The 269789-nt window shown below is 41.1% G+C and overlaps 1 protein-coding gene and 3 non-coding genes across 8 annotated transcripts; 3 read left to right on the forward strand and 1 right to left on the reverse strand.

The window, feature by feature from the left end:
• Window positions 1–40168: 40168 nt before the first annotated feature.
• Window positions 40169–40243, forward strand: Trnap-cgg (transfer RNA proline (anticodon CGG)). Its single transcript has one exon. It is a non-coding gene; the product is annotated as a tRNA-Pro (tRNA).
• Window positions 40244–46146: 5903 nt separating this feature from the next.
• Window positions 46147–242076, forward strand: LOC126199367 (importin-11). Of its 5 annotated transcripts, none has more exons than XM_049936261.1 (20): window positions 46147–46166; window positions 61198–61365; window positions 62062–62162; window positions 62346–62459; window positions 90538–90769; window positions 94245–94413; window positions 94769–95035; window positions 107701–107880; window positions 135723–135763; window positions 136036–136218; window positions 148609–148941; window positions 151842–152006; window positions 165528–165720; window positions 166194–166273; window positions 202693–202850; window positions 204675–204771; window positions 217299–217456; window positions 217588–217680; window positions 237135–237285; window positions 239619–242076. In XM_049936261.1, exons 2-20 carry the CDS (start codon window positions 61225–61227, stop codon window positions 239721–239723), a joined length of 2961 nt encoding a protein of 986 aa, XP_049792218.1. In that variant the 5' UTR covers window positions 46147–46166; window positions 61198–61224; the 3' UTR covers window positions 239724–242076. The 5 variants fall into 5 exon arrangements, with proteins under 5 accessions (XP_049792218.1, XP_049792220.1, XP_049792217.1 ...); XM_049936263.1 differs by lacking the exon at window positions 46147–46166 and adding an exon at window positions 46172–46182; XM_049936260.1 differs by lacking the exon at window positions 46147–46166 and adding an exon at window positions 46235–46388.
• On the reverse strand, window positions 153585–153659 carry Trnal-caa (transfer RNA leucine (anticodon CAA)). The gene has a single exon. It is a non-coding gene; the product is annotated as a tRNA-Leu (tRNA).
• On the forward strand, window positions 153950–154024 carry Trnal-caa (transfer RNA leucine (anticodon CAA)). The gene has a single exon. It is a non-coding gene; the product is annotated as a tRNA-Leu (tRNA).
• Window positions 242077–269789: the final 27713 nt, after the last annotated feature.

The raw sequence follows: 269789 nt of genomic DNA on the forward strand, positions 1-269789 counted from the left end.
AAAAAATTGTTTAATGTTGCTATACTAATAGATAGGTTTGTCCAATTTAGGACGGCTTTCAGTCACATTTTGTTTATATGTATAGTTGCTCTAAGTAATTTTGAGACAGTTGTCTCTCGCCCCTGCGCTTGCGCATGCGCTTGGCCGCGGCCAGCCTCGCCGCGTAACGGCTCACAACGCCTAGTTTTCGAGCCGCTTACGTGTGGTCCTTATTTCTGGCCGGCGTAGCGTCCACGTTCGCCTCAATGGTGTTAATTTTGACTGACATAATCTTATGATTATGCGTCGTTAATGTTAATTTTTAATCTGTGACATGGCCAGAGTTTGGCTCACAAAATAATTTAATTTTTGTAAGTATCCCAATTTCTTTAATATTCAACATTAGACTGATAATGCATTGTAGTAGTAACATATGTCTGTATGTGGTTTAATTTATAGGTTCTGAAGAAGATTCCATTACTGGAATCGAAACCTAGGTAAACGAATAAAATTACCTTGCAACTGAAGGCTGAAAAAATTGTTTAATTGTTGTACATTTCACAGTTGCTGACACGCTGCAATATGTTAAAGATTTGTAAATTTGTACCTGCCGAGGCAAGTAAAGCAGCTAACAGATATATGGACATAGTGTATAAAATACTGAAAACAGGTATGGCAATATCTTTCATTAAGCAATGCAAGCTGTCAAATGTAGTACCTGATTTTGTAAAAGGCTATATTAATAACAAAGTTTGTAATAAGTCCCCTGGTCTTAAAAGGAAACTCGTACACCAGATTTTAAATGAAAGAAGTGCTGAATTGTACTCCAAGAAAGACAACCTGAATGAAGAAGCTTATGAACTGTATCTTGAACTTTCAAAAATTTTTAAGACTACCTATAATTTTCAAATTGATTCTTTTTGGATGCAAATTAGTTTATGGTTAGCAAACCGTAAAACCGAAATTAGTGTTAGACATGAAAGAAAGCTAGCCAAATTATTAAAATGTGGTGATGTTTCTGGCGTTCATAACACATGTAAAGGGGCGGCCACCCAAACCCAATTTTACGAACGCGTAGTGAATAAGACTAATATTTGTTTCTCCAAAGCTGAGAACGAGCTTTTATGTAAAGGTTTCAAGTTTAATGTACAACCTAAATGTACTTCTCAAAGTGTAGAAAATTTAATTGTCGACCTCAAAGTTGGGCTTGATTGTTCTAAAATAGCAAAAAATGTGCAAACAAGAATAGCTTATAATGCCTGTAAAATAGTCCAAAAAGATTACTCTATTCAAAATCCTGTTTCTGCTGTACATAAAACGTTGAAGAGCATTAATCTTAAGCTTAGAAATAAAGAAGCACTAATAACTAAGGCCGACAAAGGCAATTCCCTAATTATCGCCCACAAAAGCGAATACATCCGTAAAACTGAAATGTTTTTTGAGGAAAATGGCATCGTGCCAATCGAGGTGGACCCCACACCCGTGATCCAAAAAGAGATAAGGTCGGCTCTTAGCAGTACAAAAAAGTTAATCGGCGAGTTTTATAAAAAATGCCTTATAAACATGAATCCGAAACCGCCTATTTTGAGAAGCCAGTTTAAGGTTCATAAAATTTCCCAACCTATCCGTCCGATCGTTGACAGCACCAAAAGTGCATACCACAAACTAGCTTGGTTCCTACACCGTAAATTGAAAGAGTATTTTGTGTTTGAAAAAAATTTCTCCGTCAAAAATTCGGTAGACGTGGCCAACAAACTTAAAACTTTAGCCTGTTCTGACATCACAAAACTCGTATCATTTGATATTAAAAATTTATACACTAATGTACCCGTTGAACAGACGATGGACATTATAGAATCCAATTTGCGATACCATAAAAAATTATCGGCCCCTGAGATCGATGAACTAATGGTTCTGTTACGCACCACCCTCAAGTACAATTATTTCTCTTTCAATAATAAAATATATTCGCAACCCTGTGGTCTAGCTATGGGCAGCCCGTTAGCTGGTATCATGTCAGATATTTTTATAAACTCAATGGAGCAGATGTTTTTTCGGAATTATCCAGATATGGCAAATAATATAATATTCTATGCGAGATATGTAGATGACCTGCTATTTGTGTTTGAAGGTTCCCATGAAGAGCTAGAACTGTTATTTACCACTTTCAATAACCTACATGAAAAAATCAGATTCACGCAAGAAAATCAGACAGCTGATAGGACCTTAGACTATCTCGATCTGACTCTATCCATTATTGGCAACAAAATAGATTTTAAAATTTTTCGGAAAGCAACCTATTCCGACATCATCATCCCAGCTGATTCCACCCATCCTCAGGCCCAAAAAATGGCCTTTTTTCACTCGAGTATCCATCGAGCTCTTTCCATTCCACTTTCGCCAGTCAACTTACAGAACGAATTAAAAGTCCTCGAAAACATCGCTCAGAATAATGGATATAATCCCAGTATAGTGAGACAGTTGTTCAATAAAAAAACACGAAAGAAGACTACCACTCTTTCCAGTTCAGATACTCACAATCAACACCAGGCAACGAAATACATATCAGTTCCCTTTATAGGTAACATCTCCTATAAGGTAGGTAGGTTATTAAAAAACCTAGGGTGCAAAGTTTCATACTCTACCACCAACAACCTCAAAAAGAACTTAATTCATTCCCTGGTTAAAGGTAATGATAAATCATCGCTGTCAGGTGTGTATAAAATCACGTGTGCTGAATGCCCTTCTTATTACATTGGCCAGACAGGAAGGGCCCTGTCTGTTAGGTTTAAAGAGCATCTGCCGACAAAAAGCGGTGATGGAACTCGAGGATCTACATTTGCTGAACATCTGGTCCAAAAGGCGCATGCTCCCAAGCCTCTAAAAGACGCAGAGCTTTTGCATAATGAAGTAAAGGGATGTAGGCTAGACACCCTCGAAGAATTGCAAATTTTTAAACATCTTAGTATTGATAGAGACAACTTACTTAATGATCAGCTGCAATTAAAAAATAGAAGTTATTTCGAAGGATTCCAACCTTTACTCCAGTGGAGTTGACCAACAGTCCGCCTCGAATGACCGATGCTGTTTTCCCCATCTGCTTCGTCCCTTTATTATAATGCAATTGTACATGTGTATCTTTGTACTACGTTATATATATAAAAAAAAATTGTTTAATGTTGCTATACTAATAGATAGGTTTGTCCAATTTAGGACGGCTTTCAGTCACATTTTGTTTATATGTATAGTTGCTCTAAGTAATTTTGAGACAGTTGTCTCTCGCCCCTGCGCTTGCGCATGCGCTTGGCCGCGGCCAGCCTCGCCGCGTAACGGCTCACAACGCCTAGTTTTCGAGCCGCTTACGTGTGGTCCTTATTTCTGGCCGGCGTAGCGTCCACGTTCGCCTCAATGGTGTTAATTTTGACTGACATAATCTTATGATTATGCGTCGTTAATGTTAATTTTTAATCTGTGACATGGCCAGAGTTTGGCTCACAAAATAATTTAATTTTTGTAAGTATCCCAATTTCTTTAATATTCAACATTAGACTGATAATGCATTGTAGTAGTAACATATGTCTGTATGTGGTTTAATTTATAGGTTCTGAAGAAGATTCCATTACTGGAATCGAAACCTAGGTAAACGAATAAAATTACCTTGCAACTGAAGGCTGAAAAAATTGTTTAATTGTTCAACACTAAACTGACACACAATATTTTTTTAGCGCAACGCAATCTGACTTTCAAAAATCCCTACAAAAGAATGGCCCTGACTAACATTAACCTATACCTTTCACAAATCGCTTACCTCACAAAAATCTTCGTTACTCAAGCTACTGCAATACAGCGAGCACCACTACTGCCAGCTAAATAAAAGATTCAAGCTACTGAAGGCACTAACTACTGATAGGCATAGTTAGCAAATGAAAGATTTTGATAGAGAACAAACAATGTATTTACCTTAATCGTGTTCAAAAGTCATAATGTAAATAGCAGTTCATGACATCCAGTCTTACAAATTTCAAAACTCCGCCATTTCTCTCCCCACATCCACCACTGCTGGCGGCTCACCTCCAACTGCGCAATGCTACGCGCTATTAACATCCAGCTGCCCAACACTACAATGGCCAACAACAATGCAAACCAGCCACAGACTGCACACAGCACAGCCAGTGATTTTCAGAGCGCTACGTGGCGTTACCAATATAAAAACCTAAACGGCCTACTTACAAATGTCAATCATTCCCTTATGCTCACCCTGAAACTCTGTTCATCCTCTGGTTCTGTCTGTTTATCCGGGTCCCATCTCCTTAGAGTGACACCTTTTTGCAGTTTCTTCAGTTTTAAGTTACAGTTCATATCCAACATATTGTGGTCGGAGTCCACATCTGCCCCTGGAAATGTCTTGCAGTTTAAAACCTGGTTCCTAAATCTCTGTCTTACCATTATATAATCTATCTGAAACCTTCCCGTATCTCCAGGCCTCTTCCATGTAGACAACCTTCTTTCATGATTCTTGAACCTAGTGTTAGCTATCATTAAGTTATGCTCTGTGCAAAATTCTACAAGGCGGCTTCCTCTTTCATTTCTTAGCCCCCTTCCATATTCACCTACAACGTTTCCTTCTCTTCCTTTTCCTAATATCGAATTCCAGTCACCTATGACTATTAAATTTTCGTCTCCGTTTACCATCTGAATAATTTCTTTTATCTCATCACACATTTCTTCAATCTCTTCGTCATCTGCAGAGCTAGTTGACATATAAAATTGTACTACAGTTGTAGGCGTGGGCTTCGTGTCTATCTTGGCCACAATAATGCGTTCACTGTGCTGTTTGTAGTAGCTTACCCGCACTCCTATTTTTTTATTCATTAATAAACCTACTCCTGCATTACCCCTATTTGATTTTGTATTTATAACCCTGTATTCATCTGACCAAAAGTCTTGTTCCTCCCGCAACCGAACTTCACTAATTCCCACTATATTTAACGTTAACTATCCATATCCCTTTTTAAATTTTCTAACCTACCTGCCCGATCAAGGGATCTGACATTCCACGCTCCGATCCGTAGAACGCCAGTTTTCTTTCTCCTGATAATGACATCCTCTTGAGTAGTCCCCACCCGGAGATCCGAATGGGGGACTATTTTACCTCCGGAATATTTTATCCAAGAGGACGCCATCATCATTTAACCATACAGTAAAGCTGCATGCCCTCGGGAAAAAATACGGCTGTAGTTTCCCCTTGCTTTTAGCCGTTCGCAGTACCAGCACTGCAAGGCCGTTTTTGTTAGTGTTATAAGGCCAGATCAGTCAATCATCCAGACTGTTCCCCTGCAACTACTGAAAGGGCTGCTGCCCCTCTTCAGGAACCACACGTTTGTCTGGCCTCTCAACAGATACCCCTTCGTTGTGGTTGCACCTACGGTACGGCTATCTGTATCGCTGAGGCACGCAAACCTCCCCACCAACGGCAAGGTCCATGGTTCATGAGGGGGGTAACTTGTGACGCCATTTTTCAAAGCCGACGCGACGGGTTGTATCCCATTCTTTAGTGTTCCCGATCATACTGTATTACTTCATATAATTCCTTCTGCTCTTGTTCTTTTTCTTGTTTGTGGTGTCACCAATTTGTAGTTACCTTGCGTGCAGTCACGTTATTACGCTACAATAACTTTATTCTCGCTCTAAAACTTTATAACTGTCAGAGCTGAACAAACAAAGAATTATCTCAGCTCCAAGGAGCAAACATAATGTACAAACTGTCTCTGCCCCCAAAACACACAAAAATCTCTTTGCAGACTACTTATCAGGTGGGGATTTCTGCATTAGTGTAATCGCAAATAGCACCCGCATTTGATCTGCTCTGCTCTCGTAACAACTTTCCTGAGGTCGTCATTCGACATGCCTTAAAGCTGATATGCTTCTGGATGTATTTCAGAAAATTAGTCACCGATATTTCCTATATCTTTAAAAATATCGGATAACGAATTGCGTAAGCAATAGGCGCAATGGGTAGCATTCAGCATTTCTTGGACGCACCTTGTCTGCCGCACTGCTCGTCTCTCTGGCACTCAACGTTTTCGCCGGCTGAGTCTTTTCCTCGTCAGAGCTCACACGAAACAGCTTGGCACTTTCGTCTACAGCAGGGTCTCCAAGCTATGACCCGCGCACCGAATTCGGCCCACGACGACAGTTCGTCCCGAGGCCCACGAGAAAGGCACGCCGCTGCGCGTACGTCACGAAGGTAGGTCTGAGCTCACCCGCTCGCATAATTCAGCGGACAAAATGCGTTTCTAAACTTGTTAAGGCGCAACTGGGCGTGTACGTACTAACTAGAATTGAATCTTCTATTGGAATCTAGTATTATGAAATCTTACTTCAAGATCAATTGTCGACATAAATGGTATAGCGGCTTGTTTATAGCATTTAGTCTCTTCTGCGTAACAGCCCTCATTTCATACAAGATGTAGTGCCTTATGCAACTAATAATCATTTTGACATTATTTTAATTTTGTTGTACCCAAAACAGCCGTAACCAATTATTAGTAGGGCAACCCACTTTCTATCGTTGTAGGACTAATTACAGTAATAATGGATTCCAGTGGAAGATGCAATTCCCGATTGTACATACGCACCCAATTACGAGTTAACAGGTGCAGAAACGCAGCTATTCTGCTGACTTGAGCGAGCGAGCGAGCGAGCTCGGACTACCTTCGTAACGTATGCGCCACAGCCCGTTTTTTATCGTAGGCCTCGGTCCGGTTCGTCTGCGGTACATGAATTTGCTTGATAGAACGAACGGAATGTGAGACGATATGATACGATTTAAACTGAAACTTAATGTTTGGAATATTAGGAGCCCGTCACACATCTGAAGACCTTCTGACTGCTACATTATGTGATCAAAAGTATCCGGACACCCCCAAAAACATACATTTTTATATTAGGTGCATTTTGCTGCCACCTGCTGTCAGGTACTCTATATCAGCGACCTCAGTAGTCATCAGACATCGTGAGAGAGCAGAATGGAGCGCTCCGCGGAACTAACGGATTTCGAACCTGGTCAGGTTGGGTGTGACTTGTGACATATATCTATACGCTACATTTCCTAGGTCCACTGTTTCCTATGTGATAGTGAAATGGAAACGTGAAGGGACACGTAAAGCACAAAAGCGTACAGGCCAACCTCGTCTGTTTACCTGACAGAGACCGACGACAGTTGAAGAGGGTCGTAATATGTAATAGGCAGACATCTATAGAGACCATCACGCAGGAATTCCAAACTGCATCAGGATCCACTGCAAGTACTATGAAAGTTAGGCGGGAACTGAGAAAAGTTGGATTTCATGGTCGAGCGGCTGCTCATAAGCCACACATCACGCCAGTATGTGTGAAACGACGCCTCCCGTGGTGTAAGGAGCGTAAGCATTGGACGATTGAATAGTGGAAAAACGTTGTGTGGAGTGACGAATCACGGTACACGATGTGGCGATCCGATGGCACGGTATGGGTATGGCAATCCCCAGTGAACGTCATCTGCCAGCGTGTGAAGTGTCAACAGTAAAATTCGGAGGCGGTGCTGTTATGGTGTGGTCGTGTTTTTCATGGAGAGGGCTTGCACCCGTTGTTGTTTTGCGTAGCATTATCACAGCACGGGCCTACATTGATGTTTCAAGCACCTTCTTGCTTCTCACTGTTGAAGAGCAATTCGGGGATGGCGATCGCATCTTTCAACACGATCGAACACTTGTTCATAATGCACGGCCTTTGGTTACACGTCAATAACATCCCTGTAATGGACTGGCCTGCACTGTCTCCTTACCTCAATCCTATAGAACACCTTTGCGATGTTTTTGAAAAGCCAACTTTGTGCCAGGCCTCACCGACCGACAACTATACCTCTCCTCAGTGCAGCACTCCGTGAAGAATGGGCTGCCATTCCCCAAGAAACCTATCAGCACCTGATTGAACGTATGCCTGCGTGAGTGGAAGCTGTCATCAAGGCTAAGTGTGGTCCAACACCATATTGAATTCCAGCATTCCAGCATTACCGATGAAGGGCGCCACGAACTTGTAAGCCATTTCAGCCAGGTGCCCGGATACTTTTGATCACATAATATACATGCCATAAATTTACTGAGTTCAATTTAAAATTATTGTAACAAGGTTTTGTGAAAAGTTACCCTCTGAGAAATATGAGTCCATGAAACGTAATTCACAACCCCAGTAAATCTCCCGAGAAAGTACCCTGGACATGAATCCGTCGCTCGTGAAAGTTACAAAATAGTGCACAAGTCGGCAGAACAGGAAAACCGTTTACCGATGGTATCTTCATCAAAGAGAGCACACCGAGATGAGAAAAGTCACGGGATAGCAATATGCACATACGTACGTGGTGATTACACTAGGTGTAATAGGGCAGCGCTTTGGCGGTGCTGTCATCCGTACTCAGTTGATTCATGGGAAAAGATATCCGACTTGATTACAGCCCTCCGACGGGAATTAACAGACTTTGAATGCGGAGTGAAAGTTGGAGCTAGACTCACGGGACATTCCATTCCGGAAATCGTCAAGGAATTTAGTATTCCGAGATCCACAGTGTAAAGATCGTGCGGAAAGTACCACATTTCAGGCATTACCTCTCACCAGGGACAACGCAGTGGCCGACGGCCTTCACTTAACTACCGGGAGCAGCGTCGTTGGCGTAGTGTTGTCAGTGATAACAGACAAGCGTCACTGCGTGAAATAACCGCAGAAATCAATGTAGGACATGCGATGAACGTGTCCATTAAGATAGTCCTGCGAAGTTTGACGTTAATGGGCTATGGCAGCAGACGGCCGACCCGAGTGCTTTTGCTAGGAGCACAACATTACCGGCAGTGCCTCTGTTGGGCCCGTGACAATTTCGGTTGGACACTAGACGACCGGAAAACCGTGGCCTGGTCAGACGAGTCCCGAATTCAGTTGGTAACAGCTTATGGTAGGGTTCGAGTGTGGTGCAGACCCCACGAAACCATGGACCAAGTTATCTAAAACGCACAGTGAAAGCTGGTGGTGGATCCATAACTGTGCGGACTGTGTTTACATGGAACCAATTATTGGGTTGAAATGGTTATGTTTGGCTACTTGGAGACTACTTGCAGCCAATCATGGACTTCATGTTCCCAAAGAACGATGACATGTCACCGGGAAACGGTTGTTCCCCACTGGTTATAAGAACTTGAACAACATTCTGGACAATACGAGTAAATGATGTGGCCATCAAGACCGCCCGATGCGAATCCCATCCAGCGTTTATGGAACTTGATCGAGAGGTCAATTCCTACACAACATCATGCACCGGCAACACTGTCGCCATTATGGACGGCTATAGAGGCAGCATGGCTCAACATTTCTTGGGGGCATTTTCAACGACTTGTCGAGTTTATGCCACGTCGAGTTGCCGCACTACGTTAAGCAAAAGGAAGTCTGACACGATGTTAAGAGGTATCCCATGACTTCTGTCACCTCAGTGTATAATAGAATCAGGAAATATTTGTGACCTAAGAAAGCTGTTTTGTTTGGATGTATCAGCCTTTTGACAATTCAGTTGTGATGAACACAGGAAATTGTAGATAACGTTGCTGCACAGATCCGCGAGTAAGCTAAAAACTTCTTTTGGTATTCTCTGGCGCTGGATGAGTGTATTGATCTTTCGAGCACGTCACAACTTCTCGTGTCCATTCGTGATGTCAATTTAGACTTTCAGAAGAGCTGGTGTCCGTTTGCAGCATGTATCGAACAACAACTGGAAAAGACGTTTTAGTGAAAGTACAAACAACTTTGACAGACTATAACCTTCAGTAGAATCAGCCTCCAAAGCACAACTGGAAGGAGAAAACTTCTCCAGTTTCCACTGTTTCAAATAATGTTGTGCTACAATTCCCGAAGACGTCAACCTTGGTTTTCCGAAAAAGCAATTCGTGATTTGAATCACCATTTCTTCAAGAGATTTTCGGATCTTGACATAACTGAGAGTGAAAAGCTTCTGTTCCAGAATCTGTTTCGCAGTAACCTTGATGATGTCTCAGTTGAGCTACAGAGGTGGTTCATTGATTTCTAAGCAGATGATTTGTTGAAAGAAAAGCACAGGAAAGGAAAACACGAATTTTACCGCTGCTTACCTGATGCTGAGTTTCCGAAACAAAAAATTTGCTGCTGGTATGGCACGTTGTTAGGAACGAGTCATGTGTGTGCGGAAACATTTTCCAACATGATATGAACTCAGCACATCGAACGAGATGGACTGATGAACTTTTGAAAGCAACACTCTTGACTGAATGCAGCAATATGAAACCAGACATTGTTGATATCTTGAAAGCCAAATGTCATATTCACAAATCTTGAGAGATGGCATACCGCATTCTCACTCTAAAATACTGTCAGTCAGATTAATATTCATATTTTAGGTCATGATATCGTTGTTCCACAGTACTACATTCCATATGTGTGGTTTATGATTTTTTACATGAGAAAATTGTGGGCAGAATGTCCATATAAATGCACGTGTAGCTTGTAGAGGACTTGTACCCAAGGGGCCATAGTGAAGGCGACAGAGAACGGGGAGAAACACGGATTGCAGGCCATAAATCTTGTGTCCAGTAACCTGGCTGTGTGAATGATTCTGGGAAGCAGCAGTCTGTGGACTGTCAAGGCGACAGACCACCGCCAAGGTGGCCAGTTGGTGGAAAGTGGGTGGGGTGGGGGGGGGGGGGGGCATTTAAGAGAGACTGCTTTAATCTGAGCTTCTGTGCATAACACTCCGAGCATTCTCGTGTTAAAAGATGGTACGATATGGATAGAGCAACTGCTGCACGTGTTTAGTGGAGGCAAGACTAGAACTCTCCTGACGCCAGGAAGTCGCCAGTGTCTCTGAGCGAGCGGCAAAAACATATATTTCACGAGCACGACTGTCCGAGAAGGTTAACAGCCTTCTTTCAAAAATTGGAAATGGTCGGCCTGGAAAGATTAGATCTCTCCATAAATGAGGGACTGAAATGGCTCTGAGCACTATGGGACTTAATATGAGGGACTGAGATCCCGTCTAGGTAGACGATTTTTGCCGAAACCCGGCCGGTGCTTATAGTGAGAATGACGCCTCCCTAATCTAAACACTTCTTTTTTCAGACAAGAGAGATTTTGAGTCGTTGATCGGCTTTTCTCAGAGCAGAGACTTGCCCCCCAGTGTGAGAACGCCAGTGCTATGTTAGATTGCCCACCAGCCCAACAGAACAGTCAAGAGGGGAGTTTCAATGAGTAGAGGAGAGTGCTATTGGTTTGAACAACGTGGAGGCGATTTTTTTTGTTTTTTTTTTTTTGTTTTTTTGATAATTCGTTCGGCTCCCGTACCGAGGCATGGTGGAAAGTGATTGTGGTTCTTTGCCGTTTTCGTCTTCTGGTTCTCCCCTGGTGGAGTACTTCAGATCTTTCCCTAGTGGGTGAGACTTGTGGTCTGCAATTTGTAATGGACTAAGAGCCAGTGGCAGTTTCCAACTGTACCGACAGACGAACTACATTCCATCTCCGACATATCGTGTGTCACGAGGGTGAACATATTCATCCTGAGTCAGCTGTCTGATGTCTGACAATTCCAGCATGCACCGTCGTGTATGTGAGTGAAATTGGTTTGACCCGACTAACGAATGGGTGCACCTCACAATGAAATCTAATGGGATATCAGAGTCTGATAGGGAAGTTTCCCGCGTTGTAATAATCAGAATGCCAGCCCGCATACTTTGGAAGTTTTCGTGGACGCAACAGAACATATAGGTGTCGCAGCGCGCTGCTGCTCGCCCAGAGCGTGCCGTTTTCTGCTGCAGTCTGAATGAAGATGAAAGGGTAAAGTATTGTGGCGTAGGTTTCTAAAATTATATTCACCACTCCCTGTTCTGCAGTGAACCATACCTCGTGATGTACTTGGTTGCAGTTGATTCCATTTAAATCATTTGGGCCTAACAGTGGACTTATGTAAACGAAGTCAGATTGCGTTGTAAAAGGGATTAATTCAGGGGAGAATTTGTGTGTTTGGTGATCTCTGCGCTAGAGGGAGAGGACGTAACAGTTCTGAAATTCTATACCCAGAGCAACCTACGTGACTTTCTGAAACCTGAGATTTAGATTTCAACCGATACATGTCTGGTGTGAGCTAACTGCAGTTACTTGATGCTTTCAGCATCGCAATAACTATATGATGAAATCTCTAGTGCAATTTTTAATCTTTGTGGAAGTCTGGTTAACAATTATTTACAGATGTACCCCTAGTCCTATTCGATGAAAGTACATATCTTCCATGAGAGATGGCTCTTTAACTATCACCGCTTTTTATTGTATGTGGACAGTATGAGCAGCGCAAATGATGATCTGGTTCGTATACCTTTTACATATATCTCCAGTAGTCAATAAATGGTTTTTGGAACGTAGAATTTATGTTTTATTTGTTCGTCTCATCCCCTCAAAGTTTGCTACCATAATCTCTGGAACTCTGTCCAAGAGAAACTTGCTGGATGAATGTATGTTGGATACTGGAAATAGATTTCCTACACTCGAGTATTAACAGAATCACATTACAGAGGAGTAATAGGCCAGAAACCGTATGGTTCCAAAACTACAGTATTTTTAAATGTAAAATATTGCTGTCGGATTTCTGTACAAACAATTCCACTTTGCTCGCAATATTACAGCAACTGTCTGACGAGCATTCCCAACCCCTTCGAGGTTACCGTCCATTCTCTTCGAATACTGCTCCGCGCACGCAATTTTACGTGAATTTCGTGAACCAATTGATTCCTTCTATCTCTGGAAACCTACCGATTCCTTGTGTCGTGCAGAATCATGGCTGTATTTGATGTAAAACGTATATTGTCCACACACTATAAAAAGTGATGATACTGGATGGTTATAATTAAAGTCCAGCTATTCACAGAGATCCAGTGTGGGCTGTAATTATAGGATGACTGCGAAACTTGGTAGATATTCTAATGTGTTAATGAGGAAACGATTCACGCTGGAAAAAATTAGTTTCAGTTTTGGCCACCGGTTGGAAATCTAGCGCTGTGAATGCAAGGAAGTCATACAGAAATGTTTCCACATGAAATGAATTAGGAATGGGACGTGGACAGAAAACATCAGACAAGTGAGAAAGACATAATGTTGATTTTTTACTAACCACCGCAAACACAATTTGTTCAGTATGAGCACCGTAGACGTCCTCGAGATCCTGTACAGCGTTAGATATGCACCTGGTGGCCAGAACTGGAACTACTTTTTTTCCAGTACAATTCGTTTCCGCATTAAACATTAACATATTCACAAAGTTTCACTGCCATACACCTTATTATAACCGACACTGGACCTTTCACGAGTAGCTGCACTTTAATTACAAGCACTCAGTAGTTAAAGAATTATACAAATATCTATGATTGGTGTTGTGTACTTTCATCATATCGGAATCAGGCTCCATCAGGAAAAAATTGTTAATAACACTCCAACAAAGATAGTAAATCACGGTGGATCACGTCTTCATATAGCCATGGGGCTGCTGAAAGCATCAAGTAACTCTATTTAGTTCACACGAAATGTGTATTGGTTGAAAACTGAATAGCAATCTGCAGACAGCCATGTGGACTGCTCCAGCTATGGAATGTCAGAACTCTTACATCTCCTTCCTCTAGCACAAAAGGAGTATGTTCAAGCGTAAAATCGAGTAGTCTTAGAAATACGTCTGCAAGCTGTGTCGTCTCATAGAGCACGATGAATGAAGCACGCAACCCTTATCAAATGAAAGGTGAAGGATGTTCACCTGCTTTCCTAGTAGCATATGTGGTGCCAGCTGCCCTAGACTCAGGGAGCAGGCTCTCTGTAGTGGCGCATTCGGTCGCCGCATGACGTCTGTTGGAGCGCAGTGGAGGTTCATGGTGATACTGGCTCTCGGGCTGAAGGTGGTCAGTTGGCCCCTACACTGCAGTGGCCCAACACAGTCCGGCGAGTGTTCCGCGCTGACTTTGTGGCGACGGCGAAGCGAAAAGCGGAGTCCTTCCTCGGTGTGGTGTTATAAGAAGACGCAATTGTTTCTGTCCTATTCTTGCTAAAGATGATAGCGACACCTACACAGGCTACATCAGTGCGCTAATCAGTTTTAAAGTTAGGACAAGTGCTCAAGTTCTGAAAACCAGCAGAATTGGATTTTGTTATCATTTTAAGTTTATAGTAACTAGCGTGGAGGCACAATGATTTAAACTGTATTGCTAGAAAGGCGGTGGTTCAAACTGGGGGAAAAGTGGCTTCACGATTCTTGAATTTAAAAAACACATGCAGTGTGACATATGTGTTGGCCATTTTGCATTTCCTACCAAACTGAAACCTAGGGTGACAGTTGTTTAAATGGTGATGTCAGAGGTGGAGAAACCTGGAACTCTGTAAATAGACAAACAGGTCAGAGTGAATAATGGTTTGGGGAAAACATGTTAAGTAGGTCAGCAGACATGTTACTTCATTTTATCCCAGCATCTGGGATTGTGACTTCATAGAGACTGTGCCCATATCTCAGGTCGACCATCTTGGAGTCTACACTTAGCACACATGGCCTACTTCGACAGTCACATTAGGGCAAAAACCCAGTGGCAGTCTTCAATTGCGTATTTTGCCCAGATGATCTACCTCCACCAACAGAACAATGCACTATCTTGGAATTTTTTATTTCCTGTCAATTTATACTTAAGACAACAGCCCTGCTTCCGCAGTGACATTATGTGAGTGGGACAAAGACACTATAGTGCAGTTGGGCAGTTTTGCATTTACTGATTGTTTATGAATTTCTCGTCATTTTATACATAGAGCACTTCGCCTATGTAGAGAGGGGCAGGAAATCTGATGACTCAACGACGACTTTCTTCGTCCCAGAACTCTCACAGTCTACCTACTCAAATCCTAGCTTAGAAATGCAAATTCACAGTTTCTGTGGGAGGCTATATTTTATCTTACATATGAAATCTATTTAAACCAAATACCACTTTAGAGTGCAACACTTTTCATACCATCTCACTTCACGCCTCTTTCAACGTGACTGCTCGTAAAAGGCCAATCATAGACATGGTAACAGGCATATAGAGTTCCAAACACTTTTTCTAAGATATACTCTACGATAAAAAAACCGACGTACCACGAAGGAATTATCCGAATGGGCCAGAAATCGGTAGATGTGATGTACATATAGAGACTAACAAATGATTACAATTTCAGAAAAATTGTACCATTTATCCAACACAAAGAGCTTCACAAATTAAGCAAATCAATTATGTGTTGGTTCACCTCTGGCCGTTATGAAAGCAGTTATGAGGCTATGAATTGATTGACAGAGTTGTTGCACGTCTTCCTGAGAAATACCGCGCCAAATTATGTCCAATTAGCGAGTTAGACCGTCAAAATCCCGAGATCGTTGGAGGGCCCTGCCCATAATTATCCAAATATTCGCAGTTGGGGAGAGATTCGGTGAACATGCTGTCCAGAGAAGGGTTTCCCAAGCACAAAGACAAGCAGTACAACACTCGCCGTTTGCGGACGGGCATTATCTTGTTGAAATGCAATCCCAGGATGGCTTGGCCTGAAGTGCAACAAATCGAGGTTGTTGGAATATACATACCAATGTGTTGTAAGGGTGCCGTTGATAACAACCAAAGGGGTCCTGCTATGGAAAGAAATGGCACCACAGACCATCACTCCCGGCTATCAGACTGCATGGAGGGGAGCAGCCAGGTTGTACGGGGCGTCTCCAGACACCTCTTCGCTGGTCATCGGCGCTCATTTCTCAGCGGGACTCATCACTGAAGGCAACTCTACCCCAACTCTACCCGAATGTTATATTCCAAGACAAAGACGTGTCGGTGAATAATTACCATGGGAGCACTTGTTACCACCGAGAATCAGCCACTTATCCGCGGTATAGTTACACTGAAGAGCCAAAGAAACCTGTACAACTGCCTAATATCGTATAAGGCCCTCGTGAGCACGCAGAAGTGCCGCAACGCGATGTGGCATGGATTCGAATAATGTTTGAAGTAGTGCTGTAGGGAAATGACACCATGAGTGGTGCAGGGCTGTCCATAAATCTACAAGAGTACGAAGCAGTGAAGATCTTTTCTGAACTGCTCGTTGCAAGGCATCCCAGACATGATCAATAATCCAGAATGAGATTTTCACTCTGCAGCGGAGTGTGCGCTGATATGAAACTTCCTGGCAGATTAAAACTGTGTGTCCGACCGAGACTCGAACTCGGCACCTTTGCCTTTCGCGGGCAAGTGCTCTACCAACTGAGCTACCGAAGCACGACTCACGCCCGGTACTCACAGCTTTACTTCTGCCAGTACCTCGTCTCCTACCTTCCAAACTTTACAGAAGCTCTCCTGCGAACCTTGCAGAACTAACACTCCTGAAAGAAAGGATATTGCGGAGACATGGCTCAGCGACAGCCTGGGGGATGTTTCCAGAATGAGATTTTCACCCTGCAGCGGAGTGTGCGCTGATATGAAACTTGCTGGCAGATTAAAACTGTGTGCCGGACCGAGACTCGAACTCGGAACCTTTGCCTTTCGCGAGCAAGTGCTCTACCAACTGAGCTACCCAAGCACGACTCACGCCCCGTCCTCACAGCTGCCAGGAAGTTTCATATCAGCGCACACTCCGCTGCAGAGTGAAAATCTCATTCTGGAAACATCCCCCAGGCTGTGGTTAAGCCATGTCTCCACAATATCCTTTCTTTCAGGAGTGTTAGTTCTGCAAGGTTCGCAGGAGAGCTTCTGTAAAGTTTGGAAGGTAGGAGACGAGGTACTGGCAGAAGCAAAGCTGTAAGTACCGGGCGTGAGTCGTGCTTCGGTAGCTCAGTTGGTAGAGCACTTGCCCGCGAAAGGCAAAGGTCCCGAGTTCGAGTCTCGGTCGGGCACACAGTTTTAATCTGCCAGGAAGTTTCATGATCAATAATGTTAATGTCTGGTGAGTCTGGTGGCCAGCGTAAGTGTTTAAAGCCAGAAGAGTGTTCCTGGAGCCACTCTGTAGCAAACCTGGACGTGTGTGGTGTCGCATTGTCCTGCTGGAATTGCCAAAGTCCGTCGGAAAGCACAATGGACATGAATGGATACAGGTGATCACACAGGGTGCTTACGTACGTGTCACCTGTCATTATCAGGGGTTCCATATCACTTCAACTGTACGCGCCCCACACCATTACAGAGCATCCATAAGCTTGAACTTTCTCCTGCTGACTTGCAGGGTCCATGGATTCATGAGGTTGTCTCTGTACCCATACGCGTCCATCCGCTCGATACAATTTGAAATGAGACTCGTCCAACCAGGCAACATGTTTCCAGTCATTAACAGTCCTATGTCGGCGTTGACGGGTCCTGGCGAGGCTTAAAGTTTTGTGTCATGCAGCTATCAAGGGTACACAATTGGACCCTTGGCTCCGAAAGCCCATATCGATGATGTTTCGTTGAATGGTTCGCTCGCCGACATTTATTGATGGCCCAGTATTGAAATCTGCAGCAAACTTCAGTCGTCGTTGGTCCAGCTCTTGCAGCTGTTTTTCTTTTTCTTTTTTTCTTTTTTTTATGAGTAGTAGAGCCCCTCCGCGCTCACACCGGCGTTGATGGCCGAAGGTTAATGGTTAGTTTTCACGGAAATGAAGTCTCTCAGGATGTGGGTACTTCGACGCTTCTATGTCTGGCTAAGGTTAACCATTAATGTGCCCTCATCTGGAGATAGGTAAGGTCGAAAGTTGAACGAAGGGTAACGGTTTGAAGGGCAGAGGAAAAAAATGTCAAGGCAAGAGCCAAGAGTAAAAAACATCTGCGATGGTTGGGTCGGGTTGCAAGAGCAGTAGCGGTTTTCTTGCTGCCTGCGACAGGTCATGCAAGGGTAGGCTTTGTTAGAAGTGGGTATCATGCAGATCGATACCCTTGTCGTTGTGCGGTGGTGTTACTCGACGGCTACCGCTGGGTGCCGGTGTCGATTTCTAGGTCAGCGTCAGCATACCTGTAACAGTTAGGTTCATCATCGTTTTGTGTCCGATGTGTGCATGATGTTTTTCCGACCGCAGCGATGTCGGAGATTTTATGTTTTACCTGATTTCTGATATTCACGGTACACTCGTGAAATGGTCGTACGGGAAAATAGCCACTTCATCGCTGCCTCGGAGATGCTGTCCCATCGCTCGTGTGCCGACTATAACACCACGTTCAGATTCACTTAAATCTTGATAACCTGCCATTGTAGCAGCTGTAACCGATCTAACAACTGCGCCAGACACTTGTTGTCTTATGTTGGCGTTGCCGACTGCAGCGCCGTATTCTGCCTGTTTACATATCTCTGTATTTCAATACGCATGCCTACACCAGATTCTTTGGCGCTTTAGTGTACATTATAGAGCATCCGCAAAATTATCTCGTTGTACGACACACAGTTCAGGAGATATGACTTCAAAAGCATTGAGATTCGGCAATACGTCAAAAACCAAGTTTTACTTAAAATGGAGCTTATCACCCAGTATTTAATTAAAATATAACTTAGCAACCTACAAAAAACTTTAGACATAATATCAAACTCTTATTAAATTTTTTCTCGCTTACATGATTAAAGTCAAATATTTCACACATTAACTCAACTGTAAAGTAATCAGAAGTCTGAAGCTCTTTAATATACGGAGTTCGATTCTTTAAAGAACTGGGGGTTTACTGGTGTTAAAGAAGCTAGAAGGAATAATGTTACTGCAGTTAAATATTTAATTTTATTCTATAACTGGTGCATACAATTTCAGTATGTAATGGATCAGAATGGTCCAATAGATGATGATGACGACGTTTCGATGTTTTTTAATTTTAGCAGATGACGATAATTACGAGTATGTATGTTTTAGAATGTCTTTTAAAGTATGAAAGGAGTCACAGCACAATCTCGGAATGGACAAGGATGAGGAGGGGAAACGGGACGTGATCTTTTCAAAAGGACCACTTACACATTCACTTTAAGCGACTTACGAAAACTATGGAAGTGTGAGGACATATAAAAAATGTAAACAGTTACTAAAAAGTACACTTTAAGGCAAAAAAACTGCGACGGAGGAATTGCCCAAATGGGACGGAAATCGGTAAAGTGATGTACATGTTCGAGCGGTCTAAGGCGCTGCAGTAATGGACTGTGCGGCTGGTCCTGGCGGAGGTTCGAGTCCTCCCTCGGGCATGGGTGTCTGTGTTTGTCCTTAGGATAATTTAGGTTAAGTAGTGTGTAAGCTTAGGGACTGATGACCTTAGCAGTTAAGTCCCATAAGATTTCACACACATTTTTATGTACATGTACAGACAAATAAATGATTACAATTACAGAAAAATTGGAGTGTACACCGTAAGACAAAAAAAAAAAAAAAACACGACGAAGGAATTGCCCAAATGGGATGGAAGTCGGTTCAAATTCAAATGGTTCAAATGGTTCTGAGCACTATGGGACTCAACTTCTGAGGTCATTAGTCCCCTAGAACATAGAACTAGTTAAACCTAACTAACCTAAGGACATCACAAACATCCATGCCCGAGGCAGGATTCGAACCTGCGGCCGTAGCAGTCTTGCGGTTCCAGACTGCAGCGCCTTTAACCGCACGGCCACTTCGGCCGGCTATGGAAGTCGGTAATGTTATGTACACGTACAGACGAAAAAAAATGATTGCAATTTCAGTAAAATTGGATGATTTATTCAAGAGAAGAGCTTCACAAATTGAGCAACTCAATATCCTATTGGCCCACCTCTGGTCCTTATGAGCAATTATTCGACTAGGCACTGGATGATAGATTTCTTGGATGTCCTTCTGAGGCATGTCCCTCCAAATTCTGCCCAGTTTGCAAAACTGGCTGGAGGGTCCTGCCCATAATGCACCAAATGTTGTCATCCGGGGAGAGATCCGGCGACCTCACTGTCCAGGGTAGGGTTTGGCAAGCACGAAGCCTAGCAGTAGTAACTCTTGCCATGTGCGGGCAGGAATTACCTTGCTGAAATGAAAGCTCATGATGGGTTACCATGAAGCGCAACAAAACGGAGCATAGAACATCGCAACGAACCGCTCTGCTGTAACCGTGCCATGGTTGACAACCAAAGAGGTCATGATATGAAATGAAATGGCACCCCACATCATCACTCCTCGTTGTCAGGCTGTATGATGTGCGACAGTCAGACTGTCTGAGGCGTCTCCAGACACGTCTTTGTCTTGGAATATCATACATTAGGGTAGAGTTGTCTTCATTGATGAGTCCCATTGCGAAATGAGAGCGATGACCAGCGAAGAGGTCTCTGGAGGCGCCCCGTACGACAAATGAAGTAACATGTCTGCTGACCTACTAAACATGTTTTTCCCAAACAATTATTCACTCTGACTTGTATGGCTATTTATAGTAGTCAGGTCACTTACAGAATTCCAGGTTTCTCCACCTCTGTCATCACCATTTAAACAATTGTCACCCTAAGTTTAAGTTTGGTAGGAAATGCAAAATGGCCAACACATATGTCACACTGTATGTGTTAATTAAATTCAAGAATCGTAAAGCCACTTTTCCCCAAGTTTAAACCACCGACTTTCTAACAACACAGTTTAAATCATTATGCCTCCACGCCAGTTACTAAAAACTTAAAGTGATAAGAAAATCCAAGTCTGCTGGTTTTCAGAACTAGAGCACTTGCCCTAACTTTAAAACTGACTAGCCCACTGATGTAGCCCGAGTAGGTGTCGCTATCGTCTTTAGTAAGAATAGGAATTAAACAACTACGTCTTTATTTAACACCACACTGGGAAGTGCTCCGCTTTTCGCTTCGCCATCGCCGCAAAGTCAACACGAACACTCGCCGGAGTGTGTTGGGCCAACGCAGCCACCACCATGCCGCTGTCAGCCAGATTAGGGGCCAACTGACCACCTTCAGCTGAGAGGCAATAGCACCACGAACCTCCACTGCAGTCCAAAAGACGTCATGCGGTACCCTAATGCAGCAATACTGAGAGGCTGCTTCCTGAGACTAGGGCAGCTGGCACCACATACGCTATTAGCAAAGCAGGTGGACTTCCTTCACCTTTCATTTGATAAAGGATGCGTGCTTCATTCATCGTGGTCTATGAGATGACACAGCTTGCAGACGTATTTCTAAGACTACATGATTTTATGCGTGAACATACTCCTTTTGTGCTAGAGGAAGGCGATGTAAGAGTTGTGACATTCCATAGCTGGAGCAGTCCACATGGCTGTCTGCAGATTGCTATTCAGTTTTCAACCAATACACATTTCGTGTGAACTAAATAGAGTTACTTGAAGCTTTCAGCAGCCCCATGGCTGCATGAAGGTGTAGTCCAGCGTGTTTTACTATCTTTGTTGGAGTGTTGTTACCATTTTTTTCCTGCTGAAGACTAATTCCGATATGATGAAAGTACACACTACCAAACATAGGTATCTCTACAATTCTTTAACTTCTGAGTGCTTATAATTAAAAGTGCAGCAACTCGTGAAGGTCCAGTATCGGCTATAATTACCGTATGGCAGTGAAACTTTGTGAATATACTAATGCTTAATGCAGAACCGATGTGCACTGTTCCTGGCCACCAGGTGCATATCTAACGCTGTACAGGATCTCGTGGACGTCTACGATGCTCATATTGAACAAATTGTGTTTGCAGTGGTTAATAATAAAATCAACATTATGTCTTTCTCACTTGTCTGATATTTTCTGTCCACGCCCTATTCCTAATTCATTTCATATGGAAACATTTCTGTATGACTTCCTTGCATTCACATCTCCAGATTTGCACCTGGTGGCCAAAACTAAAACTAACTTTTCTTTCCAGCGTGAATCGATTCCGCATTAACACATTAGAATTTCTACCAAGTTTCGCATTCATTCGATAATTACAGCCCACACTGCATCTCTGTGAGTAGCTGCACTTTAATTATAACCATCCAGTATCATCACTTTTTATAGTGTGTGGACAATATACACTCCTGGAAATTGAAATAAGAACACCGTGAATTCATTGTCCCAGGAAGGGGAAACTTTATTGACACATTCCTGGGGTCAGATACATCACATGATCACACTGACAGAACCACAGGCACATAGACACAGGCAACAGAGCATGCACAATGTCGGCACTAGTACAGTGTACATCCACCTTTCGCAGCAATGCAGGCTGCTATTCTCCCATGGAGACGATCGTATAGATGCTGGATGTAGTCCCGTGGAACGGCTTGCCATGCCATTTCCACCTGGCGCCTCAGTTGGACCAGCGTTCGTGCTGGACGTGCAGACCGCGTGAGACGACGCTTCATCCAGTCCCAAACATGCTCAATGGGGGACAGATCCGGAGATCTTGCTGGCCAGGGTAGTTGACTTACACCTTCTAGAGCACGTTGGGTGGCACGGGATACATGCGGACGTGCATTGTCCTGTTGGAACAGCAAGTTCCCTTGCCGGTCTAGGAATGGTAGAACGATGTGTTCGATGACGGTTTGGATGTACCGTGCACTATTCAGTGTCCCCTCGACGATCACCAGTGGTGTACGGCCAGTGTAGGAGATCGCTCCCGACACCATGATGCCGGGTGTTGGCCCTGTGTGCCTCGGTCGTATGCAGTCCTGATTGCGGCGCTCACCTGCACGGCGCCAAACACGCATACGACCATCATTGGCACCAAGGCAGAAGCGACTCTCATCGCTGAAGACGACACGTCTCCATTCGTCCCTCCATTCACGCCTGTCGCGACACCACTGGAGGCGGGCTGCACGATATTGGGGCGTGAGCGGAAGACGGCCTAACGGTGTGCGGGACCGTAGCCCAGCTTCATGGAGACGGTTGCGAATGGTCCTCGCCGATACCCCAGGAGCAACAGTGTCCCTAATTTGCTGGGAAGTGGCGGTGCGGTCCCCTACGGCACTGCGTAGGATCCTACGGTCTTGGCGTGCATCCGTGCGTCGCTGCGGTCCGGTCCCAGGTCGACGGGCACGTGCACCTTCCGCCGACCACTGGCGACAACTTCGATGTACTGTGGAGACCTCACGCCCCACGTGTTGAGCAATTCGGCGGTACGTCCACCCGGCCTCCCGCATGCCCACTATATGCCCTCGCTCAAAGTCCGTCAACTGCACATACGGTTCACGACCACGCTGTCGCGGCATGCTACCAGTGTTAAAGACTGCAATGGAGCTCCGTATGCCACGGCAAACTGGCTGACACTGACGGCGGCGGTGCACAAATGCTGCGCAGCTAGCGCCATTCGACGGCCAACACCGCGGTTCCTGGTGTGTCCACTGTGCCGTGCGTGTGATCATTGCTTGTACAGCCCTCTCGCAGTGTCCGGAGCAAGTATGGTGGGTCTGACACACAGGTGTCAATGTGTTCTTTTTTCCATTTCCAGGAGTGTACGTTTCACATTAAATACAGCCATGATTCTGCGCGACACAGAGATAGAAGGAATCAATTGGTTCACGAAATTCACGTAAAATTGCGTGCGCGGAGCCGTATTCGAAGAGAGTGGACGGTAACCTCGAAGGGGTTGGGAATGCTCGTCAGACAGTTGCCGTAATATTGCCAGCAAAGTGGAATTGTTTGTACTGAAATACGACTGAAATATTTTACACCTAAACATGCCGTAATTTTAGAACCATTCGGTTTCTGGCCTATTACTCCTCTGGAATGTGACGCTGTTAACACTCTAGTGTAGAAAATCTATTTCCAGTACCCAACATACATTCACGCAGCAAGGTTCTCTAGTACAGAGTTCCACAGATTATGGTCGAAAACTTTGAGGGGATGAGGCGACTACCTTTTATAAGAAACAGAACATTAATTGAAGGCCTTATTTCAATAGTAGTAAAAGTCAATTTTTATTCATATTGAGATACAGAGTCCCATAGTTAAATGAGCGCTGGAAAATCTGTGCTTGAGATACCAGAAATATTCAAGCATATGGCTACTTGCTAGAGATGAACCTTTCTTTCTGCTTGTTTGTCTTATTAATTTCAGAAGCATTATAGACATAAAAGTAGAGGTTAATTGACTTGTACCATTATTGTAATAAGCCCTTCAATTCTACGTTCCACAAACCATTTATAGACTTCTGGAGGTATATGTAAAAGGTGTATAAATCATATCATCATTTGTGCTACTCATACTGCCTACATACAGTAAAAAACGGTGATAGTTAAAGAGCCATCTATCATGGAAGGTAAGTACTTTCATCGAATCGGACTCAGGCTTATCTGTAAATAATTGTTAACCAGACTTCCACAAAGATTGAAAATTGCGCTAGAGATATCATATAAACATGGTGACGCTGAAAGCATCAAGTAACTGCTGAGTTTTACTGACAACATGACTCGTGCATGTGAAGTGATTTATATGTATTTGACGATGCTAGATGGTCATTAAAGACTGAAACTGGTAATCTGTTAAACAAAAAAGATTGTGACCGTAGACGTAAATTAAAGGAAACTTATTACATATACGGGTCATTGTGTTTTTTCGCGACGATGTCGCAGCTTGTGTAACTGCAGTTAGCTCACACCTGACATTTATCGATTGAAAACTGAATCTCAGTTTGCAGAGAGTCACATAGGTTGCTCCATGTACAGAATGTCAGAACTGTTACATCCCCTTCTTCTAGCAGAGAGGTCACCAAACTTTCTTCGCAGTGGACCAGATAACTGACAAAATGACGAGCGCAGGCCGCATCGTCATCCTGTCCAGTTGCAAGCCAGGACGAAAACTCTGAGGAAAACGACGTAACTCTAGTCCAGCATTTCATGATAATCGTGAGTGAGTGGCATGTAATGCACAAAAAACAATGACAGCTAACATAATTATTTACTAAAAAAGTTATCAAAGAAGGTGACGTCACCAAAAATACAGTTACATCAGCCCTAGTGTGCATGTATATGAAAGTCACGAACTAAGCAGTAAAAAAAATCGTTAGTGAGATTGCAACCTGTCGCTTGCTTTAATCATAAATATATCTCCAAGTGATGCTAAATTTTATTGTCTTTAGATAAAGAAAAGTATTCTCTTCTCAGTAACCTTCAACTCGTAACTACGCCCTTAATTTTTTTTATTTATGAAACTAGTGAGTTTACTCACGGCACTGTTTTTGTCTGTGTCTTCGGTCACTTTCGAAACTCAAATTAATAATCAAATTATCTAATTTAATTAATAAGACTCTACCTTGAACTGCGGGTGTACCATGCGTTACCACAAAAAAATAAAGACGGTGAATAATTGAGGAATATGAATGAGAACAGTGTCGTATTTAGTTTTACAAAGATAATGACAAGTTTTTATATATCCTTTTAAAACTACAACGGGCTGATAAATCATACAAAAAAAAAGACAAACACAAATTAGAAAAAGGATGGTGCTTGATTGGCTAAGCATTCATTGAGGTGGAAACTATACAAATTCTCCCCTGAATTAATCTCTTTTACACCGCAATCTGACTTTGCTCACATGAGTCCACTGTTAAGCCCAATTCTATTTAAATGGAATCAACTACAACCAAGCACACCACAAGCTATGGTTCGCTTGAGAACAGGGAGCTGTGAATATAATTTTAAAAACCTACGCCACAATACTTTACCCTTCCACCTTGATTCAGGCTGCAGCAGAAAACGGCACTCTGTGGGCGAGCAGCGGCGCGCTGCGACACCTACAATGTTCTGATGCGTCCACGAAAACTTGCAAAGTATGCGGACTGGAGTTCTGATTATTACAACGCGAGAATTGCCTTATCAGAACCCTGATATCCCATCAGATTTCATTGTGAGGTGCACCCATTCGTTAGTCGGGGCAAACCAATTTGACTCATAGACACGACGGTGCATGCTGGAATTGTCAAACATCAGACAGCTGACTCAGGATGAATAAGTTCACCCTCGTGACACACGGTATGTCGGAGATGATATTTAGTTCCTCTGACGGTACAATTAGAAACTGCCACTGGCTCTTAGTCCATTACAAGTCACAGACCACAAGCCTCAGCCACTAGGGAAAGATCTGAAGTACTCCACCAGGGGAGGACCAGAAGACGAAAAAGGCAAAGAATCACAATCACTTTCCACCATGCCTCGGTATGGCGCCCGAACGAATAATTTTCAAAAAATCGCCTCCAAGTTGTTCAAACCAATTGAACTATCCTCTACTCATTGAAACTCCCCTCTTGGCTATTCTGTTGGGCTGGTAGGCAATCTAACATAGCACTGGCGTTCCCACACTGGGGGAGCAAGCCTCTGCTCTGAGAAGAGCCAATCAACGACTCAAAATCTGTCTTGTCTGAAAAAAGAAGTTTTTAGATTAGGGACGCGTCGTTCTCAATGTAAGCACCTGTCGTGTTTCGGCAAAAAAACGTCTACCTAGTCGGGATGTCAGTCTCTCATTTATGGAGAGATCTAATCTTTCCAGGCCCACCATTTCCAGTTTTTGAAAGAAGGCTGTAAACCATCCCAGACAGTCGTGCTCGTGAAATATATGTTTTTGCCGCTCGCTCAGAGAAACTGGCGACTTCCTGGCGTCAGGAGAGTTACAGTCTTGCCTCCACTAAACACGTGCAGCAGTTGCTCTATCCATATCGTACCATCTTCTAACATGAGAATGCTCGGAGTTTTATGCACAGAAGCTCAGATTAAAGCAGTCTCTCTTAAATGGCCTCCTCCACCCACTTTCCACCAACTGGCCACCTTCGCGGTGGTCTGTCGCCTTGACAGTCCACAGACTGCTCCCTGCCGCTGTTGGATAAGCAGCTGCAGCAGCAAGTCGTATACTCCTAGCTCACTCATTTGTTACATAGTTTAATTCTTAATTTCTTTGCGTGTTTTTGGTACTTGCATTTTTTAATTCATAAATTTCGGGCTTATTATAGTATTTGAGAGTTGTAGCATCGCGTTTTAGTACCTGAATAGTGTAAATTCGCGTAGTCGTTTGTCTTCTGTTTTTGTTTTGAACGGCCAGTGTCGGTTGGTCACAGTCAGTGTGCTCCCTGCCGCCGTTGGATAAGCAGCTGCAGCAGCAAGTCGTATACTCCTAGCTCACTCATTTGTTACATAGTTTAATTCTTAATTTATTTGCATGTTTTTGGTACTTGCATTGTTTAATTCATAAATTTCGGGCGTATTATAGTATTTGAGAGTTGTGGCATCGCGTTTTAGTACCTGAATAGTGTAAAATCGCGTAGTCTCCTTCCGCCGCCAAGCAGTGTGTCAGCAGTGCGCAAGTAGCAGCATTACTGCATTTACTAGGCAATCTTGTATTTTAATAACCGTTTAAATTTTGTCGATTTGTTTGCGCTCTCTGTAGATTAGTTCAGACGTTCTTTGCACAACCGTTTTTAGCATGGATAGGGACTGCAACTGCTATGTTCGGATGCAGGCTGAGTTGGCATCCCTTCGCTCCCAGCTTCAGGCAGTGTTGGCTTCGGTCACACAGCTTGAGGCTGTTGCCAATGGGCATCACTGTGGGGGTCCAGATGGGGGTTTGTCGGGGACGGCCAGCTCGTCCCACACATCCCCCGATCGGACTACGACTGTGGTTGCCCGGGATACTGCCCGCATTGAGGCTGATCCCTCACCTGTGGAAGAGTTGGAGGTCGTCTCAAGGTGTGGCAGGGGGCGAAAGACATTCCGGAGGACTGAACGGAAGGCCTCTCCAGTTTGTCTGACGAACCGGTTTCAGGCTCTGTCTCAGGCTGATACTGATCTTCGGCCTGACATGGCTGCTTGTCCTGTTCCAGAGGTTGCCCCTCAGTCTGCAAGATCCGGGCGGTCGCAGAGGGTGGGCTTACTGGTAGTTGGGAGCTCCAACGTCAGGCGCGTAATGGGGCCCCTTAGGGAAATGGCAGCAAGAGAGGGGAAGAAAACCAATGTGCACTCCGTGTGCATACCGGGGGGAGTCATTCCAGATGTGGAAAGGGTCCTTCCGGGTGCCATGAAGGGTACAGGGTGCACCCATCTGCAGGTGGTCGCTCATGTCGGCACCAATGATGTGTGTCGCTATGGATCGGAGAAAATCCTCTCTGGTTTCCGGCGGCTATCTGATTTGGTGAAGACTGCCAGTCTCGCTAGCGGGATGAAAGCAGAGATCACCATCTGCATCATCGTCGACAGGACTGACTGCGGACCTTTGGTACAGAGACGAGTGGAGGGTCTGAATCAGAGGCTGAGACGGTTCTGCGACCATGTGGGCTGCAGATTCCTCGACTTGCGCCATAGGGTGGTGGGGTTTCGGGTTCCGCTGGATAGGTCAGGAGTCCACTACACGCAACAAGCGGCTACACGGGTAGCAGGGGTTGTGTGGCGTGGGCTGGGCGGTTTTTTAGGTTAGATGGCCTTGGGCAAGTACAGAAAGGGCAACAGCCTCAACGGGTATTGTAATTGTCAACTGTCGAAGCTGCGTTGGTAAAGTACCGGAACTTCAAGCGCTGATAGAAAGCACCGAAGCTGAAATCGTTATAAGTACAGAAAGCTGGCTGAAGCCAGAGATAAATTCTGCCGAAATTTTTACAAAGGTACAGACGGTGTTTAGAAAGGATAGATTACATGCAACAGGTGGTGGAGTGTTCGTCGCTGTTAGTAGTAGTTTATCCTGTAGTGAAGTAGAAGTGGATAGTTCCTGTGAATTATTATGGGTGGAGGTTACACTCAACAACCGAGCAAGGTTAATAACACAGCTCTACAAAATAAAATTTTTTTTTCGTTGCCAGGGAAGTTTGAACGAAAATGGGATATTGTTATGATACTCATTCCGAGTATATTTGTACTTTTTCCAAATTGGCTCTGGTTTTTGAGATATAGGTTATTTGTGGAAATGAGAGTTTCATGTGGATAATATCGACTGCAGGGTCCATATATGGTGTAATGTATTTGCTACCTGTTTTTTAATTAGTGATATTGTACTATCTTTATTAAACCATTGTGCTCAGGGAGTGCATCTGTGTGGTTGAGGATTACATCATGCAAACATCACACTGTCAGCATGTGTTCAGTCCTGTTGTGCGGTGCGTGTGTTGAATATATGGAGGGTTGTGCAGATTTGAATTCGGCGGTACTCGACATTCATTTGTTGGCCGAGGTAATCCCCCCAACAGCCGATAGGTAGCGTTCAGTGTAAACAAGAAAAATGGCGATGGTCGAAAGTCACACACATGTGCAGTGCAGCTTCAAGGAGATAGAACCTTTTCATCGTGACGTAGCAAATAAGAGGTGAGTATTCATTTCACACAAAACAATTAATGATGTTTGTTGGATGTGATTGACATGCAAATACAAGAAAGTTCTGCATAATATGTAGTATTTGTGCAATTTTGTTTTAGGAAAACATGAGTTCTTCACGCCGTCTTTGCGTGAACCATCTAGATGAGTTCTGCTACATTTGTGGTGAATACGTTCTTCAAAAGAACAGGAAGAATATCACTCCTTTTGTGAAGGAAGCGTATCTGGCATATTTCGGAATTAAACTTGGAGATCAAGACAAGGCGTGGGCACCCCATAAAGTTTGTAAATGCTGTGTGGAGTGCTTACGGCAGTGGACAAAACGAAAAAGGAAAAGCTTAAACTTCGGAGTGCCTATGGTATGGCGAGAGCAGAAGAACCATACAGATGATTGCTATTTTTGCATTGTTAATGTGAAAGGTTTTAATAGGTTCAAAAAACGAAAGTGGGAATATCCCGATTTGGAGTCAGCAAGAAGACCGGTGGTGCACAGCAACGATGTTCCTGTACCAACCTTCACAACATTACCCACGCTAACATCATCAGATGACGATGTGCACGGCGAGGAATGTACAAGTAGTGGTTCGGAATACGAAGGACGTGAGACACAACCCCAGCAGTTCGACCAGAAGGAGCTCAGTGACTTGATACGAGAACTGAATCTTTCAAAGCACGCATCAGAACTCTTAGCATCCAGGCTTAAGGAAAAGAACTGTCTTCATCCAAGTGTTAAAATAACAGCTTACCGGACGAGAGAAGAAAACCTTCTTCCATACTTCAACCAAGAAGAGGTTATAGTGTATTGCAGCAATATACCTGGACTTTTACTTGAATTGGGGCTGCCGGAATATAGACCAGAGGACTGGCGTCTCTTCATAGACAGTTCCACTAGAAGTTTAAAATGTGTTCTCCTACACAATGGCAATCGTTACGCATCTATTCCAATTGCCCACTCAACAAAACTTTGTGAAGCATATGCTGACATCAAGATGGTTCTGCAGAAAATTCAGTATATGCAGCACCAGTGGTTGATTTGTGTTGATTTGAAAATGGTGAACTTCTTGCTTGGACAACAAAGTGGATACACAAAGCACCCATGTTTTATCTGCATGTGGGATAGTAGGGCAAAGCACGAACATTGGAAGCAGAAACCATGGCCTCCAAGGGAACATATGGCTGTTGGTGAAGCAAACATCATTAATGAACCTCTGGTTAGTAGGGACAAGATTGTTCTTCCACCATTACATATTAAGTTAGGACTAATGAAGCAATTCACCAAAGCTTTAGACAGAAATGGTAATTGCTTCACATACATCTGCAATACGTTCCCTGGACTCAGTAGTGAAAAACTTAAGGCAGGAATATTTGATGGTCCTCAAGTTCGCAGGCTCATCAACGATACCAATTTTACAGGTGTCATGACTGTCACTGAAGCATCGGCCTGGAACAGCTTTGTCGCTGTTGTAAAATGTTTTTTGGGCAATCATAAAGCTCCCAATTACGAGGAACTGGTCAAAAACATGCTCACTAACTTTCAAAACTTAGGAGCTAACATGAGCATAAAATTGCACTTCCTTCACAGCCACTTGGATCGATTTCCTCGTAATCTAGGTGATTTCAGTGAGGAACAAGGAGAGCGGTTCCATCAAGATATGAAAGGAATAGAGGAAAGATATAAAGGAAGATGGGACAGGCATATGATGGCAGATTATTGCTGGAATCTGCAACGTGACTGTTCTGAAGAGACCTATAAAAGGAAAGCGTGCAGGAAGCGGTTCGTCATGGACGGAAAATGATATACTTATAGAGAAACTTTTCAATTATGTTTTATACGTGGACAAATGCCTATCAGGTTTTCATAGAAGCTATTTATAAAGATTATTTTCTTTTTTCGTTGTAGTTTGTAGCGCTCGAGTTCAGTATTAGCATTTTTTTCTAATTTTTGAATAAATCATGCATTATCTCAAAAACTAGAGCCAAACTGCATAAATGGTTGCTATATTCGTCCTCAGCACCACTAACCCATCCTAAAGCCACTCAAATATCCTTGACAAGAAAATGAGTGTTGACCAGTGTAATTGGCTCCTTTTACCGACCTCCCGACTCAGCAGCATTAGTGGCAGAACAACTGAGAGAAAATTTGGAATACATTTCACATAAATTTTCTCAGCATGTTATAGTCTTAGGTGGAGATTTCAATTTACCAGATATAGACTGGGACACTCAGATGTTTAGGACGGGTGGTAGGGACAGAGCATCGAGTGACATTATACTGAGTGCACTATCCGAAAATTACCTCGAGCAATTAAACAGAGAACCGACTCGTGGAGATAACATCTTGGACCTACTGATAACAAACAGACCCGAACTTCTCGACTCTGTATGTGCAGAACAGGGAATCAGTAATCATAAGGCCGTTGCAGAATCCCTGAATATGGAAGTTAATAGGAATATAAAAAAAGGGAGGAAGGTTTATCTGTTTAGCAAGAGTAATAGAAGGCAGATTTCAGACTACCTAACAGATCAAAACGAAAATTTCTGTTCCGACACTGACAATGTTGAGTGTTTATGGAAAAAGTTCAAGGCAATCGTAAAATGCGTTTTAGACAGGTACGTGCCGAGTAAAACTGTGAGGGGCGGGAAAAATCCACCGTGGTACAACAACAAAGTTAGGAAACTACTGCGAAAGCAAAGAGCGCTTCACTCCAAGTTTAAACGCAGCAAAAACCTCTCAGACAAACGGAAGCTAAACGATGTCAAAGTTAGCGTAAGGAGGGCTATGCATGAAGCGTTCAGTGAATTCGAAAGTAAAATTCTATGTACCGACTTGACAGAAAATCCTAGGAAGTTCTGGTCTTACGTTAAATCAGTAAGTGGCTCGAAACAGCATATCCAGACACTCCGGGATGATGATGACATTGAAACAGAGGATGACACGCGTAAAGCTGAAATACTAACGCCTTTTTCCAAAGCTGTTTCACAGAGGAAGACCGCACTGCAGTCCCTTCTCTAAATCCTCGCACAAACGAAAAAATGGCTGACATCGAAATAAGTGTCCAAGGAATAGAAAAGCAACTGGAATCACTCAACAGAAGAAAGTCCACTGGACCTGACGGGATACCAATTCGATTCTACACAGAGTACGCGAAAGAACTTGCCCCCCTTCTAACAGCCGTGTACCGCAAGTCTCTAGAGGAACGGAGGGTTCCAAATGATTGGAAAAGAGCACAGGTAGTCCCAGTCTTCAAGAAGGGTCGTCGAGCAGATGCGCAAAACTATAGACCTATATCTCTGACGTCGATCTGTTGTAGAATTTTAGAACATGTTTTTTGCTCGAGTATCATGTCGTTTTTGGAAACCTAGAATCTACTATGTAGGAATCAACATGGATTCCGGAAACAGCGATCGTGTGAGACCCAACTCGCTTTATTTGTTCATGAGACCCAGAAAATATTAGATACAGGCTCCCAGGTAGATGCTATTTTTCTTGACTTCCGGAAGGCGTTCGATACAGTTCCGCACTGTCGCCTGATAAACAAAGTAAGAGCCTACGGAATATCAGACCAGCTGTGTTGCTGGATTGAAGAGTTTTTAGCAAACAGAACACAGCATGTTGTTATCAATGGAGAGACGTCTACAGACGTTAAAGTAACCTCTGGCGTGCCACAGGGGAGTGTTATAGGACCATTGCTTTTCACAATATGTATAAATGACCTAGTAGATAGTGTCGGAAGTTCCATGCGGCTTTTCGCAGATGATGCTGTAGTATACAGAGAAGTCGCAGCATTAGAAAATTGTAGCGAAATGCAGGAAGATCTGCAGCGGATAGGCACTTGGTGCAGGGAGTGGCAACTGTCCCTCAACATAGACAAATGTAATGTATCGCGAATACATAGAAAGAAGGATCCTTTATTGTATGATTATATGATAGCGGAACAAACACTGGTAGCAGTTACTTCTGTAAAATATCTGGGAGTATGCGTGCGGAACAATTTGAAGTGTAATGATCATATAAAATTAATTGTTGGTAAGGCGGGTACCAGGTTGAGATTCATTCGGAGAGTGCTTAGAAAATGTAGTCCATCAACAAAGGAGGTGGCTTACAAAACACTCGTTCGACCTATACTTGAGTATTTCTCATCAGTGTGAGATCCGTACCAGATCGGGTTGACGGAGGAGATAGAGAAGATCCAAAGAAGAGCGGCGCGTTTCGTCACAGGGTTATTTGGTAACCGTGATAGCGTTACGGAGATGTTCAATAAACTCAAGTGGCAGACTCTGCAAGAGAGGCGCTCTGCATCGCGGTGTAGCTTGCTCGCCAGGTTTCGAGAGGGTGCGTTTCTGGATGAGGTATCGAATATATTGCTTCCCCCTACTTATACCTCCCGAGGAGATCACGAATGTAAAATTAGAGAGATTAGAGCGCACACGGAGGCTTTCAGACAGTCGTTCTTCCCGCGAACCATACGCGACTGGAACAGGAAAGGGAGGTAATGACAGTGGCACGTAAAGTGCCCTCCGCCACACATCGTTGGGTGGCTTGCGGAGTATAAATGTAGATGTAGATTTAGACATTCACACAGCCAGGTTACTGGACACATTATTTATGGCCTGCAATCCATGTTTCTCCCTGTTCTCTGTCGCCTCCACTATGGCCCCTTGGGTACAAGTCCTCTACAGGCTACACACTCATTTATATGGACATTCTGCCCACTGTGGAAAACCGAGATCATGCCTAAAATAAGAATAATAATCTGACTGACAGTATTGTTAGAGTGGGAGAGTGGTGTGCCGTCTCTCAAGATTTGTGAAAGTGACATTTGGCTTTCAAGATATCAACAATGTCTGGTTTCGTATTGCTGCATTCAGTCAAGAGTGTCGCTTTCAAAAGTTCATCAGTCCATCTCGTTCGACGTGCTGAGTTCATATCATGTTGGAAAATGTTTGCTCATAGACATAACTCGTTCCTAACAACGATGCCATACCAGCAGCAAGTTTCTTGCTCCGGAAACTCGGCATCAGGTAAGCAGACGTAAAATTCGTGTTTTCCTTTCCTGTGGTTTTCTTTCAACAAAACATTTGCTTCAAAATCAATGAACCGCCTCTGTAGCTCAACTGAGACATCTTCAAGGTTACTGTGAAACAGATTCTGGAACAGAAGATTTCACCCTCAGTTATGCCAAGATCAGAAAATCTCTTCAAGAAATACTTACTCAAATCACAAATAACTTTTTCAGAAAATCAAGGTTGACGTCTTCGGGGATTGTAGCACAAAATTATTTGAAACAGTGGAAACTGGAGAAGTTTTCTCCTTCCACATGTGTTTCAAACACTACCAATTTTGTCCGAATCCTTTGATCATTCCGTAGAGATCACAGACGAGGCTATTCTTTTATTTTTTCCGTGAAGAGTCAGATTCAGTTCATTCTTGTGGGATGTAATGACAATAAAAAATGAGAACTGACTGCCTAATAGGAACTGACAACAGTGGAACAGCTGTATCCTCATCGGCGATAAAAATATGTATTCCGTTTCAGAGCTTGTAAAAGCAAAACACAACTTTACCGCAGCTGAGCCATTTCAGTGCTATGTAATAAGGCAAGTCACAGAAATCAGAATCAATTTCTTCAAGAAATCGCTGGACCGATGGTGAATGAGTGCAATTTCTGAATGAAGTGCACTGGACAAAGGACTAATTTCAATACACAAGAAATATCTGAGTCTTTAGCACAGAGTGCTTACTAATGTATGATACGGTGTGTGAACAAGGCGCCCAGAATTTGCAAATATTCCACCTGAGTGCAGATCTGTGCCATCAGAGCCTTCCACACTCCAACCACGTTTTTTCTTCCAATAATTTTGACATTTAGAGGCTGATTCTAGTGAATGTTATAGTCTGTCAAAATTGTTGCACTTCCACTAAAATGTCTTTTCCAGTTGTTGTTCGATACATGCTACAAACGGACACCAGCTCTTGTGAAAGTCTAGATTGACATCACGAATGGACACGAGAAGTTGTGACGTGCTCGAAAGATCAATACACTCATCCAGCGCCAGAGAATGCCACAAGAAGTTCTTAGCTTACTCGCGTATCTGTAGCGCTACGTTATCTACAACTTCCTGTGTTCTGCACAACTGAATTGTCAAATGGCTGCTACATCCAAACAAAACAGCCTTCTTAGGACACAAATATATCCTGCTTGTATCATACACTGAGGAGACAAAAGTCATGGGTTACCTCCTAACATCGTGTCGGACTTCCTTTTGTCAAACGTAGTGCCGCAACTCGACGTGGCATGAACTCGACAAGTCGTTGAAAATGCCCCAAAGAAATATTTAGCCATGCTGCCTCTATAGCCGCCCATAATTGCGACAGTGTTGTCGGTGCAGGATGTTGTGTAAGAATTGACCTCTCGATCAAGATCCATAAACGCTGGATGGAACACGCATCGGGCGGTCTTGATGGCCACATCATTTACTCGAATTGTCCAGAATGTTGTTCAAGTTCTTCAAACCAATCGGGATCAACCGTCGTCCGGTGACATGTCATCGTTCTTTGGGAACATGAAGTCCATGAATGGCTGCAAGTGGTCTCAAAGTAGCCAAACATAACCATTTCTACTCAATAATTGGTTCCATGTAAACACAGTCCGCACAGTTATGGAGCCACCACCAGATTTCACTGTGCCTCTTAGGCAACTTGATCCATGGTTTCGTGGGGTCTGCACCACACTCGTACCCTCTACCATAAGCTCTTACCAACTGAAGTCGGGAACCATCTGACCAGGCCACCGTTTTCCAGCCATCTAGTGTCCAACCGAAATGGTCACAGGCCCAACAGATGCACTGCAGGTAATGTGTTCCTAGCAAAACCACTCGGGTCGGCCGTCTGCTGCCATAGCCCATTAACGTCAAACTTCGCAGGACTATCTTAATGGACACGTTCATCGCATGTCCTACATTGACTTCTGCGGTTATTTTACGCAGTGACGCTTGTCTGTTATCACTGACAACACTACGCCAACGACGCTGCTCCCGGTAGTTAAGTGAAGGCCGTCGGCCACTGCGTTGTCCCTGGTGAGAGGTAATGCCTGAAATGTGGTACTTTCCGCACGATCTTTACACTGTGGATCTCGGAATACTAAATTCCTTGACGATTTCCGGAATGGAATGTCCCATGAGTCTAGCTCCAACTTTCACTCCGCATTCAAAGTCTGTTAATTCCCGTCGGAGCGCTGTAATCAAGTCGGATATCTTTTCCCATGAATCAACTGAGTACGGATGACAGCACCGCCAAAGCGCTGCCCTATTACACCTAGTGTAATCACCACGTACGTATGTGCATATTGCTATCCCGTGACTTTTCTCATCTCGGTGTGCTCACTTTGATGAAGATACCATCGGTAAACGGTTTTCCTGTTCTGCCGACTTGTGCACTATTTTGTAACTTTCACGAGTGGCAGATTCATGTACAGGGAACTTTCTCGTGAGGAGATTTCCTGGGGTTTGTGAATTACGTTTTATGGACTCACATTTCTCAGAGCGTAACTTTCCAGACAACCTTGTTACAATAATTTTAAACTGCACTCAGTAAATTTATGGTATATATACTGTGTGATCAAAAGTATCCGGACACCTGTCTGAAATGGCTTACCAAGTTCGTGGCGCCCTCCATCGGTAATGCTAGACTTCATTATGGTGTTGGCCCACCCTTAGCCTTGATGACAGCTTCCACTCTCGCAGGCATACGTTCAATCAGGTGCTGGAAGGTTTCTTGGGGAATGGCAGCCCATTCTTCATGGAGTGCTGCACTGTGGAGAGGTATCGATGCCGGTCAGTGAGGCCTGGCACGTAGTCGGTGTTCCAAAACATCCCAAAGGTGTTCTATAGGATTCCCATTACAGGGATTTTACTGTCGTGTAGCCACTCCGCCACAGGCGTACATTATGAACAGGTGTCCGATCGTGTTGAAAGTTGTGATCGCCATCCCCGAATTGCTCTTCAACAGTGAGAAGGGAGAAGGTGCTTAAAACATCAATGTAGGCCTGTGCTGTGATAGTGCCATGCAAAACAGCAACGGTTGCAAGCCCCCTCTATGATTTAAGTGTCAGGAAGTCATTTCTGAAAGTATTTGTATTGAATGTAGCCATGTATGGAAGTGAAACATGGACGATAAATAGTTTGGACAAGAAGAGAATAGAAGCTTTCCAAATGTGGTGCTACAGAAGAATGCTGAAGATTAGGTGGGTAGATCACATAACTAATGAGGAAGTATTGAATAGGATTGGGGAGAAGAGAAGTTTGTGGCACAGCTTGACCAGAAGAAGGGATCGGTTGGTAGGACATGTTCTGAGGCATCAAGGGATCACAAATTTAGTATTGGAGGGCAGCGTGGAGGGTAAAAATCGTAGAGGGAGACCAAGAGATGAATACACTAAGCAGATTCAGAAGGATGTAGGTTGCAGTAGGTACTGGGAGATGAAGAAGCTTGCACAGGATAGAGTAGCATGGAGAGCTACATCAAACCAGTCTTAGGACTGAAGACCACAACAACAACAACTATACATGCTGGCAGATAACGTTCACTGGGAATTCGCCATACTCACACCGTGCCATAGGATCACCACATTTTGTATCGTGATTCGTCACTCCACACAACGTTTTTCCACTATTCACTCGTCTAATGTTTATGCTCCTTACACCACGCGAAACGTCGTTTCGCATTTACCAGCGTCATGTGTGGCTTATGAGCAGCCGCTCGGCCATGAAATCCAAGTTTTCTCAGCTCCCGCCTAGTTGTCATAGTACTTGCAGTGAATCCTGATGCGGTTTGAAATTGCGGCATGATGGTCTGGATAGATGTCTGCCTAGTACACATTACGACCCTCTTCAACCGTCGGCGGTCTCAATCAGTCAACTTTTGTGCTGTACGTGTCCCTTCATGTTTCCACTTCACTATCACATCGGAAACAGTGGACCTAGGGATGTTTGGGAGTGTGGAAATCTAGGGTATAGACGTATGTCACAAGTGACACCCAATCACCTGATCACGTTCGAAGTCCGTGAGTTCCGCGGATTGCCCCATTCTGCTCTCTCACGGTGTCTAATGACTACTGAGGTCGCTGATGTGGAGTACGTGGCAGCAGGTGGCAGCATAGTGCACCTAATATGAAAAACGTTTGTTTTTGGGGGTGTCCGGATACTTTTGATTACGTAGTGTAGTAGTCAGATCTTCAGATGTGTGAAGGCCTCCTAATATACACAAATAGCCTCGTCTTAACTCCTGGTCTGTGACGTATCCAGAGCTTCAACCAATAACAGAGCGTTTTAAATCACATGACCAAATCCTGATATTTTAATGATTTTAAAGCTTTAATTACAAAAGATAAGAGATATTTTGTGAGAATATTAACCGTAAACGTGATGTGAATGTTGTAATCACTCCAAATAGTAAAAATCCGAACCATATTTTTAACATAGGAAAATGGCCTATTGACGAAGGCAGTACGAGTTTATCGCGGCGCTCGCGAATTTTCCAAATTTCACAGTATATCGCAATAAAAACGGGTATTGGTGCACTCTATGAAAGATTGCTTAGAAGCGTCGCTAACAGTAAAATAATCGAGTGTAGAATATCAAATCGGTACACGAATCTTGCACATGTGCTCTCAAACAAAGGGAAATTCTGAAGTAGAATTTTACATATAAATGAACGTGCGAGTTGTACATATACAGGGTGGACAGAAACAGTCTGAAACGTTTGTACGGGTGTTGCAGGGTAGGTTATGCTGATAAATAATTGTTAAGGAAAAATCGACGTGTTGCGCCATTTTAGAATTAATCAGCATTGAGTTAGCCAATCAGGATGTTGCGCTAGCAAATTCAAGCGGCCCAGCAGATACTATTAGTGTCAGTTGTTCTCACAGCGTGGTTCAGGGTTTCTTAAATGTTTCATAACCCCCTCCTCTTTCTGGAATATAGATTATTTTGGCCCTCCTATTTTGCTTTCCTTCCTCAGCACTTCCCATACTAGGCATAAAAGCAGACCACAATATCTGTTTACTTCTATCCAATTACTGCAGCTATCAGTTACAATAACGATACTAAAAATTGCAGGATTAAACTTATTTATGCTCTTTTGAAAATTATGCTAACAGTAGGCCTATTCTCGTTCAAAACTATCGTTCTCTAATTTCATTATATAATTACATGAGAAGTAGGGTATTTTTTATAACTTTCGAATTCTTATGAAACTACATTTTTGTAACTTACCTCTACAAGCGTCTTGGATAACATATCTTGAAGTAAATAAGCGTTTCTGATTAACAGTTACTGCCAAAGAATAGATCACCCCGACTTTCATTGTTTGTCAACGCAAATTAACGTGCATTCTAGAGAATTTTTGAAAGTTACCATTGTCCTGTGCATAACCTAATTTGGAGTAAATCAGCATTTGCAATTTCGTTACTGTAGCAAACACTGGAACTAACATATCATGTTACATCTAGAATGAGATTTTCACTCTGCAGCGGAGTGTGCGCTGATATGAGACTTCCTGGCAGCTGTGAGGAGGGGGCGTGAGTCGTGCTTGGGTAGCTCAGTTGGTAGAGCACTTGCTCGCGAAAGGCAAAGGTTCCGAGTTCGAGTCTCGGTCCGGCACACAGTTTTAATCTGCCAGCAAGTTTCATATCAGCGCACACTCCGCTGCAGGGTGAAAATCTCATTCTGGAAACATCCCCCAGGCTGTCGATAAGCCATGTCCCCGCAATATCCTTTCTTTCAGGAGCGTTAGTTCTGCAAGGTTCGCAGGAGAGCTTCTGTAAAGTTTGGAAGGTAGGAGACGAGGTACTGGCAGAAGTAAAGCTGCGAGGACGGTGCGTGAGTCGTGCTTGGGTAGCTCAGTTGGTAGAGCACTTGCCCGCGGAAGGCAAAGGTCCCGAGTTCGAGTCTCGGTCCGGCACACGGTTTTAATCTGCCAGGAAGTTTCATATTACATCTAGTTTTCCCTTAAAGAGGAGTGTATATTATCTACATTTATGGTAAATTAATTCTATTTTCGAATTTGCTAACAACTGTAACGAACCTCAAATGTCTTAGGAAACTAGTCATTATTACCACAGATTTTTCCGTTGCTTTACAGAAATCTCTTTTTATGTATTTGCTTCAGTTCTTAAAGAGAATTAGTTATTTCTTAGTTCAACTGAATAAAAGATAAGCTGCAAGCTTACTTTGAAGTTATTTGTTCACTGCATTGCACCAGCCAAAATGCAGCCCCACTGTGAATGCTGTTCTCGAACACAGGATAAGTTGGTTGGCGTTCGTAAGCAGCTGAAAATCGGCCTTACTACTTTCAAACGATTGGCAGCTGCTGCAAATCGGTGTGATGGAAGAGCGCCTGAGAGTCACGTACCTGTCGTACCAGTACCTCTCCTTTGGATGCCATCTCCTCTGCAGAAAGTACAGAATCTCTCACTGCCGTGGATGGTGTTTCAGTGGTAGATCTAGGCGCTCAGTACAAGGTGGGCAGGGACCAGGGAGGATTCAGGGTGATCCCTCCAACCAAAAAATTCGAGATGCTGTCTTTCATTGAAACTGAAAATGAGACTCAATTCATCAGTTTTGGGAAAACCTTTTTTGTCCGGTGTCAAGAGCAGGCAAATGCAAAAGGATAGGGGTCTATTAGTCATCAGCATTTCAGACGTATGGCAAATGATGGTACCCCTTAGGGAAATGGCAGCAAGGGACAGGAAAGGACTCCTGATGAACTCAGTGTGTATGCCTGGGAGGGGAGGGGGGGGGGGCTCATTCAACATGAAGAGGCTATTTCGGCAGCCATTGAGGAAACGATGCAACCAATCACAGACTGTGGTTCACATTGGAACAAACGACGCCTTTTGTCTGGCCTCCGATCTCATACTTAGATAACTCCAGTGACTAGCAGAGAAGGTTGAGAAGACCAGCCTTTCGCACTGAGTTTCAACAAAGCTCACAGTTTGCAGTATTGACCCTAGAACTGACCGTGGCTCCTTGGTTCCGAATCGAGCGGAAGGACTGAACTAGAGACTTCGAAAGTTCTGTTACAAGCTTGGCTGCGATTTAATGGACTTGCGCCATAGGACTGAGTACTGCAGGGTCCCCCCTAAATGGGTCAGGAGTCCACTACACGTCAGAGGCCGCTACACAGATAGCTGACTATGTGAGGGGTGCATATAAGGTTTTTTTTTTAATTTTCTGATTAGGTGACTCTCCATCAAATCCAGCTAACTATAGCTCTAGGAAACCCGGAAGTAGAAATGCTTCCCACAGGTGAGAGACTTTAAAATCCCAGTGGTTAACTGCTGAAACACTTGCAACAAAGTGCTAGATTTCGAAGTGCTCCTGAAAAGCAGTGGAGCTCACATTATACCAGGTACAGAAAGCTGGTTGATACCTTAAATTAATAGCAGTGAGATTTTTGTGGAAAATATACCTGTATATCGAAACGATAGACTAGTGGGAAATGTAGGTGGTGTGTTTGTCGCAGTACACAAGAAATTCAAATACATCGACGTAGAAATTGAAGATGCATTTGAGATTGTTTTGGCAAGCGTCAGTATCAGGGCTGGATATAAAATGGTAACTGGATCCTTCTGTCACCCACCAGACTCATCTCCTGATGTAACCGAAAACTTTTGAGACAACCTCATCTGGCTTGTAAGTAAGTTCCCCAATCATATTGGAATCATCGTCAGAGACTTAATCATCCAACAATTAACTGGAAAAATTACAGTTTTCTTAGTGGTGGGCGTGATAAGACACCCTGTGAAACATTACTATATGCCTTCTCTGAAAAATACCTAGAACAAATAGTTCTGAACCCCGCTCACGATGGAAATATATTGGATCTAATGGCAACAAACAGACTTGACGTCTTTGAGGATGTCCTTATCGAAACTGGTTTCAATGACCATGATGTGGTTGTGACAACAATGGTTACCAAAGTACAAAGGACAACTAAAACTAGCAGAAAGATATATATGTTCTGTAAACTAGATAAAAGAATCAGTAGTGTCATACCTCAATGAGGAACTAGGAACTTTCAGCATAGGGCAGGGGCATGTAGAGGAGCTATGGCTCAAGTTTAAAAGAACAGTTGACTGTGCACTGGATAGATATGTTCCCAGTAGAACAGTTCATAATGGGAGGAACGCTCCATGGTATACAGTCACTGTAAAGAAACTTCTAAGGAAACAGAGACTACAGCATAACACGTGTAAAACAAGGCATAGGGCTATGACAGAAAGATCCTGAATGAAATACGTTTGGCTGTCAAGAGAACAATGCGTGAAGCCTTCAACGACTGCTGTAGCAGATTACTGTCAAATGATCTTTCACAAAACACAAAGAAATTCTGGTCCTCTGTAAAGGCTGTTAATGGCACCAAAGTTAGGGTCCCATCCCTAGCGAATGAGACAGAAACTGAAATGGAGGGTAGCAATGCAAAAGCTGAAATACTTTGTTTTCAAATGTTCCTTTAAAAAGGAAACTCCAGGTGTATTGCCCCAGTTTAATCCTCGTACCACCAAAAAGATGAGTGGTGGTGAGAAACAGCTGAAATCGATAAATTGAACAGAGCCCCAGGATCCGATGGAATCCCTATCAGATTCTATACCGAATTCGCAGGTGGGTTAGCCCCTCTTCTCAGTACAATCTGTTACAGATCCCTCCAACAAAAAACAGTGCCCAGTAGTTGGAAGGAGGCACAGGCCACACCTGTGTACAAGAAGGGTAATAGAAGTGATCCACAAAACTACCACCAGTATCCTTGACATCGATTTGATTATCACAAAAAATATTTTGAGCTCAAACATAATGAGGTATCAGAACAGAAAAAATGGCCTCCAACAGGCCAATCAGCATGGATTCCAAAAACATCGATCATGTGAAACCCAATTTGCACTTTTCTCACATGATATACTGAAAGGTTTGGATCAAGGCGGTTGGGTAGATGCGCTTATTGTCAAAATGCTATCATACGGGGTATCAAGTTAAATTTGTCACTGAATTGAGGAATTTTTGGCAGGGAGGACGCAACATGTTATCTTTGATGGAGAGCCATCATAAAATGTGGAAGTAACTTCCGGTATGCACGAGGAGGTGTGTTGGGACTCTCACTGTTCATGTTGTATATAAGTGATTTAAGACGAAATTATTTGTGTATTAATGACCTTGAAGAAAATATTAATAATAACCTCAGACTTTTTGCAGATGATGCAGTCATCTATAATGAAATACTGTCTTAAAGAAACTGTTTAAATATTCAGTCAGATCTTGATAAGATTTCAGAGCGGTGCAAAGTTTGACAACTTGTTTTAAATGTTCAGAAATGTACAACTGTGCACTACACAAAACTAAAAAACATAGTATACTGTGACTATAATATCAATCATTCACATTCCAAATCGGCCAACTCGTACAAATATCTGAGGTTAACACTTTGTAGGGATATGAAATGGAATGATCACATACGCTTAGTTGTGGGTAAAGTAAATGGTAGACTTCGATTTACTGGTAGAATACATGGGAAGTGCAATCTGTCTAGAAAGAAGATTGCTTACAAATCACTCATGCGATCCATTCTACCATATTGGGACCCATATCACCTAAGACTAACGGGGATATTGGACATATCGTTATTCAACCCAAAGGAGAGCATCGCAGAGGTACTGAAGGAACTGAATTGGAACACTCTTGAAGATAGACGCAAATTATCCCATGAAATTTTATTAACGAAGTTTCAAGAACCAGCTCTAAATGATGACTCTAGGAATGTACTACCACCTGCTATGTATCGCTCACACAGGGATCATGACGACAAGATTAAAACTAAGGCATTCAAACAACCATTCTTCCCACACTCCATACTTGAACAGAAGGGAAGAGTGTAGACATGGCACTGAAAACTGCACAGCTCAAACTTAAACACTTCTTCCGTTACTTGGAAGACACATTCAGTATGTGGGAACATGGCAGAGAGGCCTTGAATGGGATCCTGGACCACCTGAACAGAGTCAATCAAAATGTACAGTTCGTGATGGTGCTAGAACAGCGTGTATATCTTCCATTTTTGGACTTTCTAATAAGAAGAAAAGCAGATGGCACCCTAGAACATGCGGTCTACAGAAAGAATCCTGACACAAATGCATACGTTCAAGCAACGAGCCGTCGTCATCTGGCGCAACAGTACAAAGTTCTAACGACTCTCGTAACAGGGTACATACCATTTGTGTCAAAGACAGCCTCCCAGCCAGCGGCAACGCTTACGGATGTGTTTCACCAAAATGGGTACAGAAAAGTGCAGATTAAACGTATATTGAACAAATGGATGAGATAGCCATCCGCAAAGAAGAGGAAGACAAAGAGGAAAGGAAACTCGCTTTTATACCCTACATTGGCTCCCTTCAGCCAAAATTGCGAGGGTTCTCGGAGAAAACAACATCAAGGCCATCTTTTGGCCACCACGCAAACCTAAAGATATGCTTGGCTTGGTAAAGGTCAAACTATAACTCTGCAAATATGTGGTACACACAGTACTCCTTGCAAGTGTGGCTGCCACTACATTAGGCAAACATACTGCTGCATCTCACAACGCTGCGTGGAACTCATTAGATGTGTACGTGTGAGGCATAACGATAAATCAGCAGCGGCAGGATACGGCCTCAGCGAGGGATATACGTTCGAATTTGAGAAAACAAAGATGTTGTGACGAGCTAGTGGCCTTTGCGAGAGCGTCATCAAAGAATCAAACACCCCATGACAATCTCATCAACAGGAATGAAGGCTACCAGCTAAGTTCAGCGTGGAAGCCTGCACTATCAGCTACATACGCCAAAAACTCCCCCAGCAGCTGACGCTGCACAACTTGGGCAAGACTGAAAGGCGATAAGAACACCCCACCCCCCACCTCCACCCTTTCCCACCATAAGTCGCCGAACGCCACGGCTGGAGGAAGGGTTGGGGAAAAACGGCCTCAGTTCGAGAATATGGACGGATGATGTAAGTATAGGACACACGCGCCGTCTCTACACTTCAACAGAAGATGACGAGAATGACACTCATCGAAAAGTCGCGGGATTTCGACGCAACCACACGCAAGGAGGCCCGAGATTATTTCGTCAGCAGCTTATACAAAATGTACATCTACGTTAACATAAGATTATATCTCTTAATATATACATTATGAATGCTCTTTAAAATTTTGTCAGTAATTATATTAAATACTGAAAATCAAATTTTTGTTGCCCCAGAAGCCGTCAGATAGACAGCCTACAGTTGGACCCGTGCGCCGTGAACCATGAACAGGGTTAGCCCTTTACTAATATAGATTATTTGTTTCTTTGTACTTGCTTCATGTGTTATGACAGGCAAAGCGTGATGAAATACTGTCGTGTGAAAAAAGCGCAAGAGGGAAGCGAAGACGGCAATGCTGTTCTCAGGACTCAAAGACAAGAGCTTACAAGTGATCAAAGACTTTGCTGTAGGATCCGGATTGTTTATATTTGAAACACTGATTGTAAGAAATTCGAATACGAACTTTTTTGTAGGCACGATCGAAAAATAATACATTACCTGGTTTTTCCTATGTTTTTCACGTAGTCGTCCAATGTTGGCTACAATGTACGCGAATGCAACGTACAGTCAATCAAATGACAAAATCTGAATAAATAGGGATAACAGAGAGAAAGATATTCGTAATTTGAAAAACTATTGCATAATTTCATGGATTCTATCAAGCTTTTGTAAATCGCTGCATATGCATCTGTCCAACATTCCAATATTTATACGTTGGCAGTAGTTCTAACCACCGAAAACAAATGAGCCGCGAGTAACTTCACTGCGCAAGAGGTAAACCTTGTGTTATGTATGAAGTGCATGTGATCTAGTAATGTAAATTAACTTTTGTTAGAAATATGACATGATTGATCGTTTAATTTGCAAATTATTAAAATATTAGGTTTTTCTGTACACATACTTAATTACCTTTTCGAAAGGTCTTCGTAATGAAGCTTTTTAGGCGTAAAACTTACTTGATCCTTTGCCGGTGCGGTTATTGAATTTTGGTGGCACGTAAGTAATGTATAGTATTGTCATTGCAGATAGGTTCGCCCACACTAAAGAGGAGCTATCATTTAGTTTGTTGTGTCCCTTACGGCTTCGATAACACGGATTTTTTTTAGCCTATATTGAACTCAACTCTCGCCGAGTGACTGTTCAGTTCAGGATAAAGGGTTATGCACGGGCAACCAGCCCAAGGTGTCAGCCTAGACATGACCTCTTGTGTTTTATCTGCAGCATTTGAGTGAATCGTGATGTATTGTTCCACATACTTTTCAGCCGTGTAAGACAAAAATTTTAAATTATCGATGTAATAGCTAATTTAAGTAATGTGTCCAGTGAAGAATTTTTAATAGAAACTGGAACTTGAAAAGAGTTGAAACATGCCGTAGCGTCTTGTGTCACGTCATTTGTGTCGTGATTTTGACGAACTACCCCCTTACTGGAATAAATGGATACAAAATTAATACCATTGATATGAACAGTAAATATTACTCGCTTGGTGATTATGCTTCGCTTCTGTTTAGGGGTATTATATATATGCTTCTCATGAGTATATTTACATCCCTTGTTGCCCCTTTGTGTTGAAAGCGCAATTGTAGCATTGACAATAAATTGTTGAAAACAAGAAATGCAATCTTTCTAACCAAATGAGTCGAAGAGATTGAAAAATCTACAGAAACATTTAGCTCAGATTGTATACAAACACATGTCAGACTTATACACCCGAATCCCGTCGTTTATACCGTTTGAAGAACATTTTCCTATATCACTTCTATAATGAAATCATTTTTTATTTGTACCTTACTCCCAGATATGTAGTATTCAGTAGCTATTTGAATAACTGTTTTGTTATGCAGGTTTAAGCTGGTCGAAGGATGTGTAATGTTATTAAGTATTTCACTCAAAGATAATTGTTTTTGTTCATGTCCGGGTGATAGACAATAAAACAATTGAAATCATTAGTGGCTTGTGAATATTAATTTGGAAAAATTTGTGATTAGACAAGTGTATAGAATGATTGGCATGTAGTCATATGTCCACCAAAATTAATATTTTTCCATAGCCAATTCACCCATTCTCCACTGTTGGTAGATACCATTAATTAATGATCCATGAATCGAGACACATAATTAGCAAAACTTTTTTTTCATTTGTTTACTTATGGCATTCCATAAGTCTGCACATTAGACTTCTTCCATCATTGTGATGGTCAAGGTGATCATTGTCAGCAATGCTCAACGTTTGTAGCAAACTGCAGATTCAACTGTTGTGACTCCTTGCACATAAGGGCAGAATTAAACATGCTCGTGAGTCATGACACTAATTAGTCACTTCCACTAGTGTTTCAGTTGCTTGTGGATAAATGTGTGTTCTCCTCCAGTTGATGTAGCTCTCCACAAAAGTCTGTCCAGCTTGACTCCTATCACCCCCACATAACTATCACCATTTACTCTGAAATTTTTACTACACACCCTTCTCTCCATTACCAAATTAGCACAACTATTTTTTAATGCCTCTGGAAGTGTCACATCAGTGTCAAGTTGTTCCATAAGTATCTTTTCTCCTTTATTCAGAATTTTATTTGAATTATTTATTCATCCAGGGATCATCTTACAAGGATTTATAGGATTTGGCATAATAGTGCCATGAAAATAAATAGCTCAGAATGTACACAAACACAGAATAGATAAGTATAGTTTTTTTGAGGTCATCATCGCAAATTACTATAGAATTCACAGTATGCCCAGTTTCAGCTTATTGCTATAAACAGACCTGTTACAAAAAGAACTAAGGTAACAATAATAGTTTCAGTAAGCAGAAAAAAGGCCAATTTTACAGATAGAATGTGGGAGTACATGATAGTGATAACATGACATTAGCAGTAATCAAAACTTACTATTAAGTGCATTCTGATAATGAGTATCAATATCAAATTCTCCGTATCCACAGTTACGTGAACAAGTGCAAGCAATGGCCTGCGGGTGCCCTATACTTATGCACATGCACTATAGCCCTCTACTAGCTACAGCTCATTTGCAGAAGTATAGGATGGTGTAAGGCCGTTGCGAACGTTTGGTCATATATGTGAGTGTACAAAGCATTTCATGCTACTAGGCTACTTCAGAATACTCATCCTGGCACATCAGCCATTTTGTTGTTATCCTGTACTCTTATATTCTTTCTGTAAACATGGCCTTCAGCCAACTGAACCTATAATTGTTATAGCAGTGCTTTTGTTTCCTGTTTTGTAACAGTTCTGACGATGGCAGTAAACCAAAGGTGCTGTATTGTGAATTATATGATAATGTATGATGAAGATGAGCAGCCATGAATAAAATGCTAAATATGATGGTGGACCTGTTTGTAGAAATTTATGCCTTCATTTGGTATATTTTCTTCTTGATGTAATTCAGTACCTATTCATCTGATTTTCTACGTTGTAAAAAAAGTGAGTAGTACAAGCTTAGGGAGAAGTTTGATTATGGTAGTTTAGTTGATTGAGCTAGTGAATTCATTTGCAGAAACACTGAATGGTCTAAGGATTTCACGTGTTTCAAGAGTAGTTAATAATACAAACTGAATAAGGATTATTTGGTCAAATCACACTGTGAACCTTCGTCTCACAGGTGTTTTCCCACATGCAAAACACAAATTTAGTGGAAACTACATAACTAAAACGTAATTACAAAATGTACTGTCAGGAGATTAGGTACCTATATAATTATTTAACTTATTATACAAATTTCACTTTTTAGTTTTTTTAGGTGGATTACTTGATACTGCATTTAAAAGAGAGATATTTAAGGAAACTGCTACAAAGTCGAGGACTGTTCATAACATATAGGAGGAATTGTTCAGTAATCAGGGATGCAACAGGAATATGATCATTCAAAGCAAAATAGACTAGTAAACAAGGGCTCTAAAATGCATACCTTAAGAGCTGTGAACACTTCTTAATCTTTGATACATCCTGTGAAACAAATCTCTCCTACTGCTAGCTGCTTGCTGTCCATATTTTGGAAGGAGATAGTATGGACCAAACCGAGAAAAAGTTGTCTAGTAAACATGGATTCAAAAATTCCTTCCATAAGAGCGATGAGCATTTGTTCAGTCGAAGAGACCTGTTCCACAGTATCTAAGGTGAAGAAGTGCTTGTAATCCATAAGGTATGCACTTCAGAGCCCATTTTTACAGGCCAATTTTTTTCTTGTTTTGGGCCGTACTACCACCTCTAAAAATATGGAAGGATAAGTGTTTGCAGTAGAAGAGATTTGTTTCACAATATGGGAGATGAATTAGTGCTCATAGCTAAGATGATTTCCAGTTGCCTGAAAATCTCACACACACACACACACACACACACACACACACACACACACACTCACTGGAAGAGACTACCTTTTGGGATCAAAGAAAAGGAAGAGATTCGATTTTGTGGATCTCGGATTAACGGAGGGACAGCAAGAGGGATGGGAGTGAAATAACAATAGCAGACAAATAGAAAAGAGGCAGTGTAAAAGTTGGACATCGAAGATTACTGACTAAAAGGAAAACTAGTTGAAAGGTAAATAGGCAGCTGTTGGGGAAAATGAAAAAGTCTGTAAATATACAAGGAAAGTCTTTGCATCAGGCACCTGGGAGGACAGAGGTGGGGGGGGGGGGGAGGGGGTGATAGATCGGAACAACTTTCATTGGAGACAAAATGTTCACTGGCACTTCTCGGTGACGCTAGGCATCCTTTTGTATAGATTATGCCCCTGAGAGGCAGCTGGGTGTAGCAGTGTGCGTAAGCCTTAATTGTTGCCTACAATCCAGTCATCTGCTTCATATGAAATGGGATACACCGAGTAAAATTAAATAAAAAGTTCTCGGTTTACTTGCCGCGTCAAATTTGGATAAAATCCCAAGCTTTCAATGTCTACCTCTGTCATCTTCATCAGGGGTAAAACTAACTGTCGTGGGTTGGTGAGGTTTCCACTTTTATAAGCAGTGGATGGCTTCTCATTGGCTGGATGACTTCACGGTGAAAACAGCGTGTACGGAGGTGACAGCCTCTATGTCCATAGATTTAGTTTGCACACTTTATCCAGCATTGCTTGCAGCGCCATCCGTCGCAACAGGCGGAGAACTGCAAAGAATGTTAGAAGTCTCCCTCTGCGCTCTTTCTTTATCAATTGCGCACTTCCATGCATTGCTGAGTGCATAACCGGAGTCTCTGTTGAAATTATTTTCACAGAGTCTAATTTAAACTCCTTCCCTGATGACAGAGTCCCAGTAGTTTGAAGCATGAGCAAGTAGTCTTGTTTCATTGAATAAAATCTTATGTTTATTTAATAAACTGTGCTGAGCCACCGCTGATTTTTCTAGATACCTGTATTTCAGGTGACGCTGATGTTCCACACAGTGATCGGCAACAGTTCTTATAGACTGGCCCACATAATTTTTGCCACACTCGCAAGGAATGCTGTAAATTCCCGGTACTCTCAGGGCAAGATTATCTTTCATGGGTTGCAACATTTCCTGACATGACTGATGGCTCAGCCATGGGTTCACCACTGTCACCAGCCATAGCTAACTTTTTCATGGAGGATTTCGAAGAACGAGCGTTGAACAGTGCTACCTTATGTCCGTCCTGCTGCTTCAGGTATGTTGATGATACATTTTTAATCTGGCCACATGGCAATGAGGCATTCCAGCAGTTTGTTGATCATTTGAATGGTATATATCAGAACATAAGATTTCCGATGGAGGTGGAGAAGGATGGGAAGTTACCCTTCTTAGATGTGCTGGTGGAGTGAAAATCAGATAGATTTCTCGGACATTTTGTGGACAGAAAACTGACGCATACAGATTTATATCCAAATGCGCATAGTTTTCACCACCCAGCTCAGAAGAGAGCTATGCTGAATACCTTGGTACACAGAGCAAGGACTATTTCGGACAAGGATCATCTCGGCTCCGAGATTAACCATCTGACGATAGTATGAAGAAAAAATGGATATTCTGATCATGATATCAGATCTACTCTGGCGAAGAAACCTAGGAAGGACGCTGTTCGAACAGATCAAGAGGACCAACACATTGCGCGGCTACCATTCTGCGGTGCAACGATCAACAAGATCAGCAGAATCCTGAGCTGACAGGGAATCGGACGAGTCTTCTGCCCACCCAGAAAGATAAAGAAAATATTGCAACCCGTGGAAGATAATTTCGGCCTGAGAGTACCGGGAATTTACAGCATTCCTTGCGAGTGTGGCAAAAATTATGTGGGCCAGTCTATAAGAACTGTTGCCGATCACTGTGTGGAACATCAGCGTCACCTGAAAACAGGTATCTAGAAAAATCAGCGGTGGCTCAGCACAGTTTGTTAAATAAACATACGATTTTATTCGATGAAACAAGACTACTTGCTCATGCTTCAAACTATTGGGACTCTGTCATCAGGGAAGGAATTTAAATTAGACTCTGTGAAAATAATTTCAACAGAGACTCCGGTTATGCACTCAGCAATGCATGGAAGTGCGCAGTTGATAAAGAAAGAGCGCAGAGGGAGACTTCTAACATTCCTTGCAGTTCTCCGCCTGTTGCGATGGATGGCACTGTAAGCAATGCTGGATAAAGCTCGCAAACAAAATCTATGGACATAGAGGCCGCCACCTCCGTACGCACCAGTTTCAACGTGATGTCATCCAGCCAATGAGAAGCCGTCCACTGCTTATAAAAGCGGAAACCTCACCAGCCCACAACAGTCAGTTTTACCCCTGTCGAAGGTGACGGAGGTAGTCATCGAAAGCTTGGGATTTTATCCAAATTTGACGTGGCAAGTTAACCAAGAACTTTTTATGCAAGGACTCTGTCGCGACGGACTTCGTAGTCATATCAATAAAATTAAAGTTTCTGATGTGATTGTAATATATCTTCCTTCACTCATTCTTAAGGTTTTCTCATTGAAAATGACTCTTATCAATTTACTGGTGTAGTAATATGGAGCACGCCCTGCTAGTTTGCTGAAATCTTGTCGTCCCAGCACTGGTGAATACCAAAAGGCACCTTCTTTGGAGAGGAGGGTGTGTGACTGCTATGAAAGTCCCTTGAAAACCATATGAAACCTATATTTATCCATTTCAAGATATCTGGAAGTTGTTTTAAATGTCAAAAATTTTCCTACACCATATTAGGCATTGCAATGTGTTATATTTTTGGTGATTTCTAATTTTTGCCGACTGCTAATGTACTGTAAATGCCAAGGATTCAGATGAGGGAGCATAGTTTCCTAAATTATAAGCCTACTTTTGAAATGAATGCCATTCTACTGACTATTCTCCCTGCACCATTAAGAGTTGCTGTAACTCTGAAACACCCTACCAGATCTATTTTTTTGTCTCGGATCGTTTACTTGTAATCTTGTTCATTTTACTGTGACCATTCCAGCTGAAAAACTTATGCTGCACAACCTCATTCTAGTCTCGCAACTGTTATGAGTATCATAAGTGGGAGACCTATCTACAAGACAAATGTTGAACATCCATTCATTTTAGTATGATAATCACGAAGCTGTCACTAAGAATAAACAGAAGTCTCGTCTGGTAACTGACAAAGTTCTGTTAGAAAGAATGCTTGGTATCATTACAGCTACCAAATTTGTGCTTACTTTACATGTGAGTAATGGATTATTTTACCTAACTACAGAGCCTCAGAACTTCAGGTCTTTGGTTCTTGACCCTCTCTAGCTGTAGCTAATTGTATCTGTCAAGCCCAGGATGAACCATTCACTTTTTATCAGAATATGTACTGAAATGAAACTTACTGACAAATTAAAACTTTGTACTAAACATTGACTCAAATATGGACCCTTACCTTGCATGGGTGATGCCTGTTATTGCTCTCCCACTGCCTATCTTTTCTATCAGTTGCCTGCCCCATATCCTGTCCCACCCTCCATCATCTGATTGGTAATATTTTTTTCCTTTCTTTTTTTTTCCAAAATTGATTGAGATTCCTTACACTTCTACTGTTAGTAGAATTTATGTGTAAAGAAATTAAATTGAAATTTACAGCCAATGTTTTAATGTGAGTTTTTTGTGCTCATAGTTAATCACGTTGCTGGTAAACCGCATAATACTCATGCTGAATAAGACAGCCTTCTTTATTATAGTAAATTATACTGTATCTTGGACATGTTTGATGGAATTCCTTGTAAATATTCTGACAATACATATGAAAGCACACAGCTGTGTGCTTCTAATGGCTAACTGAAGACATTATTTGTCTGTATATGAGGTCATGAGTAAAGGAATTGTATAAGTTGAATCATTGTTGGCATTGTCATATAATGCTGTTTTATAACAAACTGGAAAGTACGCATTTGTGCACTTTTTCTTTGTGAACTGACACTTGCTGACATTGTAACAAAGATAGCCTGGAGCATGAATAAGTATTTATCCTTGGAACAGTAAACACACACAGCATACATCACTGAAAATTTGTTCTGGTGTGACCCTCGAAAGTGAGCTATGAGGACTTGCAACAGCAGTGAACAGTTTTAGGTAGAAACTTATTCAGCCAAACGTAAGACAGTGAGACTGAATGCTCATATGGGTGTACACACTCCCAATGTATATTACTGATGGAAAAACACTCTGGTCTCCAGCTGAGTGGAAGGCTTGATGAACTATGACATTTAAACAAGTTATACCCTCTTATGGCAAAAGTCAGATGATGCCTAGTATGACAATCACCAAAATGTTACAGCATCTCAAAGCTTCCACCCACCTGGAAACCTTAAGTGTTTCGTCTACACGTATATTATTACTTCAGTTTCCAATTCTTCCAATACTTACACAAAACAGTCTAGACAAATGATTTTCTCAAAGAGTTTATTAAACAACTAATGTAACTATTGTACACCACAAGTTAAAATTTTGTAATAGATTGGGGCTTGAGGCTTAGTACTTGCCTTTTGTAGGTAATTCATCATGAGTTGTGCTGCTGAGTACATCTCACAGACTGACTCAAAGCTTCAACTTTTTCCTGGCTTCATACCTATCCCTCCCAAATTATGTAATTGTGTGAGCCAAGAATTGACAGGAAAAGGTTTGCATAAGTTTTCTAGCTATTACTGAAGATTGCAGTACCACCTGTTGCCTTTTATCCATGGTGCCACACTTTACACATGCGAGCAGACACATAATATGGACATCATTTAACTACAGAAATGACTTGAAACTAATGGGACAGCTGTGGGAATTTGGGGGTTGTAGATGGGGACAAACTAATTATACTGCTTTTGTAATTACGCAGACATACCAAAACAAGCACAAATGCAAAAATCAAGCAAACAAAAGCCTCAACAATCATCAAAACCTCATTAAAAAGATCTGACAAAACTTGTATTGGGAACTTTACTTGACCTGTGTAACTCAAAAGAAGTCTGTAATGCCACGAACCCTTGTCTATCTCCAAAAACAGGTACTGTAAATTTTACTTGACATAAATAGTTGAAACGAAATCAATAGTACCAAGAAACCAACAAAGGTCGCAAAATCTGGTATCAAACATCCTGGCAGATTAAAACTGTGTGCCGGACCGAGACACGAACTCGGGACCTTTGCCTTTCGCGGGCACACAGTTTTAATCTGCCAGTAAGTTTCATATCAGTGCACACTCCGCTGCAGAGTGAAAATCTCATTCTGAAAACATCCCCCAGGCTGTGGCTAAGCCACATCTCCGCAATATCCTTTCTTTCAGGAGTGCTAGTTCTGCAAGGTTCGCAGGAGAGCTTCTGTTAAGTTCGGAAGGTAGGAGCCGAGGTACTGGCAGAAATAAAGCTGTGAGGTCGGGGCGTGAATCGTGCTTGGGTAGCTCAGTTGGTAGAGCACTTGCCCGCGAAAGGCAAAGGTCCCGAGTTCGAGTCTCGGTCCGGCACACAGTTTTAATCTGCCAGGAAGTTTCATATCAGCGCACACTCCGCTGCAGAGTGAAAATCTCATTCTGGTATCAAACACTTCACTTGATCTATATGGCTAAAACAAAAGTCCATGTTAACACACTGTAAAGAATCGCCCATACTTAATGTCGATAATTTAACCTGAACAGTGTAGTAGATGCAGCAATTTAATCATGATCAATACATTATCTCCAATTGCCGCAGGCAGCAACCTACTCGTGAATGTTGTTATCATACCAACAGTCAACAAAAGATGGAATGCAGCAACCTACTTGTGAACTTCATTTTCATATCCATAACCAACAGAATATGTAACATAAACTTAAAATCGCCATCCATAAACAACACACAGCACTAATAATTCCAAACCTAAAAATGAATCTATTGCCCATAACAGCCAATATCCCAGTAACTCGCTAATGAACTGCTACAAACACTTCAAGTATTATTCTTACGACCAGCTCAAGCCTTTCAATGAACCACCAACACTTGCAAACAGTTTAGAAACATAAACATCACATACTAGCGTAAGTCACCACATGCGCCAACATGCCTTCTGCAAACATGATTCAGTTCAAAAATGCTGTATCACCGTGACATTACAACACAGTTATGTCACTGGCCAGAGGATACAGTAATACTACAAACTTTGGGTGCTTCATTTCCTCCATTGCTTTTGGCATCTAATCAAGAGTAAATCAGTGGCATGTGCATTATTTTGATTGTATAGGCTAGTCCTGACTGTGTGTTCTTTAACAGCATATCATAGTTATTTAGGGTGATAACTCTGCTCTGATGAAGATACAATAATGCCAGTCTGGTTTGCACCTTCTTATTTTTTATTTCGTGGTGGTAGTGGTGACGACGACAAGACGTCTCCAGTGTAGCCTGAGCTCTAGACTGTAAGGTGATAGTACGGTACTTTAAATTCCAACAGGAAAGTAATCATAGATAGTGTTTTATGAATCCTAAAAAGACGACAACCCAATCAACAGTGTTAACACATGAATCGACTTAATTTTTCAGGGCACTCCTCAACAGAATAGGAGTGACCCATGAGGAAGCTCTTCAGTTTAGATTTGAAAGTGCATGGAGTACTGCTAAGATTTTTTAATTATTGTGGTGGTTATTGAAAATGGGTGCAGCAGAGTCAAAGGGGTGTGATCCAAATATGGATTGTATTTCTGCTTAGTATTAGCTGAGTGAAAGCTGCTAATTCCTGGGAATAAGCTGATATTGTTAACAAGAAATGAATTGAGTGGCCAGTGTAGAATACTCAGACTAATGAACAGGGGTAGACTACAGGTATGCAAATTTAAACAACTTATTGCCTGAACTGCCCATTTCTGAGCCAAGAATACCCTTTGACAATGGGAAGAGCGACCCCCCAAATCATGATGCCATACATAAGTGAATAAAAAGTAAGCAAAGTAGACTACTTTTTGTATCGAACTATAAGATCCTGAACGTGAGCTTTCCACAACACTTAGAAATTTGAACTGTTCAGTCTCACTAATCATATGCCCATTCTGTGTAATTAGAACATTAGATTTTGTTGAATTGCATTTTAGAAACTGTAAAAACTGAGTCTTACTGTGATCATTTTATTTTCCACAAGCCATGAACTAATGTCTTGAATTGCACTATTTGAAACAGCACCAACGTTGCACGCAACATCCTTTACTACGAAGCTAGTGTCGTCAGCAGACAGAATATGTTAGGATCACCTGTAATACCAGAAGGCATATCATTTATATAAATAAGGGACAGGTGTGGCCCCAGCACTGACCCCTGGTGTACCGCCATTTAACCATGCCACACTCGGACCCTACATCATAACCATTCTCATTACTGTGGATTATGAACTTTTGCTGTCTGCTCTTAAAATAAGAGGTGAACCATTTGTGAGCTACTCCCTGTATACCGTAATGGTTCAACTTCTGGATTCATATTTTGTGATCAGCTGAATTGAACACCTCAGTTAAATAAAAAAAGATGCACAGCATTCGAAACCTTTCATTTAATCCAGCCAGTACCTCACAGAGAAAAGAGAATATACCATTTTCAGTTGTTAAACCACTTGTAAAACCAAACTGTACATTTGATTGCAGATCTTGTTAAAGGAAATGGTCAATTATTCTTACATACGAAGCCTTTTCAGTAACTTTAGCAAACACTGATCATGTAGAAATAGGTCTAAAATTGTCTACATTATCTGTTTCTCCCTTTTTATAAAGTGGCTTTACTGCTGAGTATTTCAATCGCTCAAGAAAATGGCCATTCCTAAAAAAAATTACAAATATTACTAAGTACAAGATTAACATGTGCTACACACTACTTTAGTATTCTGCTAGATATTCCATCTTGTAGAGAGTAAATTTTTATTTAACTCACCAGCTGAAGCTAACAAATGTGTCACAATAAAAGAATTAAATAAGAGGTGAACCATTTGTGGTAACAGGCTGATCTGTAGTGTAGCATGAGGCTTAGATTAGACTGGAAGGTGACAGTGCAGTTGTGATTTGCCAAAGCCAACAAAAGTCTCATGGCAAATTCTTTAGTTACAATTATGTCCCTGATGAAAAACCTCTATTTTTCCACTCGGGTCTGATATTTTCAAAATTTTTATTTACTGCAAGGTGTTAATAACAAGACCGTTCCCATTCAAAAACCACTATTTCCATGAAGAGCCGATTAGTTTGTCAGTTTTTGATTTATTTGTTTCCATACTAGTGACAGCAATAGATAGTTTCTTGAAACTCATATCTCTGCCAGGGTAATGATGTCACCAGTCTGTTGGTGCAGTATCATGTTTACTAATTCCCAAACCAGATAGTACTATCATCTTCTTGATAGAATTTGTAAAGAAATATTAGTACAGTAGACTATATTGTCAGTAGCAGCACACCAGAGGCAAGCAAACCATGTAAAACCATCCTTAACCTGAATACTGGTTTGGACATCATAGTGCTTAACTAGGCATGGTCCTATTGGAACTGATTTATTCACACTGTATACTGGGACCTACAGTATAATGTGGTCTCCAAACTGTTCAGCGGCTTGGCATTTTTCACAAGTGTAAATCATTTTTTGCCAGAGGCTGAAAAAGCAGTAAGTGACAAAGAAGTTGTAGGACTGGCTGGGAATCAAACCCCCAGCTTTGGATTTGTGATCTGCGAGTTACTCATTGAGGTCTTCTGTGATATATCTGTGTTCCAAAAGATATTCACTGGCTGCCTGGCTGCTCTCCACTTCCCTCTGCCCTGGGCTTCCTCCATAGAGCTCTTTCACTCCCTCTCGTCCTTGCAATCTTTCCTTCAATCACTCATCTCTGGTCAGTTTCAAACACGATACATGTCCCAGTGAAGATGTTTTCCTTTTTCTTATCTTTTCCACTCTATATGTAGAGTAGCTCAATCAATGGCGTGTACTGTAAACCTTGCCTAATTCAAGCAGGTATGTGCTTTCAGTATTATGAGATGGGGAAATCCCATCGGGCCATAAGTGCAGAGTGAACATTACACAGTGTTTGTCTTGTTGGTAAGAGTTGTGACTACTCATCTTCCATAACAGAATAAAATTCAGCTGCAAATGACTAGTAATTCTTATCTACGGGATCAACAGCATTTAAATAGCAGGGTTGCCACAAATTCTGGAAATCGGGGAATAATAGGGAATTTCAAACATATTGGGTGAATCAGAGAAATTTGAAAAAAAAAAGAAAGAAAACACTGGAAAATCTCGTTTTTGGTCTCAGTAGCATGAAATTGTTTGTTTGCTGAGATGTCATGCTTCGTCGCTGGTTGGGCGCAGCTGAGTACATGCACTGCTTCCTTACTTCATCATTCCTACTGCTTCTCCCCTTCCCACCCCTCCCCTCATCTTGCAGTCAGTGCTACCACCACCACTTGCTGCTAGCCTAGCAGCTGCCGATGAGAGGCAGGGAGATATGAGGAGTGGTTTGTTTGGATCTGAATCTCAGAGATTGTTGATGCAGTGGCTGGAGGCGGCACTCGTGTCCGTGAGTTGTGTCTGAGAGATTGTGTAAATGAATGTGCAGACCCTCGTTTTCTGACAAAGGCTATGGCCATAAATTTAGCTGTGAGAGTGTTGTTGTCTTTTCTACATTCCTGTCTGTGGCTCAGGGATCATCTTTACAGTGAGTTCCTACCTATCCTCATTAGTATTGATTCTCAGAGTATTTGCGCAACTTATCTATTGTGTGGGTGATCAGTGCGGTCTCATTTCATCAACATGGTGTCTGTGACATGTGATTAGCTGGCCACACGAGTGGACTTCCATGACGGGCCAAAACCGCAGGCCATTTCTATGGATCGTGCCTGCCTATCTGAAGCCCATAGTTTCCCACTGCCAGTCAAATCTAGTCTCGCCAATCTGCCAGCAGGCCGCGTCTGTCTGTGTGTGGCGCAATGTGGCGGATTTTCATAGTTTATCCGGGACACAGGATTGTGGTTCTCCTCGGCAGGCCAGAGGTCATGGGCAATGAATTTCAGGAATTGCAACTGTCTCATGCAAGTACATTGTAGCATTTTATAGACATTTTATTTACTCTAGTACATTTTGGCACTTCGAAAGTAGTTTATATATTAGAAAGTATGGACGATAAGAAGAAGAAAATTGTGGCAGTCACTGGCAGTTCGTGCACTATGTACTAATGTATTTCTTGAAAGAAAAATCGGACAATACCTGTATAATAATAGATATAACACAGTGGGTAATAACCGACAATAACGAACATAGGCGGTCACCTATAGTGTTGGTTTACACAACTCTTCCCCACCTTATACATTGCTTTCAAGTGGCCTACTTTTTCTGAGGTTATTTCTCAAAGCAGTGAAGGTATTTTAAATCTGTCTTGTGACTCCAACGAAATGCGTATTTTTGTCACCAAATGTGTTTCACTTTATTGAAATAAAATAACATCAGTGGTCTTAATGAAACATATATACCATTTGGCTTGATTTCTCCATCTCAAAACAGTTCACCACAGATGATGTTGATGTTGGTACTTAAGATATTTTCTCACACGTTTAGAAATATAGAAGGCCTTGCTTTTTTTTTTGTCAACTTGTGTCTTTACTTACCCTTGAGATCTCAAAATTTGCCAGGGAAAAATGCTAAAACTTGTGTGGAAATCAGGGAATTTCACGTGGGGTAACTTGTGGCAATCCTGAATAGCAACTGGGAAAGAAAGGCAACAAGTATTAATACTCAATATTTACGAGTTGTGAGCCTTCTTATTCCAAGACACTTTTCAGATTTCTCATCACATGATAAGCACTTTTGTTAAGTAATTGGTTTATTTTTATTGGGTAACACTTGGACAAGTCTTCATGGGGAGAAGTTGCACCTGTCAAAAACACACTTGCAGATCCAAGTTCTACAAAGATGCATCCAGGGTATTTTAACCCCAATATCTGATGCTTTGTCATGAATTCATTCTTTCCCAGTGGAAGTATTTGGAGTGAAACTAGCTGAGACTTGGAGGTTGGCGCTATAGATGTCTTTGATCTGAATGTGGAGAGTATAGCAGTAAATTATGATTTAAATATATGTAAAATATTGTTGTTAGTTTACAACACTAATAGTTGTACTTTTGTACTGAATATTGTGTAGAACACTTTGCAAGAATCTAAATAGATTAAAGTTAAATGAATGACTGAAACATAGGTGATAGATTACGGGGTTTCAAAATTTAAATTTTCTTTTACATTGTGCAGGCCTTGTAGGTATTGTGAAGGCAGAGAAATGAAACACAGGAATAAGTTACTAAAAGGTAGAAGAGGTGTGAAAAGACAGGAAATGTATCCAGTCAGTGGGACTTACAAGATTTATTTTTTTCTTTTTCAGCGCCGTAAAGGCGCCTAGCTGTTCATTATGACAGAAATCTCAGCACCACAACAAATGGTGCTAGGTGCACTTCGACAAGCAGCTAGTCAAAATGTGGAACTCCTACCTGATGCTGAGAGCAAGCTAAGAGAATGGGAGACTGAACCTGGATTCTACTCCATACTTCTGGTAATTTTTTTAATATGTTTTGTATGTACATGTCTTATTTGTGGAACTAGAAAATCAATAATGTTGTTAACATTACGTGTTTAGTTTTATGTAAGTGTTTGCATGCAGAGCATGATTTATGTATTCATTGTTAAGTAGAAAATTGTTGGTGTTGCTTACCGTTAGGGATCTCGAAGGAAGGAGGACAATCCCCCTTTTCTTGTGCTGGGATTAATGCAAACTTTTATCTGTATAGTGTAGCTAAGTCTCATTAAGGAGCTCCACTTTCTGTTTAGTGGTGCCTCTCATGTGTATCAGGCATTCAATGTCTGTTCTGTCACGGCACCAGAATTCTATGCTGTTTCATTTACTCATGCAGACTAAGCTTTTTCAGCTGCCCACATACAAGCTTTTTGACTAAAAAAATTCCTATCATTATTTACAAGCAAGACAGTGGGTTCCATTGTGAGTTGCTGTTGGGTTATTCTTTATTAACTGCACTTTTTATCATATGGAATTTTCGTTTTTCATTGAATGTCTAAAAATAAATGTGTAATGAACCAGAACATAAGGTACAAATATAGCAACAACACTCTGTCAAGGATGAAAAGTAGACACCATTTTTTTTGCTTTTTTCCGTAGATACTCAGGAGGTTATTTCTTTTGTATATTTTTTTTCAAGCTGTCAGGTTTACTGTGTACAAAAATATTTTTCAGAATATTTTCACAAACCATTCCATTGAGGTTAACGTGCGCTGGCTCGCAGTACTTTATTTCAAGAATGGTGTGGATCGTTTTTGGCGCAAAACTGCACCAAAGTGAGTTTCCATGTAACTGACTAACTTTATACTTATCCTTGACTTAGACTTTTCTTAATTCTGTAATTATTTGAATATATCTTCTTTCACCATTGCCTTGTTTTGCATGCCCAAAATAGCACATTTCAATATTTTACATATTTTTCTTTTAACTGTGTTGACAACTTTAAACAAATGTTTCAGTGCTATATCAGAAGAGGAGAAAGTTACTCTTCGCCGTGGCCTTGTGTCTAATTTCCATGAACCTGTAAACCAAGTTGCGACACAGATAGCAGTACTTTTAGCCAAGATAGCAAGGTAAACACAAAGTTTACATTACAATATCAAAATTTGCGAATGATGAATGTGAATCTGTTTGAGTTATTAAATAGTTCCTGTGCTTACAAAGTACATTTTACAATTTTCAAAAGTGATACTTATCAGTGTCATGAAATCTAAAGAGAATGCGCTAATGATCATCAGAATAGTATGCATATTTTAATGGTTTTGGTTAACAATGTGTCACGAATTTTGTATTGTTCATCATACAGTACAGTAACTAAACAGCTGAAAATCCAGGATGGAATAATGACAATATTATGAAAAGGATAGATTGCTATTTGCCACGTAGCAGAGGCATTGAGTCGCAGACGGCGGGGGGGGGGGGGGGGGGGGGGGGAAGACCACTGGACAAATAAGTTTTGGTAAGAAGGTCATTCTCAGAAATAGACAACACACACACACACGACCACAGTCTCTGGCTGCCAGGGCCAAACTGTGAGCAACTGCACATAGTAGGAGAAGCAATCTTGATGGTTGGGGTAGCTGGAGCGGAGCAGGGTAAGGATGGGCACGGTAAAATGCTACCTACGGGAGCATACAGGGATGAAGTGGAGAGACGGGAGGACAGACAGCAGGGAGCAGAAAAACATGGAAGCAAAATGACTGTGGGTGGGTTTGTGGGATAGAAGGCTGTGGAGTGGGAACAGGGAATGGAACGGGTGGGTAAAGAACAATAACTAATGAAGGTTGAGGCCAGGAATGTAGGATATATTGCAGGGACAGTTCCCACCTGTGCAATTCAGAAAAGCTGGTGTCGGTAGGAAGAATCCAGATGGCACAGAGTGTGAAGCAGTCATTAAAATGAAGAATGTTATGTTGGGCAATGTGCCCAGCAACTGGGTGGTCCAGCTGTTTCTTAGCCACGGTTGGCTGGTGGCCATTCATGCAGAAAGACAGCTTGTTGGTTGTCATGACTACATAGAATGAATGAAAGTGGTTGCAGCTTAGCGTGTAGATCACATGACTGATATCTCGGGTAACTGTGTCTTTGATGGAATAGGTGATGCTTGTGACGAGACTGGAGTAGGTGGTGGCGGTGGCGGCAGCAGTAGTGGGAGGATGTATGGGACAGCTTGAACCTTGCCTGACTTAGTTCACTCTTCTTTCCAAACATGATCCACCCTCACTCACTGAAATCTCCCCCTGTTAACTCTCCAGAATTTCTTAACCTCAAATCCTTGCCTCACAGTCATTCCCCAAATCCTTCAAAATAAAATCTAACCTTATGTCCACACAAAAGAACAGTAATCCACCACCTAAAATTTGATCCCAAACTTATTATCCTACCTGCTGACAAAGACTCTACCACTTTTGTTTCGAACTGCAGGGATTACCTGGCAGAAGAGCTCCACCAGATGTCAGATTCATCCACTTACAAACCCAGCCTCAGTGACCCCAGTCCAGAAATTCATCAGGATCTCCAGTCTCTCCTCAGATCTTTAGGCCCATCCCCGAACCCCTCCTTGGGGTCCACCTTTCTCCTCACCACTTACTGGTCCCTACTGAGAGAATTTCTGCTCTTGTAGCTCAACACCATGAGCCTATCACCTGCAGCCTACCCTCTTATATAACAAAACCTAACCATTTCCTCCACTGACTCTTCACAGTTCCTGTTCCTTTACCACACATTGCCTTGCTCATCCCTACTGATACCACCTCCTTTTACACTAACATCTGTAAAGCCCATGGCCTAGTCACTGCTGAACATTACCTTTCCCAACTTCCTATAGGTTCCAAATTGACAACCTCATTCTTGGTCACCCCTGAGGGTGAGGACACACTGTCTTTTCCTCCAGAACCTCAACACCTCCCCCATTTGCTTCATTTGGTCTTCCTCAGCCCAACAAACCATCTTCCTCAATGTTGACCTCAACCTCAAAGATGGCTGTATCAGTACCTTCGCCCATATCAAGCCTACCAACCACCAGCAATACCTCCACTTAGACAGCTGTCACCCATTCCATACCAAGAAGTCCCTTCCATACAGCCTAGCCACCCATGGCTGTCACATCTGTAGTGACAAGCAGTCCCTCTCAAAATATACCATGGGTCTCACTAAGCCTTCACAGAATGTAATTACCCTCCCAACCTTTTACAAAAACAAATCTCCCATCCCTCATCTCTCCAGTCAACCACCAACTCCTAGTGTCCCACTGTCTGGCCACAGAGGAGCGTTCCTCTTGTGACTCAGTACTACCCTCGATTGAAGCAAGTGAACGACATTCTCCACCAGGCTTTCAACTACCTTTCGCCATGTTCTGAAACGAGGAATGTCCTACCCACTATCCTTTCCATCCCTCCCACTGTGGTATTCCGCCACCTAATGAACCTACACAGTATCCTTGTCCATCCCTACACAACCCCTTGCCTCATGGCTCATATCTCTGTAGTAGACATAGATGTGAGACCTGTCCCATACATCCTCCCACTGCCAACTACTCCAGTCCAGCTACAAGCATCACCTGTCCCATCGGTCGCTCTGCGGCCGAGTCTTTCAAACGGAAAGGTACTGTCTCTAGTTCTGGTTCTCCTGCCCTTTCCCCCTTGGCCACTCCTTGGGAGGAGGGACAGGCCCGCCGGCTTGTGGCGAAGTACTTCCCCCGCTGTTTGGTCTGTTCTCGAACCGATGGGGGGACGTTCGCCACCTCCAAGCCCATGTTATTTGTTCAGCACATTGAGGACATCTTCGGGGAAATCGAGGCTCTTAGTAAGATGCGTTCGGGGTCCGTTCTTATCAAGACCACCTCCGCCACACAGTCGGCGGCGCTCCAGGCGTGCGACCGCCTAGGGGATATCCCAATGTCCATTGTCCCACATCTGGCACTAAATAGGACGCAGGGGGTTATTTTTCATCGGGACCTTCTGCTGCAATCTGATGAGGAGCTCCGGGCCAACCTGGAGTGCCAAGGCATGCATTTCGTCCGGCGAGTCCAGCGCGGCCCCAAAGACCGTCGCATCAACACCGGGGCCTTTATCCTCGCCTTCGAGGGGGACGTTCTCCCGGAGAAGGTAAAGGTGATGTGCTACCGGTGCGACGTGCGACCTTACGTCCCACCTCCTATGCGCTGTTTTCGGTGTTTGCGCTTTGGGCACATGTCATCACGGTGTGAGGCTGAGCCCCTATGTGGCGATTGTGGACGTCCTCTTCGTGAGGAACATACATGCACCCCACCACCTCGGTGCGTTAATTGTCCTGGCACCCACTCGCCTAGATCCTCAGACTGCCCCGCATATCAGAAGGAGAAGAAGATACAAGAACTCAAAACTTTGGCTCGTCTCTCTTATTCTGAGGCCAGGAAGAAGTATGACCGCCTCCATCCCGTGCCGTTGACCACTTCGTTTGCCTCAGTTGTGTCCCCTCCTTCCGCGGTATCCTCACCCCTATCCTGTCCCCCCTTTGCCTCCTCCCCCCATCCGGGGTCTCTGCCTCCGCCTCCCACATCCCTCCCTTCCAAATCCTCCTCCCCTGTGGCCCCCGTCCCCTCTGCCCCAGGGGCCACCCTTCCTCCACCCCCCCCCCTCCCGCCGCCTGAGAAGCGATCCTCTTCTCAGGCGTCCATCGGGGAAACGTTCCGGACCCCAGCTTCCGAGGTCCAGCGTTCCAAAACGGACCCCGCGCGTGAGGACCTTCTTCGGGTCCAACCCACCACCCCTGTGCCTCCTCGGACTTCCAAGAAGGCACCCAAGAAGAAGTCTCTATCCCCCTCTCCACCCCGGCACGTTTCGTCTGACGCTCCATCCATGAATCGCTGCTCCCGGCCGTCCTGTTTCGCCGGGACGCTCTGCTGCCAGGCGCTCAGCTGGCCTCTCGTCGGCAAATGATGCTGCCCCTCCTACACCACCAGGGACAGCGGCCGCAGCCGGCGACGACTCGATGGAACAGGATCCGCCTCCCGCCGGTTGTAGCGTTGTTCCCTCGAAACCTGGCCCTCCGCAGCCGTCGAGGTGACCAGCTCTTCCCCCGTCTCATTCCCCCTCTTTTTTGACTAGCGATGGCCTTGTTACATTGGAACATAAGAGGTATTCGATCTAATCGGGAGGAATTACAACTGCTCCTCCGCCTGCACTGTCCGCTCGTCCTTGGTCTCCAGGAAACCAAGTTGCGCCCGACTGACCGTATTGCCTTTACCCACTATACCTCGGAGCGGTATGACCTCACCCCTGTGGACGGTATCCCAGCTCATGGTGGGGTCATGTTGCTCGTTCGAGACGATGTCTATTACCATCCCATCCCATTGACCACCCCACTCCAAGCAATAGCTGTCCGTATTACTCTTTCTGCTTTTACTTTTTCTGTTTGTACTGTCTACACTCCATCGTCATCCGCAGTTAGTCGGGCTGACATGATGCACCTGCTTGTTCAGCTTCCTCCGCCGTTTTTATTGTTTGGCGAGTTCAATGCCCATCATCCCCTTTGGGGCTCTCCTGCATACTGTCAGAGAGGCTCCCTCTTGGCGGATGTCCTCAACCATCTCAATCTTGTCTGCCTCAATACTGGCGCCCCGGCTTTCCTCTCGGACTCTACTCATACCTACTCCCACTTGGACCTCTCGATCTGTTCTACCACTCTTGCCCGTCGGTTCGAGTGGTATGTCCTTTCTGACACCTATTTGAGCGACCACTTCCCCTGTGTCGTTCGTCTACTGCACCACACCCCATCCCCACGTCCTTCGAGCTGGAACATACCGAAAGCTGACTGGGGACTTTACTCCTACCTGGTGACCTTTCCGGACCACGATTTTCTCAGTTGTGACAGTCAGGTCGAATACCTCACGGCTGTTATCGTCAATGCTGCCGAACGTTCCATTCCTCGTACTACCTCTTCTTCGCGTCGCGTTTCCGTCCCCTGCTGGAACGAGGCTTGTAGAGACGCTATCCGTGCTCGACGACGTGCTTTACGCACCTTTCGCCGCCATCCTACGTTGGCGAATTGTATTGGATACAAACAACTCCGAGCGCAATGCCGTAGAGTCATCAAAGACAGCAAAAAGGCTTGTTGGGCCTCTTTCACCAGCTCCTTTAACAGTTTTACTCCCTCTTCTGTCGTATGGGGTGGCCAGCGCCGGCTGTCGGGCATTAAGGCCCACTCCTCAGTACCTGGCCTGACCTCAGGTAATGAGGTCCTCATTGATCCTGTGGCTGTCTCCAACGCCTTCGGCCGGTTTTTCGCGGAGGTTTCAAGCTCCGCCCATTACCACCCTGCCTTCCTTCCCAGGAAAGAGGCAGAAGAGGCTCGGCGACCTTCCTTCCACTCGCTGAATCTTGAAAAGTATAATGCCCCCTTTACTATGCGGGAACTCGAATGTGCGCTTGTACTGTCCCGGTCCCCTGCTCCGGGGCCAGATGCCATTCACGTTCAGATGCTGGCACACCTTTCTCCGGTGGGCAAAAGCTTCCTTCTTCGTACCTACAATCGCGTCTGGACCGAAGGTCAGGTCCCCATGCGTTGGCGTGACGCCGTCGTTGTTCCTATACCCAAACCCGGGAAGGATAGACACCTTCCTTCTAGTTACCGCCCCATTTCTCTTACAAGCTGTGTCTGTAAGGTGATGGAGCGCATGGTTAATGCTCGGTTAGTTTGGATTCTTTAATCTCGACGGCTACTTACCAATGTCCAATGCGGCTTTCGTCGCCGCCGCTCCGCTGTTGACCAACTTGTGACCTTGTCGACATTCATCATGAACAACTTTTTGCGAAGGCGCCAAATGGTAGCCGTGTTCTTCGATTTGGAGAAGGCTTATGATACCTGTTGGAGAGGAGGTATCCTCCGCACTATGCACAGGTGGGGCCTACGCGGTCGCCTGCCCCTTTTTATTGATTCCTTTTTAACGGATCGAAAGTTTAGGGTACGTGTGGGTTCCGTATTGTCCGACGTCTTCCTCCAGGAGAACGGAGTGCCTCAGGGCTCCATCTTGAGTGTAGCCTTTTTTGCCATCGCGATCAATCCAATTGTGGATTGCATTCCACCTAATGTCTCAGGCTCTCTCTTTGTTGATGACTTCGCGATCTACTGCAGTGCCCAGAGAACATGCCTCCTGGAGCACTGCCTTCAGCGTTGTCTAGACAGCCTATACTCATGGAGTGTGGCAAATGGCTTCCGGTTCTCTGAAGAGAAGACGGTTTGCATCAACTTTTGGCGATATAAAGCGTTCCTTCCGCCATCCTTACATCTCGGTCCCGTTGTTCTCCCATTCGTGGAAACAACTAAGTTTCTAGGGCTCACACTGGACAGGAAACTTTGTTGGTCTCCGCATGTCTCTCATTTGGCGGCCCGTTGTACACGTTCCCTTAATGTCCTCAGAGTTCTTAGTGGTTCATCTTGGGGAGCGGATCGCACTGTCCTGCTTCGCTTGTATCGGTCCATAGTCCGATCGAAGCTGGATTATGGGAGCTTCGTCTACTCGTCTGCTCGACCATCCCTCTTACACCGTCTCAACTCCATCCACCATCGGGGGTTACGTCTTGCGACCGGAGCCTTCTACACTAGTCCTGTCGAGAGTCTTTATGCTGAAGCTGCCGAATTACCATTGACCTATCGGCGCGACGTACTGCTGTGCCGGTATACCTGCCGGCTGTTGTCTATGCCCGACCAACCCTCTTACCAGTCCTTCTTCGTCGATTCTCTCGACCGTCAGTACGGGTTGTATGTGTCTGCCCTGCTGCCCCCCGGAGTCCGCTTCCGTCGCCTGCTTCAACAATTGGATTTTGCCCTCCCTACCACCTTCAGAGAGGGTGAGAGCCCGACACCACCTTGGCTCCAGGCTCCGGTTCATATTTATCTCGACCTCAGCTCACTCCCAAAGGAGGGTACTCCGGCTGCAGTGTATCGCTCACAGTTTGTCGAACTTCGTGCTCGACTTGCCGGTCACACCTTTATTTACACCAATGGCTCCAAAACTGTCGATGGTGTCGGCTGTGCCTTTGTCGTCGGGGCCGCCACCTTTAAATACCGGCTCCTCGACCAATGTTCCAGCTTTACGGCCGAGCTTTTTGCTCTCCATCAGGCCGTTCAGTATGCCCGCCGCCACCGCCATTCATCGTGTGTACTCCGCTCTGACTCACTCAGTGCTCTTCAGAGCGTTGGAGCTCCCTATCTGGTCCATCCCTTGGCTCAACGGATACAGCAGTCCCTCCATTCTTTCGCTGATAATGGTTCTCCTGTCAGCTTTCTGTGGGTTCCCGGACATGTAGGAGTGCCTGGGAATGAGGCTGCGGATGCTGCAGCCAAGGCTGCAGTCCTCCTGCCTCGGCCAGCCTCCCATTGTGTCCCGTCTTCTGACGTTCGTGGGGATGTTTGTAAAAGGTTTGTGTCGTTGTGGTGGGATGCTTGGTCATCCCTCCAAGGAAACAAGCTCCGGGCAGTAAAATCGCTCCCAACTGCTTGGACAACCTCCTCCCGACCATCTCGGCGAGAGGAGGTCCTTCTAACCAGGTTGCGGATTGGGCATTGCCGGTTTAGCCACCGCTACCTGCTCTCCGGTGACCCAGCCCCGCAGTGCCCTTGTGGTCAGGCATTAACAGTGCGCCATGTTTTATTGTCGTATCCCCGCTTTGTCAATCTCGTGTTGTCCTGTCCTTGCCATCTAATTTACCGGATATTTTAGCTGATGACGCTCGAGCAGCTGCTCGTGTTCTGCGTTTTATAACTTTGACTGGCTTGTCCAAAGACATCTAACCTTTTTACTTATTTTATCTACATCTTTGTTAGGTCTTTCTGGTGTGTCCCCCCCCCCTCCCCTTGAGTTTTACTAGATTCCCTGTGCTCTAACAACAGTGACTGGGCGCTAATGACCTCAGTAGTTGAGCGCCCTTAAACCCCACCAAAAAAAAAAGAAAAAAAGAAAAAAAAGAAACCTGTCCCATCAAAAGCAAGGCTACCTGTGAAATCAGTTGTGCAGGGTGTATACGACCCGGGAGATCTGGGAAAAACCCGGGAATTTTTTCATCTGGGAGAAAACCGGGAAAAACCCGGGAATTGTTTAGAATTCTGGGAATTTTTCATTGTTTTAGTTTTCAGTTAAATTTTTGTAATTTTGACTGGTAAGAATCGATACTCTAACAAAGGATATTACTGAATCCCACTACTGCAGAATAATACTGCAACAATAAAACGTTAATGAGAAAAAAAATGAAAATAAAACATAAATTGCACGGGAAATGTGTCATATACAGCAACAAAACACAGTGCTCATACAAGCGTTTGCCAACAGCAAATGTATCAAAGGCTTTAGGAAGACTATGCAGTGCTTCATAACAACAAATTGCCTCCGATGAGCATGACGTCACAGCTGTTTCCATTAGATTCGTTTTAGCAGTTACGAGCGGGCTCATGCACATACGCAGTTGAGTGGTATATGAGTAGTACCTTTTCCCATTTCTGGTTACAGAAACAGGGCTGTTGGCTGTGTAAGCAGTCGCAGCAAGCAGCCAGACGCAACCGGGAAAAATTTTACTGCCGCGCCCAAGCTGCCAGCTTCACGCACGCGCAGTGGGCCCTGATCTATGATGGTAGGGGATGGGTGCCAAATTCATATTCTTGAGGGGAGAAAACCTTGTTTCACAAAGTGCCTAGTATCCAGCACATGTTGGTTCTATCGATTATTCATACAATTTTGATGCGCATCCCTGTTGGTTTTTTAACACACTCTGTAAGTTAATTTCTGAATGAATCATAAACCGCACGAGGTAGCCGTGCGGTCTTAGGGGACTTGTCACGGTTCGCGCGGCTCCCCCCGTCGGAGGTTCGAATCCTCCCTCGGGCATGGGTGTATGTGTTGTCCTTAGCGTAAGTTAGTGTAAGGTAGATTAAGTAGTGTGTAAGCCTAGGGACCGATGACATCAGCAGTTTGATCACATGGGGAAAAAAAAAATCATAAGTTGATTTTTGAATGCGTGCATAGTGTACGTGAAGTCTCTGTCAGGGGAATCCTCGTCGCATCTAGAAATAAACTTTCCTGCCAGCAAAAGGGGACCGGGCTATACAAGCTGAGAAGAGTAAAGCCGAACGAGTGAATGCCGATCGCTGTCTTATTATGTTGTTGCTTGGGTTTGTGAATGATCAGCGTTATAATTACTAGGGAAATCCATAGATTCAGACTAGCATAGTGGAAACGAACGACTAACAGGAGTAACAGGTAAAAAAGATTACGTATTATCCTCTCGGTGTATCCAGGAAAATGAAATTTTGTCAGAAAATTTTTGGCCATATCGCTACACTAGTAAGGGCCAGTTGTACAATCCCCGTCTAGCAGACTCTTAAGTTCTATTCTGGAAGTAGCACGGAAAATGGTTTGTACGAACATAACAACGCCTAACCAGAGAATAATCAGAGATAACTAAAGCCGTGATTCTGGCAGGGTTAGTGAAGTTAACTGGCGAATAAGTTTTGACAAAGGCAGGAATAGTTCCATAATTAGTCATGAAAAGTTTCTTGATAGAATGAGGAAGGAGAAGAAATGGGAACATAACATAAATTAGGGAAGAAATGACGATTCCAAATTAATGTAAAAATCTCGTACTACTACTTTTCGATCTCATGCTCGAGAAACTGGAGCGCATGAATGAAATGTGAAATTTTTTTCTAACAATGCTTTTTCCTTGTAGTAGGCCTAATAGGCATTTTATGTTGGTCTTCGCGAATTATTTTCTGTCGTGTTATAAAAATGACCATTTATGCCAAAACAGTCTCGTTTATTTGGTGTGTGTTACAATTTCTGCAGTGTTAGAAACACCTATTTTATTTTATCTAGCAGACAGCGACAAAATAGACGTAATCAGATCGAGAAACCACACCAGTATTGGGTACTATTTGTATTAACAGCAGACAACGATATTTCGATTTTTCATGAGGAAAATGATTGACGAACTTAGATGAGGTAATAGATTCTGTAACAGAAAGGAAAGTACGCCATGTAAAGCTGTATCAAGATTAAAGAGAAAACAGTGCTAGGAGCTAAGGATTGAAGAAATATGTACTATATTGCTTGTCTCTTGTCTTCACTGGCTTTATGCATCCTATATTTAATTTTATGTCACACAAAACAGCAAGTTATTAGCTAACAGGCAATAAAGAGGGCAAATTTTCTGAAGAGTTCTTGTCCTCCCGATTACAAATAATCCCATCCAGTATTAATTGTGAGGGTTATTTTTTTTTAAAAAAAAAAAAAAAAAAGAGGGGCAGGATGTCAAACCGGGCGACTGGGAGCAGGCGAGGCACCACAGGACATTTCAATTTACACTGTCCTGAATATAGTTTGATGGCATCCAGTACAAAATATACACGTTTCAATTCCACGGAGCGAAATACAGTGACGTGTGATAGAAGAATGCTGTGTGAAGAGGGGTGGCACTGCACCCTGGCACACTTAAAACCAAATAACATGCCTCACATTTCCTCGAACATATATGTTTTATGTATCAGACTCTTCAATAAGATGTGGGCTACAAAATGAACATATTTTTGAAAATTTGATTTTTTAAATTTTGATGTCATATCTCAAACGCTCAAGGGATGGGGGCGGGGGGAGGCGGGTTGTGGGGAGGGCGCCACTATCTTAGTATTGCGCCGGTTCAGACATATCGTAGATCCGAGGCTGATGCGCAGAGCAGTCTGTGTTATAGTGGGGAAGTGTGTAGTCTTCACGTGACCTGTGTTTACATTTAGTGAATTTGCTGTTTCCTCTTCATTTACTGCTCTGACGTCAAATGAAAACAAAATGGATTTCTGTGGCTGGGAGCTATCAAGTGAATGAAAATACATTCACATATTTATGGAAGGCTAATATATGTTATTAGTTTCAGATTTGATTTTATTTCCTCTTTTCTGACAGGCATGCATTAATCGCCTTGTACAACAATGAAGTTATTTTTGTCGGTTTGCTAAAGAAATTTGGTTTTTATTAATGTTTTACACTGAGGCAGTCAATGTGTTTGAAACAAAGTGTTTAGTTCCACACTATTGGCTAATTTCAACTGCTCACTGTATTTCAAGTGCACGTTTTTATCTTCTAGCATGTATGGCATTATGCCATAGTAAAGAATCAAAAATGAATTAGTACAGTACTGGTACTCCAAGAAAATTTACATCCCGAAACCCACACTGAAAAGCTTAATATCAGGTCGAGGCCTACTTCATTGAGAATCTGGACATACGAATGTGCTCTTTAAGTATGCACTTTAAATGTGCCATTTTAGTATGGTTCACGAAAATCCGATGCTCTTGGAGTGTCCTCTGATTCCTTCTTTTATGACATAATGTAAGATCTTTTACTGTTTTACACGCACGAACATACGGGCTTACTGCGTCATAGCAGCTGCCAAAGCACAGTGGTGCGTTATCTGGCCCTCTCTGACGACTACTGAAACTAACCTATTTCTAACAGGTCGCGGGAAACTATTGCGAATGGTGGTTTGAAAAACGTTACTTTCAAAGTAAATTTCCTTTTACGCAAGTTGAACTATGTGCGAGAATGTACAACAAATTTCTTAAGCCACAGAGCGTTTGATGACGGACCATTTAGAAGTATTTCGAGCCCAGAAGATCAGACATTCGTGTCATTATTATGACCAAATTGATGTAGTGCTACGGGAAGCTCTCTGTCCTGTGTGGTAGCTAATTTATTTGTGGAAAACTTTGAGGACAAATCACTAGACTCGGCTAAAAATTTTACTGGCATATTTGTGCGATGATATATCTTAAAGCGTAACACGCTCAAAAAATATCAACATATGTGAAAGCTTAGCTTCTCTTGAAGCTTACTAACATTAGAGACCAATATTATATGTGAAACCTTTGCTTTTCTTGTAGCAACGCAATGTATATTAATTTAAAACATTAACTTTTCCTGTTTGTGTATCCGCACTACTTAACAGTGATGTCGGTATTAGCTGACTAAATCACGTGTCCTGAATATCCGCTGTCATCGGCTGGCGGGATCACGTGACAAGAGCTATGACTGGCTTACAAAAGCGCATCGCAATCTCGGTTACAATGGTTCGGAAAGTAACATGCAGTGTTTAGTGGAATTCGAATTTATACTTTCGCAATACGAAAATATGCAGTGTACATGTTGCAGCACATCAAAAATCTTTCCAAAAGGAGTTTTCTTCCCTAAGTTTCATTTTCTAATGTGCCGGGAAGTTCTATGCCCGTGTATAAAAACATCCATTCAAAGGATTGATAAGTTTTACAGTTCCGAGGGAAAATATACTGTCACTTAATTACACGGAAAAAGTGTGTTTTCATCCGGGAGAAACTGTATTTTTAACTGGGAAATCCGGGAATTTTTTTTCCTTGTCCACGTATACACCCTGGTCATGATCTACGAGATAAGTTGCAACCACTGTGATTGGTTAAACGTGGTCATGATAACCATCAAACTGTCTGTCAACATGAATGGCCCCCAATAAACCGTGGCCGAAAAGCAGCTGGACCACCTAGTCGCTGAGCATGCGACCAAAAACAATATTCTTCATTTTAACGAGTGCATCACAGTCTGTGCCATCTGGATCCTTCCTACCAACACCAGCTTGAACTGCACAGGTGGGAACTATCCCTGCAATATATCCTAAATTCTCCTAATCCTCCTGGCCTCAACCTTCATTAGTTATTGTCCTTCATCCACTTCTTCCCTTCCCTGTTTCCACTCCACAGCCTTCTATCCCGCAAACCCACCCACAGTCTTTCTGCTTCCATCTTTTTCCACTCCCCACTGTCTACCCTCCTGATTGCATCTAGCTGCCCTACCCTCTCTCCACCTCATCCCTGTATGCTTCCACAAATCGTACTTTACCATCCCCCACCTGTACCCTGCTCTCCCTCCCCCACCACCAAGATTGCTTCTACCATCATGGGCAGCTGCTCGAAGTCTGGCCTCGGTAGCCGGAGACAGTGGTCGTGGTGTGTGTGTGTGTGTGTGTGTGTGTGTGTGTGTGTGTGTGTGTGTGTTTCGGAAGAAGGCCTTCTATTTAGCAGTCCTTTTTTTTATGTGCCTGTCTGCAAATCAACATCTTCACTGTGAGTAGCAATCCATTCTTTTCGTACCACAGTAATTATTTTCTTCATCATTGATAAGAGGAGAAATTGGCTCTGGTTTCACTGTTACAAAACTGACAGCAGACCAATAACAACCACTTGGTTATTAGCCGGACCAAAAGATGTGTGGGAAGTTTGTCCATCAAACAACACCTGATCGCAAGTGGGAGAGCCTTGCCATGTGGAAAGATAGTTTACTGATTGTCAGATAATATTTCTGACACATAATGCATTTGGATGTTTTACATACCTCCAAGAGCCTAGACAGAAATCCATCTGTGGAGAATAGCAGTAGCAGTAGTTCTCTCGGATTATTATGAACTGGATTTCACACAGTCATGGAACCATTCCCAAATTTTATAGACAGTTCCTTTGTGTGATTGACTTTTTCTTACAGTAGTATACTTGGTTCATCAATGGATTGCAATATACAGGTATGCTGACAATAGCAGTTTATACGCTCTAGATTCCATACAGCAGCAAACAATTGTGATTTCCTCATTTAGATAACTAATGGACTACTGAGAAGTGAACTGGTATGCCAGAGGCTCTAGCCCCTCAGGAGGCTCATGACAGAGTGAATGTGCGTGTGCATTTCAAGCATAGGTCCTTATGCAATGGTAGCATTTAGTTACTTTTCTGTGTTGCAATCTCTCGTCTCTGACTATCCTTCCTTCTCTAGCTGTCATTCTCATGGTGACAGCCTTTGATGTTGACCCGTCTATTCCCCAGGTTCTGTCTTCTGAGTTTGTCTTCATTTTCCAAATTTTCCTGTAGTATGAAATGGCTGAGGAACATCTTAAATAGCACCTACTGCATGCAGTTTCAAAGATCATATGCATGCAATACCTGCATAGGCGCTTATTTGTACTTCAAAGCCAATGCATTTGCATGATCGGGTGGTTATTTACCATTTCAGTTGAGCCCACAGCCCCCAAAAACACATGGATCAGAGATGCTAGCTCCTCACGCATGCCAAAATGTAGGTGCACATCTTTCTGGGGCATCAGGACTGTGGAAACAGCCACTGACCTTGTTGGCCTTCACTGTGACCGGGTAGTGCCCTTGGGGAGAGCTATTTATTGGAGTAGGTTGCATCAGGACAGACGTTCCACATATGAAACCTACAAAATTGCATCGAAGCAATCACCATTCAGATGGAGCCATCTCATTGGACAGGTATAGAAATTTCAGTGCTGATAGTTATAACTCTACTGTTTTCCCTATCCTGGCTACCCCATTGGAAGAGTTGCAAACCAGAAGTGTAGGAGCAAAAAAATTTATCCAATATTTAGTATGTATTGAAACTGAGGGGGATACTTTTACTGTGACAGCTGTTATTTTTTGTTGTACATATTGAAGACAAATTTGAAGAAGTCAAGTCACTGGGAAAAATTCATATTGTGTCAGTGCTGATTAAAGCCTCCTCTGCTGCACAGTCTACAGCTCTTTAGGCTTTTGAATGTCTGGGTGATACAGCAATGACCATCCTATGTAAGGCTTCGAACGTGGTCCAAGGAATCACTGTCCACCGAGACCTTATCCTCCAAATAGATGAGGAGCCGTGGGCTAATCTTGAGTGTTGATGCGTACATTTTGTCTTACATGTCCATAAAAGTCCCAAGTATAATAGAATAGATAATGGTGCCTTTATCTTAGTCTTTGAAGGGAACATCCTTTCAGAAAAAGTTAGTCATGCTGTACAGGTGTGATGTGAAACATTGTCTTACCATCCACGACATGCTTCCGATGCTTGTGCTTTGGTCATATGTCGGCCTGGTACACGGCGGACCCAAAATGTGATAACTGCGGACTGTCATTCCACAACATAGTCCATGTGAACAACTACCTTTGTGTGTCAGTTGCATGGAACACCATCCTCTACATTCACTGGTTTGCCCAGTCTTCAGTATCTTCCTCCTCCGGCATCTACCGGTGACAGCCGTCCTGAGGTCGGAGGCCTGACGCCAGCTGATGGCTGAAGGAATTGCGACCTGTGGGGCCCAGGGCTGCCCAGTCTTCATCCATCCCCACACACATCACGAATAAGCCCACCCAAGAATCTTGATCACCAAAGGCTGTGAAGGTGAAAGACAAGAAGAAACAGGACAAGGCTACTCAAGTGATCCTGGAGGTGCCAGATCCATCACCTCATTTCCTCCTCTTCTGCAATTTGCTTTGCTCTACAAGGAAAGCACTTGACCAATGACCATTCCCCAATGCTTCATGGTTATTGTGCATTCTGTCAGAAATGTGCTGGCCATGAGAGGGCATCTGGTGAGGTCTGTACATTAGTTCACACCAGTGTGCTCTTTGAGTGGATTCCCCTTCATACCATGTTGGAAGCTACAGCAGTGAGAGCATAAATGACCTCAGTGATCTCCATTTGCAGCATTTACATACCTCTAGGCAAGCCACTTACTTACTGTACTTGGGGATTCCAATGAGCACCACCCCTTGTGGGGGAGTACCACTTTCTCTGGAAGAGGCCTTCTACTTGACCAGCTTCTTACTGATCATGATGTCTCTTTCCTCAGTGGTAGTACTCCCACCCATAGCACCTTTTCAGCTATCAATCTAGCAATCTCTTCTCCCCACACCCACCCTCCCAGTCTCGTGGCCCCACTGCATCGGTCACTGCATGGCTTCTTTGTGAATGTGACCACTTTCCAGTGACCCTGTCACTTCTTTGCCACTGCCAGGTGAACAGACTACCACATTGGGGGCTTCAAAGAGTTAACTGATAGTTGTATGCCTCTGTTGCTACCTTTGGCCCCTCTCTGTTGGGTTGTCTCTACCAGGTTGTGCAAGCTGTATCCGATGCAGTCACCCACACCATGGGAACTAACAAGGGCGGCTAGACAATGACACAAATCATCAAAAGGGTTACAGAATGTTACTCCCCTTTATCCACAAGCAGTTCCATGGATCGGTTGCAATGGTTACTGAGTGGTGCTGATGGAAGCCAGGTAGAAGAGTGCAGCCAGGCCATGAGTGGTCGTCCGACACGATTGTTGCGAGCCAACCGACGGGATGTTGGCCTGCTACCTGTAGTTGACACTGACTCTGGTATCTTCACTCTGTGCAGGGCCTCCTTGTGCAGCTCATAGCTTTTGCTGCTCGAACCTCATGACCACCTCCTGTTGTGACTCTACCGCCAATCCCCAAAGCTCATGCCTGCTCTTGGGCCAGTGAACCCCATCTATATATCAGCAAGCAAAGACCTTCTAAGGACACAACCCACAGATACCAGCTCTTCCTGGGGCTGCAAGAGGGATAGTCAATAATGCCCTTGAGCCAGTGGTACCAGACAGAACAGTTCACTAACTCAACAGCACCATGGCTCAACCTCCCCCTCTAAAACCTGAACAAGCCTCCCCCAGAGCTAAGAACCTCTCATTCCACTGGAATGTTCAATCTGATTTATATGAACCTGTATGAGCTTCCCCTTTACCGGGTCCCTGACCAAAAGATTGACCAGTTTTAAAATTTTGACAATGGATCGTGGACCTAGGAAACGCGGGGCAAGCTTCCCTAAGCATTTATCTGAGGAAGTCCACCCAGGAACATTCCTGATGTTGACGAGATCCCCTACCTTCCCTTGAAAGGGGCACTTGTTTCTACTATAGCGACAGACCTGACGATAATGAGCCTTCCTGATATTTGTCCAAGCTCGCCCCCATTTCTTCCTAAGAACCTCCGGAGTGATAGATGGAGGTAAAAGATCATTTGTCTCCCATAAATTGGATAGTGGGGAATGCATGGGATATGCGAGCATTAGGCAAGCTGGTGTTTCTTGGGATGCTTCATGTCGCGTGGAGTTAAACGCTAAGTTTAACCAGGGCAAAGTGGTATCTCACTTCCTGGGTGATTTATGGTGGTAAATAACCAACTCTGACTTCAAGTTGTGGTTAATCCTTTCGGCAAAGGAAGCCTGAGGATAATAAGGTGTGGTGGTAACATGTTTTATCCCATTGCCAAAACAGAATTGTCTAAACGACCTTGCCAGAAAGCCAGGAGCATTATCCGTAACAATGCTTGCAGTGGCCTAAACTACCTAAATATACTAGCAAGATGAGAGATGGTGATAAGAGCGGTCACACCCCGGCTAGGTATCAACCAAACGAACCTGAAGTTGGCGCCACCACTATGAGAATATACGAATTGCCCTTTTTTATGCATGGAAGTGGGCCCACATAATCAACAAACAATTTGTCCAACTGATGCTCTTCCCATTCCGATTGCAGTTACTTGGTTTTCCCTTCTTACAATCTCAGCATTCTTTGACTAAACCTCTAATGTCTTTATAAAGTGTCAGCCAGATCAGCTGCTCCTTGACCTTCTCTAAGGGTTTATAAAGACCTAAACGCCCTCCTACTGGAGAGTCGTGTAAGACCGGAATAACTAAGGTTCATGGGAGACAAATTCAAGCTTCCCCAGACCTACTCCTGCAGTTACACAGAATGCCTTTCTTCAGAAAATAGTATTGGATTCCTGTCCATCAAGTATTTGCTTCCTGAGGTCCCCCCCCCCCCCCCCCCCCAGTGGGTCTTCTTCTTGTTCAGTTTTCAAATTATTAAACAGTTTGGGTACCTAGGTACGAATCGTACATACTAGGTGACTCTGGTGTTTCCTCATCAAGCTCGTGCTGTTGGAACATCCTGCTAAGGGTGTCAACACCTGATTATCAGATCCCTTAATGTGCCAAACCTTAAAATGGGAAGCCAAAATGCGGACCGCACATCTTCCAATACGCCCTGTCTACCTAGGATGAGCTTGGACCCAACTAAGGGTTTGATTATCTGTTCTAGGTCATATTCACGATGTTAGAGATAGAACTAAAATTTTTCCAAGGCACATAACACAACTAATGCTTCACAGTCATATACCGAGTAATTTAGCTCAAGCCCCTCCGGACATCAGGAAGCAAATGCTAATGGAAGCCTGATATCTTGATCTACCTGTAAAAGAACTGCTGCCCCACCAGTAGTGCAATCATCAGTTTGGACCACAAATCTTTTCTTAAAATCAGGTGTGGCTAAAACCTGGGGGAGGGGGGCTGGCAATTGCAGTTTTGATTCCTTCAAAGGCTGCCTGCTGACTTTCAACCCAAATGAATTTCTCATTATTTCTGTGTAAAAAATTTTACGGAGTTGCAAGTTGCGCAAAGTTGGGACAAATCTGCGGAAATAATTAGCCATCCCTACAAATCGGGCAACCTCCTCCTTATTTCGTGGCTGCGAAAAATTCCTCAATTCCTTAGTGTTCTTGATCAATGCTAATTCTGTCCCAGGCACCAAGTGACCCAGAAATGACGCTTAGCCAAAGTTATCTTTGAGGGTTTCACAGTCATATCCGCGTCCCTGAGCCCGAATTGTACCTTCTGGATGTGCTCCAATTGCTTTTCAAAGGAGGCACTAAATATTACCACATTGTCTAAATAATTGAAGACACAATTAAACTTTATATCACCTAAAATTTTATCCAGTGTTGTTGTGGTCTTCAGTCCAGATACTGGTTTGATGCAGCTCTCCATGCTACTCTATCCTGTGCAAGCTTCTTCATCTCCCAGTACCTACTGCAAGCTACATCCTTCTGAATCTGCTTAGTGTATTCATCACTTGGTCTCCCTCTATGATTTTTATCCTCCACGCTGCCCTCCAATACTAAACCTCATGTTGCCTCAGAACATGTCCTATCAACCGATCCCATCTTGTAGTCAGGTTGTGCCACAAGTTCATTTTCTCCCCATTTCTATTCAGTACCACCTCATTAGTTATGTGATCTACCCACCTTATCTTGAGCATTCTTCTGTAGCACCACATTTCGAAAGCTTCTATTCCCTTCTTGTCTACACTGTTTATCATCCACATTTCACTTCCATACGTGGCTACACTCCATACAAATACTTTCAGAAACGACTGCCTGACAATTAAATCTATACTCGATGTTAACAAATTTTACTTCTTGAGAAATGTTTTCCTTGACATTGCCAGTCCACATTTTATATCCTCTCTGCTTCGACCACCGTCAGTTATTTTGCTCCCCAAATAGTAAAACTCCTTTACTACTTTAAGTGTCTCATTTCCTAATCTAATTCCCTCAGCAACACCCGACTTAATTTGACTACATACCATTATCCTCATTTTGCTTTTGTTGATGTTAATCTTATATTCTCCTTTCAAGACACTGTCTATCCCGTTCAACTACTCTTCCAGGTCCTTTGCTGTCTCTTGACAGAATTACAATGTCATCGGCGAACCTCAAATTTTTATTTTTTTCTCCATGGGTTTTAATTCCTACTCCGAATTTTTCTTTTGTTTCCTTTACTGCTTGCGCAATATACAGATTGAATAACATCTGGGATAAGCTACAACCCTGTCTCACTCCCTTCCCAACCACTGCTTCCCTTTCATGTCCCTCGACTCTTACAACTGCTATCTGCTTTCTGTACAAATTGTAAATAGCATTTCGCTCCCCATATTTACCCCTGCCACCTTCACAATTTGAAAGAGAGTATTCCAGTCAACATTGTGAGAAGCTTTCTCTAACTAGACGAATGCTAGAAATGTGTGTTTGCCTTTCCTTAATCTATCTTCTAAGATAAGTTGTAGAGTTAGTATTGTCTCACATATTCAAACATTTCCACATCTGTCGACACCTGCTTTCTTTGGGATTGGAATTATTATATTCTTCTTGAAGTCTGAGGGTATTTCGCCTGTCTCATACATCTTGCTCACCAGATGGTAAAGTTTTGTCAGGGCTGGCACTCCCAAGGCTATCAGTAGTTCTAATGGAATTTTGTCTACTGCCGGGGCTTTGTTTGGACTTGGGTCTTTCAGTGCTCTGTCAAACTCTTCACGCAGTATCATATCTCCCATTTGATCTTCATCTATGTCCTCTTCCCTTTCCATAATTTTGTCCCGAAGTACATCACCCTTGTATAGACCCTCTATATACTCCTTCCACCTTTCTGCTTTCCCTTCTTTGCATAGAACTGGGTTTCCATCTGAGCTCTTGGTATTCATACAAGTGGTTCTCTTTTCTCCAAAGGTCTCTTTAATTTTCCTGTAGGCAGTATCTATCTTACCCCTAGTGATATATGCCTCTACGTCCTTACGTTTGTCCTCTAGCCATCCCTGCTTAGCCATTTTACACTTCCTGTCGATCCCATTTTTGAGATGTTTGTATTCCTTTTTGCCTGCTTCATTTACTGCATTTTTATATTTTCTCCTTTCATCAGTTAAATTCAATATATCTTCTGTTACCCAATGGTTTCTACTAGCCCTTGTCTTTTTACCTACTTGATCCTCTGCTGCCTTCACTGTTTACCCAATAAACAGGATAATACTGCTGCACAGGTTGACAAACCAAATGGAACCTGGCTTAACTCATATAAATCCCAATCTGTGGCGAAAGCAGTGAGATACTTGGATTCCTGTGTTAAGGGTATCTGATAATAAGCCTGATTAAGTTCTAGGACCATAAGCCAAGATGATCCAGAAAACCAGGTGAAACAGTTGCGGAGATCAGGCAATGGCATCAGTTCCAAAAACACCTTTTTATTGAGAAGCCTGTAATCAACCACAGGTCAGAAATCCTGTCCCTGATCTAGGTACTATGAAAATGGGGGAAGCATGGTAGGGAGTGGATGGTCTTATGACTTTGTCTTTTAACAAGCCCTCAATTTTGTGCCACAGTATCTTTATCTTAGATGGTGACAAGCGATATGGAGACTGACGAACCAGCATGTCATCCATGACACAAATATGATATCTAATGACGTCTGTGACTCTCAACCTGTCACAAAGTATGTCAGGAAATTCTACCAAAAGCTCACTTAACTGTTTCTCTTGCTGATTAGAGAGGTGGTCTATCCAAAGCAGGCACCTGTTACTATTGGTGTCATGACCCATCTCCACATGAGCACATGAACAATGGGCTATTTGTATGTTGGGGGAAAATTTGAAATAAAAGACCCGGGTACCAAAATCTAACACTATACCGGTCTTACAGGTGAAATCATGCCCTAGAATTAAGTCAGGCACCAGTCCCTTAATTAATAAAAACTTGATAGGTCATGAAAATTCACACAAGGAAAGATTTCACCGCATTACCCCACACAGAAGTAACTCTTGGTCACTGGCCACCCGACATCTATCAATTGGCAGACGTACTGGAGATAATCTACGTAAGTGTCCATATTCAGTAAACCACTCGTAATTAAGGAGTGACACAGAGCTGCCTGAATCTAGTAACTCACACAATGATTCATGTCCTATAGCCACACAAACAAATGGTAAGGTATGCGTGGTGGCTGCCTATATATGAGTACACCACCCCTGTTTCAGAGGATGTGAACCCGCTCCCGCCTGGCGTCAGTTCTCAGTGCAAGGCGCCCTTGGAACTGGGCATCTTCGTACCAAATGGTCATGTGCGTCGCATCTAGAACAAGCCCCTGATTCTATTGATGCACATGCTCTACCTATTTTTGATGTCCTCCCATTAACACATTTCACTGGTTGTCGGCAAAAGACAAGTTCATAACAGAGTTAACAAGATTCTCTAACTCGCGAAGAGTGACCGTATGAGGAAAGAGTGTGATCCAAGACCTATCTTCAGGCCGAATACCTTCCAAGTCATTAGCAACTAAATTCGAATCAGGAACATCCATATGTAGTGCTAATACTGCCTCAGGAACCCACTCTACATATTTAAACAACGATTTGTCGGAGTCCTGCATGTGCTAATAACATCTACACTCTAGCTTTTGGCACATACGGTCTGATAACTTGACCTCTACGACCGATTGCCTCAGTTGCCTGATCGTCTTACCCTGCTGTAAGGTTTTGGATAGCAGATTACGTAAGCTACCTCTTGCTAATGGGTAGTGTGTGATAAATACTACATGATGGGGGATCCTTAATGCATGAGCATGCAACTAAAACTTAACTAGCAGCCACAATACCTGTTGTATATTTTCTATGGTTTCAATTGACAGTTCCTGAATACTAGTAAAGATACATCGTTGGGTTAGGGAGGTGGGCAAAATATTCCCCAGACCGATCACGTAGGCCTTGGGCGACTGATCACCTTCAGCTATTGGATTGTCAGAAACACATTCTGTGTTATTTGTATCAGCCCCACTTCCTAATTAAAAAGCTGCAGTTTGGATTTGCAAATCAAAAGAACTGACTGCCCAGGGCTCATTTCTAAAAGTTTAAGATCCTTTATTCTATTCCCCAGGTGGACTAATTGTGCATGAATGTGCTTCACCTGCCTAACGGTTGGTTGATTATTTTGGAGAAAGGAGAGCTTTTTTTGTAACTGATTTAATGCTACCATGACAATCTGTAAATTTTGGCTCACGTTGCCGATTGTGCTGACAGAAATGGATAGTGATGTTGACAGCGCTGCCCGTACATAGCCTGGCTGCCAGCTCCCCCACCATACCATGAACATTGTGTTGCCTAATGCTCAGTTCATACTTGAACTGATCCTGTTTTAGGTACGAAATACTGGGAAACTGATGTAGATCCATGGTGCGACTGTGGACAAAAGAGAATAATTAGACTATGTCCCAAAAGAATAAAGTACAAAATTTAGACTGAAGTAGGTTGTGTGAAATGAAACTCCTGACAACCTCCGCTGACGGGTCGAAAACCACGGTCTGGTACCAATGATACATGGTACTTACTGGAATTAAGGATAATGTGGAAGGGAGGAACCACCAATATAACTTTCTTTTCACACAACCTGTTCATTTAACAATATATAACCATAAAATTTTCTTTAACAAAATGAACAAATTTGCAAAATTCTTTTGACTTTAAACCTTAAATTGAATAAGCTTTTGCAAAAGAAAACTGAAGTGCTGTATTGCAAACCAGCAAACAATATGACAATGATTACAAGACAGCCGGACCAGCAGCCCACCCATTATCGGATGAAACCGCGGTGTTTACTACCGCACTAGACACAGTCTGTCTTATTAAATGCTCTTCTGCAACACATGAAAACTATACAAGCATCATTGATGAAAAGAGTGACTCGATTACTCAAAACAGATGACATAACTTTTAATTTGAAAGCTCTTTGTCGAAAGGTTTGGGGTTAAGATGGGCACCTGTGCTTAAAGGTTAAAAAGATTAGGAAACAATATGACAATGATAAGGCTTACTTCAAGGCAACCAACCTCTTAATTTAAATTGACAACCAAGGTGCGATTTGATCCCATCCTGTCCCTTCCGACAATTTTATTTTGACTAAAGCCCTGGTGACAGTTGGCTGTTAACATTCTCAAAGTTAAACTGATCGTCAGTTATTAAGACCGTTCTAAAGGAATGTCTTAAAACATTGCCTTTGAACACTTATTACAAGAGAACTCACTCATAATATACAGCTAAAATACACCAATAATGACCCGGTCTTTCAAACACAGTAATGAACAGCTTAGTACAGCAGGTTGTTCAGATCATAACTAATGACTGAGAAATGCAATTGCAATCAAAGAATTGGACTGGTTAACATCCAAATCTAACCACAAAGCCCCTCTTTTGTTTAACGGTAACCTGTGCCTTAGTACAATTATTCCGGCTGTATTTATGACCAAGAGCTGATTCATTAGAACATTAATGATTGGGTACGAACCAGAAAGGAAAGGCAATATAATCGCGGGACAGATTTTCAGATGGCAACTATTTTCTTAGTATAGTACTATGGTCTATATTTACGACCGAATAGCCAACCAAGTAAAACCCCGAGGGTCGGGTACAAACCAGAAAATAATGAGGGCAAGTAGATAATGACACTAATCACTACAAGGGTTACAGAATGTTACTCCCCTTTATCAGCAAGCAGTTCCATGAATCCATGGTGTGTCGCAGCAGTTACTGAGTGGTGCTGATGAAAGCCAGGTAGAAGAGAGCAGCCAGGCCACAAACAGTCGCCTGAAATGAATGTTGCCAATGTCGGCCTGCTGCTTGTAGTTGATGCTGACCCCGTTGAAGTACTCCAGTATTTTCGCTCTGTGCAGGGCCGCCTTGCACAGCTCGTGGCTTCAACTGTTCGGACCTCATGACCGCCTCTTGTTCTGACGCTACTGCCAATCCCCAAACTTGGTGCCTCCTCTCGGGCCAGCGAACCCCTTGTATATATCGGCAAGCAAAGAGCTTCTAAGGATACAACCCACAGATACCAACTCTTCCTCATAGGTATTGGTTATGGGGCTGCAAGAGGGATAGTCAATACTACACCAGAGCCAGTGACACTAGACATAAGTCTGCTAACTCAGTGACGTCACAGCTCACTGTGTGTGTGTGTGTGTGTGTGTGTGTGTGTGTGTGTGCTGCTGCTGCTGCTGCTGCTATGACTAGCACTAGGTCATTTTACATTACAATCAACCTTCTTCTTATACAGATTTATGGAGCAGAAACAAACTATGACAACAAACATTTTACATATAACACTAGATTTCTTCAGAGGGGGTTTGCTGATTATCTATTCTAGTGCACTGATGATAGTTGGGTAGCACAGAATGGACACAGTAAATTCTCTCTCTCTCTCTCTCTCTCTCTCTCTCTCTCTCTCTCTGTGTGTGTGTGTGTGTGTGTGTGTGTGTGTGTGTGTGTGTGTGTGTGTGTGTGTGTGTTGGTTTTTGTATTTCTGCAAGTAATTTTAAAAGTGTGCTAATGCATTTAAAAAACCCGTTTCTGTGATGTCTGTCTTAAGAAAAGGAGAGAACTGATTCCCGTTACCAGTGTTATCAGTTATTGATTAATGTCTTCTTGTCCCTATATAATTGTCAGTTTAGGCAGACTGTTCTGCTGAAATAAAACTGAAGTAATTTTGTCAAACATTTATCAGCTACTGTTTTCCTAGGTGCAGTTCACACTGAGGCGATGCAGTTCGTAGTAAGAAAGGTCGCATGACCTGACACTTATCAGTGCAACGCTCGCATTCCCACTGAGAGGATACAAGATGTGATGTGACATGATACATGATGTGACCTGCATCACGACAACAAGAAGATAGCACAAATCACATTTCTGGCTCAGTTGCAGTCATAAACACTTCTGGAGAGGACGTTATTGTGGCCTATCAATGTTTAAAGCTCAATTTGTATATCAGCAATTATTGTTCCAGAACCTTAAATAGGGTCTCCTCCATTTCAGTTTCAAATGAAGTAACTTTTAGAATATGATTAACATTTTACAGTCATCTTCCAAAGCCATAGGTTTATTATCTGAGTAAGAAACTGCAACAATGAAGATAATGAGTTAAAAATTATGGTACAAATTCCACAGCAAATTTGTATCTCTTTCTTTCATTTCCACTGCTATCTACCTTCATGTCAAGCTGGTCACATCTACCCTCAGACACGATTTCATAGTGTTATCCCACAGACAAGGGCTTTTCTCAACAAGCTGGTTGAAAGATGGCAGCTTCGAACAGTTGTCTTGTGTGAACAACATGTTGACTATATGCAGCACAGAAAGGCAGGCACAGGTCAAGACGTCTTTCCAGATTGAAAGCACATGTGCTAGTGAATACTTTGGTTTGTATTGGCAGCAACAGGAGAGAGCTCCACATAGCGTGGCACGCGGTTGTAGCATCGAGCGTGCTGTTTCGTAGCTAATTGTGGCCAAAGACAAAATGTATCACATATTTACTCAAGACTGGAAAGAGATCCAGCTTTCCCTTGGGCACAACCGGGAGATCCGGGAAAAATCCGGGAATTTTTTCATTCGGGAGAAAACCGGGAAAAAACCGGGAATATTTTAGAATTCCGGGAATTTTTCATTGTTTTCAGTTAAATTTTTGTAATTTTGACTGGTAAGAACCGATACACTAACAAAGAATATTACTATATGCCACTACTGCAGAATAATACTTCAGCAATAAAACATGAAGGAGTGAAAAAACGAAAATAAAACTTAGACTGCAAAGTAAATGTGGCATATACATCAACAAAACAAAGTGCTCATACAAGGGTCTGCCAACAGCAAAATTTGTCAAAGGCTTTAGGAAGAATATGCAATGTTTCTTAACAACAAATTGCCTCCGATGAGCATGACGTCACAACTTTTTACATTAGATTCGTTTTAGCAGTTACAAGTGGAATCATGCGCATGCGCAGTTGACTAGTACCTTCTCCCGCTTATGGCTACAGAAATGTGGCTGTTGGCTGTGTAAGCAGCCGCAGGTTCGAATGTCTTGTTTCTTTTATGACCTAATGTAAGGTCTTTTAATTTTTTACACTTACGAACATACGGCTCCCTACGACATCATAGCTGCGGAAGCGCGGTGACGCCTGTCATCTGGCACTCTCTGGCAACTGCAGAAAAAAACCTATTTCTAACAGGTGGTGGGAAAATATTCTGAATGGTGGTTTGAAAAGCGTTATTATCAAAGAAAATTTCCTTTTACACAAGTTGAACTACGTACGAGAATGTACGATGAATTTCTTAAATCAGAGAGCGTTTGACTCTCATTTAAAAATAAACTCTTCGATGACGAGCCATTTAGATGAATTTCGAGCCCAGAAGATCTGACATTTATATCGTTATTAAAAATTTTAATGGCACATTTGTGTGATATATCTTAAATTGTAATACGCGCATAAAAGACCAACATTATATGTGAAAGCTTAGCTTCTCTTCCAGCGTATTAATCTTATAGACCAATATTATAAGTGAAAGCTTTACTTTTCTTGTAGCAACACTATGTATATTAATTTAAACCATTAACTTATTCTATTTGTGTGTTTGTGCTGCTTAACAGTGATGTTGCTTTGGCTGACTTCATCACGTGTCATAAGCTCTGAATACCTGGTATCATCTGCTGGCGAAAATCACATGACATGAACTATGACTGGCTTACAAAAGCGCATCGCAATCTTGATTTCAATGCTTCGGAAAGTAACATGCACTGTTTGGTGGAATTCGAATTTATACTTTCGTAATACGAAAATATGTAGCGTACATGTTGCTGCACATCAAAGATCTTTCCAAAACGTTTTTTCCCCCTGTGTTTTGTTTTCCAAAGCGCCAGGAAATTCTACGCCCGTGTATAAAACCACAACCATTCAAAGGATGGATAAGTTATACATTTCCGAGAGAAAATGTACTCTCAGTTAACAGGGAAAAACTATGTTTTCATCCGGGAGAAAATGTATTTTTAACCGGGAAATCCGGGAGAAATCCAGGAATTTTTTGTCTTTGTCCGCTTATACCCTGGAAAAGCAATTTGGATACTTTAGCTACATTTCTTCTGCAGCAATGTATGCCATAAAATGCATCAACCACAAATGCCAGTGACTATATTTTTCTCCGCAAACTTTTCAAAATATGCGTGGTGCTGTATTTTACGTTGAAGTATCAAATTAACTGCTGGCAGTAAGGAGAAGAAAACACAGTTCATTGTGATGTGTGACTATAAGATGCTGAAAGATAATATTTTTTTTACTGACTAGTTTGCTCAAAATTGAATGTGAGAGACTGCTTAGCAGAGAACACATGATCCCAAATCAATGATTTTTATTTTTTCGTGCAAAAAGTATTAGCTCTAACACAAACTAACTACAGAGGTGGATGTAGCTTTGCTTCATCTACATCATTTTTTTTTAGGCCAAGCAGATAACTTGAAAGTTCACTCCCTATTTAATATACATTATTAATGGCAGGGAGCGATCAGCACTCTGAGTTGAGTTGCACCAGGTGTGATACAGTAGAGATACATATTGGTTTCGTATTGCTGTCATTCCAGAGCGAACCAGTTCAGTTGCTTCCATTATGTTTCTGTATACTCTGCCAGCACATGTTGCTTTAGTGTTGTAGCACATATTGTATCGCCTCAGCTTTAAAACTATTCTGTGAACCTACGTAGGTCAAACTTAGTGTTATAAGTAGTATTTCACACAGAGAAGGATGAATGTCAGATAAATTTGATAATATTTTTGCTTTACTTTTGAGTAAATAATAGCACTGTTTATATTAATTATGGTGTTATTTGCTGCATCAGGTTTGACTGTCCTCGTGAGTGGCCTGACTTGGTGCCAGTACTTCTATCTGAAGCTAAGAGTCAAGTGCCTATTGTCCAGCAACGTTCTCTTCTTTACTTGCATCATGTTATTAAGTCACTTTCCTCAAAACGATTAGCTGGTGACCGCAGACTTTTTCAAGAACTTACAGGAAATGTGTTTGGTTTTGTTTTACATCTTTGGAACACACATCTAGAGCAGTTTTTACAAGAGGTATGTGCATGAAAAAATTGGTACATTACAGTTTTTTAGCATATCTGTGATTCATGTACACATTCATACATTATAGTGGATATTTATGTTTTGCCCCAAGATAGTATGTGCCTCATGAAGAATCTTATAAGGAAAATTGTCACACCATAACTATGCAAGGACAGAGCTTCAAAAACAAAAAATAGTGTAAACACAAATAATAATAATAATAATAATAATAATAATAATAATAATAATAGTTGAACTAGTAGTAGTAGTAGTAGTAGTAGTAGCAGTAGCAGTAGCAGTATGAGCTATCTCCATTACTTTCCAGCTGTGCCCTTCAGAAAGTGATACAGAAATAGCACAACAGAAATCAATCCTCAGAATTGATCAGCCAATCATGTCAGGCCTATGCAAGTTATCTGTAGACTGCCTTGCATTTACAGGCAGTTTAGCAGTCTTAATTTACAACATTTTATGTGTCCAAAATCAGATTGGACTCTTGGAAGAAACTGCAGAAAAAGTTGTTCTTCAGGTATCTTTTGAAAAGAGCGATTACTGTTACCTGCAACAAACAAGCAAAAATTAACACATTCTACGATTTAAATATATTAGTGAAACCGTTAAGAAGCATGAAATCAAAACAAAAGAAAATGATATTAGATGTCAAAAGAGGAAACTGCATACTGACTTATCCAAAATATCTACAACAAGACGTGTCTCAAAGCACACAAAATATTACAATACAGTAATTAAATGATAATTCCTCTGTGGATGAGAAACACTAATTTGGACAGGAAAACAGACATTGAAAACATTGAGGAAAAGGTGCACAAAATCGTAAGAGAAGTACTAGGCCCAAAAGTTGTAGACGATCAATACATAAATACCCAAAGTTTCTTTAGAAAATGCAGGGTATGACTGTATAGACCCATTAAAAGAATAAACCCTGACAGACTTAAAAAACAAATAGCCGAATTCTTTGACAATAGGAGTAAGGCCAAAACAAACACGATGAAATGAATTGGCAGGATAAAAACTGATCTGAAATTGTAGGAATTATACCAGATGATGTCTAAAACCACAAAATCTTCAGATCCAAAATCACAAATGGCAAGTAGACCAAGAGGAAAAACCAAAGAAGACTAGAGCAACATGGTCTGAAGAAAGAAAGGAGGAAGCCCAATGGAATAGAATGAAAGAAATATGGACACGAAGACAACTGTCCACCTTTAAGTACTTAATTTTGGGCTTATTTGCTAATAATAAAATAATATAATAATAAAGTCCTGGATGGAATATGGATAAAGAAAGGAATGAAGGTAAACTCATGATACATTTGAGTCATTGAGAGGTTGGTCCATGCAAAATGACACTAAAAATGTTGCTAAGCATTTGGATGATGTCCTTCAGGTAACTAGTACAGAATACACACATGCCTAGCTAGTTCAGCTAAAATGTACTGACAAGGAGCTTGACCGGCATGAGGGATTGTATTGTATGGAGTGGGTGAGAGAGAAAGGAGACAGGAAGGACTGGTTGGAGGTGAGAGGGGGTGACAGTTGGGAAAGAGAAGCAGAAAGTACTTGGAAATGAATAGAAGTAACAAATAGTGCATTTGTACTAAAATATACATACAATCAAATTTTAATAAATGATTTTGGTGTTTGTTTGTTCTCAAAAGAAACAGAAAAAAGTATGTATGAACCACTACTAATTGTACAGCAACTAATTCATATGTTATTTGTGATATTTAGTTACCTGTGCCGCACATTTCTCTTAACGATTTTCAAAGCTGTTCTCTGTTTTGTACAGAATAACTATAGCTACAAAATTAATCTCCTCTATCTAAAATCTTGAAATACTGTCTGTTGCTTTTCTTTACATACAGGGGGATTGTTGTTCTTACATAAAAATAAACATACATTTATCAAACAATAGAAATTTCAGACAGGAATATCAATAATGTAGGAAAAGACACCATAAAGAAGACACGTCAAGTTGTAGTCAGTCACAGTTAAGAGAGACTCAGTTGTATCTTTCGGCCACAGCCTTCATCAGTAAAAAACACACACACACACACACACACACAAACGACAAAGGCTGTGGCTGAAAACTATATGTGAGTGTCTTTTAATTGTGCCTGTCTGCAACTTGATGTGTGTTCTTTATGGTAAGTAGCAATCTGTCTTTTTACATTGTTGTAAACATACGCTTAACTCTTTTCCATTTTGACTACAACTACAGCACTTACCACAGAGAGAATTTTAAACTCCCAACTGTTACAACTCTATTTCAAAACATCAGAGTATATGGGATTAAAAATTTACAGTGAAATAAAAGGCAGTAATATATTTAACATGAGTTAGGTTCACTGGAAAGATGACTGTATACCCATCTGGGGTAAAAGTGTTACTGTTTTGTTGAAGAACTTCTTAAGGACAGTTTTACAGTCTGAACAGGGAAATTATACATTTACTTTTGTATACTGGAAACAACAGAATGTAATTGTGTAGCTGTACCCCAGAAATATATAAAAAATAATGTAAAAATCCCGATATGTCTTTAGTATATTAAATCAACAAAGATTCGAAATTATTTGTTATGCGATAAATAAATCTTTCTACCTATCTACCACCCTCCCTTCCCTTTGATATTCAGTTTCAAAACAACATTGGAAAATTGTTTATTGTGATGCGTGTTTTGTGCACTGCTTGTTCTCCATCAGTGGTAAAATAATAAAAATTCATAGTAGGCAAACCTCTTCTGAACCAGTTTGGAAATACTTTCGTATGATTCCACTAAGACTGGATGTGTGTTTTGCAGATGGGTTAGATTATTATCTAGTGAAACTTGAAATTCTGGTCATCCCACATATAAATTATTACCATTTCTATTCTCACTCTTGGCATGGGTAGTTGGCCATCCAGCACAATAAAATTCACTTTTGGTAATGGTTCTGGGGTTCTGGCAAATATCGACATTTTATAGCAATGTAGGAGTAAAAACTCATCTTTACCATTCAGATACTTGTAGTTATTTGTGACTTGACAAAGTCTGTAGAAGAATGCGTTCCAGATGTAACCTTAAATTTAACTCATAAGGGACGTGATTGGTACATAGTAAAGACTGATCTTGCAAAACAAGGAGTTCTGTTAACTGTTCATTATATGTTATGCAAGACACCTTTTCAGGACATAAAATGGTGCCAACTACTTAAATATTCATATGCAGTACAGAAGCAGAAAACTTGCTGCTGACAATTCTGATATGTAATAAAACAAGTTTTGCCATCTGAAGATGGGCGTAATAGATCAGACCAGTCTTGGCAGTGAAATAAAAATATTTGTAGTTGGTTGTGATCTCCAACAACATGAGCTAGGTTCTTTGGTTATTCCATCTGTTTGTGCATTAAACCTTAGTAGGTGTCGTTCTTACCATCTATGGGTGTTTTATTTCAAATTTGGTATAACCATAAATTCTTTATTTTCAGGCATCACAGGGGAAAGAGGATATGCTAAATGCTTTAGAAAAAGCCCTATTCTGTCTCCGAATTTTACGTAAACTAGCGTTGTATGGATTCAAGAAACCTCATGAATCATCTGAATGTTTCCTCTTTCTCAACATGGTGTTTGACAGGGCCAAAACTATGCTGGAATGTCGTAAGTAAAACCCTTTTCTGTCTTAATATGTTACAAGCAGCTTTCCACTTTTGGTGCTGGGTGAGAATGGTGAATCACCACATGAAGTCATGTAGATTGCACTTGAAACTGAAGTAGTTTGTAGGCCTTTTTCATTGAAATATTATAAAATGATTTGATACTTCTTTGCTTTTTTCCTTTTATTTTCATCCAATCATTTCAGCTGTCTTCCTTGCTACCTCCTGTGTCCTACATCCATATGACAATGTAACTAAGTATATGCTTCTTACATACAAGTTCATACAAGTTACTATAAATTGTAGTATATCAGTTTCATTATTTTTAATTACAAATTATCTTCATTTTTATCCCACAGGAAAGACACTGCTGCAGAAAAGGATAGGCCCTGTTGAAACAGTAGAAAAATTCATTATTCATCTCTCTAAAGTTCTGATGTCAGTTCTAGAACACCATCCATTTTCTTATGTTGAACTTATTCGACCCTCTTTGGAGCTTTGTGTATATTATGCCTTTACACCAGCTGGTGAACCTTTACTGTTTGAAAGGTTTCTTATACATTGCCTGAATATAATAAAGGGTATTCTCATGTGTGCTGAGTACAAACCTGCAAAAATAGAGGAAGGTAAGTGTTTAGTTTTGTCTCAAGTACTTTATTCTTAAATTTCTTGAATTATGTTCACTGTTCATTGGTTAACTGTTGTATTTGATAGGCTTTGTATACTGTTACTTTCAGAACAGGTTTTTGTGTCTGTGCATTTGGGGGGGAGGGGGGGGGAGGGCAAATCTTATAGCATATTTCATGCGGAGAATATGTACACATGTACAAAAGAGGTAAATGCAAGAAACAGGTACAGAGGTAATATGAGAAGTGATAAGAGAATTGTATGAAGGAAAACGGTGAAGCATTGAGAGTAAGAGTAAAGATGATCTAATTTGGAGTTGAAAAGTAACGGTTATATGAGGCTGGTAGGGGTTCAGTAGAAGGAAGGATGTGGACACCACAGAGGGTCTTGAGGAACATTAATAGGGACTGAGACTCTGTGACATAACAAGCTATGTCGAGTGTGGAAGGGTGTGCATAACACGCCATGTGTGTGATGTCAATATTTTGACCGGAGATGTCACTGAAATGGTTTGAATAAAGAGACCAGCCAGGTACCGCAGGAGGCCACAAGGTCCATACATATTGGAGATAACTGTGTGGTGAGCACAGGATACTTCTCCCCCCCCCCCCCCCCCCCAATGGCAAGTATGAGTGTACCAATGGGATTTTATATTTAACATTGAGGATGGAAGAAAGTCACCAATTTGAGAATTTGTATGGATCATCACCAATGACAGTTGAGCTATGATAAAACAAAGTACACCATTAAAAGAAAATTTCAAGCACGTATTAGTAGTACAAATGGCTAATTAATGCAGGAAGAATCTACAAGCTATTTTTATTTTAAGATGTATAATTGGGTATTTTAATAAAAAGTGGCGAATATCTGAATGTCTGGTAAACAAAAATTGTTACTGTGACCAGTGGAATGTCCAATGTATAGTGTTTCTTAAGTGCTATTGAAGTATGTTGCTATGTCTGTGCAGCACTAATGTAATGGAGCTACAGAAGCAGTCCACTGCTGCTGAATTTTTGTTCATTAATTTATAAGTAATAAAAAATACACATGCAGAGCATGCAATAAGATCAATCTTTACATTTATAAATTTATATTGGTTTGATATTATAATTATTGACACTAGAAACCTTATAAAGATAATTATTTTAATTAAGGTGAAACAGTGTCAGGTAGGTAAATTCGAAATGCATCACAGCAGACATATGAAAACTCATTTCAGAATATCATATTTTGTATCTGTCTACTGTTAACTATAAACAAATTTATTGTGTTGCTAACTGAGAACTCCTGCTTAAGCAATTACTAAAATGCTTATAGAGCAAGAATATTTCCAAGAAGAGTTGCCTTTCACTTCATGCATTTTATTCTGTCAATACCAACCTATTTCACACTACCATTCTTTTCCCTCCGCTTCATCTCATACTAATTATTTATACTGTTCCTGCTTCGTATACCTTTCCCTCATTGCTCAGTCCCCCAGTCTGCTTTGCAGTCACATTTTTAGTCATTCCCTATTAGAACAGGGTTACAAATATGTTGTTTGGAAGTGTTCCTCTTCTGCCCTTAATACTGCTGCAGTGTATATAAGTTGGGGATCGTTTTTACGAAGATGTATTATACCTGTAGATTATCAGAAGTGTGTGACCACTTATGACTTCCACAATACTACAATAAACAGTTACGTTAGTTAACTCTACAGGCCAATATTTGCTCTCTGCTTGTTACTAAAGAAATACGTAATTATTAATTGCTAGTGCATTGAACTATTATTGCTTGTTTACATAATGTAACAGGATCTCAATTACCACTTTCATCCCACCAGATACTTATCTGTAGCCTTAATGGGTTAAATAGCGCAGTAAACTCGAATAACTGCTTCACAGTGAGGACTTACACAGTCAATCGTTTTGCAAAACAATAGTAAAATATGACATTTAAACAAATGTATTTGAAGTGTGAAGAACAACAAATGAAACTTGCGTTGGGTGTTTACCACGCTTCATTAGTTAAGGTGCCAAATGACGCAATATGAACAACGGAGAGAAGATTGTATGAACAGTCCAAGACATCTTCAACCTTCCATCAGGCACTGAGTTTCAACAGGATCAGCGCATTTTATCAGATTGATCAGATTACTTATTTGCATGCTTTTTAAATTATATTTCACTAATTAAACATGTTATAAATGATACATATCAGTACAGAAAGACAATAGTCACATAAGATCATAGCAACAATAGAAATAAAAATCATTACATTGTCTCATCATCACTGCAGAGCAGTGATAAAAAAATGGTTAATTTTTATGTAGTCAAAGCAAGAAGTTTCCATGTACATCAACCAGATTGGCTTTTGACAAATTTTGCAACAATATTCTACAAGTATTTTCTTTACTGTGCAAGTATTACACCTTTTCCGCTTGACCCCAGTTCTACCTTCTTCTTCTTCTTCTAGAATATTTATGAAGTAGTTCACTTATCCAGTGTTCATTTACAGGCTTTCTTGAAGCCAAAAAGTTCACTGTGGGCCGCCCTTCCTTTACTGGTGCCAATCTCTTGCTTGCTTTTCCTCATTGTCCCAGAAGGAAGAAAGATTTTCCTTCCTAACCCTTTTATCAAACCAATAGTGGTTTGCCATCATGTTTTGACCTAACTGATAAATATATTCACACATTCATAGAATATCATCAGACGACTTGTCGCTCGCCTGATATAATACTGTAGTTGCAACAGCATAAATCTCCAAATTATACCGGCAAAATAGCTGAGCCTCCAGAAGAGCATATATCTTAATGACATATTAGTTTGGTTTTGTAGTTATGTATTAGCAAAAGCGGCATCTTCCATACAATCATACCAGTTTCTCATGTGCTATAATATTTTCTCTGAAAGAAAAGGACTTTTGACAGTTCTATACAAATATAGAAAATATTTCCCAAATTGTTGGATGTTGTCTGATTGTCTCCTTTCATCGTGAGTGCCACGATAGTCAAATCTAAATCACTGCATGATGAAGGTGAACATTTTATTTTCATTATGAGGCAAAATTTTTCAATTCCACCCCCCTTCAGTTCCTCACAGGTCCTCTAAGCTTTGTCTGTTACTTTTATTGATACTAGCTAAATGTAAGTGACCAACAAAGGCTTTGAGTTCAATAACATGTGTTTTTACCTTTCTTCCTTACTGGTATGAAGCATTGATGCTCTGATTAATATACAGAACTGTAATCGACAGAAATCATCTTCTACAAGGCAGTTCCACAGTTCCAACATTCAAAGGCATTCTCCCTGCTTTCGTTGCACCTGAAGGTTCAGATAACTTTTGAATAATATTGTAGGCCCTGAAATGTACTCTTTGTGATGGTGGAACTTCATTCCACTTTGTTTCTTTATTCTCCTCTTCTTTGCACTTTCCATTGCTACAGGTTTGGCAATGTTACATTGGCAGTGTTTGTACGTGACAGTTTAGTGGTCTGTTGCTGCCAGTCCTCCACAGTACAGAATTCATGTATGGCACCTGTTTACATCTAGAGTAAATATCATGCACAAATGTGAGAATGTTTCCTGAATGTTTACATAGTTTGTATCTCAGGTGCGACGTGGGTACCAGCTAGTATTAATTTAGTTGGATGTGGGAAGCAGTCCAAAAACCACATCCAAGCTGGCCAGCTCACCGTCCTGCATTGTTAATCTGCAAGACAGATTCGGTGTGGGACTAGCTTGCCTCCCTGAACCCTGAAAGTCGTGCATTAATGCACTTGGCTGTCTGAGCAGATTCCATGAGGATCCTCTGTTAAATCAGTAGACAGAATTTTACTTTCAAATTCGTTGAGTGCTCTACACGTAGCTCTCCTTACAGTAATTTTGGTGTTGTTGAGCTTTTGTTTGTCTGTGACACATTGACTACATTGAAATTTGCAGTGAAGCTCTCTTTGCTTTCTTAGCACTTTTCTAGCATGGTTATTGAACCACAGCAGGTCTTTTCCATCCCTCAGAACTTTACTCATCACATACCTATTGAAAGCATCTTCTTGCCAAACTTCAAGTTCGTCGTCACAGTCTTTGCCATCATCATCTTCAAAATCCTCTTGAACTTCATTACATTTTCTTCAAACAACGCCTTTTGAATTGGAGGAAAGACAGACAATGGCTGGTTGTGGACATTGAAATAAATTAATGGGAAAGTTGAAAATTGGTGCCTAACCCAGACTCGAACCTGGATTTACCGCTTCTCATGATTGATCTGGCTTGAGGATGAGAACGCCCTATCCACATTCCTCCAGATCCTCAACACCTCCTGCCCCGTTCACTTCATCTGGTCCTCCTCAAACAAACAAGCCACCTTCCTCTATGTTGACCTCCACATCAAAGATAGCTAATCAGAAACAGATTTCCCATGCCTTACCTGTCCAATCACCTGCCAACTCTGAGTCCACCTCTGGCCACAAAGCAGCACTCCCATAATGGCTCGGTACCACCCAAGACTGGAGCAACTGCATCACATTCTCCGACGTGGTTTCAATTACCTTTTGTCATGCGCAGAAATGATTAATATCTTACCCACTATCCTTCCTACCCCTCCCATAGGGGGATCCACTGCCCACCAAATCTATGCAATATCCTCGTCCATCCCTCCTCAACCACTGCTCCCACCCCCTCGCCTCATGGCACATATCCCAGTAACAGACCTAGATCCCATAGTGCTCAGAGCCATTTGAACAGACCTAGATGCAAGACCAGTCCCATACATCCTCCCCCCATCTACTATATATATATATATATATATATATATATATATATATATATATATATATATATATATATATTCTCATGATACAGATCTTTAAACAAAAATTGAATACACAACAATCTTGCTGTTTTGTTTTCTTCCTCACAGACAGTTTTCACAAAAAATGGGAAAGTGATATCTACGGCTTATCAGCTTATTATTAGAGTACTACTACAGAATCTAAATTTGCAATAACAATAAAAGAATGGTTTAAACACCCTGCTATCTTAATTAAAACTGACTGTGAGGAACAAAATAAAACCACACATTTTCAGAGCAGAGCAAGTGCTGCATTTTATTTCTCAGTTGTAACATAATACCTGTTCATTTTGTTTAAAAAAATATGTTGCCCATGTCCACCTGAATGTTTGTTAGAGTATCATGTAAAAATTTGAAGTAAATTGATTGAGAACATTTTGAAATTTTTGGTAACAATGCTAAACATCATCCTATCTTTCATATAATGGTATACATATGAAATATGTAGTCTATGTCTGTCCAAACATTTATTAAAGTATTGTGTCAAAATGTGAAGTAAATTGGTTAAGATCTCAAGATTTTTGCTAATAGTGTGTGTGTGTGTGTGTGTGTGTGTGTGTGTGTGTGTAGCCTATGTTCATCTGAAGTAAATTGGTCAACTATTTTTTAATATATTTGGTAACATCATTAAACGATGACCTGTCTTTATGTAATCGCATAGATATAACAGTAGTACTCTAGAAGTAATATCAGATGAAATGTATAAACCATTAAAGGTATGAAGAAAATCAATGTTCCTGGAGATCATGCCATTTTGGTAGGAATTGTTAAAGCAGCAGACAAGTTAATAGAAAAGTATTAGGTCTACAACTATGCTTCTGCCATTTTTTCTCAAAGTTCAAGGCTTATTGTGAAAATCTTACAATTAAAAGTATTGACAATCACTGGCCACTGCTTTCCCTCATCTTTGGGATAGCATACCAATACTGCGGCAGAAGAACTGGGTGTCTTTTGAGGAGATCCAATTTTGCACTAGTTCTTATTACCAGAAGTGCTGGTCAGCCAGGCCATGTGCCATTGTAAAAGATGGTAGTCAGAAGGAACAGTGTTTGGAGAATTTGGTGATTGGGGTAGAATTTCCATTTCAATATTTCTAAGTATGTTTGGATTGGTTTTGCAATGTGGGGTCATAATGATCTCCTGTGTGCCTCCAAAAGCCTTCTCTCTTCCACCATCATCATGGTCTTAGACTTCAAAATCACCATTATTAAAGCATTGAAACCATTCTCTGCAGTCTTTCAGTAATAGTTGCTTCACCATAGGTCTTACCCAGTATTTTATGAGCCTCAGCTCCAGATTTCTTCAGGTCAAAAAAGAAAATTAAAACTTCTCACAAATGAGGAGAACTGAGGTCATAATTTGACATATTCAATTATGAATAACTTTATGATGCAATCACAAATCAATTAATATTTTGATGGTATTATATTTACAAATGCATAAGCTTATTTTACGACTCCTGTGACCTATGACTTACCATCTTCACCACTACTGCCATGTATTGCAAAATGCCAAAGCAAAGTTGTAGATCTAATAATTTGCTAAAATTATTTAGAAAATGTTTATGGGAGCAGACAGTTTCACATAACTGTAACAATTCTGCAATAGTTCTACCTCACAAAAAGGAGAAAAAGCCTTACAGACCTATCAGCCTCTCCATGATATACAAGATATTCAGCAAAATCATATCAGACCCAACAGAAAAAAAATACTGCATTATGACGAAGCAAAGGAACCAGTTGGCTGTAGAAGTATGTACAGTACAGTGGACCATTTGCAACCATTATAGAGTGAAGCAATGGTATGAATTACCACTTCATCTGTAATTTGTAGATTATGAGAAAGCCTTTTCACTCGTTTTTCACATTAATGGAACATATCTGAACCATCTTCAGTTGCTGAGGACTTACTAATGCTTGCATGTGGCACAGAAAAACTTCAACCACGAATGGAAGATCATGATCAAGAAAGACTGAAAATAGGCCCAAAAATCAGTTACAGTATGACAAAGATATTGTATGAGCAACATACTACAAAGACAAACAATGGGAAATCCATGAAGGAATAATGACAATAATATGAAAAGGATAGATTGATACTCACCATATAGCAGATATTGTGAGTCACAGACAGGTATAAGAAAAAGACTGTCAAACAAGTAAACTTTTGGTCACAAGGCCTTCTATTGGATTAGACAACACACATGCACGCACAGGCACACACACGACCTCGTCTCTGGCTGCCGAGGCCAGACTGCAAGCACCTGCGCATAATGGGAGAAGCAGTCTTGGTGGTGGGGGCAAGGAAGCGGCTGAGTAGGTAGGGTGAGCGACAGCAGGGTGGGGAGGAGGATGATAAAGTGCTGCTTGTGGGAGCATACAGGGATGACGTGAAGAGAGTGTAGGGCAGATAGGTGCAGTTGGGAGGTTAGGTGGGGATGAGGGGAAGGGTGGGCTGGGAAGCAGTCATTAAAATGAAACTATTGTGTTAGACAGTGTGCTCAGCAACTGGGTGGTCCAGCTGTTTCTTGGCCACAGGATGTCGGTGACCATTCATGCAAGCAGACTACCTGTTGGTTGTCACGCTCACATAGGCTGCAGCATAGTGGTTGCAGCTTAGCTTGTAGGTCACATGGTGGGTTTCACAGGGTAGTTATGCCTTTAATGGGTTAGTTGATACTGGTGACCAGACTGGAATGGTGAAGGTGGTGATGGAAGGATGTATGGAACTTGGTTGTGTATCTAGGTCTAATACAGGGTTTCATCTGCCTCTTGTTGTGCCCTGAAATGAGGAATGTCCTACCCACTATCCTTCCCACCTGTTCCACAGTGGTATTCCACCCCCCCTCCACCCCCCCAACCCCTCCTGAATCTATATGAGATCCTCATCCATCCGTGCACAACCCCTGCTCCCAACTCCTGGCCTCATGGCTCATATCCCTGTAATAGACCAGATGCAAGACCTGTACCATAGATTGTCCTCCTACCAATCCACCTCCCTTGCCCTCTGTCTAACTACCTGACTGAACCAAACTGCCCTACCCTCTCTCCATCTTGTCCATATATGTTCCCACAAGCAGAACTTTACCTTCTCCCATCCCACCCTGCTGCCCCAACCTCTTCCTTACCCCTGCCACCCAGATTGCTTCTGCCATCAAGCACACAGCAGCCAGAGATAGTGGTTTTTGGTGTGTGTGTGTGTGTGTGTGTGTGTGTGTGTGTGTGTGTGTGTGTGTGAGAAGAGCAAAATGGGCTGGATTGAATTTCATAAACTAAAGAGGGTTTTCAGAACTGAGCTTCCAGTTTGCCTGAAACAGCATGATTACAGGAAAAGTATAGTACAAGTATTCACTTATAGCAATGTAATACAATTTTTTTACATTGAAAGTGAGGGTTGCTTGGTGAGCAATTTTGGAAATTTCTGTTGGAGACAGGGTAACAAACACATGGATCAAGTAACAGAAAAGAAATTAAAGAAGTAATTACAGCTATAATCAAAATTCAGTAGAGGTGAGTGAAAGATGTAGCTAGCAAAATGGATGATTGATAAAAGAAGGAATCTCAATTTCAAGAGATGGTGTTGTAATAGAGGGTGGGCAGATGGCATTAGAAAACACGCAGAAATAACATTGATGCATGTAGCTGAGGACAATAATCTATCAATTTGTAGAGAAAGGATGCCAACAGTCATAATTCTTGCCAAGTATTTTAGTTTGTAAGCAACCAGTTTCAATGCTTCATTAGCGTTACCTTCAAGCCCATATATATTGAACTGGATGCTGTGGACTTCTGTTGTTTCAGCGAGTACACTCCAGACACATGACAACTGTTTTCATTACAGCTTATGGTATTCTTTCTCTACAAGTTCTTTGTCAACTGCATTCCCACTGTAACCCTACCTCTACTATTGTAATTTGGTATGCTTTTACCTAAATAACAGAAAAACCTTTCTCTATGTTGTGATGCGTACTATACCCCGACAGAACAAATAGTTCTGTTATGGGAAAAGCCGTGTATAACCCTTGTACTAAAATTTAGTTTACTTTCCATATAAAATACACTATGGGAGGATAGTCCTAGTAATAGGAAAAGCTAATCAATAGAGTTACCCTTTTTACAGGATTTGACCGTGTGTTGTGTCTAATGGATAAGTAAATCAGACTATTCAATTCTTTTTCCACCATTTTACCCAGCAGTTAAATAGAAACGCAGTGTGAATATTATTATTTTGAAGCTAGGACAACTCAGTTGTAAGTTCATTTAGTAGTTTAAAACATGTAATAATGGTCGCCAGCCTATCCAGGCAATGAAACAGTGAAGTATTTGGAAAAGCTGAATTACGAATTTTGCCCTTTTTTTTACTGTTGAAGTTTCTTCTTGAAATAAATATTACTCCACGTAAACAATATTGGTGCAGACACTGGAATTTTTTTTATCTACTACACCCTTATATATTATGTTTTTAAAAGAGAAAGAGCCCAGTAGATAACCTCAGGGGAGCTAACAAAAAATGGCCATGGGGGATCTATAGAAAAGCATATTCTATAATAAACAACGTAAATATTAAAATACTTAGATACTAAGGCACACATTTTTTATACTGAACATTTCACTTCAAGAAAACCTCTTTCTTGTTGGAATTTAATTTCAAAGGCTTTGAACTAACTCAAAAAACTGGTTCAAATGGCTCTGAGCATTATGGGACTTAACTTCTGTGGTTATCAGTCCCCTAGAACTTAGAACTACTTAAACCTAAGGACATCATACACATCCATGCCTGAGGCAGGATTCGAACCTGCGACTGTAGCAGTCACGCGGTTCCAGATTGAAGCGCCTAGAACCGCACGGCCACACCGGCTGGCTTTGAACTAACTCTCTGTAGTCATTTACCAGATTCTAGTAACTTGGCTACACTAAGATTGAATTTTGCTTATGTAAACTTTTACTGTAACACTTTGCAATCATTAAGAAAACACAAAAACAATTTAAAAGTTGCCTCTTTATATTAACTTGGCACCTCATAAGTTTGTAAAATAGGATACTCAGATTCATCTAATACAAGGAAGGAATCCTATATAAGTGTTTGATTAGGATGAAATAGCAGGCTGAACAGATTTCTTTAAAGTTCAAGAATGATTATTAAAAACACAGTTTAAATTAATGTTTCACGCTGTACAAAAGTAAATTTAATATAAAAGTCTTACCTGGTAGCTGTACGCTTGGATGTGGTGAACCATTATGGTGACTACACTACCCACAGTACAACCTGCAAGTCTCTTGTTGTATGGGCCTAATTCCTCTTCTTGGCATCGTACAATTCTACAGATATTAGCCCAACAACTCTCAGCTATGCTGTAAGCCATCTGCAGTCTCCATCTGAGGCATTTTGTGCAAATTTGTAGGCAAAGCTACTCCTACTCAATAAAGGTGTTGCCTCATCACTACTGCCTACAGACTGTGGGACTTCCTCCCCGCACTCACTCTAGATAGTGCACCAATTCGCCCTTGCCACCTTTTCCACTCCCCAGAGCCACTTTCATTTTAAACAAAAGCACACTGGCTTTTTCATAACACCTATTTCTTCTATTATTGCTAAGCGTGACCATTTTTTCAATTGTCAAATTTACATTAATGTGAACAATTTATACACACAAATAATTTTAAGTATGAAAGGTTATCAGAAAATTATTTAACGTAACAAACAATTTACATATCATGTAGTGGAGATGCTGAGTCACTATAGCCACAACAAAAAGATTCACACAATTATAGCTTTCAGCCATTAAGGCCTTTGTCAGCAATAGACACATGTTCACATATGCGTGCACATGCACACAAACGCAGCTTGCACGCACGTCTGCAGTCTCAGAGCTGAAACCACACTGCGAGCAGCAGCACCAGTGCATGATGGGAGTGGCAACTGGGTGGGGGTAAGGAGGAGGCTGGGGCAGGGAGGGGGAGGGATAGAATGGTGGGAGTGGTGAACAGTGAAGTGTTGCAGTTTAGATGGAGGGCAGGAGAGAAGGTGCAGAGGGGGGAAGGGGTAAGTAGTGGAAAGGAGAGAAATAAAAAGAATTAAAAGACTGGGTGTGGCAGTGAAATGATGGCTGTGTAGAGCTGGAATGGGAACAGGGAGGGGCTGGATGGGTGAGGACAGTGACTAATGAAGGTTGAGGTCAGGAGGGTTACGGGAACATAGGATGTATTGCAGGGAAAGTTCCCACCTGCGCAATTCAGAAAAGCTGGTGTTGGTAGGAAGGATCCATATGGCACAGGTTGTGAAGCAGTCATTGAGATGAGGGATATCGTGTTTGGCAGTGTGTTCAGCAACAGGGTGGTCCACTTGTTTTTTGGCCACAGTTTGTCAGTGGCCGTTCATGCGGACAGACAGCTTGTTGGTTGTCATGCCTACATAGAATGCAGCACAGTGATTGCAGCTTAGTTTGTGAACCACGTGACTGGTTTCACGGGTAGCCCTGCCTTTGATGGGATGGGTGATGTTAGTGACCCGACTGGAGTAGGTGGTGGTAGGAGGATGTATGGGACAGGTCTTGCATCTAGGTCTATTGCAGGGGTATGCGCCATGAGGTAAGGGATTGGGAGCAGGGGTTGTGTAAGGATGGACGAGTATATTGTGTAGGTTCAGTGGATGGCAGAATACCATGGTAGGGGGGGGGGGGGGGGAAGGATAGTGGGCAGGACATTTCTCATTTCAGGGCACAACGAGAGGTAATTGAAGCCCTGGCAGAGAATGTAATTCATTTGCTACAGTCCCGGATGGTACTGAGTTACGAGGGCAATGCTCCTCTGTGGTGGGACTTTGGGAGGTGGTGGGAGACTGGAAAGATAAGGCACGGGAGGTTTGTTTTTGTACAAGGATGGGAGGATAATTACAGTCAGTGAAGGCTTCAGTGAGACCCTCGGTATATTTTGAGAGGGACTGCTCGTCACTGCAGATGTGATGACCACGGGTGGCTAGACTATACGGAAGGGACTTCTTGGTGTGGAATGGGTGGCAGCTGTCTAAGTGGAGGTATTGCTGGTGGTTTGTAGGTTTGATATGGTTGGAGGTACTGATGTAGCCATCTCTGAGGTGAAGGTCAACATCTAGGAAGGTGGCTTGTTGGGTTGAGTAGGACCAGGTGAAGCAAATAGGGGAGAAGTTGTTGAGGTTCTGGAGGAATGTGAATAAGGTGTCCTCACCTTCAATCCAGATAGCAAAGATGTCACCAGTGAATCTGAACCATCCTGGATTTTCCATTGTTTGAAACAATTTATAGTGTTCTACTTACGTTGTTCACATACAGTACAAAGAACTTCAACCTCCAGTATAACACACTTTACTTTACATATACAGAAAATACGTTACCAGTATGCGAAATTTTTAAAGAAAGGTAAATTATAAAAATTTAAGTGAACCATAAACAAATATTACCATTCACAACTGTATAATGGATCTACAAAACCTAGATAATTCATCAAAGTATAGAGGAGGCCTTTACCCATCATGGGATGTCAGATAGCTTTGATGATGATAATCATGATGATGAACAAGCTGCAACACTGTGTTATAAGTGAACAACTCTTTCTTAGTTGTGTTATATATTTTACTGCTCACTTTTGTAATTGAAATCAAGTCAGTCTAGTTGGTTTTTCTTGTACTCTTCCCTATTAAGTCTCATTTCCGAGCCTCTCCCATCTTTCATATTGTCTTATTCCTTTGCACACATGCACATGCACTTACATTCAAAGTGCTTGCATATTTCTTGCATCAATTTTCCCTTGGAGAAATGTTTTTTTGAAACTGGAAGAAAGTAAACATTATTTTTCTCCACTCAGTGGATGATATCCTGTCTGCCTCAGAAACAAAGGAGCCAGCCACACTGAAAGCACACCAGGTGAAGCAGGACTTCTTCACTGAAGATACTTTACATGAGATGTGTCGTAAGCTTGTCTCTCACTACTTCCTCCTGACGCAAGATGATCTGCAGCTGTGGGACTCTGATCCAGAAAGCTTTGGTGAGTTCTAGTAAATTTCTTTATCAATGAACTGAACTGATTTGGAAAACACCTGTAATGTTTTAATGGTGCTTTCAGTATGAAAAAAAATTAAAAATCCAAACAGGTCTTTCACTTCGTGGTGATAAGCTTCTGCATGGGGCTTAACAGGAAGATGTTGAAGTACTTACCCATACTGAGAAAGTTCAGCTGCAGCTACGTTTGGAAGTAAAATGTTGATCACGACTTTTTGGTATAAAATTTAATATGTTATATAATCTAAAATGTACCTTTATTCTGTAGTAGTGTGTAAACAGTTTTGAAATTTCCGGACAGATTAAAACTCTCTGCTGGACTAGGGCTCAAATCCAGTAACTGATAGTATCGCAAACACAGGGTACTCAGTGGTGCAGCTAGATTGGTCACTGCCCAACGCAGCATGTACCAAAGTCGTCTGCTGAAGTAAAAGAGTTAAAACTGGGTACACTATCAGTACTTGAGCCAGGATCTTACTATTTGATAGGCACCAATTAAGCCAACCGGGCAGGACTCAAGACCAGCCCCCACAGCTTCCAGTTTACCAGTCCCTCTCTCCAAGTTTTCAAACTTCACAGCTCTCCCACGTACCTTGCTGAAATAGCACTCCTGGAAGAAATGATATGGTAGAGAAACAGTTTAACCACAGAGTAGGGTTTCTTGCCAGAATGAATCTTTTCAGTCTGCATGAAGTGTGCATTGTTTTAAAACTGCCTGTCAGATTAAATCTGTTTGCTGAACGTGTAACGCTACCGCCCTTAAACGGACGTGCGTTAGCTGTATAAAGCCTGTACTGTAATAAGTTCACGGGCTTCACCTTATAATCAAGGATTTTAGTACATAAATTGACCGCGTGTACCTAATAGAAGCAAGATCGGACTTGTAATCAGTCAATAACTACAGTGATTCATCAAGCATATGTAAAGTATAATTGCTCGTTCGCATGGACAAGAAGTATACACAGTAGATGCTACCTATAATTAATGATTCGGTCGCCAGCCTACTTAGGCAATGAGTGAGCTTTTCCTTGTACTAGTGGGTGCATGTACAAGCATATTAACACGTAGTAATGATGCGTTATATGGCAAAGTTTGGACCCGGAAAAATCCATTGAACTAAAGCTTTCTCTTTTTGTACTAATTTGGACGAGCTAAATTCACACAACACCACACAGCAATGATTATTACGAACTGCATTTCGTATATTGATCAGACTGAAATCGGGCATAGATTTTCCTAGAGTGCACAGTTTTGAAAACACACATACAATGTCACTATTGAAATTGGGAAAACAACACTAATACACTTACTGTTCAATAAAGGACTTAAATTTACTGGTCAAATATGATCAGCACATTCCAAGGTTTGAAAGAATGAACAAGAGAAGGGGGGGGGGGGCTGAAACTGTTATGGTCGTTATACTGAAACTGTTAAGTACTAAAAGGCAAATTAACACTCAAATTTATCAATCAATGGATAACTACTCTTTTGTCTTACTTCTGAATAATTTAACTGTCATTAGTTCTGTCTCAAGTTAATTAAATAGCATCGCTAACTCAATTCAAAAAACTCTCTTTCAGTTTAGTCATACTTTTGTCCTGTACCAACATTTGCAATAATTCATAGAACTTTAAACTTCTTTATAGCATAGGTTTGACTGCTGATAATTCTCATTTACACTAATTATAAACTTTCAGTTCAGGATACTCGGGTTGCACAATACGAGGTAAGGATCCTGTCTAGGTCAGTGATCAGGATAAGTCATGGCTAAGGCAATTCTGGTAAAAGTCACGTTATTATTGAACGGTTAGAAACATTTTCGACACTGGTCCACACAAATACACTTCTAAAGATGAAATAAATGTTTGACCTGTGCAAGTCGGTGCGGCGGTTGGCGGGCAGCGAGGTAGCGGGCAGCACGGCACACATACAAGCGCGGCTAAGGCTCACGCTACGTAGGCACTTTCCATCTTCTTAGCGTCGTAATCTTTCCAATTTTGTGCATCAGAATATAGCCATGCCAAGTAGTCGTCGGAATCGGTTCATCCGAGGCTCAATGGAATCCACTTTTCCTAGGTAGCCGCCTCGGTACAGTACGTGTTCCTCTGACCAATTCACCACTCCGACTCTTACTGATGCTCGCCTCCGACTGACTACTGAGCCCGTTGTGCCGAACCGCGCCCAGTGTGCGTTTTCCCGCGCTCGCCTGCCTCCACCCTTTCCCGCTCCCCTACAGGTAGGGTATTCACCACAGGTTTTCTACTACACATATCCTAATGCATTACCTATGTATGGACCAAGTGTTTAAATTACAATTTCCACATTTTACAATAGTTTTAACATTAAGTACACTTTCTTTTGATTATCACATCATTTGAAATCTAACATAATTAATAATATTCATTTCAAAAGTTACTCACAGTTTCTTTAACATCACGAAAAGAGCAAGAAATTAAATCAACCATTTTTCACACTAATTTAGAGAAATTCATAAAGAAAAAAATTATTATATGTACAGTTGTCGTTACACATGCCCCTGTTTCCAGAAAATTTTGCTTAAGTCCAAATTTTATGGGAACACTTAATCTTACAATTATACAGTGGTTCTGAATCTTTACTTAAATGTGCAAAAGGTTTACACTACATATGTCCTACTCCCTGTATATAAGTTTACACTCTTTTAACACTTCGAGAATAATTATTTATCATTTACTCAAGTGCCTTTTGCACAGTCCAACTTCTCATCATAACATTACTAAAATAGTAATTTAATTAATCCTTCTAATTTTCTCAAAGAAATAATTTAAATTTTGGAATACAAACATTTAACTACAAAAACAATTGCATATTTTGTACACACTATAAGATAATTTGTCGCTGCTTGCTTTGAATAGCAGTCCATTTCCTTACTTACTAAACAAAATACACACATATATTCAAAAAAATTAACTACACATATTTGCTGCCTATTATGCGGATTTGGGCAGTCCTTTTCACTTCATATTGTCACATCTCCTGGATCATATTTACAATTTTCCATCGACTATTTATCTGCCCTCATTGGTATTTGGAAGTCCTTCATATCATGGTTCGTACACTGCCCATTTTCATTTTTGACAGTCCCATCTTTTATCTGGCTGATAGCATTTATCCTTTCATTTCAGTCCCTTTCTCCATATATTTTTACAGTTACAGTACAATTGGTAATCTGAAACTCTCATAACTACATTAGCACACTTTCAAGGGTATACAGACATTTACAAAGATTAGTTACATTTAGAATAACTTGGGTTCAGCATAAGATACAGCACATTTATTGCCAGTCGCTTTCTGATTATTCTTATCTCACTCATTTCTAGGAACATACAGTTTCAGGTCCACAATATTTCTTACACCTAAAGGTCTTTTGGATTTTGGGTGGATCAGGTAGTAAGCATTGTCGTGTGGAATATTCTGTATTATATATGGTCCATTATAAATATATTTAAATTTGGAAATTTCATGGTTTAGTTCACTAGACTTTTCGTGGGTTTTTAAAAGAACATAATCTCCAATTTTAAATTTTGAAACTTTTAAATTTTTATTGTGTCTTTTAGATCTAGATTCAGCTTTTTGCTTTGCCCTTTTTATCACCAATTCTTTCTTTTGAGCCAATCCCAAACTTGTACAAGGTGGAAACTCTAGTTTTTCTTCAATTAAACTTTTACTACTTCTGTCTAACAAAATTTCTTCCGGTGGAAATCCTGTAGTTTCATGATGTAATGTGTTCATGACATTCTCAAAATCCGATATAAATCTGCCCCAGACTCCAAATCAACAAACCAATAATTCACTTTCAGGTAACACTGAGATACAGTAATAATAAAGTCATGCATAATACTAATAATATATACAAATACAGTATCCTGCCCCCAGTCTCTTTATTAACAAGGCAGTCTTATAGGGTTCATAAAACAGTCACTTAAGTCTGGTGGCTTTTTAGGCCTCCTATTTTCTACATCTTTCACTAAGCCATTCAGATCTTGCCAACGTTTCGTTTCATCAGGTGGCTTTTTAGGTTTTGAAATTTCAAAGTTTTTAGCAAGGTACAACATTTCCTGTTCTGCTATCATTTTATCAGGTGGTTCTTTTTGTTCCTGTAATTCACACTCCTTCAAAACATTTATTAAGGCGTGCCCCAGTATAGTATCATCTGGAGGTTCCTGCAAATTATGCCCCTGTTTTACATTACTGAATAATTCATTCGGTTTTTGCCCACTTCTATTTACTGTATCTTGCTCTGGAAAATTTTCACTAATTTTCTCATACCTTCTTTCAGTAAAAGTATATTTGCTTTCGTCTACACCTAAAAATTCATTTTCGTCTGTATTTGTGTACCTTTCATCATCTGAACTATCGTCGGAATCCGACCATTCCGGATCGCTTTCAGGTTCTAACATAAAAGCTTTTCTGAGACAGGCACTAAGTTCCTCCTCTGTATTGTCGTCAGGCTTGGATTTCAATTCAATCTCCTCTTTTGGCAAAACGGCCTCATCCTCAGCTTTATTCACTTCCACTGTGACTTCATATTCGGTGTAATCCTCGTGGACTTTGATTACTTTCAGGTAATCATCTGCCCCTTCTCCACGGTGCCTCTCGGTAGCAGCTTGTACCATTGGCGGACTGTTAGCAGAAGTTATTTCTTCGTCAATGCTGAGGATTTCATCCTCCAAATCCTTCCTCTCCTTAATCTGCATCCTATTGGCGGCACGCGTACTTTGCGCGGCGCTATTTATTCTCTCCTCTTCCAATTCGGGCCACGTCACCTTATCGACGTCCCTATCATTTCCTTTCCTATTAACTACCTTCTTCGCCTCATACTCCTTAAAATCCTCCCACTCACATTGCTTTAGGCCCTTGTACAGATTATCGATCTGCACACGCCAATCAGTTACTTCTGCTAATTCATCCTCGCCTTTAATTTCATTGCAAACACTGCTAACCGCATCTCTCTGTGTATTCACAGTTTCCTTTATCGTTTCCTTTGCCACGGAATTATTACTCGTAAAGTTTTCATTAGCTCTGACGGCTATATTCGTATCTACTGCTGCCGTATTTCTAACGGCTTCTTTCTTAACAGATGTTCTGCTAGGCTGGGCCGTTGCCCTCTGATGCTCCACTCGCCTGTTAACCTGTAGCGTTCTGTGCGGCAGAAATGACTCATTCTGGCTCGCAGCTGACGCTTGTTTCGCCACCACACACCGCGGCGTTCCATTCCTGTCCCTAGCCTGTCTCATTACATTACGGTCGGTCCAGTATCTTTTTTCAAATCGGGGCCTGTATGTATTGTCCGCTTCCGTTTGGCCCGCAACGTTCGCGGAAATTAGTTTCCCGCGTCGTTATTATTTTGTGCGGTATACTCTCTACCGCGACCTGAATAATTTCCTCTACCTCTTCCTCTGCCTCTTCCTCTCTGTATTATATTGACGCGAAATCCATCGCCGTCATTTCGTTCGTCATTATTACAATTATTACGATGACCAAAATTTTGATAATTGGCACGACTTTCGCGCCAATGGTCTTCGTCTTCGACCCTTTCTAGAAATGCTTGGAAGCTACGATGATTGCTTCCTACGTATCTCTTTGAATCTTCTGGAAGCTTTTTGTATAGCTCCCAGATAATTTCTGAATCTGATCTTCTACCTCTTAAGTGTGTCAATTTTCGGTACCAATGCTCGCAGAAATCTTTCAAAGAATTTCTGCCCCTGTTATCATGAAGCTTGGCCATGATAAATTCGCGCCATAAATGATCCTGCTTTTGTTCGGACCAATATTCTTCCGTAAATCTCTGCCTAAATTCTTCGAACGTCATTCGTTCGGTATTTAAATTTATTCCCCAGCGCTTAGCATCACCTGCTAAGGCGCTAATTACAACATTTATCTTTTCCTGATCAGACAAGTGCTCAGGAAATACTCTCTCGCAATTTTTGATAAAATCTAACGGATGCCACCCGTTATGTTTCTTGGCTGGATCGAAGCGTTCCTCGCCTTCTAACAGCTTTGTAATCGGTGTGCCATTACAGACAACACCAGGCCTATCTTTAATTTTATTCTCAAGGTCAAAAATTTTGCCTTGAATTTTCGAAGAATTTTGTTCACATTCGGTAACTCTCTCGCCTAAATCTTTTTCAGTGTCTGAAACTGCCCTTTTCAACTGTGAAATTCCTTGTTGACATTTGTTTACGATCTCAGTTTTGAGACCGAAAACTTTTTCGTCTACTTTTGTTTCTACCAGGGGCTCTACTTTCTCTTGTATGTTGAGAATTTCAACATCGAACCTACTGTTAATGTTAACAATTTCCCCCTGCATAGTGTCCATATTTTTGTTAATGGTGTCAATTTCAAATTTCATAGTATTTACCACAGAACTTAAATTACCCACCTTTTGTTCTACCTGTTCTATTTGTTTACTAATTTTAATTCCCTGTCCTTCAACCTGTGCTTTAATCCGATCCACCTGTTTTTTGAGTTGCTCGTCAACGTGTGTTTTAAGCTGTTCGTTCTGTGTTTTGAGCTGCTCGTCAACGTGTGTTTTAAGCTGATTAACCTGATTGCCGACTTGTTTTTGAAGCTGATCATTCTGTCCTGCAATTTGTTTAGTTAATTGTTCAAATAAATCGTTCATGCTTAAAATGTTCACACTGTTTTGTTCTACGGAATCGGTGTGTTCCGATACTACTTCAAAAGTTTCTTTCGGTTCTTTCTTTATCTGTGGTGACTCAAACATGTCAGTGGATTCATTCACATACCCACTATCATCTACAAAGTCACCCTCTACTTCCTGTTTCATTCCTTGCTGCTTTCGAGGCGATCTCGCCATTTCAATCTGTTCGTTAACGTGTTCGTGGTACTGTATGTACGCCAATTGTCTTCTGCTAATGCCATTTGTTATCTGGCCGCGTAAACTCCGGCTACTGCCAGCCGCATTCTCCATTTCGCTCGGCGCATCTACCCTGCCTACATTCCCGTACATATCGAATGCCAACTACAACACACTGTCGTACTTGACGTTCACTGCAGTTTACTTTACTGACTTTTATTGCTATTCGTGCCACTGGACATCCACTGATCGATCTTTACGTTAATTTGTAACCGACAACAACTGGAAGTCCTGTCACCGGGAAGCCACGTGTAACACTACCGCCCTTTAACGGACGTGCGTTAGCTGTATAAAGCCTGTACTGTAATAAGTTCACGGGCTTCACCTTATAATCAAGGATTTTAGTACATAAATTGACCGCGTGTACCTAATAGAAGCAAGATCGGACTTGTAATCAGTCAATAACTACAGTGATTCATCAAGCATATGTAAAGTATAATTGCTCGTTCGCATGGACAAGAAGTATACACAGTAGATGCTACCTATAATTAATGATTCGGTCGCCAGCCTACTTAGGCAATGAGTGAGCTTTTCCTTGTACTAGTGGGTGCATGTACAAGCATATTAACACGTAGTAATGATGCGTTATATGGCAAAGTTTGGACCCGGAAAAATCCATTGAACTAAAGCTTTCTCTTTTTGTACTAATTTGGACGAGCTAAATTCACACAACACCACACAGCAATGATTATTACGAACTGCATTTCGTATATTGATCAGACTGAAATCGGGCATAGATTTTCCTAGAGTGCACAGTTTTGAAAACACACATACAATGTCACTATTGAAATTGGGAAAACAACACTAATACACTTACTGTTCAATAAAGGACTTAAATTTACTGGTCAAATATGATCAGCACATTCCAAGGTTTGAAAGAATGAACAAGAGAAGGGGGGGGGGGGGCTGAAACTGTTACGGTCGTTATACTGAAACTGTTAAGTACTAAAAGGCAAATTAACACTCAAATTTATCAATCAATGGATAACTACTCTTTTGTCTTACTTCTGAATAATTTAACTGTCATTAGTTCTGTCTCAAGTTAATTAAATAGCATCGCTAACTCAATTCAAAAAACTCTCTTTCAGTTTAGTCATACTTTTGTCCTTTACCAACATTTGCAATAATTCATAGAACTTTAAACTTCTTTATAGCATAGGTTTGACTGCTGATAATTCTCATTTACACTAATTATAAACTTTCAGTTCAGGATACTCGGGTTGCACAATACGAGGTAAGGATCCTGTCTAGGTCAGTGATCAGGATAAGTCATGGCTAAGGCAATTCTGGTAAAAGTCACGTTATTATTGAACGGTTAGAAACATTTTCGACACTGGTCCACACAAATACACTTCTAAAGATGAAATAAATGTTTGACCTGTGCAAGTCGGTGCGGCGGTTGGCGGGCAGCGAGGTAGCGGGCAGCACGGCACACATACAAGCGCGGCTAAGGCTCACGCTACGTAGGCACTTTCCATCTTCTTAGCGTCGTAATCTTTCCAAATTTGTGCCTCAGAATATAGCCATGCCAAGTAGTCGTCGGAATCGGTTCATCCGAGGCTCAATGGAATCCACTTTTCCTAGGTAGCCGCCTCGGTACAGTACGTGTTCCTCTGACCAATTCACCACTCCGACTCTTACTGATGCTCGCCTCCGACTGACTACTGAGCCCGTTGTGCCGAACCGCGCCCAGTGTGCGTTTTCCCGCGCTCGCCTGCCTCCACCCTTTCCCGCTCCCCTACAGGTAGGGTATTCACCACAGGTTTTCTACTACACATATCCTAATGCATTACCTATGTATGGACCAAGTGTTTAAATTACAATTTCCACATTTTACAATAGTTTTAACATTAAGTACACTTTCTTTTGATTATCACATCATTTGAAATCTAACATAATTAATAATATTCATTTCAAAAGTTACTCACAGTTTCTTTAACATCACGAAAAGAGCAAGAAATTAAATCAACCATTTTTCACACTAATTTAGAGAAATTCATAAAGAAAAAAATTATTATATGTACAGTTGTCGTTACACAGCCCCCACAGCTTCCAGTTTACCAGTCCCTCTCTCCCAGTTTTCAAACTTCACAGCTCTCCCACGTACCTTGCTGAAATAGCACTCCTGGAAGAAAAGATATGGTAGAGAAACAGTTTAACCACAGAGTAGGGTTTCTTGCCAGAATGAATCTTTTCAGTCTGCATGAAGTGTGCATTGTTTTAAAACTGCCTGTCAGATTAAATCTGTTTGCTGAACAGGGAATCAAACCTGGAACTTTACCTTCCACAGGCAAAGCTCTTACCAGATGAGTTCAAATTCCAGTTTGCTACACAATTTTAGTCTGCCAGTAGGTTTCAGAACAGCACAAACTTAACCGCAAAGTAAGACATTCATTCTGGCAACAATCCTTACAGCATGGCTAAGCCATTTCATTGCAGTATACTTTCTTCCAAGATTACCAGGCCATTGAGGTATGTAGGAGAGTAACTGTGATGTTTGGAAAGTGAGAGGCACTGGCACTATCAAAACTGTATGGATCAGTCATGAGTCATGCCGGGATAGTACAGTCATTAAGAGCAGTGCCCATGAAAGACAAGGTTCTGGGCTCAAATCCCAGTCCAGCACTCAGTTTTGACCCTTTGACTGTTGGAGATAATCTTTCTATATGCATTGAATACCTTATGTTTGGGATCGTACCAGCTGCTGAGCAACTTGGGTCTCGTACACTAAATATTTCTACAACATATGCAGTGATGACTATTTTTATCACTGCCAAGACTAACTTCCAGTGACAATAATGGTTATTCAAGCCACAAATTTCTGGTTTGGAAGCTCCTCTCGAAATCAGTTACCATAATGGCAAAACCAGAAAGATTTTAAAATTCCTTTTTTTCCCACTAAGAGTTGTGTTTTGTTGGTAGATTTTTAAATGATTTTTCTATAATGAAAGGGATGCATCGCTTTTGATTCACTTCAGTTGATCATTGTTCTTTCCTTGCTACCTAATCATAATATTTTCTATTCTGCATGTATTCCTCACTATATAATAACTCAAGAAAGAAAGAAAGAAAGAAATATGGTAGTAATTGTGTGAATATGATTAGGGTCAGGCTACAGTTTGATGGAAAGCAATTTATATTATGTTGGCTGTAAAAGATGTGGAGCTTTCATGTTATGGCTGATTAAGTTGTACAGTGAATGAGATATACTATTTGTGATATCACTTTGTCATGTGGTCATTCATTGAGACATAGTGAAATAACTTTTTGTTGACAGCATCATGCATGATGTTTTTTTTTTTTTTTCCTTGGGCTCTAGTAGACATTTGTCATTGTCCATATTACATGTATTCTGTAAATATTGTAGCTTTCCTAGTCCTGTTTTGTGGGTTATCAAAAGGGTTTCTCAAGAGTCATATAACTACTTTTGCACCAAAATCTGATGAATGTTTACAATTAAATGAGCTGAGCAGGCTGTGTTGTCCAACTCCAATTATTTCTGGAGTGGTAGCTGTGAAGCTTATTTTAATGTACTTTACACAACTTAAGCGCGCGCACGCACACACACACACACACACACACACACACACACACACACACACACACACACACAGTAAATTATTACAAACCCAAAATATGAAGGTATGGGAATAAATTCTGTTGATGAATAAATAATTGATTTGGATAATTACTTTTAACTTTTGTTTAATTGGTGCAGTAAATGCTGTAGCTCTTTTTTGTCAGATTTGTATTATAGCTCCTGGTATTTGCACTATTATATGAATAAAATCAGTTGCTTGCATTTACTATTAATACTATCAGAAATAGTAATAGAAATGTCACAGATGGTAAAACATGCTCCTTTCCCAAGAATTTCATACCCTCTTACAGAGTTTTCAGTTTCTGAAGAATTATCATCATCTGTTGTAAGGCAGGAGTGCTGTTACATGTGCACTGTATTAGGGTAAGTTTCAATACTGTTATTTTGTGAATCTGTCCTCCAGGGAGCTCACAGCTTTTTCATAGGTATGTAAGGGGCAAATGTGAAACCCTGAACCATTGTGCTACTTCCCCCCACCCCCCACCCCTTCCCCCTGCTGCTGTCCCCACCCCCTACCCCTACCCCTACCCTCACCCGCCAGCTATCCATCTCTCCTTAGATCTGTTGATTCCAGTCTTAGGCCTTGGTGATTGCTTACATTTTGCCTGTGCCTGTTAGATTGTCCTACTTGATTTCTTCTCTCTTTTACCTTTTTAATAAAATAGTCTAGTCCACACTTTTAGTTTTGGACTCCTCTCTTGCTGCTGCTGCCCCCCCCCCTCCCCCTTCCTCCCTTTTTTTTCCAATTGTGCAAGTCATTTGGGGAGGATAACTTAATTGAGACAACTTAGATGACACCTTATCCACAATATATGAAGATCACCTATGCATTCCCACTATGTGGACAACTTATACTGCCAAAATAATCTAGTACCTAATTGGACACTGTAGTGTCATCAGGCACCTGCTTTACCATAGACCCCTGACAATGCAATCCTCACATTGTAGATACCCAAGCTGTTACTTCCTGGAGCAAGTCAAAGGAGTGAGTACCTATTCTTTTGGGACTCTGATCACTGAACATCAAATTTGTTGGACTCTGCTGTGGCTAGGTGGCACACAGGCCGAGAGCCCTCAACTAGAATTGTCCACATTATGGCCAATACTTTGGAAATGAGAATAAGTATGGAATTGTTGACATGGCTGCCTCATTGACTTAAAGTAGAAAATGTAATGTGCGTTTCTGTAGCCCGCAGCCTTCACTTCTCTACCCGTGGCGTGGAGCCGGTTAGGAAATAAGGTCCCATACAATTTACTCAATAATTAATTAGTTTTAGGATAAAGAGTGACTCGTTCACAACAGTGACGCCATTGTCTTTCTGTGGAGAATATTTAAGATAATTTAGATGGAGTAGCCGCCCTTGAAACAATGTGGAATGGATCCTTATTGATTAAAGCAACAACTGAAATGTAATCTCAAGCACTGTTGACTGCTGGGAGATACACTAGACCAACGACAATATCTTTCATAGAGAATTAACACTGCAGTTCTGGGAGGATGTGTGGGACTATTATGTGAATCATGAGGCAATGAGTTGGGAACAGGGATTGTGTAGGGGTGAATATTGTGTATGTTCAGTGGGTGGCAGAATATCTCTGTGGGAGAGGTAGGAAGGATAGTGGGTAGGACATTCCTTATTTCAGGGCATGGCAACGAAACCCTGGCGGAGAATGTACTTCAGTTGCTCCAGTTCCGAGTGGCACTTACAAGGGGAATGCTCCTCTGTGGCTGGACAGTGGGACTTTGGGAAGTGGTGGGTGACTAGAGAGAGAAGACACGGGAGATCTGTTTTTGTACAAGGTTGATAGGGTAATAAAGCTCTGTGGAGGCCCCAGTGAGACCCTTGGTATATTTTGAGGGGGACTGCTCGTAAGTACGGATGTGATAGCCATGAGTGGCTAGGCTGTTGGAAAGGACTTGTTGGTATAGAATGGGTGGCAGCTTCAAAGTGGAGGTATTGCTGGTGGTTGGTAGGTTTGATATGGACAAACTTCAAGCAAGGTGGCATGTTAGGCTGAGTAGGACAAGGTGAAGTGAATGGGGGAGAAAATGTTGAGATTCTGGAGGAATGTGGATAGGGTGTCCTCAACCGGACCAGATCACAAAGGTGTCATCACTGAATCTGAACCGGTGACGTCTGGGATTCTGTGTGTTCAGTCAGGATTCTTCTTGATGGCCATCAAATAGGTTGGCATAGGATGGTGCAAAGCGGGTGCCCATAGCCATACCTCAGATTTGTTTGTACTTAACACCTTCAAAGCAGAAGTAATTGTGGGTGAAGATATAATTGGTCATGGTGACTAGGAAAGAGGTTGTTGGTTTGGAATCCATTGGGCATTTGTAAAGGTAATGTTCAGTAGGCATAGGCATGAGCATGGGTATAAGGGATTTCATTGTAAAGGGAGATGACATCAGTAGTGATGAGCATGGCACCATGTGGTGAAGGAACAGGAACTGTAGAGAGTCAGTGGAGGAAGTGGTTGGTATCTTTTAAATAGGAGGGTAGGTTGGGGGTGATAGGCTGAAGGTGTTGGTCTGCAAGAGCAGAGTATCACTCACTGGGGGCACTGCAATTGGCCACAGTGTCCTGTCCTGGGTGATTGGGTTTATGGACTTCAGGAAGCATGTAGAAGGTGGGAGTGCGGGGAGTGGTAGAGGTGAGGAGAGGGATGGGTTCCAGGGAGAGGTTCTAGGATGGGCCTAGAAGGATTTGAGGAGAGATTTCCATAGTGGAGTCACTGTGGCAGGGTTTGTAGGTGGATGATTCTAACAGCTGGCGGAGTCCTTCCGACAAGTAATCCTTACAGTTCAAACCAACAGTGGTCGAGCCTTAGCCAGGACGTAGGATTGTAAGATCGGGGCCAGTTTTTAGGTGGTGGATTGCAGTTCTTTGGGCAGATGTAACATTAGCTTGCAAGTTGGTGGGTGTGGGGAATGATGGTGATGCAAGGTTCAAGATTAAGCAATTCTGGAAAGTTAATAGGGGGTGATTTGGGGACAGTGGGGGTAGATCGTGGTTGGATGGAGGAGTGAACTGAGTCATACAGGGTTAGTGATGTAAAATGCTTGGGCATTTATAAGTTGGGGTAAGTGTCCAAAATTCATAAATGCCCATGCATTATATGTTTTGAAGATTAATTAATAAGTGGCACTTACAAAAAAATTTTAACTGATATTTTGTTGTGGAAAAGGTGTTTTGCAATACTGCTTCTGTAATGGTTGGGTAAAACAAGCTGAAAAAGCTGTTTGAAAGTTAGGGAAGAGTTGTTGTTTTTTGTTGTTGTTGTTGTTGTTGTTGTTGTTGTTCTTGTCATCGTCATTGGTTTGATGCAGCTATCCATGCTACTCTATCCTGTGCAAGCCCCTTCATCTCTGAGTAACTACTGCAACCTGCATCCTTCTGAATCTGCTTACTGTATTCATAACTTGGCCTCCCTCTACGATTTCTACCCCCCACGCTTCCCTCCAGTGCTAAATTGGAAATCGCTAATGCTACAGAATGTGTCCTAGTTATTATTAGAGTTGTTAGGGGAAATAAGTTGGGCTGTAAATGTAACTATACTTTTTTAATTAGGTCAATTAGTGGGGTAGTACATAATAAAAAAGGAAACCAAAACTCAAGTTTAAAAGTAATTCTTGAAATAAGGTATAGTTCATATTCATGGTTTCATATCAGAAAGGTCATAGTTCGTAGTAATAGAAAGTCATCGAGTAAAACAGAAGTAATATCTGGCGTTCCCCAAGGAAGTGTTGTAGGCCCTGTTTGTTCCTGACCTATATTAACAACATAGGAGACAATCTGAGTAGCCCTCTTAGATTGTTTGCAGATGATGCATTTACCGCCTTTTAAAGTCACCAGATGACCAAAATTAATTGCAAAATGATTTAGGTAAGGTATCTGTATGGTGCGAAAAGTGACTGTTGACCCTCAATAAAGAAAAGTGTGAAGTTATTCACGTGAGTACTAAAAGAAATCTGCTAAATTTCGATTACGTGATGTCACACAAATCTGAAGGCTGTAAATTCAACTAAATACTTAGGGATTACAATTACAAATAACCTAAATTGGAATGATCACATAGATAATGTTGTGGGTAGAGCAAACCAAAGACTGTGATTCACTGGCAGAACATTTAGAAGGTGCAACACGTCTACTTAAGAGACTGCTTACACTACACTTGTCTGCCCTATCCTGGTCTATTGCTGTGCAATGTGGGATCTGCACCAGGTGGGACTGACGGATGACAACAGAAAAGTTCAAAGAAGGGCAGCTTGTTTTGTATTATCGCAAAGTAGGGGAATTATGGGTGGCAATCATTAAAACAAAGGCATTTTTCATTGCAATGGGATCTTCTCATGAAATTTCAATCACCAGTTTTCTCTTCCGATTGTGAAAATATTCTGTTGACACCCACCTACATAGGGAGAAATGATCATCATGATAAAATAAGAAAAATCAATGCTCGCCCTGAAAAATTTTAATGCTCGTTTTTCCTGGGCGTTCAAGAGTGGAATGATAGACAGACAGCTTGAAGGTGGTTCATTGAACCCTCTGCCAGGCACTTTTTTTTTTTTTTTTTTTTTTTTTAAATAGCAGATTAATCTTGTACATGTAGATTAAGTAGGTAGCCTGTAGGTGGTATTTTTACTTATGCTGTGGACTGCAAAAATGTTAGAGTGAAAAGAGTTTATCCATAATGATTTTAATTAGGGATGAGTGGTGCTGATTCCGATTCCACAAGTCCAAGAATCACCAGTTCTCTAGAAATCGACTAGCATCAGAATCAAATGATTCCAGGGTCCTTGGCATCAATTCTTTGTATTAAATCTTTTTTTCATTTTAGTGTTCTCATTTTATCTTCACAGCTGACAGTCGTATAAAAGTAGATAAGGAAACAAGCCCAATACAAAACTGTGGTCTATCTCAAATGTCACTACACCTTACAATAAAGCACTTTTTTTCCCATTAAAAACAGTGTAACATTTAAGAATATATTTACTATCAAGAAACACATGCCAGCTGTTTAATACATTCAGTAATAATTTTGTTATTAATAATCATTTTTCAGTAATATTCAGAGATTTGACACAGATTACAAAGTGTGTTACGTTACAAAGCAATGATCTAAGAACAATGTTTTTTTTTTTTTTTTTTACCTGCATATCACTAAACAGCTATTCACTGCTGTGTGTGTGTGGGGAGGGGGGGGGGGGGGCGTTTGAACGTGTGGGGTGAGAGGGGAGGGAGTAAAACTGGCAGATGATAAGCAGCTGTCAGTAACGTGCTCTCTTCCTTGGTACAGCAAGTTGGAATGCTAGTGGGGAGGGAATTCTTCTCTCTTCTTTCCTTTTGTTCTCAGTAATAAAGGCAGTGACTGACTCATGTATGTTTAAACGTAAGTATTTACTAACTCCTAATTGGGTGTATTCTCCCATCGCTTAATTTAATTATTAATCATAGACTCTAGCAGTAAAATCTTTAAAAAGTACTTTCTTTATAAATGCCCAGATTTTGGACATTTGAAACTGCTTTGGGCAAATTTCCAGGGCAAATACCCATTTGCCCAGCCCACATCACTAGTCATGGTTCAACATTGGTCTTTAGAGGAGTAATTGTGGGTGAGGATATAGTTGGTTTTGGCAACTAGGAAGGAGGTTGTTGGCTCAGAATCCATTGAGCATTGGGAAAGGTAATATTCCACAAAAAATAAGAGAAACGTAAAGGAAAATGAGAATCTCCCCTGATGACAGAACAACCAGCACGTAGAGATATTACACTTGTCCCATAGCAAGCAAGGGAACAAACAGTGACTTAACCGAACTAACTTCCGCCTCAGTTGCATTTCTCTTAATGACTCAGCAGTGGAACTGTGGTGGACGTTACCAGTCAAACAGTTGACATCCCTCTTCTCCAAGACGTCACACTGCAAAAATTACATTTATTGGTTTTTCACCTTCCTACAGTCTAAAACTATCATGTTTTAAAATACTTTAAGCACAGAGAAGAGGTCTTTGTGGTGCTTTTGCACATTGGTTATTCTGTCTACTTTTAGCAGTAACTGCTGAGTACGATGATTTGAAGGTGGAAACTGTAAGAATTCAACTTACAACTCCCCTCAGATACATATGCATCCTAGCAGGAGAAGAAAGGCCTACATTTGTTCTCTCTCTCTCTCTCTCTCTCTCTCTCTCTCTCTCTCTCTCTCTCTACACCCCTCCCCCACCACCCCCATATCTTTTTTGGCGATTTTGGCATTCACATTTACAGGGCAGCTAGAATACAAATAGTTGAGATCAACTAGTTGAGCAGTTCCTTCTGGTTTTAGGTTTTGTCTGGTGAGTACAGGGACCTCCGTGAATTTTTGCGTTACTCCTGGCCCCCCCCACATTGACTAAATGCCCAGCAAACCTAGGCACACATCTATTACATGATGGCATATCAGAGTGATATGTGTAGCAGTGCCTATTAACCCAATATTTTTATGACACAACACTAGATACTTACTGACACTCCATCATGGTGGTCCATATAAAAAGTCAATTGATAACCATATTTCTCTAAAACCTATATATCACATTGGTATGAGAGTGCAAGAAATGTGCAGGTCATAATGCAATACCCTACTCTTCCAGACCACCTCAATGCTGTTCCATGGTGGTGTTTCAAGAAATAGCCGAGGCATTCAGAAGTAGACAAAGAGCATTGTAACAACAAAGGAGAAACCGCTCTACTAAAGATATAATTATATGCAAACTACTACTATAAGAGACATCATTTAATCAAAGCAGAGCTTTCAGGAGAAGTAACTTACTTCAGTTAATGTAATATATGCATAGATATGGACCAAACTGTGATGTATCTATTGACATTCATTTTACTTAACACCAATCCTTCAGAGACAGCCAAATTAATGACTCTGTACCTCAAAGTAATGGTTTCAAACACTTTTCACCCAGATTTTACTCCATATTAAATGTTATCACAGCTTTTAACACTCGGTAGACAGATTCTAATAACACCTCTTTTACAGACTGGGTATTAAATGGTGCACTAGTGCAATGCAAAAAGAGCTCTACAGAACCAGATATCATACACAATCAAATGCTGTACCACCTTCGTGACCACAGCAAGCAGAGTATTTTGATGATGTTTAACAATATTTGGCAGCAGAGAAGTTGTCACACCCAATGGACAAAAAGTGTCATTGAGTGTGATCTATCCTGGCAAATCAACTGTGTTTATTGATCTTGGTTGTCCAGCTGAGTGCAGTCGTTTACGTAATATGATATTTCCATGGCGTATCTTGCCATTATATTCAGGTTATACCTGTAGAATAAGCATCTCGATTACATTGCATCTCCTTTACACTCCTATCCGCTCTCCACTCCTTCCCTCACTACCTGGTCACATGCCATGTTGGGTGGGGTGACGGGAGGATGCAATCCCAGATGGCGAGCACAAACTCCAGTATTCAGTGGTCTTGGCCAATGTTGTGACTTCCATTGACCTAGTGCTGGGTGCCACTCTTTACTGAGAGCGAAACCACTGTCGGCCCTCATATTTCAGGAGCGTCATTTATAACACAGTCTCTAAATGATAGGTCTGCCTTAGCATTTCAGTTTGTTCCTATTTCACTGAGTCCCCTGTAGCCATGCAATTTTTTGCAACCACAGATATTGTTGGTTGCTACAGTTTGGTTTCATTCCTTGCATCTTTTTTTCAATTGTCCACACAGTCTTCCTAATGTATGCCTTAACTGCATTTGCATAGAATATATTTGACACCCAGTTTACAGATCCCCATGCCATCTTCCATCATACCTAATAGTATGTGTCTTTCAGTGGTGGACCGAAAATGCATGTCGTGTTACATTGAGCCAAGCTTCTGTTGATGTTGTTTGGTACTTTGCTGTTGTGTGTTAGATACACCATTGTCTTATCCTCTTCATCGTGGTCTGTTTGCTTGATCTGTACCTTCTGCCTGAAAGCACTTTGGATTTGTCTCCCACAGTGCCTGTTCTTCTTGAATACATCCTTGCGGTGGTTGTGAACCCCCTTGCTAGACTTGTTGTATAGCATGTGCCATGTGGAGCAGTGTATAGCACACCCTCACACAGTGAAGGATGATGACAGTTTCAGGCATGGAGATACGAATCATTGAGAGTGGCTTTCTGGCGCACACTGTGTCCCATAGTGCCATCTGCTGTGCCATTGGCTAGGATGCCCAAAAAGGAGAGTTTGCCATTCTCTTCCACCTCCATAGTGAATCTGATGCAGGGTGCAGTGTTGGACAAACTCTTGAAGCCTTCCCATTCTCATGGGGCCACTCCATAAATGTCTCATCAATGAATCTGAAAAAGTGTGAGGGGTTCAGTGCAGCTTTTTTCACAGCTTTCACTTCAAAATTCTCCATTAGTACATTTTCCCCAACCAATGACAGTGGGCACCTGTGGTAATGCCACCCATTTGTTCATAAAATTTCCATTGAAGAGAGAGAATGTAGATGTGAGGACAAATTCAAAGAGCTTAGTCATTGTGGTGTTGAATTTCTCCCTGATCAAAATGAGGGGAATCAACAAGCAGCACTCTGTTGAAGAGGGAGACAACATCAAAACTCACCATAAGGTTAGGGTTACAGAGGCACAGTTCTTGCAGCTGCTGAATAAAATGCGCAGAGTTCCTGATTGGTACTGACATTAGATGTTTGCCGAATTGGTACAGAGATACAACTGTGTTGAATACAGTAGTCCATACAGGAATGTCTTATTTATGAATTTTTGGTAAGCAGTGGAGCCTTGGTGGTGCAGCAGCCTATGTTCGAAGCTTTTTGATGATTGCCTTCAGCAGGGACTAGCATATAAGCACGATAGTTCTCCTTTTTACTCTGTTGATTGGGTCTCCTTTAAATTTTCTTTGTGCTGAATCCTCTGGTAGATCCTGACAGCAGTAGTAGTACAGTGGCATTTCCTTTGTGAGCTGGTAGAGTGATTATTTCAGTATGATTCTGCAGTTCTCAAATGGCAGTTCTCTCCACTTTCGTGATCTTTGTCTTCAGTGGATTAGCTCAAGTGAGTACATAGTGTGTTTCTTGAGGTATCTCTTATGCGTTGTTGCTGGAGAGAGTGTGAATTACTTGTTCTGTACCACTGATGAAATCTGCAATAAATGTAGCAGTCAATGTTGGTGTGAAATTTAGTCCCTTTTCCAGAACTGATCTCACCTTGTTGCCTATGTCTTTACTGGTGAGGTCAATTAGAGTTCATCATCGCTTTTCTTGTGGCTGTTCTCGTGCTGCCAGATGTTCAAACTGTTAGACTGTAGCAATGCATCACATCACGATTGGTCCACTTGATCTCAAGAGACAGCGTCAAATCACTCCCAAGAATTAGGTGAGACTAAAAAAGCCACTGTTAAGTGGAGAACGTGCTTTCAGGCAGAAGGTATAGGCCCAGCAGATAGAACATGATAATGAGGATAAGACAGTGGCATTTGTGATGTACACCAGCAAAGTATCGAACAAAATCAGCAGAATCTTGGCTCAACATAACAGTAATGCCTTCGTAAATGGTGTCTACTGTATTCCGTGCAAATGGTGTAAGACTTTCATCAGGCAGGCTACGCAGATAGTCAAAAACAGGTGCAGGGAGCACAGGAGACACATCAAACTTCAGCAACCAACAAAATCTGTATTTGCAGAACACTACATTGCTACAGGGGACTCTATGAAACTGAAGTGCTAAGACAGACCACATCATTTCGAGACTGTTATAAATGAGGCTAGTGAAATAAGAGACCTGATGACCTGATAAGCCATAACAATGGCTTCGCTGTCAGTAACGAATGGGTCTCAACACTCAGCCAATTGAAGTCACAAGGTTGGTCCTCGTCCTCAGAGGGAACATAAGTAATCTGGGACCTAAACTACAAAAATGTAATTCCTTGTAAATAAATGATTTTGCTAATCATTAATTAGTGCTGACTTAACACTAATCAGAAGTAGTCTAGTGTAAAACCTTCCTATTCTAACCCCAGATGAGGAAAAAAACCACAAACATCAAGGAAAAATCCACTTGCTCAGAATAAATCAAATATATCTCTTGAACTAATCATTAGTTCAGTCATCATAATTAAATTCAGCATAGCATTGCTGAAAAATCCTCACGTAATGCATCACACTCACTGCTCATCCATTCCAGTCAGTACTGTCTGAATTGCTGAATCGTGCCCAACAGCAGTTAACACTAACGCTCACATATTTTTCTCATAAGAAATAAAAGTTTGCACCAACCAACCCTTACTAACTGTGAAGTTTAGTAATCACAATCGAAGTCCAGTTCACAAGCTCTCTAGGAGCTATTAGAACAGCAATAATGACTTAATGTGTCAGGTATTCCATTCTTATGTTTCTTATTAATTTTCAGTTGTGGTCATTAATAATCTTTCAGTAGGTTGTACACAGTCAGTGGCCAGTAACTCAATCCCCTGGTTGTGGCTGATAGCTACACCCACTTGTATCCCAACCCTCTGCAACGTATTTTTCATACATTAAAATATGGATATTCTCCCTCTTGAACTATATCTATGCTCTCAGTTTCCTATCCATCGACTATGTCATTCAACTGATACCATCACTGGAATGTCACGTGGAGTGCAATAACATTACAACAACAGTTGTACTCTTACAACATGAACCACTGTTGTTGGCTTTGATTCACTGTTGATTCTGTTGTGATCAAACTCAAAACTGATCATTTCACTGTAACTCACTCTTTGCACCACCTTCCTACTCATAATGAATCCAACTCTCTTACCATTTTCTGCTTATGTTGATATTACTCTGTATTCGTGCTACCAGAAATCCTTATGTTCCTCCCATTTCACTTCACTGGCCCAGTATATGTAGATTGGCTCTACTCCTGACATTCTGCACCCTGACTTGTAGAATGTTATCCTTTTGTTGATTACTCAGTCTTTATCGATGACTATTTCTCAGTTTGCTGTCCTTTCCTGGAGACCTGAATGGGGGACTAATCCAGAATCTTCTGCCAATGGAGAGATTATCATTGCACTTTTTCAGTTCCAGGCACCATGTCCAGTGGACACACATTATCTCTCTGCAATGCAGTGGTTTCTGGTGCCATCTGCATCCTCATGCCTTTGATCATTGGTGATTCTTCTGACTTTTAGGGGCAGTTTCTTATCCCAAGGGCAAGAGTGTACCCTGAAACACTGTTGGTTCATCTGCCTTCTTTGATGAGGCTGTTGGCAAAGACAGGAGTGACTCCTTATACTGGAAATCTTCAGACTTCATTGCTAAGGAATTTTTATTCAAAATTTAAGCAATTGTTGGCTTTAAACCCAGGATGTTTTAATTACTAGCCAAGAGACGCTACCCCTAGACTAAGCATGGTCTTTACGCCACACAAAATACTTATAGCTTGCAAAGCATCTCTGCCTTGACGTTATAACGTTGATTGATAGTCAGACTTTGGATTCAACAAGGAAGTCAGTAATCACACCAGAGTCCAGTCATGTGCCAACCAAGTAAAGAATCCAAATCTATAATGGAGGGGGGGGGGGGGGGTGAGAGAGAGAGAGAGAGGGGGGGGGGGGAGGGGGAGATGTTAGCAGTAGTTGTCAACGAAGCTTAGCATAGTCTAAAGTGATTGCGCTGTACTGGACAGCAAATTTTATTATACAGTATTTTTCATGTCACCAGTTCCATCCAAATAACTGCCTTCCTTTGATGTCTTGTTGCAGTTTGTGTACCTGTGGCAGAGATGATCACAGGCTATTGATTTTGCTGCCTGTAAACAGATTTATCCCTCATGTTCTAACTGGCCTATATGACCAGCATTGTCACTGCTGTTAGTGGAGATTACTATACCATGAACCAAATGGGAGGGGGTGAGACTTGGATTGGGAGCCCAACGTGAGGTTCTTGCGATTTTTGTATAGCCATCTCAATGTCTGTGCTCTAACTTTCATCTGCAGTCTAATTGTCATCTGCATGTGGTGAAGGCGGCATCTCAGCATAGGAATCAGCTGTTGGGCTTGTTATTATGCCAAAAATCTTAATGGGGCTAGCTGCAGGGTAAGTGTTGGTGACACCTCTTACACTAAGAACACTTTGTCTGCCCTATGTTGGAAAGTCAATGTGGCACTCATCTAAAGGTGCAGGTATAAACCTCTGTACCTACAGATAAACAGGGGCAGTGGCTGGAATGGAGTGAGTGTATAATCAGTCACCAGAGGTCCAGGACTATCTGATGTTGGCAGCCATGCAGTGACTTGCTGGGGTGCCTTCTACAGCAAAGACTTTTTTAAGGCAACAAAAGTTTCTTGAGATGTGGTGTCGGGCTATTGCAATACATATGAGAATTTTGAGCGTGCATCAACTAGAATGAGCCACATATTCTGAAGAAATGGTTCCTACCAAGTCCCTAGAGGCACAGAAGTGTTTTCCAAGCATGGAACTATTGTGGTTGGTCTGCTTGCATCACGAACAGGTTTCACAGGAACAGGCTGCCCAACCGATGTAACATATGGTGCCACCCCATCTTGTAAGTCTCTTCATGCACATTAATACCCAGTGGCCATTGCACAGGTCAATGACGTGCTGTTGCAGTGTTGGCCAGCATCAGCACTCCCAGAACCGTTGATTCTATTTTTTAAGAAGAAATAGGTGCAATGTTGTGCGAGATCATGGGGTTGGAGGCAGTCTGGCCAAGTGTGCTTAATGTGTCTGGATATTTGTTGTAATGGTGGAGCCTCAGTCATAGCAGACATGATTTAGGCTACTGCGATGGGAAAAAATTCTGAACAATTTTGCAAAGCATTGTCTTAAGTGGAAGCATACTATTTTGTGTAAGTGAAATATGGGGTCTGGACAAGGCATTGACATTGTAATGTATTGTGCTGTAGGCTGATAAAGATGTAATTGTAATTAATTTGGAAGAGGGCCTGTTGTGAATGCACTGATCTGTCTATCCAGAAGGTCAGTTCTTGAAACTCAACAAGTAAATCAGAAGTTTGTGATCGGTGATTAGATGGAATTTAGTACCATAAAGAAATGTAATTTATTTTTTGGTGCCACGTAGGATCACAAGAACTTCTTTTTCAATTTGGGCTTATCTATCTGAGCTAAAATCCTTTTTGGAGCATATGAAATGGATTCTTGATACCACTGGTAGTTTTTTGGGAAACACCATCCCAGTGCCTTGCAGTGCGGTATTGGTAGGGAGGGTTAGTTGCTCGGGAGCGTCGTATGTCATTAGACAAGGAGTGGACTTAAGATACTTTTAATTTTTGAAAATTGTTCTTTACTGCTAGCACCATTAATGTTTGGTGCCTTTCTTGTATAAGTTATTGAGTGATTTGGTGTTGTGGGCGGCATTCTGTAGGAATTTGGAGTAATAATTATTTTACCAAGAAATCATTAGAGATATTTCATTTGTAGGTAATTTATATTTGTCTGTGGCTTTGACATGTTGCGGGGTTGATTGTAGCCCTCCGTGACTCATGATGTGGCCTACCTATTCTCACTTATTTGGATTACATTTTAGTCCATTTTGCTGCCGTGTGTGCATAAGAGCATGCATAGGTTTTCCAGGTGCTGTTGAGTCAGTTGTTGCAAGTAGTGTGTGAAAAACTGCCAGTGCACTAGCAATTCCAAAAGACCAAATCTTATATTTGTAGAATCCAAAAGACACATTAGTTAAGATGAGTTGGTGTGAGTGTTCGTCTTCCAGCAAAATCTGTCTTGGAGAAATACTGTCCATCAGATACAAGAGGCTTTCAATAAGTGATAACACTTTCTTTTCTTGGTCAAGATTGTATTTTCAGTTTGCAACATCCTTAAACATTCCTGCATCATCTCGTTTGTTTTCAGTAACTCCTGATACATGGCAGTTCTACAACTAGTCTCCAAAATGGCATCTCCAACTGAGGTGCATTCCAAGAGCATTTATTGAATTCCTTTTGTTAGAAAATTAGACCATCACTAATATTCAAATATGTTTATAGAATTGAAATGGTGATCCACTGCTGGACTGGAAACCCCTACTTTGTGTCAGGATGCAAATGGAGGACCTGTGTATCATTGTTAAACACAATAAAACAGTATTGGAGATCATTCTAGTTATTGCTCAGAATGCAAGTCATTGCCGTGCTTTCTGTATTTATGTCAAGGAGAGGTTACACTCTACAACATAAAGTATTTATGTTGAGGAGGGGAGCTCCTCTCTATGGTATCATTCATAATGACCAAATCAGCTCTGCCATTTTCAAGATGTCAGTGGTCTTCAGTTTCACTAGATTTGCTCAACAAATTTGTTACAGTGTCGTTACTGCTTGGTCAAATCCCTGGTAGGCGATGTTGCATATTACTTAGTATCTCTTACATAATGTTACGAAGGCAATTTGGTCTGCACTTTCCTATCTGCAGAGCTTGCAGACAGTCTCACTCAAGAATGTCGAGATTGCTGTCTTCCTGACCAAGCAATGGTGTTTACGTTTTCCTACTTGGAGCTGTTGATATGTACATATGGTTAACACCGGCTGTTGGAAATTAGAAAAACTTATACCCTCCCACTTCCTTAGTAATTTGTATCATAACAGAATGTCTATGGGCACAGGGCACTAGATAAAAGTGAGGTGGTTGCTGGGTAAAGTGTCTGTTGTCAACAGAGCAAGATGAAGGAAATCTGATATCCGACACACAGATCATCTGCACACAGGTGTGACATCAGCAGTGTTTCAGTGTGCAGGCACCCTTGTTCAAGGTAATGAATAGAAAACAATCAAGCGTCTCAGTGCTTAAGTCGACATCTCTGTTGGCAGTCCAGAAAGAAAGAAGAAACATCTGTGCCAAATTGCTTGTTTCAATGGTAATGATTTCTAGTCAGACATTGTCACAGGTGATGAAACTTGGATACGCCACTTTTCAGCCTGAAACAAAACAATCCATGGAGGTGAACCACGCAGCTTCTCCTTCACAGAAATAGTAGTTCAAAACACTACCCTCAGCTGGTAAAATCATGGATACAGTCTTCTGGCACTCTGAAGGAATTACTCTAGTTGATGTTCTGACTTGTGGTCAATCAGTCAACTCTGTTGTAAGAGTATAAAGAAATTGAAGAAATGATTACAGCATGTTTGTGTTAGTAAAAATTTGATTGCACTTCTCCTTCACCGCAATAAAGCAAGGCCAGAAACAAATCTGCACATCCAAGAGGTCACAAAATTTTAGTAGACTGTTCTTTCTCATCCACTCTACAGTCTGGATCTCGTACCTTCAGACTTCCATCTCTTTGGTGTAGTAAAGGGTGGACTCTGTGGTGAAACACCACAGAAGTGATGAGAAAGTTACTGCTGTGCAACAATAACTTGTCTGAGATGCAAACCAGTAGAGCGGTACCATGAGGGCAGACAGATCATAAATTACGTTGGCATAAAGCCTTAGAACTGGTCAGAGTTTGCATTGAAAAGTAGAGTTTTATAATCCAAGAATTGGGGTGCAATATGGTATATTTAAATCACAAATAACATTATCCTGCTTTGATGGGAAAAAATGTGTTGCATTACTTATTGAACAATCCTCATAGTTTTGTCATTATTTGTTCTGGTCATGGAGTGGGTCAAAAGTCAATATTCAATTGTGCATTTTCATTTGCTTTGAAATCACCATAAACACAGAGGGCACCATTTCATTTACATAGAACTGCTAAGTTTCCCATTGACTAAACGAGTAAAGTGTAAGGGTGTCATGTTCCACTAAATGATTTTACTCACTTTTGAGGTCCTCTTACAATGCTACTGGGACTGATTAGGCTCAGGTGTAGTGAGATGTTGCAAAACATTTCAGTTGAATATGAGCTTTGATAATTGGTGACACATATGAAACCAATAGAAAAGAAATCAGATAATGTAGTTCATGGTGATTACAGGTTATCAAATTGTATGATCCCAGTTATTAAGTTAACGTCATCTATGATTTGAAATTCAAAAACTGTTTGAGTGCCCATCCCAACTTTGTTTTGTGCCTTTTGTGAGTGTATGACTCAAAACTTAACTGAATGGTCAATTTTCTTGTGTGACACAGTTACTATGCTTTCACATTCAGAAATGTCTGCTTGTGTCTGTGTATGTGCAGATGGATGTGTGTGTGTGTGTGTGTGTGTGTGTGTACGTGCGCGCGCGTGTGTATACCTGTCCTTTTTTCCCCCTAAGGTAAGTCTTTCCGCTCCCGGGATTGGAATGACTCCTTACCCTCTCCCTTAAAACCCACATCCTTTCGTCTTTCCCTCTCCTTCTCTCTTTCCTGATGAAGCAACCGTTGGTTGCGAAAGCTTGAATTTTGTGTGTATGTTCGTGTTTTTTTTGTGTATCTATCAACATGGCAGTACTTTCGTTTGGTAAGTCACATCATCTTTGTTTTTAGATATATAATAATAATTATTGATATTTATAAGAATTGTTTCCACTTTAATATATTGTGCATGTGATTTTCAGGAGAACTTTTCTTTCCACAGATTTCTGAACATTCCAGAAATTTCAGTATGTTATTACTGAGTTCAGATAAACTAAAATCTCTTATTTGAGTGTGCATTTTGTGTGTTCAGGGATGAACAGCCAGTTCACTTTGGAGTTGTAGTTTTAGCATTTTCATTGTTGTGTCCACAAAGCACTCGGGACAGTTGCTGTTAATTCACAGTTTGCTGTAAAATGGGAGAAGTAAAGGCCAAAGTTGTTGACTATTTAAGGAAACTTACCATTATTTTGAGCTGTGAGATAACCACAGCCATAATACCACAGGATTTTCAAAAGTTAAAGACAAACTACATTAAAAATAACAACTAAAGCAGTGTTGTTGAATATTGTCTATTATTAGTTGTAATGCATTTTTAGAATTTTGTGCAGAATTGGTCCATCTCTGGTGCCATGTATAAGTCCATGTAGGAACAGTTATGTGTAACATTTAAATATTCCTTGTTGACATGTTATGTTTTTAACTTGAAGGGTATTGATAGAAACCATAAAACATTAGTCACATTTGCCTTTTTAGGGACAGCTGGAGTACCACTCGCTTGTAGAACAAAATGTTTATAATCTAGAAACTTCTGCTCTCTTGATATGTTACTCTTTTCATTTGCTTCCTATACCCTTATTATATAAAAGCGGCTTCGTGTGTCTTCAGTTACCAAAGTCAGATTAAAAGAATTTGTACATACAAGTAAAACAGGTTCATTTCTGCATTTTTGCGGTGCATTTTTCACAATTTTGATATATTAATCTTATTTTCTACAGCTACAGATGAGGGTGGAGAATCATGGAAATACAGCTTGAGGGTAAGTATCCCTCCAGCTCTCTCTCTCTGTCACTTCTTCTTCTTCTTCTTCTTCTTCTTATTCTCTCTCTCTTTTTTTATTTTTAATTATTGCATAAATAGTTATTATTGTCTTTGAAAATGATATGCATATATTCCGTATACAATAAAACTTTTATACTTTTTCTAACATGCTGTAATTGCTAAGCTTCAGAAATCGTAATAAATACACATTTTTTCTGTTCATTTGTGAGAGATTGTAACACAGCTGACTTTTTCTGAAATTCTTTTCAGCCATGTACAGAAGCACTTTTCCTTGCCTTATTTCATGAGTACAGAACAATTCTTACACCAGTACTTCTTGACATGATACGAAGTAATCATGCTCTTGTTGATCCGTCAGACTTGAATGCAATTCTGCGGAAAGATGCTGTATACAATGCGGTTGGAATTGCTGCTTTTGATTTGTATGATGAAGTGAGTATGATAACAAATAATGATGAGAAATAAAAATTGAAACTTTATTTTGTTTTTACCTGCGTTATCATACATATATATTGTCAAATTAAATCCATATTGTCTTTTGTTATTTTGATGTACCAGTTACAGGAGTTCTAGGTTTTTGCAGAATGCATCTGAGACAGAGTTTTATGAAAAGGATAGTTGCCACTCAATATATAACAGAGATGCTGAGTCGCAGATAGGTGCAACAAAAAGACTGTTAGAAAATGGGCTTTGTCAAAAATAGACGACAACAACAACAACGCCCCACACACACACACACACACACACACACACACACACCACGCGCGCGGTCGTGTTTTCGACAAAGGCCTTGTTGGCCATAAGCTCATTTTCTGAGTGTCTTTTTGTTGTTCCTATCTGTGACCCAGCATCTCTGTTCTATGGTGAGTAGCAACTATCCTTTTCACAATATTGTTACATTCCATCCCATATTTTCCAATGTTTGAGACGAAGTTTTTTTTACATATCATTCATAATTTTGTATCACATAATTGATCTTCCCTCAGATATGGAACTCTATTATAATATTCTCTTGAAGGATACATAGCATTGATAACATTTGTGAGTGAGATCTGAGCACTAATATTTCAACAGGAAAAACTTAGTTTCAGTTAAAATACCATTAAGTGTGTTTCCTAGCTGTTTAAGAAGATTGGGTAATAGACTGTAATTGTGGTTTGTAATTTAATAGAAATTGACTGACTTGTGCAGCAATCTATGGGTAGATTTCTGTAACCCGTATCATGTTGTATGCAAAATCCCACGTAACTTAATACGTAGTCTATGAAAAGGACAAATCCAGACTGTAGACCTAATGTAATTTCGATTGATGTAAGAACACTAACTCATAGTCACTGTGAAGTATGTTTAAACTAAAGTCAAATGGTTAGGCCCAGCCATTAGCCAGTTGCAGTTTTTTCTTAAACTCCACACGCTCTCTGTGTTTCCTGTTGCATAGGTATGTATAGAGCCTTGTCAAGTGTTGCTGACTACACACTGACAACCGATCAATGTATCACGAAGTTATTTTATTCAAGCTACACTAGATTGACGTTTCATAGCCTCACAAATTTGCCCTTCTTAATTCAGTGTTGCACTCACTTATGAGAGTTCAGGGCTTAATGATGATGAAGTGTGTAAAAGAGGCAGTTTTTAGATAATGAGTAGCGCCGAGACAACCTTAATCAAAGAAAAATAATAGTTATTGAGCTCACATAAAATCAATCTAAACATTGCTCGTTAGACATGTCTATTTTGGTTTCATCATCCACAATTTTCATGTAGTATTTTCTGAAATATTTTTAGATTTATGAATAGATCTTTGTAGACTGTGTTCTGTAGTTGCTAGTAATACTAAATCATCAATGAAAATTAATGCAACAACTTGCAGAAGTTAATAATGTAAGGAAAAAATAGATTGCTAGTTATTGCAAAGATGACTCGGTAAGTTGCAGACAGGCACAACGAAAAGACACACATTAGTTTTCAGCCACAACCTTCATCAGAAAAGAAGACAAAATACACACATACATTCATTCACACACACAAGAACACCTCACATGAGCTCCATCTCCAGCATCTCAGACCAGAATGCCATTCTGTGTGTGAATGAATGTCATGCCTGTCTATAACTTAATGTGTCATCTTTATAGTAAGTAGCTATGTAACTTTTTCCTTACATTGTTGATATTCCAACCTGAGTTTCCATTGTTTAAGTGTGGTTTTTAAGAACCATATTTTGTTGACCTGAAGTCTAATTCTCTATTATAGCATTCATGTAGATCTTGAAGAGAAGGCGAGATAGTTCTCATCTTTCCTTGACCAGTGTAAATATCTGTTTTGAACTTGATAATTAATCCTCAGCTGTGATAGGGCTTTGGTGTGTGTACTATTAGTATATAAAATTATGTGCGTTGGAGTGTCAGCCTGTAGTAGTATTGTTAGTTAACCAATTATTTGCATGTTCCATGGATTGTAACTGCAACCTGTCTGATAGAGAATGAATCCGTTTTATGATGTTAGTGCTGACCATTTACATAATTTCTTAAGATTTTCCTTTTCCCTCCCCACTTTTTTACATGCATACAATGTTTCATACTTCCCCATGTCCACTCTCTCCCCCCCCCCCTCCCCCTCCCCCTCCCCCTTGTACTCTCCCTCTGTCTCCCTTTCTCCCTCCTTTTCTGAGTCATCAGTCTTCTGACTGGTTTGATGCAGCCCACCACAAATTCCTCTCTTATGCCAACCTCTTCATCCCTGAATTTTAATTCCACTTCTGAACCTTTCTTTTATTTCCATCATTGCTTCTTCAAAGTACAGATTGCACTTGCAACCTACGTTCTCATTTTTTGCTGTATGTATTCCAGTCTCTGTCTTCCTCTACAGCTTTTTTCCCTCTACAGCACCCTCTACCACCATATGAAGTCATTCTCTGGTGTCTTAACAGAGGTCCTATCATACTGTCCCTTCTCCTTGTCATTGTTTTCCACAAATTCCTTTCCTCTCTGATTCTGCGCAGAATCTCATCATTCCTTACCTTACCAGTCCACCTAATTTTCAAAATTCGTCTGTAGCACCACATCTCAAATGCTTCAATTCTCTTCTTTCTGTTTTTCCCACAGTCCATGTTTCACTACCATACAATACTGTGCTCCAAACATACACTCTCAGAAATTTCTTCCTCAGATTAAGGTCAATGTTTGATGCCAGTAGACTTCTCTTGGCCAGGTATGTCCTTTTTGCCAATGCTAGTCTGCTTTTGAAGTCGTCCTTGCTCTGTCCGTCATTGGTTATTTTACTGCCTAGGTAGCAGAATTCCGTAATTTCATCTACTTCATGACCATCAATCTTGATTTTAAGTTTCTTGCTGTTCTCATTTCTGCTACTTCTGATTACTTTAGTCTTTCTTCGTTAGTCTTTCTTCGATTTACTCTCAGTCCATATTCTGTACTCATTAGACTGTTCAGTCCATTCAGCATATCCAGTAATTTGCCTTCATTTTCACTCAGGATAGCAGTGGCATCAGTGAACTGTACCATTGATATCTTTTCACCCTGAATTTTAAATCTGCTCCTGGACCTTTCTTTTATTTCCATCATTGCTTCTTCAATGTACAGATTGCACTGTAAGGGTGAAAGACTAGATCCCTATCTTACACTCTTTTTAATCAGAGTACATTGTTCTTGGTCGTACACTATTATTATTCCCTCTTGGCTCTTGTACATATTGTATATTTCCCTCTCTCCCTATAATTTACCCTTATTTTTCTCAGAATTTCGAAATCTTGCACCATTTTATATTGTCCAATGTTTCTTCTAGGTCGACAAATCCTATGAACGTGTCTTGATTTTTCTTTCGTCTTGCTTCGATTATCAACTGCAACATCAGAATTGCCTCTCTGGTGCCTTTACCTTTTTTAAACCCAAACTGATGTAACACATTCTACATTGTGTTTTCCATTCTTCTGTATATTACTCTTGTCAGCAACTGGAATGCATCAGCTGTTAAGCTGATTTTATAATAATTCTCGCTATTGTCAGCTCATGTGGTCTTCGGAATCGTCATGATGGTATTTTTCCGAAAGTCAAATGGTATGTCACCAGACTCGTACATTCTATGCACCAAAGCTAAATAGTCGTTTTGTTGCCAATTCCCCCAACAATTTCAGAAATTTTGGTGGAATGTTATTTATATCTTGTGCCTTACTTGATCTTAAGTCCTCCATAGCTCTCATAAGTTCTGATTCTAATACTGGATCCCCTATTTCTTCCTTATAAACCCCTGTCTCTTCTTCTATCACACCAGACAAATCTTCCCCCTCATAAAGGCCTTCAGTGTACTCTTTCCACGTATCTGCTCTCTCCTCTGCATTTAACAGTGGAATTCCCATTGCACTATTATTGTTACGACCTTTGCTTTTAATTCCACTGAAAGTTGCTTTGACTTTCATATATGCTCCCCTCTACATTTCACAAAGACAACCTGTGTTTCATTATGAGATACTGTATGTTTCTCCACCAGGAGTTTCATCAAAAGTCCTTCTTGCAACATGATCTCTGCTTCGTCATTTGTGTGATAGATGTTCTAATGCAGAAGAAGATGCTTAGAACAAACTGTGGAAGTTGTGTGGTCATCATGTGATGACCCGCAAGAGCAGGCTAGTGGTTTTACACTCTCCTCCCTTTGAGGAATTCGGACCCTGAATTTTATGCTGTGATGATGATATGTAGAACTGTATGAGCAATGATGGTTCTCTTCCCCCCCCCCCCCCCCCAGTTCACATTGGGAATACTTTCACTTTTTATGCTAAGTCTTTAGCTATGTATTTACGCTGAGTGTATCTTCGTATTACAGTCTCTTCTACCAGGTTATGCTTGTATACTGTGACTAGTCTCCTGACTGGGCAGGTACTGATTTTTGATGACAAGGATACACATGGTTTACGACATTTGCTAAGCTACAATGTGGACGCAGAAGGTGACCATGGTAAAGGCAAAAAGAACCATGGCATGGTGCTGGTAGTAGTCTCAATACTGGTGGATGTTTCGGAAAAATTGTTCCATGTTGTTGTCACGGTTTTGAGCTGTTATCACCTTGTCCAGGGAAGTGAGCAGGGTAGGACATAGGGCAATGTTTAGAAGAGTCAGCAGGTAAAATCCCGAATGGCAGATCCAGTAACTACAGCAGAGAGTACATAACATTCAGCATCATAGTCTCTGTTATTGCTGTGGGTAGCTGGAATGATGGGCCAAAAATGTCACATTAAGTGCCATTTAGTATCAGTCCACTACCCAATAGTTCTACCTGTTCAGTCCTAGGTCGTGCTGTTTTCTGTTCTTGTCATCTCTCCTAGAACTAGAGATGGAATGGGCTAGTTAACATTACCCATTCCCCCACATGTACTTTGTGTGGTGATAACTGTACCATACATTCTTAATTAACTTTGACTTGAAATTTTGATCAATGCTCTGTAACTAGTACTTCCAAGATTTCAAACTTACATAACCACATCTTAGCCTGTGCTAGTGTTTCAGCCTGCTAATTTATAATGGCAGTCATCATCGTGTAAAATGAGGAGTGATGATATATAATTTTTGCATTCATATGTGAAAGAAATTATACTGCTGACAATCAACAGCTGTACGAAGTAATTCAAAATTAATTCGTTGAATGTGAATTCTCTGACTTCAGCTGTATTAGTTATTGATCTACTACCCAATATTGACATATGATTGTTTGTGCCGTACCAGTAATCAAACCCTCATTTCCTTGTTATCATGAGTAGTCACCTTAACCACTTCGGCTATCCATGCGCACTTCCTGGGCAAACCCAAACTTCCATACGTCACGCTTCCTACATACACTATGTGATCAAAACTATCAGGACACCTGGCTGAAAATGTCTTATAAGTTTGTGGCACCCTCCATCAGTAATACTGGAATTCAATATGGTGTTGGCCCACCCTTAGACTTGATGACAGCTTCCACTCTCGCAGGCATATGTTCAATCAGGTGCTGGAAGGTTTCTTGGGGAACGGCAGCCTATTCTTCATGGAGTGCTGCACTGAGGAGAGGTATCGATGTCGGTCGGTGACGCCTGACACGAAGCCGGCATCCCAAAACATCCAAAAGGTGTTCTTTAGGATTCAGGTCAGGACTCTATGCAGGCCAGTCCATTACAGGAATATTATTGTCGTGTAACCACTCCTGCACAGGCTGTGCAGTATGAACAGGTGCTCGATCGTGTTGGAAGGTACAATTGCCATCCCCGAATTTCTCTTCAACATTGGGGAGCAAGAAGGTGCTTAAACCATCAATGTAGGCATGTGCTGTGATAGTGAAATATAAAACAACAAGGGGTGCAAGCCCCCTCCATGAAAAACATAACCACATACACCACTGCCTCTGAATTTTACCGCTGACAGATGATGTTCACTGGGCATTCGCCATACACACACCCTGCCATCGGATCGCCACATTGTGTACTGTGGATCGTCACTCCACACAATGTTTTTCCACTGTTCAATCGTCCAATGTGTATGTCCCTTTTGACGAAGCAAGGTGTCGTTTGTCATTTACCAGAGTGATGTGTGGCTTATGAGCAGCTGCTCGACCATGAAATCCAAGTTTTCTCACCTCCCACCTAACTGTCATAGTACTTGCAGTGGATACTGATGCAGTTTGGAATTCCTATGTAATTGTCTGGATAGGTGTCTGCCTATTACACATTACGACTATCTTCAACTGCCACCAGCCTCTGTCAGTGAGCAGACTAGGTCGGCCTGTATGCTTCTGTCAGTAACAGTGGACCTAGGAATGTTTAGGAGTGTGGAAATCTTGCGTACAGACGTATGACACAAGTGACACCCAATCACCTGACCACATTGGAAGTCTGAGAGTTCCGCAGAGCACCCCATTCTGCTCTCTCTCATGATGTCTAATGACTACTGAGGTCGCTGATATGGCGTACCTGGCAGTAGGTGGCAGCACAATGCACCTAATATGAGAAACGTATGTTTTTGGGGGTGTCCAGATACTTTTGATCACATAGTGTACTCGTATTGTAGCCTGCTGAATTCATCACCTAATACACGCAACTTAACTTGGCTTCAGATGTTCATGTAACTATTACAATGCTTGCCAGGCACACAATTATAACAACGTTCAGCTCTATTCCTTATTGTCTCAATTTCACTGTTGCAGAAATCCAAGTAGTGTTGCAAGCATTGATGATGATTTCAGTGGACTACGATAAAGGATGTAGATAGTGTGATGTAGGAAGTTTGTGTTGGTCTGGGGAGCATGCACAATTATCCGAAGTGGTTATGGTGACCGTTCACAACAAGCAGGAAATGCGCATTCAAGTCCTGGTCCAGCACATATTTTCACATTCTAAAGTAGAAAACACATACACACATTCATGCAAGAACAATTCACACATGCGTGACCACTGTCTAAGGCCACTGAAGCAAGACTGTGAGCAACAAGCCCGATGAGACAAGCATGAGCAACAAGCCCGATGAGACAAGCAGTCCAAGGGTAGTGGGGAGTGAGGAGGGAGGAGTGATAACAGGGTAGGGATGGGGGAGGATGTAGTGTTGCTTGTAGGAGCATGTAGTAACATGGTGGGGACAGGTTAGCACTGCTAGGTGCTGTCGGGTTTGGGGGGGGGAAGAATTGTGTTGTGTCCTCACAAGTGGATGCAATAAGGGCTTAGACACTGAGACAATTTCCGAATTGTGCCACAGGTGGCACTTTGAAGTTCACCGCTTGCCATAAGTGCGGCCCAATCAGCAACCTCCACACCACTGCCAGCGAGATGAAATGCGACATTGTGTTAAGTGGCAACAACAGGCAGCTGTGGACAGATTACGTTCAGTGTTTGCATATGACAGTTCTAGTACAGAATTCCATGGTTGCAGTTTGTAGTGGAGAGACTTAGTATAGAAATGGAGTAGAGAGACTTAGTACACAAATGGAGCAACCTACAGCCATCACAAGTGTTTACTACAGTTGCTGATAGTGTGGCCCCTGGGACGGACATAATCTCATTGGCATTCTATTCCGTAATGCTTTGTTATCTGTCCACAAGCACATCCAATGAGTTGCTATACGCCTTTAGGTAAGTATCATAGTGCAATAAAATGTATATATGTGTGTCACTACTTTGTTTGCACTGTCACAGTCCCTCCGTCCACCTCGGAGCACCTAAACCTAATACAACATGTGTGAGCCATTCTACCCAGACGTCCTGTATGTGTCAACTAGTGGGTGTGTTGGTGAAAAGAAGGCTGCGTGTTACTGGCATGGGAGCAGAGAAGGGGAGAGATGGGTGATGGACAGGGACTAGTGGGTCATCCGGAACAGTTTATCTTCCTACCAACATCCTAGATTCGTGGTTGTCAGCAGGTTCTCTACAAATGCCAGAAAGTTCTCTCCCAGTCAATAAGGTATCTTAATCATCTTGCCTTTCAGATAAACTTATGCCTACATTTTTGGCCAAACAGTGTATTTATGACAATTAGCTGATTGCATAGTGCAAAACAAAAAATCTTTGATTCCTTCAGTTGGCATGTAAACTCAGATTTTAGTTGTATACACACTACTTAATGTCGTCCATAATTCTATCCCTCCTTCAACCTCAAATTTATAATCAGTGATTGAAGAATCAGTTTCTTTTGGAACACAAGAATTATCCCTTCTTTTGCTCTACTTTTTTCTTTCATACCTGAATAAACTGTAGGTAGTTTTGTTTCTTGTGGTGTACCTTATACACTCATTTCTGTGTTTCACGAGTTCTAAATTTTGATCTAATTATTGCAGCAGCTGAAAAATCATAATAATTAAGTATATTAGTCAATCTACACTCATACTCATAAATTAAGGATAATGCTGATACATGGTGAAACAATGCTCTGGTGGGCAGTTTGCGGGTTTAAATCACCTCAAAGTAGGATCATGCGGTGTATTTGACCTGTGGTCGTCGCACAGTTGTGTTGGTAGCCGTCCACATACGCAGAGGTGTGTTGGTGCATGTCAGAGTATGGTGCAGCGAGTAAGTGTGCAGACGTTTTCAGACATGCTAATGGTGACTTGTGTGTTGAAAATGGCTCAAAGAACACACATTGATGACGTTATGAGTAGTAGGTGACTGGAGGCTGGTCAAACACAGTAGGTTGTTGCACAGGCCCTCCGTGTGCCACTTAGTGTAATCTCAAGATAATGGCACTGATTCTAGACGACAGGAAATGTGTCCAGGCACTACAGTACGGGATGTCCAGAGTGTACAACACCACAAAAAGACCAATATCTCACCATCAGTGCCCACAGACGGCCACGGAGTACTGCAGGTAGCCTTGCTCGGATCTTACCACAGCCACTGGAACAGTCGTCTCCAGTCGCACAGTCTACAGATGACTGAACAGACATGGTTTATTCGCCCGCAGACCTGCAAGGTGTATTCCACAGACCCCTGGTCACAGGAGAGCCCGTAAAGGCTGGTGTCAAGAACACCGTGCATGGTCATTGGAACAGTGGTCCCAGGTTATGATCATGGACGAGCCCAGGTATAGTTTGAACAGTGATTATCGCCGGGTTTTCACCTGGCGTGAACCAGGAACCAGATACCATCCTCTTCGTGTCCTTGAAAGGGACCTGTATGGAGGTCATGGTTTGATGGTGTGGGGTGGGATTATGATTAGTGCACTTACACCCCTGCATGTCTTTGACAGAAGTACTGTTACAGGGCAGGTGTATCGGACGTCATTTTGCACCAGTATGTCCACCTTTTCAGGGGTGCAGTGGGTCCCACCTTCCTCCTGATGGATGATAACGCATGGCCCCACCAAGCTGCCATCGTGGAGCAGTACCCTTCAGACCTAAACCCCACCGAGCACATCTGGGATGCTCTCGGTCGACGTATCACTGCACGTCTTCAAACCCCTATGACACTTCAGGAGCTCCAACAGCACTGGTGCAAAAGTGGGAGGCTATACCCCAGCAGCTGCTCGACCACCTGATCCAGAGTATGCCAACCCGTTGTGCGGGCTGTGTACATGTGCATGGTGATCATATTCCATATTGATGTCGGGGTACATGCGCAGGAAACAGTGGCGTTTTGTAGCACATGTGTTTCAGGACGGTTTTCTTAACTTATCACCAATACCGTGGACTTACAGATCTGTGTCGCGTGTATTCCCTGTGTGCCTATGCTATTAGCACCAGTTTTGTGTAGTGCCGCGTTGTGTGGCACCACGTTCTGTAATTATCCTTAATTTATGAGCATGAGTGTAGATGACTTTATTTGAAAAAATCCGCAATGATAACAAATTCCTTTAGGAAATCTATTACTTGAATTGATAAAAATATAAAATTCTGGAGAAAGAACAGACTTGATTATACAAAATGATCAAGACTGTTCCATATATTTTATTACTAGTTCATTGCAATTGCTGCTGCTGTTACCATTATGTTTATAGTGGAAATGCTAGAGTTTTCATTGACATGTCTTATTGAGATCCATGTCTTCTGCAAACCATCACAAGATGAAACCAGGTTCTATCAGTGATATGGAGTAGAACAAGCATCCATCACCTTTACAATTGCTTGTATCAAATTTTGACAACCATCTAAACTGAGTGACATCAGTTCTGTTATTGATTTAAAAAAAACTACTGTCTGTATTCAGCAGCTTTCTAAATATTACTGAATGTTTATTGTTGCCTTCTTCTTCCAAAAGGCTAAACCTCATCTCTGCACCACAGCTTCCAATCCTCAGCAGTCCTCTTCATCCCCATCCATGAAGAACTTCCCATCACATTGATCATATTTGTTAAACAGCATGTTGTCAGTCATCCCCTCATTTCTTCCCTACAGGCTGGCCTTCAGAAATGTTTTGCAAAAGATTATCATATTTAATCAAGTGTCCAGTGAGTTCTGTTTGGCCTATAACTTTCAGTAGTCCTTTCTTCTGTCCTGTTTCATTTATTGTGGCTAATGAAGATCAGTTTGAAGGTAAATAATGATATTTTGTTTGTATCTTCTGTTTTCATTTCTTTGTAATGCAATTCATTGAACTTCTTTGATGCACCAATCCCATCCTCAGTAGTTGAGTATTCTATAATTTCCATTTATTTGATGCCAATGGGCTCAAAGTTCCTATGAAATCCACGAAGAATCTTTCCTTCCTGCCAAAGCTGAGGTAGCTTGTCTCTGATCTTTGATTCAGTGGAAAAAGCATGCAAATAATCAAGAAAATTGTTCTGCTATAAAAATGATTACCATGGCCAAGCTATTGGTAAAATCACTGCCTGCTAAAAACACATTCCTGTCACAGCCTTTTCAACTTATTAGGCTGCTTTACTAGTCGAGCTTTTTGTGCTGTGTGTGTGTGTGTGTGGGGGGGGGGGGGAGATGCTGGACTAACATTTTTAATTACTGACTGATTAGTCTCTCTCTCTCTCTCTCTCTCTCTCTCTCTCTCTCTCTCTCTCTCCTCACTCCCTCCCCCCTCCCCCCCACTCTCTCCCCCCTCCCTCCCCCCTCCCCCACTCTCTCCCTCCCTCCCCCCTCCCCCACTCTCTCCCTCCCTCCCCCCTCCCCCACTCTCTCCCTCCCTCCCCCCACTCTCTCCCTCCCTCCCCCCACTCTCCCTCCCTCCCCCCACTCTCCCTCCCTCCCCCCACTCTCCCTCCCTCCCCCCACTCTCCCTCCCTCCCCCCACTCTCCCTCCCTCCCCCCACTCTCTCTCCCTCCCCCCACTCTCTCTCCCTCCCTCCCTCCCCCCACTCTCCCTCCCTCCCCCCACTCTCTCTCCCTCCCCCCACTCTCCCTCCCCCCACTCTCCCTCCCTCCCCCCACTCTCCCTCCCTCCCCCCACTCTCCCTCCCCCCACTCTCCCTCCCCCCACTCTCCCTCCCCCCACTCTCCCTCCCCCCACTCTCCCTCCCCCCACTCTCCCTCCCCCACTCTCCCTCCCCCCACTCTCTCTCCCCCCACCCTCCCTCCCCCCACTCTCTCTCCCTCCCTCCCCCCACTCTCTCTCCCTCCCTCCCCCCACTCTCTCTCCCTCCCTCCCCCCACTCTCTCTCCCTCCCTCCCCCCACTCTCTCTCCCTCCCTCCCCCCACTCTCTATCCCTCCCTCCCCCCACTCTCTATCCCTCCCTCCCCCCACTCTCTATCCCTCCCTCCCCCCACTCTCTATCCCTCCCTCCCCCCACTCTCTATCCCTCCCTCCCCCCACTCTCCCTCCCTCCCCCCACTCCCTCTCTCTTTCCCTCCCTCCCTCCCCCCACTCTCTCTCTCTTTCCCTCCCTCCCTCCCCCCACTCTCTCTCTCTTTCCCTCCCTCCCTACCCCCCACTCTCTCTCTCTTTCCCTCCCTCCCTCCCCCCCACTCTCTCTCTCTTTCCCTCCCTCCCTCCCTCCCTCCCCCCCCACTCTCTCTCTCTTTCCCTCCCTCCCTCCCCCCCACTCTCTCTCTCCCTCCCTCCCTCCCTCCCCCCCACTCTCTCTCCCTCCCTCCCTCCCCCTCCCTCCCCCTCTCTAGGTTACAAAACGTTAATTGCTGAAATATTTTTTTTTGTGATGATCTCTGTGTACCCACCTCAGTATCATTGTTTTGCCACACACTACATCCAGCTGCACCAGTTGTCAACAGATGGGCACAAGAATGTTGTACCTTGAAATCACAACACTTGAATCTAGTTGTCTGTGTACTCGTACATACGCAATTAAAATGTTGTAGAGTGACATTAATATGCAAATAATTCATCAGATTTACATTCTCTGCCTCTAATACTTAATAAACTAAGCCATGTGCTAATAAATGAACCTTATTTTCAGGTTAACTTTGACCAATGGTTTTCAACAACACTTACGCAGGAGCTTGGAGTACGTGATGGAAACTATCGTATCATTAGGCGTCGAGTGGTATGGTTGATTGGTCAGTGGCTGAGTGTGAAACTATCACCAGAACTGCGGCCTGCTTTGTATGCCAACACATTACCACTATTACAAGCTGGGGAGGACATAGCTGTCAGGCTAGCTGCTTCCAACACTTTGAAGCTTGCCATAGATGACTTTGAATTCATTTCTGAACAGTTCCTGCCTTTCCTTGAACCAGCCTTTTCACTACTGTTTGCATTGCTTAAAGAAGTCCATGAGTGTGATACAAAGGTTAGCAAACATGTTTTGTTGATTGATTGTAATTAATTGTGATACTTTAGAATGGCAACATATTTGTATATGAAGTAGCATATGTATTTGGTAAGTGTGTGTGTGTGTGTGTGTGTGTGTGTGTGTGAGAGAGAGAGAGAGAGAGAGAGAGAGAGAGAGAGAAAATGATATAATAATAATCAGAGTAATATAAATACTCTTTCACCAATTAAAAATTAATACACCTGTAGTTTTCATAATTGCATAAGCAGGTACAAATTATTAAGACCAGCACGTTTACTGTCATATGGTGACCATTGGCCTCAGCATGTGGCTCTGCTGCACTAGCGGTGATCTCGTAGCAGTCAGTGTGTGAAATTGACACTTAATTTTAACAACTTCCCATCCAACTAGAAACTTGCTTTATTTTCACTCAGACAATATAAATTGTTAACATTAAATTGTACAGGCCTTACCCTGTGCCATTGTTGCGAAGAGAGAGAATTACCGCATCCACAAAAAAGGCAGAGAAGATGGCTGGATCAGGGCAAGAGAATAGAGAAGTCTGCTGAAAATCATTCAACATGTGAAAACAAGTGGTTTTCTTCTTTTGAAGATAAAAAGGTCAAAAAGGGAAAGATTTAACCATCTCTCTCTCTCTCTTTCTCTCTCTCTCTCTCTCTCTCTCTCTCTCTCTCTCTCTCTCTCTCACACACACACACACACACACACACACACACCACTGTAGAAAGTTCCAGAGTGGGTGCGGGGAGCACCACATGTTGTTCTTCTTTTGTCAACACTCTGGGAAAGGATATGTTATGTGGTGAAAGTGTGCAATCTTTAGTTGCAGATAACACACTATTAGTGAATATCTTTCCAAACAAAAATTGGACAATACAAAATTGGACAATGGGCTGAGTATGTGATAGTGCATAGTTAGTATTGTCATTGATTCAAGAAATAAAAATTATACCATCAGTTGTAACCACAGTCAAAAAGTATCACATTTCTTTTGAAGAGTTTTCAATAAGTGCTGTAACTGAAACACTATAGCTCATCACCCTTCATTTGAATTGCAGAAATTTGCAAAATATTAGTAGTTATTCATCTGTATTGTTTATTATTATTTAATGAAAGCAATCTAGTAGTTCATTAAGTAGAATATGTCACATGTAGAGAAGAATAAATATTTATTATTATTGACAAATAACAGGGTTGCCACAAGTTCTGGAAATCAGGGAATATTAGGGAATTTCAAATGTCAGGGAAATATCAGGGTAATTGGGAAAAAAAACGCTGGAAAACTGTTTGTCACAGTCTGTTTTTTTTTCCAAAGTAGATGAAATGGTTTGTTTACTGAGATGTTATGCATTGTCACTTGCTGGGCGCAGCTGAGTACATGCACCGCTTCCTACTCCCTCATTCTTACTGCTTCTGCCCTTCCTACCACCTCCGTCAGCTTGCAGTCAGTGCTGCCACCACTTCTTCGATGAGATGCAGGGTGGCATTAGGAATGATTTGTTTTTGATGCTGCGCTGCAGGCAGAGGTCATTTGTGCACAAGTTGGGGGGAGGGGGGGGGGGTTGCGTGTGCGTGTATGGGTGGGTGTGTGTGTGCACGTGCTCTCTTGTTTTCTGGCAGAAGCTATAGCTGAAAATTTAGTAGTGAGGGGTGTGGTGGTGGTGTTCCCCCCCCCCCCCCCCCACACACACACACACCCCTGTCTGTGGCTCAGTGGTAATCTGTACGGTGAGTTACTACCTGTCCCATTATTATTGATTTGCAGATGTTTTGCACAAGTTATTTGTACATGGATTGTTCACTGCAGTGTCGTTTCATCAATATGGTGTCTGTGATAAGTAAATTAGCTGGCCACTTGAGTGGACTTCCACAAATGGCCAAAACCATAGGTCATTTCTGCGGGTGTCTCTAACGGATTGGGCCTGCCAATCTGAAGCCTGTCATTTCCCACTTACGTACAGGCCCTGATCATCAGATCTAGTCTCTCTGATCTGCCCACAAACGAGGTCTGTTTATGTGTGGCATATTTTCAGGGTTTATCCAAGAACCCAAGACTGCGGTGCTCCTCGGCAGGCCACAGGCCAAGGGTGATCATTTTAAGGAATTGCAACTGTCTCACCACAAGTACATTATACAGTGCAGTGTTTTATAGACATTTTATTTATTATAGTGCATTTTGGCACCTCGAAAATAATTTATATGTTAGAAAGTATAGTCAGCAGGAGGAAGAAAATTGTGGCAGTCATTGGCAGTTCGTAAGTAGTGTACTCGCATATTTCTCACATAATACCTGTAAAATAATAGACATAACACAGTGGGCAATAACTGACAATAACGAACATAGTAAAACTAACATTTTATTGGTGGTCACCTATAGTGTTGGTTTACACAACTTTTCCCTGCCTTTGACACTTCTCTCAAGAAGCCTACTTTTTTTCTGAGGTTATATCTTAAATCAGTGAAGGTATTTTAAATCTGTCTTGCAACTCCAAGGAAATGGGTTCTTTTGTCAACAAATGTTTCATTTTATTGAAATAAAACAACAACAGTGATCTTCATTAAACACACATACCATTTGGCTTGCTTTCTCCATATAAAACAGTTAATTACAAAAGATGTTGATGTTAGTAGTTAAGATTTGCGCTCACACAGGGGAGAAATACAGAAGTTCTTACTTCTTTTTTTGTCAACTTATGTCTGTGCTTACCCTTGACGTCTCAAAATTTGTCAAGGAAAAATGCTAAAACTTCTCTGGAAATCAGGGAATTTCACTTGGGGAACTTGTGGCAACTCCAAATAATTATCGACCTAGAACTGAGGAAGAATGGGTGCAAATATCAAAAATATAGGATGTTAACTGTAATGTGATACTAGAAACTAATGTGTGAATGTTGCAGATGCACGTTCTGTATGTCCTGTCATTTATGGTGGAGCGTGTTGGTCTCTCCATCCGGCCTCACGCTGGTGCTTTAGTGCAGTATTTGCCGCTGTTGTGGGAAGAATCCGCTGATCATAACATGCTGCGCTGTGCCATTGTGTCTACACTTGTGCAGCTAGTGAAGGTAAGAGTTGTAACTAAAACAAATTTTTGACAGTATTGAAATACTATGTCCATACAGTAATAAATTTTATAGTTCTGTAGGCACACAGAAATACCCTGTATGGTTATAACACTACTTGATGCTCCCAAAATGTATCACAAAACTGCTAGGAGGAAGTAATTTGAAAGAGAGGAGTGCAGAGCAGTACAAATTGATAATATAGTCTTAGAAAAATGTTCAATAATATTGTGTGGTGGGTATGAATTAAGGCCCACACAATTTTTCATCATAATTGACCATCTGCCAAAAAATTAATAAACCTTAAGGCTTTCACCAAGAATAACTTTGATCTTAAATAAACAGCTTTACATTCTCAAGGTCTAAATTTTTGGAAAGAACACTTCTACTTTGAAAAACGGATGCTGCCGCCACAGTTTCAATGTATAGCTGTTGTTTGTCTATTATTAGTAGCTAAATATTTGCTGGATTACAATGGTACCAGGTACTTTCAAAGAAAATATATTCTTACACCTGTAAATACTGACAAGGAGAGGTCTCCAGTGGTGGGAAGCTTTTTTTGAAACAATGTATACAGTGATGTAGGTTAAGGTCCAATGAATCACATCCTGCAGCCATTCACCCTGGTGGGCCCTCGTTTGCAAGTAATCAATGAAAAAAAATTCAGAATTTTGCATGCTGCTCTGTAACTTTAAAACTAGTAACAATATACTGACAAGTTGCACAGTTTTAATATACTGCACATCCGCATGCAAAAGGTTGTTGGTTTGAACCTTGTTACATGCTTTGAAATATTTTTTGTCTTAAGTCTTTATCCAAATTGCTTTGATTATTATTTTTGTTCAATTATTTGGCTTAAATATAATTTTTTTCTCTTCTTTGTTACCCCATATTAGTTGTAATATGTAATACCTAATTTGCTCTTTTTTTTTTTTTCCCACTTGGAATCCTTGTTCCTGTGATTTCGATGATTGTTATATATTAAATTCCGTTTAATTTTTTCATTTTATCATCTTATATTTTCATCCAAGTTTTTGCATTCATTATTTCTATTTCTCATTTTGCTTGAATTTTGTTTTGCTTACTATCCCTGCTTTCGTTTAAATCATCATCCACGTTATTTTGTCGATAGAGCAATAAAATTTGTGTTTTAAATGTTTGCCTGACAATTACTATCCAAAAATATGTACATTTTGTAACAAGAAATGCATCCAGAATGAGATTTTCACTCTGCAGCGGAGTGTGCGCTGATATGAACCTTCCTGGCAGATTAAAACTGTGTGCCCGACCGAGACTCGAACTCGGGACCTTTGCCTTTCGCGGGCAAGTGCTCTACCAACTGAGCTACCGAAGCACGACTCATGCCCGGTACCCACAGCTTTACTTCTGCCAGTACCTCGTACCCTACCTTCCAAACTTTACAGAAGCTCTCCTGCGAACCTTGCAGAACTAGCACTCCTGAAAGAAAGGAAATTGTGGAGACATGGCTTAACCACAGCCTGGGGGATGTTTCCAGAATGAGATTTTCACTCTGCAGTGGAGTGTGCGCTGATATGAAACTTCCTGGCAGATTAAAACTGTGTGCCCGACCGAGACTCGAACTCGGGACCTTTGCCTTTTGCGGGCAAGTGCTCTACCAACTGAGCTACCGAAGCACGACTCACGCCTGGTACCCACAGCTTTACTTCTGCCAGTACTTCGTCTCCTACCTTCCAAACTTTACAGAAGCTCTCCTGCGAACCTTGCAGAACTAGCACTCCTGAAAGAAAGAGTGAAAATCTCATTCTGGAAACATCCCCCAGGCTGTGGCTAAGCCATGTCTCCACAATATCCTTTCTTTCAGGAGTGCTAGTTCTGCAAGGTTCACAGGAGAGCGTCTGTAAAGTTTGGAAGGTAGGAGACGAGGTACTGGCAGAAGTAAAGCTGTGGGTACCGGGCGTGAGTCGTGCTTCGGTAGCTCAGTTGGTAGAGCACTTGCCCGCAAAAGGCAAAGGTCCCGAGTTCGAGTCTCGGTCGGGCACACAGTTTTAATCTGCCAGGAAGTTTCAAGAAATGCATTCTTGACACTACTACACAGTCAATATAAATAGATTATTTAGTCTTTTGTTTTTTAACCAACTGATTAGCATTTTCAAGTGTTCAACCTTTATAATATATAAGCAAAAATAATTAACTTCATAAGCAAAAATAATTAACTTCACATGCGCAAAGATTACAAGTGGAAAAAGAATGATAGGAAGAAAAAAAATATGAGCAATTGAGAAGTTAATACATTGATTGAAATGGCATGACAGAGGAAGACAAACAAAAAATTCTATGTAAACCAGTTAATTGAATAAAATACTGATCCAAGTCATTTTGATTAAGATTTAAACATCAAAAATTGCAATGTACCTGTTACAATTTGAACCTATAACCTTTTGCATGTCAGGCCAGTACCATTCCTTACATACTTACTAATTTTGAAGTTATACAGTAGCATGCAAATTCCAATTTTTTTTTTTCCATCAATTACTCGCAAGTGAGGGCCTGCCAGGGTGAATGGCTGCAGAGTTGATTACTTAGCCCTTAACTTGCGTCACCATGTAGATCGTTTCAAAAAGTTGATCCCACTGTTGCAGACCTCTCCTTGTTAGTCCTGCTTACAGTACATTACTACTTGTCATGTAGTTTTATTATAAACGCTACTCCTTGCAATGTCCCATGACTAAAAACTGATAAACAAACTGTGCCTACTGTATTCTGCGGAGCAAATGGCTTGAATGAATAATGCAAGGTTTTTCATGTTTCTCAAACATTAGCGTAATGGAAGGATCAAACAAAATTAGTTATGTACTTCATCTACATACATCATGGAGTAAATTCTCAAATTCTTTGACAATGCGAAGTTGATCATTTTTAATCCATTTTAGTTTGTGGTGGAATGCTTGCTATGTTTTTCTGTTGTAGGGGTGAACAAATCATCTTTACCTATCTACTAGGATAGGTCTCTTATTTCTTGTTGGAACACTTTCGACTACCCTGTCTAATTCTTCATAGTACTCATCTTTTTAATACTCAGTTGTATCTTCAGTCTGTGCTTGAACATCGATGAATGTTATATTGTACCATTGGTGTTTGATTGTGGTGTAAGGCATTCTTTTGTTTATGATTCTTTAACCATATTAACAATCTCGTTCATGACAGCAAAGCCGATACCAGATTCATGCTGTTTTTCATCTCCCAAAAAAAAAAATGACACAATCATTCTCCTTGTTTATCCCTTCTCCAAGCCGCCTAGTTTCTTGTAGAGCTACGATGTCTGTGTTGTATATTTTTAATTCAGATATCAAAGTCGCTGCCACAACTGGTTTGTTAAGACTACGAATGTTCCATGTCTCGAATGTGAAATCCCATTTGTTGTGTCCATCTTGTGAATTCCTGCACCGTAGCCTAGTTCTGTTTCCTTTAAATCCATTATCTGAGGCATATCATTAATGTGAGCCAGCATGTATAAAATACCCAAGCCAGTTTGAGTGCTGCGCAGGTTAAGCCTGGTGATGGGGCTGCCATCACAGCTTCTAAGCTTGCTGAGTAATATTTTGAATTACCATTTCCTAGAGAGACTGCCTTTCCCAGGCTTTGAGCTCTGCCTGCCCTGTAGGCAGTGACTGAAATTAATAACCGGTTTACAGCATTGCAAGAAGTTGTGGAGGAAAATAGTATAGGGAAGGCTTGGGAAACAACAAATTGGGCAAGAAAAAGAAACTGAAGAAATGGAAATGGTTCAGTGAAAAGTACGAGAGAACAGCGGGAAAGAGGAAAGAAACCAGGATGCTGTGGCTGCAAAATGTGGAGAGTGAGGACAGGAGAGAGACCTTCAACACATTGAAAAGACAGACAGCAAGAGTTCTACAAGCAGAGAAGAGGAAATACTTAACTGGATTCTTGGAATTTATAGAAGTGGAAAGCAGGAATAGAAACTAAACAAAGCTGTTTCAGTATACAAAGAAAAATAAGAGAGGTTATCAAAGTGAAAACTTGTTAATAAAACATAAAAATCAAAACATGCTAACACAGTTGAAAGATATTCTAGCAAGATGGAAAGAGTATTTCTCAGAAATGCTAAATTGCACTGATCCTCACATAACCTTCAACTATGCAATGACCGAGAGTAACAGCAGTAATACTGACGAATACAGCATCACTGAATAGGAAGTGGTTCACACCAATTCAAAAGTTGAAAAACAATAAACTGCAGGTGAGGACCAGATGTCAGCACAGATGTTAAAAGAGGATGGAAACAGACTACACAAAGAAATTTATAACTGTTTCACAATAATCTGGAAAACAGTACCTGAAGACTGGAAAACTGCAATAATTCGCACCATGCACAAGAAAGGAAACAAACTGGATTGTGGAAATCACAGGGGAATCAGTTTGCTGAGCATAACATACAAAGTTCTGTCAATGATCAGTCTCGACAAAATTAAGCCTTACACAGAAAACATTTTTCAAGAGTACCAGGCTGTATTTCAAGCAGACTGTTCCACAAATGATAATCTATTTACTCTGTGGCAGATCTTTGAGAAATACTAGGACTTAAACAAAAACATCCACAGGCTGTTCATTGTTTTCCAGCGAGTCTATGACAGCATCCACAGAAGTAACCTCTACAACACTGTAAGAGAATTTAGATACCCAGTAAAACTGTGCATGGGTGGCTCAGAGGGAGGAGTGAAGTTCAGAGGATCCATATCCTGCAACTGCCCAATCAAAACAGCCCTATGACAGGGAGATGCTCTTTCATGTGTTTCCTTCAACCTTACATTAGAGAAAGTGGCTCAAGGGATTGATTTACAGCTGTACAATGGACTCCAATTCAAACTCGTGAAGTAAAACTCCTGGCATATGCAGTTGATATAGTTTTACTCAGTGGAACAGAAGAGGAGCTGAAGGACATATACAGATTTTTCAGGCACAGTACCAGCAAAATAGGACTTTTGACAAACCAAGAAAAAACAGAATATATGGAAATAGGTAGTCATAAACCCAAATCCACCCTATGAAATTGACCACCATTCTAGATTCAGAAAAGTTCATCAGTTTAAATACTTTGGATTCCACTTCAGCAGTAAAAATATCATAATGCTTGGACATAAACAAGAGGAGAACCTCAAGGTCAAGATGTCTGTATGCCTTATGCAGCCCACTCAAAAAGTAGAGCTTTGTCAGTCACCACTAAGATGAACATATATATAACACTATCATCTGCCCAGTAGTACTATATAGTTTGGAAAGCTGGACGCTTACCAAGAAAGAAAGAGCAAAACAATGTTTTTGAAAGAAAAGTGACGAGAAAAATCTGAGGACCCGTGTTGGAGAATGGCATGTGGAGAGTGTGAATCTGTCATCCAGAAATTAAAAAGTAGTAGACTACAATGGGCTTGGCATGTGGCTAGAATGGAAAACAACAGAATTCCTAAGAAGGCATTCGAGGGCTCTCTCCAAGCAACAAGATCATTGAGCCAACCTCGCACGTGGTGGAAAGATAACTAGAGTAGGACATTGCAGCATTAGGAATCCTCACAGGGTGGAGAGAGACAGCAAGAGATAGAAGAAGACAGAAGCAGAAGTTTGATGCAGCACGTGTTCTACAGGGCCCATGAGTGCTGAAAAGAAGAAGAGGGAGAGGGAGAAGAATAAGAATCTACATACGTACTCTTCAGGCCACCATATGGTGCATTATGGAGGGTGCCTTTTACCCTTACTAATCACTTCCTTTCTTGTTCTACTCGCAAGTAATGAGGGAAAATTGACTATTTATATGCATCCATACGAGCCCTAATTTCTCTTGCCTTATATTACCTTCGTAATCCTTACACGAAGTGAATGCGGGCAGCAGCTGGATCGTTCTGCAGTCGGCTTCAAATGCACTTTCTCTAAATTTTCACAATATTGTTTCATGAAAAGAGTGTTGTCTTCTTTCCCGGAATTCTCGTTTGATTTCACACATCATCTCTGTAATACTTGCGTTTTAATCTAAACTACCAGTAACAAATCTAGCTGCTAGCGTTGAAGTGATTCAATGTCTTCCTTTAATTGGACCTGGTGGGGGAACCCAAACACTTGAGCCGTACTGGAGAATGGGTTGCGCTAGTGTTGTATATGCAGTCTCCTTTATAGACGAGCTGCACTTTTCTGAAATTCTCAAAATGGACAGAAATCGACACTTCGTTTTCACTACTAATGCCCTTTCGAGGTTGTTCCATTTCATATTGGTTTACATTATGCCTAGCCATTTAATCAACGTAATGTGATTTTTGAGAAACAGTGTTGTCACAATATCCCATTCTAATCAAATGCCAAACTGATCTTCAGTAACTCAGCAGGTGCGGTTGGGTGTAGTTTTGGCAGTTGATGTACTGATGATTGGTGATAAATTCAACAAGTGTTTCTCATTGTATTTTAAGCAGTAACCCCTCATTATCCAAGAGGGGAGACTATCATTTTAATAGGAGAGTGGCAGAATTTAATTCTAGTAGCTTATAAGAATGCTTGATATTTGCAATTAGTGCCACCAGCAGGAAAATATGAGTGTGTTGTTACTCTACAGTCCAATTTCAGTCATGAAAAACTATCACTTTAAACCTCCAGCCAGTCCATAATCTGTACACATTAGCATAAATAAATTATTAATATCTATAAAAGACGTCTGTTTTCTACCTATTTAGGAGAACATTATTATGTGCCACACAAGCCGGATGCGACTCTTGTTACTCAAAATCACTACCAAGAGAAACTTCACATATTGGAAGTTTGTCCTCCCCCCCCCCCCTTTACCTACCCCCCACCCCCACCCTCACCCCAATCCCCCACAGGCGCGCGCGCCCACACACACACACACACACACACACACACACACACACACACACAATGCTGCAAATGCCTTCTAGGGGTGGGATCAATGAGGGAGGGTACTTTTACTAAGTGGTTTTTGATTCTGAATGCAAAAATGTTGTCTTCCCTGTTAAATTATTTTATTATTAACCATTCCTCATTGTAGACACCCTCCTGCGATTGTTCCCATCTACTAGTACCTGCAGTCATCCTAGCTACTTTCATATCCGTAACCTCAACCTTGTTGATAAGGTAACCTGAATCCACCCAGCTTTCGCTCCCATACAACAAAGTTGGTCAAAAGATTGAACGGTGCACAGATAACTTAGACTTGGTACTGACTTCCTTCTTGCAGAAGAGAGTAGATCGTAGCTGAGCGCTCACTGCATTAGCTTTGCTACACCTCGCTTCCATTTCTTTCACTATGTTGCCATCCTGTGAGAATATGCATCCTAAGTACTTGAAACCGTCCACCTGTTATAACTTTGTTCCTCCTATTTGGCATTCAATCCGTTTATATTTCTTTCCCACTGACATTACTTTCGTTTTGGAGATGCTAATCTTCATACCATAGTCCTTACATTTCTGATCTAGCTCTGAAATATTACTTTGCAAACTGTCAATTGAATCTGCCATCACAACTAAGTCATCCGCATATGCAAGACTGCTTATTTTGTGTTCACATATCTTAATCTCACCCAGCCAGTCTATTGTTTTCAACATATGATCCATAAATAATATGAACAACAGTGGAGACAGGTTGCAGCCTTGTCTTACCCCTGAAACTACTCTGAACCATGAACTCAATTTACTGTCAACTCTAACTGCTGCCTGACTATCCATGTAAAGACCTTTAATTGCTTGCAAAAGTTTGCCTCCTATTCCATAATCTCGTAGAACAGACAATAACTTCCACCTAGGAACCCGGATATATGCCTTTTCTAGATCTATAAAGCATAGATACAATTCCCTGTTCCACTCGTAACTCTTCTCCATTATTTGCCGCAAGCTAAAGATCTGGTCCTGACAACCTCTAAGAGGCCTAAACCCACACTGATTTTCATCCAATTGGTCCTCAACTAATACTCGCACTTTCCTTTCAACAATACCTGAGAAGATTTTACCCACAACGCTGATTAAAGAGATACCTCTGTAGTTGTTACAATCTTTTCTGTTTCCATGTTTAAAGATTGGTGTGATTACTGCTTTTGTCCAGTCTGATGGAACCTGTCCCGACTCCCAGGCCATTTCAATTATCCTGTGTAGCCATTTAAGACCTGACATTCCACTGTATTTGATGAGTTCTGACTTAATTTCATCCACCCCAGCTGCTTTATTGCACTGCAATCTATTGACCATTTTCTCTACTTACTCAAATGTGATCCTATTTCCATCATCATTCCTATCCCATTCTACCTCGAAATCTGAAACATTACTGATCGTATTTTCACCTACATTGAGCAACTCTTCAAAATATTCCCTCCATCTGCCCAAGGCATCCACAGGATTCACCAGCAGTTTTCCTGACCTGTCCAAAATACTTGTCATTTCCTTCTTACCTCCCTTTCGAAGACTGCTAATTACACTCCAGAATGGTTTTCCAGCAGCTTGACCCATAGTCTCCAACCTGTTTCCAAAGTCTTCCCAAGATTTCTTCTTAGATGCTGCAGTTATCTGTTTGGCTTTGTTTCTTTCTTCAACATAACTTTCTCTGTCTACCTGAGTTCTAGTATGTAGCCATTTTTGATACGCCTTCTTTTTCCTTTTACATGCTGCCTTGACTGTGTCATTCCACCAAGCTGTTTGCTTCATCCTACTTTTACACACTACTGTTCCAAGACATTCTTTAGCCACTTCTAGTACTGTGTCCCTGTACCTTGTCCATTCCTTTTCCAATGACTGTAATTGACTATATACAACTAACTGGTACCTTTCTGAGATCGCTGTTATGTACTTGTGCCTGATTTCCTTATCCTGAAGTTTCTCCACTCTTATCCTCCTACATATGTACCTGACCTCCTGCACTTTTGGCCTCACAATTCCAATTTCACTGCAGATTAAATAATGATTTCAGTGTCATCAAAGAATCCCCTGAATACACGTGTGTCCCTCACAGCCTTCCTGAATTCCTGATCTGTTATTATATAGTCAATGACAGATCTGGTTCCCCTGCTTTCCCAAGTATACCAGTGAATGTTCTTATGTTTAAAAAAGGAGTTTGTGATTACTAAGCCCATACTGGCACAGAAATCCAATATTTGTTTCCTGTTCCTGTTGGCCTCCATATCCTCTCCAAATTTACCCATAACCTTTTCATACCCTTCTGTTCGATTTCCAATCCTGGCGTTAAAATCACCCATGAGCAGAACACTGTCCTTGTCCTTTACTCTAACAACTACATCACTGAGTGTCTCATAAAAACTATCCATCTTATCTTGATCTGTCCCTTCACAATGCGAATATACTGATACAATCCTAATTTTCTTTGCTAGACACTGTCAAATCTATCCACATCAGTCGTTCGTTTACATACCTTATTGCAACTACGCTGGGTTCCATTTCTTTCCTGATGTAAAGCCCTACACCCCATTGTGCTATTTCTGCTTTGACTCCTGACAGGTAGACCTTGTATTCTCCCACTTCCTCTTCTTTCTCACCCCTTACCCGAATGTCACTAACAGCTAAAACGTCCAGCCCCATCTTACTTGCAGCCTCTGCCAGCACTACCTTCTTCCCAGAGTAGCCCCCATTGATATTAATAGCTCCCCATCTCATTACCATTTGTTTGCCAAGTCGTATCTTATGAGTCCCTGGTTTGTCAGTTAGAGGTGGGACTCCGTCACCTCCAAAGGTCCAAGGCATTTTGCTCTGATTGTTGCCAGCATCATATTTAAAGTACCAGGGAAGCAGGTTGCTAGCCTTACTTGCCCCGAATCCCATAGGGTTTTACCCCTAACAGCTGAGGGACTAACCGGTGCATTTGGTAGTCTTTGCCGTTATGAGCACAAAGGTGACCACGACTCAGAATATGTCGGAGATGCCCAGCCCTATTCCAAAGTAACTGGTATCCCGACTGTCGGGACCACTTACTTGGCCACTCATACGTTGCCCGTGGTTCATGAACTAGGACATGACTACAGGAACCAACACCATGAACCACACAGTAGAGTAATGACTAGACAGAAAGACAAATCCCAGTAGAAGTCCTAGCATAGCATACGAGATAATGAATTTAACGATGAAAGGAGAAAATACAATATCAAATCATATTAATGTGACAACTGATCAAAAGCCAGAATAACCACATTTCCTATGGAGCAGCGTGGACTGCTGTGAAACATGCAGGAAGAGTGTCAGTGAGTTTCTGGAAGGTACTGACAGGGATATGGGGCCACACTGATGCTAGTGCCATGACCATGTGCACTGGGTTTCTTAGTTAGAGATCAATGGCACAAACAGCCTGATAAAAGTTGTTTCTCAATTGGGTTTAAATCCAGGGATTTTGGTAGCCAGGGGAGTATGGTAAACTCAGCCTGGTACTCTTCGAGCTATGCATGTACGCTCCAAGCTGTGACACACATTACATTGTCCTAAGGTAGTTTCATTGTGCTGAGGGAAGGAAACTGCATGCAGTGCTGGACTTGGTGCCCAATAATAGATGCATACTTGTTTGATCGATTGTCCATTCCAGAACAACGGGATCTGTAGGGAATGCCATGAAAACATTCCCCAGACCATAACACTGTTGCAGAGTGTTTGCTTTCATGTTTCACTCCATACTCTCCAACAGCCATCTGCCCAGATGGAGCATAAAACATGATTCATAGGCCACCTGGCATCACTCAGTGGATGTACAGTTGCAGCATTGGCATGCATGTAAATTCTGGCCTTTGTTGCCAGGAACCACAGTCAGCCAGGAACCACAGTCAGTATGGCTGCATGAACCAAAGACCTGGTACAGAGGCCCATACACAGCATTTTTTCCTGAACATTTGTTTTGGAGACACTCTTAGTAGCTTTTTGGTTCATTCAGTTGGTCTGTTGCTCTACAGTTGCACATCTGTTCACCTATACACATCCCTGTAGCCATCATTCGTCCTTGTCGTCTATGGCCAGTGGTGCACCACAGCTGCCTTGGCACCAGTTACAGTTAGTGCCATTTTGCTGCATGAGATATATTTTAATCATGATGATATGCAAACAATTTACAGACTTAGCCATTTTCAAAATGCTTCCACCCACAGCACGAAAACCAATGAGCACGCCCTTTTGGACCTCAGATAAATCATTCCACCTTCACATTACGTAAAAAAACTGCACTGTTTTCCACATTTCCCCAACATGCTTTATATACCATCCACTGCTAGTGCTGACACTTGCTGTGTGTGAGTACTTATTGAATATTGATGTCAAACGTAGCTGGTGGTCACATGTGACTGGGCTGTATATGAGAAAGCAGTAAGTGATCAAACAATGGAAAATCCAGGATGGAATGTAACAATATTGTGAAAGGAAAATTGCCACTCACCATACAGCGGAGATGCTGAGTTGCAGATAGTCACAAGAATAAGACTGTCACAAATAAATAAAAATTGCGGCCATTAAGGCCTTCGTCAACAATAGATGTAGAGGAGCACGCGTGCGTGCGTGTATGCGCGTGCACACACACACACACACACACACACACACACAAAACCATGGCCACGACCAGTCTCAGGAACTGAAACCACACTGTGTGCAGCAGTACCAGTGCATGATGGGAGTGGCAACTGGGTGGGGGTAAGGAGGAGGCTGGGGTGAGGAGGGGGAGGGATAGTAGGGGGGGTTGGCAGACAGTGAAGTGCTGCAGGTTAAATAAACGGCAGGGGAGATGTGGGGAAGGGGGGTGGGGGGCTTGCGGAAAAGGAGAGAAGTAAATAGACAGAGTGTGATGGTGGAATGACGGCTGTGTAATACTGGAGTGGGAACAGGGAAGGGCCTGGATGGGTGAGGACAGTGACTAATGTAGGTTGAGATCAGGAGAGTTACGGAAACGTAGGATGTATTGCATAGAGAGTTCCCTCCTGCACAATTCAGAAAAACAGGTGCTGGTGGGAAGGATCCATATGGCACAGGCTGGGAAGCAGTCATTGAAATGACGGATATCATGTTTGGCAGTGTGTTCACAACAGGGTGGTCCACTTGTTCCTTGGCCACAGTTCGTGGGTGGCCATTCATGCAGACAGCCAGCTTGGTGGTTGTCATGCCTACATTGAATGCAGCACAGTGGTCGCAGCTTAGCTTATAGATCACGTGACTGATTTCACAGGTAGTGATGGGATAGGTGATGTTTGTGACTGGAATGGAGTAGGTGGTGGTGGTGGTGGTGGTGGTGGGAGGATGTAAGGGACAGGTGTTGCATCTAGGTCTATTACAGGGGTATGAGCCATGAGTTAAGGGGTGGGAAGCAGGGGTTGTGTAAGGATGGATGAGTATATTGTGTAGGTTCGGTGGACGTCAGAATACCACTGTAGGAGGGTTGGGAAGGATAGTGAGTAGGACATTTCTCATTGCAGGGCATGATGAAACGTAGTCAAAACCATGGCAGAGAATTTAATTCAGTTACTCCAGTCGTGGGTGGTACTGAGTTACGAGGGGAATGCTCTTTTTGTGGCTGGAAAGTGGGACATTGGGAGGTGGTGGGAGACTGGATAGATAAGGCACAGCAGATTTGTTTTTGTACAAGGTTGGGAGTATAATTACAGTCTGTGAAGGCTTCAGTGAGACCTTTGGTATATTTCAAGAGGGACCGCTCGTCACTGCAGATGCAACGACCACAGGTGGCTAGGCTGTATGGAAGGGACTTCTTGCTATGGAACACATGGCAGCTGTCAAAGTGGAGGTTGTGTGTGTGTGTGTGTGTGTGTGTGTAAGTACAAATTACTAAAAAGTAGATTGCAAAAAAGTGTGAAGTAACAAAGGAGGAAAAGACAAAGTTATAAGACCGTACATGACTATAGGATATACAGATACCATTTATAGGAAAATGAGAGACTGGTATAATCTGTACATTGAAGGAACTTCAAAGGAAAACAAGCATAAACTTTGAAAGTGGATCGAAAGTTCACGGAGGAGAAATAGAAACATAAAGTTCACCAGCGGTATTGTAATTATGTCGAAGATGGCAAAGTACTTGGAAAATCAGTTGATTAATGGAATTTTTCATATCTTGAAAAGAGGTAAGATGAATTTCAGCATAAATAAATTAAGGCTAATGTAGAGTTATTAAATTATATCGGCTGATGAGGGAATTACACTGGGAAATGACACACTAAAAGTAGTAGGTGAGTTTTTCTATTTGGGCAGCAAAATAACTATGATGATATAAAATGCAAACTGGCAATACAGAAAAAAGTATTTTTCTGAAATTGAGAAATATGTTAATGTCAAATGTAAGTGTTTGGAAGTCTTTTCTGGAAAAAAAAAAAATACACATGATGTAAGCTTTGTTTGCAATTGTTTCTTTCCCCCAGTTTCTTTAAATTATCTTGTGAAATCATCATTATTATTATGTTGCACATTTCGTGTGTATGTGCATACCATCATTTAGTATGTAGAACATTATAACACAGATTATCCATGCATATCATCACCTATTTCAAATAGGCACTTGGCAGTGGAAGCGAAACTCTGCACCCATTCTTGCTGCCTGTCATTCAAATGAGTACAGATGTGCAACAAGATTGCCATGTATATCTCATGGAAGACGGACTGGAACTATGGTTGGCTGTCCTAGAGAATACTGCTACAGCCAGTCCAGATCTTCTGCAACTTTTCAGGAATATGCCTCCTTTGCTTGGTCAGTATACAAAATACAATACCGTTTTTTTTTTTTTTAATTGTAAGTTGCTTATCATTTATTTTGTATTGTCAAATTAAGAAAACCAGTATAATTTTTGTTATTTCAAGTAGTATCTCAATAACTGCCATTGTAATGGGTAAATTTCAATTATCTTAATGTTCAATTAAAAGTAAACACTTCTTTTAAATATCCATTCAGTGTACATTAACTAGTTGCGGAAGTTCCAATCAGTGAGTATAATACCTTGAACAGCCAAATAACCAGTGTACCTGTCCTATTTAAAAGTAAGGAAATAAAGATTTTTGAAATTGTGAGTAGTCATAGTGAACTCTAGGTGCAGTTACACAAATTGAATGTAAAGGCTACTGCTTAGTGGTTTTTTAAATATGGAAAATGGGACACAATCATAGTTTCATTTACTCATGCTTATTTTCAGTTTTATATTTTATCTTAACTTCCTTTGTTCATAGAGAGCAGTTCAGAGAATCTGCGGACTTGTTACTATATCATACAAGCCAGTGTGCTGTTGGGTCCAGAGCAGTTCCTGAAGGTGAGTTTCAGTACAAGTATTGAAGGAATTTTACATTATGGTCTATTTTTCCCTCTCTTTTTTGTTAATGTTTTTTGCTTGACACCAGATCAGTTCTATAGCTGAATCACTTAGTATTTATGTTCATGTGAATGTGTTATTGTTATGATCTCCAATCCAAAGACTGGTTCCATTTAGCTCTCCTCAAGAATTCATCCTGAACAAGACTCATCATCTGTTACTAAGTATTGCTAAGTATTGCAACTAAATCCATTTGAATCATCATACTGTAGTAGATGCTTGTTCTCTCTCTGCTATTTTTATCCCGGTGCTACCAAATTAATTCTCCTTTAAAATATCAGTACATGTCTCATCAAGCTATCCTTTCTCTTAGTCGAGTTGCACCAATTCAGTTCAGTACTTTTACTGTAATTATCTGATATATACATCTAACCTTCAGCATTCACACATGAGAGTGCCATAGGCATGCCAACCTGTTCATAGGCCATCTTAAGAACTTCTTTCTACCTTGAACAATTGTGAGTCATTAATTACCTCTGAAGAAACCACTCACCATATAACTGAGGCATTAATAAACAGGCAGACAAACAAACAAACAAGACCGAGTGAGTTTTTGAAGGGAAATCTAGTGTTTAGTGTGAACTCCAAACTGTGGTACAATTTGGCATTTAGATTACTATGTAAAACCAGAAAGAAAAATCCGAGCATTCTGATGAACACAAGCATTCTGCATAAGTTGTTTGTACACAGAGAATGAATGACTTAAGAGTTTTCACTTTTTCAAAGTGGTAACATCACATGGGACTAGATCAGATCTATAGAGGAAGAATATCAAAGCAACTGATATTAAACTCTTTACATATTGTGTGCTGCCTTGTTGCAAGAGCCAACTATTAGATTTTTAACTTGGTTGAGTGGTGTAAAGAACCACAGTGATTTGAGAGCAGTGACTGCTTCTGGACACCAATCACAGTGTTTAAACACTTTCCTCTTGATGAACAAAATGCCAATTCTTCATTGTCGATGAACAGAGATTTTCATTTTGTGATAACCAAGTCCTAATCTGACTCTTATTGAAGTTTTCCTGGCATACTGAACACTCTGTGAAGTTTCAGGATTATAGACAGCTATCGTTTACTTCTATACATGATATTTCAGCTGGGCATCTGAAGGTGACTTCCAGCTGTAATGTTGAAATACCATGCTCAGAAGGAAATGCCAGAAACTTAAAATTTCATCAGATACTCTCATCTTCAAACACCAAGTCAGGTGAAGAGCTGGAGTTGCATTCGGGAGGAGCAGGGTTATCTACGATTTTCCTAAAGTGGTTAAGGTGGATGCCATGATGGTTAATTTGAAAAGGACAAAACTCTATCGGAACTTGTTCTCTGTCTGCAATATTAATTTTGTTCATGGCACAACAAAACCTTTGTAACACCCACTTCTTGTTTCGTGACTGAAACATAATACTGTATCTTCTGCCATATGCTGAATCCAAGGCAGGGACTTGACTCTCCCTTTCCCCACTTGCTGGCTATGACACACTCTTTTGTTCCATTTTTATTGTCTTTCATGTTATTTGTTATATTTCCTATGTTCTTTGCTCTCTAGACTCCTTTATTGCATTGACCTCCCCTTTGTTTGGAAAGGAGTTTTTATTTTGTACAAACATTTAATGTTGGCTAGGGATCGGGTGTCTTTAAGCTGCATGCTGGCATGGTGTTGTACATCTTTCCTGAAAATTTTTTAACACATACCATTGTATGTGTTCCCAACGGCTCTCTTCATTTTCACCTTTGTCTGCTGATAAAAGTGTTATTTATTAGATCATTGCTTTATACGTGTCTCACGCTGGCTTGGGCTCAGGCAAAAGCGAAGGGGTGAAGGAGGGGGTGTTCCTCTCACTGCAGATGAGTTCTGAGAGTTCCTCATCTGTCTCTGGCGTACGTACTTACGACATTCAGTGGAATGGGATAGGGTGGCAAATACTTCTGCTCACTCACTCTCGTTGTTTATCTCAGGGATGATCTCTTGCCCCTTCTACCACCAGACACGTGCACTTAATACCTGTTAAAGTGCATAAATAAAATACTCTCAATGCTGCTCACCAACAAGTACAAATGTTAACCAGGGTATTGTGTAGGATGCTGAAGTCAAATGACGAATTGAAAGTGTGTGTTAAGTTCCTTAAAATTCTCAAGCTTTTGTTTGCAACTAAATACAGTTCACTGATGCCATCTTCCAAACTGTTATGTGCCATTTTAATTATTGCTTGAGCCCCCAGTAATGATACTACACACACTATAAATTTTAATAAAGGTTGTTGAATGCTGAAGAACATCTATTGGTATTTAGTAAATCGACCAGTTTGCTAAAACACAGCCTAATCCTAATGATCTAAAGTTCACTGGACACTAGCATGAATTTCTAAGTGTCAGATGCCACAAAATATCCAAAGGCCCTACTAGTTTAAACACAGTTAAGTCCAGTGGCACTGTTTCAGAATCAATCACCTAAATGTTGTTAAAATGGAAACAGAGTCCCGCAGCTAGGATTTCACTGCAAAGCACCATTTGCTTGCAAAAACAATCACCAAAAGACAACATGCGTGAAAAATCCACGTCCCTACTGTGTTCTACACTGAAAATATCCTAAGGGATTCGTCGTGAAAAGTTTTATCTTCCGTTCACACACACATGATATTCGGCTAAGTTCAACACTGCAAAAGCTATCACCAACATGTGGCATCGAGTAACACAGGTCCGGCTTTGGCAAAGAAGCACAGAACTCTCTCCTGGAGCTTTGTGTCATCTCCACTTAAATACCCTCAATCCAAAATTTCCCAAGCTACGTAACATAACTGCTTTACATTGATCACCATTTCTTTGCATAACTTTTTACATAGAAGAGCAATCTTAATTCTGTTTTCGCCGTTATTTGCATACTCACATTCTCATCAAAAAACATTTTCATTACACAAATTTGTAGCTACAATAGTTTGTCAAGAATTAATGTTTTAATGTTTTGCAATTATCTTTGCAGAGTGAGAAAATAGTTTTTGTCCATTTGTGTAGCTTAGAGTACTTTATAAGGCACCACTTTCCGTATGGATCTGAAGTGCCCTTTCTGATGCACTGATCAGAATTTACATATATACAAAGGGTAAACAAGTATGGGCAAAGCTACGCAAAAACTATTAAAAACAAAGACAACACATCATATCATATAGTAATTGCAGATATCGCATACTTTTTTTACGGCACCCACTGTTGTACACTGCCATGCTGTTCATGTATCCGTCTTGTATTATTTGTTCCAATTAATTATTAGCAACAAATTAATACAGTTGGTATTTTACCAGTGAAATTATACAAGTACACCAGACCTTTAAAATGAGCAATCGCTCTACTCTGTAGCTGCATTGGGTCAAGAGGTATAAATTATCCAGTAAATCGCACATATTACAGAGTTGTTTATTTAATATCTTTTTATATAATATTCACTTAAATTGTCAGCATCTCAGCTGATTCATCCCAAACTTCTCTTTCATTTGCCGTTTCGTACTTTACCATACTAATTTGTGTTTGTGTGTAATCAACACAAATGTGGATAAAGCATTGTCATAAAACCGTCAGCTGGAATGGGGTAAACCCGCGTTTGATGTCATGTAACTGTCAGCCTTTTGAAACTGACAGGTCCATATGGAGTGATCTGCTGCTGAGCACTCACTCGCTGCCATCTTCCATCCTGCTCTTGCCCGCTGCCTGGATGTGCTGGCCTTGCCAGTTGCCATGTTTGCGCCCTGTAAGCAGAGCCCATTATCAAACTTGTCTCTAAATGACAACAAATGACTCATGCCACATACTGTCTTAATTTTATGCTGCTTTTTATTTTTCATAGAATTGCTTTAAATTCATAGCATTGTCAGTTTACTGGTAAAATGAATAGCAGAAACATTGACTCATTGACAGCCACACACAAAACAGAATGAAACTTTGCTGCTTTCAGAAGTTATTGTCACACTGTCATCTATGTGCAATGCTAAACTTCACACCACAGGCTGTTCACTCAACAATCTCACCATGTCCATTACTAAATGATTAACACAGGTAATGTTTATTTTAAGATAAAAATTACCAAAGTCGCTCTTGAAATAAACTATTGCACAATGTACCAGAACATAGTCGTTATGTACAATGTCATAACGCCATATTTTCCAAAAGAGTTCTTACATTGTGTCAAAATTGACAACCAATATGTTTGTTTTTTCATGCAAATGAAGTGTAATGTCAACGTTTCAAAACATCAACTGAACTAACCATTGAATCAATACAAGTGTTTAGTTTAAAAAGAAAAAGAATACCACCTTAAATGAAAATCTTTGACATTTAACTATCCGCAAAGAGTATTCAGTTACACTGTGACACATTGTTAAAAATCGGGAGGGCCCCAAAATAGTTGGAAGATGTAAAGAAGAAGCAATCAAAAAGTTTCCGTTTGAAGACAGTACAGTCTAGAGGTAGTATGCCAATCAGATAGCCGGCCGGGGTGGCCGAACGGTTCTAGGCGCTACAGTCTGGTACTGCACAACCGTTATGGTCGCAGGTTCGAATTCTGCCTCAGGCATGGATGTGAGAGCTGTCCTTAGGTTAGTTAGGTTCAAGTAGTTCTAAATTCTAGGGGACTGATGACCTCAGAAGTTAAGTCCCATAGTGCTCAGAGCCATTTGAACCAATCAGATAAAATCACAATAAGTATTGAGGCAATCATTCTGCTAATGCACCATGTTGAAAATATGAATCAAATACTAACAAAGCGATACAGGCGCTGGCCAGTACTTACCTCAGCTCAGTACAGCCGATAGATACACATAAAACAGAACCGGAAATTTTACGTTCCTAGCTTTCGGAACAAATGTTCCTTCATCGGGGAGGAGAGAGGGGAAAGAAAGGGAAGAAGGGAAAGGAGATTCAGTTATTCACAACCCAGGTTATGAAGCAACAGGGAAAGGAAAATAGGGAGGGTAGCAAGGATGGAGGCATGGTTGTCAGAGGGAAGCCAAAGATATTCTACTGTAAGTGCTGTGCCAGCTTCAGACCAAAGAGGATGCATACAGAAGTAAAGAGGTATATAGTATAAAGATAAATACAACTATGTAGGATGAAAAGATGCGTGAATGGCTAAAGAGGAAAGGGAAAGAGGAGAAGACTGAAGAGTAAATGGGAGTGAGGTTGTTTAACGTAGGTTCAGTCCAGGGGGATGGCGGGATGAAAGGATGTGTTGGAGTGCAAGTTCCCATCTCCGCAGTTCAGAGGGACTGGTGTTGGGTGGGAGAAGCCAAATGGCACATACGGTGTAGCAGGTTCCTAGGTCCCTAGAATTATGCTGGAGGGCATGCTCCGCTACTGGGTATTGGTTGGGCATCTCCTAGGCGGACAGTTCGTCTGTGTCCGTTCATGCGCTCAGCCAGTTTAGTTGTTGTCATGCCGATGTAAAAGGCTGTGCAGTGCAGGCATGTCAGTTGATAAATGACATGTGTAGTTTCACATGTGGCCCTGCCTTGAATTGTGTATGTTTTACCAGTAGCGGGGCTGGAGTAGGTGGTTGTGGGGGGGATGCATGGGGCAGGTTTTGCAGCGGGGTCGGTTACAGGGGTAGGAACCGCTGGGTAGAGAAGGTAGTCTGGGAATATTGTAGGGCTTAACAAGGATGTTACGGAGGTTAGGGGGGCGATGAAAGGCAACTCTGGATGGTGTGGGGAGAATTTTGTCAAGGGATGGTCTCATTTCAGGGGTTGACTTGAGAAAGTCATATCCCTGGCGGAGTAATTTGTTGATGTTTTCGAGGCCAGGATAATATTGGGTGACAAGGGGGATGCTTCTGTGTGGTCTGGGGGTAGGAACATTGTTGTTGGACAGGGAGGAATGTATTGCTCGGGAAATCTGTTTGTGGACAAGGTCTGCAGGATAGTTGCGGGAGAGGAAAGCACTGGTCAGGTTATTGGTGTAATTGTTGAGGGATTCGTCACTGGAGCAGATACGTTTGCCACGAATACCTAGGCTGTAGGGAAGGGAGCGTTTGATGTGGAATGGATGGCAGCTATCAAAGTGAAGGTATTGTTTGTTTGTGGGTTTGATATGGACAGAGGTGTGGATGTGAGCTTCAACAAGATGAAGGTCAACATCCAGGAAGGTGGCTTGGGTTTTGGAGAAGGACCAGGTGAAATTCAGATTCAAAAAGGAGTTGAGGTTGGGAGTGTTTCTTCACCATGAGTCCAGACCACAAAGATGTCATCTATAAACCTATACCAGGCCAGGGGAAGCAGCTGTTGGGTCTTCAGGAAAGCCTCCTCCATGCGGCCCATGAAGAGGTTGGCATAGGACGGAGCCATCCTGGTTCCCATGGCCGTTCCCCTGATTTGCTTGTAGGTCTGGCCTTCAAAAGTGAAGTAATTATGGGTGTGGATGAAGCTGGTAAGTGTGATAAGGAACGAGGTTTTTGGAAGATCTTCGGGTGGGCGTTGGGAGAGGTAGTGCTCAAGGGCAGAGAGACCATGGGTATGTGGGATGTTTTGTAAAGGGATGTAGTATCTATGGTGACAAGAAAGGTTTCAGGTGGGAGAGGAGTGGGAATGGATTTGAGGCGTTCTAGGAAGTGGTTTGTGTCTTTGATGTAGGATGGGAGTCTGCGGGTGATAGGTTGGAGGTGCTGGTCTACCAGAGCTGAGATACGTTAGGTTGGGGCTTTGAAGCCTGCTACAATAGGACGGCCAGGATGGTTCTCTTTGTGGATTTTGGGTAATAGGTAGAAGGTAGGGATACGTGGCTCAGGTGGAGTGAGTAAGTCTATGGAAGCCGTTGTGAGGCCTTGTGAGGGACCTTGGATTTTTAGGATTTTTTGCAGCTCAGTCTGGATGGAGGGAATGGGATCCTGGGTAACAGCTTTGTAGGTTGAGGTGTCAGAGGGTTGACGCAGTCCTTCTGCCACATACTCCACACGGTCAAGTACGACAGTTGTGGAGCCTTTATCCGCCGGGAGGATGACAATAGAGCGGTCTATTTTCAGCTCCTTAATGGCACGGGATTCAGCTGGGTTGATGTTGGGGGTTGTCGGGATGTTCTTCAAGAAGGACTGGGAGGCAACACTGGATGTGAGGAATTCCTGAAATGTCTGCAAGGGATGGATTTGGGGGAGGGGAGGAGGATCCCTTTGAGAAGGTGGAAGGCAGTCGGAACTGTTCTAGACAGGGTTCAACACTGGGTCTAGTATTTGGGGGTTGTGTTTGGGTAGTGAAGTGATATTTCCAGTTGAGGTTCCGGGTGAATGAGAGGAGATCTTTAACCAGGGCAGTGTGGTTGAATTTAGGCGTGGGGCTAAAGGTTAAGCCTTTTGATAGAACAGATGTCTCTGGAGGAGAGAGGGTTCTGGATGAGAGGTTTAGGACTGAATTGGAACTGGTGATATGTGGCATTTGACTGTGGTTATAGTTGAGACTTGGTCTGTGTGGGGTGTGTGCTGGGATGGGGAGATTGAGTAGGGTGGCTAGGCTAGGTTTGTTGGCTATGAGGGGGGTTTGTTGAAGGTTCTGTTGTGGTTGGTGTTTGTGAGGGATAGGGAGAGGGACCCCACTTCTTAGGTGTTGCACTAGCACTGTGGATAGTTTTTCAGGTGGTGTGTGGCATGGAACTCAAGTTTGCAGCTGGCTTCTAGGATGATGTTCCTGAGGGTGTTCTCCAAGCAAGGGTTCGAGAGGTGGAGGACTTTGAAGAGAGATAGGAGCTGTTGGGAGTGGTGGTTACATGAAGTAGTGTAGAGATTCAGGACAAGTTGGGTAAGGGCTAAGGATTGAAGGTTCTGGAAGTCCAGGAGAGACTGGTGGAAGGAGGAATTGCACTCGGAGATGGGAACTTTTAAGGTAAGCCCTTTAGGGGTAATTCCAAAGGTTAAGCAGGACCGGAGGAAAAGTATGTGGGATAGGCAGTTTGACTATGGTGAAGCATGTTTCCGGAATGAATGTAAATAATGTGGTATAGGATTAGGGTACGTAGTGGGTAACTGGTGGGTAGGGAAATTAAATAACTAAAGTTGAAATAGTAATCATAAGAAGGAATAAAGTGCGGAGGGAAGGACGAGAAAGAAAGGAATTGTGTTGGTAATGTTCAATAGCAAAGGAAGACCACTAAATATGAAAAATACGGAAAAAGTTGACCAGACTTTTACATCGGCATGACAACAACTAAACTGGCTCCGCCTAGGAGATGCCCAATACCCAGTAGCGGAGCATGCCCTCCACCATAATTCTAGGGACCTAGGTACCTGCTACACCGTATGTGCCATTTGGCTTCTCCCACCCAACACCAGTCCCTCTGAACTGCGGAGATGGGAACTTGCACTCCAACACATCCTTTCATCCTGCCATCCCCCTGGACTGAACCTACGTTAAACAACCTCACTCCCATTTACTCTTCAGTCTTCTCCTCTTTCCCTTTCCTCTTTAGCCATTCACGCAACTTTTCATCTTACATAGTTGTGTTTATCTTTATACTATATACCTCTTTACTTCTGTATGCATCCTCTTTGGTTTGATGCTGGCACAGTACTTACAGTAGAATATCTTTGGCTTCCCTCTGACAACCATGCCTCCATCCTTGCTACCCTCCCTATTTTCTTTTCCCTGTTGCTTCATAACCTGGGTTGTGAGTAACTGAATCTTCTTTCCCTTCTTCCCCTTCTTCCCTTTCTTTCCCCTCTCTCCTCCCCGATGAAGGAACATTTGTTCCGAAAGCTAGGAACGTAAATTTTCGGTTCTGTTTTATGTGTATCTATCGGCTGTACTGAGCTGAGGTAAGTACTGGCCAGCCCCTCTATCTCTTTGTTAGTATTTGTTTCACATCTTTATATTAGATTTTCCATTAATCATTTTGATCACCTATATGGTCCACATCCTTCATTGTTTTGTCACTTTTGTTAGCTATCACTTACGTCTGTCATCTTAACACTTTCTCTTCTTCAGTGTTTTATATAATACATAAATAAATATTTTCGTCACCAACTGTGCTAGTTTCATCTTCCTCCTATTATCTTGTTCCGTTTATAGTCCTCTTTTTTATTTATTGATTTATTTATTCAACATTCCATAGTTTTAACGTTCGTTATTCGCTGTTTTCCAGCCAACAATCACTGCCAACAATCACTGCCAACAATCTCTTCCACACCTACCAGTATCATCCATTTCCGTCGATTTCTTGTTGCTGGCGATATTTTTGTGCCATTGGCTATCTTTCTCTGCCACAAAAAAAAAAAGCAAAAAAACAGAATTTTTTTGGGACATTTCTGCTCCACCCGCGATCTTTTTTGCGGCACGCTCGATCTTTTTTGCGGCACGCTCGATTTTTTATTTATTTATTTATTTATTTTTTTCCTACACTCGCTATCTCTGTTCTTGACCGCTCTATTGTCATCCTCCCGGCGGATAAAGGCTCCACAACTGTCGTACTTGACCGTGTGGAGTATGTGGCAGAAGGACTGCGCCAACCCTCTGACACCTCAACCTACAAAGCTGTTAACCAGGATCCCATTCCCTCCATCCAGACTGAGCTGCAAAAAATCCTAAAAATCCAAGGTCCCTCACAAGGCCTCACAACGGCTTCCATAGACTTACTCACTCCACCTGAGCCACGTACCCCTACCTTCTACCTATTACCCAAAATCCACAAAGAGAACCATCCTGGCCGTCCTATTGTAGCAGGCTTCAAAGCCCCAACCTAACGTATCTCAGCTCTGGTAGACCAGCACCTCCAACCTATCACCCGCAGACTCCCATCCTACATCAAAGACACAAACCACTTCCTAGAACGCCTCAAATCCATTCCCACTCCTCTCCCACCTGAAACCTTTCTTGTCACCATAGATGCTACATCCCTTTACAAAACATCCCACATACCCATGGTCTCTCTGCCCTTGAGCACTACCTCTCCCAACGCCCACCCGAAGATCTTCCAAAAACCTCGTTCCTTATCACACTTACCAGCTTCATCCACACCCATAATTACTTCACTTTTGAAGGCCAGACCTACAAACAAATCAGGGGAACGGCCATGGGAACCAGGATGGCTCCGTCCTATGCCAACCTCTTCATGGGCCGCATGGAGGAGGCTTTCCTGAAGACCCAACAGCTGCTTCCCCTGGCCTGGTATAGGTTTATAGATGACATCTTTGTGGTCTGGACTCATGGTGAAGAAACACTCCCAACCTCAACTCCTTTTTGAATCTGAATTTCACCTGGTCCTTCTCCAAAACCCAAGCCACCTTCCTGGATGTTGACCTTCATCTTGTTGAAGCTCACATCCACACCTCTGTCCATATCAAACCCACAAACAAACAATACCTTCACTTTGATAGCTGCCATCCATTCCACATCAAACGCTCCCTTCCCTACAGCCTAGGTATTCGTGGCAAACGTATCTGCTCCAGTGACGAATCCCTCAACAATTACACCAATAACCTGACCAGTGCTTTCCTCTCCCGCAACTATCCTGCAGACCTTGTCCACAAACAGATTTCCCGAGCAATACATTCCTCCCTGTCCAACAACAATGTTCCTACCCCCAGACCACACAGAAGCATCCCCCTTGTCACCCAATATTATCCTGGCCTCGAAAACATCAACAAATTACTCCGCCAGGGATATGACTTTCTCAAGTCAACCCCTGAAATGAGATCATCCCTTGACAAAATTCTCCCCACACCACCCAGAGTTGCCTTTCATCGCCCACCTAACCTCCGTAACATCCTTGTTAAACCCTACAATATTCCCAGACTACCTTCTCTACCCAGCGGTTCCTACCCCTGTAACCGACCCCGCTGCAAAACCTGCCCCCCCACAACCACCTACTCCAGCCCCGCTACTGGGAAAACATACACAATTCAAGGCAGGGCCACATGTGAAACTACACATGTCATTTATCAACTGACATGCCTGCACTGCACAGCCTTTTACATCAGCATGACAACTAAACTGGCTGAGCGCATGAACGGACACAGACGAACTGTCCGCCTAGGAGATGCCCAATACCCAGTAGCGGAGCATGCCCTCCAGCATAATTCTGGGGACCTAGGAACCTGCTACACCGTATGTGCCATTTGGCTTCTCCCACCCAACACCAGTCCCTCTGAACTGCGGAGATGGGAACTTGCACTCCAACACATCCTTTCATCACTCCATCCCCCTGGACTGAACCTACGTTAAACAACCTCACTCCCATTTACTCTTCAGTCTTCTCCTCTTTCCCTTTCCTCTTTAGCCATTCACGCATCTTTTCATCCTACATAGTTGTATTTATCTTTATACTATATACCTCTTTACTTCTGTATGCATCCTCTTTGGTCTGAAGCTGGCACAGCACTTACAGTAGAATATCTTTGGCTTCCCTCTGACAACCATGCCTCCATCCTTGCTACCCTCCCTATTTTCCTTTCCCTGTTGCTTCATAACCTGGGTTGTGAATAACTGAATCTCCTTTCCCTTCTTCCCTTTCTTTCCCCGCTCTCCTCCCCGATGAAGGAACATTTGTTCCGAAAGCTAGGAACATAAAATTTCCGGTTCTGTTTTATGTGTATCTATCGGCTGTACTGAGCTGAGGTAAGTACTGGCCAGCCCCTCTATCTCTTTGTTAGTATTTGTTTCACATCTTTATATGAGATTTTCCATTAATCATGTTGTAAATATCCATTTTGTAAAACACCATGCCCTACTGTGTGAAAAAGTCTTAAATGCCTGCTGCACATTGTCATGTGACAGGAATTGTCTATCTTCAAGACCTTTTTTTCAGGGACTGAAGGTGTGATAATCACTTGGGGAGAAATCAGTACTATAGGGTGGGTGCTCAGGTGTCTCCCACCTGAGTTTGTGTAACTAATGTGTTAGGACATTTGCGAAACAAGGATGTAGCCATTTATTTCTTAGAAATTTAACATTTGTTGTCACAAATAAAAGTAAAATGAAAACTTGCGGGTCTTCCAGAAGACACTGATGCCATTTCCACTTCTGTACATTAAACAGTTTGTGAGTTTGAGAGAGTTGAATAAAATGTAAGATGTCTTGTGTGTTCTGTGCAGAATGTGGCATCTCAGTGCTGTACCACCATGTGTTCCTGACATAGTAATTTTGAACAACATATAGAGCTCGACATACAGTCTGAAGCATTGCGCAACTTACCGTTTTTCTCATTAGTAAATCATTGCCTGAAATGGAAGAATTGGGGCATGCACACACAGTTATTTATTTGCAGGTTCCATGATTCATAATTGTGACCTTTCTGTGCTATGGAATGAGTCAGTTTTACAATTATAGCACATCTTCTCTGTAGAAAATATGGCAACATGCTGATGATTTCCGTAATTTCTTAAGTCTTTTTACATGCATACAGCAATTTATACTTCGGTATGCGCTCTCTCTCTCTCTCTCTCTCTCTCTCTCTCTCTCTCTCTCTCTGTCTGTCTCTGTCTGTCTCTGTGTGTGTGTGTGTGTGTGTGTGTGTGTGTGTGTGTGTCTTACACTTACACCCCCTGTTGATGGTCTTAAAAGGCCTTGAACGTTTGTATGTGGGGATCTTGGAGGGGGGCGGGCGGTGGGGCAGTAATGAGGAGACCAGGATACCAAATCTTTCACCAAGTTACATATGAAGCACACATTAGACATTCTGACACTGTTAACTACCACAGTGAAGCATATTTTCTTGTAACTTAAAACAAAACAAAAGTATTAGTGTGCATGACTCACTAAGTTACAAAGACCAAATATAGTAGAGCTCAGACCATCACAAATAACATGTAGTTACTAGATGTTAATCTTACAAACCAAAAGTTGCTTCTCCAGAAAGTAAAAGACTGGATATAGGAAGTAAGCGGTAATTTCAGGAGTGAGTGAAAGCAGTTGGGAATCTTAGACTGAGAAAGTGATAGCAGGGCAGATGAAAAGAAATAAAATGATTGTATAGCAATATTAGATGGGAGACACAGTCTGAGGTTGAGGCTGATTGGCCGCCTAGTGCAAGACTATTTTATTAACACCACTTCAGCTACTTGTGCATTGATGAAGTTGAGACGAGAGGACAACACAAACACCCAGTCCGCGAGTGAAGAAAATCTGTGACCCAGCCGGGAATCGGGTAAGGGACACTGCGATGTAGGTGCAGTGATTTTGACCACTAAACGACAAGCTACGCTGCCGTGTAGAGATGGTGACGTTAATCAGTAGACCATGAGCTGTGGATAGTAGGGCAAGAATGTAACAGTATATATTACAGTAGTGCTGTTAATACTACCATAAACTGTCTATCATCAATTATAGTTTCTCAAGGTTTCTTGAACTTGTATGGTACATATGGCAGGGCTATCAAAGAAACAGTGCAAAGAGAACATGAAACTTATGAGTTTCATTGGAAATGGTTGGTTATTTTACTAACTACATTCAAAAGTGACATATTAGCAAAGGCAAAGAGAGGATTTAAAGAAGAATGCAATGTACCAGGTGTTTAAAATTAAACAGACAGTGTTGCCAGTGCTGTGGTGCAGGCTGTATATATCGGAGGGTGCCGAAACGTCGTACTTATTTTCATTAATTGGTGCACTCGTGGAACATGCTGAGAAAAGGAATAGTTCCACTTTCTGCCGCCAGTTGAAAATATTCCACTTTAAACACTCAGAATGTGATGTGGGTGCAGGAAAAGGGGAGGAATAATCACACACATGATAAAAATGGTTCTGGCACGTTTATTTGGATATGGTCACAAGTTACAATGTGTGTTCTGTATGGTCTCCTGGCATGGCAGCATACTGTATCAATAATATTACACGGTCTACAGTTGCTCACAGCATATCCGGTGTAATCAGAGTGATATGTCATCATATGCTGGTCTTCAGATCAGATAGACACAATCTCTCACATATCCCCACAACCAAAAATCACATGGATTTAGGTCAGGGGATCTGGAAAGCCACAGATCTTGAAATTACCTAGAGGTGATACAGTTGTCACCTAAGGTTTCTTGAAGCAAATCTTTCACCTGGCGTGCGACATGTGGTGTCTCACCCCATCCTGTATGAAAATAGTGGTGTGGACAAAGCTGGAATCACGTGTTGCATGAGGAGGTTCTTATAATGTGCAGTTGTCACTGTACACCTAACAGGCCTGTGAGGTGTCATCTCAGTGATGGAAAACGGACTGAGAATGAAGGAGGTTGTGAAACTACACCACACAGTCACTTAAGCATATTGCACAAGTTACAACATGTGTTCCATGTGATCTCCTGACTCAGCAACATGCTGCATCCATAACATGGCATCAACAGTTGCTCACAGCATATCCAGTGCAAACAGATGGATGTTGGTGCACAAAATGTGGTGGAGTGGAACCCCATATGCAACAGTTCTGTGGATTCACACAGCACTGTGCAGAGTAAAATGTGCCTTGTTTGTCCAAAGAATATTCTCCAGCCAAGTCATTAATTCCAATCGTGCTAAAAAACGAAGGGAAAAGTCGCAGCGTGTAGCCTATATTTGAGCTTCATTTGGTGCACATTCTGAATCTTGTAGGGATGCCAGTGTGCAATGCACCACAAAATCTTTTGAGAGAGACGATTCCTGTGACACAGCTGGAGCACTAGTTGCAAAATTTGAAGCATGGACTGCACAGTTGGCTATAGCTGCAGCAACTTCATCATTAATTTTAATGGGAATGGGCCGCCTCCCTCTCCCTGCTGCACCACGTAATTGACCAGCTTCTTCAAATGAACACGGGGGCCGTTCACAGTTGTTTCTGTCAGCAATATTTGTGCAGTATATTGCTGCTATTGTTGCCAATGTGATAAAACAATTTTACCAGCAGTGCATGGTTTTCTCAATAGTCATAGCATTTCGTTCAGAAAACTTCAGCCTTCCAAACCACTTACACCAGCAGTCACTTTACGAAAGAAATCAACACACGTGCCAAGTAACAAACAACATACTTACATCAAAACAGGAAACACCTCACATTCTGACTGCTTTCAGCACCATATTTTCACCTGGTAGCAGGAAATGGAACTGTTATTTCTTACTTCATACTCACCAAGCCCACTGATTAATGAACGTAACTATGATGTTTCAGTGTCCTACAATGTGTACAGTCAGCACTACAGCACTTGGAACACTGTCAGTTTAATTATAACCACCCAGTATTTTACTCCTTTCTGTGTCAGAGCTAGATTCACCAGAGAAGTGCAGGTCATTTTTGCTTCTAGTATTGTACTAAATAATATTTGAGAATTTTTCTATTAGTCTAAAACTCAAATGAATTGCTGACAGCATATTTCTTAAATAAATAGATATACTGTGAGGCTTTGTTTAATATCCCTGCCTCCTTAGTTACATGCATAAAGGTGTGTGTGTGTGTGTGTGTGTGTGTGCGTGTGTGTGCGCGAGCGTGTGTGTGTGTGTGTGTGTGTGTGTGTGTGTGTGTGTAGAACTTTCTACCCTGCTTATTATCCTTTGCTGATTCACTATGTTAGTCAGAGATGCACTATTTTTTCAGAGTCCAAAACTTGAAGAGTTTGTGTGTATAAAACATAATTTACTATTTTTTCCTCATTTGATACTTGTTTGCTTGACTTGGCAAAATAACTTGTGTCATGTGCTGGAAGGACCAGTACTGCTTCACAATAGGGCCCTTGATCAAACTTGGAATGTTTGCATACAGATAATGTGATATCCCTCAGTCAGCTATGTAAAAAAAAAAAAGCCTTATTGTAATTTTGAGATCAGGTTGGCTAATAGGAACTGAACCTGGCATGTTGTTTATTCAATTAAAACATAATGTCTCTAATAGAATATTGATTGAAATAATGAAATTCTACAGCAGAACAACTCAGTAGATGTTATCTAATCATTTGAAAATATTATCTGCCTATTAAAAGTATATATTTTAGAGGCCTGTGATGGATGACCTCTTCAGTGGCAGGGTCACCTCTTGCCATGACCTTTGGTAAAACCATGGCAGTGTCGACATTTTACTCAGTAGCGATTAAAAATACTGGCTTTACTGCAGTGTAGTTGAAACTTCCTGGTAGTTTAAACCTTGTGCTGGACCGGGACTTGAATCCAGAACATTTGCTTTTCACGGGCAGCCTACTGTGATATACAGGCATGACTCATGAGAGGAGAGGGGTAATGGAAGTAAAGCTGTGAGGTTGGGTTGAGAGTTCTGCCTTGATAACTAAGTAGAGCATTTGCCAGCAAAAGGCAAACATTCCGGGTGCGAACCTTGATCCTGACTACTGGTTTGATGTGCAAGGAAGTTCGAAATGAGCGCACACAACGCTTCAGAGTGAAAATACGTTCTGGTGTGTGTAGTTGCCTCCATATTTTTGAAATATAATTGTAATTTAATTATATTATTAAAAAGGATAGTTGCTACCCGCCAAATAGTGGAGATGCTGAGTCGTAGATAGGTACATAAAAATGCCGTATTGTAATCTGTCTGGGAAAAAGTTGGTGTTGTGGTATTCAATCTGCAGACTGGTTTGGTGCAGGCCGCTGTGCTAGTCTCTTCATCTCTGAATGACGTAACAACTTGGATCCATTTGAACTTGATTACTCTATTCAAGCCTTTGTCTCCCTGTACAATTTTTCCATACCTCAGGATCTGTACTATCACTGATCCCTTCTTTTAGTCAGAATGTGCCTTAAATTTCATTTTTCCCCATTCAGTTCAGTACCTCCATATTTGTTATTCGATATTCCCATCTAATTTTCATCATTCTTCTGTAGACCACATTTTAAATTTTCCATACCTTTCTTGTCTGAATGGTTTATTGAAAATGTTTCACTTCTGTACAAGGCCACATTCTACACAACCATCTTCTGAAAAGGTTCCTGACACTTAAAATTAATATTCGATGTTGAGAAAGTTCTCTCTTTCAGCAACGCTATTCCTGCTATTGCTAATCTGAATTGTACAACCTCTCTACTTCGGCCAGTATCTGTTATTTTGCCTGGCCACACACCAAACCATACCTACTATTTTTAGTGTCTCATTTCATAATTTAATATCCTCAGGAACACTTTATTTAATTAGACTACATTCCATTACCTTCGTTTTACTGTTGTCAATGTTCATCTTACCTCTTTTCAGGGCACAATTCATTACATTCAACTGCTTTTCCAAGTCTGTTGTCATCTTTAATAGAACTATAATATCAGCAGCTTATCTAAGAACTATAACTTCTCTGAGAACATTATCTCCCCATCCAAGATTTCTGCTTGCTTATCCTTTACAGCTTGCTCGATATACATATAGAATAACATCAGGAGTAAGGTACCAGCTTGAGTCACTCCGTTTTCATTTAGTAGTTTCCTTTCATCTCCTTTGACTCTTTGTACCTGCAGTCTGGTTTCTGTACAAGTTGTATAGAACTTTTCACTCCTTGTATTTTTTCCCTGCTACCTGCAAATTTTCAAAATGTGTTTTCCTGTCGACATTCTCAAAAACTTTCTCAAAATCTGTAAACTCTATAATTGCAAGTTTGCTTTACCTTAACGTGTCCTGGCATGTTCCTTCATTTCTCCAGACCCCAAAATGATTTTCCCCAACAAGTTTTTGCATTCTTCTGTAAACAATTCATGTTAATATTAGTCCAGTAATATTATATATGAAGGTAGTATCTGTTCCCGAAAGAACAGTTACCATTAATGACCATGCAGCTTTTGTTCGAATGAAATGATAATTAAATGGACACCCTAGCTGCAAAGAGGCGTTGATATACTTCATAGGGGACATGTTAAAAATGTGTGCCCTGACCGGGACTCGAACCCGGGATCTCCTGCTTACAAGGAGACGCGCTCTATCCATCTGAGCCACCGGAGGCACAGAGGATAGAGCACTTGCAGGGATTTATCCCTTGCACGCTCCCCGTGAGACTCACATTTCCAACATGTCCACACCACTACATTCGTAGTGCGCCTAATAGATGTTTGCCCATCATACTCATTACTCGTGGCAGATTAATCTACCAAGTCCCGTAAGAGTTTGGGCATAGCGTGTGCATTCGCACAAGAAGGTCAATGGCCGGGAAGCCATTTTTTAACTATCGGTGGCACAGATGGATAGAGCGTCCGCCATGTAAGCAGGAGATCCCATGTTCGAGTCACGGTCGGGGCATAAACTTTCAACATGTCGTCTATGAAGTATATCAACGCCTCTTTGTAGCTAGGGTGTCCATTTAATTATCATTTCATTCCAGTAATATTCACACCTGTCAGTACATGCTTTCTTTAGAATTGGAGCTATTACATTTCTCCTGAAATCTGAGGATATTTCACCTGTAACAATATTGTTAAAAGGAAGGTTGCCACTCGCCATATAGCAGAGATGCTGAATCGCAGATAGGCATAAAAAAGGACTATCACAAATAAACTTTTGGCCACAAGGCCTTTGTCAAAAGTAGATGTCACACACTCCATGACTCCCATCTCTGGCAACTGAAGCCACACTGCGAGCAGCAGCACCAGTGTATGAGGGGAGTTGCAACTGGGTGGGGATAAGGAAGAGGCTGGGACAAGGAGGAGGAGGGAGAGTAGGGGAGAAGTGGGAGACAGTGAAATGCTGCTGGGGAGCACGCAGGGACGAGTTGGAGAGAGGGTAGGGCAGCTATGTGCAGTCAGGAGGTTAGATGGAGGGCTAGGGAGAGACCGGGTGGGGGGGGGGGGGCTGGGGTTAGGTAGCAGGAAAGGAGAGAAGTAAAATGACTGAGGACTGAGTGCAATGGAGGAATGAGGGCTGTGTAGTGCTGGAATGGGAACAGGGAAGTGGCTGGATGAGTGAGGGTAATGACTAACGAAGGTTGACGCCAGGAGGGTTATGTGAATGTAGGATAAATTGCGGGGAAAGTTCCCACCTGTTCAATTCAGAAAAGCTGATGTTGGGATTCCAGAAAACCAGCAGGATCTCCAGGCACTCCTCAAATCCTTAGCCCATCCCAAAACCTCTCCCTGGACTCCCATCTCTCTGCTCACCCCTACCAAACCCCGCACTCGTACCTTCTGCATGCTTCCTAAAGTCCACAAATCCAACCACCCAGGATGCCCCATTGTGGCTGGTTACTGTGCCACCACTGAGAGAATCTCTGCTCTGATAGATCATATGGCACCGGCTGTGAAGCAGTCATTGAAATGAAGGTTTTCATGTTGGGCAGCATGCTCAGCAACAGGGTGGTCCACTTGTTTCTTGGCCATAGTTGGCCAGTGGTCATTCATGCAGACGGACAGCTTGTTGGTTGCCATAACCACATAGAATGCAGCACAGTGGTTGCAGCTTAGCTTGTAGATCATGTGACTGGTTTCACAAATAGCCCTGCCTTTGATGGGATAGGTGATGTTTGTGACAGGATGGGAGCAGGTGGTGGTGGGATGATGTATGGGACAGGTCTTGGTCTTGCATCTGTCCGCAGCTCGTGGTCTCGCAGTAGCATTTTCGCTTCCTGAGCACGGGGTCCCGGGTTCAATTCCCGGCGGGGTCAGGGATTTTCACCTGCCTCGAGATGACTGGGTGTTTGTGTTGTCTTCATTGTTTCATCATCATTCATGAAAGTGGTGAGGTTGGGCTGAGCAAAGGTTGGGAATTTGTACAGGCACTGATAACCTCACAGTTGAGTGCCCCACAAACCAGACCATCATCATAATCATCATCATCATCAGGTCTTGCATCTAGGTCCATTACAGGGATATGAGCCGTGAGGTAAGGGATTAGGAGCAGGGGTTATGTAGGGATGGAAGAGTATACTGTGTAGGTTCAGTGGATTGTGGAATACCACAGTGAGAGGGGTGGGCAGGATGGTGGGGGGGACATTTCTCATTTCAGGGCATGACGAGAGGTAGTCAGAACCCTGGCAGAGAATTTAGTTCAGTTGCTCCAGTCCTGGGTGGTACAGAGTAAATGAGGAGAAAGCTTCTCTGTGGCCGGACAATGAGACTTCAGGAGATGGTGGTAGACTGGAAAGACAAGGCATGGGAGATTTGTTTTAGTACAAAATTGGTAGAATAATTACAGTCTGTGAAGGTTTCAGTGAGACCATCTGCATATTTCGAGATGGACTGCTCATCACTGCAGATAATGCATGTTATTGATACTAAAGGCCCATCCACACACAACAATCTGTCTGCGCACATCACATCTGCACAGACAGATCGTTGCGTGTGGACAGGAGATCGCCGCAAATCTGGCGTGAAACAGCTGTTTGCTCAGTATTTGTACGCACAGGGCATTAAAATGGCTGATACTCGTCAGTGTTCTTGAGAGTTTGTAAGTGAATTCATTGAAATATATAGAAACCACCCATGTTTGTGTAAGATTAAAAGTAAAGAATATAGTGACCGAGACAAAAAGACAGCTGCATACAATGCTCTAATTGAAAAATTGCGGGCAGTTGACGCCTCGGCAAACAGAGAAACAGTAATTTAAAAAAAATTCGTTGCGAACTCTGTCTAGAATTCAGAGTGGAGTTTTGTATCCTGTAACAAAAGTTTGTAACAGGTTGCTTCTACACAGTAGCGAACTGAAAATGCCTACTCAGAAACAAAGTAAACCATAGCTCATTGGCCATGTAGTTATATAATCTCTAATAATATGTTTCAAACACGTCTACAACACCAAAAATATCATCTGTAACTTGGCAGACTTAATTTACTTGGCTTGCCTTCATGGACTCATCCTTCAGGACAGCGTAAATAGCTTCACATGTGTTGGGTATTATTTCACTCAACGCTTGTTTCGATATTGCAGTTGAAAATTCCAAATCCTTGTAGCTCCTTCCTGTTGCTAGGAATCTTAATGTTGCCGCCAGCCGTTCATGAGGAGAAATTGCTCTTCTCATACAAGTATTTTTTCTCATAATATGAGGGGTTACAAGCTTTAAAAGATAATTATAAGTTTTGACATCCATCCGCAAATAATTTCGCCAGTCGTTAGGTTCGCCCTGCAACTCTCGCAGTAAATTTACGTGATAACACTGCTTTCACTTTAGCAGCCACTGTCTACACCATTTTTACCGCTTTCTCTGTTTCCTGTGGTTGGTCTGAATGTTTTTTGCAACACAAGTTGCGAGCACAGACCACAACAGAACTTCCTCCATTTATATATTTCCAAATAACTGAATTAAATTTTTGACGTTTACGGGGAGCGTAGTCGCTTGCCTCTGATATTTCTTTTCTACACCGACAGATGGCGGGCGAGTAGTAGATTGGGGTTTGTGTCGTGTGAACACACCACATTTGCAGCGATCTTTTGCATGTACAGACATCTGCGCAGACAGATCGTTGCGTGTGGACCGGGCTTAATGCGACGAGTGCAATGTCAGCAGATGCGGCTTTGATCGCACACACAGACATGACACAATCCATAATTCATTGAGTGTGGTGGGCAGGGCTTGCTCCCAAACACAGTAGCACAAGCTTTAGATTTAGTTGGAGGCCACTGACATACCGTAGCTGTTTTCCGGTGGTACCTGCCCCCTGTACTGTCAGTGCAAGTGAAAGCTGCATTGCAGACAAGACACTTGTCTCACACGTGAATGGCACAGTTACTAGCTGCACTGGCATCTCAGAGGCTTCTTCAACCACAGCTGTTGTCAGTGAAAGTCTGACGTTCCTGAAGGGGTTAATCTGGGCCTGAACCAGACAGATATGGAGGTGGATGTCACCACGAGGGGACAAACTGACGCAGACGCATCTACGAGGAAACACCCAAGCGGTGTCTTCCGAGGTGACCTCCACAAAAAAGCCGCTGCCTCTAAAAGTAAGGCGTGTAAGGTGCACACGAAGAACAAATCTTCTACCTTGGGCATGAAGGCTGCCAAAGGCGACCTCCCCACCGAGGACAGTTTCCAAGTCCCAAGTAGGAAGCACACTGCCAGGGCTGCTGCACTCACACTGGCACAGCCTTTACTGACGGCAAACAGGTGTGTCACGTTCACTGACGTGCCAACCGATGAGGTCAATCCACAACCGAGTAGATCAAAGATGGACTCACCTCCTCCCACTGTTACACAATGGTCGAGTGATTTTAAGAGCTTTCAACAGCTCTTAAATAGTACAACGAAGTCTTAAGTCATCTGTCGTGATTAAGGGGAGTTAGAATGGAAAGCAATTTTTTTTCATGTTATCGGATTTTTATCTCATTATAAAATTTGCAATTTTCCGAATTTTGTATATATACACTACTGTCCATTAAAATTGCAGCACCAAGAAGAAATGCAGATGATAAACAGGTGTTCATTGGACAAATATATTATACTAGAACTGACATGTGATTACATTTTCACGCAATTTAGGTGCATAGATCCTGAGAAATCAGTACCCAGAACAACCACTTCTGGCATAATAACGGCCTGGGCATCGAGTCAAACAGAGCTTGGATGGCGTGTACAGGTGCAGCTGCCCATGCAGCTTCAACGCGATACCAAAGTTCATCAAGAGCAATGACTGGCGTATTGTGACGAGCCAGTTGCTTGGTCACCATTGACCAGACGTTTTCAGTTGGTGAGAGACCTGAAGAATGTGCTGGCCAGGCAGCAGTCGTACTTTTTCTGTATCCAGAAAGGCTCGTACAGGACCTGCAACATGCGGATGTGCATTATCCTGCTGAAATGTAGGGTTTCGCAGGGATCGAATGAAGGGTAGAGCCACGGGTCATAACACATCTGAAATGTAATGTCCACTGTTCAAAGTGCCATCAATGCGAACAAGAGGCGACAGAGACGTGTAACCAATGGCACCCCATACCATCATGCTGGGTGATACGCCAGTATGGCGATGACGAATACACTCTTCCAATGTGCGTTCACCACGATGTCGCCAAACACGGATGCGACCGTCATGATGCTGTAAACAGAACCTGGGTCATCCGAAAAAATGATGTTTTGCCATTCGTGCACCCAGGTTCGTCTTTGAGTACACCATCGCAGGCACCCCTGTCTGTGATGCAGCGTCAAGGGTAACCACAGTCACGGTCTCTGAGATGATAGTCCATACTGCTGCAAATGTCGTCGAACTGTTCGTGCAGATGGTTGTTGTCTTGCAAACGTCCCCATCTGTTGCCTCAGGGATCGAGACGTGATCCAGTGAATTTTTTTTAAGTGCTTTATCTGAAAACTACCTTGAGCAGTTAAACAGAGAACCAACTCGTGGCGATAACATATTAGACCTTCTGGTGACAAACAGACCCGAACTATTTGAAACAGTTAACGCAGAACAGGGAATCAGCGATCATAAAGCGGTTACTGCATCGATGATTTCAGCCGTAAATAGAAATATTAAAAAAGGTAGGAAGATTTTTCTGTTTAGCAAAAGTGACAAAAAGCAGATTACAGAGTACCTGACGGCTCAACACAAAAGTTTTGTCTCAAGTACAGATAGTGTTGAGGATCAGTGGAAAAAGTTCAAAACCATCGTACAATATGCAAGATTGTAAGAGATGGAAAAGAGCCACCGTGGTACAACAACCGAGTTAGAAAACTGCTGTGGAAGCAAAGGGAACTTCACAGCAAACATAAACATAGCCAAAGCCTTGCAGACAAACAAAAATTACGCGAAGCGAAATGTAGTGTGAGGAGGGCTATGCAAGAGGCGTTCAATGAATTCTAAAGTAAAGTTCTATGTACTGACTTGGCAGAAAATCCTAAGAAATTTTGGTCTTGTGTCAAAGCGGTAGGTGGATCAAAACAAAATGTCCAGACACTCTGTGACCAAAATGGTACTGAGACAGAGGATGACAGACTAAAGGCCGAAATACTAAATGTCTTTTTCCAAAACTGTTTCACAGAGGAAGACTGCACTGTAGTTCCTTCTCTAGATTGTCGCACAGATGACAAAATGGTAGATATCGAAATAGAGACGACAGAGAGATAGAGAAACAATTAAAATCGCTCAAAAGAGGAAAGGCCGCTGGACCTGATAGGATACCAGTTCGATTTTACACAGAGTACGCGAAGGAACTTGCCCCCCTTCTTGCAGCGGTGTACCGTAGGTCTCTAGAAGAGCGTAGCATTCCAAAGGATTGGAAAAGGGCACAGGTCATCCCAGTTTTCAAGAAGGGACGTTGAACAGATGTGCAGAACTATAGACCTATATCTCTAACGTCGATCAGTTGTAGAATTTTGGAACACGTATTATGTTCGAGTATAATGACTTTTCTGGAGACTAGAAATCTACTCTGTAGGAATCAGCATGGGTTTCGAAAAAGATGGTCGTGTGAAACCCAGCTCGCGCTATTCGTCCACGAGACTCAGAGGGCCATAGACACAGGTTCCCAGGTAGATGCCGTGTTTCTTGACTTCCGCAAGGTGTTCTATACAGTTCCCCACAGTCGTTTAATGAACAAAGTAAGAGCATATGGACTATCAGACCAATTGTGTGATTGGATTGAAGAGTTCCTAGATAACAGAACGCAGCATGTCATTCTCAGTGGAGAGAAGTCTCGGAAGTAAGAGTGATTTCAGGTGTGCCGCAGGGGAGTGTCATAGGACCGTTGCTATTCACAATATACATAAATGACCTTGTGGATAACATCAGAAGTTCACTGAGGCTTTTTGCAGATGATGCTGTGGTGTATCGAGAGGTTTTAACAATGGAAAATTGTACTGAAATGCAGGAGGATCTGCAGCGAATTGACGCATGGTGCAGGGAATGGCAATTGAATCTCAATGTAGACAAGTGTAATGTGCTGCGAATACATAGGAAGATAGATCCCTTATTATTTAGCTACAAAATAGGAGGTCAGCAACTGGAAGCAGTTAATTCCATAAATTATCTGGGAGTACGCATTAGGAGTGATTTAAAATGGAATGATCATAAAAAGTTGATCGTCGGTAAAGCAGATGCCAGACTGAGATTCATTGGAAGCATCCTAAGGAAATGCAATACGAAAACAAAGGAAGTAGGTTACAGTACGCTTGTTCGCCCACTGCTTCAATACTGCTCAGCAGTGTGCGATCCGTACCAGATAGGGTTGATAGAGGAGATAGAGAAGATCCAACGGAGAGCAGCGATCTTCGTTACAGGATCATTTAGTAATCGGAAAGCGTTACGGAGATGATAGATAAACTCCTGTGGAAGACTCTGCAGGAGAGACGCTCAGTAGCTCGGTACGGGCTTTTGTTGAAGTTTCGAGAACATACCTTCACCGGAGAGTCAAGCAATATATTGCTCCCTCCTACGTATATCTCGCGAAGAGACCATGAGGATAAAATCAGAGAGATTAGAGCCCACACAGAAGCATACCGACAATCCTTCTTTCCACAAACAATACAAGACTGGAATAGAAGGGAAAACCGATAGAGGTACTCAGGGTACCCTCCGCCACACACTGTCAGGTGGCTTGCGGAGTATGGATGTAGATGTAGATGTGGAGGTAGACGTAGACGTGGCTGCACGATCTGTTACAGCCATGTGGATAAGACGCCTGTCATCTTGACTGCTAGTGATAAGAGGCCATTGGGATCCAGCACGGCGTTCCATATTACCCTCCTGAACCAACTGATTCCATATTCTGCTAACAATCATTGGATCTCGACCAATGCGAGCAGCAATGTCGCGATATGATAAACCGCAGTCGTGATAGGCTACAATCCGACCTTTATCAAAGTTTGAAGCGTGATGGTACGCATTTCTCCTCCTTATACGAGGCATCACAACAATGTTTCACCAGGCAACGCCGGTCAACTGCTGTTTGTGTATGAGAAATCGGTTGTAAGTGTCGCGACTGGTGCCAACGTTGTGTGAATGCTCTGAAAAGCTAATCATTTGCATATCACAGCATCTTCTTCGTGTCGTTTAAATTTCGCATCTGTAGCACGTCATCTTCGTGGTGTAGCAATTTTAATGACCAGTAGTGTATATAATCACTTATAAACTAACATGATGGGAAGTATTTTATTTTATTTTTTTAAATATAATCTACACCAGTCGAAAATGTTAAAATTTTTACATGCATTACTTCAAGATCTAATAAAATTGGTAATTTTTTTATATAGAAGGCTGTGAATTGCTGTGTTATGTAGGTTAAATTGCATGTTTGTAGTGCTAGCACTGGCAAAAAACAGTATCTTATTGTTTCATAGTATAAACACACATTTTATTTCGAAGTGCTAATGTTTTTCCAAGGAAAAGTGACGAACAGGTTGGTAAATCACTCAAAAAGTAAAGTATGATGCCAAAACGAAGTGTTCTTAAGAAGTGTGGGTTTCATGGTAATAGATTTTCTAATGAAGGGAAACATTGTGTTCAACATGTGGCATGTGAAGTTACAGACAATGAAATACAGACAAACTCATCAGTATCTAGAGAAACACCCAAAAGTGCTTCAAAGATTAAAATAAAACGTTGTAATAAATAGTTTTCTCAAAACGGAAGTGATGTAAATGGTAGGTTAGGTTATATTCTGATAGATTTACATATCCTAACAGGGGTGTTAGGTGAAAGTGTGTGTTGTAAAATATGTGGAGGGCCAGTTAGTTTACATGAAGACAGTGAGGTATCAAAAGGACTAGCCAGGAAACTTATTATTCATTTTGGAATTCTGATAGGTGTAAAGAAAATTATTTTGAAGTAAATGTTAGGTGGTTTTATGGATTTGAGAGCTATTGGCAAAGGGTTCACTGCAGCAGAAACAATGTGTGCTGTGATGAATATGCCACGCCCACTTTGTAAAATAGACAAGTATACACAGTTTATTGGATCTGCTGTGGAATCTGTTGCATGTGAGTCAATGAAGGGTTCTGAAAATGAAGCTGTTGAAATAAATGATGGTATGACTGATATACCAGTAGCTTTTGATAGCGCTTGGCAGAAGCATGGCTACAGTTCTAGAAATTCTGTCGCTATGGTGAACAGTGTGGGTACTGGGAAGGTAATAAATTTCCAGACTTTAACCAAACATTGTTATAAGTGTAAGTCAGGGAATGAACAAGGTAATAGCTGTGACAGAAATTATGAAGGAACAAGTGGTGGTATGGAGGTCTCTGCAGCTATTGAAATTTTTAGTCGATCTGTGAATGAAAGGGGTGTGTGTTACACTAAGTTCTTAGGTGATGGAGACTCAAAAGCATATAACAATGTAGTAGCTGCTCAGCTGTATGGGTAGAAGATTATCACAAAACTGGAATGTGTTGGTCATGTCCAGAAGAGGATGGTTACCAGGTTGAGGAAGTTGAAACAAAGTTTGAGAGACAAGAAACTTTCTGATGACAGAACCATAAGAGGCAGGCAGACAGACAAAACGATTGACGAACTACAGCAGTATTGTGGGATGGCCATTAGAAATAATACTGAGGATTTGTTGAAAATGAAGCAGGCAGTATGGGCTACCTTTTTCCACAGACTGGAAACTGATGAAAAAACAGTACACAAGTACACCACCTTTGCACTCCTGGACCTGATTCATGGTGCAATTACCACAATGCCCAGTACTCACACAGTTCATACAGCCATAAACGTTCCATCCCAGCAGCAGTTATGGATATCATAAAACCTATTTACAGAGACTTGGCAAATCCTGAATTACTGAAGAAGTGGCTGCATGGTCAGACTCAAAATCCCAATGAGTCATTCAGTAATCTTATATGGACTCACTTACCAAAAAATGTTTTTGTTGGAATGAAGACACTAAAGTGGGAGGGGGGGCAGTGATGCTTCTAATGATGGCAACTTTGGTAGGGTGAAAGTGCTACAGCATATGGGAATTAATCATGAAGCAAACTGCATCAGACAACTTGAACAGATGGACAAGGTTCGCATTGATAAAGCAGAGTATGCAACACAGTTGGGCACTAAGGAGTCCAGAAAGAAGAAAAGAAAAAAGACTTGGAAAAAGAACAAGTGGATGATGTACAGTATGGTGCAAGGTGCTTGTGAGTGACTAAAAATAATAAAAATCAAGCATATATTAAGTGAGTTGCAGTCTTCCGAAACTTCAAAATTTCCTGAAAATTTACATTTTCTTGCGCATTTTTCCCTAAATCCCAGAAACAACTTCGAGTAGAGTATTCAAATTTTCAGGGAGTAATAACATACATATCCTGAGTCTACTGAACTAAAAGAAGAACATAATGTTGTGTATAATTAAAATTATTTAGGATAATGTACCAAAAAAGTAAACAAAATTTTAACCATATAATTAAAAAAAATTATTTCCAAAAGCAGTGGCTGAAATGCAGTTATTGTAGTTCAGTGGACTCATAACATACAGTTTAATATCCTGTTAAGTTTCCTGTCAATGGCTACAGTGGTTCCTGAAAAACAGGGAAGCCACGTCACTAAATTTAACATTGTCGGGATAGGGTGTTCCAACTCCCCTTAAAACAGGGTGCCATGACACTTTCAAACTAATAGTAAAATCTCATGAGGATTACGATGCAGTTATGGGTGTGGCTAAGACCCAACATCTTGTCATACTATACCTACTCACCTGAACCACTCAAGCTGCTCACGATAGTCTTTTGCTAGCTACCTTTTTCAAATGGACCCAGCCCACCTCAAAGAGGAGCTGGAAGAATTAGGTTTCAGTGTCCAAGCAGTTTCCCTCGTGAAAATGCACTACACCAATAAACAGACCCCACCGTTTATGGTTATCGTGATTGATAATTTAGAAAATATGAAAGTATTCCAGCTGAAAAGAATCGCAAGTGTCAATGGAATACAGGTCAAAAAGTTTTGCATCAAGGGTCAGAGGGCACATTGTTTTCGGTGCCAGGGCCTAAATCATGTAACTATATTCTGCACTATGCTGCCGAAATGTGTAAAATGCGCTGGGCAGCATGAAAGTCGTGAGGGCAAAGCAAAGCCAGAGGAAACATCCCAGTGCTGCATGTTGCTCGCTACCGCAGGTGTGACAACTTCCGAAAGGCAGACACTAAGCAGCGTGCCAATAACAACCTGGCCTGACGAGGCACAGCCTCTTGTGGAGAAGGATGCAAATGGTCACTGCCCACATGCTGATTTAAATCACGCCAGCCAGTGGGCTGAAATGATCAACCCAGTCTTCTCCACAAAGGAAGTTGTTAGTGGGCGCAGACCAAATAGGGAACACCTGGCTACCTCCAGTACTACTGAAGTCGCCAACGGGCACGGACCGAATAGAGAACACCTGCCTGACCAACAGGCCATGGTAGATGTTTGCTGGAATGGACCAGAGAGGGAAACGCCCGTGAAACATAAACACCTCCGCAAATGAGGACACTGATGCAAACTACAATGACTTAAGAGATGAGCTCCGCTCTCTCATTAAAACAGTCAAAAGAGTTGCTCCAGACTTTTCCCACTGTCCTTGTGACGGCAGTGCAGATATATATAAGTACTGCATCCACCTGACTGCTTTGATCCAACACTTTCAGTATGTCATGTGAGAAAAGTGAGAGTTGGGTTTTACGTGATTGATCTTTTCAGAAGCCATGGCGATTGATATGGAGGAGGTCATTCTGTTCACAATACCTCATTATATATGAGCTTGCAATATGTTCTAAAATTCTGCAACAAAACAGTGTCAATGATATTGGATGGTAGTTCTTTGTATCAATTCTACTACCCTTCTTGTGGATGGGTGTTACCAGGGCTTTCTTCCAACTATTAGGCACAGTTTTTTGTTTGAGGGATCTATAACAGATTATAGTTAGAAGGGAAGCTAACTCAGCCACAAATTCAGCACAGAATATGGTAGGGAGTCCATTGGGCCTTGGAGCTTTGTTCAATTATGATGATTTCAGCTGTTTCTCGGTACTACTGACACTAATACTTATTTCACTAATCTTTCCAGTGGTGTGAGGATTAAATTGGGGCAAATCTCCTGAATTTCCTTCGTAAAGGAATATTTGAAAACAGTGTTAAGCATTTCATCTTTGCTTTGCTATCCTCAATTTTAGTTCCTGTCTCATTCATTAGTGACTGGACACTAACTTTGGTGCCCCCAGCACCCTTTACATGTAACCAGAATTTCTTTGGGTTTTGTGAAAGGCCATAGTTTCTTTGGGTTTGCTGAAAGATCATTTGACAATGATCTGCTACAGTACTCATTGAAGGCTTGCTCTCATGACAGCCAAACTCTTTTCATTCAGCATTTCTCTATCTACTCTTCATAGTGACTGTATACCATGGAGGGCCCCTCCCATTATGAACTGTTCTACTGGATACATATCTTTTCATTGCGTGGTAAATTATTCCTTTAAAATTAAGCCATAGTTCCTCAACAAGCTCCTGCAATGTGGTAAAAGTTTAAACTTCCTCATTGAGATATGACACTGCCGATTTTTTTGTGTAGTTTACTGAACATAGATATCTTTTTTCTTGTTTTATTTGTTCTTTGGTAATCATCGTTGCCACAACTACTTCATGTTCACTGATGTTTCAATGTGGACATCCTCAGAGAGTCAGGTCTATTTGTTGCCATAAGCACCACTCTATTTTCACCTTGAGTGGGGTTCTGCACTTTCTGGTCTAGGTAGTCTCCAGAGAAGGCATCTGGTTTAGAAAGCTGTGTCCTGGCATTATATAACCAAATTGAAACCTTCCAAAGTCTCCAAGTCTTTTCCACATACACAGTCTTACATCATTCTCAAACCAAGTAGTAGCAATGATTGTAAGTCTATGCAAAATTCTTCCAGATGGCTTCCTCTATTCATTCCTCTCCCAGTCTGTATTTTCCTACTATTTTTCGTTCTTTTTTGAACTAGGAAATTCCAGTCCCCCTTCACAAATTTTTCTGTTTTTAAATTATCTGTTTTTTAACCTCGTCACACAATGTTACTGTTTCTTTATCATTTGTGGAGGGTATAGTAGGCAAAACTGATACCTGACAGTTACAGTTACAGTGAAGTTGGCATGACTGCTTTGCACATCTCCCTCAACCATTCTCCTAACGCTGTTTTATATATGTTTCTGTGACAGTGCCACATTGTTATCACAGTTGTATATGGCTGTTGTTTTCACCTGAATGTGTTTGTATTGTGCAGCTGAAAGGTGGCAACAGCTCTGCCAGCTGTTAGGAATCTTCGTTAGCTGACTCCACTTGAGGCATATAAATGTTTGTACTATTGTGATGGCTTTGTGTCTACCTTGTCTGTGGTAATGCAGTCAGTATATTGTTCACAATAACTCAATCATATATCTATTTTCTTATTCATTATTAGACCTACTCTTGCATTACCCCTATTTGATTTTGTATTCATAACTCATCTGACCAGAAGTCCTGTTCTTCCTGCCACCACAATTCTCAAATTTCCTATTTATCAGACTTCAACCTATCAGTTTCCCTTTCTACCTGCCCAGTTAAGGGTTTTGACATTCCAGCCTCCAACTTGTAGAGAGCCAGTTTTATTTCTCCTGATGACTACATCATCCTCAGTAGTCCTGCCTGAAGATCTGAATGGAGGAATATTTTACCCCCAGAATATTTCGCCCAAGAGGATGCCATCATCCGTAAGCCGTACAGTAGAGCTGCATTTGTGTGAAAAAATAACAGCTGTAGTTTCCCCTTGTTTTGCAGCCTCTTGCAATTACAATATGTTGACTGACTGTTACAAAGTCTGATCAGTAAGTCATTCAGCCTGTTGCCCCATGCTTCTGCTGAGAAGGTTACAGCCCCTCAATGTGAACGACACGTTTCTCTGGCATATACCCCACCATTGTGGTGGGCTACCTGTATCATTGAGGCATGCAAGCCTCCCCACCTTGGCAAGGTCCATTATCTATGGGGATTCTGGGAAAATATCCACCATTATTTTGTATTTCACATGTGACTATGTAACTTCCATATTATGGGGATAACATTTTAGTTTTTCATTGGTAAACAAATGAATGAACATAAGGTCAGGTGTCTAGTGATTTTGTAAATAAAATTTTGTGTCTCCATGATTGATGCAAAATTCTAAGTAGTTTTGCTGTTATGTAAAGTCAATAAATGAATCACTCATCTGTACAATTATTTTGTGATCTTACTGGGACTGGAACAGGGGTGGCACAGAGAAAGCAAAAATACTAAATTTAATCTTTAGATATTGTTTCACTCTGGAAGATTGTAGTACAGTTCGTAGGATTGCCAAAAAGACGGACATTGAGATAAATGATTGAGGAAAAACTACCAAAATCATTTGACAGGTGTTAGACAACTTGATCTGATAGGATACTTGTTCTATTTGTATAGTTTATTTGAAAGAATTTCCTTCCCTTCTAGGAGTAGTTAATTGTTAGACACTAATCCAGGGAAGCATTCCAAGCAGTTGGTATCAAGTGCAGATTGTCTCTGTTTTTAAGAAGGATAATTAGGTGGATACACAAAACTATAAACATATATTGTGGACTTCAGTCTGTTGTAGAATTATGGAAAACGTTTTTTGTACATGTATTACACCTTTTTGGAGACCAAAAATCACCTCTGTAGTATTCTATGAATGGTAATTGTGTGAAATGTGGGTCACTTTGTTCAATCAGTAACATGTTCCTTGACTTCTCCAAGGCATTTGATGTACTTCCACATTGTTTCCTAGTGAAAAAAATGTGAAATAATGGGGTACGAGATTTAGGATTTGTAAGCTGATAGAACTCAACTTGTGGATCTTAAAAGTGCAAAATTGTCAGATGTGAAAATAGATTAAGGTGTACTCCAACGAAGTGTTACTGGATTGTTGCTATTTATAACATATGTAAATGACAGATAATTGTAGGGATTTTCTCTCTCTCTCTCTCTCTCTCTCTCTCTCTCTCTGGAGGGCATAGAACAGAGTTCTGTTGCAGAAAGCTGTGCATTCCTTTATTATTTGTTTTCCTTTGACTATGGCTTTTTGTCTGTGATAGTTTTCTTCTGCTATTAGTTTTTTGTTGGAAAGCCTTTCATGCCTATAATGTGTTCAGTAAATGTAGAATGACTGCTGTTTTTCTTTAATGATCTTCTGTATTTTGTTTATCTGATCTAATGTTTCTGTTTGTATATCCTATACAAATTGATTTGCAATCCTGGTATGTCAGTCAGTAAAAGCAGTGTGTTGTATTTGTTTGTGTTTGTATTGGTTGTGCTTAGTTTTCTCTTTAATGATTTATCTGTTCTGTAGGTTATTTTAGCCCTTGTTTTTTGAGAGTTTTTTGGGTTCACGTGCATCTGTGTTCTGTGTGTCTGTGTTTACAAGTTGGTTACTAGCTGGTTTGTGTGTGTGTGTGTGTGTGTGTGTGTGTGTGTGTGTGTGTGTGTGTGTGTGTGTGTGTGTGCTCTCTCTACATGTCCCCCTTATTTTTGGTTTAGTTTTGTGTTTCAGTGTCTCTATAATGCTTTGTATCGTATCCATTCTCTACAGCTATTAGTTTATCTGTAACTCATTTTTGACATAGTCTTCACTGATAGGAAATTTTTTCAGTCTGTGCAGCATATGTTGGAAACCAGCTAGTTTTTGTGCAATCTGATGACTGAGTATTTGTGTATGGTTGTGCTGGTGGAGGCAACTTTCCTGAATATGGAGAATTTGTGTTGTCTGTTGTGGCCATGACTTGTGAGGTCAAGGAAATTTAACATTTTGTCATTTTCTGTTTCTGTGGCGAAATTCGTTTTTGGGTGAGCTGTGTGTATGTCATTGTGGTGATGTTATATGCAAATGGATGTTTCATCTAGAAAGCATATGTCGTCGTCTACATAGCAATACCAGTATACTACCCTATATTATTTGCATCTTAGTATTAATTCAAATATTTTGTTTTAATGTGATTGCGGAAGTTGTTGGCTAGGAGTCCACTGATAAGTGACCTCATGGGTAGCCCATCTTGTGAGTAGAACTGTTTGTCAAATGAGAAATATTTTTTCTCTGTCATTAGTTTTAGAATGCTAGCTGTATGTTTAATGTGGGTTTTTGGAATATCTTTCTGTTGTTCTAATTGTTGTTTGATGACATTGGTGATTTCAGTGGTGGGGATATTCGTGTACATGGATGTGATGTCGAATAATGTGAGTATGACTGTTGTGGGTATATTGATGTCTGATTTTTTCTATCAGCTCTTCAGTGCTGTGTATACTACTGTTGTCTGTGTGTACATAATGTTCCTGTAACTATGTGTTAATTCTGTGGATAGGTGATAAGCAGGCATACTTCTGAAATTACAACTGGTTGTACTGGAATATCCTGCTTGTGAAGCTTTACTTTGCTGTTCATTGTGGGTGCCTTGCAGTTCTTTTATTTTAGCAATTTCACTTTCTATTTTGTGAATATGTGTGAGATGTTTTTAGAAGTGTCTGTGTATTTTTCTGGTATCTCTGTTGTGTCACTGGTTAGATTTGTTATGTTATTGTCTTCTAGAAATTTTAAGGTTTTGTTTTTGTATTCCTCCTGTTTTATTACTGTAATGGTGTTGCCCGTGTCTGATCTAGAGAAGAGAACCCCATTGTTTGTAAGTTTGTTGATTATTTTTCTGGAAGTTTTTGCTTCTTCACTTTTGGTTTCTGTCAGTGTTGTTTTTATTTTCCTGTATTGTGCACATTCTTGTCACACCTGCATTGAAGTTAGTGTTACTGTTTCTTTTTTCTTGTTTTATTGTGTATTCACTTTCTGTGATAAGATTCTCCACTGTCTTGTGTGCAACGTGTATGTTGATGTTGTATTTAGGTTCTTTTTCTAGCAGATTTATTTCTTGGTTAATTAGTTTTATATCAGTAAGGTTGACCAGGTGTTTGTAGAATGTGTGGCTCATTTCCCTTCTGTTTTTATGTATTACAATATTATTTTGTTTCAGAAATAAGTGTGTTTCATTGTTCATGTAAGTAGGCAGCTAGTTTTATTATTATTATTATTATTATTATTATTATTACTATCATTATTAATTACATAATTGGAGATCCGTCGCTGGAAAGTGCAACAGCTGTATAATGTCTGAATGTGCTTCTGGAGCAACTTGAAGCAGCAAAACTAGCTAAAACTAGCCATGGGAAAAACTTATCTCAGATTGAGATTTATTGGAAGAATTGAAATGAAATGAAATTTACTTGCTTAAGAGGTAGTATAGAAAAACCTCATTCATCCAACTCCCTAGAGAAGTCAAAACAAAATGGCACAGCTCAGTGATAAAGTGAAGTATCATGCAGCAATTTTTATATGAAGGGAAACAACACTGCAAGAATCCATGCTAATTTGGTGAAAATTTACAGCAACAACTCATGATTGTAAGTCACAGTCATTGGTTGTGCAGATGTTTCCAGTGTGGTCAAACAATGATAAAGAACGAAGTAGCGAACCATCTCTGTGAAGAACCAGGAATTTCAAAAGAAATGGTGCCCTAGTGTTCACAATCAATACTGGAAAAAGTGGAAATCAATTTCCAAAATCTTGCGTACCCTTAGGAATGTGCCGAAGGTTGCCACTTTCTGGGCTGGTCACACCCAAACCCGTCAAACCAAGACAACATTGAAATGTTGCTGTTTCAAGCCAATCCAGATACCTTGTTTAGCCACCTAATCACACTGGAAGAATTCTGTATGTATCACTACGGTCCCTAGACAAGGAGTAAAGCTAGCTTTGGAAATGTGTGGATTCATGACTGCCAGAAAAGGCAAAGATCCAGCCACCATTGGACAAGATGATGCTGAGTGTTTTTCAGGACTGCCTTGTGGTGCTATAGATTATGCTCATAAGAGGCAAATCAATGAAGGCACATACACTTTAGAGATCTCCATACAGAGTTAAGAAAGACTATAAAGACAATATTGCTGGGACCTGCCTGAGGGGATGTGTTTGCTCCACTACAACTCCCCTAGTTACACATGCTGCTTGTTTGGGCTATCAGATTTTGCCTCCCCTCTTGTGTTCTCCTGGCATGGCACCCAGTGTCCGTTGTTATTTTCTTGCAATGAAGAAACTATTGCATGGCAGGCATGTCCAGAATGGCAACAAAGTGTTTTTTGATGTGGGAAATTTCCTGAACAGCCAAAATGCTGAGTTCAATGACCAAGATCCCTGCCAACTCATCCTTCATTGGAAAAGTGTCATATTGAACAGTGAATATGTAGAGGAGGACTAATACCATCACCAAGTTTCATTGTTGCAACTTGATTTTTTTAAGATGGCAATTAAAACTTAAATTACCCTTGCACATCTCACCAAATCAGAGGAATTCGGCCTCATCCAAAGGCTTACTGATAGTAGTTCTCCTCACTCAGTATTCCTGAATAAATGTAAAAAAAATTGGGAATGAATGTAACAAAGTGGAAGAATGATAGTAGTGCTTAAAGTACACTTCGCCACATGCTCAAGCAGTATGTTGTGTATTCAGTATTTGTTTATATATAGTTACCACAGTAGTAAAGTTGTTTTTCGTGTATGTTGTGGAAGAGTATTTGAATATTAAGCTGACATTGTGTTCTTTCTTTGTAGACATATGGTGAGGTAATCATCAACCTATGCAATGACATGCTGGCTGATATGAGATCTGAAGGTGTTATCATGACAATGCGCTTGGTTGAAACTTGTCTAAGAGCTGCGCCAACTCTTTTCCCTGAGATTTTGGAGCCCATGCTTCCACGAATATTTGAGTGAGTGTTTTCAATAGTTACATATATTCTTTTACAATATACTGGTTTAGCATGGCTGTAAGATGGAAAAGTCATTTACTGGACAACTGCTACAAACTGGTAAAGCTAGAGTAGTTTGCAATTGTTTATCATCTTTGTCTTCCTGAAAACTGCACGTTGACAAGGAGGCATTGTTATTCTAATGATGGGGTGGTTCATAGATTAATAACTGCTGTAATTGAGTTGCAGAGCTCAATTAATGAGTTCAAATATGAGAAAAATGGTTAACATTACTAATAAATTTATATCGGAGTCCAACTGACTAATCTACTCAAATCATATTTCAGGCAGACAAAAACTCTGGAACAGAAAAATGCCAAAGATAGCATTCCAGTTATCTGTGGTATCCACAGTTAACAATCCCAAATTTAGTTTTCAAATAGAGCTCTGCATCATCCTTAAAATATTGCAGCAGTTTTGTTCGTGGATGTTGTAAATAAGATTATAGAACTATCTGCTGAGCATGAGGCATCACAGATTTGTGTACATGAGCTCCCACATAACGTTGACATTCCTACTCTTTCACAGTTGGTTTGGGACATCAAAGTGAGCTTGCCACTTATGGTACATGCAGAGGACTAAATATTTTCGTATATTGTTAATGTGCATAGTTTTTTATCTCAGCCTTTAAAAAAAATAGGACATTGCAAATGATTCTCTGCTATTCAAGAACTGTTGAATATTAGGCAGTGAGATATTATTTATTAATGTCTGCAGTGAAATATTTCTCAATAAATGTCAGAAAGAAATTAAGTGTAAATACCACAACTGTCAGCACACCACATGTGTCTTCCCATTTCCTATTATTTGCACAATAAAGCTCGTAAATCTAAACTGTACTGTCAGAGTTTGGTCTTCAAATTTCGCACCCCATTTTCATTTTGTGAAAAGTTTTATTTACATACCATAACTAGCATCATATCACCATAATCCCTTTTCCTGCTACTCTTATATGCCATTATCAAAATTCTGCACTTCCATAAAAAATCGTTTGTTTCACAATCAAGATAAATAAAAATTTATGAACATTGTCGACACGTAAATACAAGTATCTGTCATTTCTCAAAACCTTGCTTTAATATTTTAAACTATTTATGCTATATTAGTGGTGTACTTGGGTGGGTTTAAAATTGTTGGTACTAAACTCTTTCATAAGGTGGTGGTACTGGCATGCAAGTAGTAATCTCGCTAATACAAAAAGCAAAGATCATATAATGATAGCCACGCAATAGAAAATATCACATACAATTTCCAAAAGGCCCAATCATACCATTGTCACATGTTACTTCGGAGCACACTGTATTATAAAATCTCAAGGGCAGAGGTGGCCTAATAAATTCTGCTCCAATATGAGATTCGCCCAAACCAAGGGCTTCCTACTTTTATAATACAGTTGTTTCCTTCCTCTTCTCCTCTATAAACTTATTAACATAATATCAAAAGGAAAATTTAGTTGAGAAAACTATGAAATTACAAAGACACAGAATGGCTTACAAGTACTAACCTATGTCAGGGACAAAAGAGGGTTTGGTTAGAGATGGTTAAATTGGATGCCACTCAGACCTGTCTCCTACCTCTCGTCCTGGGGTCTAAATGACCAACTGCACCTTTCGAACCTTCCCTGTCCTATCCCTATTTCATCCTTGATGATGGAACTTGCAGAAAAGTAAGATTAGTGTTTTCACCTTGAAATGTGCCCATTAGTAGTAACTGAATGCTGCATCCTGACATGAGTACTATAATACTCGTTATAAAATTACATTAAATAATTGTGCTTATTTTCAGGGCCATTTACCGAGGTGAAGACTATCCTATGGTAATGTCTATGTACCTCTCAATCATGGCAAGAGTGCTTCTGTGCTCACGTGATGTTTTTAGCCAGGTATGTAAATAGGCATATTTTGAAAGTTATGTATCAGTCATGAAAAGGATAAAAGTGTCACACAACAGAAAAAGAGGACAACGTTATAAGCTTAAAATTTAAGTGATAGCATGCCAAAGACGTAGCAGCGCTATTAATATTTAAAAAATTTTCATGAATAGCTAATATATAATTAAATAATATGTAGGTTAAGTACTAAGCTGTTAGGCTAAGCCTAAGTTAATTATATTAAATAATAAAATAATTTTATTGCATGCAAAAAGACTCACATTTACATCAAACTAATATGTCGAGGCTTTTTTACAGCATATCTCTTGATGACATCATCAATAAAACTTTCTGTTGGCTCGTCATCCCCTTCAGTTGAAATCTTCACACAAGCTTGGAGCGTTTCCTTACCCATCCTATTCCTTAATTTTGTCATCACCCTGTTCGTTGTACTAAACAGGATTGCACAGTACACATTCAGCGGGTTTCCGTAGTGCTTCGTTGCCGATGTCGGCTCTCGGAATGAAAGAAGCAACATCAAAAGACATATCGTCTAATTTATTACTAACAATGTACCTAAAAGAATGCAAGTCTGCAATAACAGTGTCAACGTTTGTAAGTTCCAAAATCAAGCACAGTTCTTTACAATCATTACCACTAAACTCTAGAAATTTTTTAAAACCTTCAAAATATGCACTTAGTTCTATCACTTTTATTGCCTTCTCATCAAACCGTTGCTCAATTTCATCAATCATACTTTTTAACAAATTTCCTTGCGCATTTCATAGCTTGAATCTGTTCCTCTACATTCGCGAAAAGCACACCTTTAACTTCTGTTGCCTCCTCCTGCAGTTTTTTAATTTTATTAAGAGTTTCATTTTCTGCACTATGTCCATCGCAGTCATAAAGACAGTCGATGTGTCTTAAATGTTCCAGAGTTCCAGAAACAAGTAGAGGGATTTGTGAAATTTTAAGTGATTGTCTCTGCAAAACTTTACATAAATTTGAGACTGCATTGAACGTATAGTCTAAAATCACTAAACCTACAATTAAATTGGAATTTGTCATTTCTAACAAGATTCCTCCAGCTAAACTTGTTAAATCCGCGCCGTCCTTGTGTATATGTTCACATGCTATTATAATGGACTTGTAGGTTAGGAAAATAGCATATACTGTGCGATAGGTACTTAACCATCAGATGTCAACAGCTTCGGGTATTTTTAAAACAGGTTGCTCTAAAGCACACTGAATTTCATGCAAAACATTTTCTCGTTTGGAAGAACCATGAAAAAGTATGTAAATGTCTTTAACATGTAATGCGCGTTTTATAATGGGGTGTTTATTCCTAGAGTTGGTGGCAGCAATTGACAAAACATGTGCTTTACAGTCACCGTATGGCAGCTTATGGCCCTTCCTCTCTGACAACCGAGTGTGGACTCTGAGATAGAACCACTAAAATTAGCAGCACGGTCGAAAGAACAAGATAATAATTGAGAGAAGTCTTCCGAAGTAAGAGTGATTTCTGGTGTGCAGCAGGGGAGTGTCATAGGACCGTTGCTATTCACAATATACATAAATGACCTTGTGGATAACATCAGAAGTTCACTGAGGCTTTTTGCAGATGATGCTATGGTATATCGAGAGGTTGTAACAATGGAAAATTGTACTGAAATGCCGGAGGATCCGCAACGAATTGACGCATGGTGCAGGGAATGGCAATTGAATCTCAATGCAGACAATTGTAATGTGCTGCGAATACACAGAAAGAAAGATTCTTTATCATTTAGCTACAATATAGCAGGTCAGCAGCTGAAAGCAGTTAATTCCATAAATTATCTGGGAGTAGGCATTAGGAGTGAATAAAAATGGAATGATCATATAAAGTTGATCGTCGGTAAAGCAGATGCCAGACTGAGATTCATTGGAAGAATCCTAAGGAAATGCAATCTGAAAACAAAGGAAGTAGGTTACAGTAAACTTGTTCGCCCACCGCTTGAATACTGCTCACCGGTGTGGGATCCGTACCAGATAGGATTGATAGAAAAGATAGAGAAGATCCAACGGAGAGCAGCGATCTTCGTTACAGGATCATTTAGTAATCGCGAAAGCGTTACGGAGATGATAGATAAACTCCAGTGGAAGACTCTGCAAGAGAGACACTCAGTAGCTCGGTACGGGCTTTTGTTAAAGTTTCAAGAAGAAACCTTCACCGAGGGGTCAAGCAATATATTGCTCCCTCCTACATATATCTCGTGAAGAGACCATGAGGATAAAATTAGAGAAATTAGAGCCCACACAGAGGCATACCGACAATCTTTCTTTCCACGGACAATACGAGACTGGAATAGAAGGGAGAACCGAAAGAGGTACTCAAAGTACCCTCCACCACACACCGTCAGGTGGCTTGCAGAGTATGGATGTAGATAATAATCTGTCGTAAGAAAGTTTTCTTGTCTTTAGTTCAGTACCAATTGCTGTAAATATGGATTCAGCTGAAGTGCTTTTCAACTCAATGAGACATAAAAACCTTTCCATCACTTCAAACGATGGAGACGGTGCAACGTATCGAACTACTAAAAACAGTTCACTTTGGTTGGAAACATTTGTAGATACGTCTGCCATTATGAAAAATATTTGTCATGTTGAAGTGTTTCATCTTGAAAGTCTAAAGACTCTCCCAAACAAGTCAACAATTCTGATGCAGTATATTTACTAAGATATGTGGACCTTTCACTCTGAAATTTTAACCACTTTTCAAGATTATCGTCGCTTTTCAGTACTACCTTACCAATTAGAGGTTCATATTTTGTTACGTGGGGTATTTCTTCCTTACTAAGGAAATACAGACTTCGAATTAACAATGACAGTGCTTGACGGTTTAATTCTTTTTCATTTTCATTTTGTTTAAATATCTGTGTATGAATTGGAGCGTTTAACCCCTGTAACCTACAATTTTCTAGTGCAACGGCTCTTGCATGTTTTTCTGAGTTTGCGTGCTTTTCTAGTTTTCCCGTGCTTCCGGTAGCTTTTCTAAATTTAGTGAAAGGTACAGAAATGAACACTCCTCCTGTTTTCTATAGAGCTTCGATATCGTTTTTTAAATGTATTTCACACAATTTACGGAAAGCCCCACCCTGCATGTGATCAAAGTACAACCAATTGTACTTACATTCCCATTTTTGCTGATACTTAATCTCGCGATCAATACTTTGTTTAGAATTGCAATTTACGGATGGGCCAGAAATAGCACATTTATCGTTTGAAAACTGTGGAAGGGAAACTGAAGACTTGTTAGACCTATGCAATTCATCGTCGCAATCACTAGCACTGCTTTCTGTAGACTCACACTCGTCTTTGTCTTTTGCCATACACTGTCTTTTATTAGAAAAGAAAGAAATTAAAGTTTGTTGTTTCGACATTGTATTTCGGCGCTAACACTTCTTTTTATGTTATAAACTGATGAAGACTGCATATAGTACACTACATAATCACATCACACTTCCATAGTAACCTGTTGTCTGACTGTTACAACCTTACAACAGTTTCAACAATGCGTTGAGTTTTTATACAAAAATGAAAGCTTAGATTATACTGGTAGAGCAGTGTTGCCAAACTTCCCACTCATGGTGGAATCTACCGCTTCTTTAGGCAAAAATTTTGTATCCCCATTGACACTGCGAAAATCATTGTCAAGTGTGAACAGATATTTGGTTTGAGCCTTGGGCTCAACAATCAGGAAAAAATCTATATTGCTATTAAATCTTGGAAATATTCCCAGTAATGCAATAAAAAATTAAAGCAATCTTTTATAATGTCAGATGCTACTTCCAATTCCGTAGCAATACCCGGGGACGTGTTTTGCAACATCAGGTTTATTCTAGGGGCAAATAAACTATAGATACGAGTGGCAGATAAGAATAAAGTTCACAGCGAGGGTGGGCTGCGTAGCTAAGGGTTTAGCTTACACGTTAGGCCGAATGGAGGTACGGTGAGGGAAGACATGAGAAAGGAAAGGCTGACTTATTCCACAATCTGCATTACCAATACACCTTGCAACGCTTAGCTTTACCGCACACTTATTATACAACAACTGCTAATTTGTTGGTGTTGGCAATGATAATGATAAAAATAATAATAATAATAATAATAAAAGGTTAGGTAAAATCTCACAACAAGAAGCGATAGAGCAATTAGATGAAAAGAAACAGAAATTACAAGCATTGGCCAAACGACTTAGAAGATACAAAAAAAGTGAAAATAGAAGGAAACAAAACCAAACATTCAACACAAACCAAAAGAAATTTTACCAGACAATAGATAACACACACATTAAAATAGACAATCCACCAAACATAACAGACATGGAACACTTCTGGAGCAACATATGGTCAAACCCAGTACAACATAACAGACATGCACGGTGGATACAAGCAGAAACAGACACATACAAGATGATACCACAAATGCCTGAAGTGATAATTTTGCAACATGAAGTCACCCAAGCAATTAATTCTACTCACAATTGGAAAGCCCCTGGAAAAGATAAAATAGCAAATTTCTGGCTAAAGAAGTTCACCTCAACACATTCACATCTAACTAAATTATTTAACATATGTAAAAACAAAGATGATGTGACTTACCGAACGAAAGCGCTGGCAGGTCGATAGACACACAAACACACACACAAAATTCAAGCTTTCGCAACAAACTGTTGCCTCATCAGGAAAGAGGGGAAGGAGAGGGAAAGACGAAAGGATGTGGGTTTTAAGGGAGAGGGTAAGGAGTCATTCCAATCCCGGGAGCGGAAAGACTTACCTTAGGGGGAAAAAAAGACAGGTATACACTCGCGCGCACACACACACATATCCATCCACACATATACAGACACAAGCAGACCAGAAAGAGAAAATAAGACGACAGAAAAGATTTCGAAATGCAACAGTGACAATAACAAACGTAATTGTTGGGTTCAAATTACTGATATCAATATAATAGAGGGAAACATTCCACGTGGGAAAAAATATATGTAAAAACAAAGATGATGTGACTTACCGAACGAAAGCGCTGGCAGCTCGATAGACACACAAACACACACACAAAATTCAAGCTTTCGCAACAAACTGTTGCATCATCAGGAAAGAGGGGAAGGAGAGGGAAAGAGGTAAGGATGTGGGTTTTAAGGGAGAGGGTAAGGAGTCATTCCAATCCCGAGAGCGGAAAGACTTACATTAGGGGGAAAAAAGGACAGGTATACACTCGCGCGCGCGCGCACACACACACACACACACACACACACACACACACACACACACACACACACACACACACACAGACACAAGCAGACCAGAAAGAGAAAATAAGATGACAGAAAAGATTTCGAAATGCAACAGTGACAATAACAAACGTAATTGTTGGGTTCAAATTACTGATATCAATATAATAGAGGGAAACATTCCACGTGGGAAAAATATATGTAAAAACAAAGATGATGTGACTTAACGAACGAAAGTGCTGGCAGGTCGATAGACACACAAACAAACACAAACACACACACACAAAATTCAAGCTTTCGCAACAAACTGTTGCCTCATCAGGAAAGAGGGGAAGGAGAGGGAAAGACGAAAGGATGTGGGTTTTAAGGGAGAGGGTAAGGAGTCTTTCCAATCCCGGGAGCAGAAAGACTTACCTTAGGGGGGAAAAAAGGACAGGTATACACTCGCGCGCGCACACACACACACATATCCATCCACACATGGATGGATATGTGTGTGTGTGCTAGTGTATACCTGTCCTTTTTTCCCCCTATGGTAAGTCTTTCCGCTCCCGGGATTGGAATGACTCCTTACCCTCTCCCTTAAAACCCACATCCTTTCGTCTTTCCCTCTCCTTCCCCTCTTTCCTGATGAGGCAACAGTTTGTTGCGAAAGCTTGAATTTTGTGTGTGTGTTTGTGTTTGTTTGTGTGTCTATCGACCTGCCAGCACTTTCGTTCGGTAAGTCACATCATCTTTGTTTTTACATATATTTTTCCCACGTGGAATGTTTCCCTCTATTATATTAAATTATTTAACAGTTACATTGCAGACCCATACACATTCCCTGATACACTTACACATGGAATAACTTATCTGAAACCTAAAGATCAAGCAGACACAGCAAACCCAGCAAAATTTCGCCCCATAACATGCCTACCAACAATGTACAAAATATTAACTTCAGTCATTACACAGAAATTAATGACACATACAACACAGAACAAAATTATAAATGAAGAACAAAAAGGCTGCTGCAAAGGAGCACGAGGATGTAAAGAGCAACTGATAATAGATGCAGAGGTGACATATCAAGCTAAAACTAAACAATGGTCACTACACTATGCATACATTGATTACCAAAAAGCTTTTGATAGTGTACCCCACTCATGGTTACTACAAATATTGGAAATATACAAAGTAGATCCTAAATTGATACAGTTCCTAAACATAGTAATGAAAAATTGGAAAACCACACTTAATATCCAAACAAATTCAAATAATATCACATCACAGCCAATACAGATTAAGCGTGGAATATACCAAGGAGACTCATTAAGTCCTTTCTGGTTCTGCCTTGCCCTGAACCCACTATCCAACATGCTAAATAATACAAATTATGGATACAATATTACTGGAACATACCCACACAAAATCACACATTTGCTATACATGGATGATCTAAAACTACTGGCAGCAACAAATCAACAACTCAACCAATTACTAAAGATAACAGAAGTATTCAGCAGTGATATAAATATGGCTTTTGGAACAGACAAATGTAAGAAAAATAGCATAGTCAAGGGAAAACACACTAAACAAGAAGATTACATACTGAATAACCACAGCGACTGCATAGAAGCGATGGAAAAAACAGATGCCTATAAATATCTAGGATACAGACAAAACATAGGAATAGATAATACAAATATTAAAGAAGAACTAAAAGAAAAATATAGACAAAGACTAACAAAAATACTGAAAACAGAATTGACAGCAAGAAACAAGACAAAAGCTATAAATACTTATGCTATACCAATATTGACCTACTCATTTGGAGTAGTGAAATGGAGTAACACAGACCTAGAAGTGCTCAATACACTTACACGATCACAATGCCACAAATATAGAATACATCACATACATTCAGCAACAGAAAGATTCACATTAAGCAGAAAGGAAGGAGGAAGGGGATTTATCGACAAAAAAAACCTACATTATGGACAGGTAGACACTTTAAGAAAATTCTTTATAGAACGAGTAGAAACTAGCAAAATACACAAAGCAATCACTCATATAAATACATCGGCTACACCATTGCAATTTCATAACCACTTCTACAACCCTTTAGATCACATAACATCAACAGACACGAAGAAAATAAATTGGAAAAAGAAAACACTACATGGCAAGCACCTGTATCATTTAACACAGCCACACATCGATCAAGACGCATCCAACACATGGCTAAGAAAAGGCAATATATACAGTGAGACGGAAGGATTCATGATTGCAATACAGGATCAAACAATAAACACCAGATATTACAGCAAGCATTTTATTAAAGATCCCAATACCACAACAGATAAATGCAGACTTTGCAAACAACAAATAGAAACAGTAGATCACATCACAAGCGGATGTACAATACTAGCAAACACAGAATACCCCAGAAGACATGACAATGTAGCAAAAATAATACATCAACAGCTTGCCTTACAACATAAACTTATAAAACAACATGTTCCCACATACAAGTATGCACCACAAAGTGTACTGGAGAATGATGAATTCAAATTATACTGGAACAGAACCATTATAACAGATAAAACAACACCACATAACAAGCCTGACATCATACTCACCAATAAAAAAAGAAATTAACACAACTAATCGAAATATCCATACCCAATACAACAAATATACAGAAGAAAACAGGAGAAAAAATTGAAAAATACAACCAACTGGCTGAGGAAGTCAAGGATATGTGGCATCAGGATAAAGTTGACATTATACCAATTATACTATCAACTACAGGAGTCACACCACACAATATCCACCAGTACATCAATGCAATACAGCTACGTCCAAACTTATATATACAACTACAGAAATCAGTAATTATTGATACATGTTCAATTACCCGAAAGTTCCTAAATGCAATATAACACATACCATACAGTTAAAAGGAAGTGACGCTTGATCAAGGTCCGCGTCACTTTCCATTTTTAACCAGACTTAACGTCTGAGAAAGTAAAGAATAATAATAATAACTATAATAAAAACAGAACAATCGACACTGAGTGTTCCAAACCGAACCGATAAGTAACGAAACCAAACTATAGGGACCTAGCCGCTACTTATTGTGTTACACATTCATTTTGCTTGTAAAAACTGCATGTCATCATGACTTCTCCATAGTTGACTCCAAACTTCGTTAGCAACAGCAGCTGGCGTAGTTTAAATTATGTCACAACAGTACACATTAACAGACCAGGTGATAATTTTTATGTTTCACCACAACTATAGATATGAATCTCTTGGGAGGGGGGGGGGCGTATTTCCAATTTCCGGGAGGAACGTGTCCACCCCCACCCCACCCCCCACCCCCCCCACCCCCCCGGGCCACGCACTGATTTCATCACTGACACACACACACACACACACACACACACACACACACACACACACACACACACACAACTTGCACACACGTCTGTAGTCTCAGAGAGCTGAAATTACACTGCGAGGAGCAGCACCAGTGCATGATCGGAGTGGCGACTGGGTGGAGGTAAGGAGGAGACTGGAGCGGGGAGGGGGAGGGATGGTATGGTGGGGTTGGCAGACAGTGAAGTGTTGCAGCTTAGACGGACAGCAAAAGAGAAGGTACTGAGGGGGTGAAGGAGTAAGTAGCAGGAAAGAGAGAAATAAAAAGAAATTAAAAGACTGGGTGTGGCAGTGAAATGACAGCTGTGTAGTGCTGAAATGGGAACAGGGAGGGGGCTGGATGGGTGAGGACAGTGACTAACGAAGATTGAGTCCAGGACGGTTACAGGAACGTAGGATGTATTGCAGGGAAAGTTCCCACCTGCGCAATTCAGAAAAGCTGGTGTTGGTGGGAAGGATCCATATGGCACAGGCTATAAAGCAGTCATTGAGATGAGGGGTATCATGTTTGTCAGCATGTTCAGCAAAAGAGTGATCCACGTTTTTTGCCACAGTTTGTCAGTGGCCGTTCATGCGGACAGACAGCTAGTTGGTTGTCATGCCTACATAGAATGCAGCACAGCACAGTGGTTGCAGCTTAGCTTGTAAATCACATGACTGGTTTCACAGGTAGGAGCAGTGGGAAGGATAGTGGGTAGGACATTTCTCTTGTCGAGGCACGACAATAGGTAATCGAAACCCTGTTGGAGAATGTAATTCAGTTGCTCCAGTCCCGGATGGTACTGAGTTACGAGGGGAATGCTCCTCTGTGACCGTTACGAGGGGAATGCTCCTCTGTGACCGGTCTGTGGGACTTTCGGAGGTGGTGGGAGACTGGAAAGATAAGGCATGGGAAATTTGTTTTTGTACAAGGATGGGAGGATAATTACAGTCAGTGAAGGCTTCAGTGAGACCGTTGGTATATTTAGAGAAGGACTGTTCATCACTGCAGATGCGATGACCACGGGTGGCTAGGCTGTACGGAAGGGACTTCTTGGTATGGAATGGGTGGCAAGTGTCGAAGTGGAGGTATTGCTGGTGGTTAGTAAGTTTGATATGGACGGAGGTACTGATGGCCTTACTGCCATCGAACACTACCTTTCCAGACACCCTATGGATTCCAAACCAACAACCTCATTTCTAGTCTCCATGACTATATCCTCACCCACAATTACTTCTCCTTTAAAGGGATTATCTACAAACAAATCCGCGGTATGGCTACGGGCACCTGCATGGCACCATCCTATGCCAACCTATTCATGTACCATCTAGAGGAATCCTTCCTAAACACCCAGAATTCTAAACCCCTGGCCAGGTTCAGAGTCATTGATGACATCTTTGCTACCTGGATTGAAGGTGAGGACACCTTATTCACATTCCTCCAGAACCTCAACAACTTCTCCCCTATTTGCTTCACCTGTTCCTACTCAACCCAACAAGCCACCTTCCTAGATGTTGACCTCCACCTCAGAGATGGCTACATCAGTACCTCCGTCCATATCAAACCTACTAACCACCAGCAATACCTCCACTTCGACACTTGCCACCCGTTCCATACCAAGAAGTGCCTTCCGTACAGCCTAGCTACCCGTGGTCGGCGCATCTGCAGTGACAAGCAGTCCTTCTCCAAATATACCAAAGGTCTCACTGAAGCCTTTAGTGACGTAATTATCCTCCCATTCTTGTACAAAAGCAAATTTCCTGTGCCTTATCTTTCCAGTCTCCCATCACCTCCCAAAGTCTCACTATCCAGTCACAGAGGAGCATTTCCCTCGTAACTCAGTACCACCCGGGACTGGAGCAACTGAATTACATTCTCCGCCAGGGTTTTGATTACCTCTAATCGTACCCTGAAATGATAAATGTCCTACCCACTATCCTTCCCACCCCTCCTACAGTGGTATTCCACCGTCCACCGAACCTACACAATATACTCTTCCATCCTTACACAACCCCTGCTCCTAATCCCTTACCTCGTGGCTCATACCCCTGTAATAGTCCTAGATGCAAGACCTGTCCCATACATCCTCCTACCACCACCTACTCCAATCCGGTTACTAACATCACCTATCCCATCAAAGGCGGGGCTACCTGTGAAACCAGTCATGTGATTTACAAGCTAAGCTGCAACCACTGTGCTGTGCTGCATTCTATGTAGGCGTGACAACCAACAAGCTGTCTGTCCGCATGAACGGCCACTGACAAACTGTGGCAAAAAAAGTGGACCACCCTGTTGCAGAACACGCTGCCAAACATGATACCCCTCATCTCAATGACTGCTTCACAGCCTGTGCCATATGGATCCTTTCCACCAACACCAGCTTCTCTGAATTGCACAGGTGGGAACTTTCCCTACAATACATCCTACGTTCCAGTAACCCTCCTGGCCTCAACCTTAGTTAGTCACTGTCCTCACCCATCCAGCCCCTCCCTGTTCCCATTCCAGCTCTACACAGCCATCATTTCACCGCCACACCCAGTCTTTTAATTCTTTTTATTTCTCTCCTTTCCACTACTTACCCCTTCCCCCCTCCACACCTTCTCTCCTGCCGTCCGTCTAAACTGCAACAGTTCACTGTCTGCCTCCCCCTCCCCCATCCCAGTCTTCTCCTTACCCCCACCCAGTCGCCACTCCCATCATGCACTGGTGCTGCTGCTCGCGCCGTAGTTTCAGCTCTCTGAGACTGCAGACGTGTGTGCAAGCTGCGTTTGCGTGAGTGTGTGTGTGTGTGTGCGCGTGTGTGTATATGTGTGTCTACTGCTGACAAAGGCCTTAATGGCCGAAAGCTATGATTGTTGAATCTTTTTATTGTGGCTATCGCGACTCAGTATCTCCGCTATATGGTGAGTAGCAACTTTCCTTCTCTGGTATAATTTTTTTTCTTTCTAAATTTACATAATGTATATGGTGACGAATATGAAAATTATCAATTAAAACTGTAATCATACCATATATGTATTGTATTGTACAACTTGGCAACAAAGGAGCAGGACATGTAATTTGATAGCCTCAGTAAATAAAAAATAAAATAAAAAAACAAGGGACAATTATTACACAGAAGGAACTGGCAAATTGACACTACTGAAAAACAGAACAACTGACAAAACTTTTCTTCAAGTTAAGAATTCAGACAATAATTTTTTGCTTTCTCAGAAACTTCATACATGTAATTAATGCTTGGTGCAAAATAAATTAGGGTGAGCAGAGTGGAAACGATGATGATGATGATGATGATGATGATGATGATAAGGGACCACTTGCCAGTCGCTGATTTAATAAGTAGTGCATAGAAACACATAGCTAGCACATATATTTCAATATCTTAAGAGTTTTCATGCTTTTTATAAACACACACATGCTGTAGCTTTAATTCACAGGTATTGAATTACTGGAATAAGGGGGATGAGTCCAAATCTCCTGTGCTAAATCACCAAAGTAATGTATATTATTTTGCAGAGCTGGTTGAGTTAAAGCATTGTGTGTTACCTTTTAAACACCTTATCTGTGTCATTTTCTCCTTAATGACCACATTGTACTACACATACCTGTACACAATCCTATATAGCTGTTGACCATGACTTTTTGATATAATACAGCCTCTCTTCAAGAAGGATTATCTGAAAACACAGTCAGTCTCATGTATATTTGATAATGTAGTATGTCTCATGTACACTAGGTAGTGTTAATAAGATCCTGAAAAGTATGTCTAAATGAGATGAACTATATGCCTCATGGACATCAACAATATTTAGTTGCAGTTTAATTTTGTGCAGTTCTTAATTCACTTATTTGGCTGTCCAGGCAGTGACCAAAGTTGCTGATTCATTGAGGCAATCACAAGAGGCAGTTCTAGACAAAATGTTGGATGTGTGGCTGGACAAAATGGCACTAGTTACCCAACTGGAGCGTAGGAAGCTCTTGGGCCTGGCACTGGCGTCTTTGCTTACTGCAGGTTCTAGGTACATATTACTTTTTTTTCTACTTCATTTCAGTTAGTGTTCATCTTTCTGTTGTTATAATTTGAGGCTCATGTTAAGTTTATGCCAAGCCACTAACTCTGATATATACATTTTTTCTTATGACTGTTTAGGTCAGTGCTTGACAGGTTCTGTGGTGTTCTGTTAAACATAACAGAAGCCCTAAATGATGTTATGAAAGTTGAAGATACGGGTAGACAAGTTGAGTGAGTATTATTTTTAGTCTGTTTTGTGAATAATCATTATTTTCATTTATATCAGGACATTAAATGTCTAACTATATCAACTCTAGTATTGTATTGAATATTTGAACAGATTGTTCATATCAGAATGAATAATATTATGAGCCTTGCTATTTCTGGAATTAAGAATCAAGGTAATTATACTTTTTCATAATAATAATAATAATAATAATATATTGAAAAGGAAAACATTTCCTATGTTCTGCAAAATTGCATTTATTTGGTCAAGAACCGGCTTTCGGCTTCTTATGCCATCTTCAGATAACAACTGAATTTCATAGACAGAATAATAATAAATGAAAAGCACCAGTTTGCTTTTGTTCTACAATATTGTAGAACAAAAGCAAACTGGTGCTTTTCATTTATTATTATAATGTTGTTCTACCAAGAATCGACAGAAGATTCTGTTAATATTCACAGACAGAGGTAAACATGTTGTGCGACAGATATTGTTTGTACAGAAGATACAAAAGTGACCAATTGTTTACACAGGAAAATATTACAAAAATTACATTAACTAAAAAGGGGATAAACAAAGTCTTAAACAAAGATACATACAACAAATGATGAGAAATAAAATGAATTTACACTTTTAATCTAGTATCTGGTGCGCCCCCCCCCCTCCCCCCCCCCCCCTCCCAAGTGTGTACTTCACATTCTACATGATATAGACAGTTTTCTGCTAAAAGTTTATCAGGAAACATCAAATCTTATCAGCTTATCTGATATTCACATAGCCTAATTGCCACAGCTCTGCCTGGTGGACCAATATACATTTTTCACACTGCTTGCAAATGATTTTATGCACACCAGTATGTGCCAAAGGTTGCATTTTGTCTTTACTATTGAATAAAATTTTTTGTATGTTATTGTATTATGAAAATACAGGTCTGTAGTTGCAAGACTTTATAATGTTTTTGTAAGATTGTCTGAAATGTTGCCAACATATGGAATTTTGCACGAGGGAAATGGTGCAGTTATATTCATTTTCTTTTTTCGTAGAATATTATCAATCAGGGCAGAACCGTAGCCATTGCTGGAAGTGATTTGTTTGATGGTTTGTATTTCTGTTTGAGAGGGTGATTTGTATAATGGGACAGATATGAGGCAATTCACCACTGATTGGAAAGCTGTATGTTTGTTTGTGTGTGGATGCTGGGAGCTTGCAGGGATTACTTCATCAATAGCTATGTTTTCTCTGTAATTGCTAAATGCGTTTTCTTGTACTAATATCTATATTGAAGTCAACAAAATACATAGAAGAGCCTCCTGGTTCCTTTGTAAACTGATTGTTCCTATGTTGAGAGTTTAAATGCTGTAGTAATGTATCTAAGTGTCCAGTGGTACTGGGTCCACAAGCACAACACTTCTGTTTGCGACATTCAGTTGTCACTCGAAGATAGCCTGAAAAGCCAAAAGCGAGTTCATGACCAAATAAATATAATTTTGCGGAATATTAGGAAGTGTTTTCCTTTTTCATATTATTATCATGTTCTGCCAAGCACCGATGGAAAATTCACTTAGTGTTATATCTTATACAGATTGTGGAATTTGCTAAATGACATACTGCTGCACAGAAACATAAAGACAAAGTTTTACTTTCAGACCCACTGAGAAAAGGAAATAATAAATGAAAGAAGTATGAAAAGAAATAAATTAAATCCATTCATAACTTGGCAAGAAAATTTAGAGAAATATTGGTAACACCACATAAAAATTTTCCCCCCATGATTGTTGTTAAATGAATTTCATTTTGTTGTATTTCCATTTTCAAATATGCACAACTCCTCAGAGTGCCCATGCTTTCCGCATAGTTCATGAACTAAACAATTTAGACATACAGCATTGTAATCATAATGTTGCTGGTATCAGACTCTAAGGTGTAACAACAGGCAAAATACAGTAACCAGTATGAGTTGTTGCAGGAAGCCAAACAGTAGCCCATAGTACAAAAGCATGTAACTGTTGTCTGTTCAAAATATTCTGGGTTAATTCTTAAGAAGTTCAAATTTTAAAATTATGAGACAGAATTGCTTTCCGGCACTTATCTTCAGGAGGTGAAAGTTTTAGTGCTGCCAATGAGACAGATATGAAAATACACTAAACTATTCTAGATTTTGGACCTATTAGTTCATTTCCTGGGGAGGAAAGACGGACAAGTCGTGGAAAGTTAACAAACAAGGACAGAGTACTCAGAGCCCAGGATGTGGTGAGGATGAGAGGAGACAAATATGAAACGGGAGGCATCAAAAAGAGTTGGTCAGAGATAGGACATTTGTGAGTTATGGACCAGTTACAGTCCAGAGACAATGACAAAGTGAAAATTAAAGCTGGTTTACGTGGTTTAAGAGGAAGAGAAATGAAACTAATAGTGCAATTTAGAACTAAGAGGAAAAGGATGTTGGGGGAGAGGAGGCAAAATTAAAATGTGAAAGCACTAAAGAAAGTAATGAAAAAGAGAAGAGGAGGTGGACGGAGGGTGTACCTTATCAAAAGATGGGTCCACGATGGTGTCAGAATGTAAAGGATATGTTGAAGGGTAGTTTCCCATCTCTGAAGTTGAGGAAAACTTGTACCAGTTGAGAGAATCCAAATAGCCCTTCTGGTGTAGCAGCTGTAGAGAATATTCAGCAACTGGGTACTGGATTTCCACAAGGTGAACTGTTCTTCCTGAGATCTTGCGAGTTTTCTCACCATTATGGATTAATGGTGTTCTTTCGCGTGTTCAGCACATGATTGATTATTTATTCTGTGCCCAGTCATCCACTCATCCAGTTTAGTGGTGAACTTTCCTATATAAATCACTTTGCAGTGAACACTTACTGTGAACACTATGCATGGTTTCGTAAGTTGCCCTGCTTTTGATGTTGGATTATAGCGGTAGGGCTAGAGTAGGTGATAGTGATCCTGTGTGTAGCACGATTGCTCTGAGTGATTGCAAGGATAGGCACCTGGGGGTAGAGATAATTGTGTGGAAATGTCATACAGTTTGACAAAGATGTTACGGAGGTTGAAGATAACAGAAATTCCCAGTGGGATGCCGTGGGGTAGATAATCAGGAAGAGAGTAATGCATTAAGGCATTCAAGGCCTGGGTGATAAGGGAGGGGCTTCTGTGTTTTTTGGAAATGGGGCCTTTATCAGTTAGAGTGTGATAAGCTGGAACAGTTTGGGAGATTTGTTTGTGAATAAGATCTGTGTGGTATTTGGAGGAGATGAAAGCGTAAGAAAGGTTGTTGGTGTAGATGTTGAGGGATTCCATAGTGGAGCAGATGTTTGCTGTGAAGGCATGGACTGTAGATAATGGACCATTTAAAGTGTAGGTTAGTAATTGTTGCATATTAGTTGGTTTTATATGGACTGACATGTAATGTAGGCCTCAGTTAGGTGGGGGTCAACTTAATGGAAGCCTTTGTTGGATCTCCATCTACATCCATACCCTGCAAACCACTGGGAAGTGAAATGCATGGCAGAGACTATTTCCCATTGTATAGTTATTTGGGTCGTTTCCCATTCCATTTGTGTGTGAAGAATGGTTCCTTAAACACCTGTATGTCCACTGTAGTCTGATCTTGTCTTAGTGATCCCTATGTGAGAAATATGTAAACTACTCTTTGGAAAAAGTGAAACATCAAGAGTGAGAGACATGATCACAATGAAATTTATTCCACCAATTAGGTGCATGACAGTACACAAATAATCATCATTTCAGACCTGTACATGCACAGTCACTGTATGAATTCAGTACAGAGTAGTGCCATCACATGCTGGAATCACAGCCACTGGATGTCGTTGCATGGAATCAAAGAGCGCCTGAGTATACTGCTAGTGAATACTCTGCCCCAGCTTTTGTAGACACGTCCACAAAGCATATGTCGCTGCAGGAGGAACTGAATGGACAAGTATGTAGTGATACATCCTATTCCTTGAATGAAAGGAATCATGTCCATAATTACATATATCAGAGAAAAGATGTTCATGACTGAAAGTAGCCGATAAGTAGTGAGCATCCCTCTATGGAGGTGTTTTAAATCGTAGGTGCTGATACCAGAGCTAACGATCCAGTGACTGTACAGAGGTGGGCAACAAGGAGTTCCATGGAGTGGACAGTGCAGAAGAAAGAGTTCCATGAAATCTAAGAATGTGGAATGTCAAAGATAATAAACATATTGTAATTGTTAATTTTCAAGTTGAATATCAGATCTGTTATGTATGTAGTACAGAGAGGCAGTGTACGAGTTGATAGCTGTCTCCTCTTGTCATGTATTTAGTTTAATATTGAAGACAATAGAAGATGGTGAATTGAATCTCACTTATTATTTATGTTGTGAAGTGAATGAGAACAAGAAGTTAATGTTCTTCAGCTTTATCTGCAGCCTGGAGGGAGGCAAAGTCTCAGCAAAGTTGGAGGAAGAAGGTACATGGATTCAGGGCACAGTCTAGCTGGACCCTGATTAATAATACTTAATGGTGACCGAATATTCAGTAAACAACATTCATTGTATATAAAAAGTGTGTTCAGGTGGCAAATTATTTAAGTGTTTGGTGCATGAGGTGAAGTATAACAAACTACCAGGCAGCCCAAGCCAAACTGAAACACTTCAGATTGCTGACTGACTGTATTCCAGACATGTTTGATGGGCATCATGTCGGCCAAACAGGCAGACCAAGGAAGCAGTGGTACTCATCGTTCTTAGAAGGAGACTTGCATGTTCCTCACCACATGCAGCTGTGTATTGTCCAGCTGAAATATGATATGTGGAAAGGCCTACAAGAGGGTCAGTGCGTCGGGCTGTAAAATCTCCCTGATGTAGCAGTAACTGTTCAGATTGCCTACAACAAGTAGGAGGCGAGATTGCATCTTGTAGGGAATAGTGGCCCTTACCATCACACTTGATGTTTGTCCGCTATGTCTTCAGCAGTGCAGTCTGCCTGACTACATTCACCACAGCTGCACCAATGCGTTTATCATTGTAGGACAAGTTAAAGCTGTACTCATCTAAAGACACTACATTTTGCCACTAACCATGTGAGTGTGAGCATTCACGCGCCCACTGCAGTCTGTGACATTAGTGGATTCTGGTCAATGGAAGCTGACACAATTGCCTGCATGCCACCAGTCCTGCCCACAAAAGACGGCAAGGAACCATTGATGCAGACATGTCCAATTCTGTAGCAGTGTTTCAGTGTCGCGCCAACACTATAGACGAAGCTGTTCTGTCCATTACAGCCAAGTGGACAACATGGCAGTCATCCTGTGCTGTGGTCACCATTGTGTTATCCAGTACCCTCTTGGCACTGTGTATGGACTTCTTCTTTCCACTGGTTCCGCATACTTCTCGCTGCTGAAGCAGCGTACCTTGTACGAGCAACAGTGTAACAAATTACAGCCCCACTTCCCATGGGACCAATCATTCTGCCCCTTTCAAATGCACTCACATGCCAATATTTTACCATGTGATGTTGGTGAGGCATAGTGGCATTTGGTTAAATGTTTTTACCTCGTGTGATGGCTCCGCACCAACTGAATGTTGCTTAACACTGATCTGACCTGCCCTGTGCAGTCTCACAAAATAGGGCAGTGTCGGGCCTAGGTGCACGACAAGTTTGTACTGTTTAAATAACTTGTTATGGTTTCCATGTTCTACACGTCCTCTTATCGTGGCATGTTGCAGACCATTTCTTCTGAGTGTTGCACGTTTTACATGCATTAGTGTACATTCCTAGATTCGTCACTTGTAGGTAGTGAAATATCACTTGTAAGTAGTGAAATGGACCAAGTGAATTTGAGTTGGGGAGAGGGGTTAAGCTGCTGCATGAAATGTTGTAGTTCTTTAACAAACTACATACCACAAAGTAGGCATTGATAAATTTGTACCAAGCCAGGAAGCCCAGCTTCAGGCCTAGAGGACTCTCTCTTCCATGTGCCCTTGAAAAAGTTGGCATAAGATGGGATCTATTCTGGCACTCGTTGCAGTCGGGGCGGGGATTTTGTTTGCATGTTTGGTGCTCAAAGGTGCAGATGGCTGAGGTGACAGACTAGTTTTCAGGGATGTTTTCAGGTAGCGTTTGGGAGAGATAGTGTCCTAAGGCTGAGAGGCCATGTTTATGTGGGATGTTTTTGTAGAGTGACATTACATTGATAGTGACACTGTTTTCTCGATGAGAGTTGACTGAAGACATTCCAGGAAGTGGTTGGTGCCTTTTTGTGTAAGGTAGGAGACTTTGTGTGATGGGTTGAGGTTCTAGTTCAACAGGACTGAGGTACAGTCAGTGGGAGCTTTTGACGTCACCTTTTATTGAATGACCAGAATGGTTATTTTTGTGTGATTTTGAAAGCACGTAGGAGGGGGGGGGGGGGGGGTGCATTTATCAGTGGGAAGTTCTAAAGCTTTTCTGCAGTTCAATCTGGGTGGAAGGAATGGGGGCCATTAGGAACAGTTTTGAGTTTTGTTTGTTGATGTGCCAGAAAACTGACAATGCCTTCCCCACCTCATACCCCTCACAGTCAAATATCAGAGTAGTGGAATCTTGGCCCACAGTGAGAATGATGAAAGAGCGTTCTGCCTTCAAATCATGGATAACTCAGGGCTCAACTTGAGAAAGGTTTGGAGTTTCAGTGATATTTTTCCAGGAAGATTAATTGGGAGAAGATGATTGGAGGGAAGAAGAGGATTGAATGGTGAAGTGGTGGTTCCAATTAAGATTGTGGGTACAGATGAATTAAGAAGAGGTGATTGAATTTGGATTGATGACTTGAAAGTTAGGCCTTTTAAAAGAACAGATTTCTTAGGATAGGAAAGGTATATCAATCAGAGGTTTAGAACTGAATGAGGACTAGGTGTGAGGTTTTGGAGTTTGATTATTGGCTAGAAGATGTGCTTGGTTTGGAAGGCTAGGATGAGCTTGTTGGCTTGGAGGGGAGGGGAAGGAGGGAGGTTGTTGGTGATAATGCAGTGGATGGTGGTTGTTGTGGGAGATAGACACAACTTAGGGGTATTTGGCCTACAGTCTGAATAGCTTCTGTAGGCAGTGTAAAGTGTTTTCTCAAAGTTTACAGCTATCTTCAAAGAGTACATTGTGTATGCTATACATACATGGACTGAAAGATGGAAAATTTTAAACAGAGACAGCGGCTGTTGGGATAGTTGGTTTAAAGATGCACTTTATTGTAAAGGACAGGATTGGTAAGCAGTAGGACCAGTTTTTTTGAAACCATCTGTATGTTGATGTAGGGTAAGGTCCCAGCCAATCGCCCTGGTGGGCCATCGTTTGCAAATAGTCTTATGAACAAAACTGTGGAATTTTACATCATGCCCTCCAGCTTTAAAAAAAGGAATTTTATCCTGATTGATTGCATCATGTAATGGTTAAGGTACTGTTCTCAGATGCAAAAGGTTATGGGTTTGAATCTCATCAGGTACTTCCAATATTTTTATTTTTAAATCTTTACCAAAATGACTTAGATCATTATTTCCTTTCAATTAATTGAATTAAGTGTAATTTTTTACATCTGTGCTTAGCATGTCATTTTAATCACAATATCTATTTTTTTTCAATTTCTCTCATTTTTTCTTCCTATGATCTTCCTATCATTCTTTCTCCACTTGGAAGTTCTACGTATGTCAGTGTCATTATTTTTAGTTTATCTAATGTAATATTTTAAACATTTGAAAATACTGATCTATCGGATTAAAAACAAAAGATGAAATAACCTTTTTATATTGACCATGCAATGGTGTCAGAAACGTATCTTTCAATACAAGGTGTACATGTTTTTGGATGGTTATCACATACAAACATTTAAAGCATAAATTCTTTTTGCACTATGGACAAAATAACATAGATGAAGATTTAAACCAAAGAATGGATTATATGTAAAATCAAGAATCGAAATAATACATAAAAATAATTAAAATCACATGAACAAAGTTTCCAAGTGGCAAAAAAATAATAGGAAGGAAAAATGATGTGACAAAGGAATAGAAATAAAAATATTAAAAAAAGTCATTTTGATAAATATTTAAAAATAAAACGTTTCGGAACACCTGACAATATTTAAACCCACAACCTTTTGCATGTGAAGACAGTACTTTAACCATTACACTATGCAGCCAGTCAGGATAACATTTATTTTGTAAAGCTGTAGAGCATCACTCAAAATTCCAAAAAAAAAAAATTTCATATATTACTCACCAGCTAGTTCCCACCAGGGTGAACAGCTGCAGGGTGTGATACATGGAACCTTAACCTATTTCACCATGTAGAAAATTACAGAAATTTGAGCCCCTCACTGGGGCCTCTCCTTATAAGAATTAATTAGTCTGAAATTTGAGAAGAGATTGGTGGAAAGATGGGATGCAGCAAGAGCTGGTGACCTTTAATGTGAGGCTTTTGGGATCAATACCAAAGGTTAAGCAAGACTGGGGGTAATGTATATGGAACAGTTGGCAACTATAGTAAGAGCATTTTTGTCGAAGGAATGTAAGTATCAAGGTACATGTTAGGGAAAATCATGAGTGCGATGAAAAAAATGATTGACGTGGACTGTTGAAAGTAATAGTTCAAGGAGGAAAAAGAAAAGAGTAGAGTTTTTTTGTACACAGGCCAGCAATTCTGTCTCATAATCTTATACTTTCATATAATTTGCTTTTGAAAGAAAGTTTAGGACTTCGTTCTTTTTGGGCCGTCCAATGTTACTCCAATCCTGCCTAAAACAATTCTCATTATGAGAGATTCATCATAGTATGAGATTGATGTAGTTTTTGCACCTCGAATCTCTTGCACCAATGAAGTCCATTAGAGGATGTGTATTGCAGATTCACCTGGATTTCAAACTTGATAAAAACTTGGATGTTAAATAATATTTTCCAACACACTGATGAAACCTTGTAACAGCAGATGTACTTTTCATAAGCATTTTCAAAGATGTTCACACACGACTGTTTTCGACCAACCTGACTGACAAAATAGCAACTGTTACAGATTTTGTGTCATTACATTGGCCGAACTGTGACTGGCTTCAAATGCTTTGCGCTGCTCAACATACATCCTGTCTTAACAACATATGTTCTTTGGCCTATTGTCAAAAACAATTGTTTATAATGATTTATAATGAAAAGTTAATGATTTACAACAAACTGTTAGCACAGTTTTAAAGACAATAATTTTTTTTCCCTGTGGGAAAATTTGATTATGAAGGCACAATAACAATAACCATCATAAAAACATTACTACATCTTGATTTCACATTGGATTTTATGCCCAATATTAATTGAGGTACAGTACGAAATGCCAAAACAGAATCTCAGGTTATAGTTCTGTATGATAATTTCATAGTAACAAAATGACTGGAAATCAATAGTGTGTACATCAGAATGTTCACGAATCATTAATGAAAAAGTTAATTACAACATTACAACATTTAAAATACAGAAAAAGATTATCAGGGTGATAAAAAAAAGCTAAATGTAAGGAGTCCTGTAGACCCCTTTTTAAAACTCTGAAAATATTGTCACTGCCTTGCTTTTATATAGACGAAATACTAATTTTCACAAAAGGGAGCATCTTAAAAAAGGAAAATCTCTTCAAACACTACTATGATATACACACATATGAAACTAGACAGAAGATGAACCTACACAGGAACACAGTAAATACAAACTTGTGCAAAAGAGGAGTGTATCATTCTGGAGCTATGTTATATAACCATATGCCTTCTTACTTAAAATGCATACCAACATTAAATGCATTTAAAATAAAGTTAAAACAGTTCTTGTTTGACCACTGCTTCTATTCTTTGGATGAGTATATGGAACATCATAATAAATACACCTCATTTACCAAATTTCTCTAATTGTCAATTCATAATATAGTTTACATTGTGCTTATCGTGTCATCTCACTTAATAACTGCTATTATCACATGTAGTAGCAATGCAGTACACCAACCTACATTATTATGCATTTTTATTATGTCAACAATGTAGTCAAAATGACTACTGTATTGTAAACTAACTGGGTTTACCACTGTCCTATATCACATGTACAAACAATGTATGAAACTGATTCTTGAACCAATAAATAAATAGATATAATTGGTTTTTCATTATTGGCATGATACATTAAGTGCACAAGTCACATTAAATACGTCAGATGACTGATAAATGATCCAAAAGTCTGTTTTTAGGTAAGTTTGAAATATATTAATTTTGATAATTAATTATTGGTTTAATTACAACATAGATATTTCTCCTAGCATTTCTGTGGGAATGTAATAATGCAATCACAAGAATGAAATTACAGGTTTTACTGAAATTTACAACAGTATGGTAATTCATATCATCAGGTTTTCTAACTAACTATAACTTTCTGTTAATTACATTCAATTATCTGAAATAATGTTGATTTGGTATATTAGTGAACCATACAGTTTAATATGCTGATAGAAATTAAGAAAAACCATACTTTCTAACTATTGTCCATTACAGATTGGGGATTGGGTAAGATACAACTGCCAAACTTTTAGTGATATTGAAGAGTTCATGAAATACCCTACAACTAGTTCTATTACAACTGGTAACTTTAGATGGTGGCTATGTTGCAGATCCCAGTTGTAAATTCATGGCAGTCATGTAAGAAAAATGTGAAGTAGGTCCATCAAAGAAACAGTTACTGTTACTGCAAGAAATTGTCATGGCACATTTTGCAACTGTTGCAAGAATAAAATTGACACTTCTGTGACGTAAGTTTTCTGCTGTCAAGCCATAATGTGACTTTCATAGTCTTTTCAGCAATTCAAATTTCTACGTCAGCATCCACTTTCATCTGATTGGGACAAATGCTGCTGAATGTTCCAAATTGTCCACTGTATCAGATACAGATTTTTATTTAACCTTTTATTTAACTTTTTATTTAACCTTCTCCCCAAATCTCTGCCTGTGCATTTGGTTTTCTAGTGTACATCAGTTGAGGATCTCATAAATGAAGACTAGCCACTGTAATTCCAAAGAATATTGGAGAATTTAGTCACATTTTTTGCCTCATCCATTATCCTAGGTCATTGCAGAGATCCTGTATACTGTCATATTCATCATTAATTTCTTCAACATTTTCCAACCTCCAGCAAGTCTGGTTAGAACAGAGACTTCTCAATTTTCATTTTTCTTCCCATCATCTCTTCCAGTCCACTTTTGTCCATTCACCCTTAATTTTAAAACTCCTTTTTCTCTTCTCTTTGCAATTATTTATTGCTTGGTCTTCCTCTTGACCTTCTACTCCCTACTTTCATTCCATGCATCATCTTCATTGTCCTTCCAGTGACCATTTTCTTATGCTTGTACTAGTTCGGTCTAGCCCTCTAGCTTTTTCTGAAGGGTTCCTAATTTTATGTTTACCTGACTACCATGCTTCCTTTTCTATTCTGTCTTGTAACTCAAGTGCTGCTCCACAGGAATTTCATTTTTCGCACATGTATTTTACTTGTCTCTTTCTGTCATTGCCCCCTTTTCAACCTTGTCATCAATGTTAGGGTTTATACATTGGTTATATCATCTTCTTACATTTTAGGTCATTTTCTTTACTTCAGACTCAGCTTTCAATATTCTAACAAAGGAAAATTCCCCATCGCAATCCCTCAGATTTAGTGGGAAGGTGGCCCAGTGGTTAGCCTGTCAAAAACTGAACACAGATCAAGCATGAAAATAGGAGGAAGGTGTACTGAACTGTGAAAAAAATAGAAATAGTGAGTGGTCCAAGCTTAACAAGTGCAATATTGAGAGACATTGAGCAGCTCAGCGTCATGATGTTGGACTACAGACTTGATGAGCCATGTTCAAAACCCCTTCATGCCATTTATTTTTATCTATTTATTTATTTATTTAGCATCATTATGAACTGTCCATCCGGTCACTGAAAGGTTTGTTCTCTTTCTGTATTCTTGCCAGTTGTCATATTACACATTGGCTATAGAATATGAGTCATGTGGCAAGAATACATTACTGTTGCAAGTAGACGTTATGAGTAGTGAAAGCAGGCGAGTCTCTCAGAAATGAAAACAGGAAATAAACGGCTATGAACTATTTTACTACAAAGGAACTCAAGAGTCGAAACTTCCAAAATGTAACACACCTTCAAAAATGTTAAAAACATATGTTTTGACAGAGTACAGAGAAACTGTGTGATATGAAACTGTTGGATCCATCTGGTGCAGCTTATGTGACAAACTATTATGTTTTCATCATTTTCTTGGGAATGATCACATTCACATTCGTATGGACACCTAAATCGGGCAAGGAGGCATATCTCACTCGCTTACCAGGCATACAAATTAGGTGCGTCAGTAAGAAATTCCTCTCATATGACACATGTTCTGTCACTAATGCTGTGGATGACACACCAAACATGTTTTCCGGTGGAGGATTCGGTTGACTTGTCACTTTATCAAACATTTGTGGTTTCCATTTGAAAGCCACTTCCTTTCGGCTGCTAATAGAGAAGTTGTGCATAATCAACTGTCATTACAGGTCCCTACCTTACACCTCGCTTAGCAAGTGGAGGTTACACCATGACACAGACACACATTTGAATACAGCAAACAGCTAAAATAAATAAAAAAGAAAGAGAATTTGACTCTAGTGATGTTTGAACATGGCTCCAACTGACCACGACACCATTACACCTTGCGGCTGCTCTATATTTCACTTTGTGTTTGTGGACCATTCACTGTTTCTATTTTGCTTTTTTTCACAGTTTGTGCTTATCACTCTCATTCATTAATTTCTTTGTTTTTATTTATTTAGTGCTCTCTCTCTCTCTCTCTCTCTCTCTCTCTCTCTCTCTCTCTCTCTCACTCACACACACACACACACACACACACACACACACACACACACACACTCCCTCCTCTCTATGTTGTTGCACTCCCCAAATATCTAAAACACAACCCTCACAAGTTGTTCTCCTCATAGCGTCACCCCATTTACCTTTTTTCAGGCCACCAAGTTCTGTGGATCAAAAATTTGCATCGTTTTTAAATTAAACTTGTCCCATAAAACCAAACAAGATGATGCAGTGGTAAAACACAAGACACACATTCGAGAGGATGCCAGTTCAAATCCCTGTCTAATGATCCAAATTTTGGTTTTTGTGTCATTACCCTAAAGGCTTAAGATGAATGAATGACTCCTTCAAGGGAGCACAGCCAATTTTCTTCCGTATCCTTCACTAATCTGAGGTTGTGCTCTCTGTCTATGACATTGTTATCAACAGGATGCTCATCTCTTAATCTCCATCCCTTCATTATCTTCCACTCATTCCTCCCACATGTCTAACTGCAAGTGGACCTCCTGTTTGTAATCCCCCCTTTCCATCCCATCAATTTATCCAAAATGAGCTTTTTACCATTTTCACATCTCCAATCTTTCCTGCCATTCTTTCTTCTATTTCATTCATGTCCTTGATTAAAAGCTTGGCCACACCGGCTGGCGCACGTGCCCCCCCCCCCCCCCCACACACACAAACTTTTCTACATCAAGGAAAGCCATTGCCATATAATTTCCACAATTGCAATAGTACTCTTGTTGTACTGCACAAATTAGGTATATTTGGACCTTCCTGGTTTGAAGCCATACAGTTCTTCTTGCAATCTTGCCGATCCTTCTTCCTAAGATATTCGTGAATATTTTTACAAAATGACACAGACACAGAAGTATAATGGTGACCTTTTATGTTTTGATGCTTCAGTTTTACTGTGCCCTCCTGTTGGAAGTAAAATCCTTTGTTTCTTAATGAGTGGGTGGTGAGCAAGACATTTTTAAATATATTTACTATTTATTGTAATTCTAAAAGATTCCCCCAGTCGGATCCCTAGACCACAGACCACATGACACTTCGTTATGGCAAAGGGGCTACCTCCTAAATTGTTAACAACAGTGCACACAATGATATAAACTATATCTTATTGAATAAAATAATTTTCTGCAGAAAATTCTCATCTTCATGCACTGTTTTCATAAACTTCTCAGTATTGCATTTTCTAAAGGCTATTATTTTAATGTACCACCTGCAAAAGTGTTAAATCATACTGTGATATGTACTGGTTCTGCTAACCGATGTCGCATGCACTATCACCACACACATAATCATGAGATTAAAACCTATCGTGGTCCGATTCTGCTCCATATTCATTCCTTCATCGTTGTTGAGCCAGGAATAATAATACCAGATATCCAGTACAATTTCAAGCATCCATGATGCCATACAAAGATACCACTTCCAGAGACACTTCTTAAATATTAGCTGCTGAAGTGTGTGTACATAGTTTTATGTCCCCCAGTAGGAATATCTTAAGTCTTATGTAAAAGTGAACAACAACTAATTATTTCTGAACTTGGTTGTCATATTTGAGGTTTAGCTCTTATAGGAATTACAGAAAAAATGTCTTTCGTTCTCATATAAAAATCCTCTGTGCAAAATGTGTTGTGTTAATGTGTCCACAGATAAGAGTGCACTGAAATTCACCTATATAATAAATTAAATGTGTGTATTGGTCCAGTACTTGAGCGGAAACCTCGCATTTTACGTTTCATATTATATTAACTAAGCAGTCTGTCTCTCAAAAGAACAGTTTTATTTTGCTGTTTGCTTGTCCTAACTTCTCATATGTTCTACTGCTAAGAGGGAAGGGCAATTTACACATAACCAAACAGTTTTCTCACATTGTACACTAAAGTAAACCCACATTATCAGTTAAGATCGTAACTGACAGAAGATTGGTGCTAACAATTGGTAACTAATTAGAGTTCTTATGGCAGAAGGTAGAGATACTGTAGTAACCAAGACATACATGAGACCAATTCAAGTAACACAAATACAGCTTTATTCATGAAACTCTGAACAGTAAAGGAAATCAGACTCTCATGGTTCCCAGTGTAACAAGACACAGTACACTGATTGGAACGGTACAATTGGAGAACATAAAAGAGAGACAGTTAGTGCTCGTCCGTGCATACGTATGCATGAGTCATTTGAGTCATTAGCAGATGGTGCGGCAGAGACAGCACCACTTGCATGCCTCCGACAGGTGGCCTCCAGTTGCCGGCACTGATACAGTTGACAGCCGATATAAACACTACAAACATGCATGTGTGTTGACACATTCTCAACACACCTGTGCTCTCAAGCACTCATGAGAAGTGGGCACCCAAGGCAATGGAGGAGACGCCAGAAGCCTGGCGACACACACTTCCATCGAATCTGGAGGGGTGCCTCCACAGAGGGCTTCGTCCGGCTTGAGGTGGAGGGCAGCAGGGTGGGGGTATGCTGATGGGAGGCGCAAAGGATCAAAATGACACACCACCAGCCCATCCGCTATATAGACGTCACAAAGATGGCATCCCCAGTGGTGAACAACATTAGCCAGTATACACTTGGGCCAGTGGCCAAACCCTTGCACCCACATCAGCGATCCCAGCGTGAAGCAACTGGGCGATCCTGACCGCGGCAGGTGCAGCACAGGTCGCTGAAGGTGGAGGACCATGTGTGACTACTGGCTATGAAGCAACTCAGCCGGGTGCCGCTCCCCCGAAGGCATGAAGCGATAGGTGCTCAGAAAATGGAGAAGGGTTCAATCAGTGAAGAATTGACAATAAACTTTTTCAATTGGGACTTGAACACATGCACTAGTCATTTTGCCTTGTCACTTTATTGAGGGTGGTAGGGTGGAGCTGTAACATGACAAATGCCATGATGGGAACAAAATAATTGAAAGGTGTGAGAAATGAACTGGGGCCCAATGTCAGAAGCTAAGGTACAAGGCAACCCCTAAATATAAAAACACTCAAAAGCATATGATTTGTGACCTCAGTCGACATTGATTCACACCTGAAAATGTAGAGAAACCGGGAGAATGCATCCACAACCAAAGCCAATAGAAATTCTAGAAGTGACACGCAAAGTGTACATAAATGAATTCCAATGGCTGGTGTGGAGTAGGCCAGGGAGACGGAGATGCCCTGGGAGCTGCAAGTTGTCAGGCACATTACAGGGAAGTTGCAACAAAAGGGAAAATTTTGCCCTCAATCCTAGGCCAAATAACGTGTCTCCTAGCTAACAGTTTAGAAGGCACAGAACCTCGCAGCAGGAATGACTACTCTGGAAGAGAGGTCTTCCATGGACAACAGCAAAACACCATCAAAAACAGAGGTGATACTGTAAGGGAAAATAGTTGCCCAGGGGTTCCTAAGCTCGACATGGCAGTTTATCTGGCGAGCCCTGTTGAATAAGCTGAACCATCTGGCAGAGAACCAGGTCAGCGGCAATGGCAGCTGCTATACATGAGCTCGTAATTGAGAAACACCCTACAGTAGCCTGCATCTCACTATCAAAATGGAAGTAAAGCAATTCTTTACAATGAAAGTCAAAATCGAGACCCACAGGAAGGCGAGACAAGGCATCTGTTTTGGCATGTGTAGGCATTGGTAGAAAATGAAAATGGATTTCATAATTATAGCTAGACAAGAACAGCGCCTAGTGTTGTATGTGGTGTGCTTCCTTGTCAGGCAAGGAAGTGTGAGGGCTGAAAGAGGTATGGTCAGTAATAAGGTGAAACTTGGAGCCATATAAGAGAACATGAAATTTCTGGAGAGCATAGACTATGGCAAAAGCCCCTTTTCCTGCCTAAGAGTAATGCTGCTGGGCCAGAGTGAGAGATGTAGAGGTGAAAGCAACAGGTCGTTCAGAGCCATCGGCACACATTTGCAATCTGAGCTCCAGCAAAAAGGTACATTCTTGTGTAACAAGGCATGCAACAGGTGGGCAACTGTGACCACCCCCAGCAGGAATTTATGAGTAGGTTATCTTTCCTAGGAAGGCCTGAAGCTCCTTTGTGGACAAGGGGGAAGGCATAGACATAACAGCAGAGGTGTGATCTGACAGAGGGCAAACCCCATCTCATGAGACCTCGAACCACAAAAAAAAGGTTGAAAAAACTGAGATTTCAAGAGTTACACCTTAGGCCTGCGGACTGTAAGACAGGAAACAAAGTGCATACATTTTTCAAGTGTTCCGACATGGAGGAGCCCATGACCACAATATCATCCAGATAATTAATGCAGCCGGGGACAGGTATAGTCAGTTGCTCTAAAAATCATTTGAAAATAGCAGGGGTGCTAGCCACACCAAAAGGAAGGCGCAAATATTGAGAGAGACCAAAAGGATTATTAAAAACGAGAACTCACTGAGACTCTTCGCCCAGGAAGCTGCAGATACACTTCAGAGAAATCAGTTTTAGAAATGTACTGACCACCTGATATTTTCGCCAACGGTTCATCCTGGTGCAGCTTGGGAGAAGATGTGTGTTCATGATCAACTGTGCATTGACAGTAGTGCTGAAGTCACCACAGAGGCAAAGTTTCCCCAGTGGCTTCCGAACTACAGCTAGCAGAGATGACCACTCACTAGCCGTAACAGATTGCACCGCCTCAAGAGAGTGAAGTATGTCCAATTCTGTTTTCACTTGATCTTCCAGGGCAACAGGAACAGGATGCGCACGACAACCACAAGGCCGAGCTGTGGATTTCAAGGAAATATGAGCAGAAAAATTCATGGCACATGCTGTACCTTATGAAAACAAGACTGAAGACTCCTCGCACGATGTTTCCAATTGAGAATAGGATACCTGCTCAGACACAAGATGAACTGCTTCAGTTATAGAAGATGCAGATGCTTGAAATGCATCTATTCCGAACAAGATCTCACATCAGCAACTACCAACCACCAAAAATTTAATTGAGCGAACCACTGACTTGTAAGAGGCAGGTGCCTTAAATTGTCCCAACAGCACTATGTTCCGTTCGTTATAACGGACCAGCTCAAGTGTGACCATTGTCAATGATAGCAAGCCTAATCTCTCATAGGTTTGAAAACACAATAACATCACTACAGCACCTGTGTCGACCTGTTGCTGGCCCATTTGAGGAAAAACACTTAATTCAATAAACAACTTGGGAGAAGTCACAAGCATTGGAGCCCCACAGTCCTTGATCTGCTCAGCACTGTGTCCAAATGATTTACCACCACCAATGCCGCTTCCTCGTGCAAGATATCTGTCATTTAGTGGGCACATCTTGTGACACTTCTGCCACATCACCTAACTCTTCAATTTAGTCACCCACTGCCCGAGAAACTTCATGAAATTGTGCTGTTTGCAAAACTTCTGCCAAGGGTGATTTTCACAGAATAAAGCCTTATAACGCACTTCCTTGTCCGGAGCTAAACAGATAATTGCATTGCGCACCATAGTGTCTGCATAAGAGTCTTTATGAGCATCAGTAATGAACTGACACGTATGGCTAAGGCTGTGAAGTTCAGCTGCCCGGGTGCTGTATGACAGTTTTGGTTTCTTGCGGCATCGGTGCAATTCAACTCACGCCACTGTAACGTGGGGTGGTTTGCGATGGTAGTTGGACAATAAACTGCACGTGCGATCAAAAGTGAGAGCTGCTGACTCTTGTAAAGGGGCAAGCTGACACAATAATTGACAGGCCTTAGGTAGAATCCACACGAGAGAAAGAAGGCTTTGTACAAATTCGAGTCTGTCACACCGAAAGCCGAAAAATGCTGTCTGAAACTTTTTTGTAAGCATTCCAATCCTTGACTGTGTGGATGAACCAGTGGAACGGTACCCTGTCTGTTAACAGAAGCCAACAAAGTGGTCACATCCATAGTAAGTTGTTCAATTAGGGGTGGCAGCATGGCATCCATAATAAATAAACCTGATGAAACTTCACTTACAGATTGCACATGCCGAAACCATCCCATTCTCATCAGCAATCATTTAGTAACCAGGTACTACACAAGACTGGTACAAGTAACACATATAGGGCTTTCTTCATGAAGTTATGAACAGTAATGGAAATCACTCTCTCATAGATCCCCACTTAACAAGACACAGTTCACTGATGTGAACAGTACAACTGGAGAACATAAAAGAATGTCAGTTAGCACTGCTCTGTGCACATATATGCATGAGTTGCCAGCAGACTACGCAGCGGAGACTGCGTGGCGCACATGCCTTCCACAGGCTGCTTCCAACAATGGCCAGCCTACACTTAGACAGTTGGTGGCCAATTCACACACACACACACACACACACACACACACACACACACACACACACGTGTGGTGACACGACACTTGGAGCACTCACACTCACATGCACTGGTGGTGGGATACCGCAAATACAGTTTTGTTTTAAGAAGTATTTCAACAAATAGTGTTTATCTCTCTAACAGGTTGAGCATTTTAAATTCCGAAGCTAAGAGCACAACTCTTTGGTATTAAACTCTGTTGTTACAGTGTAACCGTGAAAGCCAGCCATGTCTGTCAAGCGTTTTGTACTGAATGTCTCTCTTGTTTCAAGCTCTTTACTGCTGTCGGAGCAATCGAGCCCTACCCCAATTATTCAAGATGATGATGTGGACTACGAATCTGAACATGACCATCGACGCAAGCAGTTGGCAGCCCATGACCCTGTGCATACTGTCTCACTCAGGGACTACTTCCAGATGCAGGTTTGTAGGCAGTCAGTATGTTTGTTGTAGATGTCGTAATTAATAAAGCTAGAAAACACGCTCATGCATGTACGCAACCCCCCTCCCCCACGACCACTAAAAAACACACACACACAGAGGAAAATGGGTATTGGTACAGAAGCAGCAAGGAGACTAGAGGAGGCTTAGAGCAGAAGGGTTGCGAGGACTTTCTAGGCTAGAGGGAAAGTTTCCACCTTCATAGTTCGAAGGAGCTAAGGGGTAAGTAAACCTAATGACTCAAGTACTAAAATAGCTATTGAAGTCATTGATATTTTGGTGTGCAGCATATTCAGCATCGGGGTTGTAAAGTTTACAGTTAGTCATAGTTCGTCAGTGGCCATTCTTACTGATAGATGAATGGGTAGTTGTCATCCCCGTGCAGAACACTGCTCAGTGATTGCTGCGCATCTTGTATATGATGTGGCTGCTTTCAGAAGTGGCCCTTCTTTTACGGAACAGGAAATGCCTGTTACTATACTTTGGTGGGAGGTGGTGGCTGATTGTATCACACAGGTATTGCACCTCTTATTATCCAAGTGAGGTGGGCGCAGTGGTTAGCACTCTGGACTCGCATTCAGGATGGTTCAAACCCACATTTGACCATCCTGATTTAGGTTTTCTGTGAGTATATCAAAATCACTTCAGCCAAATGCCGGGATGATTCCATTGAAAGGGCACAGCAGACTTCCTTCCCCAGCCTTCCCTAATCCAACGGGAACGATGACCCCACTGTTTGGTCCCCTTCCTCAAATCAGCCAACCACCTGTATCATCAGCAGGGGAATGATTTATGATGCAGGATTGGAAGTAGAATTTGCATAGAATTGATGAAGATATTGAATAGGCTGGGCAGATGATGGAGTACTACTTTGTGTGATGAGGGTAGCAGTTTGCGTAGAATCCTTCATTCAGTGCAAGTTGTAGCCAAAGGATGTGGTCTAGCATTTCAAGGCCAGGGTGATAATTAGTGGTCTACACAGATGAGAAAAATATTATCTGCATGTGCACAGTATTAAGTCTTTCATCTGCATCCACAAATATTACATATGCAACCACTTTTAACCCATTCAGTACATTGGAGTGCTGATGGTAGGCTCAGACCGGGCCTGAATTTTCATCTGCTGAAGTCAAAACTCATAATGTAAATTCCATTAACCAGCAATGTTGAAAAAATTAGGTCCACAACTTAAATACACTCTAGCCTATCATATTTTTGATATGTTCCATATGCTACAGCTTTCTTGTCAGAGTTAACAAAATGGATTTTGTGAAATTTTCTGTGGAACTTTACATCACAATTGGGATGCCAACCAAAGTCATGTTGAAAGTTGTCACATATTGTGTATTGTTTAAAGTTAGTCTTATTAAAATGTTAAACTTCTCACTGTAATAAGCATTGCATTGAGTACTTGTAAAATAGGTTCTGTATGATAAAGAATATTAATATATTCACTGATTTTCTACCAAACATTGTGTTGGATGTGGTACACAAACAGGAGTTAGTCCTTCTAATCATGATTCCAGTGGCTGGAGTAACCTATAAGAGCCTTCATGAAGCATTGTGGCAGTTTTTGTTGTGCAAGTGGCCTCTGTTAATGTAAATGGAACAGGAAAAATTCAGATGGAAGGCAGCTATAGGTATGATGGCAATGGGATGCATGCGTAATTGTTCACAGAACTAGGAAGAAGGGCATGTCATCATCTTTAGCTGTTTCGCATGTCAACAACTCCTCTATCCTTCCCAACAAACTGCAGATTGAAGCCAGTGAGTGGTACTCCACACCAAATGGGTAATAATAGTGACTTAAAACATAAATTATTATCCTATATAATGCAGATAGATAAATCTTTTAATATTGTCTCTGTCCTTTAACATTTATTCACAAACTATATATTATATGATTATCTGCCGTTATACATTGGGATGATTGCATCCTTGCAGACCGCTACTAATAAGGGTATTGATGATAAGTGATTGGTTTACAATGGTGATTATTTGGTGCCACACAAACAGATGAGACAGAAAGCAAGTCTGTGGACCAGTTAGGCAGGATATTTTCTGTCTCCACACCAAACAAGGTGGAGCTGTTGTTAAGACATGAGACTCGCATTCTGGAGAATAGAGTTTCAAAGCCCTATACCTGTGATTTTCATATTGGGATGAGATATAGCCAATTTCCATACTGATTCTGAGCCTTTGCTCCATTTCCATTTACTTCATTATCGACAGGACATGGAAACTTAATCTCATTTTTGCTTATACACTCCAAAAAGTTTGATCCCTTGTATACTTACCTCATTTATTGTTGATAGCTGACAGAACTGACACGCCAAATTGGGTCAGCGCAAATGGAGCAACTGAAACATACTGTTGATGTAGAGACAATGGAGCAAGCTCTGGAGTACATCTCACTGTAAGACTGATTATGGAAGGTGAAGGCTACAAGAAGGTGGACCTGACGCAGGAGGTAGATGACGGAACGATCTGTCAAACCGCCCAGCTGACTGACCTCGCATTTGGAATGTTTTGTCAGAGGATGTGTTGTTATGCTAATGTTATGAATACTCTTCTGATGTTACTCTATTTTTATATTTCACCATCATTGATATACCTTTGTTTGAGCTGTGAAAGTGTAAAACACTTTAATAACAGTTTTTATTTGTAAAAGTAACGTATTCAGTTACATCAGTGTACTGTGGTTTTCATTCAACCTGTTCCCTTTAATATGTCATTGTATTTGAGACCTCAGTACAGTTAATCAGTTCAGTATAAAATTTACATGGAAACGAAATTCTTCAGGAAAGAATTTTTTAAATAATTATGTATATTGCATATACAGGTACCATTTTAGTTGATATTTATTTCAAATTTTTGTGTACTGTATCTGGAAACAAGCCCCATGCTTTGTGAGTGTATATAAATAGTGTGAATGGGCAGAATTTTTGACATATAAGCAGTAATTTGGCTGTTGTGAGAAAGTTTCACAAACTGACGTAGCTTACTTGAGTTTCATCTGAATGAATTGTGCCTAAATTTGTCAGCAAAGGATAACTATCTGCTAGTTTTTGAAAATATTATTCATCTGGCTGTTCTGATTTATGCTGGATTTGAAAATTACAGTTTTATTATTCACACTGAAAATATTATTGCAGTGTGTCTTTCTGATAGTTGTAAAATTTGTATTCAGTTTCTCATCAACAGCAATATATTTCATGATGAGTTACAGTTAGTGTTTGTTACGTTTGAATAATCCACTAACTTTTTGTATATGTTTGAACAGTATTTTCTGAATAATGCTTGTCATAATTATGGACATATAACACCTGTAAATTATAAACATATTTCTATTGTTATTTTGTCATATTCCTTGTTATTGTTGTAAGCTGTAAAATATTTTATGTATTGTGAGACCAGCATAATACATATGAAAGTAACATTTTCTGAAGCAGTATGAGAGACATTAAAGTACTGCTATAGTCTCTAAATATTTCTTTGTGTTTGAGCCACACCACTGCCGTAAAAGAAAACATACCAGCTGGTTACTGGCATGCCTGAAAAATGTAGTGGCATTGCTGAAACATCACATTACTTAATTAATGGAATTAATCTACTGGTGCTACAATATTGATGAAATGGGAGTGAAGTGAACAAAAATATTTATGGTGCTTTTTATATTAGACAATATGCAAGATAAATTGTTATCCCTTTACACATGGATTATGTCCAAATAGTTCTGCAAGAAAGAGAAATTTAGATACCTTAGATTACATTTTATTACTTTGAAGTCGACCATTACCAGTTCCTAGTTTACAGAAATAGATCAATCTGTCAGCCATATACAGGCGGTGCAATATTGATATCCAGCCCAGTAGTTTCCATAAAAAAAAAGAGTATAATAGTTCATAAATTGAACTATTAAACCCTTTATTGAAGGACTTTTTCATGGCAAATTCTGACATGCAAAATTTTACCTGTCAACACAATAGTTGGAGGTAACTCCATTCAGCCCTCCTTTTAATTTAATGTACGTAAAAATTTAAGAAAGGTATGGATTTTAGTAAACAGAAAGCCCTGATTTACATTCATAAGCAGTTGAATTACACTCTCCTAGGTAGTAGCATCATTTTGGGAAAAAAAAAACGGGAGAGGAGCAAAATGGATTGCCTTGCTGATGGTACAGGTCACCTTTGCTGGGTGATGTGGTATAACAAATGGATGTTCATGATTAGATATGTTCCTGTGTTATTTACCAGTATGAGTTGATAGCAGATGTATCAAGGACTCTGATTCACCCTGTATAAACTTCAGCCTCACAGCCTATTTTAAAGTCAACCCAGGTGCAAGTAAGACGTATCACCTCATGTGGTTTTCAGCTTACTAATGCACTGCTATCAGCATATACCAACATGTATAGAAAACCTGTTGTCCAGTCCTTTCCATTTGCTGGACAATACACCAACCCATTGCTCCTGAATTGCCAGAGGGACACTCCGTAGTTACACATTGCCTCCATGTCACCTGAGCTCAAATCTGTTGAGCTCATGTGACATCACTAAGGAAATGTATGTGCTTTGGGCTAAGCTCCCAACAAACTCTTAAGAGTTACATGATTTATGGATCAGTGTGGCTTGCTGGTTCATGGAAGCCATGTTACAATGCAATGATGGCATCATCACTACAAAAGTGGGTGCCATATTTTGTTAGGGTCTAGTTCAATTGCTCATGGATGTAATTCGTAGAAATTTGGTATTAAAGTGAATGTAACACACACTTTACAGCTCTCCACCTCGTCCCCACTCATGGGCCTGTACTGTTTGTCATATCCATAGGAATCAGTGTAGCCTATCTGTGGCAGTTGTTTGTGTGGAAGTTAATAATGATGGATCTATACTCAACAAGGTACCGTGTGGTTATAATTAAACTGCAGCTATTCACAAAATTCCACTGCAGGCTTTAATTATCATATGATAGCAAAACTTAATAGAGATTCTAATGCATTAATGCAAAAGTGATTTACACTGGAAAAAGATTAGTTTCAATTTTGGGCACCATGTGCAAATCTGGAACTGTGAATGTTAGAAATACATATAGGAATCTTTTCGTATGTCATGGATTAGGAGTGGGACATGGGCAGAAAAGATCAAACAAGTGAGAAAAGCATAATGGTGATTTTATTAAAAACTGCCACGTAAACCATTTGTTCACTATAAGCACTAGAAATGTTGACGAGATGCTGCATCCGTTAAACAACGTGATCAACAATTGCTCACAGGAGTTCCAGTGGAAACTGAGCAACTTGTTCCTGTATGCTGGCCTTCAGATCAAGTAGAGACCAAATGTGTCTCTGATAATCGTATTCTTTTAAATATTCCCAGAGCCAAAAATCACATGGATTCACATTGGGTGATCTTGCAGGACATGCATCTGGAAAACCTCTGGAGGTAACACACTTGTGGAAGGTTCCATTAAACAGATCTTGCACTGGGCGAGTGAAATGAGATGTTGCCCCATCTTGCATAAAAACAGTGGTTTCTACACTGTTGCACTCTTCCAAAGCAGGAATCATATGCTGTGCAAGGTTGTCTCAATAACGGGCAGACATCTCGGTACAACTGAAAACCCTGCTGGGTGTATTCTCTTCAAAGAACAATAGACCAAGAATGAAGAAGGTGCTTGTGAATCCACACCACGTAGTCATACGCGAAGAGTGCAGTGACTCTTAGTGCACAACACACAGTTTGACAGTACCCCAAAATCAGTAGTTCTGTTTATTAACTGCGCCTTTAGTGTAAAATGTGCCTCCTCAGTCCCTAGAATATTGCCTGGCCACATGTCATCAGCTTCAATATGTGCCAGAAGTCAAAGAGCAAGTTCAGAATGTTGCTGTGGATCATGAGGCTGCAGTTGTTGCGCCGTCTGGTTCATGTACAGGTACCGGTGAAAAAAAAAAAGGAGCCGCGAAACTTTCCGTACTATTGACCAAAGGATGGACAGTTCTTGTGACACTGCCCAAGTACCAGCACTACCCAGGGAACATGCTGCATGGTCAGTTACGGCTACAGCAACCTCATCAATAGCTTTCATCAGAATAGGACGTCTTCTTCTTCTTCCAGATGCCCCACCAGGCTCACTCATGTTTTCAAATTTCACTATTATCTCCTTTAAAACATTTACTGACATCAGGGCCCTCATGAGACCTCTCAATCAGCAGTACTCGTGCAATGCTGCTTTATAATTGCTGTCATGTACATAAACAGTTTCACTAACAGCACACAGTCTCTCTGCCAAATAGCCATACTGTTTACTCATGTTATGGCTTGTCAAATTGTGGATGTCATACCATCAGACAAACAGTGTACAGCACTAATTTGCCTCTGGTGCCCAAAATTGGAACTAATTTGTTTTGCAGCATAAACTAGTTCTGCATTAACATATCTACCAAGTTTCACTGCCATACAATAATTTCGGCCCTCACTAGACCTCTGTGACCAGCTGCACTCTAATTATAACCACCGGGGATTTATTGAAACCTGGTGTATCTGATGGCATCTTCTGTCGGAAGAAGTCAAAATCATATAGGCCCAGGTCCAAAAACGCTGGTGGATGTCAACAGACTGGAGATTGGTCTTTCTAAGCCATCTAAGGGCTGCTGGACTTGCATTTTAGAGGGTTTCCAAATCTTTTGTCAAGTAGGAAATATTAATACATTTTATTTTATGTAAAATAAATGTCAAACTTCTATTTAACAATATGTATTGAGGTCTGCTGTATCTGCCTAAATGAAAACAGATGTTGACACCTTAAAAATACTGTGTTTTTACTGACCGAAAAAAACTCTTCACACAGTTTTGAATGTAGTTTGCATCTATGTGGTAAATTTTTAGAGTTAGGCATACAGAATACATAATCACTTTTCTGAGATAATTTTCCACTTTGTACAAAAAAAGACTGCCAACTTGGCAATTTTTTCCTCATTTAACTTTTTTTCTGGTCCATGTAAGGTGATTGTTGGAAGTTCTGGAGGATCCTGCAAAAGAGGCATAACTTTTGGGCTCTGCAGTCTTCCACTAGTAGATCATACCTAATAACTGCATCCAAACTGAAATTTCTTCATTCTGTATTTTTAAGGTATTTTTTTAGCACACACAAAATGTTACACCACCTGAAAATGCACACAACTTCAGCAACAGTGACATTAGCATATAGTGATAAAGATGTCCAGACATAATGCAGGTGGTCGAAGAATGAGTGTGTTTTGAATAGTTTCAATATTATGAAAAGGATAGGTTGCTACTTACCATATAGCGGAGATACTGAGTTGCTGACAACACAATGAAAAGCTACTAAACATGTAACCTTTTGGCCAGAAGGCCTTTTTAAAAGAAATAGACAACATACACACACATTTGTGCAAAAACAGCTCGCTCACACACACACACACACACACACACACACACACACACACACACAACCACTGTCTCTAGCTACTGGAGCCAGACCACCTCGTCTGTCATTGACGAGTGCCCACTTTGAAATCTGAAATTATTTTATTCTTACAACAAAGTGGTACAAATTATGCTGAACTTTATAATGAAGAATACTGAGCACTTACAGCTCTTTTATCTGATATTACACAAAAATTCGACAAACTTAATGTGGAACTCCAAGAACCAAACAAGATAATTTAGCAAATGAAGCCAAACTACAGTTGTATATAAAGAACTTGGAGAAAAAGATTTGTCTAGTTTTCCAACTGTTGCTATCACCAACAGTGTTTTCTATAACATGGCCTTGTATTTGAATGAATTATTTGGAAGACATAAAAAATAGATGTGCAGACATTGGGAAGATTCTAGGTTGTTTCATATAGAGAATCCTTGGGATGTTGAACATGACTATCTCAAATAATTTTGACAATTTGAGTTTCTTAAAACCCATTTGAAGTATAAAATAATCGAAATTCAAAACGACACACAGCTTAGAAGCTCAATTCCTAGAACATCATGAAAAGCAGGAGACACTGAATTTTAGAGATGCATGCCTACTAATTATAAAAATTTACAAGGCAGTGCACACAGTTTATCTTAACATTTCTTTTAACTTACCTTTGTGAAGCTTTGTAAAATTTCATTCTGATGAAGATATCCTTAGTTTCGAAACATAGGTCAATGTACCAAACAGTTATTTGCAACCGGCTGGCTGTGTGATTCATATGCTGATGTGAATTCAGATAAGATAGTTAATGTGTCCTGCAATGGTTTTCCTTTTTTTACTAACATTTTTTTTAACTTAAGTAGACTTTGCAGTTAGAATAAATAAAAATCCAGATTCAAGAACAAAATCTTATCTTTTTTTACACAGACTTTACCATGTGAAAGGCATCAGAAATGAAGGGGCTCATTGCGTTTTTGTTATTTTTAAAGGTTGAGGTTAATAGCATTAGAGTAAAGTTTAAGTAGTGTTTTGAATAAGATATTTTTTATAACAAAAGTAATCAATTATTTATAATATAATGTGAATATGAATATAATAGACGGAAACATTCTAAGTGGGAAAAATATATCTAAAAACAAAGATGATGTGACTTACCAAACAAAAGTGCTGGCAGGTTGATAGACACACAAACATACACACAAAATTCAAGCTTTCGCAACCAATGGTTGCTTCATCAGGAAAGAGGGAAGGAGAGGGAAAGATGAAAGGATGTGGGTTTTAAGGGAGAGGGTAAGGAGTCATTCCAATCCCGGGAGCGGAAACACTTACCTTAGGGGGGGGGGGGGAGGAAAGGACAGGTATACACACGCACACATATCCATCCGCAAATACACAGACACAAGCAGACATTTGTCTGATGAAGCAACCGTTGGTTGCGAAAGATTGAATTTTGTGTGTATTTTTGTGTTTGTTTGTGTGTCTATCAACCTGCCAGCGCTTTCGTTTGGTTAGTCACATCATCTTTGTTTTTAGATGTATATAATGTGAATAGTTAGACAAAAAAATCTACTCACCAAGCAGCGGCAAAGGACACACACACAAAAGGATTTAACGATTACAAGCTTTCGAAGCCAGTGGCTCCTCCTCCTGGCAGAAGGAGTTAAAGGGGAAGGAAGAATAGTGAAGGAAAAGGACTGGAGAGGTTTGCGGAAAGGGGTACAGTTCAGAAAAGTCACCCAGAACCCCGGGTCAGGGGAGACTTACCAGACGGGATGAGAAGGTATATACCAGCTGTTATGCAACCACTTTTCTGGCTTTTACATCAGCATGACTACCACCCAGTTATCAGTCAGGATGAATGAGCATAGGCAGAGGGTGTATACAGGCAACATACAATACCCTGTTGCATGCCATATAACATGACAGTCATGACCACAGTGCCTGTTTCACCAAACACGCCATCTGGATTCTTCCCCAGACACCAGTTTTTCAACATTAATTCCTTCTGTCTCAGCATATATTCATAGTAATTACTCCTTTCTTTATGCCATTTTAGTTTTCTACATCTTTTATTTTCTGACTTGTCTTTTTTTCTGTCCCCCTTCCCACCTCTGTTACGTTCAATGCACTTAGCTTTTCACTCTTATTAACTCATGCATGATGTTTCAGTAGTAATCTCTGTCTTGCATGTTGCCCTGTCTTCTGCCTGTAAGCTCTCAGGTTTTCAAATCTTTCCGATGCCGTCCCCAACAGTCAGTCTTTCCTCCTCATCCCGTCCGGAAAGTCTCCCCTGACCCGGTGTTGCAGGTGACTTTTCTGAACTGTACCCTTTCCCTAACCTCTCCAGTTCTTATCCTGCACACCTATTCTTTCCCCTTCAACTCTTCTGCTAGAGAAGGAGCCACTGGCTCCGAAAGCTTGTAAATGATAAATCCTTTTGTGTGTGTGTGTGTGTGTGTGTACTACTCAGCTGCTGCTTGATGAGTAAATTTTTTATTTATCCATTTACATTATACAATTAATTTTTAATGATAATAGTGGCTGATCTTGCATAAAAGTTCTTTGAAGACAACTTCAGGGACAAATACACTGATACCTGATGCATTTTTTATATTGACTCAAAATGATCAAATTACTAATGAGTCCCTTTCTTACCAGTACACTTCAAATGCACCTGTCAAGTTACATGAACATTATTAGACTATGCACAACAGGTGAACTTGTTTTTACTGGGATAAGTTGCACTGGATTCAACTGGATGGATGCACTGTATTCTTTCTCTTAGTTTACTGAAAACTAGTCTTTTCCCCAAGGCTTCACTTGCAAACGTTTCCACACACAAGCTAATCGGAAAAAAAATTGCAACACCAAGAAGGAATTGTGTGCTAGTTAATGCCACTATGAGGATGCAAATCAAGTTTGCTTTAAATACATGCTGTAATGGTCATGAGCATTAACTACTTTTAAGACTGAACATTGTGAGCTGATGTTAGTCAAGAATGCCTTATCAACATGTCACTGAGTTTGAACAAGATCATCTGAATAGGGCTACAAGAAGCTGCATCTTGCTTTTGCAGTATTGCAGAAAGACTTGGCAGGAATGTGGCAACTGTACTTGATTGCTGGTGGCAGTGGTCATGAGAATGTATGGTCGCAAGAAGACTGGGCTCTGGATGACCACTTGGCACTACCAAGAAGGAAGACCATCATGTTCCATGTATGGCTCTGGCACATCTTACCGCATCTGCAGCAGCAATTTGAATAGCAGTTGGCACCACAGTAATACAACGAACTCTTGCAAATCAGTTACTTCAAGGACAGCTCCAAGCCAAGATGCCCTGTATCATGCATTACACTGACTGCTAAGTACCACCATTTGCGACTTCAGTGGTGTGAAGTAAGAGCTTGTTGGAGGGCAGGGTGGAGATCTGTAGTGTTTTCTGATGAAAGCTGGTTCTACCTCAGTGCCATGATGGCCTTGTGTTGGTTATGAGGTGGTCACTTGAGGGCCTGCGACCAGTCTATCTGCCTGCTAGACGCATTGGACCTAAAGCTGGAGCTATGGTCTGTGGTGTGATTTTGTATGACAGCAAAACACTTTCATGGTTATACCGTGCACCCTGATTCAAAAATTGTATGTCAGTCTGGCGATTTGACCTATTATGCTGATATTCATGAACAGCATTGCAGGGGGTGTTTCTCAACAGGATAATGCTCGCCCACAGACCGCTGTTGCAACCCAACATGCTCTACGGAGTGTCAACATGTTTCCTAGGCCTGCTCGATCACCAGATCTGTCACCAATTGAACACGTATGGGTCATCATCAAACAACTACTCCAACTTCATCAACAAACAGCAGTAACCATATCTGTGTTGACCAGCCAAATACAAAAGGTACGGAACTTCATCCCAAAAACTGACATCCAGCACTTGAACAACACAATGCAAGCACATTTGCATTCAACATTCTGGTGGTTACACCACTTACTAATGTACCAACATTACAGTTGCAATGATTTAAATTGCACTTACAGTAACTTGCAATCTTGAAATGTTAATCAGTTAACAATGTTACCTAAACAAATGTATTCCCAAAATTTCATTATTATTATTGTTGTTGTTGTGGTCTTATGTCCAGATACTGGTTTGATGCTGCTCTCCATGCTACTCTATCCTGTGCAAGCTTCTTCATCTTTGAGTAACTACTGCAACCTACATCCTTCTGAATCTCCTTAGTGTATTCATCCCTTGGTCTCTCTCTAAGATTTTTACCCTCCAGTACTAAATTGGTGATTCCCTGATACCTCAGAACGTGTCCTACCAACTGATCCCTTCTTGTAGTCAAGTTGTGCCATAAATTCATTTTCTCCCCATTTCTATTCAGTACCTCCTCATTAGTTATGTGATCTACCCATCTAATCTTAAGCATTCTTCTGTAGCACTACATTTCAAAAGCTTCTATTCTCTTCTTGTCTAAACTATTTATCGTCCATATTTCACTTCCATACATTGCTACACTCCATACAAATACTTTCAGAAGACTTCCTGACACTTAAATCTATACTCAATGTTAATGGATTTCTCTTCTTCATAAACGCTTTCCTTGCCATTGCCAGTCAACATTTTATATCCTCCCTACTTTGACCATCATCAGTTATTTTGCTCCCCAAATAGCAAAACTCATCTACTACTTTAAGTGTCTCATTTCCTGATTTAATTTGACTACATTCCATTATCCTTGTTTTGCTTTTGTTGATGTACATCTTTGTCCTCCTTTCAAGACACTGTCCATTCCGCTCAACTGCTCTTCCAAGTCCTTTGGCTGTCTTTGCCAGAATTACAATTTCATTACTCTACATTAAATTTTTTTTTTGTGCTGCAATTTTTTTTTCTCCCAGTCAGTGTATATTGCACACAACTCCCCCTCCCTCTCTATGCCTTCACTCTTTCTCCCCCATCTCCTCCTGCCCCTCTATCTGTCCACATCCTCTTTCCCGCTCTTGGCCCCTCCATCTCCACCTGCCCCTCTCTACAATCATACTTTCCTCTACCCTCCCTCTATCCATAACCTCTTGCTTACCTTCTCTGTCCACCTACTCCTCCCTATGCTTTCTGTCCAGCTTCTTCCAGAATTGTAATATGAAACATGGCTTATCATTGTCAGCAACTGCACAATTAGTTTATTTGATGAAGTAGTCAGGTATTGAATAAATACACATTTCCATAACCTCCTCCTCCCAGGATTGTAATATCAAACATGGCTGATCACTGTTAGCAACTGCACAATTACTTTATTTGATGAAGTTGTCAGCTATTTATTCAAATACACATTTCCCTTTATAACAAGTGTTAACATTTAATAGCTTCTACAGAAGAATAACTTAAGTATATCTTAAATTGATAAAGGATATATTTATACCTTTTGCAACTGTTAGCTGTACATGAGTTCTTAACCGAATCAAAGATATACTTGTGGAATTATAGCAGGCATGTGAAAAGTTGTCTGCTCACTTCAAGGGCAGACAGATTTGTTGCTGTGGGGTGAGGGGATGTGAAAGGGGAAATTTATTTATTTAGTGTTTTCTTGTTTGTCTTCCAATGCTGACAACTCATGAGTGTGTATGCCTCTTGCCAGTCAGCTGGTTTTGGTATAAATTTCGAACAGAAGTAACATGGATTTGTGGATGTGCATTATAAAGCCAGTCATCTTTAAATGTGGTACACACTGTAGCACGAAATATGAAATTAAATTCAGGCTATTGGCAAAGAACTTGCAAAATTGTTTTGCAGGTGAAGGAATTTACTCAAAACAAATATTGCAGCAATTATTATAGTTCACAAGAAATGAGACAAAAAAAATGTAAACTTATTAGCCTTATGTCCATATTGTACAAGACACTGTTTAAAATACTGCATATGAAAAACATTAGATTTTAATTAGATGAATAAAGGTGATAGGTTTAGAAACACAACACAACAGACCATCTACAAGTTTTGAATGAAATTAAAGATCACACCAATGAGTATGAATTACCGCTCTGGGATTAACACATTTTGACAAAATGTTTGACTTGGTTTAAAAAATTTGTACAGACTGTCTTTGAGAAACAAGCATACATTAAACATGTGTTAATATATTAAAGAATAAATGTATCAGTGCTACAGCTTCAATTAAACCTAAACATAATACTGAAAAATTCAAAAGTGAAGGCAGTCACACAAGGGCATTATGCACCATCCAACCTATCTTCAGCAATCCTACTGGAAGCCGTTAGATCTTTAAATTCAGAAAATGAAAAACAAATGTTTTAATGGAACATAACAAAACTATTTCCTTTTTATGTATGTCATTGCACTGTTACTACAGATAAACCATGAATGTATGAATGTTGGCCAGAAAAATAATGTATAATCTGAGCACTAAAAAGCAAGAAAGTACAACATAACACTAAGTTAGTGAATGAGTCAGCGAGTTTTTGTATTTAGGGCAGCTGAAGAGATATTACTGGATGGTCAGCAAAAGAAATAAACGGCAGAGTTAAAATAGCCTTGAGTGCTTTTAGTAAATTACATACTTTCAATACTAGGCTAGCAATGTGTCTGAAAGGAAAAGCTTACAATCAGTATGAATTACAAGTTTTCACTTTTGGAAGTGAGACATGATTTTTTTGTGTCAAAACTACTTAAAAACTTAGGGTTTCTCTATGAGCAGTGGAGATATGTGTGGTGACAATTCCTAAGAAATGAGAAAACAGACAAACTGATTAGGGAACAAATTGTAGTGGAAGTCATAGTTTGTAAGGAACATAAAATAGAGGTGTGTGGTGCATGTAGAACTATGAGTAAATGGTAAATGGACCAAGCAAACTTTTTACTGTATTCAAACAGATAAGAGGAAACGTAGACACTGACAATCTAATGGGAAGTTTATAAATTACATTACAAAATATGTAAGAACAACATGGATGACTGTTGAAGGAACTGGAAATAATAACTTGTTATGACCTCTTAAATGAAAATTGATTCAGGATTTTTTTTGGTAGACCACTTTCACCTGACATTAACATGTCCACCTTTTTTTTTTTATAAATATGCATACTTGTTTTGCTGACAATGATAATTGGTATTGCATTAACAGACAGTTTCTGAAATCTGCTTATATCTCTTATTCTGTGTTGTGAACTGCTCCATGTCACTAAAGGTTGCTCTTCACAGTGAAATCTATGGAACGTAATGAATGACATTTGTTGCCTGTTTCTCATAGAGGAGTAAGAGATGAGTGGGGTGTTTTGAGAGTGTTATCCCATTTGGGCATCAATGGGAAAAGGAATGGTCTTGCTTACACTTACTGAAATGACAGGACAAATCACGGACATAGTCATAGATTTAGAAACATCCTCAGTACCTTAATTAAATGGTTTAGATAGGTACATTATCAGACCAATAAATCACAATTCACCTCTAGACATATATAGAGAAAAGTAGATTTTGTATCTGTAATTTCCATGTGACAGCAGAAACAATGGAATTTTGTGGGCCGAGTTGTTAATTGATCTTGTATTCATTCGGTCACGTGTGCTACGTTTAAAATGGAGACCATGCTTTGATGAACTGTAATCTAAAAAAGTATGCATGTCTTAGCAATTTGCTGTGGAACTAATATTTCAAAAAGTTTGCATACTGACAGTGTAAATAGTTCGTACACCATAACTGAAAAGAGAAAGTTTCTTTTGCAGAGAAATTTTCTTACTAGTATTGGGAAGCAAATTTAGAAGTAGAATGCTGCACACTCAATTCTGAATTGAAGCAATTATTTCTAGTCTAACTTAAGCATAACCAAAACCAACAAATTTCTGCATACTGCCCAACACACACTATATAGTAACAAAATCCTTCCCAGACTGGATATATGATGCAGACTGTAGTAACCAGCAGTGCATTTAAACTATTAACAAAATTACAGCAGTAGTGTGTGTGTGTGTGTGTGTGTGTGTGTGTGTGTGTGTCAGGACAAAATAACCATTATCTTTTGTTGTGTCACAAATAATTTACTTGGGGGCATGGAATTTAACACACATTCCTTGGTTAATGCAAGAAGGATATTGTAAAAGCTGTGGCAAGGTTCACCAACTCCAAAAGTATGGACTGTTATTGGTTTTCTAACTATGTAATGAAAAAAAATAATACACCTTATCTGTCAACCTCTTTCTTTCATTTTTAATATGTGTTTAGAATCTGGAGTTTTCCCAGGTGCGCCCAAAACTGCTAAAGTGATACCAGTCTTTAAAAAGGGAGATAAGCATCTGCCCCAAAACTATCGACCCGTTTCTATTGTCCCAATTTTCTCTAAAGTTTTTGAATATGTAATGTACAGTCAACTAAATAACTATATCTAAAAACAAAGATGATGTGACTTACCAAACGAAAGCGCTGGCAGGTCGATAGACACACAAACATACACACAAAATTCTAGCTTTCGCAACCAACGGTTGCTTCGTCAGGAAAGAGGGAAGGAGAGGGAAAGACGAAAGGATGTGGGTTTTAAGGGAGAGGGTAAGGAGTCATTCCAATCCCGGGAGCGGAAAGACTTACCTTAGGGGGAAAAAAGGACGGGTATACACTCGCATACACACACACACACACACACACACACACACACACACATATCCATCCACACATATACAGACACAAGCAGACATATTCAAAGACAAAGAGTTTGGGCAGAGATGTCAGTCGAGGCGGAAGTGCAGAGGCAAAGATGTTGTTGAATGACAGGTGAGGTATGAGTGGCGGCAACTTGAAATTAGTGGAGATTGAGGCCTGGTGGGTAACGGGAAGAGAGGATGGGGAACTTGCTCTTCAATATATCCTCTCTTCCCGTTACCCACCAGGCCTCAATCTCCGCTAATTTCAAGTTGCCGCCACTCATACCTCACCTGTCATTCAACATCTTTGCCTCTGCACTTCCGCCTCGACTGACATCTATGCCCAAACTCTTTGTCTTTTAATATGTCTGCTTGTGTCTGTATATGTGTGGATAGATATGTGTGTGTGCGCGAGTGTATACCCGTCCTTTTTTCCCCCTAAGGTAAGTCTTTCCACTCCCAGGACTGGAATGACTCCTTACCCTCTCCCTTAAAACCCACATCCTTTCATCTTTCCCTCTCCTTCCCTCTTTCCTGACGAAGCAACCATTGGTTGCGAAAGCTAGAATTTTGCGTGTATGTTTGTGTTTGTTTGTGTGTCTATCGACCTGCCAGCGCTTTCGTTTGGTAAGTCACATCATCTTTGTTTTTAGATATATTTTCCTCACGTGGAATGTTTCCCTCTATTATATTCAACTAAATAACTATTTTGATAAGCATGATCTCCTCTCCAACAGACAGTTTGCATATCAACATGGTAAAAATACCACTACTGCTGTCACTGAAGTTGTTAACCAGGTGTTAACTGCATTCGAAAATAAGGATCTCGTATCAGTCGTACTTTGTGATCTTAGCAAAGCCTTCGACGGCATACCATCTAACACCCTACTTGCAAAACTGGAATTTTATGGCATACAAAAACCATCTTTGGATGTAATCGAATCATACTTAAGTAACAGGAGACACTTTGTATCAATTAAAAATAGATGCTCCTCACTGAAGGAAGTCCAGACTGGAGTGCCTCAGGGCTCAGTCCTAGGTCCTTTTCTGTTCATCATTGCAATTAATGACTTACCTTACCATGTAGGAGCAAATTCAATTGTGTGTTATGCAGATGATACAACATTGCTCAATACACAGCATGACACAACAGAACTGCATCAGGCAACACAGGAAAAACTAGAACTAGTAATGGATAGGTTTTCATCTAATGAACTCCTGTGTAATCCTGATAAAACACAAGAACTAATTCTGGGTTTAACTACAGCTGTTGAAAGCAAATCAATAAAATTGTTAGGATTCCACATTGATTCAAAATTAAACTGGGAGGAACACATTAGCCATATCTGCAAGAAAATAGCAAGAGTGTGTTATCTCATCTGGAGACTGACAGATGCAGTCACTGATGAGTATAGATAAAGGTGGTATATTTTGGCCTCTTTCAGTCACACATTTCCTACGGCATATTGTTATGGGGACATTCTTGCTTTGTCAGTGAAATTCTGAAAATTCAAAAAAAAGTAATCACAATAATGAGCAAAGTTAAGCCCAAGGAACACTGCCGCCCCCTCTTTATCAAGCACATGATATTAACTGTTGTGAATCTATACATCTACACAGCACTGCTTTATGTCAAAAGCAACTTAAATGAGTTCGAGACGAGAGAGAACATACATCCCCACAACACCAGAGGCAAACTGGACTTCGACATACCAAGACACAGACTCACAAAGACTGCAAACTCACACAAAATAATGAGTTTAAAACTCTTCAACAAACTTCCAGCATCTGCTCGGTCACTGACCAGTAATATTTTCAAACGTAAGGTTTATGACTGGTTACTCAAACACCCATTTTATAAGATAACAGAATATTTTGAAGTAATCATTGACATTAGTATATACGAATATTCCTAAAAGAAAAGGAATTAAATTGTAAAAACTTTACTGTAAAGTTATTGTTAATTGTATATTTAATGTTCAGACGTATTCCGCTGTAAGTGGTCAATGGTGAATAAACTGAATACTGAAGCCAGGGAGGACCATAGCGGCCTGTGGTTTTTTTCCTTGTTGAGGATAGGCAACACTGAGTGCTACAGGAGGATCCCCTGAACAGAGCGGGCATTTCAAGAACACAGTAGTGCATAAACTCATGTGTCAGTGTCCAGCTGCGTGAAATATGTCGGTAAGAAATCCCACCTGGCGTGACGTTTATGCCAAAGGCATTATGAACAGAACAAATATGATGTTGGGAGTTTAGTGGAGGCAGAACAAATGTTCACAATGAACATTTTGACTGATGAGTTGGTGCAAAAAACTGAGAATATGTTTGTGAAGAACACCAATTGACTGCAAATGAAATTTTTGCAATGTTCCCACAACTATCCAGAACTCTCTTGTAAGAGACACTCATAGAAATGTTGGGATACCAGAAAATGTGCACAAAATGGATCCCAAAACTGCTGACGGAGTAGCACAAGAAAAATCAGGCCAATAATGCACAGAAATTTCTTGACCAACTTGAATTGGAAGGTGAGGATTTTCTGGGTGCTGTTGTGACTGGAAACACTGGTGGCTCATTACATCCCCCAAGATAAAAAGATAGTCATCACAGTGGCATCACTCCAATTCCCCATCAGCCAAAAAATTGAAAACTACAATTTCAAGCAAAAATATAATGGCCTCAGTGTTTTGTGGGTGAAAAGGCATTAGTTTGGTAAAACTTCTGCCTCAGGGGAAGACCATCAACGCACAACAATATTGTGAGACTATAAGAAACTCAAAATAAACATTCGAAATAAAAGGTGGTGAATGCTGGTGAGAAGTGTGTGCTTGTTGGATGACAATGCCCGTCCTGACACAGCCATAACCACAAAAGTGCTTTTTGACTCATTTGTTGGGATGTTTTGAACACTGCCCTTCCCCAAATTCCTGACTTGGTGCTTCAGGTTATAATCTTTTCATCGCCCTGAAGAAACACATGAGTAGAATTAAATTTTCAATTGGCAAGCAGGTTCAGTAAGAGACTCTGAAGTGGGGTAAGGAGCTGATGGGACAGTTCTTTAATGAGGGCATAAAGAAGCTTGTTCTGTGGCTCACCTCATGCAGTGAACAGGATGGCGATTATGAGTAAAAATGGCCAAAAAGTGTAACAACAATATCCTGCAATTCTTTCTCAAATTGTGGCCTTGCTGTGGAGTTGGCGTCATCACTTCCTTGGCTCCACGACACCACCACCCAACCATGGCAGTGGGCAGTGGGCTGACTGGGCTGGGCATGTACTGCTTGTGTCCTGTAGGCAGCTGGTTTCCTGGGGCAACATCATATCTATTGTAATAATGAGCAAGAAATAAACTGTTTTACAATGCTATTTCTATGTCGTCTCATCAGACATCTACCTGGCACCGACTACCAGCATCCTGACCACATTCTATCCAGCTCCACCACTCACCACGGAGCTCGACCGTCCCATTTGCTACATGTTACCAGAGTGGTCACAGTACAGTGGGATCCAAGTCCATATCCCCAACCGCAGTATTCAGTTCAACAGTAAGGGTTTGGTGAGTCAGTTTTTATTTTTGCAGCTCTTTTTGCTTTCTGACCATGGTAAATAGATGGGGAGCGGACAGAAATCTAAAACTGCAATTAATGAAACCAGAGGGACCTCCAGACCTTATCACATTTTAAAGGAAACTGTAGAGTATTACTTACAGCCAGTAAGGTGCCAATATTGTGATCTAGTGGATCACAAATTGTTGCATATGTAAGCAGTGCCAGCTATACCCCTTATTATGGGCATGAATTGTTCAGAGCCTCAGTAGGCTATGATCCATCACAGGAATTACTCTAATTTTTCTTGTTTGTAGCAGCTGCTGAACTTTTAGGTAGAGGTTGCACAAACACTGGAAACATGAGTGCTGTCAACACAGAAAGCATTTAACTTTTTTTATAAAACAACCGACAAAACTATGAGAGAAAAATGCCATGTCACAAAGGCAGGTAGACACTCTGAAGGCAGTTAATAAGCATGGACAACCTGGGATTGTGTAAGAAAACAGTTTAGTCAGTGTATCTATTCCTTCTGTAGATCACCTTGAGGCTACCATAGTGGCTTCTTTTTAGGATAAACTTACTGAGATTGTATCAGCGTGACAAGAGGATTGTTGATTGCCACATTGGAAATCCTAGATGAGAATGAGAACAGGTTGAGTGGGGACACTGGCCACTGTAAAACTGTTGTGGCGTAACAAGCTAGTCACGCCACACTGAGGAGGAAGCCGAAAGGCACGCGTACACACACGCCGACTGGCGTCAAGTCTGGAACAGGATACGTATTGAATACTATAAAGAAAATACGTATCTTTGGAATATACTTAACTTTTAATCAATCCTTGTGATACATCTCTCTTGACTATACAAATGAGACTCGTAAGATACATGCACTGTGACAATTGGCGCCGCCGTAGCCATTAACTTAGCTGAAGGCTATTCTAATTGTCTCTCGGCAAATGAGAGCAAAGGCTTCATCAGTATAGTCGCTAGCAACGTCGTCGTACAACTGGGGCGAGTTCTCGTACGTCTCTCGAGACCTGCCGTGTGGTGGCGCTCGGTCTGCGATCACACAGTGGCGACACGCGGGTCCGACATGTACTAATGGACCGCGGCCTATTTAAGCTACCACCTAGCAAGTGTGGTGTCTGGCAGTGACACCACAGAAACCATCAATGCTTCTAGATTATGCAAGAAAGTGAAACATTTAACAGGAAAGGATAAGTCAGCTATGAAAAACTTGTTACTATGACTCACAGGTTTGTTCAGCCCTAGTGAACCATTACCAATTACACCTAGGCATCTGCAAATCTATAATGGAGGAATTCATCAATCCTCAGTTGGCTGATGGCATTACTGAAGAGAGTGTTAGTCCATGCCGTCCGTCCAGCTGTTGTGACCTTCCCTAAAACGTCATCAGATGGAATGAAGAAATACAGGTTTTGTATACATAAACGCAAAGATGGTTACAGACGCATCTCCTATACTGAACATAATGGAGATATTGGACAACCTAGGTCAATGTAAACATTTCTCCATGATGGATTTGAAAGGTGAATGTTGTAAATTGGAAGTAGTTCCAGAAGACTAACCAAACACTGTGTTTACCATTCCATGGGGGTCACTATCTGTACAACTATGTTAAATGGAATGCTGAGGGGACTGAAACCAAGAAAATATGTAGTTTATTTGGACAATATTGTTGTAATTTCTCAAGATCTGGAGTAACACACACACTGACTGAAGAAGTGTTTAACGAAGTTGTGTTTAGCATGTCTAATACTAAGTATTGGAAAGTGTCACTCTGCATCCACAGAGATAAACCATCTAGATCTACATCGATACTCTGCAAACCACCATAGGGTCGGCGGCAGAGGGTATCATGTACCACTACTAGTCATTCCCTCCCCTGTTCCACTCACTAATAGATCAAGGGAAAAACAGCTATCTATATGCCTCTGTATGAGACATAACTTCTCATATCTTATCTTCATAGTCCTTATGTACAATGAATGTTGGCGGCAGTAGAATGCTTCAACAGTCAGCTTCCAAAGCTGGTTCTCTAAATTTTCTCAATAGTGTTCCTCGAAAAGAATGTCTCTTTTCCTCCAGGGATTCTCATTTGAGCTTCTGGAGCATCTCTGTAACTCTTATGTATTGTTCTAACCTACCGGAAACAAACCCCTGAATTGCTTCTATGTCTTCCTTCAGTCTGACCTGGTACAGATCCCAAACACTCGAGCAGTACTCAAGAATATGTCACACCAGTGTGCTATATGTGGTCTCCTTTACATATGAACCACACTTTCCTAATATTCTCCTGATAAATAGAAGTTGACCATTCGCCTTCCCTACCACAGTTCTCACATGTTTGTTCCATTTCATATTGCTTTGCAATGTTATGCCCAGATATTTAAACAACTTGACTGTGTCAAGCAGATCACTACTAATACTGTATCTGTTCGTCCTACCCATCCGAATCGTGATTAGCCAAGATGGCATGAAGACTGACCCAAGGTTAATATGTGCTGTTCATGGTTTCTTATTACAAAAAACAACTTCAGTCTTCTTAAGACTGTGTAATTGTTATAGGAAATTCATCAAAGGGTTTGCTGAAATTGGTAGATCATTTATTCCTTTGTTGAGAAAAAGCTGTGAAATTCCAATGATCAACCAACTGTTAGTCTATGTTTGAAAAATTAAAAGAGCTATTAACTATGAGTCTGGTTCAAATAACAAATGGGAATGCAGCCGGGTGATGTCATCAAACACTGCAGATATTTCTACAGGAGCACACCCATCCGTTTTCAAGGCAAAACTGCAGCAAGTAAGCATTGTGCAAGTGAATTTAAACCCTTGGTTTTCAGAGAAACTCCATAAATTAATAATCAATTAGTGAGGTAGCATAACTCTGTCCCTCTGTTTTTTGACAAGTGAGAGAACAGGGTTACATGCAGAATTTAAACGAAAGTCATTATCTCTATTTATAAGTTACTTGCTAATTTAATTTCAACAGCGTTCTTAATAACATTATCCCAATAACTGGAAATGCCTGCCAGAATCTCGGTTTTGTTACATACCATAGCATGACAAGTGCAAAGACAAAGTTCTGCAATAGTGGCTTTGCTCGGCTGTTGTAAGCATGGTGCCACTTACGCACAGTACATCGGTCCTCCACGGCTCTGATAGTCTGACCAATATATGACATGCCACAACTGCAAGGAATGCAATAGATATCCATCTTACACAAACTGAGATCATCCTTTACGGAACCAAAAAGGACCCTGAGCTTAGATGGTGGTCACACAACACACTTCACATTATATTTCCACATTTTGAAATGATCCCTGCATAAAAAGGCCACAGACTTTGGTGGCACCTTGGTATCATCATCACACACCAGTGCACAGTTGGTCAACAGCGCAACCCATGTTTAATTTGCCTTTGACTATAACTATTCTGATGAAAGATGACTTCGAGATGACAATCTCTCAGGGTCCGAGATTTCATGGGCCCTGTAACCCAAGGTATGAAGTACCCCTTCATGTTGAGGCCAGATGGTGACAAGTATCAGCCTACAGATACAAATCAGTGTAAGTAGGCTTCCTATAAACGTTTCAAAGCCACTGACTCCAAGGCACATTCCTTGAAATCTTCTGTATTTACCAGTTTGTTTATGGAAGATTTCAAGGAATATGCCTTGGAGTCAGCGGCTTTAAAACCTGTATGTTTTTTTCAGATATGTAGACGATAGTTTTATTGTTTAGCGTGATGGCAGTGAGAATCTGAACAACCTTTTAGATGACCTGAATTCGATCCACCCAAATATTCATTTCACGATTCAGGTGGAAAAGGATGGCTGTCTTCCCTTTCTTGATGTGTTGGTCAGGAGGAAGGTGGATGGTACATTGCGACATGCCATTTATAGGAAGCTTACTGACACTGTTTTGTATCTACAGGCTGATAACTGTCACTATTTTGGCTCAACATGCAGGGGTACTTCATACCTTGGGTCACAGGACCCACGACATCTTGGACCCTGCAAGATTGTCTGAGTTAACTCAACTTGAAGTCATCTTTCATCAGAATGGTTACAGTGAAAGACAGATTAGATGTGGGTTGTGCTATCAACCAACTGTGTACCACTTGAGTGGTGATGATACTGAAGTGCCACCAAAGTCTACAGCCTTTCTGCCTTATGCAGGCAGCACTTTGAACAGGACAGGTCATGTTTTGCAGAAATACGATGTGAAGTGTGGTTTTTGACCACTATCTAAGATTAGGGTCCTTTTATGTTCCGTAGAGGATGATCTTGGTTTGCGTAAGGGGTAGGTGTCTACCACATTCCTTGTAGTTGTGGCACATTATATATTGGTCAGACTATCAGGACTGTAGAGGACCAATGCACTAAGCTTCAGCAGCATACATGCTTGCAACAGCTGAGAAAATCTGCCATTGCAGAACATTGTCTTGGCAACAGTCATTCTATCAAATATAATAACATGGAGATTCTGGAATGCACTTCCAGCTTTGAGATAGTGTTATTAAAGATGCTGTTGAAATTAAATAAGTAAGTAACCTTATAAATAGAGATGGGAGTATTTGTTTAAATTCTACATATAATCCTGCTCTCTCACTTGTCAAAAAATAGAGAGAGAGAGTTTATGCTACCTCACCAATTGATTATTAACTTCACTGTTAATAACTTCTGGCATCGGTCATCTTTGGTTTGTGGTGGCACTCGTGTGTGGGTGTGTTATCTTTATGGAGTTTCTCTGAAAAATGAGGTTTTAATTTCATTTGCACAGTGCTTACTTGCTGCAGTTTTGGCCTTGAAAATGGAAGGGTGTGCTCCTGGCAAAATATCAGCAGTTTTTGATGATGTCACCAAGAGAAGTAATTTATCCTATTCTCTGGCACGAGTAATCAGGCGATTGATTGTATTCTCTGTCAGGATATAGATGGAAAGGAACACTCGGTAGCATGTGCATTGAAATGCTGAAGCCCAAAAGAAATTACTCAGCCACAGAGACAGAAATGTTGAATGTCATTTACAGTATTAGTTATTTCCATTGTTAACTGTATGGTAGAAAGCTTAAAGTTATAATGGACCATGTGATATTAATGTGGTTGTTAGGACTGAAAGATCCTTTGAGTAGATTGTCCTGTTGGACATTAAAGTTGAGTGAATTTGATCATGAGATGGTACAGAAACCCAGCAAGAAACACAGAAATGCCAATAGTTTGAGCAGAAAGACTGGGGTCATGCGAGCACTTGCCAGAAGCCTGCTGAGTGGTAAGAAGTGCAGACTGCTGATACTGACTGCCACTTGTTTAGGACACAGCCACAGTTTATGACACACAAGGGGCTATTGTGTAGGATGACAAGCCTGATGGTACTACATCGATGAAGGGTGAAGTATTGAGGGAAGCACATGACCATACATCAGCATGTTTTGGTGGGCAAAGGACAACTAATCATAGAATAGCTGAGCAATACTAGTGGAGGACGTGGACAGGATGCTGACCAGCATGGGAAGAAATGTGTATCATGTGCACAACATGCTGATCTCAGTCATCAATGAGTGCCACTAAAAAGATTACCAGAGGTATCCAAGCCATCTGAGAAGGTGGACACGGACATTTTAGGTCCATTCAAGCAGTAGGTAACTGCTACATGTCAACTATCAAGACCACTTTTCACGTTATGTCATGACGGTTGCAACCCCGAATCAAAAAGTGAGTGCAGTGGCACATGCCATGGTAAACAATTGGATATTAAAATTTGGTGTTCCTGATACAATAATAACAGATCACAGCACCAACTTTATGTCTGAGTCTCACAGCTATGCCATCTATAGTGGATCCAGAAGTTCAGAACTAGTCCTTTCCTGCCTAAAACGAATAGAAGAACAGAACAAATTTTTGTACTGTCAGCAAGATGTTAAGTTATTATGTGGACAACTATCACAATGATTGGGATGTTTAGCTACCCCACATTGTAGCTACATATAATTCTAAAGTACGTGCCAGTATTGGACTTTCAGTGTACGAGTTAGTACATGAGAGAAAATAACCATCACTGTCTGAAGCAGTTACGCCTAAAATTGGGAACAACAGGGGTGGGGGAGGTGGCCACTGAAGAAACTTTCAAACCTGTTATGGGATGTTTGGAAATGGTTGGACAAAGCAAATGTCAAAAGCAAGTAGTACCATGTGTTGGTAAATTACCTGAATACAGAATTTGTCAATCATTCATGCTGGCAAATCCAGACACTGCAAAAAAAAAAAATCAATCCTTACTTGGCACCAAGGGCCAAGTCAGAGAAATGACATCGCCCATGAATGTAAAAAATTTAAGTGTATATCAAATGGATAGGCTAATGGGAAAAGGTGGTGGTGTATTTTTCGCATTAGACAAATAACTCAAATCTACAAAGATAGAAACTGAAGTTGCATGTGACATTGTTTGGGCAGGATGCAGAAGCAGGAGTGAGCATGGTAATTGGGTCCTTCTATCGCCCACCAGACTCATCTCCTGATGTAACAGAAAACTGTACAGAGAAAACCTCACTCCATTTGAACAAGTTCCCCATCATTAGTGGATACTTCAGTCATCCAACAATTAATTGGGATAACTGCAGTTTTTTTAATGGTGGGCATGGTAAGACATACTGTGAATCAATTACTACATGCCTTCTCTGAAAACTACTTAGAACAGATAGTTCAGAACCTCACTCATGATGCAAATGTACTAGATCTGTTAGCAACAAACAGGTCTGATTTCTTTGAGGATGTCCATATCGAAACTGGTATCAATGATCAAGATGTGGCAACAATGATAAGCAAACTACAAAGGGCAACTAAAACAAGAAATAAGATATGTGTGTTCTCCAAACTAGATGAAAATCAGTAGTGTCATGTCTCAATGAGAACTTGAAACTTTCAGAAAAGGGCAGGAGCACATAAAGGAATGATGGCTCAAGCTTAATATAATAGTTAGACCATGCACCGGATTGATGTGTACCTAGTAGAACAGTTCATAATGGGAGGGACCCTGCACGGTATGCAATCACTATAAAGAAACATCTAAAGAAATAGAGACTACTGCAGAATAGGTGTAAAATAAAGCACAGGATTACAGACAGAGAGATGCTGAATGAAATGCATTTGGCTGTCAAGAGAGAAATGCATGAAGCCTTCCATGACTGCCATAGCAAAATATTGTCATATCATCTTTCACAAAACCAAAAGTAATTCTGATTGTATGTATAGGCTGTTCGTGGCACCGAAGTTAGTGTTCTGTCCCTAGTGAATCAGACAGGGAACTGAAATTGAGGATAGCAAAGCAAAAGCTGAAATGCTTAACTTAATTTTCAAATGTACCTTATATATAAAAAAACCACAAGAGATGCCTCAATTGAAACAACTGAAACGTTATACCACTGAGTTGACGTGTAAAATCAGTATTAGCATCAATGGTGTTGAGGAACAGCTGAAATTATTAAAATTGAACAAAGCTACAGGGCTCGATGAAATCCCTTTCAAATTCTATATTGAATTTGCAGTTGAGTTAACCTCTCTTCCAACTATAATCTATTATATACTCATGCTAATAAATTAAGGATAATTGCAGAATGTTGAGCCACACAATGTTGCACTACACAAAACTGGCACTAATAGCATAGGCACATAGGGAAAACACAAGACACAGGTCTATAAGTCCACGGTATTGGTGATAAGTTGAGAAAACTGTCCCAAAACACATGTGCTACAAAACGCCACTGTTTCCTGTGCAGCATGTACCCTGACATCAATATGGGATTTGATCACCATAAACAGGTACACAGGCCACACAACAGGTTGGCATACTCTGGATCAGGTGGTCGAGCAGATGTTGGGGTATAGCCTCCCATTCTTGCACCAGTGCCTGCCGAAGCTCCTGAAGTGCCATAGGCGTTTGAAGACGTGCAGCGATACGTCGACCGAGAGCATCCCAGACGTGGTCGATGGCGTTTAGGTCTGGAGAACAGGCAGGCCACTCCATTCACTTGATATCTTCTGTTTCAAGGTATTGCTCCACGATGGCAGCTCGGTGGGGCCACGCGTTATCATCCATCAGGAGGAAAGTGGGACCCACTGCATCCCTGAAAAGGCGGACATACTGGTGCAAAATGACGTCCGATACACCTGACCTGTTACAGTTCCTCTGTCAGAGACATGCAGGGGTTTATGTGCACCAATCATAATCCCACCCCACACCATCAAACCATGACCTCCATACAGGTCCCTTCAAGGACATTAAGGGGTTGGTATTTGGTTCCTGGTTCATGCCAGATGAAAACCCGGTGAGAATCACTGTTCACCTGGACTCGTCCGTGAACATAACCTGGGACCACTGTTCCAATGACCACGTACTGTGTTCTTGACACCAGGCTTTAGGGGCTCTCTTGTGACCAGGGGTCAGTGGAACGCAACTTGCAGGTCTCCTGGCGAATAAACCATGTCTGTTCAGTCATCTGTAGACTGCGTGTCTGGAGAAAACTGTTCCAGTGGCTGCGGTAAGGTCCCGAGCAAGGCTACCTGCAGTACTCCATGGCCGTCTGCGGGCACTGATGGTGGGATATCGGTCTTCTTGTGGTGTTGTACACTGTGGACATCCCTTACTGTAGCGCCTGGAAACGTTTCCTGTCTGCTGGAATTGTTGCCATAATCTTGATATCACACTTTGTGGCACACGGAGGGCCCGTGCTACGACCTGTTGTGTTTGACCAGCCTCCAGTCGCCCTAGTATTCTACCCCTCATAATGTCATCAATATGTGCTTTTTGAGCCATTTTCAACACACAGTCACCATTAGAATGTCTGAGAATGTTTGCACACTTACTCACTGCACCGTACTCTGACATGCACCAACACACCTCTGCATATGTGGACTGCTGCCAGTGCCACCGTGCGACAACCACAGGTCAAATGCACCGCATGCTCATACCCTGAGGTGATTTAAACCTGCAAACCGCCCACCAGAGCATTGTTTCACCATGTATCAGCATTATCCTTAGTTTATGAGGATGAGTGTAGATACCTCAAACAAAAAACTGTGCCCAGTAATTGGAAGACGGTGCAGGTAACACCCATCTACAAGAAGGGTCGTAGAAGTGATTCACAAAACTGCCACCCAATATCTTTGACATCAACCTGTTGTGGAATCTTAGAACATACTCTGAGCTCAAACATAATGAAGCATCTTGAAAACAATGATCTCCTCCATGCCAACCAGCACAGACTCCGAAAACATCAGTCACATGCAACGCAACTTGCACTTTACTCACAAAACATATTGACAGTTTCGGATCATGGCTGTCAGGTAGATGCAGTATTTTTTGATTTCTGAAAAACATTTGACTCGGTACCATACTCACACTTATTGTCATAAGTTCGATCATATGGGTTATCAAGTGAAATTTGTGACTGGATTTTGAACTTTTTGGTAGAGAGGATGCAGCATGTTGCCTTAGATATAGAGTCATTGTCATGTAGAAGTAACTTCGGGTGTGTCCCAGGTAACTTTGGGTGTGTCCAACAGAAATGTGATGGGACCTTTTCTGTTCATGTTGTACATTAATGACCTTACAGACAATATTAACAGTAAACTCAGACTTCTTGCACATGATTCATTTACCTATGATGAAGTACTGTCTCAAAGAAGCTGCATAAACATTCAGTTGGATCTTGACAAGATTTCAAAGGGGTGCTAAGATTGTCAACTGGCTTTAAATGCTCAGAAATGTAAAATTATGCATTTCACAAAATGAAAAAAGTAGTGTCCTATGACTATAATATCAACAATTCACAGTTGAAAACGGTCAACTCTTACAAACACCTGGTTGTAATATTTTGTAAGGTTGAAATGGAATGATCACAGAGGCTCAGTTGTGAGTACAGCAGTTGGTAGACTCCAGTTTATTGGCAGAATACTGTGGAAATGCAATCAGTCTACAAAGGAGATTCCTTACAAATCACCCATGCAACCCAGTTTAGAATACAGCTAAAGTGTTTGGGACCCACATCATATAAGAGTAACAGAGGATATTAAACATGTACAGAGAAGGGCAGCACTGATGGTCACAGGTTTGTTTGACCTGTGCGAGACTGTTGCAGTGATGATGAAGAAACTGACCTAGCACACTCTTAGAAGAAAGATGTAAACTATCCCAAGAAAGTCTACTAACAAAGCTTCAATAACTAGCTTTAAATGACGACTCTAGGAATATACTACAACTCCCTCCATATCACTCACATAGGAATAGTTAGGACAAGATTAAAATAATTACTGCATGCTTAGAAGCATTCAAACAATCATTCTTCCCGTGCGCCATATGTGAATGGAGTGGGAAGAAACCCTAACTGGTACAATAGGACGTACTGCCATGCACTTATAATGTGGTGGTTTGCGGAATATAAATGTAGATGAACTGCCACTGTTCAGGAAGGAACTGTAGACACTTCGCCACAAATTCCAGTGTTGTTACCTGTGACAGACATTAAGGATAAGAAGGGAAGAGAAAAAATAAAAAGAGTTGATGAGTAGGATGTATGAGGAGTGCCTTATGCGCTTGGATCACATCACTAGATATCAGTGGGCCGAGCAACATGAAGCAGCTTTATGAGTAAAATATATGATGATTTTGATAAGGGGTGACATGGCCACTTTAAAGACAACAGTGTTCCACAATTCAACAATATGTAAAAACCACAACAGTCTATAATCACAAGTATTTGTTTTATTCAATGACCAGTTTCGGTTCAATAGTGATCTTCAGACTGATCTGTATTCTTGATGTAAAAGGGAAAAAAAAGGGACAGATAAAATATACAGCCATGATTGGCATAGTCACAGGGTACAAAAACATGATAAAATTATGGTAAACACTCATGGTCTAAAGTAGGGCCATCACTAGCACACTCGTGACAATGCCTGTCATGGCTATATATTTTGTTTGCCTCCTTCATTAACATCAAGAGTGCAGATTAATCTGAAGATGATCATTATGATTAAAACAGGTCACTGAATAAAACAAATAATTGTGATCATAGACTTGTGGTTTTTATATATGATGATTTTATTACTACCTCATTGTGGTGGCATTATGTTGCAATATGGGAAGTTATGTGGTTGTATTGCAATCTAGTAAGTCTTGTGTGGTAGGTGTTCAGTTTACACGTGAAAGAGAGAGAGCTATTATGATACAATGCTATTGTACTAATGAGTCATGTACACCCAGGTTTTTGAGAGGGTGCTGAGTATGAAGCAAATTCCTTTTCCCAGGTGGTGTTACCACTGGTGACCTCCAAAGTGTAATCGTGTATGGATCTCTTCACATAAGCTATACTAGCGCCAGAGAGAGGACCACGGTACATCCAAGTAGGATGGTTTAGACCAACATACAAGCCTGTGGAATACAGTTATTAGTAGGTAACAGAAAACAGCAGGATGTCAGGAGAAGTACTGACATCACATCCATACGTTCAGAGCATGGTCATACACTGGGTTTAAATAGTGACAGTACAGTGCTACAAACAGGGAAGTGCCAAAGGAGTGATGGGGTTAGGATTATGAGACAGTGGAATGGTACAACCTATGATCTAGTGGGTATGATTTTGGTCTCCCAGCTATCATCACTGGAATGACAATAATAAATCCGACACAATCTTCATTTTACTGGCCAGAGAACCCGCTGGATGTGTCGCCAACCCAGAATCTTTTTGTATGACATCCTCCTCCATTCACTGGATGAGCTTATAGCGTCCCTAAGTATTGCTGCAGAATGGATGTTCCAGTACATATGGCAATACCATGACAAATAGTGCCACACCATTGTGGCCATAAGTATTTCAGTTTCTAGTACTGCAGGGAGTGGCAGAGATGAGGAGAGAGATGGACTCCAGGGAGAAGTTCTCGGACGGGCTTAAGGATTTCAGGAAAGACTAGAGATCCTGCTGGATTCCTGGAGTGGGTTCACTGTGGATAAATCTGACAGCTGGCAGAGTCCTTCTTCTAGGTTATGGCTCTGCAGACTGCAGTGAGCCATCAGCCATTCCACAACATTCCAAAGATGATACAACAGACATGCAGAGACATAATACTAATGGTTACCTTTGAAAAATCATCCACATCTAACTAATGCCAAATTTAAAAAGGATCCAAAAAAACATTCTCACCATTTTATGTAACTAAATTATCACACTTACCCTGGCGGACTGCTATTTCAAGTTCCTTAAGGATGTCGAATTTCTTTCCTTTCTTATGTACAAGTATCATATCTAAGTCCTTTTCTATGCCTTTCAGGGGTTGACTAGACTCATCCATACATTTGGCAACACTGATCTGCCATAGTTGCCCAGGTTAAAAGTGTCCTACCTGTTTACACTTGTGTGCAAATGTTTATGCAAGATTAACTTAAGACAGCCTGACGATGGAAGCTTGACTCTCGATACGCATTTCTGAGGATTATGTTCCTAAAACAATTGCTTGTATGCTAAAATATTTACAATGACCAATCATTATGTATCAATGTTTTATTAATTTCAACTGGAAAACTGGCATATCAGTTAGATGATATTTATAGAGCATGAGGTTATCATTTCTAATCCCTGTGCTTATATTTTTCACATGTATAATTAAAAGTATTTTAAAAAACTGCAAGTTAACCTGACTATGCATTAATTTCAGAATAATGAATGTAAGAATAAACATATTATGCATTTATAGGCAACCATAACACATATTATAATTCCTTAATATCATTCAAGCAGTCTCTTATGTTAACTGATTGCACAGAGATGAGTTTTTAG

Source organism: Schistocerca nitens, chromosome 8 (assembly GCF_023898315.1).
Source record: "Schistocerca nitens isolate TAMUIC-IGC-003100 chromosome 8, iqSchNite1.1, whole genome shotgun sequence".
Classification (NCBI taxonomy): domain Eukaryota; kingdom Metazoa; phylum Arthropoda; class Insecta; order Orthoptera; family Acrididae; genus Schistocerca; species Schistocerca nitens.

What these genes read in the sequence shown, in the direction of transcription:
- LOC126199367 (XM_049936261.1), top strand. Translation starts at nt 61,225, where the DNA reads ATGACAGAAATCTCAGCACCACAACAAATGGTGCTAGGTGCACTTCGA. An exon ending in CTCTGATCCAGAAAGCTTTG is followed by an intron (nt 107,881 to 135,722) that starts GTGAGTTCTAGT and finishes TATTTTCTACAG; the next exon opens with CTACAGATGAGGGTGGAGAA. An exon ending in ATGCTTCCACGAATATTTGA is followed by an intron (nt 202,851 to 204,674) that starts GTGAGTGTTTTC and finishes GCTTATTTTCAG; the next exon opens with GGCCATTTACCGAGGTGAAG.